Source organism: Furipterus horrens, unplaced genomic scaffold, assembly GCF_987537825.1.
Source record: "Furipterus horrens unplaced genomic scaffold, mFurHor1.1.pri manual_scaffold_12, whole genome shotgun sequence".
NCBI lineage: Eukaryota > Metazoa > Chordata > Mammalia > Chiroptera > Furipteridae > Furipterus > Furipterus horrens.
Window position 1 is genome coordinate 76,376,317 of NW_028327182.1, and position 288,358 is coordinate 76,664,674.

The 288,358-nt window shown below is 35.4% G+C and overlaps 3 protein-coding genes and 1 pseudogene across 4 annotated transcripts; 2 read left to right on the forward strand and 2 right to left on the reverse strand.

Moving 5' to 3' along the window:
- Positions 1-361: 361 nt before the first annotated feature.
- IDO2 (indoleamine 2,3-dioxygenase 2) lies at positions 362-53,991 on the reverse strand. 2 transcript variants are annotated; one of them, XM_090258458.1, is made up of 10 exons: positions 53,873-53,991; positions 38,754-38,849; positions 29,365-29,484; positions 26,521-26,639; positions 24,735-24,749; positions 23,231-23,330; positions 21,776-21,893; positions 16,305-16,356; positions 5,536-5,684; positions 362-1,489 (listed from the first exon to the last, which is right to left on the reverse strand). In XM_090258458.1, exons 1-10 carry the CDS (start codon positions 53,969-53,971, stop codon positions 1,134-1,136), a joined length of 1,224 nt encoding a protein of 407 aa, XP_090114584.1. In that variant the 5' UTR covers positions 53,972-53,991; the 3' UTR covers positions 362-1,133. The 2 variants fall into 2 exon arrangements, with proteins under 2 accessions (XP_090114584.1, XP_090114585.1); XM_090258459.1 differs by lacking the exon at positions 53,873-53,991 and adding an exon at positions 38,364-38,539 and having other exon boundaries at positions 38,754-38,819.
- Positions 20,713-21,338, forward strand: LOC149996427 (cleavage and polyadenylation specificity factor subunit 5 pseudogene; annotated as a pseudogene).
- Positions 53,992-71,549: 17,558 nt separating the features above from the next.
- IDO1 (indoleamine 2,3-dioxygenase 1) lies at positions 71,550-85,353 on the reverse strand. The gene is made up of 10 exons (XM_090258536.1): positions 85,225-85,353; positions 81,749-81,844; positions 81,514-81,633; positions 78,503-78,621; positions 77,678-77,692; positions 75,636-75,735; positions 74,967-75,084; positions 73,611-73,662; positions 73,003-73,151; positions 71,550-72,028 (listed from the first exon to the last, which is right to left on the reverse strand). Exons 1-10 carry the CDS (start codon positions 85,315-85,317, stop codon positions 71,679-71,681), a joined length of 1,212 nt encoding a protein of 403 aa, XP_090114662.1. The 5' UTR covers positions 85,318-85,353; the 3' UTR covers positions 71,550-71,678.
- Positions 85,354-103,121: 17,768 nt separating this feature from the next.
- On the forward strand, positions 103,122-202,229 carry ADAM2 (ADAM metallopeptidase domain 2). Its single transcript, XM_090258219.1, has 21 exons — positions 103,122-103,176; positions 103,766-103,842; positions 108,493-108,548; positions 110,268-110,346; positions 115,990-116,066; positions 116,463-116,631; positions 120,665-120,721; positions 123,707-123,778; positions 124,523-124,689; positions 125,699-125,780; positions 130,587-130,723; positions 137,224-137,404; positions 139,128-139,226; positions 139,339-139,534; positions 162,052-162,157; positions 172,618-172,801; positions 186,419-186,493; positions 186,707-186,839; positions 200,440-200,599; positions 201,730-201,791; positions 202,185-202,229. The coding sequence occupies exons 1-20, from the start codon at positions 103,122-103,124 to the stop codon at positions 201,779-201,781; spliced, it is 2,214 nt and encodes a 737-aa protein (XP_090114345.1). The 3' UTR covers positions 201,782-201,791; positions 202,185-202,229.
- The last annotated feature ends 86,129 nt before the right edge of the window (positions 202,230-288,358 follow it).

A 288,358-nucleotide genomic window follows, 5' to 3' on the forward strand; every position in this document is an offset into this window, starting at 1 on the left:
ATGCGGGAAGTAGTCACATGGTTTTCTCAGTGGCATAATAGGACCTTGAGGGCTGAGAAATCTGAAAGGTCTCTAGACAGGATAAAATATACTGTAAGCTTTATTTGTCCAGTATCTACATTAGATGGAGAAAGGGACTATTTATCAGACACTTATTTGGGCAGAAGCTGCTCCCCATGATCAGGTGCCTCTCCCTAATGCTGTGATGCTAGATCAGAGCTGTGGAATTTGATATTATCCCAAATATACATATGTGTGCATAGTTGGGGAGCAAGTCTAAATTAGTGGAGTTTATCCCAAATAGAACAGATTAGTATTTTCTACTTTTTACAGTCAGGTGGAATAAGACCTTGTAAACATGTAGATTTACTGTTTATTCCCACTTCACTCATTTACTTCCAAAGGGTCAATTAATTCATTTTACAGATGCAAACTTTTAGTGAAAGGAGAAAGAATTGTTCTAAAAATAAAGAAGGAAACTAAAAGAGAATTTGCAAGTTTATGAACCATGTGGAAGAGTCTCATCCATTCCCATGTCATTAACCAGGCATCTGGTGACTTTTGAGTCCCACTGTTAGCCTCCTCTTTTCTCCACATCTCCACTGGAGCATCCCAACCTCCTGCCACCACATCAACACATGCAGGGAGGCAAGGGCTGCACTGTGGAGCCACAAAAATCTCTGTTCATATTCCTAAGTCAGTACTCAGTAGGAACTTAATACATTTTAAGTGCATGAAGGCATGAATATTTAATTTGTTTTTTCAAGAAATCAATGAGATGATCTGTCCACAGGCAATGTTATTTGGTTTCTGAAATTTTCATTGGTTATTCATCACTTTGCAAACAGAATAGGATACTCTTGCTCCTCTGTGGGGTTCTCAATGGACTGTCCAAAACTGTTTGCTATTAACCAGCGATCAGGTAGAGAAAGAAAATTTTCTGGCCTGAAAAATCTCTGTGAAGACTAGCAGGTCTCAACAAAGGAGATGATGTTCTATAGAGCAGGAACATGAGTAGGACTGAGGTTTACTTTGTGTTATTCCCGATAGAGCACTGACCCTCATTCTTCAGGCCCATCTTCCCTCCAGTGGGACATTTTCTGCTTTTGCATCAATGGAGAGAAGGCATGCTCTCAAGCACTTTGTAGAAGGATTGCCTCTAAGGTCTTATTCCTGACACTCTTCAGGAAGTTCAGAACTGAAGTCCCTCCTGTGCCCCTCTCCTCTAAGGCCCGAGGTGGCCCTGGGAGATGGCTTGGTTTTCTGCCCTTTGCTTTGGCTGCAGCCGTGATAAGGTATTTGGTCACCACAGTTATGTGGTAGCTGCGCAGCTCTGCCAGGGCCTCCACACAATGGTTATATGCTGTCACAAGTTGGTCATTTCCAGAGGATAGGACATGATGCCTCAGTGAAGGAGCTGACTGTATTTCTTCTATGAAGGCCTTATGTGAAGGAGGCATGTAGTCCCTCATTCTGAGCAGAAAGTCACCTGAAAGAAACCATCCATAACAATGTCATAGCTCCACATGGAAAGATAAGAGTCTGTCTGCTTTTCTGAATATCAATGATACAAAGACTATTGCTGTCACCCTAACTATCTGATCTGCTTTGCTGGCTCTTTCACTAGTAGACTTCGAAGACTCAAATGCACACTCCTGACTAGTGGTAGGAGATGGGAAAGGGAAACAGAAGCAAGCACATCTCAGAAAACTGAGTTAGAACTAGGTCTATCAGCCAGTGTATAAATGTTTATCATTTACCAAATGTGGGCAAAGTATCTTGCTAGTCACTGTGGGAGAATAGTTACAAATGTAAGACATAAACCCTTAAACTAAGTAGCTAGATAATTTGATGAATTTTGTTTTTTAAATGCTTTGTTTTGGAGGAAGTGCTAAGGAAGAAAGTAATAGAATTTATATGAGTAAGAAAATAAAGAATGAACAACTCTTTTAATAATGGCCTCTTGAAGTCAAATTGTTTAAAATGTAATTAACAGATATTTATAGAAAGTGTAGATAGATAAACCATTTTTACAAAATCCATTATGTTTAATATTATGCATGGTAAGTCAAACACTAACATTACCAAGTCAAAGCTCCATGAAAAGTTATCATGGTTCTAGAGAACTGACTTTTATGGATGAGACTGGACCCTATGACACCAAGTTGTAGGTTTTTTTTTTCTAATTCATCTTGAAATTTATGTATTATGAAGTGCTTCTGGAAGCCGTTAAACATTTGGCTCAAGGCTGGCAGGTACAGAAATGAGCAATTTCAAGCTTCTAAAATGGTTGACCCTTTCCTCTTTTGGTCTAAATAGAATTGGCTTGAGGTTGCACCATTTTTATGAGGAAGGGCTTTAGTAGAAGAGCTTACACCCATTATCAGCAATACCCAGACTTATCAACAAAATGACAAGCTATTCAGACTCCAAAACTCTCTCCCATTTTAGAGAAAGGAAGCCATTGCCTAAAGATCCAAACAAAATTGTAGTGAACAGCTAGAAATCAGCAATGTTTTAAGATTTGGAAATGAAACTCAATATCCTGCTGAGGTCTGACATTAATTGACGACGTAAGAACATACAAGTGGTAGACAGACACTCTGTGTCTCCAACCACAGCTAAGAAGGAATACAACTACTTCAAAACTAGAAACAACCAGAAGTTCCAGAAAATCAAAGTGCATGGAAGTCCAGCAAACAAAGATATAAAAAAGAAATACTCATTCAGATAGGTAGGAGGGGCGGAGAGGACGTGGTGTAGTGGTGGCAGCAGCAGTGGCAGCAGCGGCAGGCTGGCGGAAAGCACAGTTACACATTTTAAAAAGTCAGGAGGGACACCTGGGGAGCTTTCCCACCTCTTCACCAGACCTTGCAGCTCACAGTCCCAGCACCGGGGAAAACCAAGCTTCATTGTTTCTGACTGTGCAAACCAGTGGGGGTTGGGGCACAAGATTTCGTTTTTTGTTTTTTTTTTTTTACAAATTAAATTAACGATCCCAATGGGGAATGAGAGTGTGGGCGGGTTAATAGTTGTTGCTGGGAGGAAACAAGAAACCTCAGCCTTAAAGGCCTCACATAGTTTGGAGCCAATGACAGGAAGGGAAGAGCTAAGCTAATGCAGGGGGAGCGAGGAGACTCCACTCTCATGGCAGACATGCCTGCCCCACCCCCCGCCGGGCGCCGTCAGGAAATGAATCTTCTTTCCTGGTCACAGACCACATCCCGCGCTCAGCACTGGCTGCCAGGAGCACTGGGCTGTCTCTACGCTGCACGTTTAAAAAATGTAAAAAAGGTGCAGCGAGATATGTGAGGGATGGCGCCCATTTATTCAGGGTGTCGGAAGAGGGGAGGGAGGGGGTCTCCTTGGAGCCCCCCACTTCATTCCATTATCAAAGAAGAATATAGATACAGAATATAAAGGATGCAAAGCACGAAGGACCTGGGAAGGGGGACCCACAACCACAGAAGCTGCTCCAAAACCAGGACAGAAATAAGCAAACCCAGCTTCTTTAAGGCAGCCTAAAAAACGGAAATTCACATCTCATCATATTTTTCTCGTTTCTCACTCTCTTTGCCAACAAAATCTGTTCCTGATGGGCACAGCTTATTTTTATTCTTTCACTGGGGTAATCACAGGGACTGTGCAGTCCACCCAGTTCTGCCTGGAAGTCCTCCTTCCCAGAGGGAGGGGTGCTCCTCGGCTGAGACCGCTAGAAGCTGGATGCTGTGGCAGGCAACGAGTGACCCGGGACATGGGAGTAGACACCATCTCCAGGCACAGTCCTCACGTGGGGGCATCAGAGACCAGACAGACAAGGGCCCCTTCAATTGGGGAGTAACTTCTGTTTTCCTGCATTCAGGTTCTGGCCTATGGGAGGGAAAAGAGTCCCCTCAGCAGAGTCCAGTTGTTTAAAGGGCCCCCATGGTCCTAGAACATCCACAGACCCACCCACTGTGGGAACTATGGCCAGGGCAACAGCTAGAGAGGCTCCAGTCCCATATGGAAGTGGGAGAAATGCCTGGAAAATGGGCGAGTGCTGAGCAAGCGTCATTGTTCCCTCTCAGACCCCTCCCCCACATACAACACCACAACGTGGTGAAACAGGTCACCCTGTACTGATGAATCCCTAAGACCCTGCCCCTTACAGCATAACAGGAGAAACAGCTCTACCTAAGACAGAAGCAGACAAACACAGGAGCCTGTCAAGATGAGAAGACAGAGAAGTGTGGCCCCAAAGAGGGAACCGTTCAAGGTTCCAGTAGGAGAACTAAGTGACGAAGAGATAGCCAACCTAACAGATTCAGAATTCCAAACATGGGTGATAAAGTTGCTCACAGGCTTGACAGATATGCTTGAGTATGGCAAACGCATAAGAGAAGTGAAGGCTATGCTAAATGAAGTGTAGGAAAATCCACATGAAACCAATAGTGAAGGAAATAAAACCAGGGTTCAAATCAATGATTTGGAACATGAGGAAGAAAAAAACAGTCAACCAGTACAGAATGATGGAACAAGAATTGAAAAAAATTAGGAGAGGCTTGGGAACCTCTGGGACAACTTTAAAGGTGCCAACATCTGAATCATAGGGGTGCCAGAAGGAGAAGAGTAAGTTCAAGAAATTGAAAATTGATATGAAAAATTAATGGAGGAAAACTTCTCAAATTTTGTGAATGAAATAGACATATGAGTCAAGGAAGCACAGAGAGTCCCTGGAGAGCTGCACGCAGAAGGGACCACACCAAGACACATCGTAATTAAAATGCCAAAGTTTAAAGATAAAGAGAGAATCTTAAAAGCAGCTAGAGAAAAGCAGAGAGTTGCCTACAAAGGGGTGCCTATAAGACTATCAGCTGACTTCTCAAAAGACATTTTGCAGGCAAGAAGGGACTGGCAAGAAGTATTAAATATGATGACAAGCAAGGACGTACGACCAAAATTACTCTATCCAGCAAAGCTATCATTTGGAATGGAAGGGCAGATGAAGTGCTTTCTAGACAAGGTAAAGCTAAGAGTTCATCATCACCAAGCCATTATTATATATAATGTCAAAGGGACGTACTTAAGAAAAAGAAGATCAAAACTATGAACACTAAATGACAACAAACTCACAACTATCAACAATTAAATCTAGAAAAAAAAACAAAATCCAACTAAGCAAACCAGAGTAGGAACAGAATCATAGGTATGGGGATCTATGGAGGGTTATCAGCTGGGAAGAGGGAGGGGGAGAAATGGGGAAATGTTGCAGGGATTAAGAAGCATAATCAGTTGGTAGAAAATAGACAGGGGGAAGTTAAGAATAATATAGAAAAGGGTGAAGCCAAAGAACTTATATGCATGACCCAGGGATATGAACTAAGAGGGTAGGATTGCTGGAGGAAAGGAGGGTACTGGGTAGAGGGGAACAAAGGGGAAAAATATGGAACTACTGTAACAACATAATAAAATATACTTTAAAGAACAAAACAAAACACTTCTGTTCTTCTTCCTTGTTAAGGAATAAAAAAAGAAAAGGAAAAATGTCTGACTTACCACTTTCCTTGCTGTGACGAATGCCCAAGAACTCATCGAAGGCATGAAGCACTGTGCTCTGAGCCGCACTCCCTCCAGAGTATTTCAGGGGCTCTGTGGAGACTCCTTCATATATCAACCCCATCGGCATTGCTGGGTTATCTTTCCATCTAAGCAAGAGTAAAAGTTGGTGAGAAGTGGGTGCTCAGACTTAAGAGTATATTTTCTGATATAGAACCAGAAAGTGAGCAATAAAGCAAATGATTTCAATGATAAACTTATGGCAAAAGACTGGATATCTTTGTAGGATGTGTACCTCAGCATCATCTTGACCCCAATTTCGTAACAGGACATAGAATGCAGCCCTTCTCCTACCTCATTTAAACAACTTTTACAGAGAAGTAAATATTTGTAGAGAAGAATCCTTGGCATTGGTTTCACAATATGTATATTAGAAAAAAATCTATTCATAAAGACAGCATCAGTGCTAGTTAACAGAAACAAATTAGGGACTCTGGAACAATTTGCTCTCCCTCTGATTAAATAATTTTGATGATATAATAATCCCACAAGTAAAGATTTAAAAATGGACACACACACAAACACACACACATATAAATACACACACACACACACACACACACACACATCTTTGCCCTTCCCTGAAATAGTTATAATACTTGACACATTAAACTGTCAGTTCTAAAATACTACCCAACTTCATGGGAATGCCTTTGCCAATACTTTGTTGATAACAAGTATTGATAATAAGGGCAGTGACAAAAAAGAGCACAATACAACCTTGCAGGTTACCAGAAGCTAGGTCAGCGACCTGTAAAGGTTCTTAGTCATGCTCAGATTAAGTAGGTTTTTATCCCCTCTCCTCTGTTTTCTTCTCTTCAGTCTTTCTGATTACATGTCTTCATCTTTCTGTCTGAGTATCCCTGTTCTTATCTCCAACTATTTTACTCATTTCCCTGTCTGATTTTCTTAGTCTTAAACAATCTCAGAGTGTATGTGGGTGGCTCCCTAATGAGACAAAACCAATAGCACCAAGAACACATATATTTGTACTTATAATGCTTAACAGTTTATGAAGCAGCTTCACATTCATTTTCTCATTTGACCTTTTCTGAGCAGATCAAGGCAGGTATTTTTAAATCCATTTTACAGATAAAGAAACAAAGACTGAAAGCAGTTAAGTCTCCAGGACCACATTGCTTGGGAGCAGAAGAACCAAATTAAATCTGCAGCTTGTAATTTTCTATTTTCATGTTCTCAAGGCATCTGGATTTCTCCTTTTTCTAAGCAATAGGATCTTTTTCTCTTATTACCAGGAACAAATTACCCTCCCAGCTGTTAACAGTTTAAGTAACAGTTTTACGGTATGTCTCACCTTCCCATAACTTTGCTCAAGAGAAGGGAAATACCCACTTCTCACACATACAAAAGCCACAGGAAAATCATTCAACTTCCTGTTTTTATGACCTTTTTCAAATAATGTCTCTGAAGGAGGAAATGCTACAAGAAGCTGGGTTTTTTTGTTTTTTTTTTTTTTGAAGAGAGGCTGTTTTTGGTCAGCCATTCTATGGTTCTTATTGGATGAATATCAGAGTGGCCTTTGCAGATGAGGCAATATCATTCTAGAAAGAAATGAGGCACAGAAAGCAGTTGGGGGGACAAGCAGGAAGAACAAAGGGAGGATTCTGATTGTAAGGTGTTGCTGTTAGGAAGCAGGGCTCTATTTTATGCTGATAGGCACTGTAAAGGCAGGTGTGATATTTACTAACTGTGAGCCTTGGCTTAGTTAAATTAACGTCTCTGAACCTCAACTTCTTCATTCAAGTAATATAAGTATCTATCTTATTGGATTGTTGTGAGAAGTAATTAAAATAATACTAGTTCGGTGCTTGGAACATATTATTAAGCATTCAGTAAACATCAGCTATTTTATAATTTTTTCAGAATGAGTTGGAATCCCTGTTCTCCCTTTCATTATTTTGTAAGTCTGTACTAACCCTTCTGAGTCTTAGTTCTCCTAATTTGTACTTACTTCCTAAAGATGCCAGAAGAATTAAATGAGTTTCAGAGATGGTTCATGACTTGTCAGAGTTCAGAACACTTCCCCAATAAAATTTCTAAATAACATTTTATGGGGAGGAAATATGAAGACATAACTGCTGCTGTGTGGTAAGTGGACCAGAGACCACACTTGTTCAGATTTTCTTTGTAATCCCATTGGTTGTTTTACATAAAAGTCATTTTGATCTCTTCACCAGTTTCTTCCATTATTACCACTTCTAAGTGTTGAGCTCTCTCAGGGCTCAGTCCTTGATCTTTTCACTACTTTCACTTCCTAAGTGACCTTATCTAGCCCCATAGATTTATAAACCTATTCTGACTATTCACAAATTTGCACCTACACCTGAACCTCTCCCTTGTATTCTAGACTCATATGTTTGACTATCTACCAGACATCTCCATAGGAATGAATATTTCTTTGGGAGACCGGTCTGTGTGGTATTAGAAACTGTGACCGCTGCGTGAGCCAGGACCATCAAATCGGCCCATTAGTCTTATGGGCAGCTGGTTGGCATGCTTCAATTGCTACACTCCCACTCCCACATTCCAGAGGGTCCTGGAAGAAAGATAAAAATGGAATATGCTCTTTGAAACTAGTAAAGCCTGCTCTGCGTTGTGTAACTCCCAATCTATATCAACAGAATGTTTAACTCCAGGAGTGTAGTCTAAACTTTTGCAATGTACTCTGGCCCTGAAAGTCTGAATTGCTTATTCCTATATGTTGATTTATATTTTTCTTTGTCCATCCTAAGGATAGTTAGGAGGGTGGCCCGCAAGTCATGCACTTCTGCACGTAGCCAACCTAATAAAAACTCGGACCTAAAGGAGGTTCAACAGTGTCCTCCTCTGAGAGGCACTCCCCTTCTCTTTCTTCAGGCATTTCATCTCTGAGTCAATCATTTCACCTGCGCTGAGGGATCTACAGTAGGGGTACCCTGCACAGGTCCTAAACCAACCACCTGATTTCCCTACACTTTTGCTAAATTTGTTCTCCCTACATCCTTTTGCCAAACTTGTTCCTCCTCAAAAGAAAAATAGGCAGTTACATCTTTTCAACAGATTGGGTCAAAAAACCTTAAAATCTTTGATTTTTGATTGACCTTTGTCTCTTCCATTCCATGTGCAGCCCAATAGCAGATCCTGTCAACTTTACCATCGATCTATATCTAGAACCGGCCATTTCTCAAAGCCTCCAATGTTACCACCCTAGTTAAAGTTACCACCCTGAATTATAGTACAAGCTTCTTAAATACTTTCGTGGCTTTCATTCTTGTTCTGAAATTAAGTATTTTCCACTTAGAAGATGGAGTGATGATGTGAAACTTAAGACAGATCATGTCAAATCTTTCAAACTTGCCAGTGTTGTTCATCCCATTTAGAAAAGAAGCAAACAGGCCCCTACGTGATCTAGTCTTCCACTATCATGTGTATCTTTCCCAGTCTACTGAATATTTACTCCATTCAAGCACTGCTGGCCTCCATGAAACTCCTCCTTCATGACGTGCTATCACTTCATGGTCATTGAAATTTCTTTTCCTTTTGCTTGGAACAAGTATTTAGCTGGCTTACTCCTTACATCTTTCAGGTATCTGCTTAAACACCCCTTAGAATGTGGCATTCCCAGATTGCAATAAATGAATAAGAAACTTCCACCACCACTTGACCACTCCATGATTCCCTGTATCCTACTTCACATTTCCTCATATTGCTTATTGTTGTAACATATCTTGTATGATACTTGATCTTGTTCTATTTATTTCTTCATCTGTCTCCCATCATTAAACTTTATGTAAGCGCCAAAGAAATGAAGTTTATCTTTTATTTTATTGCTTCATTTCCAGAACCTAGAACTGTTCCTGGCGTATGGTAAGCACTCATTAAGTAGCTGATGAATGAGTTAATAAAATTATAGCATTCTATAATTATGCATTATATATCTAAAATATATAGACCCAAGTGTATTTCTTAAAAAGACTTGTCCAGCTTAAAAAAGCCATCAAATGCTCAAATGGCCAAGGCATCAATCAGCCTCTTTTTAGTGCCCCAACTTGAAGAAGACACATTGAAGCCACATAGAAGGTGACAGAGAAAATACCAGGATGAAAGTAAAAAAGTAAGAGAAAGATACCTACTTTCAAAATCCATATATTCTTCACCTATGATGACACTAGTCTGAGGAAGGGAAGTTAAGTTTCTCCGAAGAATCCAAGGACAGCTCCCATGAATTCTCAGGCCCAAACTGCTATTTGTAAAGGAAAGGGATTGTTTTTCTTTCAAATCTCTGTAGGCAATATTATTTTTAGCCTTTCTCGTAGCATATTTCTAGCAAGCCCAATAAAAGCAGACATTTAAAAAGGGGAAAAAAAAGAGAGATATCTCCCCCCCCAGGGGATATTAACTTCCCTGAGAAATTTAATGTGAGTGAGAAATAAAGGGAGTATGTTTCATCTGCAGATGCAACTCTCAACTCTCCTAAATAAAAATGTTTTTAAAAGTAAACAAAAATAATAAATTAAACATGGGGCAAGTAAAGAACACAGGAGCAGATTTAGGTTTTTCTAGACAACCCTATTAGAAATTGTCAACAATCCAGATGTTTTTGGTCATCTGCACTTATCAATACACTTAGGATTTGGCACTGGTCACTTAGTTTAGCTACATGAGAAATATTCTGAAAATCAGAAACAGAGGGGAGACACTTATGTAGATCACAGATAAAAATGTAACATTGACCTAGTATTTTTTTGGTATATTTTATTGATTAATGTAGTTACAGTAGTCCCAATTGTTTTCCTTTGCCCCCCTCCACCCAGTACTCCCCTTTCCTCCAGCAATCCCACCTCCCTTAGTTCATGTCCATGGGCTGTGCATATAAGTTCTTTGGCTTCACCCTTTCCTATGTTATTCTTTTTTTAAAGTACATTTTATTGATTATATTGTTACAGTAGTCCCAATTTTTTTCTTCCGTTTCTCCCCTCTGCCCAGTACGCCCCTTCCCTCCAGCAATCCCACCCCCCTTAGTTCATGTCAATGGGTCGTGCATGTAAATTCTTTGGCTTCACCCTTTCTTATATTAGTTTAAATTCCCCCTATCTATTTTGTACCAAACAACTATACTTCTTAATCCCTGCATCAGTTCCCCATTCCTCTCCCTTCCCCCTCTCAGCTGATAATCCTCCAAATGATTCCCATACCTATGATTCTGCTCCTATTCTGGTTTGCTTAGTTGGGTTTTGTTTTTATTTTTTAGATTCAGTTGTTGATAGTTGGAAGTTTGTTGTCATTTTAATGTTCATAATTCTGATCTTCTTTTTCTTAAGTAACTCCCCTTGACATTTTATATAATAATAGCTTGGTGATGATGAGCTCCTTTAGCTTTACCTTGTTTGGAAAGCACTTCATCTGCCCTTCCATTCCAAATGATAGCTTTGCTGGATAGAGTAGTCTTGGTTGTAGGTCCTTCCTTTTCATCACCTTGAATACTTCTTGCCAGTCCCTTCTTGCCTGCAAAATGTCTTTTGAGAAATCAGCTTATAGTCTTATAGGCACCACTTTGTAGGCAACTCTCTGCTTTTCTCTTGCTGCTTTTAAGATTCTCTCTTTATCTTTAAACTTTGGCATTTTCATTATGATGTGTATTGGTGTGGTCCTCTTTGGGTCTAGCTTGTTTCAGACTCTCTGTGCTTCCTGGATTTGTATGTCTATATCCTTTGCCAAATTTGGAGAGTTTTCCTTCATTATTTTCTCACATAAGCTTTCAACTTATTGCTCTTCCTCTTCTCCTTCTGGCACCCTATGATTCAGATATTGGCATGTTTAAAGTTGTCCCAGAGGGTCTTAAGCCTCTCCTCATTTTTTTAAATTCCTGTTTTCTCACTCTGTACTGGTTTACTGTTTTTCTTCTTCTTCTTCTTATGTTCCAAATCATTGATTTGAACCCGTTTTCTTCCCTTCACCATTGGTTTTGTGTGGATCTTCCTTTGTTTCATTTAGCATAGCCTTCACTTCTTTCCTTATGCATTTTCCATACTTAAGCATATCTGCCAAGCCTATGAGAATCTTTATCACCAGTGTTTTGAACTCTGCATCTGTTAGGTTGGCTATCTCCTCATCTGTTAGGTTGCCTATCTCCTTGTTGCTTAGTCCTCCCACTGGAACCTTGATCTGTTCCCTCTTTTGGGCCATACCTCTCTGCCTCCTCATCTTGACAAGTCCCTGTGTTTGCCTGTGTGTCTTAGGTAGAGCTGTTGCACCTGTTACGTTGTAAGGGGTGATGCCTTAGGTATTCATCAATACTGGGTGATCCGTTTCACTATGTTGTGGTGCTGTTTGTAGGAGGGGGTCTGAGAGGGGACAATGAGGCTTGCGCACTTGCCCTTTTCCAGGCATTTCTCCCACTTCCGTATGGACTGGTGCCTCTCTAGCTGTTGTCCTGACTGTTGTTCCCTGAGTGGGTAGGTCTGTGGATGTTCTGGGACCATGGGGATCCTTTAAACAAGCGGACTCTACTAGAGACCAGCAATTTTTTTCTCTGCCCCAACCCCTACTGGTTTGCACAGTCAAAAGCAATGAGCCTTTATTTTTGGGAAACCGCTCCTCATGGTTTAAGAAATTGTAGCCCCAGCCTGAGCATGGCGAGCTGCCAGCTTTCTGGCCACCCTTGCCTCTAAGTCTCAACATAAGTCTGTGTGTGGAACATAATTGTCAACCACTCAGAGGGTTGCCATGGGAATTAAATCAAAGAGCATTTATTAAGCTCATTGTGCTTCAAAACTTGCTCTGCTTTCCTTATCAGCAATGTAGTGTAAGCTATCTTTAGCAGGGAGTATATGAAACCCTGTACTTGGTCCGAATGTTTTATAGAACTTGACTCTAATCAGTCAGTGTGATTCCTGAATTAGTGTATGTTATCTGTTACTGTCAAACAACTGAATACAATAGACAATTTATGAATTTCAGCCTTGTATCTCTTGTATGTATCCTCCTCAATAAAAGGCATGAGGGATGAAGGTTTGGCTGCTGGTCTCCACTAGAGAGGCAGTCGCCTTCTTTCCCCCAGACCTAATAAAGTGTCCTGGGTAAAAGTTTATTCTGTCGTGGTCACGAAGCCTCTGCTGGACAGAGCAACTTCCAACCGAGCCTAGGGTGTGTGTGGTACCTCCGCCATATTTATTTTCCCTGGTGCCAGAACTATGAACTGTCTGGTCTGGTTTGGTCTGGTGCTGGGAGTGCTTCCCAGGTGTCCCTCCCTACTTTTTAAAACATGTGACTGTGCTTCTGCTGGCTTGCTGTCACTGATGCTGCTGCCACACCGCGTCCTCTCTGCCCCAGCTCCGCCCCTCTACCTGTCTGGATGAGTATTTCTTCTTTATATCTTTGCTTTTTTGACTTCCATGCAGCTTTATTTTCTGGGACTTCTGGTTGTCTCTGGTTTTGAGGTAGTTGTATTCCTTCTTAATTGTAGAGGGAGATGCAGCGTGTCTGTCTAGGCCTCCATCTTGGCTGGAAGTCCCTGACCCGGTACTTATTTTAATGAAAATAAAGTTACCTTCTGGACCCCATCTAATCATGAGAATTGTGCTTTACTTTGTTCTCTAAGTTTGCATTAAGGGTAGAATCCCAAAAATATTGCCCCAAGATTCCTATTCTCATTCCTAGAACTGTTGACATTATGAGATATACCTGTCAATAATGATATATAACAAGACAAAGGGACTTTGCAGATGTAGTTAAGTTTAATAATCAATTGACCTTAATAAAGAGGGTCATTCTAGATAGTCTAGGTGAGCTGAATCTAATCAATAATACCTTAAAAGCAGGAACTTTTCTCTGGCTAGCAGCATAAGAAGAAGTCAGAGAGATGTGAAATACTGGAAGGATAGGAAATGTCATTGCTGAGTCAGAGGAGCCCAGGTGACAAAGAATGCAGGAAGCTATTAGAAACTGAAATTACATTCTCACAGTCAGCATAGAAGCAAACACTACAACTTCCAAACCACAGTAAATTAGGTTCTACAAAAAATGTCACAGAGCTCTTCCCCAGATCTCCAGATAAGAGCTCAGCCCAGCAGATACCTTGATGTGGCCTTTTGAGACCCTAAGCAGAGAACCAAGCTGAACTCACCCTAACCTCTCACCCACAGAAATGTGAGCTAATTAATGTGTATGTCATTTTAAGCTGCTAAACTTGTAGTAATTTGCTTTGTTACAAAAAACAAAACAAAACAAACAAACAAACAAAAAACCCTTAATGCAAACTTAGAGGACAAAGTAAATCACAAAGAGATTTTTAGAATTAGGTGCTTCCTAAATCTGAGTCTGTTTTAAACCATTATTGAATGAAATGCTAAAGGGACTTGTTGAAGAAAAAGAAGAAGATCAAAACTAGAAACAATAAAATGGCAATAATACATATCTATCAACAATTGAATCTAAATAAACAAACTAAGCTAACAAGAACAGAGACAGAATCATGGATACAGAGAGCATTTTGATGGTTGACAGATGGGAAGGGGGTGTGGGTGATGGGTGAAGAGGTGAGGGGATTAAGAAGTACAAATAGGTAGTTACAGAATAGCCATGGGGATGTAAAGTACAGCATAAGAAGTGGAGTAGCCAAAGAACTTATACATGTGACCCATGGATATGAACAATGTGGGGACTGCCTGAGGGAGTGGGGGATGCTGGTGGAAGGGGCCAAAGGGGGGAAAATTGGGACAACTGTAATAGTATAATCAATAAAATATAATTGATGAAACATTTTAAAATGACCTTTTATTCTTTTGTCTAATCCAACCAAAGCATATCTACATGTTTTGCTTAATATGTTACTAGAATCTCTTTCCTATATTCAGATCTTGTCTTAACCCTGACTACATAAAAAAATATACAAAAAGCAATAAGAGTCCTATAGGATAATCTCTTTGGGGAACATTTCAGAGGTGAAAGTCTAAATTCTGAGACACATTCCCAATTCCATATCTGTCACCTCCCCCTTTTTCCATTTTTTCCCCAATAAGCCAGGTACCTATTACTTTCCTGTTATTCCATAGAAACCTTCCTGGTTTTACTCTTTGCACCCTGCAATGAGGAATCCCCATCCAGAACAGCCTCCCTCCCTTAGAAAGGGAGGTCACTTACTCACACTCTGGACTCTACCCAATCTGTAGAAAATAATTAGTACATATTGTCACTCTATTCTTCCACCAATAGATTATACCACTAGATCAATAGATTTACAAAATTATTGATTTTGGTGTTTGGCATGTTTCTTGTTACATCCAGGTGTCACTCCCTGTTCTTTCTATCAATAACACTTTAGTCATGTTCTAGTTATATGTATGGCACACTAGATAATATTGATTGCACATTTTTATCTCATCCATCCTCTACCTCCACCTTTCATTTCTCACCCTTAAAAACAAACTAAATTTCTTACAGTGAATAGGAAAACCAATCTTATTAAAGCATGCCAATGTATGACAAGTGTATTTAAAGTAAAAAACATATCTAAGAGCAGTGTTCTGTATTTGGAGAAATTACAGGTCATGTTGTTGTAGGAAAAACTTGGTTCTTCTTGATGACACAGTAAAGAATTACAGATAAGCAAGTCTATTAGCATGCAAGCAAAGTTTATTAGTAATATGTTCTCATGGAAGAGAACAGGCCTAGCCAAGGTGGGGATGAAAGGCATAGGCTTGAGCAGCAAAAAGCATCAGGTTCTTTTTCCTGAGAACTTATATAGCTAGTAGGATGAAGTGAGGGAGTTACATATTGATTGGTGGGTAAAGCTGGTGCCAGTTTCCCCTGGGGGACATGACTACCCAAACATAAGTATGTGTAGGGGTCTATTCTCCGAATTCTTATCTTGCTCCAGACCACATCTGGTCATCTTGATACATGACAGGAGTTGAGGCAACTACCCAAAGTTATTTATGGGCTCTTAAAAACATATAGTGACCAGAGGCAGGTAATTAACCAAAGATGTTTTATGGGCTTTTTCTTTGGGCACTGTCGACCCCCACTTCCCCTTACCAAGTCTTGGGTTGAATAAACAGTTTCTAAGGCTTTATTTCCCAGACAGTGGAAATGATACATACAGAATTTCAAGACAACCCCTACTCCTGTATTAGCATGGTGTTTCTTGTGATGTTGGAATACATGGCAATCTTACCAAACCAAAATCAAGACTGCTGAGTTAGTGGGTGAGACATGCCTCCCTCCTGCTCCCTGCTTTGGATTATTATCTATCCTACCTAACAATGTGACAGGAAAAGAATACATAGGAATGTGAGAAAATGGTAGCTATTTTAGGAATGTTATAAGAAAGCTTTCAAGCTACTGTCTATACATACATCTGTCTCAGTAACAGCAGAATATAAATGACTGAGCTTTGTGGGTGGCATACTGGGCTTTTTTTTCCCATTTCTGTCATGAAGGTGGGGTTCTAAGAAAGGTAAATACAAATAAATCTAATATGATAACCTGAAGACAAAAACCCTCAACTTAAATATTCAACCTTTACGGTCATTTGTCATGCAGGTGGTACCCCTCTTCTTTTATCCATGAGTGGATCCAGGTGATTACTTCACTAACAAGAGTTACTTGGTGTGTTTCTTACTCTAGGAAGCTTATATCAGTTTCTATCCCCATAAATTTGGAAAATGTTACAGAGACTTCATGCAGGAAAACAGTTGAACTATACTCACCCAGAGAGAAAGATCCGGATGACTGCATAAAATATGTCTGGATTTACATAATCTGGAGGAACAATCAAAATTTGAACTTTACTACAGGCAAAAGGGCAATTGGTTACATGTGCATGGGCCCTGCTGCGCTCCTGGGGCTGTCTCTCTATCTGATCTGCATGGAAGTCTGGAATGAAAGCCAGAAGTGAGAGGTGGATGGAATGTTCTCTTCTGTAGTTGTCCTCGTTGGGGCTTACAGAACTTTTAAACTATTCCAAATGCTGCCCTTTTCTTCTTGTGGTACTTCTCCTTGCTGTCCTTAACAAGAACAAAAGATAGTGATCAAGGTCATCTTTTAAAAAGTTAATAATTTAAAAAGATGGTGTTTGCGAGACCATGAGAAGTAGAAAGAAGAAGACAGACAGAAAGAATCACTGCTCTCAGGGCTTTCCCAAGAGAGGGAAACTAAAGCCATCAATGCTCAAGTGGAGTTCTGCATGGTCAACAAAGAACAGAGTAGGGGACAGTCTCTTAGCCAGAGAGTGTCACACTAGCTCAGATGCAGATTCATTTAGCTCCATGTTTAGCTGTATTCATTAAACTGTTCTATTTTGAATCTAAGCTAATGCTTGGGGATAATTGATTTCTTTAGTTTATTAAATTGTATACAAGAAAGCAGGTTTTCACAACTGTATGAAATTTATTTTTATCAACTTTTGAAGGTTGTTCTCTTTCTTCATATAATGAAAAAATGGGGCCTCCCTGTGACTGAGCATACTTCTTTTATCCATACTCCTGTCTCTTTGTTTCTGAGAGAAAAAATAACATATTTTTTATAATAAATAAGTAAGCACATCTCTATTCAATCAATTTTCCGTTTCTACCATCCCTCATGCTCTCTGGTCCTCCATCACTCTTTTCTCTAAAGCCCCATGGGCTTAAGTAATTAATGTCTTCCCTCAGCCTCAGGCTGTCCCATTGCTCCTGAATGGTGTCACATTCTCTCTGCTCTTCTGTGATAATGCTCTTCTGGACTTTTTTTCTGAGTGTTATTTCTGAGTCTTACCCATCTGGTGCTCTTTTACCACATAAATGCTAAATATTATGTACAAGTTTTTCTAAAGCAGTAATGACTGACAATAATTTAAAATTTTACCCAACCTATCATATTTAATGAGAAGTCAGATCGTTTTCATAGATGTAAAATAATTCTGATGTAAAAAATTTCAATATAATTTAAAAATCCATTCATGATAAAGACAAATAAATAAAACATTTTAGGTAATAGAGGGCTCATCCTTGAACTGATCAGAGGAACTCATAGAAGGTCTAGAATACACATTATATTTAATGTTGAAATATTAAAAATAAGTATTTTAAAATGTAGAACAAAACAATGATCATCACTTCCATTCAATACTATGTTGAGAGTCCTAGCAAGAAGAATGAGAAATAAAAATTAAACAAAAATAAAAGCTATAACTACTGGAAATGAAGAAACTGAACAACATTATTCTCAAATAATATAATTTCTACATAGACAATGTACATAATCTACACATAAGTATTAGAATGAATAAGTGTTCATTAAGGTGCTAGATTCATGGTTTAACACTCAAATATCAATTTTATTCTATAAACAAGCAGCAGTCAGTAGTTAAATCAATGATCCCATATGCACTAAGAACAGAAACATAAAGCAACTATAAATAAAACTGAATGTATTTAAGTCTTGTATCTTGAAAGAAATTAAAAGAAAATTTTAAAAATTAAAGAAAAATGTGTCCATTTCAAGAAAGTCAAGAGAATTCAATATTAATATCTAAGAGAAGAAATGTATCTGAAGAAGACATTTCTATCTGAATAAACTCCAGGCAATATGACAAAAGAATATGCACTAATATCAAGGCATGATTTGGGGTAGCTTGTCCAGGAACTTTAGTTAATGCTTTTATGCTATATCTACCTCTCCACCTGCCTTGATCATAAGACAGAAAGACTGGAAGTAATAGAAAAATCATACAATTTTTTCGAAATTAAAATATAGATTTCATGCAATTTGAGCAAAGTTCTTAACAAATATTTAAAAATAAAATTTGATGAGCTGATTTTAACAGTTTATAAGAAAGGCAAAGGCTCAAAGATAAGACAAGAAGAACAAGGTGAGAGGGTTTTTCCTACCTAGAAATGAGAAATACTATGAAGATATTGTTCTTAAGACAAATGATATTGGTATAAGAAAAAATAAACAGATAATGAAACAGAATAGAGAGCCTGGAAACAGATCTAGTCGTTTAAGAAAAATCTGGTATAAGAATTAGTTAATACTGCACATAAGTGATAATTCACAGAAGGGATACTGAATTTATTTCATTTGTTATACTACACATAGATAATAATTGTATGTGAATTAAGGACTGAAACGTGAAAGAAAAAAACAGCAATTTCAAAAGGAAATGCATGCAAATATATTTATGACCTATGATTTTAAAATATCTCATGCAAAACCTCCTATAAAACGGACTTTTATGAAAGAAATGACAGATACTTTGACTATACTTAGATTAAAATTTTCTGCTTTCAAAAGTCATCATAAGATGAACCACACAATTACAACATATATAACTAATAAAAATTATCCTCAAGAGTATGTGAAAACTCATAAAAATACCCAGGTAAAAGATACAAAGACCTTTAGAAAAATAAGGAAAGACATGCACTTAGGAAAAAAGGAGTGTGAATGGTGAGCACACGTGCCCATCACGCACACGCAGAAAAAGAGAAGACAGTTAATGTTTTGCAAATGAGGGAAATGCAGGACATCCTTATCATGGTGGAATAAGAGTTCTTACTGTCTTTCCCTTACAAATGCTAATTTAGACAGTCACTCATGAACAAGGGAGCCTTTGTGGAAGTCCAGGAGTCCACCAAAGAAGCTCCAGCATACCGCTGGAGTAAAAACAGTCCAAGACTGAATGCACTGAAGAGAGTGAGAGGAGCATTTCACTTTTCCTATGTCACCCATCCCACAAGGAGACACAGCTCAGGGCCAAAAGAAAACTTATTGGCCTGGGATTTGTCCCACAAGAAAAAGTGAGACCATGTGAGTGACTGCCCAGCTTCCCCAGCTGCATGAAATGCTTCCGGAGACCCACTTCTTTCTCACCCCACCCAGAACACTGAAGTGAGCTGCATGACTGAGAACACTGGGGGTTGAAAAGTGGCTGTGAGAATGTCAAGTAGGGCTCTTGGAGGGCACTAAAGGGATGCAGAGCCTACTGACCACCTCAAGGACTCCATGAAGGCACCTTCCCACAAGCTGCTGGAGATGCCACACCTGCAGATCCCCCCACCTGGCTCATGGGCACCCCTCGTGTTCAGGGTGCCTCACCCAGACACCACACACCCATACCACGGCCATGTCTTTGTGTACACAATGAGGATAGCAAGAATAAACTTTTGTAAAGAAGGAAGAATAAAATTGGAAGCAGCATGCTCCATGATTTCAAACTATACTATAAATCTATAGTAATCAAAACAGTATGGTGTTGGCATAAAAACAGACACACAGATCAATGGAACAGAACTGAGAGCCCAGAAGTACACCTACACATCCACACATACATGGACATTTAAGATGTGGCAATGAAGTCAAGAACATACGATGGAGAAAATACCAATAAATGATGTTGGAAAAACTGGGCAGCCACAAGGGAAAAAAAAATTCAACTAAACCACTATCTTACACCATACTCAAAATTTAACTGAAAATGGATTAAAGGCTTGAATGCAAGAACTGAAGCCATAAAATTCATAGGAAAAAAAAAAACATATGCAATAAGCTCTCTGACATAGGTCTTAGCGATATTTTAGTGGATCTGACTTCAAAGACAAATGAAACAAAAGCAACATTTAACAAAGGGAACCAGCATCAAATCAAAAAGGCAACCTACTGAATGGGAGAAGATATTTGCAAATCATATACCTGTTAAGGAGTTAGTATTCAAAATATATAAAGAACACATACAACTCAACAACACCAACAAAGCAATTATCCCATTTTTAAAAGGAAAGAGGATCTAAATAGACATTTCTTTACAAAGAAGACACACAGATGGCCAACAGGCATGTCAAAAGATGTGCAACATCACTAATTATTAGAAGAATACAAATAAAAACCATGAGATACAACCTTACATTTTAAGCATAGCTATCATCAAAAATATAAGAAATAACAAGTGTTAGAAGAGATGTGTAGAAAAGGGAACCCTGGTGTACTGTTGGTGGGGATATAAATTGGTGCAGCCACTGTGGAAAACAGTATGGAGATTACCCAAAAAGTTAAGAATAACACTACCATAAAATCCAGCTATTTCACTTATGGGTATTTATCTGAAGAATACAAAATGACTAATTTGAAAAAATCACTATGTTCATTGCAGCATTATTTACTATAACCAAGACATGGAAACTACCTAAGCATACAAAAGAGCCCCTCTATGAGGTCAGCTCTGTTGCAGCCAGATTTGGGCACATTGGGGAGAAATTTGATACAATTGAAATGAGTAGGAATATAGAAGGGATTCTGGTTGTACATGAGCACCAGCTACCCAGCGTGTTACTGCTATAGTTGGGAAAGACTTTCTTCAAACTACCTGGTAGTGAACTTAACTCAGGAGAAAATGAAGGACTAAAATGCTTAATGACACTAGGTCATCAGGATGGAGTCCCACAAGACTGGGTCACGGATGAAGGCATTGGTAACTGGTAGGGACCAAGTTTTGAACCGCTGAGTATTCATATATTCCTGCACACGTTATAAAACTGAAAGAAGACAGTAAATTGTTTTTGGTTCAACTTCAAAAGAAAACCTTGTTTGCAGTCCCTAAAAATTACAAGCTGGTAGCTGCACCATTGTTTGAATTGTATGATAAGGCACCAGGATATGGATTCATCATATCTAATCTCCCTCAGCTTTTGAACAGGTTCAGCTTTATATATAACCAAATTGCTGCACAGGGAAGTAAAAGAAGCCCTCTTTGCAAACACAGCTGAACACAGTGTAAAATAAACATGATGGAAAAGTGGTTTTTATTTGTTTGTTTGTTTTATCTCTTTCCCAACCCCCAAATTGTCACCTGCTTTCTATTGTTTGACTAGTAAAGTTGATGTGAAGAACTAGACAGTGGTGTAAACACACATAACCATGTTTAATTTGTTTTTATATCTACTCATACATTTTTGTACATTAAAGAAAGTGGGCTTCTTTCTATTTGTATTTTCTAATTTCACATTAAACTTGAAAATGTCTTACAAAAAAAGAACAGGACCACAAGAATATCCTTGCAAACTCATAGATCATTCCCCAACAGTATGAACAGCAATCGGTTACCATAAAACAAAGTTAATTACACCAGAGCCATCTCAGATGTTGGCCAGCCTCCAGGCCCTTTGCCCCCAAATAGAGCCCCCAACCTGCAATAGCCCCATACCGTGCATTTGTCCTAAGGTTCTGGTGATGTCCTCAATGGAGAGTCTCAGTTTCTGCAGGGCTTGGAGCAGGGAGTCCTGGCTGGCCTGTAGGATGGCATTCACTGCTTGAACTAGTGCCTGGGGAGAAGATTCATTCACACAATTCATTAGCATTCACTATGGTCCGCGGTGCAGTGAGCTAAGCATCAAAGCTGTGGGAATCAGGAAAAGAGCACCCCTCTCTCTGCTGGACTGTTTTGCAGGGCCCCCCCTAAACTAGATTTGCTGTGAGTTCTGCCTGAAAGGATGATCTCTCTGGGCATCTGCCAGATAGACACTTGGATATGTTTTTCTAGATCTTTCCTCTGATTGCTACTTCTTATAACTCTTAGAAGCATAACTCTATCAATTTTTCTTCTTCCTTCTTCTGTATTTATCACACATTATAATCATATCTGTATCTTGAATTAGGGCACCCCTGCTTTTGAGCTTTGTCTTTCATAAAATCAGACATATGCTGCAGAGCTCAAAGAGTCCCCAGCTCCAGAGCCCCCTCTATCATGAAGTCTTCTTAGCAGTCTACACCTTAGCTGAGCTATATTTGAAAGACCAGTGTTTCATTTTGTATCTTTTAATGGACTAACCACCTCAATGAGAAGTAAAGTAACCATATTGTTTCACTTTTGAGAGTGAAAGAGGGTGCTATAACTGTTATGCTACCACCGGTGAACCCTACAGAATACACAGTAAGGACTCGAAATATGCTTACCAGGGAAGGTGGTGAGGAAAGACATACATCTAACTTAATTGTCTTCAGACAAGGGACGGATTCTCTGGCTCCATCACCTGCTGCCCTGCTGTCTTTTGTCTTACTGAGCCTGACCTTTCTGTGAACTGCTTGACCCCTGAAGGAATTTAAGTTTGCAAACCCCCAGGACTAAGTGTTCTCAGTGATGGTTTCAGTCCTCTCTGCCAGGAATATGTCTATCTGTCTTTCTGTCTGCCATTTTCTTTCTCTCTCTGTTTAATTCCTATATATTACTTAGGTTTTAACCTTAGCTGTCGTTTTCCCTGGGCAAGCTTTGCCTGACCCTTCAGGTCTGAATTGGGTTTTAGATGTCTTTTCATGAAGCATTACATTTTTTATTATCCTACACACCAACCCATCTTTCTCCACTAGATATGAGCTTCTATGGGGGCCACAAAAATGTCTGTTTGTTCCCCCAGATTATTTCATTGTCTAGAACAAAGCTTGTTTGTTGAATGGACAGATGGTCAATTGCACGTTTCACAGGAGTTGGGAGAAGAGAGTAGCTCTGTCGCCTACAGTTTAAACCTCTTTCTTCAGACATAAACCAACAGGGCAAGGCCTATGCTCACCTATGTAATTCACAGAAGGGGAAGAAACTGGATGGGAAGTAAAGCTCAGATTAATTTCCCATTTAGAAAAAAAAGTGCTGTGGGTGAGAAGATACCTTAATCCCAGGTACTGCTGCTTTCTCCACCAAAACGGTCACCAGAATAAACCCACGCAGGCTTTCTCCCCCAGGAAATGAGAAAATGATGTCCAGATTCCTTGGGAAGGAGATGGCCACATGGTTAAATAGGCTTGGTCACTGTGAGTATGCATGACCCACAGGTCCCCTCAGAGTCAGACAAGTTCACCTCATCTGAGGACTCTCGGAGTCCAGCATGGCCCTGATGGTCCCAGACCGTCCACCCAATGTAACGGCTGAAGCATGAGTGGGCAGATATTTCTGATTCTTCACAGAACCGGTCTATTGCCCAACACACTATTCCTTGCAGGAGCACTGACTCAGGGTTACAGTGATAGGCAACAGTAATTCTTTGCCCACGGTCATGCAGCTGGTTAGCCACAGGACCAGGTGGGGAATATTTTCCTAACTCCAGCTAGTGCTCTTTCTAATCAATAATTACTTTTTATTTTGTATAATAGGGTGAGAGCTAGAAGACTGTACACAGAAATCACTTTTATATGACCTGTGATCATAGGAATTCAGATATCCCAGATACACAGCTGGTCTACAAAACTTAAAAACTTTACTTCATAAATCACTACTCCTTCAAACATTTTAAGCATGAGAAGAAGAAAAAACAAACACAAAAGAAAACTAAGCCAGGAGCACCGTTGTTCCAGCAGTTACATTAGTTTGGGGAAAGATGTCTGTGCCCTTTCATCTTCCAATTTCTGGAGCTACAGCTTTTATACCGAACCCCTTCATCGTGCCGAGGTTTGATGATGGGAGAGGTAATGTCAATTTAGAAGCTAACTTTGCTCTCTAGAGGAGGAGGAGCTTAAAGATGTCTGGGCCAGACCTGCCTCAAGAGCTAGAGTTCATGTAACACATTATTTCAAAGGAATTCTAATATTTAAAAAATATTTTATTTATTTACTTTTAGAGAGAGGGGAAGGAAAGCAGAAAGAAGGAGCAAAACATCAATGTGTAAGAGATACATTGATTCATTGCCTCTCACATACCCCCAACTGGGGATGTGCGCTTACCAAGAATCGAACCTGTGACCTTTTGATTTGTAGGCCAGTGCTCAATTCACTGAGCCACACCAGCCAGGGCTCAAAGGAGTTCTTCTGTAGCTGTAGCAGCCTCTTCCTGCAACTCAGCCTTTCATAGACATTATAGTAAGAAGAGAGATCTTTTTCCAATCATTAAAGAATTGATGTTTTTTTCCTGCATTCTATTGTATTTTACTTGTTTTATTATGTACAGACTAGAAATATATATAAAGAAAATTAATCCCCTAATACCTACAAAGCAGAGGCAACCACTGATAAATTTTGGACTGTTAATTTTGGCACCTTTCCTTCTAATCTTTTCGCATGCATCTGTATGTAGCTTACATACTATACATACAATTTTGTATGCTTTCATTCCTGTTTTGCTGTCACCTTTATAAGTTAGCATAAATTTTTAAGTGAGTGCAGAATTTCTGAGAACTTACCAGATGTCCAGGAGTCTAGTCAAATTTCAGTTATTGACAACCACAAATGAAAAAAGAAAAGAAAAGAACAAATTAGTTTGTTAATGAGGGTCACATGTACACAGGCACACATTCATGTGCAAATGCACACATATTCACGTTCATGTACACACAGGCTTGTTCTAGACAACAGGCCACTGTGTGACAAAGAGTGAGCCAAGCCTCAATTCATGTATCAGCCCCAGAATATTTAACCAGTAGCATTGTGATAAATTATCTTGCTCATTTTAGATTTTTGCAAATTACAAATACCACAAACCCCTAATACCACATTTTAACACCTATGTTAGATCAAGTTCAATTCTCTCACCAGGGTTTTTCCTAATTTGAAAGCCTGCATTGATGCAATTTCTTAGAAATTCTAAAGGGTGATTGTTTGCGTCACTCTAACATCTGTCATGAGCTGCTTTATTTTGTTATTTAACCACTCTGAGTGTACTTTGCTTTCATTTCTTCATTTCACTTAAGCTGTGTGCCAGGCATATTAAGAGACTCCAAAAAAAAAATAAGCAAGGAGAAGAATAACTACTGAACCCTGGGACTGGGTCTGCATCTCTGGGATTAAATTAGCTCTGCATTCTCACCCACTGAGAAAATAGCTTTTTATTGCTGTAGTTTTTGAGTTTAACATCCTAGTCCAGCCATTTTTCCCTTCAACATTCCCCACTCCTCTCTTTCTCTTTGAATTAGAGATTCAGTTTATTAAGGTTTCAATGTCTTGACCAGAATCATTTCTCCATACCTATTTATTTTTTATTTCTGTCCAAATTCTGAGCCAGATTAACATCTTTCCATGGGAATATTAGTCACCAATTTTGTTATTAAAGCAGAATTTGCCAAAGATCATAATTCATCATTATAGAAACCAAAATACCAGGGCTCAGGGGTCCTTAGATAGATGAGATTGCCCAATCTCTCTCCAAGGGGCACATACATTAGTCTTAAAAGCTATGTTCTTTATTAAGCATTTAATCCTTTAAAGATTCCCATCATTTGTGGCAATCTTGTATTTACCCACAACAGTTATGCTAAAGAAGTTCTTCTTCACATATAACTTAAATGTCCCTTTAGCTACTTTAGTAAATCACAGAAGTGCTGTCTCTTGCATCTACAGCCTGAAATAAATTTGGTTGTGAAAAATGTAATTCAAAGGGAAATTCAATCCTTCTCCACTTCTACCCTGTTCTATTTATTGGAATTTCTTGTTTTTAAAAAAACTCATGTTATTTTTTCTTTAGACAAATGCCAATATCCCCAATCCAACTGTCAAAGGAATTATGCCAGCTAGGTGGAATGGATAGCATTATTAATCAAAATTTTAGCCTGACACACCTACTCTCAATTCATACATAGTCATTCATTTATGACCACTACATAATGTTCATTTATGGAAAATCCTGGTCCTGAGTTGACTTGAATGGAGGACATGTTAGGGAATGATTATGCAGGAGCATTAAGGTCAGGCTGAGAAATTAAAATTTGATATAGAAGTAAACAAAACTGGTCTACAGCAATCAATGCATTCAGTGTGGGTTGAGAGGAAACTTCTGGGACCTATGATTTTTGAACTTCTATTCAAGTTCATCTCCTCTTTGCAATGATAAAACAGCCAATAAATATGAACATCTTCAATCATAATTAGCTGAAAAAAACCTGGGCCTTTCTGTCAGAGAGAATATAAGTCACAAGACTGTCCCTTACTCAGTTTCCATTTGTTCAAATCCAAAGCACTGTCTCCTTTTCTTACCTTTCAGGATCCTTTGTAGTCCAGTTCGTCAACACCAAGTCTGTGTGGACCAGGATAGGTGGGAGTCCCAAGATCCTGGAGACTTCCACAAAAGGAAGGGCAAGATTTCTTGGCAGGACCTTTCAGATATAAATTCTGACAATTAGCATATTCTAGAAGGAATGCAGCAGAGGAAGCAATCATTGCTGTCTTTTATTCCAACAATTCTGTGGTAGAGGAATGGCTTGGGGATAAACTGGGATTATCTGAGTGATCTCTACACACACAACTTACTCTCATGTTTTTTTCTCTTAACAACCTAATGGATATGTTGTTTATGAATACAGTCTGAAAATATATATGTATATAATAAAATAGCACCTGAATATTAACTATGCAAAGAAGGGCATTACCAAATGTTTAAGCATAAGTTGGGGGCTGAAATGATGTACAGCAGGAAAGAAACTTCATGTAAATCTATCTATCTATCAACCTACCTACCTACCTATATGCATAGATATGTAGATATATGTGTGTTTGTATATATAAAACTAAGAGCATATATGTATATGTGTAGATATATGTACATATATGTTTGTGTTTGCTTATGTGAGGGAGAGATATGAGGAGGGTAGAACAGCTCACCCTGTGTGAGCACTGATTCCATCAGTCACTTCATAAATCAAACCTAATAACAACTTCAACTAAGTGGCCTCAAGATAGTCCCCATTCAACCCCTGAGTTAATCTTTGAAGAGTTTTATATGCACATAAATCCAGGAAAGCAACTCCGATCCATGGAGGGATTTCTACCTAAAGACAAGGCTAATCTAGCTCCAAAAACACAAACAGAAAACTCAAACGATTCTTAGGGACCCGTTCTTCCACTTCTATTTTATATACCCTTAAGAGAGCTGTATCTATTTAGAAGTCTTGCTTCTGCCTTTGTTTTCCCATATAATGTTTTTAAATAGACTTGAGACAAACCTATTTCTTAGTAAAAATAATATGGAGCTTTAGAGTTTTAAAATTGAAACTTAGGTCAACTTCCCTCAGGAGGCAGGGCATGAGGACAGTGCAGAAGAAAGGCGTCTACTTAGATACAAAGAAAGTCATATAGAATCTGAGGCCAGAGGGCAGGGCGCTTGCTGGGCCTGAAAGTACATGAGCACACCTCAAAGTGGGAGACTCCATGTCCTGCCACCCTTCTCTGCCCTTTCCCTGATGTACTATCATGCTTTGGAGAACAGGTCAGAGAGGGAAACCCAGTTGGGATGTTCTCTTGTGGGCTTGATATCAAACTTTCCAACACCAGACAGATGACTTTTTAAAAAGTTATATATACTGTTTTTTTTTTTACTTTTATTAGTATTTATTTTATGTTAGATTTACTCCTGGGCCATGAGTTTTTCTTTCTTCCGTCTCTTCTGGGAAATCTTTTTCTTCTGTGCAACCTCCTCTTCTGGTTTAGAAACAGTCGCCCCTTTTCAGTAGAATCCTCTCAGTGTGGCAGGGAGAGCTCCTGTGTGGGTTAATCTGCCCATGAGCTTCTAAGTTCTGCACTACATCTTGGGAGCTTTGTTCACATAAATGTGTTCAATGACCAGAGACTCTATATTGAAACCTTTAAATTCATCATTACTGTCTGCAGTTTTAAGCACGTGCAGCAAAAATTCAGCTCTCTTTTTGGGCCACTGACCCTGCATCTAAACCCACTGTTTGGCCTGGGCACTCCTAACCAACACCACAGTTGTAACAATGCAATGGCACACATTACTTCTGTAAAGTGACATCCTTCAGATACTTGGTGGCTTTTTAGATATGCATACCCTTGATGGCCTGGACAGTTTCACAAGTGTCTTAAAGTGAACTCGAAGATTTGAACCTCTTGATTTGCATGACTATGTGGGTTTTTCTGGGTCAAGTAACTAGTGAACTATTTTCAAAGCTCATCTCAGGCTGCTGTTTATAAGAAGTGATATACTGATATTTTAAAAGTCTGAAGTCTACTTTTCTTTTTCACTTTCCTTTTTCATTCTCACAGGGAGTGTCAGGTATTTACTTGAGAGATAAAAAGTAAACTCAACCAGGCAAACAAAATGAGCACAGGCAACTCCCTTAACCAGGAAGTGCTGGAAGAAGAGCGGTTCCCTGATTTCTGGAAAAGCTATGTTTATATCAAATAAACGGCAGGCATCTCTTATACAACAATTATTGGAACCTGGAGATTTCATGTCTCAAGGTTCAAACTGAAACTGTAAAATGTTGTGCGAAGATTCAGAAGACATATAAATGAATTAATTATTAAGAGACAAACCACTAATTGGTAGAGAGCAAGCAGTAGTGTAAATAAATATCAATGCATGCCTCTGGAAGGAGTTTACATTAATGAAATTAGAAGGTTTAAGCCTTGGATTTTTCATAAACTCGCCACCTGACCTTGGACTTCTTATAGTCTTCAGCTCTCTGTAAAATGGGCATAGCTTAGCTCTATTTACCTTATGGGACTGTGAAAATTGACCGAGATAATTTATATATTAGAAGTACAAAATGCTGTAAAATGTGTTACTGTTAAGTTTTTTAGAAGATTTCAAAACTTGCTTTCAAATGCAACCCTTCAAACATTCTTGGAAGAGGGTGTCAGAAAAAAAAATAGATTCAAAAAGTAATAAAGGGCTACCAGTTCTAAAGAAAATTAACTTCCTAGTCAAGGAGAAAAACTCTTTCATTTAAATGGGCCCTTTGCCTTTCCTTCAACTGACATCCAAGAAAAGAACAAGAAAGGACCTATTTTCCAGGAAGACACCGTGGTGCCGAGCAGACAGACCTGCCCGATGACGACACAAGGCCTCTATTGATCCCTTACCTCTTCAGGCTGCGTCTCTCCTTCCTGCCAGATATATCCCATGGTAATAAAGCTCAGGACCACATGGGCCAGGCGCTGTTGCCGGTAACTGATGAGGAACTCACAGTTCAGGAGAGGCATCTGTCCAAGAGAATTTCCAGAGATTATCAGTTGCAGGGACAAGGATGGCCACAGGGCTCCTGTGACTTGAAGGGTTCTTTGAGTATAAAGCATGGTTCTATTTCAATGCAGGAACCATGTACAGCCATTTCTCCCCTGATCCTAGGACACTACAGGGAGAGGTATTTCAAACTATATTGTTCTGGAAGTAACTAACCACCTCACCGAAGCACCCAGATAGTCTCCATGGTTGTGCTAGACACTGGTTTCCACCACTGAGGTGACCACTTGGTTAGAGTATTCTAAAATAATTCCCTCAAGACTGAGATAATTTATTTCATGGGAGTCCCCAGCGGCATCTTTTATAACTATCTTTTAAAAGTAACTCTGCTTACTTGGTATCTTTAACCCTAACAACAGCCCTGCACGGTGGGCAGCAATGTCTCCATTTAATTAATGAGTAAAACTGTTACCCCGTGGGGAGGTTCTTTGAAGTGTTGTGGGAAAGAATTCAAGGATGCACACACAGGAGAAATTCAACTGGTGGTGGCAAGATTTATTAAAGTGAAAATATACTCTCAGAGGGAGAGAGTGTTGGGGACAAGTTCTAAGAGCAACTCTGGGGAGAGCTTTGTGTTAGCTTTCTTGTATTCTCTTGGGCTGGGGAAAGAGCAGGTTATTTTTGAACTATCCAATCCCTGAAAAGAACATGCTTATTTTTAAACTATCCAACCCTATTATCTGATTTTCTTTGGGTGCTGTCCTGCTATTTTGGTTCTTATCCATTATCTCCAGGGATGCCAACAAAGGGGGTGAAAACCATAATGCTAATTTATTACAATCAGAGGATAACTGGGGAGAGGCCACTTCAGGGGGGGCTTGTGTCTTGCGTGCAGTCTGCACATTTGTTAATCATGAGAATTTCCCTCTGCTCCCAGCTCCCCTCCCCAAGATGTCTTCGGCTTTTCCCAAGCCTGTTGACCTGGTGGAACTTTTTCAGTTCCTCCTTGGGGTAATGTTCAACTATTTACCTGCTAAGTCAATTGTTTTGCTCCTGTTCATCCTCTTTTCTTGTTAATATCTAACTAGCTATCTACTCTAACAAAACAAGGCCCCATGGCATGAGAAATTTGACAAACCCCCTAGAGAGAGGTAGCTGAGCTAAGCCAAATTGTGAGAGACCTGGCTGGGTCTCTTCACCTCTCCAGGACTGTTTCCTCCTTCTCAAAATGTGTCACCCGGAGGTTTGAAGGTGGTGTCCTCATTTAAAGCAACACTGTACAGAAGTTAGTTAATACTAACAGCAGTGCCCAAACACCTATTACCAGTTTCTCAGTTTTGCCTGGGCCAGCCCTGCTTGTCTTGGCTGACACCAAACACCCTTGAGCCCCAGCTTCCATGCACAGAGCCCTTGGCTGGACTCCTTCCTCCATCCTCTCCCCAGCCCTAGAAACAGCCTGATCTAGATCTTTCCCGGTGCCCTTCTGCAGGTCTGAACCCCCTGAAAGAGTGGCTGTGGACCCCTTGTGTTTCTCTTTAAGCTGCAGGCACCACCAAGTCAGTTGGGACTCCTGGCTCCTCCTGCTCAAGCCCGGGGATGCTGGCACTTGAGCCTCTCCAAAGAAATCCTTCATCTGCTATCCACTATGGGGCAGCCTTTCCTAATTTGTATGCAAGTTTTTCTCTTACAAATGGCTTCAGGAAAAAAATTCTACTTAATGTGCCCTAGGCCTGTATGTGTGTTTGGGGGACGAGGGAGCTGTGGAGATGTTGCACTTAACAAGAGCAGCTTGAGAATTATGATGGCAGTTATTAAGTATTTATTCAAAGACTCTTACTAACAAGTTTCCAAGATATAATGCTAAAAACTTTCCACGCAGGATGGTTTTCTATCTTCCCCCAAACCCACAGGAAAAAAACTGAAGAGTCAGAGAGGGTAAGGTATTTGAGAGAGGGCAAGGGTCACAGATCCTGGAGGGACTGAGACAGGGTGCTGTTTCAGGTCTGCTGACCACAGCTCGGCTCTCTCAAGTCAGTACTGTCTGATAGACAATGAAGGCCACACGTGTAATTTTAAATTTTCTAGGAACCATATTTTAAAAATAGTAAAAAGATCTATCCATACTGTTGCAAAGGGTAAAATTTTCATCCTTTTTTAACTCAGTGAAATATGACAGTCAGAGAAAGACAAATACCATATGATGTCATTCATATGTGGAATCTAATGAACATACTGAACTCACAAGGAAAATGGGGACAGACTCATAGATGGAGAGCAGGATGACAGTAGTGGGGGGGGGGAGTGAGCAAAAAGGAAAAAGGACTCATGGACGTGGACAACAGTGTGGTGACTGCTGAATGGAGGGAGGTATAAGGGGACTAAGTGGTAATTTGAAAAATACAATAAAGATTAAATAAAATACAAAAAATAAAAATAGTAAAAGAAGTAAATGAAATTTTATTAAAATGCATTTTATCTAGGTGAATATATCACAATATCATCAATGCAATATCAATATAAAATATTGAGAGATTTTGTAGTCTCTTGTTATAGTAAGTCTTCAAAATCCTGTGAGCATATTATATCTCAATTTGTTTTAGCCACTTTTCAGTGCTCAGGAGCCATAAGGGGCTATTGGCTACCTACAGTGAAGTCTTAAAGTAAAGGAGTAAGTTTCCAGTTGAAGATATTCCTCTTGGTTAGAGATTTGCTGGAAAATATACTTATAAAGTAATATCAGAAATGTTCATCTGTACCCATGTTAACCTGTAACCATGATAAACAAATTTATCAACTAGAGTACAGTGATTATATACAGTTCGCACTTAATTCAGCCTTATAGGTTCCAGTCACATCGCTTACCATAGTGACTTATGTCATCTCCTTTCTCCCCCCACTCTCTTTCCTGAGGCTGTCATACATCTGTAATAGAGTTAAATTCACTCACTGTTGTCTACATTCCACCCAAGGATCCCTCAACATTCTGTTTAAGTTTTACACACAATTTACTCTTTGTGATAAACAGTTCTCAGAGTTTAAAAAGATACAGTTGTGTATTCACCAACTGAGTACAATACAAAAGTTACATCACCCATAAAGTCCCCCGTTAGTAGTCAACACACATTCATTCCTCCTCACCCTTAGGTTACCAGTGATCTGTTTTCTGACCTTATAGTTTTGCCTCTTCCAGAATGCCATATAAATGCAATTATATAATATGTAACCTTTTGGGTCTGACATTTTATTATTTAATTATATTTTATTAATTATGCTATTACAGTCATCCCAATTTTTCTCCCTTTGCCTCCATCCATCCAGCACTCCCCACTCCCTCAGGCAATCCCCACACCATTGTTCATGTCCATGGGTCATGCCTATAAGTTCTTTGGCTGATCCATTTTCTGTACTATACTTTACATCCCCATGGCTATTCTGTAACTACCTATTTGTACTTCTTAATCCTCTCACCTCTTCGCCCCTTCCCCTGTAACCCCTCCCATCTGGCAACCATCAAAACACTTTCTGTATCCATAATTCTGTCTCTCTTCTTGTCTGCTTAGTTAGTTAGTTTTAGATTCAATTGTTGATAGATATGTATTTATTGCCTCTTTATTGTTTCTAGTTTTGATTTTCTTTTTCTTAAATAAGTCTTTTTAACCTTTCATATAATAATGGTTTGGTGATGATGAAGGCCTTTAGCTTTTTTCTTGTCTGGGAAGCCCTTTATATGCCCTTCAATTTAAATGATAACTTTGCTGGGTAGAATAATCTTGGTCCCTGCTTTTCATGACTTTGAATATTTTTTGTCAGTCTCTTTCAGCCTCCAAAGTTTCTTTTGAGAAATCAGCAAATGTCTCATGGGAACTCCCCTGTAGGAAACTAACTGCTTTTCTCTTGTTGTTTGTAAGATTCTCTCTTTATCTTTAACCTTTGTCATTTTAATTATGATGTGTCTTGGAGTGGGCCTCTTTGCATCCATCTTGTTTGGGACTCTCTGTGCTTTCTGGACTTATATGTCTATTTTCTTAACCAAATGGGGAAGTTTTCTTTCATTATTGTTTAGATATTTTTCCAATATCTTGTTCTTTCTCTTCTTCTTCTGGCAACCTTATGATGAGAATGTTGAAATGTTTGAAGTTATCCCATAATTTGCTTACACTATCCTTGTTTTTTTGGATTTTTTCCCTTCTTTTTGTTCTGATTGGTTGTTTTTTGCATCCTTATATTCCAAATCATTGATTTGATTCTTGGCTTCATCCACTCTACTGTTGTTTCCCTGTAAATGGTTCTTTATTTCCATTAATGTATTCTTTGTTTCTGACTGGATCTTTTTTATACTGTTGAGGTCCTCACTAATTTCCTTGAGCATCCTTATAACCAGTGTTTTGAACTCTGCATCTGATAACTTGCTCATCTCCATTTTGTTTAGTTCTTTTTCTGGAGTTTTGATTCATTCTCTCATTTGTGTCATGTTTCTTTGTCTCCTCATTTTGACAGTCTCCCTGTGTTTGTTTCTATATATTTGGTAGAGCTGCTATGACTCCCTGTCTTGGTAGCATGGCCTACTATAGTAGGTGTCCAGTATGGTCCAGTGGAACAGTCTCCCCTATCACCCAAACTGGGTACTCAAGATGTGCCTTTCATGTGGGCTGAGTACACCCTTCTCTTGTAATTGAACCTTGATTGTTTTGGCCACTCAACAGGAGGGATTTACCTAGGTCTGTCAGCTACAAAAACTTGCTGCAACCACTGACCACCAACTTCCACATTCCATGGAGGATCAGCTGTGCAGAAGCAGGGTGTGGTGCTCCAACATGGTCTGTAGCTGTCCATTGGGTGTGCTTGCAGTGGGGTTTCCAGGGTGATGCAGGCTGATATCACCTCCTACCCATGTTCTGCCCAGGGCCATCCTGCTTGTGCTTTAAAGCAATCTGAGATGGCTGCTACTTTTGCTGGGCTTGGACATTCCCATGCAAAGCCAAGTCGTGAATCTAGGCTGGCTGCTGCTTGTGTTGGGCCTGGGCCACTTAATAAAAGGTAAGGGGGCTGGGGACTCCTTGAGGCTGGCTGCTACTTATTTGAGAGGGCTTAAGAAGTTGTGAAGCATGAGCTAAAACCAGACATTCATGTGGCTTTGGTGAGCCTGTAAGTTGGATGGGACAGATTCTCAGGGGATCTCCACAGTGGAGCAAACAGTATTAATGAGGTTGATGAAGTCTCAGATATGGCACCTACCTGCCAGCTCAATGGCTCTGTGGAGGGAGGGTTCAGAAAATCCTCTGCCTGCCTGCCTGCCTGCCTGGATGAAAGCTGTCGCCCAAATCCTGCCTTGATGCTAGACACTTCAGTTCCTCCCTGTATCTCACTGGTGCCTTTTAAGCTGCTACCCTGGTGCTAGAGCTCAGAGTGAGTGAGTCTGAGTACTTTCATGTGTGAGTGAAGGGGAACTGCTTGGGACTCCAAAAGTTTCTTTCACCAACTCAATCCTTGCTGGTTTTTGCAGCCAGAAATTATGGGGACTTATTTTCCTGACTCTAGAACCCAGGGCAAGGGGGCCTGTTGTGGGACTGAGACTCCTTGCTCTTGAGATACCTCTCCTGAATTGTGGATGTGAGATCAGCCTCTCCCATGTCTCTACCTCTCCCTCCAACCAGTCTGGATGATTGTGATTTCTTTAATTCCATAGTTGTCAGACTTCCGTTCAACTTGATTTCTGACAGTTCTGATTGATGGTTGCTCTATATTTTAGTTGTAATTTTGATGTGGTTGTGTGAGAAGGCAAGCCATGTTTACCTATGCTGCCATCTCAATCAGAAGTCCTTAAGTTTGACATTTTCATTTAGCCCAATGTACAATATTTGAGATTCATCAATGTTGCTGGATAAATCAATAGCTTATTAATTCTGTCACGGAACGGCATTCTACTCTATGGCTATAACTCATTGTCTTTGTCAGTTTGGACTGCTATAACTAAGTACCATAGACTGGATGACTTGTAAGCAATGGAAATTAATTCTTACAATTTTGGAGGCTGAAAGTCCAATATCAACATGCCAGCATGATTGACTTCTGATGAGAGCCATTTTCTGGGTTGTGGATTGCTGTCTTCTTACTATATCCTCACATGGTAGCAAAATTGGGTTTGAAAGCAATCTGGGATCACTTTTACAAGGGCAAAATTTTCATTTATGAAAATTCCACCTTTATTACCTAAGTTTCCTGTGTTGGTCAATTGTAAGCATCTACCTGACCAAGCTAAGGGATACCCAGATACCTGTTAAAACATTATTTCTAAGTGTGTCTCTGAGAGTGTTTCTAGAAGAGATAACTGTTTGAACTGGTAGACTAAGTTCTGTCCTCACCAATTTGGTTGGCATCATCCAATCCATTGAAGGCCTAAATAGAACAAAAACATGGAGGAAGAGTGAATTTGTTCTCTCCTTTATTTGGAAAAGCCATCTTATTCTGGCCTTGGACATTAGCTCTCCTGGTTCTTGGACCTCTGGACACAGACTGGGACTTACACCATTGCTTCCCTTGGGCCTCCACCTTGTAAGAGGCAGATTATAGGACTTCTCAGCCTCCATAATCACATGAGCCAATCTTTCATAACGTCTCTTCATAGACATATATTTTATTGGTTCTGTTTCTTGGGAGAACCCTGACTAATATACTTCCCAAAAACCTCATCTCCTAATACAATCACATTGGGAGTTAGGATTCAACATTTGAATTTGGAAGCAACACAAACATTTAGTCCATTGTACTCAGTTTAACCATTAACCATTCTCCTGTTGAAGGACGTATTGGTTATTTCCATTTTGGGTGATTATGAATGGATAAACATTTACACACAAGCTTTTCCATGAACATAGATTTTTCAGTTTACTTGGGTAAATACTTAGGAACGTGATTGCTGGATCAGATGGTAAGTCCATGTTAAACTTTATAAGAATCTGTCACTTATCTTCCAAAGTAGCTATACCATTTTGTATGCTCACCAGCAACATGAACAAGAGTCTCTTTCAGTATACATCCTCAGCAGTAGTTGATATTGCCAGATTTTTTTAAATGATATAAACATTCAAATAGGTGTTAAATTGTCTTTTAATATTATTATAAATAATCCTGTTATTCTGTAAGTAATCGAGCTTTATTTTTATTATTTTATGATTAAAATTTGAAAATTATTCTTTGTATTTTAGAAAATTTGAAATTGCACCAGTATGTCTAAGTGTGCCCTCCCATTCCCCATTGTCTTTCTAATAGAATTACTTAAATCAGATCTAAAAAATGTTATTTGTACATGAGTGAATCTTTGCTTTTTCTCTACTACACTACTCTGATATGAGAGCTCTACTCTGTGGAATTTGAAAGATCCACTTCTCTTTTCCACATACCTTTACCGAGAACTGACATTTCTTTCAATTTTGTTTTATGCTTCCTGAAAACTTTTAACGAATTTCCTAAATTACCACTTTTTCTCCAATTTTTTGGATTTCTATTACTGTTTTTGTTTGCTTTGTTTTTTTTTCTTTGCTTTCCAGGGTTTATTTTGTATAAACTTCAGGGTTTTTTTTTTTTTTTTGAAGTAAGTATAATTAATTAGACATCAATTAATTAAGATGTGCCCTGGCTGGTTTAGCTCAGTGGATTGAGCGTCGGCCTGCAAGCTAAGTGTCGCTGGTTCGATCTTCCAGTCAGGGCACATCAGAGAAGGAAAACTCTGACTCCAAAAAACCTCCGCTGCCTTGCGGCATACCTCTTCAGGGGAAAGGCTAAGGGAGTAAACCCCGACAGAAAATCCGGAGCCGGAGTCCCTAAGGCGGTTTGACGTTGTAGTCAACACCGGCAACTCCTGCGGCGCACCTGAAGCCAAGCTGTATCGACTCCGTCTTTCCCTTGGACCCTTCAGCTGCGAAGAGAGGGGGGGGTCTGCTGCATGGGCAACAGCAGATCCTCCATATCACCCTGCCCAGGCTCTGTAGCTTCAGCTCCACTGGAGAGGACACTCCAGCGTCATCGCAAGATGTCGATTCAACACGGGAGGAGACAGATACCGTGTCACTCCCGAGTCGGACTGCACAGCCATTCTCGGCAGTGCAGATAGACACTTAAGAAGCTACACCATCGTCTCTCGAGACGGACGGCTGCCGACGAATTAATTAAGATATTAAATTTTAAAAAACATTTATCTCATTTTTTTTGTATTGGAGTTCATTGGCTCTAAATGTCCAGTCCCTTTATATCTCTTACAATATCTGTAATCTTGTGATTTCACTTAACAGGCATTCAATAAATCTTTCAAAATGAATTTTTAATTATAGAAATTAAATATGTATTAGTGAAGGAGAATTTTGGAGAATAGAAAATATTTTTTTTGTATCTTTAAAATCATATGGGACATCAAATTGTTAGACTAAGGCAGATGCAAAGAGACTAGTGGGAAATATAAATATATATTGAATATTATTATGTGGCAGGAAATAGGAAAGCCTTACAAAAGTCACTTAGTCTTCACAACAATTCTGTGAGACCAGAACTTCTCCTATTTTATAAGTAAGGAAGCAGAATTATAAAGGTTAAGTAACTTGTTCAAAGTTATATTGTTACTAACTGATAAAATCAAGATTCTAACTCAGGTCTTCCAGAATCAAAATCTATATTCTTCCTCTTATACCTTCTTATCATTTCTGTGGGGTTATGTCAGTTCTCATAGGACCAAGAAATTTTACTGTTCCTTACATACTCTTGAAAAACATTTTTCATCTTGTCTCATATGTATTTACAGACATCAATTATTCCTACAAAACCTGACAACCCTGACATTATAAACTCAGAAATTCTGTTGACTCAACTATTCTGTGAAGCCCTTATAGTATAATCAAGGCAGACTCACTCAGAGGCAGGGAGCGCTGACCACGTGACATGGAGTGAGGATATGAGAATTTCCATGCTTGCCTGTCCCCAGATAGATCTTATCCATCAGCTTGCCTGCAAGTTCCAACCAGATTGATTTTTCAACAAATGCCTCTTGAGTACCTAATATGTTCCAGGAATTGTTCTGTGCAGTCTCTGGAAATTTTAGGGAAACAGATGTGTCAAGTCAGGAATAAGTCACTCAACTCCTCAGGAAGGATGAGATCATTTTGTCGATAAGCTCAGTGACAATGATCAGTGTCCTTATGTAATTTGGCCCAGTTCCACAATGCTGAGAAACAACAGTGGTGTGAGGATTTAAATAGGATGGTAAGAAGGGGTTAAGGAGTAAAATATAAAAAATACATACCTTGTTGACTTGAGCTCGAAGCTGGTGACTCTCAATCAAGTGAGAAAGTTTGTTGGCAATTTCCATCCAAGGTCTGTAATGATCTGGCAGTTCTTTCTGCACTCAAAATAGAAACATGTCAGTATTGTTAGACCTCTCTGAGAAGCAGCTTCAGGGAGTAGCTGCTTTCAGATTTCACTATAAACCAGGCCCAGTGCTTAGCAATGCAGATACACAGACGGGTAAAATCCTTGTGCTTAAGGAACATAGAGTCTACAAAGGGAGAAAAAAGTGTAGTCAGATATATCTCAAAATAATGTCTTCAATTACTGATGTGTGTATAAACTTAAAAACTTGGAGAGGGGAAAAAGTGGTTAATTTACCAACTGTTTTAGGGAATTAAAGGGAAGTATATGCAAGAACATGACATTTGGGGCCAACTATAGAGTCTGAGAGTGATTTTTCTAGATGGAAATTTGAAGATGGAAAGGCAGCAAAACAGAGGTGATAGTAGATAAATAACGATAACTCTGCTCCTTGGGACTATAAGTGTTCAGTATTACTAGACTATAAAGGTCAAGAGAAAGGGGTGATGGAAGATGAGACTACAAAAGCAGATTAAATGTGCTCGTTATAGAACACATAAGAATTTTTTAGTGTAAGTCGATTCTATTATTTGATTTGAATTTTAGGAAGTTAATTTTGTTTGCAGGATTTTAAGATACACAGTCATATTAGGAAGCCTTTGAAATACTGTTGAAGGACCAAATATAAGCAATGGCAATGAGTTTGGAAAGGAGAAGACATGTATTCAAAAATATTCTGAAAGTAAAATTGAAATGATGTGATGATCAAAGTTAGAGGTGGGGATGCTAAAGGTAAAGTGATTCTTAGCCCAATAGCACCATATATGTGCCCATTCTGGGCCCATGATTTAGCTAAATAAAGCATAGGCTGGATTTCAGCAACACTGACTCAATCCCAAGAAACGACAAACTACACTTACTGCTATAATTAAAATCTTGTTGGAACACAGCCATCCTTATTTGTTTACATATTGTCTATAGCTACTTTTTATCACAGCAGCAGAGTTGGGTGGTTGCAACAGAAACTATATGGTGTCAAAGCTTAAAGTGTTTACTATTTGGCTCTTTATAACAAAAAGTTTGCCAACTCTGATCTATCCCATAGTCTGAGCCTCTGGTTTCTTTTTTTTGTTTGTTGTTTTGTCCTTTCCTTTTTTCCTTTTTTAAAAATATTCCTTACCCAAGGACATTTTTTCATTTTTCGAGAGAGAGAGCACTAGAGAGAGAGAGAGAGACATCAGTTGGTTGCCTTCTTGTGCGCACCCCAACTGGGGATCAGGCCGCAAGCTGTGTATGTGCCCTCACTGTGAAATGAACTCCAACCAACTAAGCCACATCAGCCAGGGTTGGTCCTCCTTTTTGAGAGTATAATCTGCACAACTGAATGTTGTGTCTCTGGGTTAAGAAAGAAAGAAGCCTAGGATGGTTTCCATATTTGTGACTTAGGTGACTGAATGAATTGATGGAAATACACATTGAAACAGAAATGCAAGGGGAAGCCAATTTCTTAGTGAATTTCTTTTTAGATAGAAGCAGCCTAAAATATCTGTAGAATGTCAAAATATTACTGTATACTGGGAAGGTGGATATACAGTTTGAAGGAGAGAATTTATATTTAGAAATATATAACAAGGGAGTATAACTATAGACATAATTCATATTGTGGTGAAAACCACAAAAATGGAAAAAGTCATTGGGGGAAGTTGTTAAGTGAAAGGAGAAGGTACCGTAGAGTAGCACATTGGGGCATATTTACAAGACAAAGGAACCGAATCTAGCAATACAAATCAAAAAGATGTTTATAGATGGTCAGTGAAGGAAATTACCCTACAGAAGTCAAGACATTAGGGGATTTTACAAAAGTAGGGAGTTTGCAAAGTCAAATGCATCACTGGAAACTTAAAAAAGGAGTGTGCCCTTTGTGGGGGGGAAATCCCAAAACTAGGAAGTCTTTCAATATATACGACATAGAAATTTAGGTCAGGGTCATGGAAGCAGTGTTTAAATTTTAGTGTGCTGAGGAAGTAAGACAACAGAAACCAAAAATGTAAATTATTTTTTAGGATAGCCATAAACATTGGCAAAGTGGAAATTTGTGTTTGAGAGCTACCATCATTTAAGAATGAGAAACTGAAGCCATTTATACTCTGTGACTATAAGAGTGAGTGATTGAAGAGAAGAGTTAAGATGGTTGGTAAGAATAAAGACAAAGATTTATAGTAAACTGATTCTGAACTGACAACTTGGTTTTCTGTCTCAATTAAATAATACATATGTTTTAAAAACAAAATTGAAGGTAGTTATAGAGACAATGGAATATAATATTCATAAAGGAAAATCATAGATGCAGAGTTATAATATTCAGGTCTTTTAAAGTGGTTTTAAGAAAAGAGGTTGTAACCAAATCATCACCTCTGTGCTTGTCTTTTTAAGGCCTAAATAAGGAATCCTGCCTTGAGAATCTGGATTTCTGGATTTCTGCTTCCTGACTTGCATGGAAATTCTTATATACTACATTTTGCCTCCATTTAGGTGGCACTCTAGTCTTTAATTTTTTCTTTCCCTTTAGATTGCTAGAGGAATCTTTCTCTTCTCTTTTCCATCTTCTTCCTTCTTTAAAAAGTTCTAATTTTTGGACTTTTACCCCACAAACATAAGAAAACCATGAGTTTTGAGAGCCTCTGGCCTCTCCAGGTGTGTCCCCAGTTCAGCAATTGGTCATTACTTGGGAAGTTGGTAGAAATGCAAACATTGCCATCCCCACCTTGTGAAAAATAGAAGAAGAACAAAGTGCTTCTCAAACTTAGAGTAGAAAGTTATTTGAGCTAGCTGTCACCCTGCCCCAAGAGATATATGCTCCAGACAGAACTGGAGTTAGGCAACCATGAAATAAACATGGCCTGCAGTCTCGCAGGACCTGAGCCAACACCTGTGCTAAAACAGAGTATCCATCGCTAGCCATGTACCTGATCATGAAGTTCCCTATTGTCAGAGGCAACTGAGGTATAGCCAGCATCCTGCTGAGACCTGGTTTCTCCCCCCTTGAGAATTTCCCAGGAGCAAAGGCCATAGATCTCCTGGACTTTCTGTTCCCACAGTAACCATCCCTAACCAGAGGGTGTTGTTATAGAACTGACCACCATGGTGATTCAGTAGAACCAATCAGTTTTGGACACCTCGCACTTAGAATGTAACTCCGGACTACCCAACCAATGGGGGAACAAGGCAGGACACACTGCATTAGAGCTTAAATACTCCTCTCTGTCTTGACAATGGTGTGCCTGCCTCTGGCAGTGCATCTCTTTCTGCAAACTTGTGAATAAATGCCTAGCTTTGCTGCCGAAGCCCTGTGTCCAGTGTCTTATTGTGAGCATTTCTCACAACCTCAGGCTTACTCTGGAGGCAGCCCAGTTCGTGTTTTAGCAAGCTCTATAGGCAAAGCCAACGTACAAAACAAAGCTTGAAAACCACTGCTGCGGGGACCTTGCAAGTGATCCGGAAGGAGAGAAAGGTTTTAGAGACATTTCACAATCCATTAAACACGCATTCTTTCTTTTGACTTTTCCTCTGGGGACTGAAGAAAGTTTTGAATTCTGTAAATTACTTTTCAATCACCAGACCTTTTTTTCAAAGTTAATGTGGGAAACAGTTTCAGCTGATTTTCTCTAAATAGCATATTTTTTGGTGTCAATTACTACATATATATTACATTTGTTTTAAAACCTGTGTACTATTAAAATATTCTGTTAATAATTATTAACAATTGTTTGCAGTTTTTCAAGTCTGAAACGATCATCTTCATATGTTTGCTTTTAGATATTTTCTCATTATTAGAACAAATTTCAAAAAAATTGTGTACATGAAAAGGTTAAAGTCTATTGATATTCTTAATAAAAAGTCATGTGAATTTATAATTGCATTTATAATGTGTTTTATAAATAAAGGAAGTACCAATTTATCTAAAATTATAACATTGAATATTACCAAACTTTTTTGTTTTGTCATTTTTAAGGTGTGATATGTATTGCATTTGCATTAAAACTCTATAATTATTTTAATATTTAATAAACTCATAGTATCATTCTATTATTTAAATTTACATTTTATTTGATTATCAATAAACTTGAATGTGCTTTCATATGCTTTGGTCATTTGCATTTTGTGTCTCTTTGTAAAACACCCAATTATAACAGGGTGGTCAAATGAACCAATGTTTTTCCTTATGCATCCAGGTTTTAAATCACGCTTAGGAAGGTATCCCAATCCCAGCATTATTTCTTTTAGATTACTTCTAGTTTTATTGTTGATGTTTATATATTTAATGGATCTATATTTGTGCTATACATGTTCTAAGTTAGGATATATTATCGCATCATTTTTATTTTGAAATAGAGGAAGTTAAAACACAAAATGGTTGAAGGACCTTCCTAAGGTTAACATCTGGTCATTAGCTGTGTCAAAGCTCTTCTGACTTAAAGTTCAGAGTACTTTCAACACCTCTCAGAGAAAAGACATGGAGAACAGTGGGGATGTGGATAGAGGGGTGGAGGGGTGGTACAGGGGATAAGAAATTAAAGAGACTTTACATGTCTTTCTTTCCCTTAACCCAATAATCAGAATATCCAGAATGGGATGGACAAGAATAATAATAAAATAGTTGGCTTTCCTTTAAAACTAATTTTTCATTTTATGTTATTCTTTTCCTAGATTTTTACATCTGTCAAAGTATAATTTTCAAAATCTTTTTAAATGACTAAAGCCAAATAGAATGTGTATTCAAAATATATTTCATTTATTAATGAGGAAGTCAGCTGGATAGCACAGTTGTTTCAAAAGGACTTGATAAACTGAATGTTTACAAAGTTAAAAAACAAAAACACACAATGTTAAAATCAAATTGTTAGGTTAAAGATATAAGTGATTAATGTCCTATATAGCAGTATAATCATAAGTTTTAGGGTTGTATTTTCTACTCAACAGAAATCATTTCCAGCTCTTTTGTATAAAAATATACAAGTTACTTTGTCATAAGTAACATATAAGACACATCCCTTAGATGATTTAAATAACTCTAGAGTGAGACTGTTAGTGCTCCAGGCTAGTATTGAATGAACACACAACTATTTTTTTTGCTTTATTTTAGATAATTTTTCTCAAAACATTTGTAATCTAAAAGAGAATAGACTTTTAAGATAAAGTATTTATAGAAAAAATAAACTCTTTGTTAAATTAACACTGGTTAAAGTAACTAAAACTTCTGGTTAAGAAAATTGCACATACAGATAATGCATTATAGAATTGAACACCTGAAACCTATATAATTTTATTAACCAATGTCATCCCAATAAATTCAATAAAAGTTTTTAAAAAGCAGAAAATAGCACAGAAAGGTTAAAAGTTTGAGTAAAAATAAAGCAGACAAATAACAACAAAGGAAAGTTGGGTGGCAATCTTAATATCATAAAAATTAGAATCTAAACTCTCAGATTAGGATTTGAAACAGAGGGTTTTAAAAGAAATAAAAGATAAACTTCAAAGGAAAGAGGCCAATGTGACATTGCAGCAAATAATGTGAGGAGAAAGAGATATTAGATGTCTTTAAAGAGAAAGCTAAGCGACATGAAGAGTTTTGTAGGCTACACTAAAATATTTCATTTTGTTTTAAAAATCAATTGGAGAGTTTTAAAGAACAAAGGGCCATGGTTTAATTTTTGTTTTTGAAGAGTCACTCTGACTGCTCTGCAGAGAGTGTTGTACAGCTGAGCAAATTGGAAATAAAGAGACAAGGTGAAGGGCAATAATCCAGAGGAGCAATGATGCCGGATTGAACTAGGATGAAAATAGAGAAAGGTGAACAGCTAGAAGGTATATTTTAGAGAAAAAGCTGAATTCATTATTATCAAATAAATAGTGAATAATATTGAAAGGTGCAGATGAAAAAAGTGTAGTTAAGGTTAATAATTGAAGGTCTAGGACAAAATGAGCACTAACTAAATAGTAATTGCTACTTTTATATTATTACATATTACAATGGGGTTATAACAGGAAATTAAAAACTCAATTCATTTTTAAAAATATTTTATTTATTTACTTTCAGAGAGAGGGAAAGGGAGGGAGAAAGAGAGGGAGAGAAACATCAATATGTGGTTGCCTCTCTCACGCTGCCAACTGGGGACCTGACCCCCAACCCAGGCATGTGCCCTGACTGGGAATCAAACCAACAACCCTTTGGTTTCCAGGCTGGCACTCAATCCACTGGGTCACACCGGCCAAGTCTCAATTCCTAATAGATGAAAATGGTATAAATAAGTTTTGCTAGTATATTTGGAAATCTGTACCGAATCCACATTTCAATTGTAAAAGATAAAATTTCTTTTTGTCTAGGAATAGGAAACCTACATAGACCGATCAGCATGAAGAAAATGGGAAATGTGATTAAAAACTTACCATCTAAAATTTCTCTAGTCTCAAGAATTATCATATATATACCACTACAGTAGTTCTTCTTCTCTGGCCTCTCTCTCCACCTAGAAAAAGAGCTCAATCTTTTCTCATAATAAACAATTGGAAAATATTAAAGACTATGCCTTTTAATTGGCACCAACTTAATTAGTCCATCTAGGATGCCCGATATCTTTGTTCTCATCTCATATTCTCTCAACATCTTCTTCAGTCTGCGAACACAGAACTAACATTGGTCTTATTCATATCTGTATCCTAAGCATCTACTTAAATGCCCTTAAACATAGAAAGTAGTAAAAAATATTTACTACGTTGAAACAATGAATAAAATGCAATATATATATATATATATATATATATATATATATTTAGAGAATAGTAAATTGGGGGAGGGTAATTTGACTCTAGAGAGATAGAACAAATGGTTGGGGTTTAGAATGAAAGATGGGGAAAGGTTTTACACAATTGTTCTTAAAATTAGTGAGTGAACTTCCAGCCAAGATGGAGGCTTAGACGGACACACTCAGTCTCCCTCTACAACTAGAAAGGAATACAACTACCTCAAAACAAAAGATAACCAGAAATTCCAGAAAATAAAACTACATGGAAGCCCAACGTATGAAGTTATAAACCAGTGGTGCTCGTCTGGATGGGTAGGAGGGGCGAAATCAGAACAGGAACGGAAAGGTCAGGCAGGGCTGTTTGCAGTCGTCGTCGGCAGCCGTCCGTCTCGAGAGACGATGGTGTAGCTTCCTAAGAGTCTATCTGCACCGCCGAGAATGGCTGTGCAGTCCGACTCGGGAGTGACACGGTATCTGTCTCCTCCCGTGTTGAAGCTACAGAGCCTGGGCAGGGTGATATGGAGGGTCTGCTGTTGCCCATGCAGCAGATCCCCCCTCTCTTCGCAGCTGAAGGGTCCAAGGGAAAGACGGAGTCAATACAGCTTGGCTTCAGGTGCGCCGCAGGAGTTGCCGGTGTTGACTACAACGTCAAACCGCCTTAGGGACTCCGGCTCCGGATTTTCTGTCGGGGTTTACTCCCTTAGCCTTTCCCCTGAAGAGGTATGCTGCAAGGCAGCGGAGGTTTTTTGGAGTCAGAGTTTTCCTTCTCTGATGTGCCCTGACTGGAAGATCGAACCAGCGACACTTAGCTCGCAGGCCGACGCTCAATCCACTGAGCTAAACCAGCTGTTTGCAGTAGCAGCGGGGAAAGCGGCAGGGGGAGCAATCCCGGCTGCAGTCCTGCCCCGGCAGCTCGCGACCCCAACACGGGGAAAGGCAGCCCCACCATTGCCTCAGACGGTGAGGCCCAGAGGGAGGGAGGACGGATCCCAATCTCCCAGTGGAGACTAATGGCAGGAATCCATCTTGGACCCCCGCCCCGACACAAAGCGCCACACAACGTGGGAAAAAAGTCGGGATCACTGCCAGTTCCCAGGTTGTGACGAGTACACGGGGCTCCGCCCCACACAGCCTGCCCGGGAAGCAAAGCAAAACACAAATCTGTCAAAATGAAGCTGACAATGATTCAAATCCCAGTGACGCAGCTCACCAGGCAGCAGATGAAGAACCTGACAGATGAAGAAATAAGAAACCTTTCAGAGGCTCAGTTCAGGGCCATTGTTATCAGGTGGCTTACAGAATTCACAAAAGGTTTGGAATGAGACGGGGAAGGAATGAAAGCTATGCATACTGAGACAAATGAAAACACATACAAGACAAGTGGTGAGGAAATAAAATCCAGAGATCAAATCAACAAACCTGAACATAGAGAAGGAATAAACACTCAACCAGTGCAAAAAGAGGAAACAAAAAGTAAGGAAAGCGAGGAGAGGATCAGAAACCTCTGGGATAGCTATAAGAGATCGAACGTTTGGATTATTGGATTGCCAGAGGGCAAAGAAGACGAACTAGAAATTAAAAAATTATGTGAAAAAACAATGAAGCAGTATTTCCTGAACTTAGGGAAGGAAATAGACTTACAGGTCCAGGAAGCACAGAGAGTTCCAGAAAAACTGGACCCAGGGAGAAACACTCCAAGACACATTAGAATCAAATTGTCAAAAATTAAAGATAAAGAGAGAATGTTGAAAGCAACAAGAGAGAAGAAAAGAATCATGTACAAAGGAGTCCCAATTAGACTACCAGATAACTTCTCAAGGGAGACCCTGCAGGCAAGAAGGGATGGGCAAGAAATATTCAAAGTAATGAAAAGCAAAAACCTACAACCACAAATATTCTATCCAGAAAAACTGTCAGTCAGAATAGAAGGGCAGAGAAAGTGCTTTCAGGACAAAATAAAACTGAAGGAGTTCATTAGATCCAAACCACTATTATATGAGATGTTAAAGGGACTGATTTAGAAGAAGGAGGATCAAAACTATGAATATTAAAATGAAAACTGTATCACAAGAACCAACAACAGAACCTAGGGAATCGAAACAAAGGCAAACTAAATAGGCAAAGAGAGTGGAAAAAGAACTATAGCTATGGGGAACATACTGGGGGGAGGTGAGCAGGGAGAGGGAAAGGGTAGAGGAAGGGAGATGGTATAAGAATTAAGAAGCATAGTAGCAGGGAATGGAATAGACAGGAAGAGGTTGAGAAGAACTATATGCACAACCAATGGACATGGACTAAAAGGGGGGGACAACTGGAGGGACGGGAGCCACCAGGTGGAGGGGAGCAGAGGGAAGGGAAATTGGGACAACTGTAACAACATAATCAATAAAACATATTTAAAAAAAGAAAAAAATTAGTGAATGATTACAAGTTATTTTTAGGACAAGAAGGGAAATTTTGTGGTTTGAATTAAAACATTGAAGGTAGAACAAACACAGAAGTTTTACATATCAGTTTTATTTATAAAGAGAAAAAATTGAAATTCACCAAATGTCTAACCCATGTAAATTTCAGTGTTGTACAAATGGGATTTGGTGCAACCATTAAAATTATATTAAGATTAATTAATTTCAAGCAAAGGGTTATTGTGTACTTTTGAGTTAAAAGTGCAGAATAGATTTGGCTATGCAATAAGGTTACAACTTTATAATTTTGCAAACACACACATACACACTTAGGTAAATTACATATCTCCAAACACTAAAGGTATTTTGATTTTGTGGTGGTGCTATGAAAAAATAGTTTTATATTTTAAAATATTTCCAATTTTTATTTAATATACTTCCATTAACATAGTAATAAAATTGTTATGATTAGAATATTTTTTCATAAGAATATTGTGGCTAATGATAAGCCACCATGCCCATCACAGGTCAGTAGTTTTCTAATTTCTAAAGCTTAATAATAAAATAAACTATCAGTAAAGAGAAATGTGAAGGAAGATTTCATAGAGTGGATTGCTAAGTTATGGAACTCATCAACCTGAGCTTATATGTATTTGAAATATTTTTATCAACAATATGCCCATATGATATTATGAAAAACAGTTGGGTGATATTTACAATAATTATATGTTTCAAAATCAAATTAAGACACATAGTGTGATAAATACTTGCATAATTATGGTGTGAAATGGGATAAAATATTCTGTTTCAAATTGGTCATGAATTAGAAAATCTAGGCTGTAATGTTCTAACTTATCTTGTTGTCAATAAGACCGAGGGTTGGGGCTGGCCTTGTACTTAGTTCTAGACTCAAACGAGAGTGTAAGAGTTATAAGGGGCTATTAGATAGTAGTAATATCTAACTTCTATTGATTTCTTACTTCCTCACCAATAGCATGTCTATGAAATTTTATTCTCACAAAGGAAAAACAAGTTTCAAAGAGATTAAATATGACTTGCTAGTTTTAAAACTGATCAGAGATTTAGCTGTAATTCAAACTGAAACCAGTATGACTACAATAAAGTCTACCAATGCCATTAATTAGAATTTGTTAGATTGACTATCTACTATTTCTCAACTAGAGTAATGTATAAAATTGTCTTAAAGGAAAAATGCTCATAATTCCCAGATAATAATTTCCTAAGCATTCAAAGACCTTGGATGGAAAAAAATAAATAAAGGAGAAACTAAAATTGTACAAAAGTGTCTATAAGTTGCAAGTTATCACTGCGACATAAGAATTTTGTTTTTATATCAGGGAATAAACATAGTGAATTCCTTAGTATTATGCACTCTCAGGAATGTCTTTGCTCCTCTTCTCTCTCCCCACTACACAGGCCACAGTTTCAGAAACATGGTTCTAGTCTACCTGTTTAAATTTATGCAAGAAAGAAGACTGCTCTTGCACTTAACTGTAGTCATGTAACTACTGTGGACCCATATTAAAACAAGGCTGATGAAAAAAACAAAACAAAACAAGGCTGGACTTGAGCTTAAATGGGCTAACTTAATTGCCTACCCTTTGCCCATACTGCATCTCATATGCTAGCTTCCCTCTGACCTTAAAGCTATAACTTCACAGCATAAGATATAAATTATCTTCAGCAAATCAAGATCATACTGGTGAACATGGGTTAACATTAGGCTGATAAAACCAGTCAATGATATTGGACCATGTCTCGTATCTCCTTGACTATTTTATATTTTGCACCCTTACTTTTTATCATCTTTTGCCCTCTCATGTCTGTATGGTCAGGTTTGGGAATCTCAGAGAAAAACAAAGTTTGTTCTCATTACCCAGGCCCGTCTAACTCTATCTTTTTACCTCAGTCCCTGTAATGGGTTGAATGCTGCACCTTCTCCACCCCAAATATATGTCCAATTGGAAACTGTGAATTTAACTTTATTTGGAAAAAGGGCCTTTGTTGATATAATTTAGTTAATGATCACAAGATGAGATCATCATGGATTAATGTGGACACAATGACAAGTGTCTCTGTAAGAGAAGACATAGACAGGAGGGGAGAAGACAGACAGAGCCGAGACCACGTGAAGAGGGAAGCAGAGATGAAGTCCTTCTACCACCAGAGCCACAAGAAAATGGAAGAGGCAGGAAGGATTTTCCTCTAGAGCCTTTGAAGGGAGAATAGGTCTGTGGACACCCTAATTTCAGACCTCTGATCTCCACAACTGTGAGAAAATAAATTTCTGTTATTGCAGGCCACCAAAATTGTGGTAATTTCTTACAACAGCCAGGGGAAAGTAATATACTGCCTGAGCCTCATTTTGACTAAATGTATCAGATGTACATTTTCCTATACCTAATGTGTTTGCCCTTTCTTAGGGTCTGTCAGCTCACCCCTCTCCATGTTCTTTCAAAATATCCTGAGTGAGAAAACTAAGTTCTTTGTTTAAATTCTTGGTTTCCGGAGAACTATCTTCACTGTTCCTCCTTTCCTTCTCTTCATGTCTGTCTGTCCATTTCCGCTTTGGTTCTACTCAACTTTCTTGGTTCTTAAACTTTGACACAGAAATCCGTACTCCATCCGAACTCCTTCGCCCCAAACACGTTCCTCTTTATCCATCAGCACTAACTGATATGAAGTCTGATCTCTTTGCCCCTGTCTCTACTCTGTTGCCATCATTGCTTCAGATTCCCAGCCAACATGATGAGGCAGGCTCCAGGTCCCAGCAGAGATAATAATTTTTCCGGGAAATATTCGAATTCTTCTTACCTATAACTTCTACCTGGAAACTATAGCCTCCTGTGGCAATTATTTTGCTACTCTTCCTTCTAAGCAGCTCGAATCCACTGCTTCTATTAAGTGTTTTGAATTTCTACAGGAGACTATATATGCATTTACTTTTCCTAAACGGTTGCTTGATCACTATAAGGAATAAAGTTTCCCACATCCCCATGACTAGTTGCACTAGTCCTTTTCTTCTGCTCCATGGCACATTTAAAAGTCCTCCTTTCCTTTGTTTTTGTATTTAAACTACTTCCAAGATCCTTCTCAGTGTTTTTCATGACATGACTCCTTCATTGCCACACCCAGCCTTTTAAGTGGAGCCCTCATTTCTCAGCTGGACCTGTGCCGTCCTCTGCATTCCATGCTTATCAAGTACTGAGTCACTTAGGCTAGAGGTTCAGAAATAACGGTTCTGCCTGGGGCTCTAGCATCAGTATTTTTTAAAGCCCTCCAAACAAATTGTGGTGTGCAGTCCTGGAACCACTCCTCTAACCCTCCCTGCACCTAACATTCTGCTAGGAAACTTTTCAAATGCCAGTTGCATTATGTCACATATGCACTCCAAATTCCTGAGGCTAACTTTCAAGATCTCAATTTACTTCAGTCTAATCTCCTGCCATAATCAATTGGGCCCTCCGTTCCTGCCAAGCTAATTTCCTCATGGTCTTTGTCTAAATAAAAAGTACTCTGCCTCCCCAATCCAAACACACACACACACACGCACACACACACGCACACTCACGATCTAGCAAAAGATTTTTGTGGTATATTTATGGACATGAGTCTAAGACATACATTTTCCATACTGAAGCATTGGACCCTGGAAATGTTTAAGAGCTTATAGAAACAGTGGAGTACACCAAGTCACCCTCTCTCCCCAAAGCCAGAACGTTTGTTTGTTCATTAACTTTGTGTTTTTTTTCCAAGAGACATTGAAGTAAATATTTATGGTAAGCAACTAAGTTTACTGAAAACATCTTTGGGCCAGTTGACATGAAGGAACAGCTCTCCCATTACTTGCTTTAAACTAAAGGAAAACAAAGCCTGTTCATGCTCTTAGCAAAGTCAGTGACTAATATTTCCCCTTCTGACCATTTGCAACATCTCTGGTCCCCGGTGACCCTGATGATAGAATCTCTCCTGATGGGTAAAGCAACCAGGGTCAGATTTCTCCTTCCTCACCTTTTCCCAGAAAGAGATCTGTTTAAACTTTTTACACAAGAGAAAGAAAACTAAAACTGAAACAAACATCTACACTTTTTTAGAAATCTCATGTATGACTCTGATAAAGTAGACCCAGTTTGCTAGATTTTTTTTTTTCTTTTTTCTTTATAAGGAGCTCAGGAATGGAAATTTCCAGTAGGGGATATCCAGCTGAATCACAAGACAAATACGGTATGGCTCGGTACATCCCAACTTGATGTTGTTATTGTTTCTCTCTCTCTCTCTTTTTAATTAAAAGAAAAACAAAGAAGAGAACTCAATAATTGTGGCTCTACCTGATTTTATATACTTTATAATACTTTTCCTCAGCTCAGGGTACATATTTAATCCCACTAAGACCTTCTTGGCCTATGGGCTTTTTCCTCCTTGTGAACTAAGAATGATGGGAATATTCCTGAGTCAAATTACACACACAGAATGGAGTCTTTAACAAACAATGACTGAGGGTCAGGAGAACTGGCTTCTTAGCCCTTACACTGCATTTATCAAAGTGCTTTCATGCTCCATAGCAATCCAGTGGGTGGGAGCAGCACCCGATCTCCATTCAGTAGATGTGAAAACTGAGGGTCAGTCACTACTTGTGATTCACCAAAGTCGCCATGAGTTTTTAAGTGCGAGTTAGGATGACTGATGTTTGGTTTAGCATGAAAGTCCCACGTCACGGGAATCCTTTCAGTTCCTAATAAGTGGAGACTCTTGATGACCCCAGTGGCAGTGTCAGAGACGTAATCCAGTACTGAGGGTTACAATCCGACTCTGCGTAACACCCTGAAGTTATTACTTTTAATGTTCAAATTACTTGCAGATGTGTGACTTGGCTTCACAACTAACACGTCTACAAGAGTTTTTAGGCCCAGTGAACGGATGCTACCTATCTTCATCTGTATTCCTCCGATACCACTCAGAAGCAAATAAGCATCAGAATGGGCATTCAATAAAAGTTCATGGAATTCCAGACCATTTTTTAAATCAATATTAAATGACAATTTAGGCCTGTGGGAAGAAAAACTTGTATATAATGTTGTTGCAATAATGGGAACATTGGATCCCTAAATTTAAACTGATGTAGTAGGAAAAAAGATGTCAAGAGTCATGAGTATTAGTTCTGCTTTGGTCATTAATATAATTTTGGGCAAATCCCTGCTTCTGGACTTCAGCTAACCCAAATGTAAAAGAGAGGTGTTGTAAATCCTGTGACTTCTTACAGTTATGTCGTTGTCAGCCTCAGACTAGATTCAAACAGGAAACAGTGTCGGTAAAAGTTAACTGACAAAAAATTGCAACACAGATTGAAGCTTAAGTAGAATTAAGAAATAGGTACTGTTTCTTCTAAACAATTTCTTCCTCTTCTCTGTAAACACCTAATTCCTCCTACCAGCCCCCAAAGCACTTGAGGCCCTTTTAGTTTCTGTTCCACTAGCTAGTCAAGATAAACTGTTCTGCCCACATAACTGATCTCCAAATTCTGTCTTATTTTTTTAAATAACTACTATATTTTCTCATAAGTTTACATAACTGACAACTTGTTGCAAAAAAAAAACCAAAAACCCTGACATTAAAATATTTCATTTGGATTTATCTTTTGTTGTAGCTATCACTTCTCTTTTGTTGGTAATTATACATTGCATTATTTATAGCATTTTTCCCAGATCAACAACTTGGTATTTGTGTTGCATTTCTTTTAATGACTACATAAAACAAACAAACAAACAAACAAACAAGCCAGCATCTCAGTAAGCTTATTCTGACCTGATCGGAGTCTCTGTGCTTACCAGAGGATTTGGAAGAAGAAAACCATAATCTTCAGAAATGTGAAATCTTCCTAAAGATAATGACAGTACTGTCTTTAAATTCTGACTTTGACATTCCATAATTTTGCTTGAAGTATCTGCGCTGATGTCTCAAAGGCCCAGGTTATGGGAACTTCAGAACAGCATTTCTGTATTTCAGTTTGTTAAGCAGTGTTCAGCAGCAAGGGAGAACCTTGGCCTGAGGTTGAATTCCAGACTGCCATGACTCTCTCTGACACAAGGCTAAATAAACAAAGCCTTCTTATTTAAATAAATAGGCAAAAAAAAAAAAATCACCTCAGAAAAAACTTTCTTTTTTATTTTTTAATATATCTATAATATGAGAAGATTGATTTTAAACCCAGAGACAAATCGGTAAAGGCTGATCGAAAATACCCTGATAGGAATCTGATCCACAATGAACCTTGACAATTGAGTCTTTATCCAAAAGCAAAAATAAAACTACTTAAGCCAGAAGTTAGTGACATATGGATAGATATTTCAGTGACTGCTGGTGAGTAGGGTAGGAAGGAGGGCTCAAGGCATATCAGAACCTCAGAAGTATTTTCTATGTAATTTGAAAAATATATTCTAAGATTATAATTGCTTTGATTTACTTTAAAAGACAATATTTTATAATTTTTAAGAATCTTTGAGCACATTAAAAGAAGATGTACTATTGTTAAGTTTAACAACAAGTGGATACTAACAAACTTGAGAAGAGCCTAAACAGATTATTTGATGTATCCCTTAACTTTCAAACACCTTTTGAGAATCTATTGCTAAGATGAGTGCTTTTACCTATAAAGTAGGTACTACCAGATCTATTTTACAGACTAGAAAACTGAGGCATACCCATGTGAAAAACCCTGTCCACTGTCACACCATTAATAACAGAGTGGAGACTAGAGTTGAGGTATCTTGATTTCCAAGCTACCACTCTGTTCATTAGATCAGGCTGCCAGGTTGTCTGTCAAAGGTGCCATCATGGTTTGAATTCATTTTTATATGGAGCTGTAAGTTCTAGGCCACAGATCTACACTGTGGTATTCTGAAGACTCTGCCTTTTGCACAATGGACACTAAACCTAGGTCACAAGCTTGTAAACAAATTTATTTGGAAGTTATCTATCCACATCTCCTACCTCCCATTCTAAAAATTAAACATAAAAGCTAAGAACAAGAAGTGCTCTGATAATTCATTTAACAGTTCCCTGAGGGTTTAGCTTTGAAGGTTGCATGTTTAAAGTAGCCTAATTGATTCATCGTTCATCAAACACCTGACAGCCATCCTCAATTATCTGTTCAGCCTAATATCCAGCCAGTCTCCATGTACAGTTTCTTATGCCAACCAAAAGCAATTTCTCAAACTTCATATGTTTAATCATCTTCTTTCCTGCAAGCTCAGACTAAGAGATGACTTAGTTAGGTTTGTTTATGCTAGTCATTATTTTTCATCTACTTCTCTATACTCTCTCAAAAAATCATTGTAAAGCATAGAATCATAAAATTATCAGAAGTGAAGCGGACATTATAGAATAAATGATCTAGTTCAATACTCTCATTAAACATATGAAAAACCTGAGATTTATGGGACTGAAATGATTTAGCAAGTGCGATCCTGGAAGTTAACATTAGAATTGGACTAGAATTCCTACTTGCTGCCTCTGAGCCCAGAAATGCCCCACTGCTAAGTCAGCCAGGCCTACTAAAGTAAGACTCTCTACTCAGTCACCTATTAGCTATGTGACTTTTTAACAAGCAGGAAACAAAAGTGAGAATTTTAATACTGAGCCTCTGTTTCCACATGTGTAGGAACTATAGTAATGTTTATCCAAGATATTTTGTGATTCTCTTTCCCCCACATTCTATAAATCCTTTATTAATATCATGTTTTTCTGGTTTTCTGTCCTGCCATTCTGTCTATATCTTTTGTGTTTCAATTCCTACATCTTATTTTTCTATTTCAGCCCTGAACATATAAATATTTGCAGTATTATTTTAACTATTTCTCTACCTCAGTGTTCTTATGTGTTTCTATCTGATCTTAACCATCAATTATATGCCCAAGCACCCGAGTCTGCATATTCAGTCTTGATCTTGCTTGTTCACCAGATTTAGATCCATGGTACTTGTGGGTCATTGTACACCTCAGGTCCAGCCATAAAACCTTTGAAGAACTCCTCACCATAACCTAAATAAAGGTGAAATTTCCTTGGCTTAGCATTTGAGGATGTGCATCACCTGACCCCCAAGCACCTTTCCAGCTGTGCAAAATTCTACAATCACTTTGGATTCCCTTCACATCAGATTTTGAGTTCTATCTGGTTTGATTGTTGCTAATATATTTCACTCATGTTGTCTGTTATTGTAAGCTCCTTGAAAAACCCAATATTCAACCCAACTTTTGTATTTCCCAGTGTCTGGAGCTCAATAAACGTTTGTTAAATGAATAATCTGTCAGAGCCTTATTGTGGGCCCTACATTTTTAGAGCAGGGGTCTTAATGCCAGGTAGAGGTTTGTGCTTGCTAGTCTCTGTGGACCACTTTATACCCAGCCCCTGCAATAGGGACCACAGTGGCCACACCCTCTAAGAAGTTCCGCTTTGCATCTTTAGTATTTACCAGTTTGGTCAAACATAATTGTGCCTGGGAACTCCCTTTCTCAGCAGTAACAATTGAAGTTCCAGAGTCTTGTGTTTTATAATCAGCTTCCCTATGAGTCACACTAGTATCGGAACACAACAAGGGTGCTCTTTCTCTTAAATTGTGTATTAGGGCCTTTTGGAAATGGACCAAGAAGTATTCAGAAAAGGGAGAAATAGGATATCATTTTATGTTTACTGGTTGCAACATCAGATATACATAGTTTTAGTTTCAATTTGATAAAGTCCAAAGTCTGAATTCTCAGAAACAATCAGCCCAAACAGTACTGGTACACTGAGACTGTTCTTTTATAGCTTATTAATTACTTCTTTGTTTATAAATTCAATGGGACTTTCTAGTCCTTTCCTTGATTAATTATGCAGGCATCTGGAGTTTGGCCTGCTTCTCCTTTAAAAAAACAGAACAAAAAACTCTCTCCTCCTCTTGGCTTCTCCTATTACATGTATTCCTTCTTGTTACATTGTGCTTAAAAATAGTAGCAACAAACTAATAGTTAACATTCACTGATTTTTCTTCTGTGCTGAATCCTATGGTAAGCATCTTCTATAAAATGTCTCATTGAGGTCTCACAGCAGCCCTGTGAGTTAAGTACTAGTATTATTCCCATAATTCATTTGAGGGAACTGCAGCTTGGAAAAGTTAAATAAAAGCCTAAGGTCATACATCTGTAAGTGGCAGAGTCAGGACTGGAACACAGACAATTTAACCACTTGAGGCATGATTTTTCTTCTTTGGTGATTATCTCCCATTTTTCTGGTTATTGTTTACAGTGGGTGATCACAATTCAGATCCTGGCTTCCTTCCCTTCTCATATTGTTCTCTGTCCCTGGATGATCTCATCTGCTCCAAAACATCAGTCATCATCTCTAAGCTAATGATTTCCAACATTGTTTCTAGTTGAATCTATCCTGTCATCTTCACTTTATAATGTTTTATAAAGCTTTATGATGCTTCATCTGAAATGTCTTAACATATCAAACATACTAGATACCTTCCATTAAAACAGAGGCAAAGGCTTATAAAAACTCCAGCAACCCGCTTAAGGTCTTGAGCAGAGAGCCCATAGCCTAGTGACAGGTCAAAGCTGTTCTTGTCACTTATTTTCTTATAATGTGAACAAAGCTCATTTCCCTCATTTATTCTATGGTTTAATGAATAGCATCTCTCAGAACTGGCAATATAATTTTAGGGATGCAGTAAAGAATGAAAATAAGTACCCTTGCTAAAAATTGTTAAGGATTTCAAGACACTGACAGTAGAAAATTAGCTTAGTATAAGGCCCTCCTGCATGCAAGACCCCACGTGGCTGCACACATTGAAAATCTGTGAAGCTGGCCTTAGCACCTCTGTTGCCATGGTTAACCAGTGAGAGACCTAAAAGTCATCTCTCCATCACACCTAACAGAATGTCAATCTTGCCAATCTTATTGCCTTACTATTTCTCATGTTTCCCTTTATTTCCAATCCAAGTACCATTATTTTCAATTCCTTGCCATTTACTATTGAAATATTTTATCATAATAAATTGCTAACTTATCTCTGTCTCAAATCTTTCCCATAATATTTGTCAATTATTTTAGAAATGAATTACTTTTACAACCTTTAAACTCATTGCCCTGCCTTTATTATTACCCCCCTTTTTATCCCACTCCTGTATTTTTTTGACTACTGCCAGCGTCATTTAAATATTTATTTATAATGGGTAGTCCTTCATTTAAATATTATTCAAATATCCAAATATAATAAAGTTATTTCTGTGTGTAACACTTTTCTGTTTGTTATGTGAGATATCTGAGATTTTACTGCTTACGTTTTCTTCTAGGATTTTATGTTTTCACAACTTACATTTAAGTCTTCTTTCCATTTTTAGTTTATTCTTGTCTATAGTGTAAGTTGGTAGTTCAGTTTAATTTTTTCACATGTACCTGTCCAATTTTCCCAATGCAATTTATTGAAGCAACTGTCTTTACTCTATTGCATGCTCATGCCTCCTTTGTCAAATATTAGTTGACCATAAAGGCAAGAACATATTCGCCAATGATACATCTGATAAGGGGATAATTTTCAAAATATATAAAGAACTTATGCAATTCAATACCAGGAAGACAAACAATCCAATTAAAAATGGGCAAGCGTCAGCCTGCGAACCAAGTGTCACTGGTTTAATTCCCAGTCAGGGCACATAACTAGGTTGCACATCAGGCCCCCACTTGGGGGTGCGAGTGAGAGGCAACCGCACAGTGATGTTTCTCTCCCTCTCTTCCTCCTTTCACCTCTCTCTAAAAATAAATAAATAAATAAATAAATAAATAAATAAATAAACAAACAAACAAATAAATTATAAATTTTAAAAAAAAAATGGGCAAAGGTCCTGTATAGACACTTCTCCAAAGAGAACATACAAATGGCCAATAGACATATGACCATATGAAAAAATGCTCAATGTCACTAGTCATCATAAATATCCAAATTAAAACTACAATGAAATACCATCTCACACCAGTCAGAATGGCTATCATCAGTAAATCAGCAAACAACAAATTCTGGTGAAGATGTGGAGAAAAGGGAACCCTAGTGCACTGTTGGTGGGAATGCAGACTGGTGCAGCCACTGTGGAAAACAGTATGGAGTTTTCTCAAAAAATTTAAAATGCTGTTTGACCCAACAATTCCACTTCTGGGAATATATCCTATGGATCCCGAAACAACAATCAGAAAGAATATATGCACCCCTATGTTCATAGCAGCATTATTTATAATAGCCAAGATCTGGAAATAGCCCAAGTGCCCATCAGTAGATGAGTGGATAAAAAAGCAGTCATCCATTTACACAATGGAATACTACATGGTTACAAAAAAGAAGGAACTCTTACCCCTTAGGACAGTATGCATGGACCTAGAGAACATTATGCTAAGTGAAATAAGCCAGGCAGAGAAAGACAAATACCATATGATTTCACTGATATGTGGAATCTAATGAATAAGAACTGACAAACAAAATAGGACCAGAGGCATAGACACATGGGACAGACTGACAGCCCTCAGTGGGGAGAAAGTGGTGGTGGGGCGGGATTGGAAGAAATTAGCAAAAGAACATATATACATACATGCATAGCCATGGACACAGACAACAAAGTGGTGATGTCCAGGGTCAGGAGGCAGGGGCTGGGTGAAGGAGGGAAAAGAGGGGCAAAATGGGAGACATCTGTAATAGTGTTATCAATTAAAAAAAAAAACAAAAAACTTTTTCTTTCGTTTTCAGGATGATTTGAAACTACTTCAGTGCCTTGCTCTTAAAACCAATTACAGTTTAACTTCTTAATTCTTTCACACCTCAGTGGTATTGAGCTATGTGTACTTCCTCAAATAGTTAATGCTCACATTGCATTCTTTATATGTCTTCTTTTTCTTTCTGGAGTTTTCCAACCTTTTGTTTTTACTTGCATGTATACTAATCATCTTTTAAAACTTATCTCATGAATTACTGTTACCAAGCAAAAGGGGGTTCTTTCATGTGGTACCTTGGTGTAAAACTCAACAAGCAGTGTTGAGGAAAACAGGTCTTTATTTACAATATTCCAGCCTGGGGTCGGCAGTGAGCACTTCAGCTCAGAGCCCTGTTCTTCCACAGCACTCAGCACTTCCCTTGCTGGATCCAAAAGGCTATAAACCAAAACCAAGCCCAATAGTTCCCCAGCCCTTTTCTGTTGGCTCTCTCCTTCAGGATCTAGGGTACAATGTCATCAACCTCCATATAATAGTCCAGGAAAACATGTGCCACATGGCTCTCTCCTCTTCCCTTTCAAAGCCACATGGTCCTCTCTTTCCTTCTAAAACCGCATGGTGCTCTCCCTCCAAATGGCTGCTGCCTTATTTTTAAATCCCTGACCAAGGCCTGTGACACAGAGGGCACGGTAACTAGTTCTGACCATTCACAGAATCTTGTGCAGGCCCCCTATGCTTTTTCTTCACCATTCTGTGGTCAAAACCCCTCCCATCTCCTTGGGGCCTTGAAAGGACCAAAACCATTTGCATAACTAAGACACTAGTCACCAGTAATGGGTATGCAAAGGCATCTTGAAAGCTGTCCCCTTCCCCTATCCCCCAACTGCCAGCTCTGGGGAATGTTGGGAACCCCACTCTGTAACATTACCTCATCTAAGAAAGTCTAGTATTGCCACAACCCTTTCTAGTACCCCCTTTCCTTCCCTGTTTTGTCTATAAAAAGCTTCATTCCCCCTCTTCAGCCCTTTCTGGGATAGGAACTACTGTTCTTTGCTCCTGTGCTCCTTGTTTATATTTATATAATCTTTATTCCATTGTGTTGAAATAATTAATTTTCTCAGTTGTCCACTGGTGAGCTCCTTGAAGATAAGATTGATGCCATAAATCTTTTTAACTCTGTTATCTGAGGAACTTACATAGTATGTTTGCTTATTAGATGGTTACTGAACAAATGAGTAATTAGGGTAGAGATTCTGATGCTTCTACAGTTTGGTATAACCCCATTGATGAAACAATACTGTGAGTAAACACTGTATTTATTCATTCTTTTAACAGATAGCCAATATTTTAAATACATTGCTAAGTGCCATTGAGATAGGGTACAAAACTTCCCCATAGCCCATGGTTTGGGGATGGGGAAAGGAGATAATACAGCATTTAAGTTACTATGGCAAGCTGATAGCTAGATAATAGCTGTGCTACCACCCCAAGGCAAAAGGTGTGCCATGATTTTCAGGATTTAGATGGAAGGTCGGGCAGCCTTGAGGGAAGCATGTGTGTTGGAGAACATGATGGAGTGGTGCCATGATGTAGGAGGATGGTGTAGCAGCCATGTGGGAAGCAGCAAGCATCTATGCAGTTTGTAGTCAGGATTTGTCCATGAGGCCTGGGCTAGTAAGAAAGCAGGCGTGCTGCTGCTTTGATCTTTGCCCGCTCTAGCTGACTCTCAAGCCACCAAGGACTCTGCCTTGCAGACCTGGACTCTATCTGGACTCTTGGAACCTGAGTCATATGGAGAGAACATTCTCTTAGGACTTGTGCCTTTCCTGGTTTCCACCATGATCCCGTGTAATATGGCGTGTGCTTTCCTGGACTCTTGTATGGAGGCTGAGGACAACATGGCCCAGATCCTGAAGGAGAGAGCGGACAGATAAGTGATGGAGATCTATTGGGCTTGGTTTTGGCTTATAGCCTGTTGAGAAGCAAGGAAGTGCTGGGAATTGTGGGAGAATAGGGTTCTGATGTGCTCCTAGCTGCACCAAGGCTGGAATATTATAAATAAAGACCTGTTTTTCCCAACACTGATACTTGGGTCATACACCAAGATGCCACGTGAATAAGCCCCGGTTTGTTCAGTAACACTGATGTAAAAATGAAAAAGCTATGGATCTTATCTACAGGGAACTTACAAATTAGCGAGTGAAATAAGACACATGCACACACACGCACACACACGCACAGAGCCATAGTTACTACACAGAGCAAAAGAAAAATATACTAAAAGAGAATAAAATAAATCTATGAGAACAGAGTAAAGAGAGAATCTCCTACAAGTTAATCCTGCTGTTGAGTGTGTTTGGACAATGGCTTAAGATGGAAATGGTGGAAGGTGGTTGTATCAGCATGATCATCATTGGAGCTCTTCCCACAGACCATGAGGCTTTGACTGTCTTTGGATAATGAGATGGTTTTGTATGTTTATTATTCTAAAAACACTTTTTAGAAACAGATTATTATTCTGATATTATCCACTTCTAGTTTACCCTGTTTCCATTTTGAAAGTCACCACAAGAAAAAAATACTTTGTGTTTTGACAAGGTTACAGACAGGAAACAATGCTATTGACTAGGAACACTTTGTAAACTTCTAAAATATATAAATATGTAAAAATAGTTATTACATCAAAATTATCATCTTCATGATCTTAAATTAATATGTGTTATCCCACTTTTAAACACATGTTGATATTTGTTTAAAATTTTTGTTAGATTAACTTAGTTCATTAATGGATCTTTTATGGATTAATTTGCATATCATATATATGATTGACTCATAGATTTGGAGGGCACTTAAAAATGATCTATTTATCTCTGATCATTTTAGATGTGCAGAAACAGACAAGAGAGATCTAAGGTCACATAGCGCTTTTCTTCTTAATAAACTTGATTTTTTTGTAACAGTTCTAGTTTCATAGCAGCACTGAGCAGAAGGTACAGAGAGTTCCCATAAACTTCCTGCCCCCAACAAGCACAGCTTCACGCGCCAGAGTGGTACACTTGTTACAACTGGTGAACATATAATGACAGATCATTATCATCAAAGTCTGTAATTTACATTGAAATTCACTCTTTGGTGTTTGTTGTTCCTTCTATGGGTTTTGAAAAATGTATAATAAGAGCTACCCACCATTAGAGCATCATATAGAATCCTTTAACTGCCCTTAAAATCCTCTGTGCTTTATCATCCCTCTCCCCTAACCCCTAACAATCACTAATCCTTTTACTACATCATGGTTTTGTCTTTTTCGGAATATCATATAGCTGGAATCATACAGTATACAGCCTTTTCAGACTGACTTCTTTTATTCAGTGATATGCATATTAAATGTCTCCACTTTTCATGACCAAATCACTTATTTTTAGCACTGGATAATATTCCATTGTGAGGATGTGCCTAAGTTTGACCATTCACCTACTGAAGAGCATCTTGGTTGGTCCCAAGTGTTGGCAATTATGAAGTTGCAATAAACATCTGACACAGATTTTTGTGTGGATGTAAGTTTTATGTTCCTCTCAAGTAATATACTCCAGTGCTAAACAAATGCTATAATTCTTTTTAGCATGGATCAGACATATCTTTATGTCCTCTTTCAAGCTATTTACTTTCTCCTATCAACGTGTAAGACTTCTCAGTTTTTTCAGACATCTGACTTAGGGGTATTTTTGCCCCATCATAAAAACAAACTTTAAAATCAACATCAGTGTATTTTTCTATCAAGTTGCATTTACAGTACCTTGTAAAAGTAAATGATTTTTTAGAGATTTAGATATTACCGGCTAAACAAATACGCAAGCACCTTTCTACTTCCTCCAATACTTTTCTAATAACTTATACTGATATTGCTAGTAGATGAGTACCTCCTATCAATAAGATAAAATCTTTTCTATCATTTGGATAAGAAATAGTAATTACATTTTAATCACTAGATATCTGGCTGGTTTGGCTCAGTGGATTGAGCGTCGGCCTGCAAGCTAAGTGTCGCTGGTTCGATCTTCCAGTCAGGGCACATCAGAGAAGGAAAACTCTGACTCCAAAAAAAAAAACCTCCGCTGCCTTGCGGCATACCTCTTCAGGGGAAAGGCTAAGGGAGTAAACCCCGACAGAAAATCCGGAGCCGGAGTCCCTAAGGCGGTTTGACGTTGCAGTCAACACCGGCAACTCCTGCGGCGCACCTGAAGCCAAGCTGTATTGACTCCGTCTTTCCCTTGGACCCTTCAGCTGCAAAGAGAGGGGGGGTCTGCTGCATGGGCAACAGCAGACCCTCCATATCACCCTGCCCAGGCTCTGTAGCTTCAGCTTCACTGGAGAGGACACTCCAGCGTCATCGCAAGATGTCGATTCAACACGGGAGGAGACAGATACCGTGTCACTCCCGAGTCGGACTGCACAGCCATTCTCGGCGGTGCAGATAGACTCTTAAGAAGCTACACCATCGTCTCTCGAGATGGACGGCTGCCGATACGATACTAGATATATAAACAATCCTTTAGAAACTTTTCACACACCTCCTCTGAATAAAGTATGTTCACCGCTGTCCTTTGGGTTACCAGTCTGATTTTAACCTGTGAACACATTAAAGGAGATGTAGTGGTTCACACTGTACATTTCTGATAACCCAATAGTGGCTCCACACCTTTTGCTTTATTCAGAAAAAAAAGAATGGTTAGCATTTCATAATCTGCAAATACCACTTCATTCAATGTGTTTTTGACTGTGTCAGTGTTAAAAGGTGGCCTCCCAATCGTCGTCTGTTTCTTTTCCTATTATGCTACATTTCTAACACTAGTTACACATCATCACTATCTTCAAAATAGTTATAAAGCTCCAAAGTAGAAGGATATTCCAGTTGGCAAAGTGTTTTCACCTCATGTTGGACATTCTGTACCATTCCAACTTTCTTATCTCTTATTTTGCTGCAAATTCCCTACCAAGGTACGTAGACTCAGCTCTGTAAACACCAGCAAATGATCTTTTACTGAGCAGAATTCCAACTTTCAAATCTTCATTCTGTTCTCCCATACAATTTACCATATTCCAGGCACCGGCTCTGTCCCCATCAGGCTCAGCTTCCATGGCTGCATCTCTTCTGGCCAAAGTGCAGCCACGAAAAGCACTTGAGGGCACCTTCCAGCTCAGGGTTATGCCTCCATGCAGCAGTAATGGGAACAAATACAGGTCTTTTCACCACTCCACCTCCACTACTCCCTTGGTACTACAACATAGTAGGAAGTCATGCAGGAGTTGGAAATTTGGGGAGAGCCCATTCAATCAAGTATTGAACACTTTGATTGTTAACTTAAAAGGAGCAGAGTTCACTTGCTCACTTGTGAGGAAAATCTTTTTTCAGGGGAGGTTGTACTGCATAATGGTTTTAAGGTAAGTTAATAAAAAGCTAAGAAAATTCCTTGGCAAGTGGAATAGGGAAACTGAGACAGGCAGCTGGGAAAAAGAAAAAAAAAAAAACTGACCAAGCAATTTACAGCCAGGTGCAGATTGTCACCGGGACCAAAGGTCCTGTGCCTGGCAGGGGACAAAATTGGGAACACAAGGACCTCACCCCTAGGGTAATCTCTCCTCCCCTGCCCTTTCCTCCCTGGAGATAACATCTGGACATGTTGTATTTCTGCTCCAGGACCAGAAAAGCAGTAAACCAGACCAGTGACACCATAGCTAACTTGGGACCAGCTGCATCGAAAAGTGACCTCCTGCCCTGGTACCAACCAACCGGGCAGTGGAAGCCACTACCTGAGAGGTCGTTTCTTTCCTGTTGTTACTAAACAGCAAGTGGAGTCTTGCTGCCCTCCGCCACTTTCTAGGCAAAATTCTGGAGGCAAGAGTTTGCGATAAAGAAAATGAGTCTTCGTTCAAAAGCTACAAAATTTTGAAATAAAAACTTTCCATATGCATTAGTCACTAAAGCCTGTCAATTAAGGCTAAACTCTTTAGTTACAGGTTTATCACTTAAGTCTATCAATTAAGGCTAAAATCTTAAATTCCTGATTTCCCCTATCATTCCCTTTGTTAGTTTTTAATTCACTTATTTCTATAAGATTAGTTTACAAACTAAAACAACATAAGATACAAAAGCTACACCATTTTGAAAGAATGGCAGGCTTCTGCCTCAGAACCATCCCCTCTAGAACCCCCAAAGAAGAATAACCCTGCCACCCACTGCCAGGGCAGCCTGGTCCTAGGCAGTGGCTGGAGTTTCTTCTCCCATCCAAAATACGCTCTTTTGGGAAACAAAGGCAGCTGCAGCGCAATCATCCAGACCTCCTCGAGGACGAGAGCCAGAGAGCCAGTCTTTGGCCTCCGTTTATTTTAAATCTTCTGGCCCATAATTCCATGTGCTCCAGGTTCAGCTTCTCAGCCAGTCCCATCCTAGACTGTTTACCATTGCCTTGGGCAAGCTCTTCCGACAGCCCATCCCTTCTCCTCCCCAGGGATCTGATCAGAACTCTCTGTCACTATAATGTTTTCAGAGAGCCAACACAGTGCCACTTAGGTGCATCTGTTGCTTCTTCTGTGTTAAACCCTTCTTTTACTGTCTCCTGGACTCATGTGAAATCTTTCCTGCATGAAGTCAAGAACACAGAAAACAGCCTACCCCTAGACAGACCTGCTAAAGGCCAGGTCCCCTTAACAGCAACAGACTAACATATTTTAGAGTCAGATTACTTGGGTTTAATCTTTTTATTTTTTCCATATACTAACTGTGTAGCTTTTGAAAGCTACTGAACTCCCTCAGGTCTCGATTTCCTTAAAATTAGTCAGTACTTCTTATAGGCTCATTGAAAAGATTAAATGAATTGATATATATGACACTTTTAGAAAAGTAAGAGGTACATAGAAACATTAAATAATTATTAACTATAATGATTAATTTATAGGTTAAAAAGTTGATCAATGGTGATATTCCATATATTAGGTAATTCTGATGTTAATTTGCAGAATTCTTATTGTTTATATTTACTTCTTGAATTGTATAAGGCTGGGTTGACAAACAAAGTTATATTTTTGCTTGTTTATTTAAAACTAAAAATTCAGGAGGAATTTTTTTCAATTAAACTGTAACAATTAATTAAACTTTAAAGGTAACCATCAAATGTCACCTCCTATAAGAAACTTTCTTCAACCCTTCTAATTAGAATATCTCCTACTCTGTGCCTCTGTAACACATTACTTTTCTTATTAGTCTAACAATTAGGAAGGTAACAAGCAATAGAAATATTGTATGATGCTTTGTTCGACTATAAACCGATTAGGATTAGTGAATGTATTTTATTAATTATTAACTCCCAAGTATCTCCAAGAGTACCTATGTGAAAGTGAGTAAAGCTTCTGTGTTGTTAATGACTTCCTCTTCCATGGGATCACAAGGAAAACATTCCAGGGACCCATGCCTGAGGGATTGCAGTGTGGTGTGGCTTATTCATGTGGAAATAGAAGCTGTCCCATCTCCCTCTGTCCCACCATGGGAAAGGTTCAATCTTGTCCACAGTAGGGCCAACACAAAAACCAGTGTCCAGAGTTTGTGCTTCATATTAAAGCTTAGTCCTTTGGAGCTCACAGGTGGCTACTAAGCAGTCTCAGTCCTGCTCCAGGTAGTTTAGCTGGTTTCTGACTGCTACAGTGGCAGTTTGCCTGGCTGCTGGCTACGGGGCTGCCAAGGCTACATGGCTATGGAGAGAGAATGTGAAAGCACACTTGCTGAGCACATTACCAGGTGGGGTTAGTGTGGGGAGGTGAGAGAGAGAGAGAGAAAAAAAGAGAGAGAGAGAGAGAGAGAGTTTCTTTGTTCTCCTGGGATTATATTAGGTTGGGCTTTTGATGGACCAGGTGCCTTTTCAAAAGAACCGATCAACTTCTCAAACTTTTGTGGGCCTTGGATAGGTCCTAGTTAGACTGATAGGCCTCTATAGTTCAGCACCTCCTCCTGTGTTCCCCAACACTCCAGTACTGGATGGGGGAGAAGGGAGTAGTGTTAATGACCTTGGAGAGCAATGCTGTGATCCCCTGGGGCACAAAGCTGTAGCTTCCTGGCTAAGCGAGCAGGCTTATGCTCCGCAATTTATTAGTTAAATGTCTAATTTCCTTTGGCTCCCCTTTTCTAGCTAAATACCAAAGGTAAAGGAAGGATTCCCTCAGAAACTGGATAAATTTCCTCCTATGGTGGTAAGAGCTCAACCTTCTGATCCAGAGTACCTGAGTTTATACCTGGCTTTGCCTTTTACTTGCATTTTTTAAACATATTTCCTGACTTCTTTGCACCTCAATTTCCTTATCTGTGAAATGGGGGAATAATACTATTTATTTCATGGAGAAGCTGTGAAGATTAAATGAGTTAATGTACAAAGACCAGATGGAGCAGTAATCAGAAAGGTAAGCTCTAAAAAGGAATTTGCTGTATTGCCAGAAGTGTTGGAGAAGGATTCTGCTGTGTGTCTCAGAGTTGGCAAAAACCTCAGAGAATTTCAAGTGCACCTTTATGTGCCAAAGTTTGAGCCTTTCTGAACTTTTAACTTTTCAATTGTTTATTGTTACCTAAAACAATTTTGCGGAAATGAGTACATTTTCATCTTTAGCTCATGGGTGACCAACAATAACTCTCAGCACTAGCACTTAGATAAGGGTAAAAAAAGTTCACGGTGGTACAAATTGAATATTATATTTAATATATTAATTAGAGCAAAAAAATACATAACTTATGCATAAGGAACTTTAATTATTTATTGTATAAGCTAATTATAGAAAACGGAGATAAAGAATACTTAATTTTATGAATTCTTTATATGAAAAAGATACAAAATTTAATCTAAATTCTCCTCACTTGTGGAAAACAACATGTGGAAGAATATACCATTACAAACCTCTGATTTTCCTAGGGCACAGACATCAGTAGAATTTTTATTAATTCTATTTAAATAGGATCCTTGTTACTGAGAGTTCATTATGTCTAGCTAAAACCTCCTCTTACAGCAGGACATTACCTCTACTTTCTGGCAACCCTTTCCAGTGGACCACTCACGGTGATGAGCAGAGACCACACAGCATGGGGAGAAGAAATAGCAAAAGTTCTTTAGAAGCTTGCCCAGTGTTTGGTAGTACCTCTCCCATTCCAGAGATCAGTTAAGGGTGATTTTGCTTTTTTTAAATTTTCAATTACAGTTAACATTCAACATATTAGTTTCAGGTGTACAGCATAGTGGTTAGACTTAAGTTTATATAACTTACAAAATGATTCCCCCCAATAAGTCTGGTACCCACCTGAAACCATCCATAGTTATTACAATATTATGGACTATATCCCCTATGCTGTACCTTACATCCCTGTGACTATTTGGTAACTGCCAATTTGTACTTCTTGATCTCTCCACGTTTTTCACCCAGTCCCTCAACCACCTGGCAACCCTCGGTTTGTTCTCTGGATCTATGAGCGTGTTTGGGATCTTGGCCTCTATTATTTGGGCAGATAGAAGAGAATTGACTCTGAGGAACAAATGTGTACACTCTCTGTGGAGAATGAGAAGCCAGGTTTCAGTCTGTGCATTATCTATGTAACAGCAATGCAGCATCAGTGACAATGCCCCTTCACTTCCCCTTCCTCTACCCACCTCTTCGCTCCCTGTCAGATGGATGTGATGTTCTAAAGGAGAATATACGATGCAGGTCCTTGCCGAGGAGACCAAAGTTGCTCTGCGGTCAAGGTGATTCAATGCTAATCAGGTAAAACCAACTCTAGAGGAGAAACTCCCATGTGTAGCCCCGTGATGTGTAGCTGTGAAGCCAGAGTGACCAGTGCAGCAGACAGGACAGAAAAAAATCTTGATCCTTAAATTTTACTTACTTATATTCTAGTACTATTTTGTATTTTCCATTACTTTGGCATTATATTTTATTCCATCCTCACAGTTGCCATATGAATGAGGCAGGGCAAGTATTTTTTAATGCTCATTTTACAGAAATACCAAGTGTTTGCCTAAGGTCATAAACCTATTATACGTCCCAAATAAACCCCTTATCTTGATCTCCTGACTTTCAGTTTAGTGCTTTTGAACGGCATCAAACTAAGACATGGTGATCTTTCTGGTGATCAGTTAAAAATTACACTTATGTACACACACATATGTATTTGGTATGTATGTATACATGCATGCATTTTTTATCATAAACTAATAGACACTGATTGCAGAAATATTGACTGGAGAATAAAGAAGAAAATGTGGACCATATGCCATTGACACATGTGAAATTTTTCTGTAAGCAGAAAGATTCCACTTGATTTCCTTGGGTTAGGGTGTGCCTGAGAAATGATGTGAAAATAGTTTTCGGATGTTTGACTTTACAAATATGTGACTACATTTCCTTCCTCAAATGTATTTGGGTGCATTCAACCCTTCCACTCAGAGCTGGGCTTTTCATAAATTGAAAATGCTTGCTAATTTTGCACCCATACAACCATTACCCCTTCCTTCTCTTCTCATCTTCAATAGAATACCCAATTTCTGGCTAAGTGTTTACTACCTCATGAGATCCTATTAAATCATCTCACTTCCTCCCCAAATTCCCTTCCTTTCTAACCTATTTACTCCAAGTAAAGTGAAAAAGATAGAGCTTGTCAAATAAGTTAACTTCTTCCATTTTAAATTAACCGTGTGACCCTAAGTAAGCTACTTCACTCTTCTGAGCCTCAACTCTGTCATCTTTATAATGAGTTTGGCTCATATGATTTTTGAGTTCCTCTCCAGCCTTAACTTTCTTCGATTCCATTAGTAAATTCATGCCAGAGTATGAATGCCTGATAACTAACCTCCTAGGAAAAATTATATTTCAAATGTGACTTCATGTTATCACATATTTATTTATTCATCAGAGAAGGAAAACTCTGACTCCAAAAAACCTCCGCTGCCTTGCGGCATACCTCTTCAGGAGAAAGGCTAAGGGAGTAAACCCCGACAGAAAATCCGGAGCCGGAGTCCCTAAGGCGGTTTGACGTTGTAGTCAACACCGGCAACTCCTGCGGCGCACCTGAAGCCAAGCTGTATTGACTCCGTCTTTCCCTTGGACCCTTCAGCTGTGAAGAGAGGGGGGGTCTGCTGCATGGGCAACAGCAGACCCTCCATATCACCCTGCCCAGGCTCTGTAGCTTCAGCTTCACTGGAGAGGACACTCCAGCGTCATTGCAAGATGTCGATTCAACACGGGAGGAGACAGATACCGTGTCACTCCCGAGTCGGACTGCACAGCCATTCTCGGCGGTGCAGATAGACTCTTGGGAAGCTACACCATCGTCTCTCGAGACGGACGGCTGCCAACGAACGATTTATTCATAAACTCACTCAACCTCTTAAATAGTCATCTAACATATTTGTTACACATGTATTAACAACTGGCATGCATGGGTCTGGTAAACAATAGTGTCCCTGGTATCATGAAGCTTATATTGTAATGAGAATATAGACAACTAAACAGGTAATTATGAAAAAGTATGATATTACTAAAGGGAAAGCACAGGAATCTATTTGCCCTGCTTGAAGGGTAGGTCTCATTTGGAGCAGTATCTAATTATAGTTATGAATAAAGCAACTTTTAGGTATTTACTATTTCATATCAATTTTTGTTATTATCTAATTATAATATATAGATATTACACTTCTAATATAATTTTTTATTCTTTTCATGCAATGAATTCACAGGCATCAGAAAAAATATTTTAAAGTTTTTTTATTAAGAAGTTGTTACATATTAATTTGTAAAGACTTGATATAATGAGCAGCATTAATATGTATACACTTCTTTGTTCTGACAAAATGTACCCTTGCTTGGGTTACATTAATCTCAATTCAAGAGGGCCTTCTCAGTCTTATTTCTCACGCTCTTTAGAAATTTCATGACATCAGTGCCTCCAGTTCCTTTACTTTCCATTTCTGATGGTTCTTCAGAAGTTGGGTCGTTCTTGGACCGCTTATTCGCAGGATTCAGAATGTACTTAGTTACTATTTGCAAATGGTAGTTTCTCAGTGAGACCATAGCGTTCACGCAATCATTATAAGCCTCTGTTAGGCTATCATCTCCATGTGAACAGACGAACTCGCGCACTGAGGGGCCTGACTCTAATGAGCTAAGAAATTGCTGGTGAGCTTGCGGCATGTACGTCCGCATCTCCTTGAGGAATGTAGCAGCTGATTCTGAAGGAACAAGAAAAAGATGAGTTAACAGAGTGATGGAAAATTTCACAATCCAGAGAGGAAGGGCAGATGAGGTCAAAGTGGGTGGAAGATCACAGGTCAACAGTATAGCATAGGGCAATGAATTTATAACCATCCTACTAGAAAGCTGTCACTCTTCTTACTAGTAATGGCATATTTTGAAAATTAGGTGAGCTAAACTCAGTCTTTCATAATAAAAATTTTTGTTTGTGCTTCTTTTCTCACTTTCCTGCTGTATTTGATCATTCAAAGAAGTCAATGATATAGACAAGGTATATATAATTTGTACTTGACAGACTGTGACACTAAGTTCAAAAGAATTTAAAGGATCATTTTTAAATAAGTGAATGGACTAAGAAAAAAACATATTTTTCCTTGGCCCCATTAAATAGAAGTTTAGGGAAAAAGAGAAAAGTAAAAAGAAGTCCTTCCTTTAAGCCCTTTGAAGGAGCATAATGAACATGGCTCATCTTCACACTTTGGTCCAGGCATTGACCATGGGTTGCTTCGGCAGCAGGGAGGCTGAGCAAGAGCAGTGTCAATTCTCTTGTTATTGAAGCTTCCATCTCCCCAACTTCTACTCACAGTCTTATTTCATTTGCAGGTGACTTTTCCTTTCTGAATCTGATTGTACATTTTAAAAACATGTATCTAGGTTTCACCACAGTCAATCAAGCCTTATAAATATATGTTTAAATGTCAAGATTGAGAGGATGATGAACTTGGGTTTGAGTTCTGGCTTTAGTACTTTCTAGCTGGTTAACAGGGAGCTAGTCACTTATCCTCTTTAACTTTCTGTTTCTTCATCTGTGAAATAGGGTGATGGCAATAAAATCTCTACTGATTCTAAGCATCAGATAAGCTCAGCCATGATGTAGATGAGAAGGTATTTTTTAGATATGAAAAAACTATTGCATTAACATAAGAGATGATTATTGCCATTTTCTACTTACCTTCACCAGTACTCTGCTTGATGTCCAGCAGAATATCACAGCACTGAAAGATGCTGCTTTGAGCTGCACTACCCCCAGCAAACATTTTTGGGGTGTCCCAGACTCCTTCGTACAACAGACCTTCTGGCAGCTGAGAGTTGCCTTTCCAGCTGGGCCAGGATGGAAAGAAAATCATTATGTGTATTAATTGCCAAATTTTCAGATATAAAATCTAGCAGCAGAGGGTGAATAGAAGGTGACACATGATAGATTTCATTATTCTTCTTCCTTATTCCCCTTCCCACTCACGTGCATAAAAATAATGCATAACATGGTTCTGAGCAAACTTGGTCTATGTATTCTATGACTAGAACCTACATGTGCATTAGCAAAGATTATTCCTCTCTCTTTAAAATGACTAGCTTTTCTGTCTATACCCCAATATGGGCCTGGCCAAGTAATAACATAGAGAATAGTCTATTCTTTTTTTCTACAACATGTACTTTAGGGTTTTGTTTTTTTTTTAAGCATTTTCTAAACACAATGGATAGTGGGGCCCATCAATGGGAACTTGGTAGATTCTTTAGGTTAATTGTATAAGAGAAAAATTCAAGCATAAAGCTACATACCCTGATAAGTATATGCGAAGAACATTGTAAAACTTGGCTGGGTCCACACGGTCTGTAAAAAAGATCGGATGTGTTCAGTTATGGTATGAATGGAAACCAAGCTATTGGAAACAACTGACAGTGGATTGCAGCAGAGGCTGCAGGAAAAGCAATAGATCAGTATGTGTAGAAAAAGCCCATGAGGACAAACTTGCACTCACTTGCCCTCTCCCAGGTGAGTCCCGCTCATCTCTTGTGCCTCCCTAACACTCTACCATAGGCTAACATGCAGCTTGTATCCAAGAGACTGAGCCCACCTAGCACTCATCCTCGTATTAATTAAACTGTCAAAATTTCTTCAAGGTTATTTCCTGTGCTTACTGACATAACATAATTTACTTCCATGAAGAAACAAATCTAAAAGAAAGAAAGGAAGAAAGAAGGAAGGAAAAGAAAGAAAAAAAGAAAGAAAGAAAGAAAGAAAGAAAGAAAGATAGAAAGAAAGAAAGAAAGAAAGAAAGAAAGAAAGAAAGAAAAAGAAAGAAAGAAAGAAAAAGAAAGATGAAAGAAAGAAAGAAAGAAAGAAAGAAAGAAAGAAAGAAAGAAAAAAAGAAAGAAAGAGAGAGAGAAAGAGAGAGAGAGAGAAAGAAAGAAAAGAAAAATAGAAACAAGAACCCAGAAGTCCTATGGCCCACATCTCTAGGTTCCTCCACTCCCCCAAGAATTGTTAATGTCTTTGATTTGAAGGTCAGTCTTCTTACCAAGCACCACTCAGTGGTAGCTTCAATACCAGTGATACAGTCACATATTTGTTAAGGTCATCCAGCGGGGCAAATTTCCTTTTGCAAATCCTGCTTATTTACTTTTTTGGCGGGGTAGGGGTGGGGGTTATTATTATTTAGTAGCCGTTAATTTTGCATTACTTTTGAGTTTAATGGTTTTCTTTGTTGTTTCTTAGTTAACTTGTGAAAAAGTAGATTTCTATAGAGCTCCTATCAAGAAGAAGCTAACCAAGTCTTTTAGAACTTAAAACGCCCTGCACCTTTGGCAAGTTTCTCCAAGGTTCTTAGTGAGAGGCAAGAATGTTTCATTCTTCCAGTTAAATACGTGCAGCTTGGAATTCTGGCTTCACTATTTACTCCCTATGCAATCTTAGGTCTTTCACCTCATCTCTCTGAATTTATATTCCCTTCTCTATAAAATGAACATAATAAAAGCTAGCACTTGGAAAGTTTAAAGCTTTAGCAAGATAAAATAAAGTGAAAGCACACCGACTTAGGAGAGTGTTTTTGATTCCATTTTGTCAACAACTTTATATCTTAGATACCCAGAAACATATGTTTGAGGCCTTGAATGTCAATGACATGCAATACTTGCCATGGATCGTTTTAAACACTTCACGGGCTCTCTTCAGAAAAGAAGTTATATCAGACAGTGCCTTCTGCAAAGTATCTCGGTCTTGACTTTCTATTGCTTTGAATATAGTGGGAATTACCTAAAAAAAACAAACAAAAAAAAAAAAAAACACTTAAGATTTCTTAAACAGTGGCATATAATAAAATCCTCCTGAATCTTAATCCCTAAATTAAATTTGAGATTTTTGCTTCTTTCTTGAGTTGAGTATTCTCCAATTGTTTAACTAGTTTTTTTTTTTTTTTACACATTCTTAAGCCTGGATTTCTTTCTTCATCATTTAGAGATAAATTTATAGAATTTTATATATTTCTATTTCTACTTCTAATAATCAAGGCCATTAGGTTTATGTAACTATGTTCCAACGCCAAATTACATTGAAAATATTCTTTTTATTGAGGTTTCAAACTTGATTATAAATAATGGCTCTTACATTTAATATTTTAGGCAACACACAAAAATAAATTAAATAGTTGTTTCTACCACATGATCCCTTACATTCAATTAAATAATCAAATGCTATATTTAATTAGTCAGGATAAAGTTACTTTATGCATTATATAGTGCAGTTACTAAGTGATTGCACTGCTTATATGAATTAAGATATAAATTTTGTAGAGCAGATGGACATACTTTTATTGCAGGAGCAGCTTCTAATTCCACCAATAGAGAAACCAGAAAGAATCCTTTACTGCAGTCCCCACCAGGAAATGAAAACAGAATGTCCATGTTGCTGAGAAAATCAATCAAGAAAGTCAAGAATACAGCAAGAATATTGGTATATTCATTGACGACTTTACAGTTTTTAAACATTTTTACTTGTCCTATTTTATTTTCAAAATAATCTTGTGAGATAAATATTACAGGTCTTTTACTATCTCCATTTCATAGAAATATTAATTTTAAATCCATTGTCTAAGATCATATAATTAATAGAAAATTAAGCTGGGCCCTGACTGGTGTGGCTCAGTGGGTTAGGTGTTGTCCCACAAACCAAAAGGTCACTGGCTTGAGTCCTGGGTCACCTGAGTTGCAGGCCAGGTCCCTGGTTGGGGTCATGTAAGAAGCAACTGATCAATGTTTCTTTTGCATATTTCTAAAAGTAAATAAAATCTTTTAAAAAAATAAAAAGAAGAAGATTAAGCTGAGACTTGAAATGCCATTCTAGAACTTAGAACTAGAAATTCTAAGACCATGTCTGTTACTGCACTAATTTTTCACAAGCACATACAGGTCCACACACACATACACATATTCATACATACATATACACACAGCATTTATAGAGGTATCTCTGAGATTCATCTGCCACAGAAAGGAATTGACTGGCAAATTCAAATAATTGATTATACCCTATTTTCTTTCTTATTGAAGTTTTGCATTGTTGCAAACAGATCTCAGTATCTGTCTATCTATGAGTTTCATGGTGGTTAAATTCATGGTCTTTGAAGCCAGATGACTTCTATAACTTACTTGCTGTGTTACTTTGAGAATAACAGTCCTGTTTCTGCCTCGGTGTTTCCATCTGTAAAATGAGACTGATGATATCCTCTCACTTAAAAACATCCCATAGCTTCCCATTTATTTATTTATTTATTTATTTGTTGTTTTGTTTATTTATTTAAGTTTAGAGAGAGGGGTAAGGAGAAGGAGAGGGAGAGAAACATCACTGTGTGGTTGTCCCTCACTTGCGCCCCCAACTGGGGACCCGACGTGCAACTGAGTCATGTGCCCTGACCGGGAATCGAACCAGCGACACTTGGCTCGCAAGCCAACGCTCAATCCACTGAGCCACAGCAGCCAGGGCTTCCCATTTATTTTAAGATACCATTTAAAGCCCTTATCAGAGCCAAAAATCCTACATAATCTGTTTTTAAAAGTTTATTTCTTCATTCCTTTCCCATACTGTTACTTTTATCATTCATTTATCAGGAACAGTAGCCTCCCTTTAGTTCTGATAAGGCACCAAGATTTGTGTCACTTGCTTTATCCTCACTCATGCTTTATCCTCCATGATGAACACCCATTTTTTCCCTTTCCTCTAGTTAGTTTCTGCTCACTTTTGAGAACTCAGCTTAAGTAACTAGTTACAGGGCTTTCTCCTTCATCCCTTCCATTTGGTTGGGTTACCAGTACCTTATCTTCCTCCCCCTTCTCTTAATCATATAGCAATTTACATAATTTTCATGTTTCCTTTCTTCCTCATTAGTCTAGCTTCACCAGGGCGGGTTAATACCTATGTCATTTACCTTTATTTTCTTAGCTCTTAGCCTCTGCTTAGTGCATAGATCAAAAATACCAAGTGTTGAGTGAAAAAGAACAGCTTTATGTTTCTGGCCAATGAGGTCATTAAGTCATAGGTACACAGATGAATGTGCATTTTGTACTTATATCTATTAATTACATTTATATGTATACGAGTATTACATATATATATATATATATATATATATATATATATATATATATAGCTATAATATCAAATGGAAAGTGACACCACAGTCACAGATACAATTAAGGTTGGGGATTATTTGCTCTTCAAACAATTATTTGAATTAGTTTTCTGCCTGAATTCAATTGGCCTTTTAAAAAATGCACTTGATGGATACTGATAAACCTTTATTTACTTTGAATAACAAATAATCCTTAAGCTAAAATAAGAATCAAATACTTACTCATAAGTCATGGGCCTGATGAAAGTATCAGTGAAGCAATGGACCAATTGGAAGAGAGAAAGAAAAGCAACTTAAAAAATCAAATAGTTTCATGTTATTGTTATTAGATTTAATACCACTATTAGTAAATGTAATACCTCTTATAAACTACTGTTTTCAGACTTAATACTACTGTTAAAGGTAAGATGTAGTCAGATAAAAATGTATGTTTTTTATATTTTTCAATTAGTCATTGTAAACCCTTACCTTAGGACTTTATAAGGGAAATAAAAATGAAATAGGCAAGGGACACACATGAATGTTCAAACTGGTTGTATCTAACAAAAAACTTTCCTAGATTAAATCTTTTCATTTTGGTCCATTTGCATGTCTAGGATAGTCTTCTGCAGATACACACCCAGAGCCATGAGGCACCACAATTCTCTTATCCCTCTATCATCACAGATCCTATCACTACATTGTTAAGAATGGGCTAAATTCTGAGCAGGCTGCTCCAAAAAGGCATACATTGCCATCTCTACTGCTGACAATGTTGACTCATAAAACCAACTGGATATTTAGAAATTAATTTGTATAATCTCAGAAACATGGTAATCAAGACAATCCAGACACAAGAGTACATATTCTATAATCTCATCACTATGAAATGCAGTAACAGAAAAAAACTAACTCTTGATGACAAATCAGAATATATTTACCTAGGTTTAGAGGAGGGAATTAAAAGGAAAGAGGCACAGAAAACTTTTCTGAGGTGATAGAAATAGTCTGTGTCAGACTCATCAAACAGGACACTTAGGATTTGTGCATTTATCACTGCTTACATACCCATTGGGATCCTTTTTCTTCCAGTTTGCCAAGACACAGTCTGCATAAACCAAAATGGGAGGGAGTCCCAGCTTCTCAGAGAGTTCACAATAAGGGATAGCAATATTGCTTGGCAGGACCTAATTAAAACACAGTATTTAGTATAAACTTTGAAGTGTCTTAAGTTTTCTTCTGCTTCCTGGGTACCAAAATATTAGCTGCAATATAGAATGGCATTTGAAAACAAACAAATATAGTTTTCTCTTCCTCATTTTGCAGCTTAGTCCTAGTAATTGTTAAATGTTTGGGTTCTGGATTCATATTGATAGGTACGTAATATAATCACAGAGAAAAACCAGAGATAGAGGACAAGAAGAACTGTCTAATGATCCCATGAGTTATCTGTATTCATTCATCAAGCCATCTCAAGAGTATTGTTCTGGCAACTCCTCTATGCAAGGTACTCTTTATCTACCCACTAAACAAAGATAAAATTAATTGCTTCAAATAAGCTCAAAGTCCTTTATAAATAAGGCTTCTGGAAATGCTACATACTACAAGTGTAGAAGGAGGTTGCTTTTAGAGCACAGTACTGACAGAAGCTCTCTATTGAATGATTTGTTAGAAAACCTCACCATAGAGTGACAGTAATGCTGGGCCATGAAGGCTTCCCTGTGTTGATAGAAGGAATTACCCTCACTTTGTATTTCCATGCAAAATATAGCAATTGGAATGATGGTTTATCTCAGCTCTTTCAGTCACCCTTCCTCAGAAGCCTGTTTAATTACTGAGTTTGGAAGTGAAACTACAGTTCAGCCCCCTTTTCTCCTCAATTCTTCTTTTCCTGAGCTTGTTACTCATAGAATTCTGCTGTTTTGGGCTACATAGTACAAGACTCCTACCTCCACAGGGACAATCCTGATGAGTAAGTACACTCAGCAGATCCATGGTTGCCACATACTCAAACCACATTCTCCTACTGCTCCATTACTCATAAAGCTGACATTTCACTTTTAACCTAACTTCCTCATCTAACTATATTTAGCTTATAATTATATGGTCCCATGTAATAATTATGGTCATACTTATAATCAGCATCCTATGGTTGTAATATATGTATCTAACCACATCAAGGACAGGCATATGTGGCCCATCTGGGGTAGTGAGTGGTGGGACTTCAGTGGTAGAGATGGTGTGACTATGTAGCACACTCCACAGTTCTGTGAAAAATCATAGGAGCTATAATCCAGGTGGCTTCAGGTTAGCTCGACACACATGGATATGATGATTTAACCCAAATAACAAAAATGTGAGGATAAAATCATTGACTATTAAAGTAACACTTGGATGTATGCTTCCCTTAACAGACCTGGTACCACAGGGAATCAAAACTTTTTGTTTGGCAAATCATTTTCATACATTTCAAAAGGAAATAGCTTTCTTTTTCTGAATTAGAGAAAATAATTAATTTGAAATGACTAAGGAAAAAGAAAGGCAATGTTGAAACAAATCTTAATCTATTATAAACACTCACGCAGCTGCTAAGAAACTCAGTTGCTAATTTCTTGCCCATTATCAAGCAAAATTGGCCTTATATTGATGTAGCATATTTTTATCCATTTATTTTCTCATTTCTATGACTTCTTCACTTAAATTTAAAAATCCATGTGTGTGTGTATATATATATATATATATTTTCACTGACAGCTTCTAAAATTTTTTTCCAGATGATATGGCCATACAAAAATTAGATAAATTTAAAAAATACATTTCTATGTTTTATTTTATAATTCTGATTTCCAATCTGGTAAATTTATTATCTTTTGATTCTGCTATGTGCATTCTGGTCTCCACATATTTTGCTAATCTTCTCTCTTTGTTTTCTGTTCCCCTCTTCTTTGGATAAGCTCTACCAGTCTTCCAAGAGCTAATTCAAATTCCACTTCTTTCTTGAAGTATTTCATGGTCATAACTCCTCTGGACTCTCATACTTCCATAACTAGAACATGCTGCCCTGTGTTACTGATGCTGCATTATGGGTGTTCTTTTTATGTACAATGCTTATGCCTTTAGCTAGACTCAGATTCTAGCAAGTCTAGTGAGACCACATACTCAGCTAAATTTTGAACAAGGTTGTAAGACAAAAGCAGATCTTAAACATTTTGTGTCATCACAAAACTAGGTTCAACAGTTTCATGACTTTAAGGAAATATAAGATGTTTCATGAATATGCAGAGCAGCTGTTTCCTCTTCTCTACTTCTCAGGGGATGACTCATCACATAGGTGAACTATACTGGCTGTTCTGTCTTTAAACAGGTTGTAGGAAGAAAAAACATACATGAGCTACCAATTATCTTTGTCAGCAAAGGAAAAACTTTCACTAAATGGAAGAAAGTGCTTCTGGAATTACAATTTATATTAGTTTCATGTGATAACTGTTGCCAGATAAAATACATAATAATATTATTTTAAATCTAAAGTTACTGTTGATGAGAGTACTGTAAAACTAATATATAATATATTCCTCTACCTTTCAGATGTAAGATAGCATTTTAGCATTAACTAAGGATAGCCATATAATGTTTATATCTCCCCAAAGTCATAAATCGGTTTCATATTCAAATATATTGATTGTAAAATTATTTATAATAGTAAAACACTAAAAACAAGTAAAATATTTTTCAATACCAGATTGAATAAATAAAGTTCAGAAACTCAATGAAAAATTATGAAGTGATTTCAAATGATGACTAGGATGATTGTATAGTAACTTAGAAAATTGCTTACAATATAATTAAGTGAAAAAAGCAGGACATATATGTACTTGCACAGAATGGAACAATTGTGTAATATTAGTAAAAAACTAAGAATTCAATAATGATCACAATTGTCTTTGTAAAGTCAGTGAATAATTTTTTTCTTTTTACATTTTTTAAGCTTCACAAAATGCAGTTATAATTAGTTTTAGAATGTTTTAATGCTAAATGTAAATCCATCATGTAGCATAACAAATATTAGAAAATCTCCAGACCTTACGGACATCTCCATCACCTTTGCCCCACACGTATCCCATGGTGATACACCCCAGGACCAGATGTGCAAGGCGCTGCAACTTGTGTTCTGTGAGGTCATCAGTGCTGAGCATTGGTAACTGAGAATAAATGGAGAGGTTGAGTCAAATCAACATGAGTGATGTTATAGCCTCAAAACCACATTAAAATTGGTAAGAAGTTAAAATAGAAGAACAATATAATAGTTTTTCATACCTTCTCTACTTCTGCACGTAGTGCATCATTCTCAATCAGGTCAGGAAGGTTTTTAGCAATGGAAGTCCAAGCATCATAAGGGTGAGGTAGTTCCTCCTTAAAACAAACAAACAAACAAAAAACACAAAGATGTTTTTCTTTTCTTTTTTTCTTTTTTTTACCAATGGAAATTATTGTAAACTAGTTCTGTCTCACATGGATAGTCTGTCTGTGCAATGCAGCTGCAACATACACTTACCTGTCTAGCTCTATCAACACCTGCCATGGATTGCCACCTGCATACTCAGGGCTCAACACCTTCTCTGCAGTCCTATTCTTCTCTCAAGTACTCTCGTCTGCCTCTTTTTCAAAAGTCACCTCCAAAGTTCCACTAAAATTTTCTTAACTACTGCAATTTGGACTCATATTCCCAGTTACGAAGCCTATGTATTATATGCCTTTCCCTGTTGTTAAGTAATTATATTGTTAACTGCTATTATGTTATTCTTTTCAGCTAGATTCTAAGTCTTTTTGGATGGAAGAAAAATGAGATTTATTACATGTCAGTAGTAGACTAGGCACTTCGCTTAATAATTTCTCATTTAATTATTGTAGCGACCCCAAAAGTTGATTGCTGTCTTTATGTCATAAATATGGAAAGTAAGGCTTGGACAGTACTAACTTGTTTTGTATACATAGTTTATTGTGATTCTAACATGTTTCCAACTTTCAATAACCCATGCTCTTTTTACATCTTACTACCCAATGGCAAGGATTTCATCATGCATTAATTCTATTTTCCCTACAGGACTGGGCACACCACTGGACACAGGAAATTCTGTATATGTATATACATGTTGATTGCTTGCTTTGGTTTCACTATAGGTTTATTTTTTGCCCAGTAAGTTTAAATAAAATCCAAATAAAAGTATCTCTCTGGATTTTATCATATTTACAATCTCATTTGAAGCGAAAACATATAAGCAAAATACCTAGGAAACACTCTAAAATAAGATTCAGATCCCTGAACAACTCCCCATATGCCCTGATTCTATCTCTCCTTCATTAAGCTACTTCCAGACATGCCCTTGGGTCATCAACACTGACCTATGAGAATGGAGTAAAAATCAAGAGATTAAGTCAAATCAATAGGGGTGAAGTTAGTAATATTATAAATAAGTTATAAAACAAGAAGACTATAAAATTCAAATATTTTCAGGGGCTGCAGTTAATTGACGAGTCATCATCTATTAGAGCAGGCTTTTAGCAGCAAAACATCTAAGCAGTATATATACGAGTGTCACCATTTTGTTTATTGCGAATTCTTCTCTCTAACCACACAAATGCTGTGCTCTTGTGTTTTCAGTATTCATATATATTTTTTGTTGTGTGTTTCATTGTGTATAACACCAAATTATTGGTTGTTGTTATTTCCCCTCAAATAACAGAAATTCATTTTTTGTTATATATCATGATTAGTGTCCTATCTGACAGAAACTTCAGCAAGTGTAAAATTCAGTCAGTAATATATACTTCTGGTCCAGAGGATGCCTAAATGTTAGACTCTAAAGTAATGAAGAATAACAAGAGAACCATTCAACTTCTGTTAGAGAATATATTCTGTATCTATATGGAATTAAAAGACATACTATTTTCCTTTGTAATAGGAATCTGACAGACTATAAGAGATGGAATGAATTTTTGAGCTCATAATTTGCAGAAATGCTCTTCAGTAAAGACCATAACATAAGCTTTAACTTGTGTGTTTTACAACCTGAATCTAACTTCGTAAGCATCTGAAGTAGCAGCATTGTTTTTTAAGTAGATCAGAAAAGGTTTTTATTTTACTTTTTTTTTTTTTTATTGTTGGCACTATTAGAGTTTCCTCACCTCCACCCAGCCCCCACACTCTCTCCCCTGGTCTTCACCACACTATTGTCTGTGTTTTTCTTTTGTTTGGGGTTTCATTTTAACCCTTGGAATCTACTCTAGCGGTCTCCGTAATTACTTTGATTGTTTTGTTTTTTTAAAAGAAATTATTCTGGGGGTAAAAAATACCAAATATGAGGTTTTGTAGTTTCTGTAAAAGATTTTTTTGGGGGGTGGGTACTGTTGATAAGTATATCCCTCAATCAAGCCAATTCTGGTAATTGTGAGTGCTTGTATGGAAAGGAAGCAAATACAAAGTAAACTAGGTGTTTTAGCAATGAAATTCAAACCTATACCTCATATTCTTAAACTAATTTAATAATTTGAAGACAAAATTGAATCAGGAGGAAGAATGTGCTTTAGATTTGCCAGTATTACAAAGTATTTATGGGATGTTCTTCAAAATGTTTCTCTCTCTCTCTCTCTCTCTCTCTCTCTCTCTCCCTCTCTCTCTCCCTCTCCCCTCTCTCTCTCTTTTCTTACTTTTCACCAGAGGATTTCTTACTTTTAACCCAAGGATATGTTCATTATTTGAGAGAGAAAGAGAGAGAGGGAGACACATCAATGTGAGAGACACCAAATGTTATGTCTAAGCACAGTTAGATTACAATCTCTGACTAAAAATACATTTGCTGCATGTAGAGGTAATTACTAGAGTATGGACTTTGAGTAACAAGCAAATAGAAACATGCTGTTATACGTTAGTATCACGACATGTAACTCATTCATATAAATAGTCTCCTGGCCTCTGGAGCCAGACTGATTAGGCTCTCATGTCCTATCTCTGCTACTGCTAGTTGTATGAGTTTGGAAAGTTATTTAAATTCTATGCAACTTACCTTTCTCACCAGAAAAAGGAGGTTAATAACATACATACTTTTTAGGACTGTCGTTAAGATGGAAAAGTAAATATTTGTAACTTGCTTTAACATGTTATATAAATGTTTGATAATTAAAATATTAATAATACTAAGATAGTTTTAATGGCATTCCTTAAAAGATGAATTAGGGAAATGTAGTTGTTAAGGCAAACAGTACCTGCATTTCACTTTGTAGACAAACTTGTTAAAAAATTAAAAAGGTAGTTCAGATTCCCTTGAATTGTAGGCTTAGTAACAAGAAGCAATATTAATATAACACAATTCCTAGATCTGCCATCTCAAAAATCTAATAAAAGTACAAACATATACTTTGTCAAGTTTGAGGTATAGCAGTCAAGAAAGGAAATTCCATTGACTCCTGGATCAATTATTACTCAGGTTTTCTTTTTTTTCGAAAATGGACACAGAAAACACAATTGCATTAAACCAAAAATATTTCTAGTTTCATAATCTCATCACTCTCTCTATCTGTGTAAGATAAGTAGTGCATCTAAGATTAAATTTCTAGGTAGAAACTTAGATTGTTAAAGCGAAACCCATTAATTAAAACCCTGCCTTCAATTTTGACGTTTACCCATTTGTTAAGTAGAAATTAATAAATCACATCTGTTTTTCAATAGAAATTAGCTTGTCCAGGTAAGTAATAATAAGAAAACATTTTTGTCATAATTCAGTACCCTCTCTTACCACTGGATTTGGCAGAGCAAATCCCAACTCTTCATCTATATGGTATTCACAGATCTCCCTAAAAGTTTCCATATGAGATGCTTCTTGTCCCATTCTTGCAGCTCACTCCTCTGGCCCTTCTCAGTGTGTAAGCATCTATTTATTACAGAAGTTGCCATAGCAGATGACCACAGCTTATCACGTAAGCAGTAAGAAATTGCTTCCACTTTCAGAGGAAGTTTCATTTTTCATTTTCTTTATTTGTAATTTGATAAACACTAAAACCACAAAGCATCACTGTGCATCATATAAAGAAACTAAAAGTTTGCACTCCATATCAAGTTTTTATCACTGAGAACATCATCTGTTCACTGCCACAGGGCAGGTCAGAAAGAACCTAACTGGATTAACAAGAACCATAAAAATAGGTGACAAAGGGTAAAGTCCTAAACTATCATTTAGTTATTATTGTCATTGGCTTTCTTTTAACCTGTTGGGGTTCTTTGAATATATTCATGTCTTGTTTCAGCAGCCATGAAATACAACCCGTGACACACTGAACTCTTAGTCAATGACTCTGAAGTAGAAAAAAATTATAACACGAAAATATTTTAAAAGATAGTAGTACCTCTTCACTGCCTCATTTTTCTTGCCCATTCTTTTGTCTGTGTTCACAGTGATCGAGTTTTTCCTTCTTCATATTCCTAGTAAGTCATATTTAGGAAGATTTTCCTGCATCTCTACTATCTATGACTTCTAGGGACTGATGAGACTACAGTCCTTCACATGTGATGACTTTGTGTTGTGTTAAAAGTTGAAAGGAAGGATAAACTACCTTGAAAATGTTTTTTCGAAATGCAGATTAAGACTGCATTTGGTGAAAGTTTTCAAGGTATCTGCAGGTCTATGGGCGCCACACAAACAATTAACAATGGCCAGCCATACTGTCCCATTTGATGATAAAAAGAAGAGTTACTATTCAGTGCATTTGGAGACAGATGGGGTTTTGTCATCCAACTTCTCAGCACTTGAATTAAATATTAATAGTCTCTGACTGGGACTACATTCAAGACTAGTTCTCACATGTTCCTCCTTATTACATTATGGCTTTTATTGGAAAGATATAATTGTACAGGAATGTGTTCCTTTTATAATAAAGGTAAGAGAAACTGAAACAAAAATTATATGATGCAAAGGAACACAATGAATCAGCTCTATAAAATTAGTGATTCATGTGGATGATATTATTGAAACCAGTTCCAAGGAAAAACAACTAGAAACTATTGACCTACCCTCTATATAGAAGCCAAAAATCACAAAACAGTGAAAATTGGAAAATGTGTGATTATTCCTATGGTTTTTCATTCTTTGTACCTGAATCTTTTTATGGATGTTTCAAATAGAAGCATGTAAATAATTTTTAAATAACTGTCTTGGAAAAATCTTGGAGGATTGATTTTTAAAAATCAAAATGGCTGAAAATATTTTTCTTGGCTCATCTAACTACTTACTAAATCTATTCTACATTTGACTGAAGAAAGTAACATTTTACTATTCAACTTTTACCTCAACCTTTTTAACTTCTTCAAACTTCGAGACCTTTTCTATTTCTTTTTTTTAAACTAATAAAATTTATTTTTAGAGCAGTTTGAGGTTCAAAGCAAAAATGAGCAAAATACAAAATTCCTGTATATATATATATATATATATATATATATATATATATATATATATGTACAGCCTTCCCAATTATCAGCATGTTCTACCAGAGTGGTACATACATTTGTTATAATTTATGGACCTACATTTGCATATTATTATCTCCCAAAGCCCATAGTTTACATTCGGATTCTTTCTTTTATTTTTTTATTTTTTATTTTTATTTTTTTAAATATGTTTTATTGATTATGTTGTTACAGTTGTCCCAATTTCCCTTCCCTCTGCTCCCCTCCACCCAGTGGTCCCCCTCCCTCCAGTTGTCCCCCTCTTTTAGTCCATGTCCATTGGTTGTGCATATAGTTCTTCTCAACCTCTTCCTGTCTATTCCATTCCCTCCTACTATGCTTCTTAATTCCTATACCATCTCCTTCCCTCTCCCCCACGCCCCTCCCTGCTGACCTCCCCCCAATATGCTCCCCATACCTATAGTTCTTTTTCCACTCTTGTTGCCTATTTAGTTTGCCTTTGTTTTGATTCCCTAGGTTCTGTTGTTGGTTCTTGTGATACAGTTTTCATTTTAATGTTCGTAGTTTTGATCCTCCTTCTTCTAAACCAGTCCCTTTAATATCTCATATAATAGTGGTTTGGATCTAATGAACTTCTTCAGTTTTATTTTGTCCTGGAAGCACTTTCTCTGCCCTTCTATTCTGAATGACAGTTTCTCTGGATAGAGTATTCGTGGCTGTAGGTTTTGGATTTTCATTACTTTGAATATTTCTTGCCAGTCCCTTCTTGCCTGCAGGGTCTCCCTTGAGAAGTCAGCTGATAGTCTAATTGGACCCCTTTGTACATAATTCTCTTCTTCTTTCTTGCTGCTTTTAACATTCTCTATCTTTAATTTTTGACAACTTGATTATAATGTGTCTTTGAGTGGTTCTCTCTGGGTCCAGTTTTTCTGGAACTCTCTATGCTTCCTGGACCTGTAAGTCTATTTCCGTCCCCAGTTTAGGAAGTTCTGTTTCATTATTTTTTCACATAATTTTTCAATTTCTAGTTCTTCTTCTTCGCCCTCTGGCAATCCAATAATCCAAATGTTCGATCTCTTATAGCTATCCCAGAGGTTTCTGATCCTCTCCTCACTTTCCTTACTTTTTGTTTCCTCTCTCTGCACTGGTCCACTGTTTGTTCTTTCTCTATGTTCTGGTTTGTTGATTTGATCTCTGGATTTTATTTCCTCACCACTTGTCTCATGTGTGTTTTCGTTCATTTCAGTATGAGTGGCTTTCTTTCTTTCCCTGCCCTGTTCCAAATCTTTTGTAAATTCTGTAAGCCATCTTATAACAATAGCTCTGAACTGAGCCTCTGAAAGGTTTCTTATTTGTTCGTCTGTCAGGTTCTTCATCTGCTGCCTGGTGAGCTGCGTCACTGGGATTTCAATCGTTGTCTCCTTCATTTTGGCAGATTTGTGTTTTGCTTTTCTTCCTGGGCAGGCTGTGGGGGGCAGAGCCCTGTGTACTCATCACTACCCGGCGACCTGCGGTGATCCCGACCTTTTTCGCCGCTCTGTTGTGCTTTGTGTCGGGGCGGGGGTCAAAGATGGATTCCTGCCATTATTCTCTGCTGGGAGACTGGGATCCATCCTCCCACCCTCTGGGCCTCACCGTCTGAGGCAATGGGGGGGCTGTCTTTCCCCACTTTGAGGTCGCAAGCTGCCAGGGCTCCACTGAAGCTGGGATTGCTCCCCCTGATGCTCTCCTCACTGCTACCGCAAATAGCCCCGCCCAACCTTTCCATTCCGGTTCCAATTTCACCCCTCATACCTGTCCAGGCGAGCACCGCTGGTTTATAACTTCATACATTGGCTTCCATGTAGTTCTATTTTCTGAAATTTCTGGCTATCTTTTGTTTTGAGGTAGTTTTATTCCTTTCTAGTTGTAGAGGGAGACTAAGCGTGTCTGTCTAAGCCTCCATCTTGGCCAGAAGTCTCCTTTTCTATTTATGAAACACATTTTCAACTAATCCTCATTCTTCATTCATCTTAATTTTTATTCATAAATAACCAAAGTATACAGAATTATACAACAATACAGAAAGCTAAAACCCTGAGTTAATACCATTTTTATGAGCAATGAAATTAGAAAAAAAGCCTCAGCTTCCAAGAGTCAAGAGTGTGAGAGAAATCACAAAGAGATGAGAAATAAAAAAGTCATTCCTTATTTCTGCTATGAACTAGCATAAATTCTGGACTCTACACTGAGCTGTCCATACATAGAACAGTATAGTAAACTTTTAAAGAACTGAGTTGCAATATAAATGACTGCCCAAATACCAACTAAACCTTTAGTGGTACATGCACACAGCAGATATAAGAAACATTGAAAAGTCTTTGAACTGACTTTGAAACTACTCTACATGGTCAATGAGACGGAACTTGTGGTCAGAACATAACTAGCATAATTGCATGCTTGAACAAAGAAACAAAACAGTCAGCATTCTTCAGAGAATTCTAGAGAATCTAGAGCCTCACATCATAATATTATAATCCAAAATTGCATGACATTCAAAAAACCAGGAAAATCTGACCAAAGTATAATGGAAAAGAAAATCAATAGAAGCTAATCTTGATAAGATGCATATTATAACCATCTTCCATGCAGTTAATGTGAACATTCTTTAAATAAATGAAAAGATATAGCATTTTAGTAGAGAAACTAAAAATGAGAATCAAATGTAAAATTACAATATGCAGTATAAAACAAATGCACACTACTTAACAACCAATGGGTCAAAGAAAACATCAAAAGAGAAATTAAAAAATACCATGAGGCAAACAAAAAGTGGAACTACAAGATATCCAAGTTTATGAGATTCAGTAAAAGCAGTTCTCAGAAGGAAGTTCATTGTGATAAATGCCTACATCAAAAAACAAAAGAAATTGCCAATAAATAACTATACATCTTTGAAAATTAAAAAAGAGGAAATAACAAGAATCAAAGCAGAAATAAATGAGATAGACACCAAAAAGACAATAGAAAAATTAATGAAAGTAAGAACTAGTCATTTGAAAAGATAAATAAAATTGACATATTTTATCTAGGTTCACTAAAAATGGAGAACTAAAATAAATAAAATAAAAAAGGAGATGTACAACTGATACCACAAAGAATCATAAGAGAGTCCTATGAATAATTATATACTAATGAATTTGACAACCTAGAAGAAATTGGAAGAAGCTTCAGCCTAGAAGTCACACACCTAAAAAGTGTTTGATTTGGGGTTAAAATTCAATCCAATTTCTTAGTCAGAAATTGTGGTTGCAAGTAAAAGAAACAAGAATAGGGGAGTTATTTTCACATAGGGGTATTTTGTGAAACCCAAGAGAAGATGCACCAGGAACCAAAACAGAAATGGTGGTGGTTAAAGGAACTAAAGCCACTTTTTCAAAGGCCATGTGGTCTCTCTTATGTACTTCTTTCTATGTCCCACCCTTGTAGCTACACGACTTTCATTTAAGTGGCCAACAGCGTCAGACTGGCGGTTATGAATCTTAAATTTTAAATTTCTAGGAGAGAGGGATTTGACTGGCTAGCTGGAGTTAGGACCACCAAAGTCCGGGGCCTTTTCTGTGGGTGAGTTCTCACCCCCTTTACATCCTCAGGGCCTTTGCTCTATCAATTACTCCTTCTCAGTCTTACATCTTTAATTCATTCTCTTTGTCGGTTTCATTACATCAGTATTCAAATATGATTATATCTCTCCCAAGTCACAGAGATGTAATACAGAGTACAGGAAATATAATCAATAAAACTATAATTTTGTACAGTGACAGATAGTTACTAGGCCTATTGTGATGATCATATTGTAAAGTATATAAATATTGAATCATTATGTTGTACATCTGAAACTAACATAATATTGTATGTCAACTATACTTTAATTAAAAAAATAAAATCTCTCCCTGAAAAAATAAAATAAAATAAATAACATAAACTCCTAGAAATATACAACTACCAAGACTGACTCATGAAGAAACAGAAAATCTAAACAAACCAATTACTAATAAAGGAGGTTAAATAGTAATTTAAAACCTTTCAACAAACAAAATTCTAGGGCCAGACAACTTCACTGGTGAATCTTGTTTATTTTTTTCTGGCTTTTACTTAGTTCCTGGTGTGGTCTTCCTTTTTCATATGATTATTTTTTGTAATATATGTTTTGATTCCTTCTTTATCTTTTGTGTATACTGACATTTTTCCTCCGCAGTTACCATGAGGCTTTCACAAAATATTTTATAGTAATCATGCTCTATTTTAACCTGATAACTTCAATTACATCCAAAAATATATGTCCCCATTTTATGTTTCTGATGTGACATTTACATATTTTTATATTGTGCATACATTAACAAATTGTCTTCTCACCTTTACCCTAGAATTAAGTGATTTATGCCCCACCATTGGAGTAGTTCAGTATTCTGAATGTGATTCTATATTCATCTTTGCCAATGAATTTTTTTACTTTCATATATTTTTCTGTTACTTACTAAAAATATGTTATTGAAATCAGCTTGAAAGGCATGTGTAGTGATACTAAAGTCCCTCAGCTTTTGTTTTTCTGTGAAAATTTCTATTGCTTCTTTATTGCTGAAGGACAACTTTGCCAAGTATTAGTTGGTAGCTTTTTTTTTTCCTTTCAATATTTTGAAGGCATTCTTCAACTCTCGCCTGTCCTGCAAAGTTTCTGCTAAGAAAACTGCTGATAGTCTATGGGGGTTCCCTTTGATGTGATGAATTTTTTTTTCTCTTGTTGTTGTCAAGTTCTCTTTATCTTTGACTTTCAAAGTTTTTATTTCAATGTGTCTTTATGAAATCTTTGTGTTGAATATCCAGCTTCATGAAGTTGGATGTCCATATCTCTCCTTAGATTTGGAAAGTTTTTACCCATTATTTCTTTAACCCTTCTTTTCCTTTCTGTCTCTTTTCATTTTGAGACTCTTATAAAGCATACATTTTTCATTAATGCTATTCTATTAATTTATGTAGGTTTCTTTTACATTCTTTTTCTCCTCCTTTCTTCTGACAAGATAATGTCAAATGACTTGTCTTTGAGATCACAGGTTTTCTGGTTTTGTTTGCTTGCTTGATAAAGTATGCAATTGATATTATCCATGGTTTTTAAATTTCATTTATGGAATCTTTCAGCTCCAGAATTTCAGTTTGGTGCTCTTTTATAATAGCTATCTCACTATTGGAACCCTTATTTATTCATGTCCTTCATTCTTACTGGATTTCATAGAGTTTCAGTTGTGTTCTCCTATATCTCTCTGAGCTTTCTTAAAACTAATACTATAAACCCTTTGTCAGACAATTTTTAAATCTCACTTCTATGGGGACAGTTACTAGAAAATTATTGGGTTCCATTGGTGGTGCTGTATTTTCGTGATTTTTCATGTTCCCTGGAGTCTTGCATTGCTGCCTTTGCATTTGAAAAAGCAGTCACCTTCCCCAGTCTTTATAGGCTGGCTTTACAAAAGAAATACCTTTACTAGGTAGTCAGCCTGGCTTGGGATTCTGAGAGTCTCAGATCTTATCTATGGAAGTGCCTGTACCACATCCTTGTTCTCTGTAAAAGAGGAATTCTTATGATTGTATGGGTTGTCTCAAAATTGTAAAGTGAGGAAGGATGCTGAGAGCCTCCTGCTTGTTTTCCCTGTGTTGATGCCTTGAAATACTCAAGTTTGGGTACCTTTTCCCAATCCTACAGAGCCAGCCCAACTTTTTGTATATTCTCCGTAGTCATCTGCAAAGATTATCACTCACCATTTATGGGAGCATGAGCAGAAGCTGGCATGAGTGAGGTGCATGAAATTTTGTACTGCCTGTGGATTCTCAGTAACAAGTGGGTGGGGTTCCTCATGGAGTGAGTCCACAAAGCAGTTAGTAGGATCCTCATCACATTGTTGAGTTCTATGCTCTGGTTACTGGGCTATCAGCTTCTTCCAACCCTTCAGCCATGCAGATAGCCTCAGTACTCAGGAAGGGATGAGAAAGAAGTGGACCTCACAGGCAATATCCAGGGTGGTTAAAGAGGCCGTGTTCTCACACACTTTCACTCTCCTTCATGGGAGAAATGACAGGCCCATAGGGTCTCTCTTGGCACTGAGCTGTGTTGTTTTGGCAAATTGTCTTTTACTTTTTATCCTAGAGTTAAGTGAATGATGCACCATCATTACAATAGTTGAATATTCTAAATATGAGAGGTCATGAGCTTAAAGTGAAACTTTTTCTTACCCTTTTCTATGCATATATGCTCAGATTTTATTGCACTAATTGTGTGCTAGAACTTTACTGCTGAACAAAGGTACTCTCAACTGTGTGCGGTTGTCAAAATTGATAGGGATGATGGTAGAAAACTTCTATTCTGCCACCTGGATGACATTGCTCTTCTATCAAATGCATATAGCTTTAGATCAAATTATTATTCCAAAATTTTCCCTGCCATTTTCTATGGCTTCATGGTGGTTAGAGTATATTTCTTTGCTCCTTAACTTTGGGTCCTGCCATGAAACTTGCTTTTACTATTGGGATCTTACTGTCATGACCTTGTCAGAGTTTTAAAATGTGCTTCCCTGGCTTATCCATAGGTCTGCAGTCTGAATTACACTCATCTCAATCGATCCATGGTCAGGACACGAGAAATAAAACATTAATTATTGTTGAGTTTGTGTCCATTTTTCAGTATTATTGTTGTGGTAACTAACTGATATATACTTTATGACCCCATCAATTCTATTCCTTTGTATATTCCCAACAGAAATGCAAATAAATATTCACCAAAAGACATGATTTAGAATGTTTATAGTGTCACTATTTGTACTAACTCTCCATTGGAAATTCTCCATAAGAAACTACTCAAATATCAATATATAAGTAAACTGATAAATATTCAGTACATATTGAGCAAAGGATGCCAGATACCAAAATACAGATACATTATTAGCACATTTTGAAAATAACAATACAAGACAAGCATTAGAGATGGAAGTCAAAATAATGGTTACTTATGAGTGTAAAGGAATGGAAGCAAGTATAATAGTGGGATTCTAGGGGCAAAGGCAATATTCTATTTCTTTCTCATTTCTATTTTCACAGTTCAGTTATCTTTATAAAAATAATTGAAGGTGGTGTCAGCATCATGATAGAATGAGTTTATCTTTTTTTCTTTCCTTTTGTATTTACACCTAATTTCCCACCTGTGCATACAAAGTAGGCAGACAGAACTTCAACTGGGGCTGAAATCCAAAGGAGTTAGTGAGTCTGCTCCACTTCCACTCACATCAAGGAGGGAAAAAGAGAACCTTGAGGGTGCAGAACTGGCCTGATAGCCACAGCTGATAGAGAATTTGTGGAGGTTTAGCCTGCCTGGCAGAAGAATCTAGCATGCTATTTGAGTAGGACAGAGTTAAATTTTGAGGCCCAGGAGGCCTCACCAAGCTGGTTCTCTTCCCAAGGGCAACACTGCAAGACACAGGGCATTTGGATACTCAGAGGCAGACTCTCCTGGTGGAGGATGTGAAGACGAAAGTTGTGAATGACCATCTGGCTCCTCAGTTGTGCATGTAGAAGCTGAAGGTACCTGTTTCTCTCCAGCAGCACTTATATTTCTGAGGGGGAAACTCTGTGACTGGAGGAGGTAGGCGGAATAGTGAGAGGCATTCAGGAATATCAATGGGCATTGAAGGAATATTTTTCTTGCTGTTTTGGGATTTCAGCAGAAGATGCGCCCACAGACCTCTGGAAGTGTCCTGGTTGAAGATTTTTTTCCCACACCTCTAGGCATTTTCAAAGCTCCAGGTGCTAAACCCAAATTTTCCCCCATTCTGATGCCAGCTCCTTGTGAATGCTTCTGAGAGCATTCTCAACAGCTGCCCTGGTAGGACAAAGCACAAACTGCACCTGTAGCGCCACCTCCTGGAATTCAAAAGATTGTTTCTAATTTCCAACCTGTTGCAAGGTACCTTCTTAAATAAGAAAGGTGTCTGTTACTTCACAGGCAAAATCAGAAGTGCATATCATCAAACACTATGAAAAATCAAGGAAATATAGTATCACAACAATAAAACAATAATTTACTAGTATCTGAATTCAAAGGCAATATTGCAATCAAACTGATAAAAATTTTTAAAAAGCTGTTATGAAGAAATTCAATAAGTTATAAGAATATTCAGAAAGGCAACTCATAAAGTAAGAAATAAAATTAATGAAAAGATGGAGTTCTTTACCAAAGAGATTGAAGTTATAAGAAATACAAAACAGAAATACTGTAACTAAAAAATTCAATGATGTGATGAATAATGCAATCAAGAACATAGGTAACAAGGTAGAATGGATGGAGGTTAAGATTATGGAAATAACAATAATAAGAGGACAGAGAATTCAAAGTTTTAAAAAGCAAGGAAACCTATGAGAGCTATTTGATTCAATTAAAAAAGCAAATATAAAATAGTTGCTATAACAAAAAAAAAAGGAGAGAGAGAAAGAGAAGGCATATAGTTTATTTAAAGAAGTAATAACTACTTTCTTGAGGGCGGTTGCCTTAGAGAGGTCTGTAAGAGAGACTTACTTCAGGCACTTTAAAGAAGTGGTAACCTAGGTGCACAAGAACAATGGAAATGGCTTAAAATTTTTTCACTACAGTTATAGGTTTAGGGCTTGACTACCCACCATGAACTGCCCAGTTAGGAATTTATGATCATATCACCCTGTGAAGTTATTTTTGCTTAGGTTTATTACAGCACCCCATTTTCATCCCCAAAGTACACAACCCTCTGGTAAAGGTAAAAAATAAACAAAATTAGGAAACTATAACTCTATATTAGAAAGATATGTTAACCACTTAACTAACTGTAAGGGTTAAAGATATAAGAGTTAAAGAAAAAGAATTAAAATAACCACAGCCACTAAAACTTGTTAGCAAATTCACAACATAAAATAAGATGAATTGTGACATTAAAAATATAAAATAAGTAAATGGGTGCTGTGTTTTAGGTATTTAAAAATAAGTTATCAAAATAAAATGGATTGTCATATCTACAAAATATTTTATGTAAGTCTCATAGTAACCAAAAAGAAAAATCTAGCGTGTATTTAGAAAACATTAAAAAAGAGGAGAGTGAGAAAACCATCAACTTACAAGTGTAAGCACAAAGGCAATTCAATGGAGAAAAGATAGTCTTTGAATAAGTGAAGCTGGAACAACTGGAGATCTACATGCAAACAATGAATTTAGACACAGAGAGTAGCTAAGCATATGTAAAGATGCTCCACTTCATATGTTATTAGAAAAATGCAGATTAAAACATGATACCTATGTACACCTATTAAAATGAGCAAAATTCAGAACACTGACAAAACCAAATGTTACTGAGGATGTGTAACAACAGGAATTCTCACTCAGTGCTGGTGGGAATGCAAAATGGTACGCCCATTTTGGAAGACAGTTTATCAATTTCTTACAAAAGTAAGAAACTGTATTATCACCATACAGTGAAGCAATCATGTTCTATGGTACCCAAAAGACTTGAAAAACCTGCACACAGATGTTTATAGCAGCTTTATTTCACTTATACCTAAATATATATACATGCATTCAAATACACTATTGCTTATTATTTTGAACACTGTTATCTGTTATATTGGTTAAGAATAAGAAAAATAAGATACTTTTCATTCTCTATTCCTTCTTTGCTGTTCTTTCTTTATGTATACCTGAGTTTCTGACCTGTATCATTTTTATTCTCTCTAAAGAACTTTTAGAAACATTTCTTGCAAGTCAGGTCCACTGGCAATAAATTCCCTCACTTTTTCCTTTCAGGAAGTCTTTATTTCTTCTTTAATTTTGAAACATAATTTCTGAGTACAGAGTTCTAAATTGGCAGTTTATTTCCCTCGGCACTTTAAATATTTCACTCCACTCTTGTTTTCATGGTTTCTGAGAAAAATTCAAATATAATTCTTATCTTTCTTCCTCTTTACATAAAATGGTGTTCCCTGTGGCTTCTATAAATATATTTTCTTTATCTTTGATTTTGTGTTCTTGAATTATAATATGCATAGATATAGTTTTTTTAATTTATTTTATTTAGTATTCTCTGAGTTTCCTGGATCTATGGTTTCATGTCTGCTATTAATTTGGGGAAATTCTCAGTCATTAATGTTTCAAATATTTCTTTTGTTCCTTTCTCGTTTTTCATCTGGTATTCTGATTACATATATGTTATACCTTTTGTAGTTGTTCCAGAGTTCTTAGATATTTCTTAGAATTTCCATTGCTCTACTTACCTTGCCTACCTGCTTTTGCATGCTATTTTATCCATTAGAATGCTTAAGAATATTAGTCATAATTATTCCTGATATGAAAAATCTAATATCTCTGCTATATCTATGTCTGGTTCTGATGCTTATTCTTCTCTGAAAAGTTTGGTTTTTTAATTTTGTTTTATTATATGCCTTGTAATTTTTTCTTGATACCAAACATGATGTACTGGGTGAAAGGAGTTTCTGTAAATGGGACTTCGGTAATGTGGTAAGTTTTGTGGAAGGGGAAGCATGCTTCAGTTTTTAGTGAGCCTATACCCCTGTATTGTGAACTTCTTAAGGGCTTCCTAGCGAGCTGGAATTAGATATTTTGGGCTGTCGCACTTCTTACATTAGAGGGGGTGGGGCCTTAGGTATTCATCAGTATAGGGTGTTGCATTTCACCACGTTGTGGCCCTGTATGTGGGGGAGGGGTCAAAGAGGGAATAGTGCCACTTGCTCAGCACTTTCCCCTTTTCCAGGCACTTCTCCCATTTCCATATGAGACTGGCGCCTCTCTAGATGTTGCCCTGCCTGTTGTTCCCAGAGTGGGTGGGTCTGCAGATGTTCTAGGACCATGGGGTCCCTTTAAACAAGCAGACTCTGCTGAGAGACTGGCAGTTTCTTTCTCTGCCCCAATCCCCACTGGTTTGCACAGTCAGAAGCAGTGAGGCTTTATTTTCCCTGGCACTGGGACCGTGATCTGTGGGGTCTGGTCAGGAGCTGGGTGTCCCTCCCAACTTTTTAAAACATGTAACTGTGCTTTCCACCAGTCTGCTGCAGCCACCACTGCTGCCGCCACCACACTGTGTCCTCTCCACCCCAGCTCCACCCCTCCTACCTGTCTGGATGAGTGTTTCTTCTTTATATCTTTGTTTGTTGGACTTCCATGCAGTTTGATTTTCTGGAACTTCTGGTTGTTTCTAGTTTTGAGATAGTTGTATTTCTTCTTAGTTGTGGAGGGAGACACATGTGTCTGTCTAAGCCTCCATCTTGGCCAGAAGTCTACCTGATGGATTATTAAAGCGGCTTCCCTTAAAAAAATCAAGAACTGAAAAAGTACAGATAAGAAAAATTGGAAGACTACTAGCAAGATGAGAAAAATAAACTTAATATCTTGGTAATTTACAGCAAATAAAATGGACCTATTCCTTCAATTACAGCCAGATATTATCAAAATAGGTTTAAAGAAAACTATATGCCATTTACAAGACACACATTCATGCACACGTTTTAAATATAAGAATACACTTTTATTTATTTTTAAATTTAATATTTATTGTATTTTTTTGCATTACCATTTAGTCCCCTTTTACTCCCCTCCCCCCAGCAGGCACCACACTGTTGTCCGTGTCCATGCGTCTCTTTCCCGTTTTGCTCACTCCCTCCACCCGCTGAGCATCCCACCAGTGTCATCTGCTCTCCGTCTATGAGTCTGTCTCTATTTTGCTTATTAGTTCAGTTTGTTCATTACATTCTACTTATGAGTGAAATCATATAGTATTTGTCTTTCTCTGACTGGCTTATTTCACTTAGCATAATATTCTCCAGGTCAATCCATGCTGCTTCAAAGGTAATTTTTTATTTTTATTTATTTATTTTTTTACAGCCAAGTACAATGTCCCATAGTTGTTTTATCTACTCACCTGTTGAGGGACACTTGGGTTGCTTCCATATCTTGGCAATTGTAAATAATGCTACAGTTAACATAAGGGTGCTTGCGTTCTTTAGAATTAATGTTTTGGGTTTCTTTGGATATGTTTCTAGAAGTGGGGTCACTGGGTCAAAAGGCAGATCCATTTTTAATTTTTTGAGGTATTTCCATACTGCTTTCCATGGTGGCTATACCAGCCTGCATTCCCACCAACAGTGCAAAAAGTTTCCCCTTTCTCCACATCCTTGGCCAGCACTTATTGCTTGTTGACTTATTGATGATAGCCATTCTGTCACATGTGGGATGGTATCTCATTGTGGTTTTAATTTTTACTCCTCTGATGATTAGTGACATTGAACATATTTTCATATGTCTATTGGCTATCTGTATGTCCTCTGGAGAAGTGTCTATTCAGATCCTTTGCCCATTTTTTAATTATTTGTGTGTGTGTGTGTGTGTGTGTGTTGAGTTTTGTAAGTACTTTATAAATTTTGGGTATTAAGTCCTTTATCATATGTGTCAGTGAATATGTTCTCCCAATCCATGGGTTGTCTTTTTATTTTGTTGAAGTTTTCCTTTGCTTGCAACAACTTTTTAGTTTCATGTAGTCCCATTTGTTTATTTTTTCTTTTGTTTCCCTTGCCTAGGGAGATTTTTCTGATAAAAAATTTCTACAAGCAATATCCAAGATTTTTCTGTGTATGTTTTTTTCTAGGATGTTTATGGTTTCATGTCTAATATTTAAGTCTTTGATCCATCTTGAAGTTATTCTTGTGTGTGATGTAAAAAGGTAGAATTTTTAAAATATCCCATGCAAATTCTAATTATAAAAAAGCAAATCTGGCTATGGAATTGTGAGACAAGACAGACAACGACAGAGTCTCACAATAGATAAAGAGTGATATTCACAATGATAAACATCAGTTCACCAAGAAGGTAAACCATCTCTTAATGGGCATATACAAAATAAATATATATAAAAATACAAGAATCAAAAGTTGATGGAACACAAAAGAGTAATAGAAAAATCTATTATCTTAGTTGACAATATTAAAAGAACAGAGGCAAAAGAATTGGCAAAGATACAAAATATTGAAAACTGTACTATTTCGGCAGCCGTCCGTCTCGAGAGACGATGGTGTAGCTTCTTAAGAGTCTATCTGCACCGCCGAGAATGGCTGTGCAGTCCGACTCGGGAGTGACACGGTATCTGTCTCCTCCCGTGTTGAATCGACATCTTGTGATGACGCTGGAGTGTCCTCTCCAGTGGAGCTGAAGCTACAGAGTCTGGGCAGGGTGATATGGAGGGTCTGCTGTTGCCCATGCAGCAGATCCCCCCTCTCTTCGCAGCTGAAGGGTCCAAGGGAAAGACGGAGTCAATACAGCTTGGCTTCAGGTGCGCCGCAGGAGTTGCCGGTGTTGACTACAATGTCAAACCGCCTTAGGGACTCTGGCTCCGGATTTTCTGTCGGGGTTTACTCCCTTAGCCTTTCCCCTGAAGAGGTATGCCGCAAGGCAGCGGAGGTTTTTTGGAGTCAGAGTTTTCCTTCTCTGATGTGCCCTGACTGGAAGATCGAACCAGCGACACTTAGCTGGCGGGCCGACGCTCAATCCACTGAGCCAAACCAGCCAGGGGCAACTGTACTATTTAATTTGACCTAATTGACATTGGTAGAATAATACAACCCACAATAGACACTAATCCACATTATTTTAAAGTTTACATGGAATCATCTGTGTATAACAGACCATCTAATGAAAAATGAATTTTTTCTCAATGAATTGCAATGGCTTAAAATCATTCAGAGTATGATTATAACCACAATGGAATTAAATTAGATATGCATTAGAAGAATGTAAGTGAAACATCCTCAAATGCATATAATTTAAATAATATATGGGGCAAAGAAGGAATCATGATGAAAATTAGAAAATATTTGAACTGAATGTTAATTGAAGTAAAATATTTCAAAATATGATATATTAGATAAATAAATAATTATAAATTTAGTGATAAATTAGATGGAATATGTAGTTTTAAATGTATGTATTATAAAGAAAAATATTTAAAGTGAATTAAAAAGCTTCCATATTTAGAAGCTAGAAAAAGAAAAAAGAAAAAAATTATACCCAAATTAGAAAAAAGAGAAATGAACACAAAAGAAAAAAAATTAATGAACTAGACAGTAAACATAAAATAGAAAAAAAATTAAAAATCCATAACTTTGAACAGCTTTGGCCAAGACATCTAACAAATCAGAAGAAATGTACAAATTCTATCACAAGTTAAATTTCCTCTAACATAAGGAAAAAGAATATCTGAATACTTTCTAAAAAATTAGATTCATAAGTAGAAAAAAGTCCAGCTCTCCCACAAAGAAAATTCTAAGTCCAAATTGCTCCATTTCTATATTCTAAGAAGCATTAAAAGGAAGAAAGAACTATTCACAACATCACACTAACTCTTTCAAAGAATAAAGAAAGGGATAACATTTTCCACTTTCTTTTATGAGGCCATCATGTCTTTGATACAAAATTAACAATAAATTGCAATAAAGGAAAACTACAGACAAATATTTCTTGTGAATATAGATGCAAAAACCCTTAAAAAATGCTGGTAAATCAACCCAGCAAATACAAAAAGGATAATACATCATGACCAAATAGGGTATATTCCAGGAATACAAGTTTGTTTCAATACTGGAAAAAGTAATTTTTTAAAAGATTTTATTTACTTATTTTTAGAGAAAGGGGAAATGAGGGAAAGAGAGAGGGAGAGAAACATCAGTGTGTGATTGCCTCTCGCACACCCTCAACTGGGGACACAGCCTGCCATCCAGGCATGTGCCCTAACTGGGAATCAAAACAGCGACCCTTTGGTTCACAGACCGGCACTCAATCCACTGAGCCACACCAGCCAGGGAGGAAAAATGATTATCTTAATTCACAACATTAACAGAAAATGGAGAAACTTATATGATCGTCCTTAATTTATAAACGTCAACATTCAAGGTAGCATACATATCATAAAAAGTCCAGCAAATTGAGAAAAAAAGTAAATTTCTGAATATAAATATGTATGCACAAAAATCCATTGAATGTAACCCCTGGTATAGAAACTATTTGCAATTATTATAGTCAACAAAGGAATAATATCTAGAATACATTAATAGCTTTTACATAAAATAAGAAAGAAACAAGGCCACTCATTTGGAAAATGGACCAAAGCATCAAATAGTCATTTACAAAAGAAGCTATATAAATGGCCAATAGATATATAAAACTGTGCTAAGTTAATTGATAACTTACTAATTAACAATGATGAAATACAAATTAAAACCAAAATGCAGGACATCTGTAAGTCTACCAAAATGATCTAAATGTAATTAAAAAAATTAAAACTATACGAATTGATATAAAGTGTAATTCTCATCTTGTAAAACTATGGAAGTATCTACTAAAGCATACTTTGTGATGAGTAAACTTCACTCTAGTAATACACCTAGTGAAAATTGATATGTTGACAAAACCACACGCACAAGAAATAAAATAGCCAAATAAGGTCTTTAATAGCCACAACTACAAATTTTAACAATAAACTGGAAAAACTGATGGCATTATATTCATTAAATGAGTAATATCGCCAATGAGAAAAAACCAAACTATTGCTGTGTACATGTTTGGAAATTCTAATGAGTATAATAAAAGAACTCGGTTAAAGAGTATACATCGATTGGTTCCATTCATGTAGAATTCAAAAACAGACAAAACTAATCTATACTGTTAGAAGTAATGATTGTCAGAGGGCAGTCTGGGGGTGTTGGTGGTTCTACATTTTATTTCTTTATCTGGATGTAGTTACTAATTACACTTGTTTGTGCACTTGAATATAAGGTGAGCTGTGCGCCTCTGGTTTGTAGGAAAAAAATATGTACACGTAACTTTAATTAAAAGTTCACTTAAGATGTATATGTGAGTCTTCCTGTTCATTAGCTGTTTCTTCAACCTTGCCATCTGGAAGTGATTCTGTTCTTCGTTAGAAACAAAGCAGTGTGAAATTGAGTCAAAACTGCCTGCTGCATAGATGAAGGGCCAAGGCTGCCCAAATTCAACAGCTCACAGCGCTGACTGTCTCCATCCACCTTTGCTCCCAGAGCCGCCTGCCTCTGCAGGGGTTTCCTCGCGCTTCCAACTGCCTTCTCAACCAAGCCAACTGCCATTATTCCGGCTGGGATCCAGGACGTCGAGCTATGCTGTGCTTTCCGTTTCTGCTCATTGGGCTGATCGGGCTCCAGACAGTCAATGGTATTAAGTACACTATCGCTCCCGCCCCACTTTGACCTGTTGGAAATGTGAGCTCTCGTATGGGTTTCCGTTTGAGAGACTAGATATCCCTGGGAAACTGCTTTCTTGTGGGAGGGTCCATCTCTGTGAAGTCTAAGCCCTCTCTCACATTGCCACCTTCCCTAACTAATATCCACACTGGATAGCAGGGGGATTTGCCACTAGTCTTGGGATCATAGAGAAGATGGGAGATGCCACTCATGGCTTGAGTGGATGCCTCAGGATTAGTGTTTCATATACTGCAGTGCATTTTTACCCCTGAACACTGTAGTTCAAAGATCAAAAGACCTGAGTTTCTATGTACTAAGAGTGCTTGGTCTCATTGCCTCAGGATTACCACCAACCACCCACAGGTCAATATTTCTAAAGCAATATACCTGTTCCTCTTTACAAAATTTTATAATTTCAAAAGGACCATGGATTGAAAGTATTTGAAAAGATAATAAAAATAAGCGGTGGCATATAGAATATTATGAATTCAGATGAAGAATAATGAAGGAAGATATGAGGAGATGGGTGTTGTTCTAACAAAACATATTGCACCTTACAGATTCTGAAATACTACGTGTGGAAATTATAATTCCGGAGAAAATACACTCACTATCAAGAGAAGGAGTTGAATCAAATGTAATTAAACACTAACAGTTTTTCATAGTCTAAAAAACCATGTGACTATTTTGTTCCTAAGAAGTAACTCTGGCATTTTTCATCCGTGCACGCTTGCTGAATTTTATATTTATACCTATTTTCTCTTGAGTAAAAAAGCCCTTTTGAAATTGGACCAAGATTAATAACATTTCATAGACATATTGTGGAGTGTTGCTTATTATCAAAGTCTCAAGTTCCATCTTCTAAATGTTTTCCTTCTTGAGTGGTTGAATAATTATTGATCTGATCCATCTAGAGATTTTCTCTTCACTCATTCACCAAGCTATATTTGGAGGAAATTGTTGTTAAGTAAGCTTATGGCTTCCTTATGTGGGATGACAATGATTTTATTTAATGAAGTGTTATGTGATAGTTTTTTCATCTTTATTACAAAAATGTTAATATTAAGACTGTTCTTTTCATGTTTAGTTCATCTCGGGTCAGTGTCTTTTTCTTTTTCTTTGTATTACTTTTATTGTATTTTTCCATTACCATTTATTCTCATTATACTCCCTGCCACCTCCAGCCACAGCCCTCCCCACTACAATAACCACATTGTCGTCCATGAATCCTTTTTCTTTTTTACTTGATATCTCCACCCCTAATCCCCCAGAGTCTGTTTTTATTGAATTAATTAGAAAGATTTGTGTCTTTTTAACTAATTTCTAGAATCATCTCTAAAGAAATAAGGAGTTTTTTTTTATAACACCGCACCTTAATTTTCTTTCTAGTTGGATACTAAATGTTCTGGTAAATTGAATGCAAAGACTTCTTTGCAATTACCCTCTGATCATCCTAATGCAGATATTGCAAGCTTAAAAAGTTTAATATATCACTTTAAAAGGAATGCATATTTATGAAAATTCCAAACAAAAAAAGTGAGGCATTTAGCAATATTTTTAAATCTTATTTTTATGCAAAAATATGTAATTGCTTGGTTATATTAGAAAATATATCTTTTAGAAATTAGAGTTATATTAATAACTTTCAGATTATAAGAGAATAAAATAGTTTAAATAGAGTATTTCAGCATGTAGAAATTGAAACTGGGAAAAAGAATAACATAAAAACAGGAGCTGGTGAAAAAGTAGTGACTATAACTCAAAACAAAACAAGTTGATTACATAATTGTAATTGTAACAAATAAAAAAAAATAAAAGGAGTACATAAGTCTCAATCTAATAGAGAATCAAAATAAAACCAAAATAAAAGTTAATTGATTAAATTTATCAGAAAATACACATAGTTCAAATTTATTTAAAAATATATAAAACACCTAAATTACAAGGAAATAAAAAATTATACAAAGAAAATTATAACCAACAATAAGATTGTATGGTCATATTTTTATAAGGCTAAGTAGTCTTTAAGACAATACAGAATAAAGGTATAAAAAAGACTATTAAGAGGGATGGAAAAGTAGTGATAGTGATATATAGAAAGGAAATTTTTTAAATAAATAATACAGTAAATAAATGTGTCAACAAATTTGGAAACCTTGAGGAGATAAGCAATTTGTAGAAAAATAAACTCACAGGACAGGATAAATAAGAACATGACAAAGACTTAAAATATTTAAATTTGTATATAAAAGTATCTTTCTAATAGTAAAACTAATAGTAAATTATAAGTAGAATTTCTTTGATTATTAGGAATAAAGGAAGGATAGCTAGTATAACCTTTTCTATTTAACATTACATTTGACCTTATAACCTAGGAGTAAGATGAGAAAAAAGAATAAAAGACTCAAATATTAACAAAAAAGAAAAATTTAGAATTATAAAGAGAAAACACACACAGGCATATATATTTGCACGCATACTAAATAATATTTATTGATAGATAACATTTTTATTAAAACATGTGTATTATACATATACATGTGTGTATGCATATGTACATATGTGTACATACACATATAATACACTTTTGCCAAAAATATGAGTTACTTATCAATTAATATTTTTAAAAGGTAAAGACATTTTTAGGATATAATAAAGTTTTGTTGAACCACTAATAAAAGTGGAGAGATGGATCATGTCAGCAGTAAAGAATACTCAATATATTCTGAAATTAATTTTCACCCAATATATAGATTGACTACAGTTTCAATTAAAAAATTCATGGAAAATGGCAGGTTGATTATAAAATTCACTTATAATGCTAAGAGGTCAAAAGTTGTGTACTTTGGAGAATAAAAAGTTGATTTACATCGAAGTACATTTTAGTTTTAGCAATTAAAATAACATGATATTATTTAAGGGCAGACAAATTAATGGAACAGAATAGAGTGCCTCCAAAATATCCACACATATAAAAACTTTTCAATGCAATGGTGCCATTACAATTATTGGATAAAGAATTAACTAGTTAATAAATGGTGAATGCACAGTTGATTGACAATTTAGAATAATAATATATACCATATTAACATCACATTAACATCAAAACCATTTAAGATAATTTAGATGCATACATCTGAGAGTAACATACTAAAAATTTAGAAGGCAAAATAGAATATTATTTTTAGGACTTTATAACGGGAAAGCTTGAACTAGGGAAAAAAAGCTCAAATTCTTAAGTAAAAGATTGAAGAATATCTAGATTTAAATACATAAATAAATTGCTACCATAAACAGTGAAAAATGTTCAGCCTCACAGAAGAAATTTGCAATTTTTATAATACACAAAGTGTATTCAGGCTATATCAGTAACTCATACAAATTAATAAGAGGCGGTAACAAAAAATCGAATTTTCAAATTAAGATATTTACAGGGAATTGCCAAATATAAACACAATAGGGTAGTATTTTACATCAGCAGCAGCAAAAATTAAATCTAACAAAACAAAGTGCAATTAGAGGATATGAATAAAAGTCTAATATTCACTGTGAATTAAATGTCTACACTTGTACAATGAATTTAGAAATTTTAAATTTCAATTGAAATTGCAAAAGTATTTAGCTTTTACTTTAAAAAATCTACTCATAGGTTTAGTTTAACAAATACCTAGCAAATAAGCATTATACAATATGTCCAGTATTATTCAAGCATTGCTGAAAATAGTGAAAAATAGAACTAAACACAATTAACAACATAGATACATAAACTGTGCTATATTTAGTTATATCTCAATTAAAATAAATGAAAGTTACATATATTGATGACGATGATGATGATGATGATAACAAATGTTTGTATGTATAATGCTTACTACATCTGAGGCAAGGTTTTCAGCACCAGGTATAATCAGCAATGAAATATATAACTTGTAGATGGATTACATTTATTTAAAGTTAATATTTATGCAAAACCAAACCATTACTTAAATAAACACCCATAATTACTATACATATAAAAATATGTATGGGAATAATAAACATGAAATCTAGGGTGTTAGCTACTGTGTAAGAAAGGTAATTAACTATGGGAACAGTACTAGGAGTATTTAAAATTATTTTCAAGTACTTGTAATGTTTTTATTTTTTTAATATAGAAATCAGTAACAAAGAATTATTTGCCTAAAACATATAATAATTTAAAATAACAGTCAATTGAGGGTCATAAAGAAGTTCAAATGTCTTTTTAAAAAACATACATAAAGTTGAAATATTGAAAGCCTTTCTCCTGAGATCAAGAAAGAGACCAGGATGCACACTGTTACATTTTCTATTTATCATTGTTCTGGAAGTAGCAGCCAGTGTAGTATGGAGAGAAAACAACAAAAACTTAAAATAACCATGAGAATTGGAAAGGAAGAAATAACACCATCATTATTTACAGATAAAATGATTGTAAAAGACATAAAATCCAAAATCATCCAGAGAAGATTAGAAATAAGACAATATTTAGTAAATTCTCTGGAATACAGATAAAAATATAAAAATTAATTGTATTTCTATTTTACAAACCAATTGTATTTCATTTAAAATGAAATTTTAAAAAGTTACAATTTACACTGCATAAAAATCAGCACCTAAGTAAATCTCACAAAGATAAGCAAAACCTCCTCACTGCAGAGGGTAAAACAAAATGAGAGGAGTTATAGATCTAAATAAATTGCTAATAGACTGGAAGACCTGTAATGTAAAGATGTGAAGGCTCCCAAAATTGATATATAAAGATTAAATTGTCCATTTGTTAGACAGCATGTCCTAATCCTAATATTAATAAAATAGATCAATAAGTATTGCATCTAAACTTGAAACAGATATTATAAAACCTACAAATATACACTGTGTGCTGTTCATTCCTTGATATACCATATAAATTTTTATTGAGTAATTTATTTACACTCTTTTATTCTAAGCATAAGTTTTATAATAGTGTCAATCTTTATTTAGATACAGTTATTGGATGAAAATAATCAATTTTTAAGATTATATTTTATTGCATAAATTTAAAAGTTAACAAAAAAGAAATTATGCATATCATCTTATTCTACAATTTTATTATGAAAGTGATTATTGGACTATCAGATTCCACTGAAATGCATCAATATTAAATTATAAATTTTTCTTTTTATTGTATTAGTGTGCATTAGAATGTAATTATAGTCAATATAAAATGATAGTTTACCTTTCTAATATTCTTCTCACTTTTCTTTGCCTTTTTAATATACTCTGCTAGGTGTCCTACAACATTGTAATTGAAGGGAAAACATACACTATGAACCTGATGCAAAAGTAGGTGATCTACATTATTTTATCACCTGTCTTTGTTCTATTTATAATTATCCACAATGTCATTGCTCTGCATTTTTAAATATTTCTAGTTACTGTTTTTTCATTGTTCTTTATTTTATCCTTTAAAAATATCTTAAAAGTCCATATAATTAATCTTGAATCTGTATACTAATGAACTTGAATCCATAGTGCAAGCTCTCATCTTCTCCTTCATGTAAAACCAGATTTCTTTTTTGGTTATCCATGTGTTTCATGGGGGTGAATTTGAACAATATTCTATATTTATCGAAACATAAATACTACTTTTTTTTTTTAGTTTCTTCACATTCAACTCTATTTAAAAAAACATAGAGCATTTTCAGGTGAAAATAATAGTAATAATTTTTTAAAAAGGAAGTTTACATACCATGTCAGAATGTCTTAAGGGTTTAGAATATAATTGTAATTAGCCAAAGTCAATCTCATGCCAGCTAATACGTTTGGGGAAAACAAGCACAACATACTAAGGAATAAAGAAATTTCAAAATTGTAATGATCTTTTTAAAAATAAGAATAGACTTTCAAAAATAATGACAGGCTGAAGTCTGCAAGTGAAATTGACAATTCAATACAAAAATAAGAAATGCATCTGCATAATTTCTGGAAATCATAGCAGCAATCATTTCATGCATTATAAAGCTTGGAAAATACTTTTTTTTTCCCCTAGACCTCAGTCACAAGCTTTATTGTCTCAAACACAGACTTGCCACAATTATACTTGCTTGGGAAAATGACATGAGATACCTACACCTATCTTTCTCTTTATAGAACCTTAAAGCATATTTTTCTCATATTTGAAAGATTTTATTTATTTACTTAGAGGGGAAGAGAGAGAGAAAAAAACATCAGTGTGAAAGAGAAACATTGATCTGTTGCATCTCATATGCACCCCTACTAGGGACCAACCTGCAACCCAAGCATGTGCCCTGATTGGAGATACCCACGACCTCTCGCTATGTAGGATGATGCCAAAAAAACTGAGCCCCACTGGTGAGGGCTCTTCTCAAATTCACAAATTATATATGTTAATGTGAAATGTTCATCTAGTCTGTTGAATTTATGTCTTATTAGTTCAGTATTCATTGATCATTAGCTACTTTCCAAATATTCTTTTAAGTACTTAAGATGCATTAGTAAACAAAGTGAGTATGAATCCCTGAGTTTATATTGTTAGCAGATGACTCTAATAATATAATAAATAAGTATATTAGAAAGAGTGTTAAAATGCTTAAGCAAAAATATGAAACAAAGTAAAAATATCTTTTGGAGATCTGATGCTTGACAATTGAGTAATATTTTTATAGACTTATCAAGAAGAGCCTCACTGAGAAGTTGATATATAAGCAAAGACTTGAAGTAAATGAGACAATGAGCCATGCTGAAGAACACCCCTGGGAAGGGACAACTCCTTGTGCAAATTGTCAAGGCAAAAACTTGCCTGTTGTATTAAAAAACAAAAACAAAACAAAAGGATGGTGTGACAGTAAAGTGACTGAGGGGAGGACTGGAAACTAGGATCTTTAAATAAAATGAAAACAAAATCAGAGAATCAATCTTTTTTTCCCTTCACTCCCTCTGCTTACCTACCTATTTATAATAAATATAACAAAGTAAATATCTTTTCAAAATAAAAGCTTAGGAAACAAATTTTCCACTAAATACATTTTATTTATTTTACAGAGCTTTTTTACCTCATAATTTTAGAGTTTATGGTTATAATGGCACAGGACATATGAAACCTTTTGAACAACAGATTCAGGTATGGTTTTTATTGCCTATTTTACCTTTGTTATATGAGTTTCTGTGATCACCTTACTTAGGGTCCACTTGTTGCTAGAGTACAAGAGGTTGAAGTTATACTTTGTTCTGGTATGAATTTAACCATTTCTTTTCAATGATGTGTCTTGAGTAAGCCTTATTACACAGACAATTATCCAAACCAAAAGTGATTATGATGTTTTTAAGCTATTATTTCATGATGATGTACATGTATATACTTATGTGGTCAAAGGGTTGACTATGTTGGGATATACTTAAAATGAAAAAGCATGACTTAAGTTAGGAAAGCTAAATATGGGAAGAAAAGGAGAATCTAAAGATTTTTCTGAAGCTTTCTCAGGGACTAAGCAAATACACATGGAATTTCATGAATATTTAGGAATACAAGGTCTGTCTGGAAGAAGCACAGCCATTGTTAATATAATGAGAATGGGTTGCAGCCAAGGAGAGTGGATTGGAATGTACATGCATGAACAATGGTGACTGAACAGTGACGACTTCACTGTACCAGTCAGTGGGGGTGGTAGATGCCACTGAGTGAGCACGTGTACTGTGTGACCATCGCATTCAAAATAGTGGAATGAGTAGAGCAACAAATCTGCACCAAATTTTGCATTAAGCTTGAACATTCCTGTGTGAGAACTAGAAAGTGATCTAGGGATTCCAAAAACTACTGCATCCAAGAATTTGACACAGAATCTTGGCATGAAATGTGACATGGCAAAATTTATTTTGCAGTTTATGCTACCAGAGAAGGAGGAACATTGTGCTGAAGTTATTAATGACTTGATTCAAACCACTACTAATGAACCAGATATGTTGCTCTGCAACTTCTAGCTTTTCCCAAAACTAAAACCACCTTTGAAAGGGAAGAGATTTGACTATCGATTGTTGTGGAGCGAGTGTGAGAACCAAACAGTCGGAGACAACCAAATTAGAATTTAAAGAGCTTTCATTAGCTGACCAGCGACTGCCCACCCGTCCACAAGCCAGATTTAGGTGGACAGCCCCGACCTTAGGGATTGAGGGTTTTATAAAGCATTTCAGGTGCATTCTTGTTTTCCTGCAGGTGCAGGAACTTGGACAGAAATACAGCTTATAGACAAAAATTTTCCACTATTCCCCAGGTCATTGCTCAAAGGAATAGGTCACTGCTCAAAGGAATAACAGGTCAAGTTCCTTGTTCTGCTTGGTTGAAGCATGCAACCATGGGGTTCCTGAGTCCAGGACCCAAGTTCAGTTGCTTACCCTACTGGCTGGACATCTAAGAAATACCCTTTAACATTGATGAGATTCAGAAAAATATGGTGGGGCAGCTGATAGCAATTGAGAGAACTGTGTGAGGTCCCAAAGTATGATACCTACTTTGAAGGGGACTGAGGTGTTATTGTCCTATGTACAATGTTTCTTGTATCTTCTTCAATAAATGTATTTTTCATAGTACATGGCTGGATACTTTCTGGACAGACCTCGTTGTATATTAAATTTTCACATACTTGGAGAACTTGCAGCTCATTTTCTAATGTCTGTAATTTATTAGACTAATAATAGACAAGTGTGCATATGAGTGCATAGTTTCCAATGACTGAAATATCATTTTCCTTTTTGATTTTTCCCTGCCCTACCAATTTCTGTAGTTTTTTCCATCTGCATTGCTGATTTCTATATGGGGAATCTACTAGTACCATGAAATAAAAGCATTTTTATAGAGACTAAGCTTTTAACAGAATAAATAATAGATATAGTGAATAATTGCTCTAAATTTTGCTGAACAGACTAGCTAAATATATGTAAGATATCTATGGAATAGTCTGTACAGATGTATAAATAATATAAAGTCAGACCGTGTTACTGTTAGTGTGACTGGTGACACAGGCTTGAGAGAATTCACAAAGAGAAGAAAGGGCAGAGAGCAAAGTTTTATTCACTTTCCAAGAGAAGAAAGTGGTGTGGTGTAGAGAGATACACCAGCAGTGAAATGTAAGGGCATTGAGCTCTTACTAGGTAATCAGGGTGGTTGTAGAGCAGAATGTTTCAGTTGGTTTTGCTCAAGCTGCAACTTGTTCTGATGTCACCTTTGGGTGCAGGATCCAGGCTTTGCAGTCTGGCACATCTGGTTTTCTAAGTTCTCAGGACCTCTGTGCCTTCAGGGTGCTTCCAGTAATTTTCTAGTCCTGAGGACAGAGGCTCATAAAACAAGTCAGTCAAGGTAGTGCTGGCAAAGAGGGCCTGAAGAAGGGGGTTTTGTCCTATTAGTTATGACATATATACACACAAATATATATGTATATGTATGTGTGTGGCATGCATATGTGTGTGAATGTATGTATAAGAGAGAAGAGAGTTGGAACTGGGGAGACAAAGAGACACATAAGCACAATATCCCATGCCTGAATTTTATATAATTTTGCTATACCTAAAACCTGTCTCTCAAGAGGTACCCATGGAAGATAAATGACAGAGCAAAGAATGCTTTATTAGTAACCTGAATGAAGTGAGCTGTTGAATATTGGCCTCAAATGTAATAAGTACAGTCATGTGCCACATAATGATGTTTCAGTACAATGGTGGTCCCATAAGATTATAATGGAGCTGAAAAATTCCTGACACGTAATGACACCATAGCCATTGTAATGTTGTAGGGCAATGCATTACTCTCATGTTTGTGGTGACGCTGGTGTAAACAGACCTACTGCACTGCCAGTCATATAAAAGTATAGCACATACAATTATGCACAGTACATAATACTGAAACCAGAAAAGTCAGCATTTGTGCTGCCTGTCACCACCAGAACCAATAAATAAAGACAGGGGTTAAATCTTTATGGGTGCTTTATTCAGATGGCCAGCAATCTGAAAAGACTGCAGGTTATGTACCCTAAAAGGTTGTCTTAGATTTCATTTCAAGCTGACCCTTTGTATAAGGAAGGAAAAAAGTGTAGGTAAGGGATTTGGAATTCAGGAAAAATGTTAATCAGATAAAAGCTGCAGTCTGGCAATATCCCTAGCATCTTTTCATTTCTTGACCTTGATTCTTATTGGTGTCCTGAATGGTGGAATGTCTCTCCTTGGAATACAATGACTCACATACCGCCTTGATCACCTGCAGTACCCCCTGGCACAGAGCCTGGGGCACAGAAGTCAAATTGCTTGTGGTCTCCTGGAGTCAGAGTGAGTGAGTCATATCCTCAGCTGCCTGTACTCACTGACCCAAAGAAATACAGAAGCAGAAGTTTGCAATATAAAAAGAAAAAAATAGCTTAATATTAAATTAGCTAATTTGGAGCTGGGGAGCTTATACTTCTAAAAACCTAACTCATAACTTAGATGTTATCTTTAGATAGCCAGAAGTCTGGACCATGTGACAGTCTCTGTTACTGTCTTCTGCTGCCTGGTGGGGGGTGGGGGGGCACTGCTTATTGTCTGGGGGTAAAGACTAAGTCTCTATATATAGTGGTATCTCTATATATAGATATATAGATAGAGAATATGTTTTCTAGAGCTAAGATTTAAAACTAAATTTAATAAAATAATAAGGATCATCAACTTCAATACCCTAAAATAGGTAGAGGGGTGGGAAAGCATCGTAGAACAGAAAAAAAAACTTCAAGTATGCCTGGATTGCAGGTAAGCCTGAGGAAGCTATAGGTAGGCTAACAAGAAGCAAATCATCCTATGTAATTATTTAGGGGTCCATACATGGCTTTCTCTGGTTGGTCTCAAGTTGGAAGCAGAAACAACACTTAGGTAAATTGAAAAACTTTAATTAAGTCTATTTATTTTATATGTTATTGTTTAGCTCCCTGTATTGTTACTAGACAGTAATATGGCTTCCTACAGTGTCAGACTTGTAGCAAGTTGGCCTCCTGAGCTTGTTATTGTCCAAAGGGTGTTGGATGATATCCTGGGAAGGTTGCCCTGGGTTGTGTGTCAGAATTCTATTTTTATATATGATCTAGCCTATTTGTATATTCATTCTCTCAATCTATAAATTGTGCTATCTCAATATATTTGGGGAAATTTTGGTCATTATTTAAAAATATTTTTACACTTGTTTTCTCTTTTTATTACTTTGGGAGTTCAATTTAACATGTTAGATAACATAATCCTATAACAGAACCCACAAGCTGCTCCAATTGTAGCAGAACCCATGGGCTGTTCAGTTATTAGGAGTCCAATTGCCCACTGCCAGGAGCATAACTCTCAATACCAGAGTTTGGTGAAAAGAAAAAGAAGTGTTTATTTAATGGTTATATAGATTTAGGTTATTTGCAGATTTCTGCCATTAAGTCTTATTTTCTTTAAAACACCCACAAACACCTAGTTCTGCCTCCCCCTACCAAACCAGGCTAGTTTTAGAAAAGTCAGAGATACAGTCTTCCTACTTCCCAGACACAGTTCAGTTTTACCAGCAGCTCCCAATCATTCGATCCTGATTGGGGAGGTTTTGCCTGTGTTGCGATGCCCTCCAGCTCTTAATGCAGAACCGTGTGGAGTTCCCAGCCTCCTTGTAAACTGCATGGAGTTCTCCCTTTCTTTTCACATGGTGTTCTCGCCTTCCTCTCAAAGCCACATGGTGTTCTCTCTTTCCTCTCAAAGCAGCGTGGTGTTCTCCTCTTCTCAAAACCTTATGGTGTTCTCTTCCTTAAATGTCGGCTGCTTATTTTTAAATCCCTAACTGCATCCTGTGATGCAGTGGGCATGGTAACCAGTTCTGACCATTCACAGAACCTTGCGCAGGCTCTGTGTACCATTCCCTGGTCCAAAACCCCTCCCATCTTCTTGGGGCCTTGGAAGAACCAAAGCCATTGTTTTTGGTAATTGATTTGAGAGAGAGAGAGAGAAAGAAAGAGAGAGTGAAGCATTGATTTGTTGCTCCACTTACTTATGCATTTATTGATTGATACTTATATATGTCCTGACAGGAATCAAACCTGCAACCTTAGTGTATTGAGATGATGATCTAACCAACTGAGCCACCCAGCCAGGGCCAATATTGTTTTTTTTTTTTTTTTTTTTTTTTTTTACAGCATTAGCTACCTTGTGCTGCTCTGACTTCAGGAGCGCCCTCAGTTGAAAATTAATATAAATGCAAATCTCAGTAAAATACCGTGTTTTTTTTTCTAGTGTTGATTATCTTCTCTTACTTTTTCCTGCTAGCCTTCATAGTTGAAGTTTAAAATTAATTTTCCAGAGTTCATATTTGTAATTGGTAGGAGAGTTAAGTCAATGCAAGCTGCTATGCAGTCTCACTCAAATAATTTTAAAAACAAAATTTTCTCTTTTTGGATTCATTTTGTTTTGTTTTTGCAACATTAAGTCAAAATAGTATGAAAAAATAAGTTTTTGATGATGTATTCTTTGACCCTAATGACCAAGAATTATATGTTTAAATAAGAACAGGAAAATAATATGAAAATGTATTACATTCTTTTGAACCTGTGGGAACTTTTGGGGATAATTGAGTCAGATGCTCATCTAATAATCCTATAAATCTGTTTTGTAAACAATGAGTATTTGACACATGTGCATAAATTAATATTTGTTTTCAGTATTTAGAAATAGTACTCTTAATGTGAGTTATTCTAACAGAGATAAATGTATTTTATCTTTTATTTTTCAGAATTTTTGCTACTACCAAGGGTATATTGAAGGTCATCCAAATTCTATGGTGATCCTCAGCACATGTACTGGACTCAGGTTGTGATATATAATTTAATAACTACAAAATGTAATATTATTTTAGAAATAACTTTTAAATTTATAAATTATATTCAGTAGTTCTAACGTGATGCCTGCTTTATTGTGGAAAACCATCTTTCGAAAAGCATGGAATGGAAAATCTTGTAATGCCACCCACCCTTATTCTGAATTAAGATTTGTGCTATGTATGGAGACCATGAAATATCAATAGCTAGGCAAATTCCAATAGCATTACTATTTAGTGCCACTCAGTAAGTTTATAAATAGTTAGGAATTTTTTCCTAGTTTGCCACCTAAGACTAAGATGGAAAATTATTTACATACTATTAAACAAAAACCTGACTAAATGGCATTTTATATACTTCTTAAAAATATGTATTTTGAAATTTGTAGGGGCTTACTACAATTTGAAAATGTAAGTTATGGAATTGAGCCCTTGGAGCCTTCAATGGGTTTTGAACATGTGATTTATCAAGTAAAACATAAGAATGTAGGTGCTTCTGTATATGCTGAGAAGGATATTGAGTCAAGAGAAATGCCCTATAAAATACAAAGAATAGAGGTAGGTGATTGAGTAACTATATGGTTATTACTATTCATCAGTATTAACAATGTATTTTTCTGATAAACAAAATATTTAAAATAATACATATGATAGATAGATAGATAGATGTGCTAGATATACCAGAATCTGTGGTGTATATTGTAAGCCTTAATACTATTCATTGAAATTTCCATAACTACAAGCACGTGTTTTTCACTGTTAGTTGCATATTTTTCCCCATTATTAGACTTTGTTGTATGTACATGCATTCCTTTCTCCATATCTATTATGTCAAAACTATGACATAATAAATACAAATGCCATTCACATAAATATTGAGAATATATCCTGAGGAGAATCACTAGAGTCTTTCAAGGCAGCTGCTTCAGGTGCAGCCATTATATTTTCCTCAAGATTCAGGGTTAATTTCCTTATACAGGGACAGAGAAGCTGCTTTTACTGGCAAAAAAGACTCCAGAATTTAGAGTTTTAGTGACCTCAGATTCATCAGAGCCTTCCCACATGTCTCCATTTCATTTTCAGGATCTAATTTTTTCCCAGTTAATACCCTCACTTTAATAGCAGATGTTGGAAATTCAGTATGTGTTGTAATTCGTCTACTTGATGAGATTCTAGTTTGATTTTCAACCATCTCTAATCTGCACCTTCTGTATTTAAGGGTTTTGTTTTTTTTTCAGGACATATATTTCTTCAGAACCAACAGGATATATATACACAAATATGCGTGTGTGTATCTATGTATATATATATGTGTATATGTATGTGTATAAACATTAATATATATCTGGGCCTTTTTACCCAGTCAAGTTGACAGGTAAAATTAACCACCTCACCAGGGCTACAAATTTTATTTTTACATTTTTTTCATAAGTTTAATTATTAATCTTTTATATATAAATATATGATTCAATTTAACTTTATTTTTGTTTGGAGTAATGTAAGATTCTAAATTCATCATTCTTCATATGGATATCTAATTTTCCCAACACCATTTGTTAAAAAGACTTTTTTTTTTTACACTGAGTTGTCATGGCCTTTTTCTTTTTCAAATATCAGTTGACCCTAAATGTTAATGTTAGGGACTATTTCCACAACTTCAATTACATTCTATTGATTCTTATGCTTATTCTTATGCCAGAACCACACATTTTTTTTTACTACTATACCTTTGAAGTAAGTTCTGGAATTAGTAAATGTGCATTCTTCCTTTTTTCAGCATTGTTCTGGTTATTCTTGTTAATATGAATTTCCAAATTAATTTTTAAAATTATTTTAAGTTCCTTGAAAAAAGCCACCTGTGTTGATTCCATAGATACATCTGGGAAATATTGTCATTAACAATATTAACTATCCCTACCTATGAACATTGAATAGCTTTTTGTTTTTAGGCTTTCTTTAATATTTTTCTATATTGGACTCTGATTTTCTATATAGAAGGCCATGTGATCTCAAATAAAAATAGCTTATATTTTTCCTTTGATTAGGGTAACTTTCATTTCTTTTTTATTACCTAATTGTTCAGTATACTTTTAAATAGGTGAAAACGGATATTCCTGTCTTGCTCCAATTTTAGGAGGAAAGGATTCAGTCTATCACTATCAAGTATAATGTTAATGGTGAAATAAAATTGAACACCTTTAGAATTTTCAACTCATCTTACTCTCCAATAAAACTTTTTTCTCATTCTACTTCACTTTTTTACTTTTCCATATACACTTACATTTTAGATATTGGTATTTTGTTATGCTTCAGGTTTTTGTTGATTTGCCTTCTATATTTTCCCACGGTTTTATCTACTATGTTTTACACATCTCTCATTCCAAATTCTTTTCCTGAGTTATGAATTCATGTTAAAAATAATGGTTGTTCAAGTACAGGAACACATTATCTACCTACTTACCTATTTATCTACCGTCATTATGTCCCTTCTCACTGCCTGAATATTCTTACCATTGATCTTTGACATCTTTTTTTTTTAATTTAACTCTAATCCATCTATATTGTAATTATATCATTCAGTATTATTTTCTAATCTTCTTGTATTGGGCCAATTCTTTAATATTTACTTGACCAAAGCAAGTTTTATGGCAGTTGAAGTTATATTTATATAATACATATCTAAGCATTTTGTCTTCTTATATGTCCATGTTCTCTTTCTACATTAAATGGTTTTTGAGGTCATTTGAAATATAACATCTGCTCATCTTCCAACAGACACATTTCCTGAAATGTACCCTTGTCATAAATTTATTTTGCTAAAATGGATGGTATATCTTTTCCCCATAAAAATTTATTATTCATTAAATGAATTAATAAACAAAGATAAATAAGGATTACTTCAGGGCATGTTAGACAACTAGCACATGTTGGTTAAAACAAAGGAATAGTTTTGAATCCTTCCATCCATTAATACATTGTTTATCTCAATTGATTTAAGTGACTATGTTTATCCTCCAGTGTTTATTCTTAAGTTCTTGTTTAAGAACTTGAATGAAAGAATGGAGTCCTATAAGCAAACTATCATGAAACATTTGGTGCTTAATTTTGAATGGAAATTATTTAGAAAACAGTTAGATCATAAAGGGATTTGATCTTTATTTTTTTTAATAAAACCTTGAAGTTTCCAAGGCTTGGGCCAAGAAATAGAATCTGAAAGTGGGGGAAAATGAGTGATCAATCAGCCTTAAATTTGTTTTACTGCTCTTTCTCAACTTTTATTTTTCTTTTAAATTACTATAACCATCACTTTTCTGAAATCTACTAAATCCCATATTGCTTGTTTTCTCTTTAATGCTTCATTTAATATGTTAAAGACAATGGTTTTAAGAAAACAGTATAGTTATTTTTTAAGGTTTTTTTTTTCATTTATTTATTTGAAAAGGCAAGGGAGGGAGAAAGCCAAGGAGAGAAACATCGATGTGAGAAATATCCATCAGCTGCCTTTCATATGTGACCCGAATGGGGACCAAACCTGTAATCCAGGCATGTGCACTGACCGGGAATCGAACCACCGACTTTTACTTTGTGGCACAACACCCAACCAACTGAGCCACATTAGTCAGGCCTAAAGTGATATATTTTTAAACTTCAGTGTGAAAAAGAAAAAATGCAGATATTAAAATAAGCATAATATTATAAAAACTTCCTCAATTTCTGAAATTTTATCTTCCTTGTCTGCTTCTAAATATTTGTACATTTTTTGTAATAGTATGCTATTTTTAGTAGCCAGATATTCTGAGTTATCTAGACTATAGCCTTAAAGGGTTTGCAAAGTCTGTCTTACAAGTTTTTCCATTCCTCTTAGATAATCTTCATATGAAAATAACCATGAAAATAAACTAGCATTTCTTTATAGTAAATACAATAATTCTTTCTCTACCCACATTTTTGGCAGAGTCGAAGTCTCATAAATGATATGCCATAGTTAAAATCCCATCCGGGCTCACATTTTTGCCTAACTTAACCACTATGATTTAGGTGAATAACATAATACCCAGAATTTACACTTTGAGATATCTGTGGTGCAGTTTAGGAAATTTAGTCATTTTGATTTTCTGTTGCTCACCTTTTTCTGAGGTGTTTTATATAAGGATTAACATTATCCTTCAGATGAAATATCATCCCTCTAAACACAGAGAAGGGTCTTTACTCTTCTGGGGTCATATTAAAGCCAAACCATGTAGTAATGTATAATTGCATCATTAAGCTAGTAAGAATTCACACCTTTTGTAATGGAAGTCAATGGGAGTGTTTTTTCAGAAAAGTGAATAATATAAATAGTTCAAAATCAATAGAATATGGAGAATAGAAGGTAAAGGAAAATTATTTTGTGAGTAAATTAAATGATTGATCAGCTGTGAAAGAGGTGACAAAATATTCTACAAATGATTCTTTGGTACCTAGTTTTGCTTATATTATCTGATTCTATATTTATGTGTGAAATCGAATCTTTCAAAATTGAATTCATGAAGTAGTGATAAACACTAAAATATTTAAGTAATTCTTTAATTTTCATGTGGATTTTTTTCAGCCACTTACAGTGTTCCCTCAGTATATAGAAATGCATATTGTAGTTGAAAAGAGTTTGGTAAGTATATTCTGGTTTATTTGCCTTACGTAAATTATATTAGTAATTATTTGTTACTTCAAATAACCTCTTCTCTTTTTCTGGGACTCCTATAATTCATATATTGTTTCTGCTTAACAGTATTTCACAAATACATTTTTTTTCCTTTATTGTTCTTAGACTTTACAATTTAAGTTGTTTACTCCTCAAGTTTGCTGAGTCTTTGCTCTACCTATTTAAATCTGTTGTTGAATCATTCTAGTGAATTTTCAATTCAATTATTGCATTTTATATCTCCAGAATTTATTTGGTTTCTTTTTATAATTTCTTTATTTGTATAAGTACTATCATTTTGTTTCTATGTAATTAACCTGATTTCTCAGTATTTTCCTTTAGCTCTTTGAGCATACCTTAGACATACTTAAAAGACTTTGGTGCTTTGCATTTCTGCAAGGGTGGCTATTCCCTATTTATCTTATTCTTTTAAGACATGTTTTCATATGTTTGTTTGTTTGTGATATGATATAGACTCAATGTTTGTGTTTCTCCGAAATTCATAGCAAAATCTACTATAATGTGATGGTATTTGGAGGATGGGGCTTTTGCGAGTGGCTTAAGTCATTGAAGTGGAGCCTTTATCAAGGATTTTAGGGCCCTTATAAAAGAGACTCCAGAAAGTTCCGTCATCTTTCTGCTCTCTTAGGACAGAACAAGAAGACAGCAAGATGACCATTTATGAGCCAGGAAGGGGGTTTTTAGCCTCTATTTTAGACTTTACAGTTTCCAGAACTGAGAGAGATAAATATTCATTGTATAAGCACCTAGTTTATAATATTTTTGTTATAACACCTCAAACTGACTAAGGAACCTGGTGATTTTTGCTGAAAATTCAGCATTTGAAAAAAATAAACACCTCTTGCAGTTTCTGCAGATTGGCCCTATGCAGGACAGTCCTTCATTGATTAGTTGGATTAGCTCATAATTTAGGTGTCAGCTGAGGGGAAGTTTAGGATGTTCTCAGGTCTTTACTGAGCGTATGTCTTCATGAGCTTTCTTAATTTCACCATATATAGGGGCTACTTTTGAATATATTTTCTGCTTCTTCTCAGGGCCTTAGATGACCTATTATATATCTTCACCTGTAATCTCTTGCCCCATGTATCTGTCTCCCCCCACTGAAGCTTTCACAAATAGTGGCTGCTCCATTTTGATGCCTGAAATATGAGTTAAGTAAGACAGAAACCAGCCTTTCAGGCAGCCTTTAGAAGGTTAGAACATTTCACGTAAGCTTTTCTGTAACTCCTGATATGAGGGAGGAAACTGGGAACTGGGCAGCAGCCTCCTCCAGATTAAACCATGTGATGCTGGAGAGGGAGTAGGGCAAGGGAAAGTAAAATCACCACAAAATTTCCTGCCAGTTTGCTTGGAGTTGGCAGGTCCACAGGTGTCTCATCTGTCATGTCTCATCTTTATTCCACATGATGGACAATAACTCTGTACATTGTTTTACATGCTGGTGGTGTTGATAGGGTTCCCCAAAACAGTAAGTGGTGAGTGAAAGTGAAGGCCTAGGATATTACTTTAGATTTCTGTATACTTTATAAACACTGTACACTTAGGCTACACTAAATTTGCAAGACAACCCAAGGTTAAATCAAACCAAGAGGAAACGATGCCATCAAGGGACACTGTAAATATGAGATGTATGAGGCTGCTGCTGCCGGCAGAACATGACACACTTTTATAGCAAACTTGTTATTTTAAATAAGTAGAAAGAGTATACTCTACAATAATGATAAAATATAATAAATACATAAAACAGTAACATATTTACTATCATAATCAAGTAGTATGTACTGTATATAATTGTATTTGCATCAAATCTTTAAATTGTTTTGTATAGTATAAACAGCTTAATATTAATTATTGAACATTGAATATATTTGCATTCTTTTGTGTTTATTTTTTTCAAGTTTTTTCATCAATATCTCTTAAGTTTTCAGTGTACAGATCCTTCTTCTCCATGGTTAAGTTTATTCCTAGGTATTTTATTCTCTATGATGTTTCCTTAATTTCTCTTTCTGATAACTAGTATAAAAATGAAATAGGCTTTTGCATATTTAGTTTTTATCTTGCAACTTTACTGTCTTTATTTATTAGTTCTAATAGTTTTTTGGTGAAGATGTCTGGATTTTCTATATATAATATCATGGCACCTGCAAACTGACAGTTTTACTTCTTCCTTTCCAACTTGAATGCATATTTTTCTAGCCTAATTCCTCAGGCTAGGCTATGACTTTCAGATCTATGCTAAACAAAAGTTGTTGGACTGAGCATCCTTATATTGTTTCTGGTTGTAGAGGAAATGTTTTTAACTTATCAATGATTATGATTATGATCTTGGTGTGGGCCTGTCAATATATGGTGTTTATTATGTTGAAGTATGTTCCTTATCTATATGTATTTTTTAGAGTATTATGAAAAAATGTTAGAATTTTGTCAAATGCTTTTTCATGTATCAATTGAAATAATTACATGATTTTTTCCTTCATTTTGTAGTGTATCACATTAACTGATTTGTGAATGTTGGATCATTTCTGCATCCAAGGAATAAATCCCACTTCACCATGGGGTGTGATCCTTTTAATATGCTCCTGATTTCAGTGTGCCAACCTTCTATTGAAGATTTTTGTATCTGTGTTCATCAGAGATGTTGGCCTGTAATTTTCTTTTTCTGTTGTGTATTTGTCTGGTTTTGGGATCAGGGTAATGCTGGCCTTGTGAAATGAGTTTGGAAGTGTCCCTCTTCTATTTTGGGGAGTTTGTAGTGTCTTTTTATATTTTTTATATAGCTCATTACTCACACTGAATATATAGTATTTTTATAATGTTTAATATTAGAAACTAATAATTAGCAGTTTAAACACTATATTAAAATTTAAACAACAGTCATTAAATATTAAGCAATATATGTTTAGATCTAAAATGTGTGATTATCTTTTTCAGTATAATCATATGGGTTCTGATACGGCTGTTGTCACTCAAAAAATTTTCCAGTTAATTGGTTTGACTAATGCTGTAAGTGTTTGTTTCTTAGTACTTTTTCATTTGTTTGTATTGCTTAAAAAATTCCCAGTTTTTTTTATGATACTGCCTGAATATATATCCTGTGCGAATAGGGAAAATTATATAACCATTTTAATTTTCAGTTTTCTGATTGTTTTATAGAAATAATAATAATTGCATATGCCAGATATTTTTAACGTTTTTCATCTTATACCTCACATCAAGTAATCACTAAAGTTCTGTGACACACCAAAAAATATATCATATTTTTTGCCGATTTGACACAAAAATAAGTATACTCATAATTTTGATTTATTCATACAGGACGGCTATTGTTGTGTTGGCTGTTGTCATTTTTTATTTAACAGTCTAAGGGGAAAGAGGTCAGTGCGCCTGACTAAATGGTCAAGCATTGTGTGTTTTAAATATTCTTGCAGCATCCCAGTAGGCCTCTTGCAGCACACAAATGTGCTGAGGCACACTGGTTAAAAGTCGCTGGAATATACCTAAGTAGGTTACTGTAAGGATCAAACTAAATAAAGCATTTGACATAGTACTTGCTTAAGTACAAGCTTTTCAAATGATAATTATAACTTGTTTCATCAGTAGTGTGTAATATGTTCTAAGACTAAAAACAGACTTGGAGTTCAATTGTTTAACATTTGTAATCAACATAGTGTTTATTTTCACACTTAATTTTGAAATCTATTTATACCATAATATTTGAATTTATTTTCTTTATGTGTTCTATTTTAGATTTTTACTCCATTTAATATTACAATAATTCTATCTTCATTGGAGCTTTGGATAGATGAAAATAAAATTCCAGTAACTGGAGATGTTAATGAATTATTACACAGATTTTTAAAATGGAAAAGATCTTATCTTGTTTTGCGTCCACATGATATGGCATTTTTACTTGCGTAAGCATATATTGGCATTATTAAATCTTATACAAAGAAAACAGATCCATATTTGAATAAATTTCTGACAGTTGATAGTTCTTTAGAAAAAAAATATTGTGCCATTTTTCTTACATACAGCATCATATGAATATTATTTTTCACCACATGGGTTTTATAAAATTATTAAAATAATTATATTTATTTGTTTGTATTTAAAATTCATTCCTTCAATCTTGTTACCATATGCCTTCTTACCTTACAGTATAATGTCTCTAACTATACAAAAAATATTAATAACATCTATTGGAGGAAATATGCCAAAATTATATGAATATAGTAATTTGAATTTCTTTTTATGCTTTATTTCCATAAAATAAAGCAAAAACAATAAGGAAATAGAAACACTATTTTATATTTAAACATCTGTAACATACCACATTCACACTGTGCTACCTTTTAAAAATTATGACTCCCTTTCTATTTAATAAGCTTCTTTTTTAAAGTTTCTGTTCAGACTCTACATATATTATGATATAAAATAAAATAATATATATAATTTAAAATAATAATATTTTATGTTATTTTTTGCCCCACAAATATGTCATAACTTTTCATGACTCTGGCAGCTAAATCTATTTGATTAATGGAAAACTTTAGTCTGTAAGATGACTCTGCCTATTTGTCAACTGCAGTGCCTTATTTGTTTTAATTTTAAGAAATTTTATTTAATTTTCTTATTTTGATATTTTAAAAACATTTTAATTTTTAATGAACAGTACATAAAACAAAATATTCATTTAAAAAATTCCACATAGAATACACTTTATAATATTAAATATTTCTTTTAAAATTTATTTTGTTTTCAAATGAAGCTGATATATTGTCACTTCTTATGCTTTATTACTTTGTTAGGTGAAAATATCTATGCATGTATTATATAAATATGAAACGTATATATTAGGCTAATTCAACATTAGTTGTTTTTAGTTTTACAGAATTTATGATTATGATTTTTTTAAAACTGAAGTTACAGAGAAAAAGCAACTTATGTTGGCGCAACCTTTCAAGGAAAGATGTGCGATAGACAATATGGAGGAAGTGTTGCTCTGGTTGGTATAATCTGCTTGACTAAGATATAGAAATATAATAATGTTTGGACCTTATATAAGTAAATATTTCCTTTCTTAATTACTTCTAAGTATATTGATGTTTGACTTATAAATCTAGGGATCTCTGTCCCTGCTGCTAAGAGAAATGTTTGAACTATAACAAGTTCTCATTGAACTTAATACACATAAATTTTTTACTCGTTTCCTCTTATGAATTCAGAATATCCTTTTAGAAAGTTAATGTAGTGATCTATTTTAGTCCTATAAGATGTTCATGAATTTTATGTGTTTAATATTTATTTGTTAATTGTTTTTAATTTCAAGCTCAGATTTTGTACATTTTCTAAATTATGTAGGTAACATAATTATGGCCCAGATTAAAATAAAACCTTTGAAACTATTTATCAATCCCCCTAAAATGCTTTGTGGGGTACAGGTGAAGAATGACAGAATCAAATGCTCCCCCTAATTGTCACTATACATCTTAGTAGAAAATTGTGGTGTATTTAAAATTGGTATGTCTTGCCCCTCTTTCACATATTCTGACATGTAGAACTTGCCTTTTTTCTTTTTGTGTGTGTTTGTACAATGTCTGCTGAAGTTTGAGGGAGGCAATGCATAATACTCTTATTTCAGTGAACAAGTGAAGCTAAGTGAAGATATGAAAAAATGACTCAATCAAATGGAGATGACTTTAATACTCTATTTCAGAGTTTAGAAAATATGACTTATGTTTATGGGAAAGCCACTAACTCGTCTTAAAAGCTGGAATTTAGCTGATTTACTCAGTCACAAGCAAAACAGAGGTATCTTAAGACTCTCGTGTGAAGAAGGACCTTCATCAATTAACAAAAAGCTGAACAGAATTCATTCTCTCTATAGGCAAGTTAGCTACCAAGAGAAAGGAAATGCCATCATTTACTGGAAAGTGTGTGGTTCATGTGCAGAGGGCACTGGTCTCTGTAGAGAGAAGAGCAATCAGGAAATTTTCCTAGTATTCATCTTTCTTGTTCCCCATATTTCACTGGATAATCATTGCCTGATCTTTTCACTGGAAAAATCAGCAGCAGCCAATTGATATTCTCTAGAATGAGATGTTGAAACAAACAACTGAAACTCTGCCTTCTGATGTTAAATACCCACCACCCTCTCTATCATATCCCCTAGGGGTGCCTCTGTTGTTAAATCAGGGCATCATATTTCTAGTCTCTTTCTGGAGTCTTTTATCATCATTGGTATTTTTTTCTGTTCTTTCACCAACACATTGTCTTAATAACAAGTTTTACAGGAAATCATCAAAAATGGTAGTGTAAACCCAGCTACTACTACTTCAGACTGATTTATGTATTCTGAGTTCTCTACATTTCCATTTTAGAATCAGCTTGTTAATTTCAACAAAAACTTCTTGGATTTTGCTTCATTTTGAACAGATCTTTAAGCCAATGGGAGGGACATTGACATGTTAACATTATTGAGTCCTCCTATCCATGAAATGGATAAATATGTGTAATATATTCACATAATGCAAGCAAGCAAGCAAACAAACAAACAACTGCTGTTATACACTCAACATTGATGGAACTCAAAAACTGTATGTTGAGCAAAATAAATCAGAAACAAAACCGTATTTATTTTATTATTCCATTTTAATGTGTAAGTAAAGATTCACCATTTTGTTCGAAGTCAGAATAGAAGTTACAAATTATGGGAAGGTAATGCCTGGAAACTTGCTGGAGAGAACTTCTTGGGTGATAAAAATATCTTATGTTTTGCAGATATGTGTCATACACACTTCACAAATGTGTGCATATATGTATGCACATGCAGTATTATAAATAAATGATATGTATGACTGCATATATGTGTAAATATTTCATATATAATATATGTATATTAAACTGCATTAAGGCACTTAAGATTTGTGAACTCCATATAAAACAAAATTATTTAAAATGCATGAAAACATCATAAATAAAATGTGATTAATAATTTCAAAAGACAATAATCAAAACAAAAAATCTTAGTTTCATCTACTAAAAATAAAAATTATCAAATTGTTTTTTCTTTATAAGTTTCAAACCCATATATAATGCTGCAGAAATTTTAGCACAAAAGAGTAAGAAAAATAACATACATCACCAAAGGAATTTGGATATATCAATGGTATAAAGCAGCAAAATGTTCTTCAGATAAGATAGATATGAATTTTAACTGATTCCTTATTTGTAATGAAACAGAATTTTACTAGCATTATATAATAAAGCTGAACTTATATATACCAAACTAAAATGCACAAATTAAACACTAAAAGAGCTACTAGCAGGAATAATCATACTTGGGTAATTAGTTATTAGACCAAAAATTTAGAAATTTTGAACAGTATTAATAAGCTTTATTTAAAAGGCATATATAAAATCTTGATTTCTAATATTAAAAACTAGAAGTTTTTACCAAGCAAAAATGGCAGGCGTATCTAGAGTAAGTAATCATCTGTTGTACAACAAAGAAAGTATCAATACTTAATTGTTTGAAAATTTCTCAGTCTAGTGATTGGCACATAAGAAATCTTAATAAAAGCCAGCCACTGTTATTATTTGACAGGTATTGCCCTAGACAAGTATTATTCATCAGAGGAAACATGTCTGCTTAGTTATAAACTTTTATACAAAATATTTTAAAATTCCAATGCTAAATATAATTTTAGTTGTTTCATTACTTTATTTTCAAAACAGGAGTAATCATAACAATATCCTGCAAGAAATTCTCGTACTCCAGTTTGTGTCTTTTTCGAGTTTTTCAAACTAGTCTGTTATGGACTCAATTATATACTCCTGAAGTTTATTCATACATTGAAGCCCTAAACCCAATGTGACTGTATATTGGAGATATGTACCTAATGGAAGTCTTTAAGATTAAGGGAGGTTATAAGAGTGGGCCTCTAATCTGAGAGGACTGGTGTCCTTAAAAAAAGAGGAAAAGACACCAGAGATATCTACCTCTGTGCATAAACAAAAAACCATTGAGGACACTGTGAAAAGGCAGCCTTCCACAAGCCAGGATGAGACCTTACCAGAAAGCAAACCTTTTGACAACTTGATCTTGAGTTTCTAACCTCTAGAACTGTGAGAAAATAAATTTCTGTTACTTAAGCCAAGCCAGTCTGTGGTATTTTGTAATGGCAGCCCTGGCTGACTAATAGAAATCTAATGTGCGCATGCTGCAAAAAGCAGGCAAAGGGACATCATCTCCAGTACAAACCATGTCTTTGACCATATCACACAAATGAAAGGAAAGACCAGAATAAATATACTAGTAAGAAGATAAAGAATAAACGGGCAATTGCACATGGGAGTACAAGGGACTGCTTTTATACAAATGAATAAAGTGAAGCTTTTTGGTTGTTGTTATTTCCATCTTACTGAGCTATATATGAGAGAACAGGAGTAATGGAGAAAGAGAAACAGTTATAAAGCTGCATTGATTGAATGGTTCCAGGTCTTTTCTATAATTTCCTGGAAACAAAAAGCTCTAAAATAACTGCACTAATAATACACTATCCTATTATTTATTAATTACTATTTATAATATCCTATTACTTACATTGTTGAAATTTGGCAGAATCTTTCTTTTTATTTTCCATAGAATCAAACATTCCCTCTCCTCCTCCCCTTCCCCTTACTTCTCCCCCATCCTCTACCTCCCTCTTTCTTCTTCTCTTCCTTTTTCTCCTCATTCTTCATTTTCTTATTCTTCTTTTCCTCTCTCTCCCTCTCTCTGAAAACAGATGGTACATTCAACTGTGGTAATTTGATAGAAAGACTAGTTATCAATGTGTATGCAGGATGTAAGGACTTTACACTATCTCAGGGCTATAATAAATATATTTAATTCGTCACCCAGGCTTGAAGGAAAGGACAGAGTTAATCTACTAGGGTCACAGACAGAACTTAAAAACCTCCACTGAAGGATTCGGGCAGTCATAGGCCTCCTGACATTGATGGTAATAAATACTGTGCTCTTTTCTCATACTCTCCACCCTATTAGACCAAGGTAAAGCAGTCAGCAATGGCACCTTTTGACATAATCCACTGCTGTCATTCTGGGTTAGAGAGCAGGGTGGAAAATAATAGAAAGTTGAACTGGAGAAGCAAAGAGAAAATAACAAAATGTATTCCTCAAAACCTATCTTGACATGTATCCATAAAAATGTTATTAGATATATTTGAAGAGCTCACATGATTGTGGATTTTTTAAAAACTTCATATGCTTTAGTATGATCAAAATGTGCTATCTTAAGCATCTTACATTTACAAAGAAAAGATGATAAAGGCGTTTTAGTCTTGAAAATAAAGTTTAAACAACTGTGGACAGTGGCATTCTCATTATCAACTATTTTTACCATAATATAAATTAATTCAATTAGTTGACTTTTTTTAATGTATGAAACATTTATGTAAAGTATCATCTCTAATCAAATTATAAATAAGCATGATGTTAATTTATTAGTACAAACATGACTATAATTATTGTTAGATATAATTACGTTACTGGGGCAATTTTTATCTTGTTCTGATGTCACCAAATGAGTCATACATTTGCATTTTGGTAAAATTTCAAATTTCACTATTATTCTTATATTGGTAATGGTACCCATAAAAAATTAAGCCAACATGAATGGCACTTCTGTGGTTAATATATTAGAAGCCTCTATTTCATTTTTTCATGTGACTATTTCTAATATTCAACACTATTTTTCCAGTAAGTGAGTCTCCTAAAATGTGAGTGTACATGTATGTTTTCTTCCAGCACCCTAAAACCGTTAGTCTGGAATCACTCTCAGTTATTATAGCTCAATTACTGAGCCTTAGTATGGGAATAGCTTATGATGACATCGACAATTGCCAGTGCTCAGGAGCTGTCTGCATAATGAACCCAGAAGCAATGTAAGATGTTTTATTTTATATTCTTTATACATATGATTATATGAAAATAAGTTTGGTGTATTTAAAGTCTAAGCTGTTATAATTTAAAATGGTCAAATATAAGATGTAACCAGCAATCCCCAGGTCAAAATACATAATCCAAGTCCTAAATATCTCTCAATATTTCCTAATCTACTGTCACACTTGCTTTGTCATGTGTGATCGAACCCTACATTTATCACTATGTTTACTTGCATGATTTTATAAGTTAAGACCTGAGTAGATAAGCCAAGTACTGTTTGTTAATACTATACTAGAATGATTTATTAATGTGGTCTTGTCTGCATATAAATCTCCTTTATCTTGCCCTGGCTCAGCCTGAAGTCTTGGCATCTATTGATTTCATAGATGCTGTTATTCAGCCTTTTCTTTGTCATTAGAGAAGGCTCTTGCAAGTATCCTTGTCATGCCTCAAAACCTAGTTCATTTTCTATTATCATTATTATTTTTAGGGTACACTATTTGATAAAATTTTCTAATGCCAAATATTCAGGGATTAGGAAATCCATTATGCAGTCATTGACTGGAGTCAGCTTCTTATATATCTGATGGAGAGTTTTGGAAGGATTTTCTGCTTCTCAGATATCTTAGAAAATCAAGCCCAATTGTCTACAGCAGCAAACTTGATAACATCTCACTCTCTCCACTTCCTTGTCCTGCTTCCACAATCACTTCTTAAAAGTACTTACATTCAAATATTTATCTCAGGCTCTGATTTGGGAGGGACCCATATAAAAATAGCTATCCCAGAAGTGGGTATAGTAAACTTTTATGAAATGATTGTTGAATTCGATCAGTAAGTGATCTGATGGCAACAAGGATGCCATTGGCAGGAAATGATGTATATAGAGGACACAGTGGCAGGTGCAGGATATGATGCAAGATGCCTTGTTCTTTGGTACATATGACCATAAAGATGCAATAAAACTAAAGGTATTCTGGTAAATTAGGTTTCATGTGGAATCCCTGACAAGTATCAAATATTTGTAGTGCAGACTCCTAGAGTACTGTTTCAGCTCCTGGTGGGCTACTGGACCCTTGCAGAGTTGAGCGTGCATCTGGAAAACACTAAGTTACAATGTTACTGATTGAATATTTTCATCATAATTTCTATATTTTCAGATTCACAAGCATTATAAGATCAAGTGGCATATTAATCTATCTGATGACCAAAATGGTATATCTGGGAACAAGCTAAAAAAGATCCAGACAGTGCAAGTAAATAACACAAACAGGGATCCCAGATCCCCACAACACCTACATCTATTGCACCAGTATTTCTCAATCACTTCACACCAACGGCCAAATGGGGGAGTCCCTAAACCTGGCTGTTAAAGAAAGAAAAGCTGTTTTCTTTCAAGAACAGGTCCTCTCAATATGTTAGTTGGAATTTTAAAAAATCATTGTTCCACATTATTCTCCAATTAGATTAAGACCTAAAGAGAGTGGAAAATGGTAAATGGCCCAGTGAGCATGTCGGCAAGCAATTCATTTTCATCTTGTATGAGAGAAGTGCTAGGAATCAGGACCTACATAGCCTGAGCAGTGGTAAATGATTTGGATATCTTGTCAAGGATCTGGATGCTGCAATGTTGGAGATGAGGAAGTGCGGGGAAGAGGAACGTGAATTAATTTAGAATGAGCACAAAGTATATAGATCTCTATATCCTAAGTTCACGTTCCACTACAAAAGTATTTCCTTCACAAGTAAAACTCAATGACCTGGTCTACATTTTGAAATCCCTAATGTTAACCAGCTTCTTCCTTACGCTATCCATAAAATGATCTTTAATATGAAGGTAGTTACCCCCTTCACAGGAGCAAACTTCAACTACTTTATTGGAACTCAGATTCTTGACCATCTAAGTACAGTTCCATTAAATATTCTGTATACTCCTTAGTGGTCCCACCAGAATGAAGCCACTATAGTCATCTCAATGAAACATACTTAGATTGACTTTTCCTTGTTCTCTCCTTTTCTATTCCTATTCCCTTAATCTTGCTTCCTAAGATCACATTCCCAAATAAATATCCTACAATAAAGTCTATGCCTTTTGTTTTTCTGGTTAATGTAAACAAAAACAAATCACATCTGATGTAGCTCATATTAATAATACTGAGGATTGGTTATTAAATTTTATTTATCTTTGATTATATTACAGTTTTTTACAATGATAATAATGTTGCTTGTAATACTAAATATAATAACGGTAATAGTTACCATGGTGGAGAAATAATAGGCAGAATTAGAATATCTTAAATATTAATAGCTCTTTGGACCTTATACTGCTTCCTAAGTATTGTCCTTATTCTTCGTGCAATTTTGAAAGTAGTTTATTTTGTTGTGATGCCTGAATTAGTCTCATCATGATTAGAACCTTTCAAAATGCAGTATTTCCTCACTAGTTTTTTGGAGACATTATTAAGTGTAAATATATTGATCTATGTTGTTTTTTTAATTATGCCTATTCATGTAACTATGAAATTTCCAGTTGTTTGTAGAAAATATACAGAAATTTTATTATTTTATATTGAAATTGCATCCTACAGCTTTGCTAACCTAACTTATTAATTCTTGGATTTTAATCTAACTTTTTAGAATTTTATACATGTATAACCATATATTATACATACAGTTTTACATTATCATTTTCATTCTTTACTTTTTTTTCCAATTTCTATTTTTTGCCTTCTACCATAGCGACCCCTAGTACAGTGTAAAATAGAAGTGGAATGTGTGGCTCTCTTTGCTGTACTTCTGACTTAAGGACAAAATATTTCACCATTAAATATGTTAGGTAAAGGTTTCTCATGTAGGCTTTTAAAATCAGATTGAGGAAGTTCTTTTTTATTTCTTATTTGCCAAAGTTTTCATCATGAATCATTTCTTCAAGTGTTGAGATGATCGTGTGTTTTTTTTTTTTTGCTTGTTCTGTTGATATGTTAAAAATACATTTTTTATTTTCAATTGTTTAAGTAACTTTGTTTTCCCAGGATAAACCATGTTTGGGCATAATATATTATCCTTTCTTTTAAAAAAGATTTTATTTATTTAGTTTTAGAGAGAGGGATAAAGAAAATTGATGTGTGAGAGAAATATTGATCAGTTGCCTTTCACACACCCCCATTTAGGGGCCTGGACCACAGGCCTGGGCACATGCCCCAACCAAGAATCAAATGTGCGACCCTTCACCTTGTGGGATGACACCCAACCTACTGAGCTGTACCAGTCAGGGTGCATTATTCTTTTTTTGTATTTATTTTATTCTTGTATTTTTTTCTAATACTTGACTCCATATATACAAGTAACATGGATCTTTAGATATTTTCTCTTGTCATTTCTTTGACTAATTTCAATATTATGGTAACACTGACCTCGTAAAATATTCTAGAGGTAATTTTGGAAAACTGATATTGATTCTTTCTAAATTATTTGATAGAATTCACTAATAAAGTCATCTGCACTTTGACTTCCCTTTTGAGGAAGGTGTTTAATAAATAATTAATATTTAAGATGTAAGGATATTAATATTTTATTTTTATTTTTCTAACAATTTAATTAAAATTAATTTTTATAAAGTTTTTATAGTCTTCATTTATGTTCTATTAAAAATCACTGGGGGACTCTGATATGAAGATTTTGTGTTTGTCTCTTTTTCTTTTTCAAGTACTCTAACAAGTTTCATTAAATTAATTTATTTTTTAAAAGACCGTATTTTAATTTTGTTCATTCTGTCTTATTGCTCGTCCACTTTGTTTTTTTTATTGATGCATATTTTGAGGCAATCTTGGTTGTTCTCCCCTAGATTTTTATATAAAAACTCAATGAATTAATTTTAAAGTCCCTTTTTGTGTGAGGCCTTTAAAGCAATATATGTTCCTCTAACCACAGTTCCAATTACATACCATAACTTTTTACATTTTTAAATTTTTTTTTATTTAGTTGAAATATTTTCAAATTTTTGTTTATTTCTTCTTTGTCTAATGAATTATTTTAGAAGTATGTTAGCTGATTTTTGAATATTTGTGAATAATCTAGACATCTTTTAGTTATTGATTTTAAAATCAATGTCAGTGTTGTCCTAAATATAATTTTTAGCTATATAGTATATCATTTGAAGTTTATTGAGACATTTAATAATAATTTTTATTTTTGCTTGAGTCCTTTCATGCTGTACATATGTCACAGTAAAAGTAAGAGTGTTGAGGTATTGGTTTTCTATTTTTAGTTGGTAGTTGAGGTGCCTCTAATAAAATCTTTAAAGTTATATTGATTATATTTATTTTATTATATTGGTTTTATTTTATTTCTAATAGATTTGTTTCTGAAAATGCAAAATATAAGTAATATTTTGTTTATAAATTAAGAAAAAGATACTTCATTCTATTATTCTCTATCTATTGTAATGAGAACACTGCATCCTGCTGTCAATGCTTTGCAATTTTGCAGTGAGAAAATAAATGTTTGAAATATTATTTAAACAGCAATACCCTGATTGAGATCTGTATTTATTAAGACAGAGTTTGTAGTTAGATTTTGCTGTAAGTAAATTAAAACCCAAAGTAATAATGGCTTAAACAAAAGAGAAGTTTATTTTAATTTTGGAAAATTCTATTGATTGTGTGGCATTTCAAAGTATAATTTCACATTGATTTATACACAGTGGCTTCCAGGGAAATCTCATAGCTTCTGAGAGAAGCTTTAATTATAACAGTTAACAAAATTTATAGTCAACAATAGAATAAAGGAGCACATAAAAGCACGGCTGCCAACGGTACTTCCTAGAACTTAACTTTATAGCTTCCTTTTAAGTCAGTTATCTAACTTTTACCTGCCCACTCCTAACTTTACACAAAGTTTTAAAATGTAGGCAATTATACAAGAAAGTTATTTATTGAACTGAAAATCAGAAGCTCCATTATCAAGAAAAAATGAGAAAATGAGGAATGGGAATATCCAGAATATCTGTGCAAAGATTCACACTGCAAATAAATTTTCCTGTTGGATATAATTATGATTATATTTTTTAATGAAAACATAAATTTATTTATCAGAAAATATATCCCTTATGGACCAGTTCACATATAATGAACATAACTTGCATTACCTGGTTCTCAGTAATAATTAAACTTTGATTGCTTTTTCTTTTTTTTGATTTCTGGTGTTTAGATAGAAACCATCTGAATCATCAACAATGTAATAATAAATCCATTCATTATGGCTAATATGACTGAAAGTTATGTTTAACTGGGATGTGACAACAAAAAATATCAAAATCGGTAATTTGTTCAAAACTTCTTAATTTGGTTGTAGTCTACATGTCAATAACATTTTCCTGTAATAATCCAAATAACTAAGGTTTGAGTCTGTGGCTTTAAAATTTGATTAACCTTATATTTGCTATATCTGTCATCAAATTTTAATCTTTTTTACTTGTTAATACTATTCAGACCAATAAAAATAGTCAAACAGCAACCAAAGAATCTACAACAGTTTTAACCATGCACTCGTTCATTTAAAAAAAGAAAGAATCATTGCCCTGGCTAGTGTGGCTCAGTTGGTTGGTCATCAAACCATAAAATGAAATGTCATGAGTTTGATTCTTGGTGAGGGCACATGCCTGGATTGCAGGTTTGGTCCCCAGTTGGGGTGCATGCAAGAGACAACATATTGATGTTTCTCTCCCTCTTTTTCTCCTTCCCTTCTCCTCTTTCTGGAACCAATATAAGAAAAAAATCATTGATCTCTTCGCTTTGTGCTAGTGAACAAGACAAAATGTTTTTTTCTCCTAGGGGTAAACACTAGCAGGACAAGATAATCAATAAATAATTATATAAATAATATTCCAGTTTTGATAAATATTTTGAAGAAACAAATCAATGTCACTAAGATAATAAAGAGGAGTAAAGGAGTGATATGCTAGATATATGCTTAGAAATGTTACCTCTGTGTAAACACTGAGTAAAAAATTGGATATTAAACGCAAGTTTAAGTGATTAATTTGAGTTAGAAAAAAAAATATCTGAGTTGTCAAGTATTGGTGTTACCTATAGAGCTGAAAAAGATTACCTATGAGTAATATTATAAACAAATGCAAAAGCCCAATCTCCTTTCTCAATACAAGAGTATTAAAATTTTTAGGAGTCATGAAAGGAAGACAAAGCAAAAATGAAGCAGAGATAAACAACTCGGTGAGGTAGGAGCTACAAGAGAAAATAGTGTCACAAATAACTATAATATAAGATTCAATAAAATTTTATTGATTAGTTGTTTATTCCTACTAAAATATTTAACTTAAATTTTTGCACAGTTGACCTACCATGCACAGATAATGAAAGTTTGACAGTAATCTAATTGAGCATTTTGCCGGTTGTGAAATGCTGTTAAATAGCTTATTCCCAGGTAGGACAGCTTATGGGTGCAATGCTTACATAAAATTTGAAGTTTAATGTATTTTTAGTCATTCCAGTGGTGTGAAGATCTTTAGTAACTGCAGCATGGAGGACTTTGCACGTTTTATTTCAAAGCCAAAATCCCAATGTCTTCAAAATCATCCACGTTTAGATCCATCATACAAAGCTGCACTTTGTGGTAATAAAATAGTGGAAGAAGGCGAAGCATGTGACTGTGGGACTCAGGAGGTTAGTATCAACTTAAAAGAATACATACCAAAATCACATCAAAATTAATGAGTTTTTATAATGTTACACTGTTATTTTCCAAAATTCGTCAAATTCAGTCTTCTACAAATATCTTAAGAAGGCATATAGTGATTTTAATAAACTAATAAGTGCACTTATACATTGATGTACAGATTCAGTGGTTTGTAGATTATTCATACAAGTTATTTTCAAGGTCATGAATTCTGTAGTTGAGTTGACCTAGGTTTAAACTGCCCTCCTTATGTATTTCCTTCAGATTTAGTCTTATGATAAAATCCTCTGCCATTCAGAAAGATATAAAGGTTTTACAATTAAGAAAACATAGGCACATTTCTGGCTTTAGGTATTTTAATCAACGTCAATATTTAAGTCAAAGAGATTTAGGTCGTGCATAATCCCAAAAAACTGATTTTCAGCACCTCAGAAATCTCAGGAAAAGCTGCTGGCTCAGAGGAAGGTGGAATGAGATGAAATGAGATCAATGGAATGCCATAAGTGGTATGGATGTGAGAGAATCAGGAAGACATGAATAGAGTTCAGTGTTCCCTACTGCCATGGCTAAGGTCATTTTTGTGGACCCTCTCCAATACAAAAAGTGTGTTTTTAGATAGTTAGCTGGGTAATATACTTTTAAGAAACCCTGGCTGGTTTGGCTCAGTGGATTGAGCGTCAGCCTGCGAGCTAAGTGTCGCTGGTTCGATCTTCCAGTCAGGGCACATCAGAGAAGGAAAACTCTGACTCCAAAAAACCTCCGCTGCCTTGCGGCATACCTCTTCAGGGGAAAGGCTAAGGGAGTAAACCCCGACAGAAAATCCGGAGCCGGAGTCCCTAAGGCGGTTTGACATTGTAGTCAACACCGGCAACTCCTGCGGCGCACCTGAAGCCAAGCTGTATTGACTCCGTCTTTCCCTTGGACCCTTCAGCTGCGAAGAGAGGGGGGGTCTGCTGCATGGGCAACAGCAGACCCTCCATATCACCCTGCCCAGGCTCTGTAGCTTCAGCTTCACTGGAGAGGACACTCCAGCGTCATCGCAAGATGTCGATTCAACACGGGAGGAGACAGATACCGTGTCACTCCCGAGTCGGACTGCACAGCCATTCTCGGCGGTGCAGATAGACTCTTAAGAAGCTACACCATCGTCTCTCGAGACGGACGGCTGCCGACGACGACGACGATGATGTAAAGCTAATAATTTCAGTCATGTTAAACATTTTTTTGCCTTTTTTCTTTAGAGAATTAAAAGAAAAATAAACTTTGACTATCTCATAAAAGTTACTGACTTATTAAAATATAGAAGATGCATAAAGAATGAGTAAGAACTAGTCACTACAATGAAATTGTTAAGTCATAACATACTTTTCATGTCTTGCATTTTACTCTCCGTCTAAAAGAGCCAGAAAGCTTCTCAAAGATGACTTTGGTGGCTTCCAGGGTTTCTGAAAACCCTACTAGCAATATAGTCAGTCTTATTCTAGGGGTATAAGACATACATAGTCTAGCACATTGTAGGTCACTAATGAATTTCTGTTAAATACATGTATGAATAAATGGGTTTAATTTTTCTGCTTGCTAACATGTAAGTTAAGCATATACCAATAGTATATATAATATATATACTATAATATGTTGGCATCATTAAAATATGTATCCAATGTAAATAAAAGTTGGAAGACATTTAAGAGTATTTGTTTTGCTTTTCAGGAGTGTGATGATGACCAAAACTCATGCTGTAAGTCTACCTTATGTGAACTAAAAGACACTTCCCATTGTAATACTGGACCATGCTGTGAAAACTGTCAAGTGAGTCTTCTTAAAATTACCTGTATTACCTATGTAAGTAAAATTATCATTTTTATAATATTTATATGTTCACATTCTGCTTTATTCAATCTCATTTACCTCACACTGTCAGTATAAAAAAAAAGGAGAGACATGCAGGGTTTCCTTTGATGAATGTGATCTCACTGAATATTGTAATGGATCATCTGAATTTTGTCAAGATGACTTTTATGTTCAGAATGGTCATCCATGTGAAGATCAACACTGGTTCTGTGTAGAAGGAAGATGTATGAGTATGGAAAGACAATGTACAGAAACATTTGGTGAAGGTATTTATTATAATTTGATTTCCTGTATATGTATTTTTCTGGAAAGTGAAAAGAAATAAATGTTGATATATAATTGTGATTTTCTTTTTACATTCAAGAATTTTTAAAAAATTTTTGATTTATATAAGTTGTCTTACTTTTTTCTCTATTTCTCCCCCCCACCCAGCCCACCCCTTCTCCCACAGTCAATCCCCACCTTGTTGTACATGTCCATGGGTTATTTATACTAGTTCCTTTAATAAACCCTTCCCCTACTTACCTCCTTCCTCTCCCTCCCCCCTCTCCCCTGGTGACTATTAATCTGTTTCTTGTTTACATGCCTCTGGTTCAGTTTTCTGTGTTTGTTTGTGTTCATTAATTTCCTGTATTAGGTAATATCATATGGTATTTTTCTTTCATTGCCTGGCTTATTTTGCTAAGCATAATTCTGTCTAGTTTCACCTATGTTGTCGCAAATGGCAGGAGTTCCTTTTTTCTTTCTGCTACATAGTATTCCATTGTGTAGATGTACCACAGTTTTTTGATCCACTCACCTACAGATGGGCACTTAGGATGTTTCCAGCACTTGGCTATTGTAAATAGCGCTGCTATGAACATAGGGGTGCATAAGTTCTTTTGAATTGGGGTTTCAGGATTCTTCGAGTATAATCCTAGCAATGGAATTGCTGGTTCAAATTGGCAGTTCCATTTTTAGTTTTTTGAGGAAATTCCATACTGTTTTCCATAGTGGCTGCACCAGTCTGCATTCCCACCAACAGTGAACTAAGGTTCCCTTTTCTCCACATCCTCATCAGCACTTGTTGTTTGTTGATTTGTTGATCATGGCCATTCTGACTGGTATAAATTGGTATCTCATTGTGGTTTTTATTTGTATCTCTCTGATGGCTGTTGATATTGGGCATTTTTTCATATGCCTATGGACCCTCTGTAGGTCCTCTTTGGAGAAGTGTTTGTTCAGATCCTTTACCCATTTTTTAATTGGGTTGTCTGTCTTCTTGATGTTGAGATGTATAAGTTCTTTATATGTTTTGGAGCTATCATTAGCAAATATGTTTTCCCATATTGTGTGTTCCTTTTTCATCATGCTGATGTTTTCTTTTGCCAAGCAGAAACTCTTTAGTTTGATGTAGTCCTATTTGTTTATTTTTTTCTTTATTTCCCTTGCCTTAGGAGATATACTAGTTAAAATATTGCTATGTAGGATATCTGAAACTTTCCTGCCTATGTTTTTCCTCTAGGACTTTTATGGTGTCACGGCTTACCTTTAAATCTTTGATCCATCTTGAGTTTATTCTGCTGTGTGGTGTAAGTTGATGGTCTAGTTTCATTTTTTTTGCATGGTCCTGTCCAGTTCTCCCAGTACCATTTGTTGAAGAGGTTCTTCTCATTCCATTTTATGTTACTTCCCCCTTTGTAGAATATTAGTTAACCATATAAACCTGGGTATATTTATGAGCTCTCTATTCTGTTCCATTAATCTATATGTCTGTTCTTATGCTCATACCAGACTGTTTGTAGTATAGTTTGATATCAGGTACTATGATTCCTCCTACTGTGTGCTTCTGTCTCAAAATTGCTGTGGCTATTCGGGGTCTTTTTTGGTTCCACATAAATTTTTGAAGTACTTGTTCTAGGTCTGTGAAATATGTCACTGGTATTTTAATAGGAATTGCATTGAATCTATAAATTGTTTTGGATACTATGGACATTTTAATGATGTTGATTCTTTCCATCCATGAACATGGCATATGCTTCCATATATTTGTACCTTCCTTAATGTCTTTCTTCAGTGTTACGTAGTTTTCCAAGTTCAGGTCTTTTATCTCTTTGGTTAAGTTTATTCCTAGGTACTTTATTTTTCTTGTTGCTATAGTAAATGGGATTTTTTACTTGTTTCTGTTTCTGATATTTCATTGCTGGTGTACAGCAATGCCTTCAATTTCTGAATATTGACTTTGTACCCTGCTATTTTGCCTAATTCACTTATTATGTTGAGTAGTTTTTTAGTGGCGTCTGTACAGTTTTCTATGTATACTATCATGCCATCTACAAATAATGACACTTTTACTTCCTCTTTTCCAATTTGGTTGCCTTTTACTTCTTTTTCTTGTCTGATTGCTGTGGCTAGAACTTCTAAAACTATGTTGAATAGTAGTGGAGAGAGTGGGCATCCTTGTCTTGTTCCTGATCTCAGGGGCAATGTTTTCAGTTTTTGTCCATTGAGTATGATGTTGGCTTCAGGTTTCTCGTATATGGCCTTTATTATGTTGAGGTATGCTCCCTCTATCACCATTTTGCTGAGTGTTTTCATCAAAAATGGGTGTTGTACTTTATCAAATGCTTTTTCTGCATCTATTGATATGATCATGTGATCTTCATCTTTCATTTTGTTTATGTAGTGTATCACATTTATTGATTTGAGAATATTAAACCATCATTCCATCCTTGGGATGAACCCCACTTGATAATGGTGTATGATCTCTTTAATGTGTTGCTGGATCAGATGCCAATATTTTATTGAGGATTTTAGCATCTATGTTCATCAGCAATATTGGCCTGTAGTTTTCTTTCTTTGTTGTGTCTGGACCTGGTTTTGGGATTAGGGTAATACTGGCTTCATAAAGAGTTTGGGAGTCTTCCCTCTTCTTGGATTTTTTGGAATAGTTTAAGAAAGGTAGGCATTAGTTCTTCCCTAAATGTTTTGTAAATTCACCTGTGAAGCCATCCAGTCCAGGACTTTTGTGTGCTGAGAGTTTTTTGATTACTGCTTCAATTTCACTCTTTGTTATCAGCCTATTCAGGCTTTCTGCTTCTTCTTGATTCAGTTTTATAAGATTATATGTTTCTAGAAATATGTCCATTTCATCTAGGTTGTCAAGTTTTTTACCATACAGTTGTTTGTAGTAATTTCTTACAATTATTTGCATTTCTGTGATATTGGTTGTGATTTCTCTTCTTTCATTTCTGATTTTGTTTATGAGGGTCCTCTCTTTTCTTTTCTTTTTTTTTAATCTGCCATATTGATTATGCTGTTACAGTTGACCCAATTTTTTTCCCTTTATTCCTCTCTACCGTGTGACCCCCTCCCTCCAGTTGTCCCCCTACTTAGTCCATGCCCATTGGTTGTGCATATAGTTCTTCTCAACAGCTTCCTATCTACTTCACTCCTTCCTACTATGCTTCTTAATTCCTGTACCATCTCCCTCCCTTTTCCCCCTTTCCCTTCCCCACTGACCTCCTCCAAAAATGTTCCTCATACCTATAATTATTTTCCCACTCTGATTGCCTATTTAGTTTGCCTTTGTTTCAATTCCCTAGCTTTTCTTGTTGGTTGTTGTGATACAGTTTTCATTTTAATGTTCATAGTTTTGATCCTCTTTCTCCTAAACAAGTCCCTTTAACATTTTATATAACAGTGGTTTGGATCTGATGAACTCCTTCAGTTTTACTTTGTCCTGGAAGCACTTTCTCTGCCCTTCTATTCTGAATGACAGTTTCACTGGATAGAGTAATCGTGGTTGTAGGTTTTTGCTTTTCATTACTTTGAATATTTCTTGCCAGTTTCTTCTCGCCTGCAGAGTTCCTTTTGAGAAATCAGCTGATAGTTTTATTGGGACTCCTTTGTATGTAATTCTCTTCTTCTCTCTCGCTGCTTTTAATATTCTCTCTTTATCCTTAATTTTTGACATTTTGATTATAATGTGTCTTTGTGTGCTTTTCCCTGGGTCCATGTGTTTTGGGACTCTCTGTGCTTCCTGGACCTGTAAGTCTATTTCCTTCCCCAAGTTAGGGAAGTTCTGCTTCATTATTTTTTCATGTAATTTTTCAATTTCTAGTTCTTCTTCTTCACCTTCTGGCAAACCTATGATTCAGATTTGGCCCACTTATAGCTATCCCATAGGTTTCTGAGCCTCTCCTCATTTTCCTCACTTCTCATTTCCTCTTTCTGCACTGGTTGACTGTTTGTTCCTTCCCTATGTTTCGATTTGTTGATACGATCCCTGGCTTTCTTGCCCTCATCACTAGTTTTGTATGTGTTTTTGTTCATTTCAGCAGGACTACCCTTTATTCCTTCCCCATCTTGTTTAAGATCTGCTGTGAGGTCTGTAAGCATTCATATAACCAAAGTTCTGAACTGTGCATCAGAAAGATTTCCTATCTGCTGATCCATTAGATTAGATATTTGCTGGTGGGTTAGCTGTGTCACTGGGATCTCTATCATGATCTGTGCCATCTTGACAGTTCTGTGTTTACATTTGCTTCCTGGGCGGGGCTGTCACAGTTCCTATGCTATAGGGGGCAGACCTCCCTGCACTCGTCACTACTGGGCAACCCTTCTCACCACGCTGTGGTGTTTTGTGTGGGGGTGGGGGTCCAAGATGGATTCCTGCCATTCACTCTCTGCTGAGAGACTGGGAGCCTCCTCCTCTGTCCTGACACCCTTCGGCTCTCACAGTATAAGGCAATGAAGATCTGCCTTCCCCAGCATTGGAATCGTGAGCTGACGGGTTTGGTCTGCTGCTGGGGGTGCTCGCTAGGTGTTTCTCACTTCTTTTTTAAATATACATGTCTATACTTACCGCCATCCCACCACCATCACCACGGCTATCGCCATCAGCACAGCTTGACCTCTCCACCCTGACTTCGGCCCTCCTACACATCCAGAAGAGCACCACTTCTTTATAACTGCATACGTTGGACTTCCATGTGTCTTTATTTTCTGTAAATTCTGGTTATTTCTGGTTTTTCAGTAGTTACATTCCTTCTTAGTTGTGGAGGGAGACAGAGCTTTTCAGTCTAGCCCTCCATCTTGACCAGAAGTGTCTTTTTTCCTTGATAAACCTGGCTAAAGCTTGTCAATTTTGTTTATCTTTTCAAAGAACCAGCTCCTGGTTATATTGATCTTTTGAATTGTTTGTTTAGTCTCTATGTCATTTAATTCTGCTCTGATCTTGATGATTTCCTTCCTTCTACTCACTCTGGGCTTTGTTTGTTGTTGTTCTTCTAGTTCTTGTAGCTGTACAGTTAGATTATTTATTTGGGATTCTTCTATCCTTTTTAGGTAGGCCTCTATATTGCTATGAACTTTCCTCTCAGGACTGCTTTCACTGTGTCCCATGAGCTTTGGGCTGTTGTGTTTTCATTATCATTTGTTTCCAGAAACTTGATGTCATTGGATTTCTTCCTTGATGTCATTGTTACCTCATTCATATTTAATAGCATTTTATTCATTCTCCATGAGTTTGAATGTCTTTGATTTTTTTCCTTGAGGTTGATGTCTAGTTTCCAGGCACTGTGACCTGAGAAGATGCTTGATATGATTTCAATTTTCTTGAATTTGTTGAGGCTTGTTTTGTGTTCAATCATGTGGTCTTCTTTAAAAATGTTCCATGTGCACTTGAAAAGAATGTATATTTTCCTTCTATGTGGTAAAAAGGTCTATATATATCAACTATATCCATTTGATCTAGAGTGTTGTTCAGTGCCTCAATATTCTTGGTGTTCCCTTGCTTTGAAGATCTATGTTGACAATGGGGTGTTAAAGTCCTCTACTATGAGTGTGTTGCTGTTGATATCCTCCTTGTAGTCTTCCAAGATTTTCCTTATATATTTGGGTGCTCCTATGTTGGGTGCATATGTGTTTATCAGGGTTATATCCTCTGATGGGTTGTTCCCTTAAGTATTATGAAATGTCTTTCTTTGTCTCTTTTTATGGCCTTTGCTCTGAAATCTGTTATGTCTGATGTAAGTATTGCTACCCCAGCTTTTATTTCTTGTACATTTGCTTGGAATACTTTTTCCATCCCTTCGCTTTCAGTCTGTGTATATTTTTCATTTTGAGGTGTGTCTCTTGTATACAGCATATATGTGGACCATGTTTTCATATCCATTCTGTTACCCCTTGTCTTTTGATTGGAGCATTTAATCCATTTATATTTAAGGTTGTTATTGACAGGCATTTATTCATTTCCCTTTGTACCTCTGTTCCTCTCCCTCTCTTTTTCTTCTTTTTCTTAAAGCATTCCCTTTAGCATCTCTTGCAATGTCGGTTTGGTGGAGATGTATTCTTTTAGTCTTCCTTTGTTTGGGAAACTCCTTATTCTACCTTCCATTTTGAAGGAGAGACTTGCTGGTAGAGTAGTCTTGGTTATAGGCCTTTGTTTTTCATTGCTTGAAATATATTTTGCCATTCCCTTCTGGCTTGTAGTGTTTCTGTTGAGAAATCAGTTGATAGCCTTATCAGAGCTCCCTTGTATATTATTTGCTGTTTTTCTCTTGCTGCTTTTAGGATTCTCTCTTTGTCTTTGAATGTTGCCATTTTGATTATGATGTGCCTTGAAGTGGCCCTTCTTGGGATCATCTTCATTGGGACCCTCTGTGCTTCTTGTACTGTGAGACTTTTTCTCTCCTCGTGTTCAGGAAGTTTCCTGTTGTTACTTTTTCAATCAAGCTTTCTATCTCTTGCACCTCTTTTTCTACTTCAGGTATCCCTATGATACAGATATTCTTTTGTTTCATGTTGTCCTGAATCTCTCTCAAACCTTCTTCATTCTTTATCAGCCTTTTTTCATTTTGTTGCAGTGTCTGGGAATTTTTTTCTACATTGTCCTCTAGGTCACTGATCTGGTCCTCTGCTTAATTTATCCTGCTTTTGATTACTTTTACTGTGTTCTTCAGTTCAGAAATTTTATTCTTCATTTTTCCTGGGTCTTATTGATCATTTTTATGTCCTTTTTCATGCTGATGTAGTTCTCAGTAAGTTCCTTGTAGCTTCCCTGAAGTTCTTTGTAGTTTCCTTTGAGTTCTTTGTAGTTCCCCTGGAGTTCGTTATAGTTTTCTCTGAGTTTGTTGAGTTCATTGAGGTTTCTCATTACCACTGTTTTAAATTCCATGTCTGATAGTTTCCTTGCCTCTATTTCATCTATCCCTCCTTCTGGCAATTTCTCCTTCCCTTTTGTTGTTTCTCTGCCTCCCCATTTTGGGTGGCACTTCTTGTTGTTTCTGTTCTTAGATTGTCCTGCTTTTATTTCCTGACTTTGTGGTGTGACCTTCTTATATACAGCTCTTGAGCTGCTGCCTCCAGCTGATGCCACTTGGAGGGAAGTAGTCTGCTTAAGAGATTTTTCCTGTAGCACTGGATTGATTCTGCACTGGGATCTAGTCTGCTGCTCTCCCAGCTCTTTCTCCAGAGCCAGCACCCAAAACTCTTACAAAGTGCCTCTAGTTCACTTCACCCTCCTTTGTCCTCAGCCAGGGGCAAGTGAGCTTCCTCATGCAGGCCAGGGACGGGCTGACTGGTTTAGCACCAGGGAAGGCGAGTCACAGGCTCTTCTGTGCACCTGCACAGGGCCAGCAGTGGGCGGGCTGGTTGGGCGCCAAGGCAGATGAACAGCAGGCGCCTCTGTGTGCCTGGGTGGGCAGGCCGGGTATGCCTCTGTGCACCAACCAGTGGGTTTGTTGTGCTCCCGGGCAGGAGGCTCGTGGGTGCCACTTTGCGCAGGCTGCTGGGCTGGTTACACATCTGGGCTCGCAGACTGGGCCACTTCCGTGTGCACGCTCGGGTGACCCAAGGTGGGCGGTTGGGGATGGGGAATGGACAAGTGCGCTTCTGTGCCTGTGTTTTTCAAGAATCTTGCCTCATCCCTCATCTTTCCTTCCTTGTCTGCAAAAAACAATCAAAAGAGAAAAAAAAAACCACATTCACACACACACACACACACACACACAAATACTCTATTTCTTGCCTCTCAGAGCCAGATGCCACCTGGCCCACTACTGGCTCAGCCAGCAGGCATAGCCTTGCTCTCCACCTCTGACTTCTCTCAGGGGAAACCTAGGGTCACTAATAAATCTTTGTGCACTGCCAGCTGCAGCTCAGTGAGCCAAGCCAGCCAGAAATCCCATCTCACCCATTTCTCCTCCACTATCCTCACCAGACAGATTGCTCTCAGATGGTCTTCTCTGAGCCAGCAGCTCCAAGGCACAACTCCTTCCAGTTTCCAGGTGTTAACTGAGATGCTCTGTCCACAATTAGCCTAAACTACAGACAAGTCTTGGGAGCAAGCAAGCGCAGCCTCCCCTCACTCCTCCGCCATCTTTGATCTCTAATTGTGATTTATAAAAATAATGTAATTTTATTATAAATATTTTAAAGAGTTACAGAAAGAGAAAAGGAATACTGTAAGAAAAAAAAAATATGAGTTGTCTGGTGTTAAAAGTCTGAATTATTTCCACAAAATAATAAATGGAAGGATTCACCATCTATGGGATCTTCACTCAAGAAGGAAAAAGGCAGACTGAGCACAAGCTACACTTCCCTTGTTTAATCCATATCCACAGTTATCTTAGTAAATATAGAATAAATGTGTATGCCTATGGGCATTAAGAATATCATAAGTATAATTTGACGTATGAATACAATTTAAACTACACATGCAGACACACAGAGACAGATGGACACATTTATACCAGGAAACTACAACAAGAATGACTCATGAAACTTCCAAAGAAAATGCCTAACAGTCAAGGAATTATGAAATCATGAGAAATGATCTTCACTGAGATTGAGAAAAAAAGGGAAAATATAGTACAAATTACACATGGAATAATTTGCTAAAGAAGATGGAAACAGTGGCAATCGCAACATTATTTCATGTCTATATCACAGGAATCAATAACAATTGAGAGAAAATATTTAGATATGTAGTCAGGTTCGTCAACCTTCTCTCAATTGAAACATGTAAAAATGCCTACTCTAATCTTTGTGTCAAAAAAAAAAAATATTGCAAAGTGATTATCAACTCCCAAAATGAACATAATGAACATACAATAAGAATGACTATTAGTTTGAAGAAAGGCAACACAAAGACACAAGAAAAAAAAATACACAATGGAAAACTGCCATCCCAGAAGATAGAAGGTGATTTGGAACCAAAGTGAGGAAATTTCAAAGACATCTATCTATCTATAATCTATCTATCTACCTACCTATCTGTCTATAAATATATGGATATATAGATATATAAAGAGATATATCATATATAGATATGTAAATAGATATATGCTGGGGAGAAGATCATGAGTTTAAAGGTATGCGAGTTAAAGTTTAAAAATAAAAAATTGGTTAAATTGGTACAATGGTAGAACTTCTGTTTAATCTGGCAAATATAATTGAGACATTTATTTCAATGCCAAAAAGAAAGATACAAAAAAATTAGAAAGCATTTTAAAGCTTTTTAACTCATATAATTTACTTTCCATATTATCTCTGTAGAACTAGTTGAGAGTGACATTCAAAATAAGGGAGACTAAACCATGAGAAAGAACAATTAAGCAAGAATAAATAATAATCACAGAAATTAGTAAGTCATTGTTGACTGATATACATATCCTTTAAAATATAACAGATAAAGATATATAATGTATATTTTAAAAGATAAAGAATAATATAAAATGAAGCTGTTAATATGTCAAAAATTTGTTAACCTCTAAAATAAAAATAAGTTACATTGGAAAAAAACTGAAAGAAAACTTAATCATTTCATAAAGATACAGCACAGACAGAAATTTAAAATTAGCATTTGTCAAGTATTCATTTTATAATCTAAAATAATTCCAAGATTAATAATAAAATGATGTGAAAGTAAAAGCTAAGAAAGGGGACAAAAACAAAATCAATTAAAACATTTAATTCTCAGGCAAGAGTAAAAAAAAAAGAACAAAGAATAAGAAAACAAATACTATGATAGAATTTTTATATATAAATATTTATCAATTACAGTAAGTATAAAGCCTCTATTGAATATTAAGTTTAGGAAAAGGATGTAACAAATAATGACAGAACTATGAGAAAATTACTGGAAAAATCAAGATACACTGCATTGATATTTTAAAAGCATTAGAATAAAATAAACCTAAAGTCTTGCTAATGATTTAAATTTGCACAAGAGAGAAATTTTGCTTCTCTTAGGAGACAACCATCAGCTACTTACATTCCTAGAAACATTTGCAGATTCCAAAAGTTGAATATCAAGTTTAGCTTAGGTAGAGATCTTTCACTGGAAAACACGATAAAATAAAAAAGTCTTAGCAGCTGAAATTGATGGGACACTGTCTAAACCACAGACCATTTTTTCCATGATGTATCCTGGAGTTCTGAAGTTGCTCAGGAGCTTGGTCACTTAGGTCAAAAATATTAAAAAGCCATTGTGAATTTCCTTGAAGTCACAAGATAATCGAAGACCAAACGATGGAATAATCTTGCCTCTAGAAAATCAGCCTTCTTCTAAAAGCTTTTGCTACATTTTGAAGTGCCTGTGTTAGCAGGCTAGAAAGCTGCTCAAAATTCCCTAAAGGGGATGTATGAAGTCAGTCTGGGAAAAGTCCAACCACTGTTAATATAACAAGAATTGTTTGTGCAACATCAATGTAACCTGACAGCCAAGCTGAGTGGACTGGAATGCACATGTATGAACAAATACTTCACTGTACTAGTCAATGGGGATGATAGACACTGTTGAGTGAGCATGTATATTGTGTGGCCAATGCATTCAGAATGACTGAACGAGTAGAGACTCAGCCCCTCTACAGCGCATATTTGGTGCCCTGTGTCTTCTGGCTTTTCCCAAAACTAAAATCACCTTTGAAAGGGAAGAGATTTTAGACTGTCAATGAGATTCAGGAAAATATGATGGGGGAGCTGATGGCAATTGGGAGAACTGTGTGAGGTCCCAAGGTGCCTTCTTTGAAGGGGACTGAGGAATCATATTCCTATGTACACTGTTTCTTGTATCTTGTATCTTCTTCAATAAATGTCTCTATTTTTCAAGTTATATGTCTAGATACCTTCTGGACAGACCTTGAATTTATCCCTGACAGACTTTCTCTATCAGTAGTTTGCAAGGGCCACACCTAAGATAAGGAAATTAATCTAGATAAAGCTTCACTTTAGCCCTGGCATAATTGCCTGATTCAGTTTAAATGATCACTGCCTCATCCATTCTGCCTAACTCAGGAAAGGGAGTCATTAAAAAGGTAAGATAAAGAATGCCAAGAAACAATGTTTAAAGAGATAAGAACCAATAATTTTTAAAATAAAACAGGTCAACCTACAAAATGCTCCAGAATCTTAAGAAGGACATCTTATAGCCAGAAAATAAAGAGAATGAAAGCGTAGAAGATGGGAGTGGGAGCAATGGAGGCATAATATCTTTAAAAGACCCCTATGTTCATTGCAGCACTGTTTACAATAGCTAAGTGCTGGAAACAACCTAAGTGCCCATCTGTAGATGAGTGGATCCAAAAACTGTGCTACATTTACCCAATGGAATACTATGTAGCAGAAAGAAAGAAGGAACTCCTGCCATTTGCAACAACATGGATGGAACTAGAAAGAATTTTGCTTAGTGAAATAAGCCAGGCAAAGAAAGAAAAATACCATATGATATCACCTAATACAGGAAACTAAAGAACAACACAAACAAAAGAACTAAATAGAACCAAGAGCAAAATAGCAGTCAATAGGGGGGAGGGGGGAGGGAGAGAAGGGGGATAAGTAAGGGAAGGGTTTAGTCAAAGAACATGTATAAATGACTCATGGACATGGACAACGGGGAGGGATATGATTGCGGTAGAGGGATTGGGTTGGGTGGGGGAGAGAAATTGGGAGAAAAGTGGACAACTGTAATTGAAAAACCAAAAATAAAAAAGAAATTACATAAATAGTACATGAATGCATTTTATATCATGAAACAATTCAGACAAAAATAAAAGATAAAACATGAAAGAGTGGGTTTTCTGATGTTCTCCCTCTTCATGTTTGCCTCCACTCCTATCCCATAAAAAAAAATAAAGATCAAGCATGAGTTAAACTTCTCATTTTTCAACCATTACAGAAACCAAAAGACTTAGTGAATACTTCTTAAAAGCTAAAAAAATAAAAAAGTGTCCATTTAGAAGTCCATAATTAGCAAAAATGCCTTTCAAGTCTTTTAAAGAAATGAGCTTGAACAATTATATATTCACATGCAAAAGAATGAATTTAAACCCCTACCTCATACCAAAGACAAAAATTAACTAAAAATGTATCATAGACCTAAATGTAAGAGCAAAACTTCTAAAATTTTAAAAGAAAATATTAACATAAATCATGGTGACCTTGGATTAGGCAATGTTTTCTTAGCTATGACACCCAAAGCACAGGTGACCAAAAAAAAACATGCATGAACTGAACTTCAAATTTTTGAAAAACTTTTGTTCTTCAAAGTGTATTATCAAGAAAGTGAAAAGACAACTCAAGGAATGAGATAATATATTTGCAAAGCATATTTATAATAAGACCCTGCTATTCATAATGCATAAGAACTCAAAAGATAAATTAGCCAATATTAAAAATAAGCAATATTTTGAATAAACATTTCTCAAAAAAAGACATAGAAATGGCTAATTACATGAAAGGCACTAAACACCATTAGTCATTAAAGTCACAAAATATCTCTTCACATTCATGAGAATGGCTATAATTTAAACAGACAGAAAATAGCAAGTGTTAGTGAGAATGTGGCAAAATCAGAACTTTTATGCATTGCTGGTGGGAATATAAAAATGGTGTAGCTGCCTTAGAAAACAATTTGTCAGTTCCTTAAAATGTTGAACATAGCAATTTCAACTCTGGTATATACCTAAGAGAATTGAACACATATGTTCCCACAAAACCTTGTATATAAATGTTCATAGCACTATTATTCATAAAAGTCAAAATATAGAAATAACACAAATGTTCATTAATTGATGAATGAGTAAACCAAATATGGAATATTATTAGGCAATAAAATATTAACAAAGTGCTGATATTTAATAAATGTAGATGAATTTTGAAAATATTATGCTAAGCTAAGGAAACCTGTCACAAAGGACAAGATATTCTGATTTCACTTATATTAATACACAAAATAAGCAAATATATAGAGACAGAAGTTGGATTAATGGTTGCCTAAGTCTAAGGGAGGGGAAGGAATGTGTTTATATATCTGTGTGTGTGTGTTGTTTGATATATATCTAATTTAATAACATATTCATAACCACACTTACTGTAACAGTACTTCCTGAATGGTCTACAATACCTATATACTGTATACTAAGAGTTTGGTTGTTGGTTGATTGGTTGGTTGTTTTTAAACTTAAATGTGCGAATGTTTCTCAATTTTCTCTTTGGTTCTCTTTGTCATTTTTCTCTGTCTAGGCCAGTTCTACTCTGTTTAATTTCTCTTCATTTACAATTACTTTACTATTTCAAAGACAAATCAACTTCGCTTTTTTCTGTTTTTTGTATGCCTTGACTTGTTTCTCTGCTCTTGCATATAAATTTTAAAACCAGATTAATAAATTAATTTTATTTGAATTTATATCTTTGGATATTGAATTATTCTGTGGATAACCTAATTGTTCTAAAGTGGTATCTTGTTATGTTTTTATTTTAATTTGTCTAATAATAATGAAGATATTTCCAAGTGCTTATCAGACATTTGTGCATCTTCTTTAAACAATGTCTATTTAAATCTACTTGAAGTATATTTTATTGATTATGTTGTTACAGTAGTTTTAATTTTTTTCCCCTTTTCTCCTCTCTGCCCAGTACCCACCTTCCCTCCAGCAATCTCACCCCCCTTAGTTCATGTCCATGGGTCATGCATATAAGTTCTCGAGCTTCACCCTTTCCTATATTATTCTTAACTTCCCCCTGTCTATTTTGTACCAACCGATTATGCTTCTTAATCCCTGTACCATTTCCCCATTTCTCCTCCTCCCTCATCCCAGCTGATAACCCTCCAAATGATCCCAATACCTATGAGTCTGTTCCTATTCTGGTTTGCTTCATTGGATTTTGTTTTTATTTTTTAGATTCAGTTGTTACTAGTTGTGAGTCTGTTGTCATTTTAGTGTTCATAATTTTGGTCTTCTTTTTCTTAAGTAAGTCTCTTTGACATTTCATATAATAATGGCTTGATGATAATGAACTCTTTTAGCTTTACCTTGTCTGGGAAGCACTTAATCTGCCCTACCATTCTAAATGATAGCTTTGTTGGGTAGAGTACTCTTGGCTGTAGGCCCTTGCTTTTCATCACATTGAATACTTCTTGCCAGTTCCTTCTTGCCTGCAAAGTGTCTTTTGAGAAATCAGCTGATAGTCTTATAGGCACACCTTTGTAGGCAACACTCTGCTTCTTTCTTGCTGCTTTTAGGATTCTCTCTTTATCTTTCACCTTTGGCATTTTAATCATGATGTATCCTTGTGTGGTCCCCTCTAGGTCCATCTCGCCTCAGACTCTCCATGCTTCCTGGACTTGTATGTCTATTTCCTTCACAAAATTTGGGAAGTTTTTCTCCGTTATATTTTCACATAAGTTTTCAATTTCTTGCTCTTCCTCTTCTCCTTCTGGCACCCCCATGATTCAGATGTTGGCACATTTGAAGTTATTCCAGAGACTCCCAAGCCTCTCCTAATTTTTTTCTACTCTTGTTTCATCATGCTGTACTGGTGACTGTTTATTTCTTCCTTAGGTTCTGAATCATTGATTTGAACCCTGGTTTCCTTCCCTTCACCATTGGTTTTGTGTGGATTTTCCTTCGTTTCACTTAGCATAGCCTTCACTTCTTCTTTTATGCATTTGCCATGCTCAAGCATATCGTCAGGCCTGTGAGCATCTTTATCGCCAGTGTCTGGGATTCTGCATCTGTTAGGTTGGCTATCTCCTCTTCACTTAGTTCTCCCACTGGAACCTTGATTCATTCCCTCTTTTGGGCCATACTTCTCTGTCTCCTCATATTGACAGGCTCCTGTGTTTGTTTGCCTCTGTGTCTTAGGTAGAACTGTCACCCTGTTACATTGTAAGGGGAGTAGCCTTAGGTATTCATCAGTATAGGATGACCTATTTCACCATGTTGTGATGCTGTATGTGGAAGAGCGGTCTGAGAGGGGACAATGCTGCTTGCTCAGCACTCACTGCTTTTCCAGGCATGTCTCCCACTTCCGTATGGGACTGACGCACCTCTAAATGTTGTCCTGGCCATCATTCCCAGAGTGGGTGGGTCTGTGGATGTTCTAGGACTGTGGGGGTCCTTTAAACAAGCGGACTCTGCTGAGAGATCAGCAGTTTCTTCTTCCATCCCAACCCCCACTGGTTTGCAGTCAGAGGCAATGAGGCTTTATTTTCCCTGGGGCTGGGACCGTGAGCTGTGCGGTCTGGTGATAGCTGTGAATGCTCCCTAGGTGTCCCTCCTGACTTTTTAAAACATGCAACTGTGCTTTCCACTGGCCTGCCACTGCTGCAGTTGCTGCCTCCACCACACCGTGTCCTCTCTGCCTTAGCTCTGCCCCTCCTACCTGTTTGAATGAGTATTACTTCTTTATATCTTTGTTTTTTGGACTTCCATGCAGTTTGATTTTCTGGAACTTCTGGTTGTTTCTAGTTTGGAGGTAGCTGTATTCCTCCTTAGTTGTTGAGGGAATCACAGCATGTCTGTCTATGCCGCCATCTTGGCCGGAAGTCAACAAGCTTCTTCTAAATCCTATTTAAATTTTTAATTGGCTTGTCTTGTTATTATTGAGTTGTAGTAGCTCTTATATATTCTGGATTCAAGTGTATTGTCAAATTTATATTTAAAAATATTTTCTCTCAATTAATAGATTATGTCATCACTTTCCTGATGGCCTTCTTTGAATCACAGTTTTAATTTCAGTGAAGTTCAATTTACCTATTTCTTTCTTTTGTGCTTGGGATTTTGGTGTAAGAAAGCATGACTTAACCCAAGATCTTAACTTATTCCTTTATTCTTTTAAGAATATCATAGATCCCACTCTTAAATTTTAGTCTTTGATTCATTTTGCCTCAGTTTTTATGTATGATGTGAGAAATCATTTCAACTTCAATCTTTAGAATGTGGATATCAAGTTGTCTCAACATCACTATTGAAAAACTGATTATTTCTCCCATTTAACTAACTTGCACCCCTGCTGAAATAAATCATTTGACTGTAAAAGTAAGAGTTTATTTCTGGACTCTTAATTCTATTCCATTGATCTGTCTGTGTATATGCTTATGACAGTAGCACCCTGTCTTGATTACTGGAGCTTTATAGGTCGTTTTGAAATCAGGAAATGTGAATAATCCAACATTTTTCTTCTTTTATTATTTTTATTGTTGTTCTATTACAGTAGTTCCAATTTTTCCCCACCCATCCCCTGCTCCCAAAGTCAATCCCTACTCCATTGTCTATGTCCATGGGTCATTTACATGTGTTCCTTGCAAGACCCTTCCCCTTCTTTCCCCCTAAATTTTTCTTCTTTTAAAGATTATTTGAGTATCCTTGGTGTCTAGAACTTCTTGAATTTTAGAATCAACTTGTCAATTTTTACAAAAAAAGGAAGCTGGATTTTGAAAGTAACTGTTGAATCAGCATATTGATTTGAGGCGTAATGTTATATTAACTATATTAAGACATCTAATACATAAAAATGAAATGTCTGTTCCAATTATTTGGATTTTATTTGACTTATTTCAATTAAATGTTTTATACTTTGTAATTATCAGTGTACTTATTTTACATTTATTTCTTAATGTTTTATTCTTTTTGATGCTATTATGAATATTATTTTTCCTAATTTATTTTTAGATTGTTCATTACTGGTGTATAGATATCAATTGACTTAAAATATTGATATTTTATTCTGCAAACTTGTTGAAATCCTATATTAGTTCTAATATTTTTTAAGTATAATTGCATACAATATTATATCAGTTATATGTTTCAGATATATAATATAGTAATTTGACATCTTCACATCTTGCAATGTAATCACTCCACTAATTTTAGTAATCATCTAAAACTGTGCAAACTTATTATAATATTATTAACTATATTCCCCTTTACATTTTTCCACCATGCCTACCCCCTTCCCTCTGATAAACATCCCTCTAGTCTTTGTTTTTATGAGTCTGTTTTTGCTTTGTTTTGTTTGTTTTATTTTGTTTTAGATTCCACATATAACTGAAATTGTACAGTATTTGTCTTTTTATCTCTGACTCATTTCCCTTAGCATAGTACCTTCTAGATCAAACATGTCTCAAAGGTCAAGATTTTATTCTTTTTTTATTGTAGAATAATATTCCATCATATATATATATATATACACACACACACACACAACATCTTTATCCATTCATCTGTCAATAGTCACTTTGTTATTTCCATATCATGGCTAAATAATGTTGCAATAAACATAGGATTGAATATCTCTTTTGGAATTAATGCTTTTCTGTTTTTTGTTAAGTACCCAGAAGTGGAATTGCTGGGTCATATACTAATTCTACTTCTACCTCTTGAAAAATTACCTTACTGTTTCCCATAGCATCTGCACCATTTAACCTCTCCACTAGCCATGTACAGAAGTTTCAACTTCTCTACATCCTTGCCAACCCTACTTATATTCTGTTTTTGTGATCATAATTATCTTAATGGGTATGAGATTGTAATTCATGGTGGTTTTAATTTTCATTTCTCTAATGATTAGTAATGTTGAGCATCTTTTCATGTGTTTATTGTCTATTCATACACCTTTTGTTGAGAAATGTCTAAGTCTATGCCCATTTTTAATTGGGTTGCTTTTAGTTATTGTTAAGTTGTACACTTGTACAACTTTATATATTTCAGATATTAACCCTGTATTAGATACATATATTTAAAATAGTTTCTTCCATCCTATGAGCTGACTTCTCTCTGTTGATTCTCATTCACAAAATTTGATAAAATTTTGACTTATATTTTTTTTCTTGCCTATACTTCTGGCATCACATTCAAGAAATAAATGTTAAGTCCAGTGTCAAAAAGCTTTTCCTCTATATTTTATTCTAAAAGTTTACAGTTTAGCTCTTACCTTTAGGTGTCTGATCCATTTTGAGTTACTTTTTATCTGTCATATAAAGGTTCAACTTCATTTTTTTTTTTTTGCATGTGGATATCCACTTTTCTCAACACCAGTAGTTAAAAGACTGTCCTTCCCCATTGAATGGTTTTGGTGCCCTTCTCAAAAATTATTAGGCCATTATTAAGCAGTTGTTTATTTCAGGATCTTTATTCAGGATCTCTATATATCTGTATTTATGCCAGTATCGTGTTATTTTGAATACTACAGCTTTTGCAGTAAGTTTTTGAAATCGGGAAGCATAAGACCCCCAATTCGACCTCTATTTTCAATATTATTTTTGCATTTGAGGTCCCTTGATATTCCAAATGAATTTTAGGATTGATTTTCCATTTCTGCAAAAACACATTCTTGGTATTTTGATAGGTTTGCATTAAGGCTATAGATCACTCTGGGTAATTTGACATCTTCATATATAGTCTTTCAATGCATAATCATGGGATATGTTCAATTTATTTTTCTTCTTTAATTTCAGCAACATTTTGTGGGTTTTATTGTACAGGTTTTTGTTGCTTTAATTTATTTTAATCTTAATTTTTGATATTATGGAATATGGAATTGTTTAGTTAATTTCTTTTTGGAATTTTTTCTTGCTAATATATAGAAGTACAACTGATTTTTACATGTTAATTTTGTGTCCCAAAACTTAGCTAAATTTATTAGTTCTAAAAGAGGTGTGTGTGTGTGTGTGTGTGTGTGTGTGTGTGTGTGACTTTAGGGTTTTTATACATAAAAGATCATAGTGACTGTGAATACAGATAATTTTACTTCTATTATTTCAATTTAGATTTATATTATTTCTTTTACTTGCCTATTGCTCTGACAACCAGGACTTCCAATACTGTGTTGAATAGAAGGAATGAAAGCTGGTATCCCTGTCTTGTTCCATATATAGAAGTAAAGCTTTCAGTCATTCACCATTGAGTATTATTTCAATTGTGTGTTTCTTTAGATGGCCTTTATTATATTCAGTACTTTCCTTCTACTTCTAGTAAGTTGAGCGTTTTTATTATTAAAAGGTATTGAATTTTGTGAAAAGTCTTTTCTGAGTCAATTAACATGAGTATGTAGTGAGGGTTTCTTTTTCCTTTTCATTCTGCTCTTTTGATGTAAGACATTGACTTATTTTTGTATTTTGAACCATCCTTGCATTTCAGGAATAAACCCCACTTGGTAATGGTGTATAATGCTGTTAATATGCTCTAGAATTCAGTTTTTTAGTATTTTGTTTGTTTTTTAAAAATTAATGTTCATAAGGGGTATTCATCTGTAGATTTCTTGAGGATTTTCATGTCTACATTTGTGAGGGATATTCTCAAATTTTTCTTTCTTGAAATGTCTTTGGATTGTTTTAGTATTAAGTCTCATAGAGTGATTCCAGAAGTATTTCCTACTCATATTTTTCTTGGGAAAGTCCATGATGCACTTTATAAATTGTTCAAAATTCTTGTGGAAATCACTAGTGAAGACATTTGCATTCAGGCTTTTAATGTGGGACATTTTCTGGTTGATAATTTTTATCCATTTTGTTGATGTTTTCAAAGAAGCAAATTTTATTTTTGTTGATACTTTTTAACATTTGTCTATTCTCTGTGTTATTATTTATGCTATAGTCCCTTTTATTTTTTTCCTTCTGTTTGCCTTATGTTTAGAATTATCCTTTTCTTCAAGTGTCTTAAGATGGAATGCGAGATTATTGATTTTAAATCTTTCTTTTTTCCTAATTTAAATATTTATAACTTTCTAAGTACTGTTTTCAAAGTTTCTTATGCATTTTTGTATCCCGTGTTTTCATTCCCATTCATCTCAAAGTATCATCTAATTTCCCAAGAGGTTTTTTTGATGATTTTGTTGTTTAGGAGTGTGTTAATTTGCAAGTTTTTGTATTTTCCTTATGTATTTTATTATTGATAATTAAATTCAATTTCATTATATTCAAGAACATAATTTGTATGACTTTAATTCTTTTTAGTTTATTTAGATTTTCTTGACCTCATGTATGATCTATCTTGGAGAATATTCAAATGAATGGAAAACAATAGGTATTCTGCTATTGTTGGATAGTGTTCTGTAGATATCTGTTATGTATTGGTTATTTGTAGCATTGTTCTAATTTTCTATTTCCTTACTGATAGCCTGTCTATTTGTTCTAGCTATTTTTGAAAAGTTGGCAAAAATCAACTATACCAGTACCTGGGTATGGTACTTTTACGAAAGTTCAAAATAGGTCATACTATTTCATTAACTGTAAGGTTCCTGGCTTTTGGCTACCATGGCACTGAGGAAGGATAAGAATATTCCCAATTAAAACATCACAGGTCCCTTTGTCCTATAGACTGTATTAGCCAGGATTTCACCAGAGAAACAAAATCTGTCAGAAATACAATTATAGAGGTTTCTTTCCTTTTATATGTACATGTAGTAATATATGAATATGTATATGTACAGCTATTTATCTACCTATCAAAAGTAAGGAATTGGCTTATGTGATTCTGAGGATAAAATATCTTTTCTGGGAGATACTAGACAGCTGAGACAAAGAAGAGGGAGAGCTCAAAGGTGATGTCCACCATCCTCCATCCACTCAGAGAACATTAGTAGGCTGTTAGGTGTATGCCAAACCAGATACCTTCACCACAGGCCAAAACTCCAGTACAACCAAAGAGGTTTCTTACTCAGAGAGACTGAGCATGTGCTTCAGTCTGCTGTCTTATCTGTTCAGTACCCTGGGGTGGTAGCCAGCCAAAAACTCTCTCTGATCATTACCATCCCATGACACCAAGGAATGCAAGTCCTCCTGGTCACCAGAGCCAGATGATTTAGGGGAAGCACCTGGGTAGCAGCCCCCATAAATGGAGCACACTCTGAAAACCAGGGTGCCATCTGAAAGATGTTGGTACTCTCGAGCTTGGCAGAGTGTGAACATGGAGAAAGCACCCACCCTCTGAGGTCTCGAAAGACTACAGTAAACCTTTAAGATGTGTGTTTTAGTATTTTTGTACTATGGTTATCTTACTCAATTATTTTAAAAAGATAGATGTTTTTATTTTACATTATTTCTTGGTGGCTTTTTAGATATAAAGACATACTTCTAGTTAAATATTTTTCACTATCTCCTTCTTTAATTTTTGCCTTTGAGGAGCTCTGTCTTCTTCAGTATAATTGCTTCTCTTTTATAGATATTACTATCATGTGTCTTTTTCTTCTGCTAGATACATGAACTGACAGACTAATTAATTAAATCAGAAACTGATATTTGTTAAGGCTAGAGTTTAGACAAGGCTCAGTCTACACCCAGTACACTCTTTATTTCTAGGGCGTAACTTTCCCAGGTTTTCAACTGAGAGGTGGTATATTTACTAAGATTCCTCTCACTGGCAGGTGTGCAGAAACTGCAGAAAAATCTGCATTGCTTTATGGAGGTCATCTGTTTATATTTCAATCTCCTGTTTTTTATATGTTTGGAAGGAGAAACAAACCTTGAGGTGGGGCTAACGTATATGTTGAGGCCCCTTGAGTCTCTAATTTTGTCTCTATAAATATGAAAGTTCTCCAACTTTGGCTTATTTTATGTCCACTGGCAATCACCTGCTTCTCTTGTTAAGCTTACAATTTTGACTTCTCACCCATATTAGGTCTGCAAATGGCCTCTGGACAATATCAGTTGCAAATTTTCAGTTCACGACTGCCTCTAGGAGTTTCAGCTGATATCTCGATGTGTCTATTGGGTCTCTTTTTCTGGTGTGTCATTTTTTTTTTAAGTATGACAATCCAGTGGTTAAATCTCTCAAATGATTTTGATTTAATCCTTCAACTAGATTAGAACTGATGGTGGAGGGTTATGATAAGTAAACTGCTCTTTAAATAGGTTGTATCTTATGAGAATTAAACACATTCTGTGTATGGATTGGGTAGTGAATGTGAAGATAAATCAATTTTGGCTTCAAGATTTTTTGATCTGAGGAAATTATGAAAAAAACCAAAATATTAGTTAAGTAGCTTGACTTGAAAAGACAGTTATGCAAATGCAGATTATTGACCAAGTCATTTTTTAAAGATTTTCTTAATTTATTTTCAGAGAAAAGGGAAGAGAGGAAGAAAGAGAGGGAAAGAAACATTGATGTGAGAGAGAAACATCAGTTGGCTGCCTCTCACATGTGCCTTGACTGGGAATCAAACCAGGGACCTTTCGGTTTGCAGGCTGGTGCTCAATGTACTGAGCCACACCAGCCAGGACCAAGACATTTATTTTTTAAAGTTTCTTAAGTGCTTATAGATATGTATTTCTAGACTTATTGAAAATTAAAAGATAAACTGCATATCATGTTTATATCTAAGGTATCTAGATAGTAAACAGGAATACTTTCAACTTCTAAATATTTCACTGAAGTTGTTTTGTGTGATCTTAAACCTAGTTTTTATTTTCAATTTATATTATAATGGTATTTTGTACAATATATTTAACCTGTTTTAAGGTGTTAAATGTATTTGTCAATTATTCTAAATTAATATAAGTTCAACATTACATTTTTTTCAGATGCAACTAAGGGTCCTCCAGAGTGTTTTCAGTTCCTTAATTCTTTGACTGACAGATCCGGGAACTGTGGCTCAGATGCTTCAGGATACATAAAGTGTAAACCTAAGTATGCCTTACAAAATATATCTGAGAAAGTCTATTTATTGCCTTAAATTTTGAAAATACCACCAGAGGAGTTTATATATAATAACAATATCACCTGGCCATGAAATAAGATTATTTTTAGTCAAATTATAAATGTCTGACATACAGAATGCTAATACTTCTTTTGCTCATATATCCAAATTAGCCCTTATACCTTTCCATAGACTGTTTAACTTACACATAAGTACATTAATTATCCATTAGTTATAAGGACTGTTGTTTTTTTATTTTGCTTGCTGTCACTTTAATTTTACAGAGCATGACCATTCTTATAGTGATTAAATGAAAACACATGAATTTTTATGATGCAAGAAGTAGTAAGACACTGTGTCTAAGAATATGTACTCTGCAGCCAGACATCATAGTTTCAAATTCTAACCACACTGCTTTTTTACTTGAGTGACACTGGATATATGTTTTATTTTTCTTATATATAAAATATAAATATCAACTTTACTAAATCATTAGTCTGGTGCCAGTGTGGAATTTAGATAGTCTATGAAAATTACTTGAATGGGAATGACATGTAGTATGCACATCAGAAAGTACATCTTAGTACTGTTATAAGTTGCTTTTATATAAACTCATACCCAGAATAAACAGAAGTTTGTTTCACAATTGCTAAAGCACATACTGACTAAAGGAAACCTTCTAACTATTGTGACTATATGTCCCTTTAAATGACTAGTAATTTTTATATTAGTTGCTAAAAGGCTTTTCTCTGATAATTGCAATATCTGGGCCATTTTGATATTGATATCTAGTGATTTATTTGCTCCTTGACTATGTCTAGCAATTTTTGACTTTATATTGGATACCATGAATAATATACAATGGAAACTTTGCATTCACTTATGTATTTCAGAAGGCTATCGTATTTTGATATAGAAGGTATTTAGCATAGCTAGACTCATAAAGAGTATCTCTTTGTAAGCAGCAGCTGAAAACAGTGTTCATTTATTTATGTCTCCTTAGATGCATTTTATGAATTCCCCGGAGTCTTCACTGTATATACTTAATTCAGTGGTCAGCCAAGATTAAGAGTGAAGTTTATATGCACATCTTAGGGCCCAATCCCTCTTAATTTTCGGTCACCAAATTGACATTTAGGCCCATCTTCTAATTCTGCCCTTTGATTAGTCAAGCTAATAAGATTGAATGTGTTCTCATGAATTTCTTAAAAGGCACAATGCAAAATATCTCATATGCAGTTTCCATTCTTAAGGCTCAATTACCATGTAATTCTTCCCTTTCTATTTACAATCCAAAGCCTTCCATGTGCATGAGTGCAGGTGTGTTTCTGTGTGTGTGTGTGTGTGTGTGTGTGTATGTGTGCGTTATATTAGAATTCTACCCCAATTGGAATCCACTTCAACCCACTTCGTAACTATTGAAATTATTTTTAGGTCAAGTTCTGTGTCAATGCCTTCCAGCCAAAGACCACCAGGAATGAACCTATCTATAGTTGAACAAGTTGGGTTTCTTACATCTTGCAGTCAGTGAGACTTGACTCTATGGGATACTTTGAAACATCATAGTTTCAGAGTTTTAGAGACTTGTTATAGAACTTGAGCTTATGTTAAGTGATTTTCAGTAGGGTTTTAGGAAGTGGATCTTTGCTCTGAATTGGATGTCTTTAGAAAACGAAAGTGATTCTGTGATCGGATATCTTATAAATCTTATATACGAAGAACAAAAACTAGAGTGATACTGAAACTGTAATTGGTAATAAAACAACAGTCACTCCTATTAGCTGGATGAGAGGGATTTTTGGTAATTTTATTGCTTGGACAATGTATATTTCTTGTCTCCCTATTTTCAGACATGATCCGCCGTGGTCACAGAATGACTTTACCTAAAGTTAATGTTCTTATAATTGCCTTTGTTCAACAGGTAAGCACCATGGTCTAGCTATGAGTGCAAGTCAGCTTGTATCAACGTCAAGGCCTTGTTGTTAATATAATGATGACCTTCACCTGAATGTTAGAGGCTGCTTTCCTCTCTTTCATTTCCCTTTTTTGCCCAAAGGCACAAAAAGTCAGGTCATAGAAAATTGATTCCCATCCCCCCAAAAATTCCTCTAAGGTATCTAGATTTACCTCATTGCTAATATTTTACTGAGTGGGAGATTGTATAGAGAAAATGGTACATAGCTGGGCTGAAGTTAGTCACTCTTGCCCCTTTTGGTGCAGGATAATTTGTTGACATAGCAATGGATACATGATAGCCTTTAAGATCCTAAACAATTTATGGGCCAAATAAAATTTCTGTGATGTAACATATGCTATAAGCAGATGCTCACAATAATCCATCAGACATAAATTTGAAGATATCCATTTTGTTAAAATATTGCATATACCTTACATGACGTACATAGCGATAACTCCATTGTATATAATTTGTTTACTTTTCTTTATTAATGTGACTTTGACCCTTGAACGCTTAATTTTAAAATTATTTAAATAAAGGTAAATAGATATTAAATTTAGATTAGTAAATATTTAAGAGTACAGATAAATTTAACAGGTTAAATGCATTTAAACAGTTTATTGTTCATATTTTTAATTAGAGAAGATGTAGTTTCCTACCTACCATATATGTAGTTAGAGATTCTTTGCTTTAACTCTTTATCCATGTGTCTTGCAAAAGAAAGCTACCCTTTTGGATTCTAGTTACTTGTATATGAAATGGGATTAATAATATTTTCTCTTCCTATTTCATAGGACTTTTTTTTTCTTTGTCGATATATTATTATTGTTTAATGTAAAAACTCTTAACAGGCAGCTACTGCTGCCTTCCATGCGTGAGGCTATGGAGGCACTGAGAGTGCTTCTTTTCTTGATCATCTCTGCTCAGAGTGCAGGGCAACCAACTGTGATACATCAAGGGCATGCTGACCTAAAAAGTTTACTTGTTATTCTCACGGGACTTTTTAAATAATTCAATTTTCATTTTAAACACCTGAGAACACTACTGTTTTACCCTTACAGAGTTTTGTTTAAAGTCTAAATATAAACATAGCGTTCTAATGATAGAATGTATATAAACTCCTTTGAGTCATCTCTCTTTGTTTTTCTTGAATTTATTTTTTTAATTTACATAAACTAATGATTAAACATAATTTAGGTGAAGAACTTGATTAATATTTCCATCATACAAGTATATTTTCTCCAATTTCTGTGTTCTTATCTCAACAATGATAGATGTATGTAGTAGTCCCAAACATTTCATGTAAACTGATTCTTATGGTATGCATTTTTGGTATGTTATACTTGATATACCTAGAATAATTTTTGAGATTCAAATAGATTGCTCTCAATTAACATTTTATATTTTTGTTGCCAAATAATTCTAAATATCATGGAAAATGATATGTACAATGCAAGTATCACAATATTTTATTCTTCACTTATTTATGATCAATTATGTGGTGAATTGTTTTGAGAAATTATAAATAGAGCTGCTATAAACCTTCAAAGAAGGTTAGGTTTTTATGATGAGATATAGTTTTATTTATGTTGGGTAGATAGATACATAGGATTATTTCGATGAGTTTTATCTTTGTATCATTTTATTCTGAACTAATTGTAGTTTTACCAGAAGTTGCAAAAATATACAGAGAATACATAGGCTCCCTATACCCTTTAGTGGGTTCCCCCAAATGGTAACACCTTATTATATTTATCTGTAGTACAATATCAAAACCAGGAAATTGGAACCAGGAAGTTCATAGATAGACCTTACTCTTTAGATTTAATCAGATGGACTTGCATTGGTGTGGTCTGACTTGCCATCTTAACAATACTGAGTTTTCAATTGATAAATGTTTCCTGTTGGCCAAAAAAGTTCATTTGTATTTTTCCATAAGATGGCTCTAGTAGCGCTTAGTTTTCTTGAACTTCATTTGAAACAATTTTGTTACATTGTAATGTGACAGCTGTGTGCATTTTTTAAAAAACTTATCAAAACTGGTGAATTTTTGTGTAACCATTTTAATATTGAAGATGGAAGAAAGTAAGTGGCATTTTCAGCATATTATGCTTTATTATTTCAAGAAAGGTAAAAACAACTGAAACACACAAAAAAGACTTGTGCAGTGTATGGAGAAAGTGCTGTAACTGATAGAATGTGTCAAAAGTGGTTTATAAAGTTTCATGCTGGAGATTTCTCAAAGGGCGATACTCCATGGTTGGGTAGACAAGGTGAGGTTGGTAGTGATCAAATCAAGACATTAATTGAGAACAATCAATGTTATACCATGTGGAAGATAGCCAACATGTTCAAAATGTCCAAATTAATAAAGTTATTGGTGAAAATGAAAAATTGCTTTTATTTTATGGAAAAAAACCAAATGGACTTTTTGGCCAACCCAATAGAATGTCTCAGCTTATTTCAATATTCCTTTTCTTAAAAAAATTTTTAATTGATATTCTATGAGAGTTGTCGCCCTTTTTTCAGTCAGTTTTATTAGCTTTCAGTGTTCAAATGTTACATTGATTTTATTAAATATATTCTTAAACATTCTATTTTTGAAACTATTATAATGAATGATTTTCTAAATTTCATTTTCACATTGTTTATATTATTATAATAATAATGAAAATATAAATAACAATTTATATTGATCTTTTATATTGTGTGACCTTCCTAAACCTTTTTTTTGGTATGTGAATTTCTTGACATTTTCATGTCCATGATCATGTCAATGGCAAATAAAGTCTTAATTAATATCCTTTTTTAGTGAGGATGTCTTTAGTTGGTTTTTCTTGCTTGATTACACTGTACACATATTCATTAAAATTTTAAAATATAAGTGGAGAAAGAAGAGACACTTGCTCATCTCTAATTTTATGAGAAAAATTCAGCATTCCACCATTAAGGTTATTGGTAGCTATAGATTTTTTTGTTGATATCCTTTCTCTGATTGAGAAAGTTTCTCTGTATTCCTTCTTGGATGCAAATTCTTAATCTTTAATGGCATTTTTCAATGTTTTTCATTTATCTATTGACATGACTCTATGGTTTTTGTCCATTATTCTATTAATATAGTATGTTACATTAATTTCTTTTCAGATGTTAAACCACCTGGAGTCATATTTTCATTTTTCACTCTGACAATGTCAGGATTTTAAATGGTTATTTAGACTATGACTAATGGTATGGTTGGACTCATATCTGCTATATTTAAATAATGATATATAACACAGTAATATTCTGCCTTCACATAACAGTTTACTGCTTCTTGTGTAGTACTGGTTTACTATTATCTCAATTCTTTCCATCAAGTCCCTTGTAACATTGCTGTTATTCATTTTACTTGCACATATGCTATAAATATTCAATATAGTCTTTGTATTATTGCTTTAAGTAAACAGTTATATTTTACTTTAGTTAATAAGAAAATTAAAACTTATTATTTTATTTATTCATTTTCTGATACTCTTTAATTCTTTAAGTAGATCCAGTTTCTGACCTATATCATTTTTGTTCTGTTTGAAGAATTCCATTAACATTTCTTGCAAATCAGATCTGCTGGCAAATAATTCAATTAATTTTTGTTTGAGAAAATCTTCATTTCTCATAACTTTGGGAGGATAATTTCACTGGGAAAAAAATTTTGAGATAGCTTTTATTTTTCTTTTAACATTTGAAAATTTTCTACACTCTCTTCTAAATTGCATGTTTTATTTTAATAAAAAATCTACTGTGATACTGTAATTCTTATCCTTGTTTCTCTGAAAAGTGTGTCCCCAACCTAGTTCGCCTTTAAGATTTTCTCATTGACTTTAGCTTTCTTCTGTTTAAAGGTGATATTTTTGTGGATGGTTTTTGTTTTAGTGTTTACCCTACTTGGTGTTCTCTGTGTCTCTTGCATTAGTGGCTTTTTAGTTTTCAATAACGTTGGAGAAATTTTGACCATAATTTTTTCAAATATTTCTTCTGCTCCATTTTATTTCTTCTTCTTTTGCTGTTCTTAATAAAATAATGTTACACTTTTTGATATTGTTGCATAGTTCTTGGATTTTCTGTTCTGTTTTCTTTTTTCCATTACTTTTATAAATCATATTTATTTATTTTTTCTATTAAAGTTGTCCCACTTCTTTCCCCATCCCTTCTCCCCCAGTCAATCCCCACCCCATTGTCCATGTCCATGGGTCGTTCCTACTAGTTCCTTGACCAGACCCTTTCATTTTTTATTGTTATTCTATTACTGTTGTCTCAACTTTCCCCCCTTTACCCTCCTCTGCCCATCCCACCCTCAGCTCCCACAGTCAATTCCCACACTATTGTTCATGTCTGTGGGTCATTCTTACATGTTCTGTGACTAGTCCCTCCTCCTTCTCTCCACCATTATCCCTCTTACCCCTCCCCTCTGGTCACTTTCAGTCTGATCCATGTTTCCTTGTCTGTGGTTCTATTTTGTTCATTAGTTTATTTTGTTCATTAGATTCCTGTTATCAGTGAGATCATATGGTCTGTCTCTCACTGACTGGCTTATTTCACTAAACATATTACTCTCTAGTTCCATCCATGTTGTCTTAAAAGGTGAGAGTCCTTTCTTTCTTTCTGCTGCTTAATATTCCACTGTGTAAATGTACCACAGGTTTTTGGTTCACTCACTTACTGATGAGCACTTAGGCTGCTTCTAGCACTTGGCTATTGTAAATAGCACCACTATAAACATAGGGGTGCATAAGTTCTTTTTAACTGTATTTTACTTATGGAAATTTCTATTGACCCATCACTGAGTTCACTGAGTCTTTCTTCTCCTATTTTAATTGTTATTGATAAGCCCTTGAAAACTATTCATTTCTGTTACTTTTGTTTCTTGCTATCCTTTCCTTTTGTTTCTAAACTGTCCTCTGATACAGTCCTTCCACCTGGATATTAAGCCTTTGTTAGGAAGAAGGGCCTCAGAAAGTTTCACCATGGTTACTCTTCTCTTTCCCCTGCAAAGTCTACTTGGAGGGCTTTTTTAGATAGGGTTCTTGATAGGATTCCTGGGTTTCCCCAGGAAAAATATAGTAATGCCTTATGGTTGTGCTCCCCAGGAGTTTCTCATTCTCATGTTATTCCACTTTCAGGTTCCAGAAATCTGTCAAAATTTGTATTTAAGTATTTTTGATGGCTTATGTAGTTCAGTGGCTTCTGCTCCAGGTAAGCAAATGGAAGTTGCTACATTTATTGATTCTGCATGCATTAGGTTTCTAGATGCATGCCAGTAGTTTTCTCTGCACTCTCAGTTCGCCTGTAGGTCCAAGAAAAGCCATTGATACAAGTTTGTTCAGCTTTTTCTTGTAATGACAAGATAAGTGACTTGCAAACTTTTTTCTGGAGCTCTGATACTATTTTTAACAGCTTTATAAAGATATCAATCACTTTGCTAAAAATAATCAATCCACGTAAGAGGATATTTTACTCATTTTGTGATAAATTTATAGAAGTACAAAAAAACATTAAAATCCAGAATCATTTTGAATTTTCCTCTGTCACATTTGGAATTAATCCTTACTCCTGACCCCAGCACCAAGCAACCAGTAAACTTCTTTGTCTATGATTTTCTTTTTCTGGAAATTTTACATATGAAAAATCACACAATATGTAGTGTTTTTTCTTGGTCTGGTTTATTTTACTCATCATAATGTGTTTAAGGTTCATCTATTTTATAGCATATATAGCAATAGTTCATAATGTTCACTGCTGAATAATATAGTATGGTGTGAATATAAACATTTTGTTTAATCATTTGTTTAATCATAATCAACTAGTAGGTATTCACAGTACTCCTAATTTTGGACTATTAAAAATAATGCTACTGTGAACATTATTGTACAGTCTTTGTTTGCTTGTTTGTTCTGTAAAGACATGTATTTGTTGCTCTTAGGATATAACAAATGACAAAGGTTCAAGTGTCTGTGTAGACACAAATTTTTAAATTATATTTTATTGATTATACTATTACAGTTGTCCCATTTTCCACTTAGCCCCCCTCCATGCAGCACCCCCCTACTCCAGGCAATCACCACACCATTGTTCATGTCCATGGGTCATGCATATAAGTTCTCTGGCTGATCCATTTCCTATACTGTACTTTACATTCCCATGGCCATTCTGTAACCCCCTATTTGTACTTTTTAAAAATTGTTAATCTATTACAGTTGTCCCATTTTTTCCCTGTTACTCTCCCCTGTCCTGCCCACCTCCACTTCTCCCACAGTCTATCCCCACCCTATTATTCATGTCCATTAGTCATTTATACTAGTTCCTTGACAAGCTCTTTCCCTTTCTTTTCCTCCTTCTCCCCCTTCCTCAACCCATATGGTCAGTGTCAGTCTGACTCTTGTATTTGTACTTCTTAATCCCCTCACCTCTTCACCCATCCCCCCCTACCCCAATCTGGCAACCATCAAAACACTCTCCATATCCACGATTCTGTCTCCATTCTTCTTGTTTGCTTCTTTTGGTTTTTTTTTTTAGATTCAATTGTTGATAAATATGTATTTATTGTCACTTTATTGTTCATAGTTTTGATATTTTTTCTTCAATACGTCCCTTTAACATTTTATATAATAATGATTTCATGATGATGAACTTCTTTAGTTTATATTCTATAAATTACAATCTTTTAGATATTAATCTAATTCTGCATTCCAGGTTAATTCCCACTTAGTCATGGTATAAAACATTTTTATATATTTCTAGATTTGGTTTGCTAATATTTTGTTAAGGCTTTATGCATCTATGCTTATTATATAGTGATGACTTTGCTTGTATTTGATATAAGTTTAATACCTGCCTCACAAAATGAGTTGGAAAGTGCTTTACCCTTATCGTTTTCTATAAAGTTTGTTAGAATTAGTATAGAATTCATCACTGAAGCCATCTGGCATTGTATGTGTGTGAGTGTATGAGATGACTCTGTTTGTAAATTAGGGAGCACATTTAGATGGAGGCAAATATAAAGTTTCCTCTGCTGTTTCTTCTAAATCAATCTTTCACATGTACCCTCAACACGTGCACATAGCCTTCCAGTCAACCAGGAATGTGGTGTAAGGGAAGACTATCACCACCGTTTAGGGAGCTCTCATTTTTAGGGTTATGCTTAAACTCTGGCTTGATCCCAATTGGAACCTCAATCTCAGGCAAAAATTGATTCCGATTTTACATCGATTCCCTATTAGGTTTGCTATGTTTACTCAAAATGCTGCTAAATGAGATTTTTTTTCTGTCCTCTGCACCAAATCAAGAGCAACCCCTCTGCTATTAAATTTATTGGTTTGCATGGCCAAGAGTGCCCTGTTAAAGTGACAGCATCCACAGAGCTAAGAGAGGCCATGGAAACAGACTCAGGCACTTGATTTTATAGCAGCTTTTCATAAATGCTTCTCAATTTGTCGTTTGCTTTTAACCAGTTTTCACAGCCCTGAAATGGTTGTTTGGACAAATTTCCCATTTTATACTTTTTCGAGGGGAAGATGATTTAACCTATGTTTTTTCTCTCCCAGTCCCCTCACTTAGATTTATCTACACAATTTTCTTTATTTTTTGTCAAATTTATCACAAAACCTAGCAATGGCACATGATAAACACCCTCAACTAACTAAGAATGAAAAGTAAACTTTATAATCATATAAAAAATAAATATATTTTATACTTACACAAGTTATATATCTAGGATCAATTTCTTAAATGGGAAGAACTCAGTATATAGTTTACACCAGTACTTCTAGTGACAACTTTTCTAAATTATTGTCTGAAAATGCCACATTTCATTTCAAAATATATTTTTATGCATATAGAACGGGAAAACAATAGACATTTTATATCACCTCTGAATCTGTCATTTAATAATCTTCTGGTTTCCATTATTTCTGTTGGAAAGTCCATCACAAGCTGTATTATTGTTTGTTTGTTATTAATGCTTTTTAAATTTTCTGGTTACTTTTATGATTTGAGGGGCATTTACAGTGCTGTCATTATGATGTATTTAGTAGTTTTATACTGATTTTATTGCATATAATATTTTTTGAGTCTGGGTCTCAAAAGTCTTGACCATTATGCCAACAGTAGGTATTGTATTTTAAAAACTGAAAAGGAAATCAAGTAAGACTGATAATTAGATAAACTTTACTAAATTTTTAGGATAGAATAAACTGGAAATTGATTATGTCTAAGAATTTTTTAAAAGTAATCATTACAAAAAAGCTTTCAGGCTAACTAAGAAGTAATTCATAATATTAAAGCATTCGGTTATTATTAACAATACAGTCAAAGCCCTCATTTTTTTTTTTGGAGTTTCATAATTAATTGTATACATCTCTTTACTCAACTTTAATGCATTATTGTCTTTGCTTTAGATATTATTCTAATATTTTTCCCTGTACTTAAAACTGATGATTTTCATGTATTGGTAAATTATAGAGATCTGCTGTGTGGAAGATTAATATGTAAATATGAACAACAAAATGTACTTTTTATTAAAAATGCCACTGTTACGTATAGTAATATAAATGGACACATCTGCCTCTCATTGGAATATTCAAGTACTCATGTGGAGAGCCAGAAGATGTGGGTAAGAGATGGAACTGTTTGTGGTGAAAATAAGGTATGTAGTCTTTTATTCCCAAATGACTGTCTAATTTATGCTCTAATTTTAAATGCCTGCTTAGTATTTTCCTCATAATTTAAATGCACATTCAATTTCAAAAATAAGAAAATAGAAAACTTTTAAATAAAAACTTTAAAAAGAAAAGAATAATCTGCATTCATGCATAGATAATATCACCATGAATATTATATTGGCTTTTTTTTCATAGAAACAATGTATAATCACTGACTTGAAAGTCATGTTGATCATTTGCTGTATTTTGTTAAATTATATTACACAGAATATGTAATGTCATGAATTATTCTTATTATATAATTACTTTAAAATAGTTGTTATATAATATGCATCCATTTTAGTGATGAAAATAATAAAATACATAGAGTAAAGCAAAAATTAATCTAAGGTACATTGTCACAAGAAATTCCAAAAGTCCTTTCATTAACAAAGATCTAGCAAGAGATATTGGATCCTATCCATATAGTTTTAATTTGTAATAGATATTAGTGACAGAGTATTAAAAAGTTGAAAATATTACCACCTACATGTACACAGTTAATCCTCAAAGGACTCTAACAAGGATTTGCCAAGATCTGTTATGTAAAGTCTTGATCTTGAAGTTCAAGTAGAAATTATAAGCATAAAAACTGATGTAACAGTATTTTGTCTAAATAAATCAACAAAAATACTCATTAAAATATTTCAAGAAGATTAGAGTAGACAATATCAATGCATGATTCTGAAAGAACAACTGAAGGAGTCTTAGAGGAATATGATGGAAACAAGAAATCTCAGGTAATTGTCATCATTCTCACTAACTCGCATGCCCTCTATGGCTGACCACAAGAAAACATGTGAGGAACATGACTTCACCATTGAAAATAGAAACGGTAACTATGAACACTCCAACACTTCTGTCGTTTTTTTTTCCTCCTTAAGTAAAAAATGTAAAAGATTACAGCATGAAAAGATCTATAAAATGTGAGCAAGGTACTAGTATTTATTTGCCTCTTCTTCCAAAATGGAAAAAAGGAACTAATTTTAAGTTGCTAAAAACATAAACCATTTGTGTGCTCAAAAAGAATATAAACCTGAAGATAAATAAAAATCAGAATATCACACTATTGATGAAAGTAAAGCAGATTGTCGGAAGTGACCTGGCTGAGCCTGAAAAACCACAGTAATCTTGTTAAGTAGAATCCCAACCCTGACTGGTGTGGCTCAGTTGGTTGGGCATTGCCTCGCAATTGTGAAAGGCCATGGGTTTGATCAGCTCATAAGATTCATGTTTCTCTCACCAATGTTTCTTTCCCTCTATCAATCCCCTCCCATCAAATTAAAAATAAACTAGTAAAATCTTTTAAAAAATAAATAGTCATAATCGATTTTAATGGTCAAACATGTACAGCATTAAAAACTGTGTTCCTTGAGGAGTCCCTTTTACTTTCTATTTTAATTTTTTATTATAATGAATGCATTTAAAATGTTTCAAAAGATTTATGTCTAAATTTATTTGAATTATCTTGTGTTTTATTCATGTTTAATTTCTTTATCATATTAAATAAATATTCCAATTTGCCCCCACGATTTCAGCCATGGAAAACAAGCATATTCATTCAAATTATATATTCCGCACGTACTAAAGAATTTAATACATAATTTTTCAGGATGCCCTGGTCTGATGGGGATAACAATAGATACAGTTAATCTTCAAACAACACACGTTTGACCTTACACTTATATGTGGATTTTTTTCAATAAATACTGTCAGCTCTTCATATCCATGGGTTTCCCATCTCCAGATTCAACTAATGATGGATTGAAAACAGTGTTTTTGAACAGCTGGGAAACTGCAGATGTGGAGGGCTGAAGGTATGCATTGTTCTATACTATTTTATATAAGAAACTTGAGTATCAGTTGATTTTGGTATCCATACAGATTTTAGAACTAATCCTCTGTGGCTACCAAAGGGCAACTGTAGTTGAGTTTGGGGGAGTTTAAAGTTACACACTAATTTTCAACTGCAAGTGGGTCAGTACCTCCACACCTGAGTTGTTCGAGGATGAACTGTATTGCTCCTGCCACGTGAGTTTAATGATGTTGCTTCTTATCCTCATGTATAAGGTGCTGAATATAAAATACTATTTTTGTGGTAAAACATGCATAACATGAAATTTAGTACTTTAACCATTCTTAAGTGTACAGTCCAGGGACACAAATATATTTGTATTTTTGTGCAACCATCATCACTGTATTTCTCCAGAAAATTTTTGTCATCCCAAATAGAAACTCTGTACACATTAAACTATAACTTCCTAGTGACCCCTTTCCATGGCCCCTGATAATCACTATTTTACTTTCTGTCTCTATAAATTTCAATATCCAAGATACCTCATACAAGTGAAATCATATGCTATTTGTCCTTTTGAATCTGGTTTATTTTACCTGGTGTAATGTTTTCAAATTAATCCATGTTGTTGCACGTATCAAATTTTTTTTCTCTTTAAGGCTGAATAATATTCCACTGATATTTATACCATATCTTGTTCGTATATTTATTTGTCAATGGATAGCTGATTTATTTCCACATTTTGGCTGTTATAAATAATGTTGCTACTATCATTGGTGTACAAATTAATGTTCAGGTTCTTGTTTCAAATGTTTTGAATAAATACCTAGAGGTGAAATTGCTGGATCATATGACAAATTTTGAGAAGCTCCTACATGTTTTTTACTACTTCCTATCCCCACCATCAGTGCCCAAGAATTAAAATTTCTCCACATTCTCACCAATATTTATTCTTTGTTTTCTAATAGCTATTTTAATGGGTTAAAGTGGTACTTCATTATAATTTTTTATCTTTATTTCTCTAATGATTAGTGATATTGAGCATATCTCCATGTACTTATTAGACATTTACATTTCTGTCTATTCACATCCTGTGCCCATTTTTTAAAAAAATTTGAGTTATTTGGTTGTTGCTGAGTTATAGGAGTTCTTTATATATTCTAGGTATTAATAATCCTTAATTAGATATATGATTTTAAAATATTTTCTCTCATTCTATGGTATTTCTTTAACTTTGTTAATTGAGTCCTTTGATGCTCAAATTTTTTTCATTTAGTTGAAGTATAGTTTATTCTTTCTTCCTATGTCTTTTGTGTCATATCTATGAAATTATTGACAAATTCAATGTCAATTACCCTGTTTTCTCCTTGGAGTTTTATAGTTCAAGATCTTATGTTTAGGTCTAGGATCCATTTTGAGTTAATTTTCATATATGCTATAAATTAAAGGTCCAAATTTATTCTTTTGCATGTGAATATTTACTATTAGACTGATTATGAAAGGTTTTTTTTCTGGGTTCTTTTTTTTTCTCCACTGATTTGTACATCTGTCTTTATATGAGTATCACACTGCTTTGAATACTGTAGCTTTTATAGTAAGTTTGAAATCAATAATTGGGTCTCTATTTTTTAAAGATTGTTTTAGCTATTTTTAGTTCCTTAATATTCTATAATGAGTTTAGGATGTTTTTCTATTTCCATAAAAAACACTGGTATTTTATAGGACTTTGCTGAATCTGCAGGTTTCTTTGGGTTATACTGACCACTTGACAATATTAAGTCTTCAGTGCATGAACATGAGATATCTTTCTATTTGTTGTGTTTTCTTTAATATCTTTCAGCAAATTATTTTATAGTTTTCAGTGTACAAGTTTTTTTAATTCCTTGACTAAGTTTATTCATAAGTATTCATTTTGATGCTATTGTAAAGGGAACTGTTTACTTAATTTCTTTTTCAAAATGTACACTATTAGTATATAGAAATGCAACTGATTATGTTTCATAATAATAAAAAATTCACATACCTTAATTAAAAACATTTTATTATTAAAAATGCTAACCATCACCTGAGTCTTAAGCAAGTCATAATCTTTTTTACAGTAAAGGGTCTTCTCTTGATGTTGATGGCTGCTGACTGATTAGAATGATAATTTTTTAATTTTAGGATGGCTGTGACAATTTCTTAAAATAAGACAACAATGAAGATTCCTTCATCAATTGACTCTTCCTTTCATAAATAATTTCTTTGCATCATGTGATTCATTTTGATAACATTTTACCAACAGAATTTTTAAAAATGAAGTCAGTTCTCTTAAACCTTGCACTGCTTTATCAGCTAAGTTTATGTAACATTATAAATCCTTTGTTGTTACTTCAACAATTTTCACATCTTCACCCAGAGTAGATTTCATTTCAACCAACCACTTCCTTTGTTCATTCATAAGAAGCAACTCTTCATCTTTAAAATTTTATCATGAGATTGCAGCAATTCAGTCACATCTTCAGGCTCCATTTCTAATTCTAGTTCTATTATGTCTACCACCTCTGCACTTGCTCCCTTCACCGAAGTCTTGAATCCCTCAGTCATCCATGAAGGCTCTAATCAACTTCTTTCAAACTCCTGTTAATATTGATATTTTGACCTCTCTCCATAAATCACAAGTGTTCTTAATGGCAACTAAAATTGTAAATCATTTCCAGAAGGTTTTCAATTTACTTTGCCTAGATTCATCAGAGAAATCACTATTATAGTATCTATAGCAGAGAAGGAAAACTCTGACTCCAAAAAAACCTCCGCTGCCTTGCGGCATACCTCTTCAGGGGAAAGGCTAAGGGAGTAAACCCCGACAGAAAATCCGGAGCCGGAGTCCCTAAGGAGGTCTGACGTTGTAGTCAACACCGGCAACTCCTGCGGCGCACCTGAAGCCAAGCTGTATTGACTCCGTCTTTCCCTTGGACCCTTCAGCTGCGAAGAAAGGGGGGGTCTGCTGCATGGGCAACAGCAGACCCTCCATATCACCCTGCCCAGGCTCTGTAGCTTCAGCTTCACTGGAGAGGACACTCCAGCGTCATCGCAAGATGTCGATTCAACACGGGAGGAGACACATACCATGTCACTCCCGAGTCGGACTGCACAGCCATTCTCGGCGGTGCAGATAGACTCTTAAGAAGCTACACCATCGTCTCTCGAGACGGACGGCTGCCGACGAGTATCTATAGCCTTTCAAAATGTATTTCTTAAATAGTAAAACTTAAATGTGGGCTGCGAATGGAGGTTGTATTAACAAGCATAAAAAAAAAAAAAAACATTAACCTCATTGTACAGCTCCATCAGAGTTCTTGGTTGTTCTCATTGTCAATGAGAAGTAATTTTTTTTTTTTTTTGGTTTTTCAATTACTGTTGTCCAATTTTTCCCCCATTTCTCTTCCCCACCCAGCCCACCCCCTCTCCTGCAATCATATCCCTCCCCGTTGTCCATATCCATGAGTCATTTATACACGTTCTCTGACTAAACCCTTCCCTTACTTATCCCCCTTCTCTCCCTCCCCCCTCCCCCCTATTGACTGCTATTCTGCTCTTTGTTCTATTTAGTTCTTTTGTTTGTGTTGTTCTTTAGTTTCCTGTATTAGGTGACATCAAACTAAAGAGTTTCTGCTCAGCAAAAGAAAACATCAGCAAGATGAAAAGGAAACCAACCACATGGGAAAACATATTTGCCAATGGCATCACAGACAGGGGACTGATTTCCAAAATATATAAAGAGCTTATATGACTCAACATCAAGAAAACAAACAACCCAATTAAAAAATGGGCAAAGGACCTGAACAAACACTTCTCCGAAGAGGGCATACAGAAGGTCCATAGACACATGAAAAAACACTCAACATCACTAGCCATCAGAGAGATGCAAATAAAAACCACAATGAGATACCACCTCACACCAGTCAGAATGGCCATAATCAACAAATCAACAAACAACTTGTGCTGGAGAGGATGCGGAGAAACGGGAACCCTACTGCACTGTTGGTGGGAATGCAGACTGGTGCAGCCACTATGGAAAACAGTATGGAATTACCTCAAAAAACTAAAAATGGAACTGCCTTTTGAACCAGTGATTCCACTGCTAAGATTATACCCAAAAAATCCTAAAGCCCTCATTCAAAAGAACTTATGCACCCCTATGTTCATTGCAGCACTGTTAACAATAGCTAAGTGCTGGAAACAACCTAAGTGCCTATCAGTGGATGAGTGGATCAAAAAGCTGTGGTACATTTACACAATGGAATACTATGTAGCAGAAAGAAAGAAGGAACTCCTGCCATTTGCAACAACATGGATGGAACTAGAGAGAATTATGCTTAGTGAAGCAAGCCAGGCAAAGAAAGAAAAATACCATATGAGAAGTAATATTTTGAAAGAAATTTTTTTTCTAAGCAATGTCTCAGTATCTGGCTTAAATATTGAGTAAACCGTGTTGTAAACAGATATACTGTCATCAGGCTTTGTTGTTTCACTTATAGAGTAAAAATTAAATAAATTTAACATGATTTTTTATCACTCTAAGATTTTTAGAAAGGTGATTGAGCATTGCCTTCAAATTAAGAGCCACCAACTGCATTAGCCCCTAATATGAGAGTCAGACTGTTCTTTGAAGCTTTGAAACCAGGCATTGACTTTTTCTCCCTGGCTGTGAAAGTCCTAGATGACATCTTCCAATATAAGGCTGCTTCATTTATATTGAAAGTCTGTTGGTTAGTTTAGCCACCTTTATTAACTATCTTAGCTAGATCTTCCTGATAACTTGCTGCAGCTTCTACATCAGCACTTGTTGCTTCACCATGTACTTTGTTTTGATGTTATAGAAATGACTTATTTCCTTAACCCTCATTAACCAACCGCTTCTAGCTTCACACTTCTTTTTCTGTAGCTTTCTCACCTCTCTCAGCCTTCACAGAATTGAAGAGAGTTAGGGCCTTGCTCTAAATTAGGCTTTGGCTTAAGGGAATGTTGTGGCTTGTTTGACCTTTTATCCATACCACTAAAACGTTTCCCATGTTAGCAAGAAGACTTTATTGCTCTCTCGCCATTCATGTGGTCACTGCAATAGCACTTATAAATGCCTTCAAGAACTTTTCTTTTGCGCTCACAGCTTGGTTAACTCTTTGACACAAGAGGCCTAGCCTTTGGCCTGTCTCACCTTTTGATATGCCTTCCTCACAAGGCTTAATTATTTTTAGCTTTTGATATAAAGTGAGAGATGTGAGACTCTTCCTTTCACTTGACCATATAGACACCATCACAGGGTTATTAATTTGCTAAATTTAGATATTGTTGTGTCTCAGGGATTAAGGATGCTTGAGCAGAGGGAGTGAAATGGGGAAACAGCCAGTCCAGTAGAGCAGTTAGAACACACACAACATTTATCGATTATATTTACCATCTTATATGGGCATGGTTCCTGGAACTCCAAGACAATTGCAATGGTGACATCCAAGGCCACTGATCAAGGTCACCATAACAAATATAATAATATAAAGTTATGGGATATTGTGAAAATTACCAAAATGCGACTCAGAGACACAAAGTGAGCAAGTGCTTTTGGAAAGATGGTGCTGATAGACTTGTATAACACTCCATTGCTATGAATCTTCAATTTGTAAAAAAATAAAAAAAATATATATATATATGTATATATGTATATATATATGAATTCTGTAAAATGCAGTAGATAAGCACAATAAAATGAGGTAGGCCTGTATTGTATTTTTTCTGTATTGAAATTTGCTTTGATTGTGTATCTCTTTGTTGATATTCTCATGTCATTTTTCTGATTTTCTTTCATTCTTTATCCATGTCTTCATTTAGCTTCTTCAGCATTTAGTACAGTCATTTTAAAATAACATCTGTCACTTTGTTTTCTTCCTTTGAATGAGAAATGCTTTCATGTTTTACTCTATACTTTGTGGTTAAAAAACAAAAACAAAAACATCACTTCTCCTAGTGTTTCAGACTGGCTCTGTGCAGGGACAGTTCTTTACTAATTTGTTGAGTAGCCTTGAGCCTTGCAATCAGCCTAGGAGAAAACTTGTGGTCTTCTGATATCTTTTGGGATATACATCTTTCCAGAGCTTGTGTGAGGCTTTTATGATTTCCCACATTCATTGCTGTTTTTAAATGTCTTATTTTTCCAAATAGTCTCATGCAAACATTTCTTTGTGGCTTTAGATATTCTGTTGTACGTCTCCACACAAACTATCTTGCCCTAGGTGTCTGCAAAGTCTTAGTCTCTCTTCAGCTTTCTTTAGCAGTGTCTATTGCTTCTCTCCATATAAGATTTAAATTAGGTAAATTAATACAAGTCCCTCAGGAACTTCTCAGACCGGTTGTAATATTGAAAATATGGTCTCCTCCATTCCCATCAGTTTAAGGGGGGTTGGTGGTGGGGATTAAGAGCTCAGCTGCTGCTATTTTCAGACCAAGATTGTGCCATGCCAGGAAAGGAGTGGAGTAAAAGGGAGCAAAAAAGCCACAAATTGTCTCCTGTTTTGGCTTTCTCTTGATGGGGATTTGCTTGGTTGCCTTAGACCTTGGACTGCTCCCAGAGCTCCTACAGGTTTCCTTTCTTCCTCCCTTTTTTCCTTTCTTTTTTCCTCCCTCCCTTCCTTCCTTCCTTCCTTCCTTCTTTCCTTCTTTCCTTCATCTCTCTCCTCCCTTCCTCCCTCCTGTCCTCTCTCCCCTCCTTCCCTCCCTCTCTCCTTTTAAAAAATATTTCCAAGGAAGAACAGAACTTGGGGTTTCCTTAGTGCCACTATTTTGCTGATTTCACTCCCCAGATTATTTTTTTAGGATTAGGTAAAACTTGCTTATAAATATCACTGGTGTAGGGTGCCCATGATCATTTAAATCCTACATGTATGCTCACTGATGGCCACTGAAGTAATGCTGGCTTCGGTCTTTGATTCTATTAAGAAATCACATTGCTTCACATTTTCTGAGCCTAAAACTAACTTTTACTTTATCTCCAGTAACAACCATATATTTTTTTATAAAATAATATGCATGCCTTTTTTGTTGTTGTTTTAGTCATTATTTTAGGTTGTCCATTCAAGAAGGTTTCTGTAGTAACCTATTCTGGCCAAATGACAGAAATAAGAAGATGCACTATCTTTCTTATCTCATAGAAAATAAGAAAAATCTGTTACAGAGAGTTTGGTGAAGAACATAGTTTTCTTTATATTAATCTTATGTGGAAAGAAAGAATTTTTGTGGTTTTGTAGCTAAATTTCTATTTTGGATGGTGTTTCTTCCTAGCCTTCCCTCATGGTGCAACAGAAATAAGCATATTAAATAAAATAATAATAATTTCATTGCATAGAAGCAATGCCAACAATAACAACAATCTCTTTTCAACTTCTTTCTTATGTGACTCAAACAATTTATTTAACAGTTCTGAGAACTAGGTTTATTTTCTTCTGGACAACAGCTCTGCAAATTATATATCTAACGTCTCTGCCCAAGTTCTAGTTAGGTGTTAAGGAATCATTCTGACAGAACAGGTATATTTCTAGCTGTAACAGCATTAGTCTGTATCTAGAGTAAGAACTTTTATACTATTACCACAATCACTAAAAATAACCTGACTATATTTGTGATCAGTATATTTCTTTCTAAATCTAAAAAAGAGGTATGTATTGCCATAATTATCAGGCAATATCAATAATGTCTTTTTCCCATGCTCAATAATGTTTATCAAAACCTATGTGAGTGACTTCCAGCCAAGATGGAGGCTTAGATGGACACACTCGGTCTCCCTCTACAACTAGAGAGGAATACAACTACTTCAGAACAAAAGATGACTAGAAATTCCAGAAAATAAAACTACACGGAAGCCCAACATATGACGTTATAAACCAGCGGCACCCTTTGGGCAGGTAAGAAGAGCGAAAGGGGGCGGTGCTGTTTGTGGTAGCACCAGGGACAGCGGCAGGGAGAGCAATCCCAGCTGCAGTCGAACCCCAGCAGCTCCTGACCCCAGCGCTGGGAAGAGCAACCATCACATCGCTGAACAGTGAGGCCCAGAGGGTGGGAGGACGGATCCCGGTCTCCTAGCAGAATAACTGCAGGAATCCATCTTGGACCCCTGCCCCCACACAAAGCGCCACAGCGTTGCGAAATAGGTTGCAGATCGCCACTGGTCACTGGGCAGTGATGACAAAGTGCCACCCCGTGGCGAAAAAGGTTGCTGGTCCGCTGCCAGTTGCTGGCTAGTGACCACAAAGGGCCACAGCGTGGCAAAAAAAGGTTGCAGATCGCCACTGGTCGCTGGGTTGTGACGAGTACAGAGGCACTGCCCCCTATAGCCGGCCCAAGAAAACAAAACGCATCTGTCAAAATGAGGCGGACAACTATAGAAATCCCGGTGGCACAGCTCACCAGGCAACAGATGAGGAATCTGACAGATGAACAAATAAGAAACCTGTCAGAGGCTCAGTTCAGGGCCATTGTTATCAGGTGGCTTACAGAATTTATAAAAGATCTGGAAAAAGATGAGAAAGAATTGAAAAACACTCATACTGAAAGGAACAAAACCACATACGAGACAGATAGTGAGGAAATAAAATCCAGAGTTCAAATCAACAAACCAGAACACAGAGAAGGAACAAACAGTCAACCAGTGCAGAGAGAAAAAAACGGGAAGCAAGGAAAATGATGAGAGGATCAGAAACCTCTGGGACAGCTATAGAAGGCCCAACATAAGAATCATTGGTTTGCCAGAGGGCAAAGAAGGTGAACTAGAAATTGAAAAATTAAGTGAAAATATAATAAAGCAAAACTTCCCAAACTTGGGGAAGGAAATAAACTTACAGGTCCAGGAAGCACAGAGAGTTCCAAAACAACTGGACCCAGGGAGAACCACTCCAAGACACATTAGAATCAAAATGTCAAAAGTTAAAGATAAAGAGAGAATCTTAAAAGCAGCAAGAGAAGAAAAGAATCATGTACAAAGGGGTCCCAATTAGACTATCAGCTGACTTCTCAAGGGAGACCCTGCAGGCAAGAAGGGACTGGCAAGAAATATTCAAAGTAATGAAAAGCAAAAACCTACAACCACGAATACTCTATCCAGAGAAATTGTCATTCAGAATAGAAGGGCAGAGAAAGTGTTTCCGGGACAAAATAAAACTGAAAGAGTTCATTAGATCCAAACCACTGTTATATGAGATGTTAAAGGGACTGGTTTAGAAAAAGGAGGATCAAAGCTATGAACACTAAAATGAAAACTGCATCACAAGAAACAACAACAGAAGCGAGGGAATTGAAACAAAGGCAAACTAAATAGGCAATGAGAGTGAAAAAAGAACTATAGGTATGGGGAGCATATTGGGGGGAGGTCAGCAGGGAAGGGGAAGGGGGAGAGGGAGGGAGATGGTATAGGAATTAAGAAACACCGTAGGAGGGAATGGAATAGACAGAGAGAGGTTGAGAAGAACTATATGCACAACCAATGGACATGGACTAAAAAGGGGGGACAAGGGGAGGGAGGGGGCCACCGGGTGGAGGGGAGCAGAGGGAAGGAAAATTGGAACAAATGTAACACTGTAATCAATAAAACACATTAAAAAAAAAAACCTATCTGAGCAGATTCATTCTCTGACTTTAACAATTAGTATGCTATGGTCATATATATTTCAAGAGTTAAGAATTCTAAAGAAGTATTACCAATATTATTTAGAAACTTTTTAAAAAGCTTTTATTTATTTATGCATGTATGTATGTATTTATTTATTTATTTATTTATTTTGGGGAAAGGGGGTAGAAAGAGAGGGAGAGAAACATCAATGTGTGGTTGCCTCTCATGCGCCCCAACTGGGGACCTGGCGCACAACCCAGGCATGTGCCCTGACTGGGAAAGAAACTTTTTTTAAAGTTATTTTGTTCATTATAAGTTACTCTAAGGGTTTCTATGAGTACAATAAACATTTTTTAACTTTTTTGAAGTATGGTATTATTTAATATGACCAGTTGAAAGAAGTCTTAAAAATAATATTCTAAACTTTTGAGCTTTCTCTACCTCAGTTAATTGTACCACAACCAAGAGAGTTAGACAAGCTAGAAACCTTGTTGTCATTGGCTCATCTCTCTTTTCATCCCCCAGGTTCTATCTGTCACTAAACTGAGGTGGATTTAACTTTTTTTATTATATCACAAACACGACCTGGGTTTCCATCTAAACCACTACCTCCTGATTTCACTCTATGGTTATTGTTTTCCTGGACTACTGTAATGGCATTCTAATTTATCTCTCTACAATTTCTTTTGACTTTCCATCTTCTTTTCTAAAACCTACTTTTATGAGCTTCTTCTCTTTCAATTAAGTCTCTAAATAAAACCAACTGCTTATAGGTTATAGACCAACTTTCTGATTAAGCTCAAAAGGTTCTTCACAATCCTGCCATAAAAATTTCTGTCAAATCACACTTAGTTTTCTGGTTTGTGTGTGTTTCTATCTTTTAATGCAATATGAAGTTTTTTGTGTTCTCAGTGCAGAAAATAATGTAGAACTCAAAGATTTAGTTATTTTTTTCTCTAGCAGTTACATTGCCCCTAATATTTTTCAAAAGTTCCCTAGACTTTCCAATGTAGAGTCATTTTAAATATTATTTCTTTTCCTTTAAGTACCTATCTTTCGTTCCTAAGCTTTATTAAGTTCTGTTCAATGTTAAGGCTCAACGAGAAGATTTTATTTTACTGTTCTCTCATATTAAATTCCTTGTATTTTATTTTTTCATATAACTTTTTTCTTTATGCTACTTATCACATGTTAATCTTTGATTTTATTTATTTCATGCCTCTACTTTGCATTCCAGCAAAGCATGGGAGAAGCTTTTATTGTTTCATTACTCTAAAATGATTGGCCCTGGCTGGTTTGGCTCAGTGGATTGAGCGTCGGCCTGCCAGCTAAGTGTCGCTGGTTCGATCTTCCAGTCAGGGCACATCAGAGAAGGAAAACTCTGATTCTAAAAAACCTCCGCTGCCTTGCGGCATACCTCTTCAGGGGAAAGGCTAAGGGAGTAAACCCCGACAGAAAATCTGGAGCCAGAGTCCCTAAGGCGGTTTGACGTTATAGTCAACACCGACAACTCCTGCGGCGCACCTGAAGCCAAGCTGTATTGACTCCGTCTTTCCCTTGGATCCCTCAGCTGTGAAGAGAGGGGGTGTCTGCTGCATGGGCAACAGCAGACCCTCCATATCACCCTGCCCAGGCTCTGTAGCTTCAGCTCCACTGGAGAGGACACTCCAGCATCATCGTAAGATGTCGATTCAACACGGGAGGAGACACATACCGTGTCACTCCCGAGTCGGACTGCACAGCCATTCTCGGCGGTGCAGATAGACTCTTAAGAAGCTACACCATCGTCTCTCGAGGCTCTGTAGCTTCAGCTTCACTGGAGAGGACACTCCAGCATCATCGTAAGATGTCGATTCAACACGGGAGGAGACACATACCGTGTCACTCCCGAGTCGGACTGCACAACTATTCTCGGCGGTGCAGATAGACACTTAAGAAGCTACACCATCGTCTCTTGAGACGGACGGCTGCCGACTCTAAAATGATAAGAGTCACATATAATTCTAAAAACATAGCAGCGCTATAAATTAATCACTTGTTCTTAGTATATTCATATTTATTATTAAATCAATACCTCTTAATTAGATGCCAAACATAGATGACATTTTAGTTAACTTAGGCTTATTGTCTTTATAGGTGTGCAAGAATAAAGAGTGTGTAGATAATTACTTGGCTTATGACTGTACTCCACAAAAATGCAACTCTCAGGGTGTAAGTATCAGTATTATGATGTAAAAAAAGACATCACTGAGATAATCCTAGGGAAGCAAACACACAACTAAACACACACACACACACATATACTCATAAACCACATTTTAAAAATCAGCCTTGTTTGACTTAAGTATTATTTTAAAATTCTACCTGAATACAAAAAAAAATTGAGCTATTTATATTATAAGGTGACATTTCTCCTGTTTTTAGGTATGCAATAATAAAAAGAACTGTCACTGCGACTATGGCTTTTTAGCTCCAGATTGTCAGACTGCAAGGGATTCCTGGCCTGGAGGGAGTATAGACAGTGGCAATTATCCTCCTGGAGCAGCCCGAAGTCCTGGTAAGTATTAATAACAAATTAAAAACATAATTAGAACAATACTTTAATTTATTAAATTTAAAAAAATAAATACTATTTTGTCTACCAGTTTATATTTAGATTATGTTTGGACATCAAATAGTAAATCATATATAGCTATTTAATTTATGTTTTCACTACAGAGAGTAATATAATATAACATATTTAACTTATATTGTAGATAAGATAGGTCAGTAAGGGCCAGGTAGAAAAATAAAAATTACTTTAATCTTTTATACAGAAGTTTAATATAAAGTGTCAGGTAAGACATAATGGCAGAGATAAAAACCAATCAGAAATGGTGAAGCAAACCAGAGAGTAGCAAGAGCAGGAGTTCATTATCATTTCTTGGGTCCAGTGGGACAACGAAAAGAGGTGATAATTCTGAAACCAGAATGTGAACCATGTGGCATGACATGTAACTATATGGTCAATGCTACATGTCAGTTTCTAGAACACAGGGAAAGGTACTGTCCCACATGATGTAGAGGTAGAGAGTATTAAATGGAAGGGGTTTAAATACCATGGATATTTTACTCTTCTGACAATCCAAATTTTATTCAGTGATTCTCATTGGTTAAATCTAACTGGAAGACAGAAAGTCAAGGAGCTTAGGGGGATGTAGTTTTGTATGATTTTTGTTCATGCATGGATGGAAGTTAAAGCAAGACAACATATCCAATGATGCTTCAGGGCCAGATTTCCTTTTTATAAAAACTTGAATTTGCACATAATTAAAGCAGGTTTTTTCAGATTTTGAGCCAGAAATAGTTCTTAAGATTTCCACATTAATTTTATTGTTTAAGGTCATATGGTAATAGAGTACTAAATTATAAGATATTTAAGCATTATCAAGCTGTTTCCATTTTAGTAGTAACAATTAACTTGCAGTAGCTTATGTTCAAATCAACTGATATTAATTGTTTCTGTTCCTGTTCATGCACGCCATTTCCCCAATGAGCAGAGAAGACTTCTCCTTTCCTAGAATCCAGATTGACCTTAGTGATATGATTAATCAATAAAAGGTACAAAAGTGAGATTCTGGGACATCCGTGCTCTTTCTGCAGATTTTGACTGGGTCTTTTAGAATACTAATTCTTGGGACTCTTCTTATTGTAACTTATTCTGTTGAAACTCATCTGCTCTGTATGAAATTTGGCTACATTGAGACATAAAAATATAACTATACAACTAAGCCCTCCCCAAATTTATGACCCATAAAGTGGTTAAATTTAAATTATTGGTTCAAGTTAGTAAATTTGTGGGTAATTTCTTATGTAGCTCTCTTTATTTCTCATATATATATATATGGCAATTTGCTACCAGAAGGTGTATTTATGTAACAAATCATACAATAAGACATGTGGAATTAGCTTCAGAATTGGGTGGTGTGTGGTAGAAAGACATTTAGGAAACTTTTGAAGACTACTAGTATATGATAACATTGTCTTGAGAAGATAGTTGGTAAAGAATTCAAAAGCACGTTATTAGAAGTTGGAAAAATGAGTTTATTATGAAGTGCTGAGTTATTTGTCATCATTACTGCCTGTAGTAATATGGAAAGTAGAATTCATGGTCCTTGTTGTCAAGATTTTCAGATAGATTATAAATATTTCCAAGTAGGTGACTTAAATTATTGATACCTATGATTAAATATAAGAGGATGATAATAATTAATAAAGGAACAGTTCAATTTTCAAGTAAAATGTAGAGTAAATGTAAAAGAGCTATTTTTTTGGCTTGAGAATGAAACTAATTATTATTCTTGGTCTGTTCCAGAAAAATATTATTAAAATAATAAATGTCTAACAGACAGATTTGAGGTATTAAACGAGAGCATTTGATCTCAGATAAATATAAGTCAAGCACATGACTCTAAAACCCTCTATGAAACCTTGCATAAAACTTAAAGTGATGTCTCTTAGATATCATCATCTAAGCAACAACATCCCTTCTATCAATAAGTATTGTACTGTAGTGTCTTATAAAAACTTTCAAACAAAAGGGCTTTTAAGAATCTTAAATATGTTGTTCCATGGTAGTCTCACCAGCCAAATATAGAAAAAGACTTGTCCCAAAGAGATGTGCTACTGTGGCCTTTATTAAATGGGGTTATTATTATTACTATTTATTGTCATCTGGAATTTTTATTTAAAAAACTTGTGTTTATTTTAGCCAAATTATCAACATATGCTAGGGAGCAAGATCTCAACTGCTCCCTAGGGTGTACTTTTATTTTATACCCAAGAAATTCAGGGAGAGAAAGGAAGGGGCTAAGAGGTGGGGATTGACTGTGGGAGAAGGGGTGGACTGGCTGGGGTAGCAATGGGAGGAAAAGTGGGACAACTGTAATAGAAAAACAATAAATAACTCAAAAGTTTTTTAAAAAGGGATGAGTGCCATGTTGGTGCTAAGAAAAGGTTGAAAGAAAGAATAAATAACTGAACGAGTAATTAGATAAATGACACAGTGCCCTCACGGCAGCATAAAAAAGAAAAGAAAAGAAAAGAAATTCACACATTTTTAAAGAAATTATATCACCTCGGATGGAAAATGATCTCAATGGCACATATACTCTTTGAGTCCCTATCAAATATGGGAAAGAAGCTACTCAGATATAAAAGGGGCTATTCCTAATGGAAAAGAAATGATAAATTAAAGGGTATTACCAAGAACCAGAAGCCAAAACTTCTTAGATCTGTGGGTTTATGTGTTTTTAAAAATCACCACCAACAAAAATAAACAAAAAATACAGGTCTAGATGGTAAAAATACATATTAACTCCACTAAACTTTTTCAAGAAAGACATACCATTTTACAAAACAATGGTGGAAAGACTCCTGTCACCTCATTTCATGGGGAAAATTTAACCCTGGTGCAAAATCCAGACAAAGAAGTTTTAAAAAATTACAGAATAATTTATTTTATGAATGTAGATGTAAATATTCTCAAGAAAATATTAGCTCATGTTATATAGCTGTATATATTTAGAGGATAATAATCTAGACTTTGTGGGATTTACATAAGAATGCAAAACTCTTATCATTTGAAAGTCAAATACAATTCACTAAGTCGAGTAAATTTTTAAGGTATATGATTTTTTCATTTGATGCAGAAAAGTCACTTGACAAAATTCACTACTATTCATGAGTTTTGTGTGGGTCGGGGGGCACACAACCATTCAGACCATAACACGTTTCTATTCCAATTTCTTACTACATCTGTAATTGCTAATTTAATTCCTGGGGGAAAAGTATGGCTTAGAATTGGTGTCAATCCTGGCCCAATAACCAGTAGTCACAGGGGAGGGTCCCAATTTACAGAAATTACTGCATTTATCCAACTCTGCCAGAAGTGGGGGGTTCTCAGGAAAGGTGCAAAGGCTAAGTACTCACACAAAAACACATTTTCTTCATGCCACAGAACACTACCCAGGCAGCTCTTACACAGCTTGAAGTATGTTTTGGCACATTTTTTAAAAATATAGCTTTCTAAAGAACTGTCAGTGGTTTGAGGGCAGAAGCTATGACTGATTCATATTTTTATATCCCCAGAGCCTAACACAAATGTATGCTCAATAAATGTTCATTAAAAAAACTATTTATTGTATTTTTCCATTACCATTTATCCCCCTTATACTCTCTTCCACCTCTCTCCACCCCTGCGGTCACTAAACGGTTGTCTACATCCATGAGTCCTTTTACTTTTTTACTCAATCCCTCCACCCACTGGTTTAACTAAGCAGTAAGCTACTAATGTAAGTAAACTTCATCAATCTGATAAAAAGCATCAACAATATATATTTTATAATGAAGTACATTGTTTTCCCCAAAATATTTATAAGGGAATAAAGTCTGCTCTTACGATGTCTTTTCAACATTTTACTATAAAGCCTACCTAGCCAGTGCAATAAATAATAAAAAGAACAAGAAATCAAGAGCATAAATATTAGGAAGTATTAAGTGAGATTGCAGCTGATATGGTTAATTACATAGAAAGTCCTAAAAAATCTACAAAAATACTTCTAGAATTAGTAAATATTTTTGAAAGTTCAAAGGAAAAATGTTCAAACATCAGTGGTATTATTATATAATAGCAGGAAGAAATAAAAATCAACTTAAAATCAGTATATTTATAATACTGTAAAATATAAAGTATTAAGAATATATTTAACGAAAGATGTGCAAGGCCTTTATACTGAAACTAAAACAAAATGGAGGTAAATGTTAAACATACTTATAAATGGAGAAATATACCATGTTTGCCTATTGGAATGTTTATTATTGCTAAAATTTCAATTCTCATGAAGTTTAATTTATAGATTAAAAAATTGTAGAGAGGTTTAGGGCAGTTGGCTGCAGGCTGCGCATCTCCTGCTGGGCTGGAAACTGGGTCTGACCCCACTAAGCCTGCGCCTCTGCTCATGGGGCCTCCTGCGGGTGCGACCACAGAGTTGCTGTTCCCTGGCCAGCGTGGAGAGACTGGCCCAGAAACACCCGATGAAGTCCTCAGACCAGCAAAGTCCCAGAGGGAGTCAACAAGGAGGTTTCGTTGAAGTACCCAGAGGCATGAGAAGACAGTGAACAGCCCAGACTGTGAGAAATAGCATGAGTAACTTAGTCTAGATGGGGACTCCTTGGGCTGGCAACCCTGGTCTGACAACCCTGCGCCCTGGGGGCTCACATCATGGCTCCACCAAACAAAAAAGCAGAACTGAGCTGTGGAGAGGAGCCCATACAAGAAAGCTGTGGTGGAAATGCAGATTCAGTAGGAACCCCAGGCAGGCAAGTGGTACACACAGGCGCACAATAAGGTGCTGTCAGCCAGGGACACAGGCCGGTGCTACAGCTTGGAGGCAACACAGAGACTTTTTTGGAGGAGGAGCAGAGACAGGACCCAAGGCTGGGCAGGGATGAGGGGCTTGTGCACTGGCTTACCAGCAGAACAGCATTGCTAGACAAGCCTGAGGAGTGCTGGAGGTTACCTCAGGACAAGTGGGGAGAAACCCATCTCAGTGCAGCTTACAATAGGGAGTTGCAGCAGGTCCACAGGTGAGAGAATAGAAACCCTAGAATCAAGCTAGATCTCCCAACCAGCCAGCCAGTCAGAAAAGAAGATTTGAAACCCATGGAATTCTGACCAGGGGCAGATCCAGAAAAAGAAGGACAGTGCCCAAAGGTTGTAATGGAGAAAAATAATCTTTCTTTAATCTGTTTCCCACCTTGTCTCTCTCCTATCCTTCTTTAATTTTTGTTTGTTTGTTTTTCTGTTTTGTTTATCCTCCCTCTCACACTAAATATATAGCATATAACTTACATAAACCTAATACTATACACTTCCACTTTCTCACTTCATTCTGCATTCTTCTCTCCCTTTTTCAACATACAATGTAAATACTACTTACTGTCTTGCATAGTCTTGACCCTTCTTGCTACTACTATTATTTTACCATCTTCCCTCTCAAAAATCATCTCTCTATCAGTTAAAACAACTCATCAGTTTTTCATATAGTATAATAGTCTTAACCTCTTTACAACTATATTAATACTGGCTCATTTGCTGCTGATAGTGTGACTGTGGGTTGAGGATATTTTTGAGGGTGTGGGTTTCTTGCCTGGGTTGTGTGTTTATGTTTTAACAAAATTTTCACAAAAGGACTCAAGACAAGGTGGGCAGAGTAACTCTAAATCAACTAGCCAGATGGAAGATTCCACCAAAGAGTAACTGAAATATAACCAGACAGCTTAAACAAATGACATAAAGGGCATCCCAAGAGCACCAAGCTCAGGAGATCAAAGAGACTGCACCACTGAATCCACCAGGTATCCTATACAGAATCTCATACCACGAAAGCAGGAAATCAAAGCAGACAAATCCAAGAAACAAAAACAAACAGGAAGAATACAACATGGGCAGACACAGAAACAACCTCCCAATGAAAGGAAAAGAGGAATCTCCAGAGAGACAGATATATGAAAGGGACAAGCAAACTATCAGACACGGAATTCAAAAGAACGGTTATAACGAAGCTCAATGAACTTGACAAACTCAGAGAAAACTACAACGAACTCCGGGGGGAATTACAAAAAACTCCAGGGAAACTACAAAGAACGCCAGGGAAGCTACAAGGAACTTACAGAGAACTACACCAGCATAAAAACAGACATAGAGGACTTCCGGCCAAGATGGAGGCTTAGACGGACACGCTAGGTCTCCCTCTACAACTAGAGAGGAATACAACTACTTCAAAACAAAGGATAACGAGAAATTCCAGAAAATAAAACTACACGGAAGCCCAACATTTGAAGTTATAAACCAGCGGTGCCATTTGGGCAGGTAAGAGTTAAAGAGGGCAGAGCTGTTTGCGATCGCACGATCGCACCTGAGACCCGGCGGGGCGGCAAGAAATCCCGGCTGCGGGCGGCCCCTGGCAGTGCGCGACTCCAGGGCTGGGGAGAGCAGCCACCGCATCGCCTTGAACAGTGAGGCCCAGGGGGGCAGGAGGACGGATCCCGGTCTCCTAGCTGAATAACTGTGTGAATCCATCTTGGACCCCCGCCCCCAAAGAAAGAAAGCGCCATAGGGCTGCGAAATAGGTCGCAAGCAGGCGCCGGTCGCTGATTTGTGACGCATACACAGGCACTGCCCCCGACAGCCGGCCCAAGAAAACAAAACGTATCTGTCAAAATGAGGCAGACAACTATAGAAATTCCGGTAGCACAGCTCACCAGACAACAGATAGAGAACCTGACAGATGAACAGATAAGAAACCTGTCAGAGGCTCAGTTCTGGGCCATTGTTAGCAGGTGGCTTACAGAATTCACAAAAGAGCAGGAAAAAGATAAGAAAGAACTGAAAAACTTTCATAACGAAAGGAACAAAACCGAATACGAGACAGAAGGTGAGGGAAAAAAATCCAGAGTTCATTTCAACAAACTGGAATATGGAGAAGGAACAAGCAGTCAACCAATGCAGCGAGAGGAAATGGGAAGCAACAATGAGAGGATCAGAAACCTCTGGGACAGCTATAAAAGGCCCAACATAAGAATCATTGGTTTGCCAGAGAGTGAGGAAGAAGAACTAGAACTTGAAAAATTGAGTGAAAATATAATAAAGGAGAACTTCCCAGACTTGGGGAAGGGAATTGACTTGCAGGTCCAGGAAGCAAGGAGAGTTCCCAAGAGACTGGACCCAGGGAGAACCACTCCAAGACACATTATAATCAAAATGTCAAAAATTAAAGATAAAGAGAGAATCTTAAAAGCAGCAAGAGAGAAGAAAAGAATTATGTACAAAGGGATCCCAATTAGACTATCAGCTGACTTCTCAAGGGAGACCCTACAGGCAAGAAGGGACTGGCAAGAAATATTCAAAGTAATGAAAATCCAAAACCTACAACCACGAATACTCTATCCAGCGAAATTGTCATTCAGAATAGAAGGACAGAAAAAGTGTTTCCAGGACAAAATAAAACTGAAAGAGTTCATTAGATCCAAACCACTGTTATATGAGATGTTAAAGGGACTGGTTTAAAAAACAGAAGCTAGGGAGATGAAACAAAGGCAAACTAAACAGGCAACGAGAGTGGAAAAGGAACTGTGGGTACGGGAAGCATATTGGGGGGAGGTCAACAGGGAGGGGGAGTGGGGAGAGGGAGGGAGAGGATATAGGAATTGGGGATCATGGTAGGAGGGAATGGAATAGACGGAGAGAGGTTGGGAGGAACTGTATGCACAACTAATGGACATAATCTAAAAGGGGGGGACAACTGGAGGGAGGGGGGCCACCGGGTGGAGGGGAGCAGAGGGAAGGGAAATTGGCACAAATGTAATATTTTAATCAATAAAACACATTAAATCTGAAAAAAGAAAAAACAGACATAGAAACTATCAATAAGAACCAGGAAGAAATGAAGAATACAATTTCTGTACTGAAGAACACAGTAGAAGCAATCAAAAGCAGGTTAAATGAAGCAGAGGATCAGATCAGTGAGTTAGAGGACAATGTAGAAAAAAATTCCCAGACAATACAACAACATGAAAAAATACTAAAAAAGAATGAAGAGGGTTTAAGAAAACTGCAGGACAACATGAGACGAAATAACATTAGAATCATAGGGATATAAGAAGGAAAAGAAGAGGAGCAAGGGATAGAAAACCTGATTGAAAAAGTAATAACAGTAAATTTTCCTAACATGATGAGAGAAAAAGTCATGCAAGGCCAGGAAGCGCAGAGGGTCCCAATGAAGATGAACCCAAAAAGACCCACTCCAAGGCACATCATAATTAAAATGGCAACATATAAACACAGAATCCTAAAAGCAGCAAGAGAAACACAGCAAATGACATACAAGGGAGCTCCGATAAGGCTATCAACTGATTTCTCAACAGAAACACTACAAGCCAGAAGGGAATGGCAAAAATATATTTCAAGCAATGAAAAACAAAGGCCTATAACCAAGACTACTCTACCAGCAAGGCTCTCCTTCAAAATGAAAGATGGAATAAGGAGTTTCCCAGACAAAGGAAGACTAAAAGAATACATCTCCACCAAACCAGCATTGCAAGAGATGCTAAAGGTCCTGCTTTAAGAAAAAGAAGAAAAAGAGTGAGGGAGAGGAACACAAGTACAAAGGGAAATGAATAAATACCTGTCAATAATAATTTTAAATGTAAATGGATTAAATGCACCAATCAAAATACGTAGGGTAGCAGAATGGATACAAAAACATGACCCACATATATGTTGTATACAAGAGACACACCTCAAAAAAAAAATAGATTAACACAGACTGGAAGTGATGAGATGGAAAAAGTATTCCAGGCAAATGGACATGAAAACAGAGCTGGGGTAGCAATACTTATATCAGACAAAACAGATTTCAAAACAAAGGCCATAAAAAGAGACAAAAAAGGGCATTTCATAATACTTAAGGGAACAATCCATCAAGAAGATATAACCCTGGTAAACATATATGCACCAAACCTAGGAGCACCCAAATATATAAGGAAAATACTACAAGACTACAAGAAGGATATCAACAGCAACACACTCATAGTAGGGGACTTTAACACCCAATTAGCAGCAATAGACAGATCTTCAAAGCAAAGAAAAACCATGGATATTGAGGCATTGAACAACACACTAGATGAGATAGACTTAATTGATAAATATAGAACTTTTCACCCCAAAGAAGCAAAATATACATTCTTTTCAAGTGCACATGGAACATTTTCAAAGATTGACCACACGATAGGACACAAAACAAGCCTCAACAAATTCAAGAAAATTGAAATTATATCCAGCATCTTCTCAGACCACAATGCCTTGAAACTAGAAATCAACTTCAAGGAAAAAACTCAAAGACATTCAAACTCATTGAGAATGAATAACATGATATTAAATAATGAATGGCTTAACAATGACATCAAGGAAGAAATCAAGAAGTTTCTGAGAACTAATGATAATGAACACACAAAACCCAAAACCTATGGGACACAGCAAAAGCAGTCCTGAGAGGAAAGTTCATAGTAATACGGGCCAGCCAGAAAAGAATAAAAGGATTTCAAATAAAAAATCTAACCCTACAGCTACAAGAACTAAAATAACAACCACAAACAAAGCCCAGGGCGAGTATAAGGAAGGAAATCATCAAGATTTGAGCAGAATTAAATGACATAGAGACTAAACAAACAGTTCAAAGATCAACAAAAGCAGGAGCTGGTTCTTTGAAAAGATAAACAAAATAAACAAGCCTTCAACCTGGCTCATCAAGAAAAAAAGAGAGAGAACCCAAATAAATAAAGTCAGAAATGAAAGAGGAGAAATCACGACTGATATCAAAGAAATACTAAGGATTGTAAGAAATTACTACAAACAACTGTACAGCAAGAAACATGACAACCCAGATGAAATAGACAAATTTCTAGAAACATATAATCTTCTAAAACCGAATCAGGAAGAAGTAGTAAGCCTGAACAGGCCAATAACAGAGTGAAATTGAAAAAATAATCAGAAAACTCCCAGCACACAAAAGCCCTGGACCAGATGGCTTCACAGGTGATTTTACTAAACATTTAGGGAAGAGCTAATGACTACCCTTCTCAAACTATTTTAAAAATCCAAGAAGAGGGAAGACTCCCAAACTGTTTCTATGAAGCCAATATTACCCTAATTCCAAAACCAGGTCAAGACACAACAAAGAAAGAAAACTACAGGCCAATATCACTGATGAACATTGATGCTAAAATCCTCAATAAAATATTGGCAAACCAGATTCAGCAACACATTAAAAAGATCACACATCATATCAAGTGGGATTCATCCCAGGGATGCAAGGATGGTTTAATATTCACAAATCAATAAATGTAATACAGCACATAAACAAAATGAAAGACAAAAACCACATGATCATATCCATAGATGCTAAAAAGCATTTGATAAAGTACAATGCCCATTTATAATGAAAACTCTCAGAAAAATGGGAATAGAAGGAGCATACCTCAACATAATCAAGGCCAGAAATCTGAAGCCAACATCATACTCAATGGACAAAAATTGAAAGCATTCCCCCTGAGATCAGGAACAAGACAAGGATGTCCACTCTCTCCACTCCTATTCAACATAGTGTTGAAGTTTCTAGGAACAGCAATCAGACAAGAAGAAGAAATAAAAGGCATCCAAATTGGAAAAGAGGAAATAAAACTGTCATTATTTGCATATGACATTATGATGTACATTGAAAACCCTATAGACTCCACTAATAAACTACTCAACGTAAGAAGTGAATTTGGCAAATAGCAGAGTACAAAGCCAATATTCAGAAATCGAAGGCATTTCTGTACACCAACAATAAAATGTCAGAGATAAAAACTAAAAAGAAAAATCCCATTTACCATAGCAACAAGAAAAATAAAGTACCTAGGAATAAACTTAAACAAAGAGATAAAAGACCTGTACTCGGAAAACTATATATCTCTGAAGAAAGAAATTAAGGAAGATACAAATAAGTGAAAGCAAATACCATGTTCATTGATGGGAAGAATCAACATTATTAAAATGTCCACAGTACCCAAAGATATTTACTGATTCAATGCAATCCCTATTAAAATACCAGTGACATATTACCCAGACCTAGAACAAACACTTCAAAAATTTATATGGAACCAAAAAAGACCCCGAATAGCGACAGCAATCTTTAGACAGAAGAACACAGCAGGAGGAATCACAATACTTAACATCAAACAATACTACAAAGCCACTGTGATCAAGACAGCCTGGTACTGGCATAAGAACAGACATATAGATCAATGAAACAGAACAGAGAGCCCAGAAATAAACCCAGGTCTATATGGTCAACTAATATTCAACAAAGGAGGAAGGAGCATAAAACGGAGTGAGAAGAGTCTCTTCAACAAATGGTGCTGGGAGAACTGGACAGGGACGTGCAAAAAAATGAAACTAGACCACTAACTTACACCATACACCAGAATCAACTCAAGATGGATCAAAGATTTAAATGTAAGCTGTGACACCATAAAAGTCATAGGGAAAAACATAGGCAGAAAAATTTCAGGTATCCCACATAGCAATATTTTTACTGATACATCTCCTACGGCAAGAAAAATAAAGGAAAGAATGAACAAATGGGACTACATCAAATTAAAGAGTTTCTGCTCAGCAAAAGAAAACAGCAAGATGAAAAGGGAACCAACTATATGGGAAAACATATTTGTCAGTGATACCTTGACAAGGGCTTGATCTCCAAAATATATAAAGAACTTACACATCTCAACACCAAGCAGACAGACAGCCCAATTTAAAAATGGGCAAAAGTCCTGAACAAACACTTCTCCAAAGAGGATACACAGAGGGTCCATAGACACATAAAAAAATGCTCAACATCATTAGCCATCAGGGAGATGCAAATAAAAACCACAACAAGATACCATTTTACACCAGTCAGAATGGCCATCATCAACAAATCAACAAACAAGTGCCGACGAGGATGTGGAGAAACGGGAACCCTACTGCACTGTTGGTGGGAATGTGGACTGGTGCAGCCGCTATGGAAGACAGTACAGAATTACCTCAGAAAACTAAAAATGGAACTGCCTTTTGAACCAGCGATTCCACTGCTAGGATTATACCCAAAAAAATCCTGAAACCCCAATTCAAAAGAACTTATGCACCCCTATGTTTATAGCAGCACTGTTACAGTAGCTAAGTGTTGGAAACTCCCTAAGTGCCCATCTGTGGATGAGTGGATCAAAAAGCTGTGGTACATTTACACAATGGAATACTATGCAGTAGAGAGAAAGAAGGAACTCCTGCCATTTGCGACAACATGGATGGAACTAGAGAGAATTTTGCTTAGCAAAATAAGTCAGACAATGAAAGAAAAATACCATATGATATCATTTAGTACAGGAAACTAATGAACAACACAAATAAACAAAATTGAACAAGGAACAGAAAAACCATTATCGGCGGGGTGGGAGGGGTAAATAGGGGAAGAATCTAGTAAAGGAACTAGTATAAATAACCCATGGACATAGACAACAGGATGGGTATTGACTGTGGGAGAAGGGGTGGGCTGGGTGGGGGAGAGCAATGGGGGAAAAATGAGACAACTGTAATAGAAAACCAATAAAATTAAATTAAAAATAAAATAAAATTATAAAAACATGGAACTTTTTAGATATTAATTATTTGATTCTAAAATAAACAAAAATGAGCTTAAAAGAGCCAAACAACCTTGAAAAAGAATGACAAAGAAGGACAACTTAGTCTATTTGCCTTATTGTCTTATATTAAATTTAGTATAGTATAGATTTAGTATATAGTTTTAGGAATCAAGACAGTGTGGCATTTGTAAAGAATATACAAGTAGATCAATAATATGAAACAGGGAGCCTGGAAATTTGCCCATTAACATAAGGTTAATAAAGTTTTCAAGAAAAGTACAGAGTTTAATGGGGAAGGAAAGACAATTCAAAACATTGTATTGTAACAAGTGGATACCCACATAAACCCAAAGAACCTCAAAAATATCAACTTGTGTAATAAATCTATAGGATATATCATAAATCTAAAGGAAGATGCTAAAATTATAAATCTGCTTGAAAGAAACACAGGAAAATTTTTACATGAGCTTGGATAAGCAATAATTTCTTAGATAAAGTATGAAAATGTATATCAATGCAATTAAAAGATAATTTGGACTTTACTAAAATTTTATTAAATGTAAAGTATTTCTTACCAAAAATAAGAATTAAGAAAAACTCAACTTTTACAGTGATCACACTTTAATTTTTTTCTTCTATATTATCAGACAGTTCTCTAAAGAGACTACATGGAATAGAAGGTTCTCAATCAAAAGCAGGGATAGAACTATTATTGTAAGAACTTAGAAGGTGTCTTTGGACACTTACATTATCAACTTATCTAGTTCATAAAAATGTTAATTATAAAGTTATTAAGTAGTTAATAATTTTTATTCTAATACTTATATTTAAATACAGAAATGTCTTTGCTATATTCCTTGTAATTACTTTTAAATCACTGGTGCTTTCTTTCCTAGAAATATCCTATATTGAGAATGCTTACCCTTCCAGACCTATGAGATGGCCATTTTTCCTATTCATTCCTTTTGTCATTATTCTCTGTGTAATGATCGCAACCCTGGTAAAAGTTTATTTCCAAAGAAAAAAGTGGAAAACTGAGGAGTATACAAGCGATGAGTACGTTGATTTCATATTTAAAATTCATTAATTTTATAGTTGTTGGCATCCATAGTAATTTATTAATAAGTAACACTATGATAATGTTACCAGTAATGATTCAGATTTAATTTTATCTTTATATGGAAATTCAATACTTAATATACTAAAATGTCAGCAATTTTAATCTTATAACAACTTGGACTCTGTTAAGGGTAAAGTTAAGTGAAAATGATTTCTAGTTAGTATTTATTCACCTTTATTCATTATTTGCTCTTAATTATTGAATGTATATTAAACATTGCTATTTTATTTTTAATATTTATATATTTCAAATAGTTTTTGCCTGGATTATTTTATTAAAAGATAGCAGGCAGGAGAGTAGTTAGCCTTACATGTAGTTCAATAAATTGAAAAATAAGCAGCCAGAAATGGAAAAAATAAATTAATATATAAAAATAGTAAGACTGAAAAATCTAGACTATAGCTATTGCTAACCTATAGAAAAATAAAGCAAATAATTTTTTCATTAAAAAAACTTAGAAATATCTGTAAGTATGCTTTAAGAATAAAAATAAATATTAAAATTAGTTTACATCTCTTCAGGGAAATTGATATAAAATAATTTCTGCTTGGCAGTATACCAGAAACCTACAGCCAACATCATACTCAATGGGCAAAAACTAAAAGCTTTCCCCTTAAGAAGAGGAACAAGACAAGGGTGCCCAATTTCACCACTTTTATCCAACATAGAATAATTGGAAGTTCTAGCCACAACAATCAGACAAGAAAAAGAATTAATACAAAATACAAAATAATACTGAACGTAAACTGTAATTGAAAGTAAATAAAATAAGGCAGAAGATAGATGGCAAAAAAAGTTTGAAGTTATTTAGCTAATCATGTTATAAATATAAAAGTGACCTGAGTTCATTTTCAGATAAACTTACATTACTGTGCTTTTTTCTCACATTACTCTTACCAGCTGAGAGATTATTTCAGTGGTAAGATAGTCTTAAGTAGTGGCTGTTTCCAGATCTCAGATAGGAATTCAAAACTGTTTTAGTACTAACATATGGTGCAGAGTTTTGTACAGCAATCTTAGAAGAAAATATAAGTTTATGTTATTATATTTGTTTTTAAATGTACAGAGAACTTGAAAGTGAGAGTGAAACAAAGACTAACCTGGAAACAGAGAACTGATGATATCATAGTGAGTATCAAATATTTTAAGGATGAGATGGAGATACAGAAAATTTAATGTATTGGATAGATATAATAATATAAATATGTACTAAATGATGGTAGTCATATAGATGCATATAATGAAAATTGAATTGGATAATATTTTTCAATAGCATAAGCTACATCATAGATTAGTAAACTATAAATGACACTCAAGTTCTCATTAAAAATTTCTTGCAGTGTTATCTTTTAAATTTTTTAAATAATTAATTCTTTAGCATTTGTGTATTCAAATGTTGTTTTAAAATAAATTACATTATAGAACCCTATAATAAGGTTTCCTTCATGCTATTTGTTGAGTTAACCATTGTTTTTAACTTGATTGGGCATACAGGTGACTTTTTCCCCTTTATTCTTTCAGAGTAATCCTCCTTGAGGGACAGGAAAATTGGAAAGGAAAAAGTGTGTTGTCTGAGTGCCTGGGATTCAAAACCTGCAAATTATCATTTTGACCTGACAAGAAAAAAATAGAAGTTTTCATATATAATTTATGTTATATTATATTATTTAAAAAGTATATAACATACATATTTATTTAGTTAATTCCACAGATAACTTGTTTATGACTGTTTATATTACACATTTTTAAAGTTCTCTCGTACTAATACTGTCAGTAGAAACTAATTTATAATCAGCAGGCATGAGATGAGAAAATGTTATAATAAATGCAATGTCATGATTAAAAGCTACTTATATTTGAAATTGCAAAGTTATGTAGTTACGTTATTATCTGATGGTCCATAACCAATCAAAAGAAAGCTTAATAGACTTTAATATTGAGAGCATTAGTAGAGATAAGAATATATCAAAATGTAAATCACTAATTTAATAATACATATAATAATACATATGCATTAGTGAGGGTTCTCCAGAGAAACAAATAGGTGATTAGATAGGTGATAGATAGATATAGATGATAGATAGATAGATAGATAGATAGATAGATAGATAGATAGATAGATGATAGATAGATGATGAATAGATAGCTGAGGAGAATTACTATAGAATTTGGCTCACATGGTTATGGAAGCCAGAAGTCCCATGATCTGCCATCTACAAGCTAGAGAGAAAAAAAAACTGGTGCTGTAATTCAGTATTAGTTTGAAGGTCTGACAACTGTGGATCCTGTGGTGTAAGTCTGGTCTCAGTCCAAAAACCTAAGAACCAGGAGCAACAGTGGATATCCAAGGGCAGGAAAAGATGGATGCCTCAGGTCAAACACGGAGCAAATTCACGCTTTCTCCACTTTTGTTCTACTCAGGCCCTTATGGGATTGGATGATTACCATTTGCATTGATGAGGATAATCTTCACTCAGTCTAATGATTCAAATACTAATCTCTTCCAAAGACACGCTCATAGATGCACCCAGAAATAACGTTTTATCAGGTATTTGGACACCCCTAAGTTGACACATAAAATTAATCATCACAGTGTACCCCTTGTTGACGTGGCAACCATAATTATCTCCTGAAACCATACATAATCTCCAAATAAAAGATGTAACTCTACCTAACATGGTATGACTATACTGCATGCAGCCCAAAATGCACTAATTCCTTCCCCAGAAGAGAAAATAAAATCTTTGTATGATGTTTACTCTTCTCCAGGTATCTCATAATTTAAACACTATGATGTAATATTAACAATACTTAAATACTGATATAAAGTCAATACATCTTATGTTACATGGTAAGAGAATAAGGAAGGAAAAAGCAAAGACATTTCTTTATTATTTATTTATTTATTTATTTATTTATTTATTTTAATTTTATTTTTTGGTTTTTCAATTACAGTTGTCCCATTTTTCCCCCATTGCTCCCCCCTCCCAGCCCATCCCTTCTCCCACAATCATATCCCTCCCCGTTGTCCATGTCCATGAGTAATTCATATATGTTCCTTGGCTAGACCCTTCCCTTACTTATCCCCCTTCTCTCCCTCCCCCCTCCCCCCTACTGACTACTATTCTAGTCTTCGCCTATTTAATTCATTTGTTTGTGTTGCTCTTTGGTTTCCTGTATTAGGTGATATCATAAGACATTTCTTTAATATATGTATATACACACACAAGTGTATTCATAGCAAAATAAGGAGGAAATACAACATCTGTTGCAGGCACTCAGATCTCTGGGTAGGGGCATGTTTACATGCTCCTCTGTCCAGGTGTCCTGTGGCTCAGGAGATAAGCTGGTCTTGTCTCTGCCTTTGGCTCTAGGCTGTACAGGCCACTGAGTCATGGAATCCTGAGAACAAAGAAGTCTGTTAAGTACTCCATCTGCCTCCTTGTAAATAAAGTCTTAATTGGAGCTGGCCTTGAGGATTAGTGGGTCTGCTTTGTATCCTTGATAGGTGCTATCTAAGTCATAAGTTACCCTAGCTGTATTTCACACATTAATGATACATTGTAAAAATTCTTTCACTATTGGCTGTAGATTCACCCCTGCCCCCGTTCTATTTTTTGTAACTTTTGAAATCCTAATAAATGGACAGTGGGGTCTCATGCTCTCCGCTGACTGCCAGAGAGTACTGCAGCCCCCCGATCGTTTTTATCATTCTGCTTGCTGGAATTATCTGCATGTCCGGGATCACAATTAAATCTATAAACATCACCCCTCCTTTTTGTAACTGGTCATGTCATTGTGGCTGGAATTTATAACTACCCATTCTGCATTCCCTTTGATTTCAGCATACACCTGAGATGGTTTAGTGAGCCAAATCTTCACTTCTGAAGGTTCTGGGCCATTGTTAGTCCTGTCTTGATTGAGTTGTTGTAATTTTCCATTGACTCTAATTACAAGGTATGGTAATGCAAAGAGACATCCTAAAGATCTCCTGTGTTCCAGTCATATTCTTTCTTACCTCATACTGAGTAGTAGTCCAATTTCCTCTTGGTAGTCAAAATCAATCACCTCAGCCAACACCTTCACTCTATTTTTTGCCTGTTGATTTGGAGGGATGAGGAATCCAAAGTAACCAGGTGGCACTCTAACTTTCATTTCAAGGAATCATTGTGTCTCCTGATAGAAGCATTTCTCCCTCTGAAACTAAGGCCTCTAGGCAAGCAGAGCATAAAATCAAGAAAACAAGAAGCAAAAATTTTGCAGCTAGGTCACTCAGGATAACAGTGAGTGGTGCCACTCCTATTCTCACTCTCTGATTCTTGAAACCATGAATCCCATCTTTGGGAGAAAGAGAACCAAATCTTGGACACTGATTCAAAGCACACACAGTCTTCTGCAGAACCTTGTCCCAGCCCTGAAAGCTATTGTTACCTAGCTGGCACCATAACTGAGCATCTGAAAGGCCATTCCACCATTCTATCAAGCCATCTGCTTCAGGAGGACAAGAACCCTGTGAATTTTATGAGCAGAGCCATTGCTGCAGTTCTTTTGCTGTATAGTTAGTTTCTTGATCAGAAACAATGATGAATAGAATACCGCGATGGTGGATAAGGCATTTGGTAAGTCTATGAATGGTAGTTTGGACAGAAGCATTGCATGTAAGGAAGGCAAATCTGAATCCAGAGTAAGTTTGTATTCCAAAAAGGAAAAAACACTGCCCTGTCCATGATGGAAGTGGGCCAACATAATCAACCTGCCACCAGTTTAGTGTACTGATCATCCTGGTGAATGATAGCATATCTGGAGCTCAGTGGTGACAAATTAGGAGCTCAGCAGTGACTGTAGCCAGGTCAGGCTTGGTGAGTAAAATTTCATGTTGCTGAGCCCATTCATAATCTCCACCCTTGCCATCATGACCACAGTGAACCCACTAAGTGGTAACAGGTCTTCCTAGGGATGGAGGCTGACTAGTATCCACAGAATGGGTCTCCATTTTCACCTGATTATTGAAATCCTCCTCTGCTGAGATCACACTTTAGTGAGAATCCACATGGGACCCAAATATCTTCAAGATTTTTACTCATTCATAGAGGTCTATCCACACACTATCTTCACATTTTTTTTCATTTATAAGGATCTATCCATATACTTTTCCCCAAAATTTTTTATCCCTTCCATTCATAGTTTTTTTTCCAAGTCCCTGACCATTCAGCAAAACTACACTGATATATAATCACATATCTGGTTATTTCTTCTGTCTAGCAAAGTGCAGAACCATGTACACTGCCAAAGGTCTTTCCTCTTGGGAGGATTTCCTTTCACCACTGCCCTTCAGGAATGTCTAAGAGAGGAGTTACTGTGCTGCAGCTATTTTCAGGTGGTACCTGCATATCATACAGAATCACCTGTAAACAAAGCTCAGATCTTCCCTTCTCTTGTCAGCTAATGGTAGGCTATGAGGCCATAAATGCAAGTTGGGAGAACTTTGATTAATTCATACCCGACAGCAATTGTGTTGATTGCTGTAATTTTTTTTTTAATTTGACAATCTAAGGGAAAAGAGGCCAGTGCCCTGACTAAATAGTCAGGTAATAACGTGTTTTAAAAATTCTTGTGGCACACCACTTGAAAATTGCTGGCTTAAAACGTTCAATTTTACAAACAAAAATAAATTCTGTGAGTGAAAATATGTACGTTTGTGTCTGTTGATTCTTCCACCCACTTGATCCTTTCGTAGAAAATAAGCACTATAGCTTCTTTTGAACCTGCAAGGTGTTACATCCAAAATGAAAACATTTTATTGCCCACTGTGCTACCACCCTCAAATGCCTATGACCGTGTTAACCATTCCCATCTCAAGAGAGGACACCTAAGGTCCACACACCTCCTTAGCTCATGATCCCCCTCCCTATCCATTCCAGACTTTGGATTTTGAAGTTTTACTAGGTAAGGCCAGCCTCAAGCCCCAGATAGTTGCTAGCATCTATTCCATCTTTAAGGAATTACTCACACTGAGATCCTGGTCATAGATAACTGTTCTTTCTCAAGGTGATACTTCTGTGGCCTCATGTAATTTGAGATGTAGGCTATATCTTTGCCCTTTGGGGGAACCCAGACACTCTGCTCTTTCTTTACTTGAAGCTGAGATTTTTTTTAGGTAATATTTTCTTGCTTCAGTGTCCCTTCTCCCCATGTAGCTCTTACTGAGATAGATGCACTCCTGCATCCCTCATTCTACATGGGTTAGAAAAAACCATCAGCCTACCTGGGGATAATTGGGACCTGTGGATTCTTCTTCAATACACAAGATGTTTCTGGGTCAGAAGTGGTAATACTTCACATGAAGGCCAAGAGTTTCTTTTTCTAAATGTCCATCAACTGATGGATAGAATTTAAAAATGTGTTCTATCCATACAATGGAATATTTTTCAGCCATAAAATAGTTACAAATGGTTGAAACTTGAAATCATTGTGCTGAGTAAATAAAGCCAATCACAAAAAAGAACATACATTACTCATTTGTATGAAATATCCAGAACAGGGACATTTATGGAGACAAAGACCAGAGGTTGTTTAGGGCTAGAACGGGGCCTGGTGATGAAGAGCTGGGACGCAGGGTGGTGATAGCTAAAGGGTACAGGGTTTTTTTGGAGATAATGAAACTAAAATTGTTGTAATGTTTGCACACCTGTGAATATACTAAAAACCTTACAATTTTTCAATTGTGGCACTTTAATGGGTGACTTTCCTGATATATTTATCAGCAAAACTGTGACACAGGGAAAGAAATTATCAAGAACTCCACTGGAAAAGCAGATAATTCTTATCTGGCTCTATGTCCCTAACTGAAGGGTTTAAACAATGTAAATTTACCCAGACAAACCAGCTGTAAACAAATGCATACGCTCCTTTCTGGGGTTTCCTTTCCAGGTCCTGTGGCAGGGGCCTGATCAATCAGGATTCCGAAGGGTGGGCCACCTAGGACAGAAAGCAACTACAGTCCTCACCCAGTGCCCTGACACTATGAGCTGTTGTCCTGACTACTCTTGCCCGCGAGGCTCGAGCCTCGGACTTCCCTAACGGCTTTCAACCTTGGTGGTGTTCCTGTGCTCTGGCCCAGCTATGCTCCTCCTTGCGCTGCTCCTTGAGCTTGGAAGGCTGCCCGCCCTCACGGGTAAGAGCACGGGAGCCTGGACTACTTCTTTTGCCTCTGAGCAGGGCTGAGCTCTTTCGGGACAATAATTTTCTATAGCTCTGGGACCCCCTACTACCCTCTTCTTTGTACCGTTGTTGATGCCCTCCTCCATGTCTCCCGAACCATCCAGAACAAGGGCAGGTTACTAATGAGATTAGCCAAAGAGTCCACTCTGCATCAAAGGTCCAGGGTCTCGGCGGCTGAGACTTAGCTGGTCTTCCTGGCTCACTTACTCTGTGGTCATTGGATTTCAGGGTATGTGTACTGCCCTCAATTTATTCCTCAGAGTCCCGAGGAAAATAGTCTCAACGCAGTTCTATAAGGAACAGGATGGTCCTGGAGAACTATAGTGTCTAATTTTTGTTTGTATCTTAGCAATTTTCAGTGTGTCATTGAAAATGTAGTGAAAGCTGTGGACCAAGAAGGAGGGAGAACAGATGTAAATAAATTTACTGACAATTTTAGACCTCGCAGTGGACTCGGTTAAGAACCCATTCTGGACTGAGATGACTGTTGTTGCAAACAACCCCATTTTCTTACTGCAGATTCGGAAGGAATATTCCTGCATGTCACAGTTCCACAGAAAGTAAGGTCAAATGAGAGTGAAGGTACAAAGAGGCAGGTAAATGTTTGTTTTACAATTAAAATTTTTAGACTATTTTAATTTACCTTTGTATTAAGTTAGATCATACTGATTTGTATTCATTTGCAAAACAAAATGTTTTCCCAGTGCTATTTTGCCTCAGTATATTTTGATCCTTCCTTTATTGCACCTCTACTGCTAACTCCTGTGCCCTTCCCTTCATCTTTCCATCTCTCTGACATACTTGTTCACAATTTTTAAGAAAATACTGCTAGAAATATTATAGGAAAAATACTGGTAGAAAAAATTCAATATAAAATAAGTGTGACAATGGGCCAGGTACAGAGTCTTCAACAAAATTTAGGCCAATAAAATTTTGACTCAGGAATATCAGACTTAGTAGAAATATGGCAAAAGAAAAAACTAGAAAAGAAAAAATAAAACTGTCACATTTTCTCTATTATTATGAAGAATATTATAATAAATAAATATTAACTGGAAAAGAAAGTTGAAAAAATGCTTATTTGTTATATAAAAAGGAATTAAATTGAAGGCATTTAGTCTTAAATATTTCAAATTGGTCTAGTTATATTCTATATTACAAACCAAGAGTCATAATGCAGGAGTTTAGATTTCCATGTAGTTAAATTGGTGTGGTCAATATATGGTAACTCTGAAAAAAAAATTTCATGTTAAAGGAACAATTTTTGGAATGATAATAAGTAAAAAATTAAGAATTTATAACTATTTTGTCATATAGTAATGGAACCTATTATTATTTTGTTCTGAACAATATAATAAAAGTAAACTGAATAATAATAAAAGTAAAATGTATGTGAATTTGTGATTGAAAGCAACAATAAAATAATTTTCTTTGGAGAAATATTTTTACATACTAAACTCATTTAATTCTCGGGTTAACCTAAACAAGGATATGGATATATACAGAACATAAATTATAATTGTATACTATATATGTATTTATTAAAGAGGATTAAAAATATTAAGGGCATCAAAGCTACGACATTCAGGAAACAGAATTTAATTTGAATTTGTAACTCCAATTTCACTACAAGTACTACCTTCATTGAAAAATTATTTACAAAAGTTTTTTTCTGATTTATTTCTAAGAATTTATACATTATCATTGTATGATCACTTTGAACTTTAAATTGTTTAATTCAAATTGACTTTCACACAGCATATAGCAACTGTGCAGGACATAGAATGCTTTTACTATGAAGTATTTCATACCTTTTTGCATTTTTTGAATTGTGTTTATGCAATCCTGGAAGCCATTTTCCTGTAAAAGAATATGATTAATGTTCTCCCTTCATTTCTTACAGTAGGCCTCCCTTTCTTTGTCTTGTTTTCCCTTAAGTCTAGATTGCCCTGTGTCTTGTTTGCTATTCAACATACAAAAGATTCTTTTCATGGACTTCCAGTTTATCATGATAAGCTCATATTCTACTAAAGTAACGGCTTTTGTTTGGGGATATTGCAAGACTTATGCATGTGTCCAACTTTCTAAGGTTTATCTAAATATAATTTAGAAGCTATAGTGCTGCTATTGCTGTAATACTGGGAAGAAACTCCTTAGTTGAGGAGAGCTGGCTGCCTTTCAAGGCCTTCTTGCCAAAGACCGTTGGGAACACACCTGTAGTTAAACAAGTTAGGTGTATTAATTATTGCAGTGAGTGACAACACACACCATGGATAACCATGGGGCATCTCAGGAACAATGTGTTAGAAAGGTTTTAAAAGATTCCAACTTCTGTTAAAGGATTCGTGGAACGTTTGAAGAAGCAGACCTTTGCTCTGTTTGGATGTGGTAAGGAAGTAGTGCTAATTCTGATTGTGTATCTTAGTAAATCTCATCTAAGAAAAGAGAAGGCTAGAAAAAGCCTACAGCCATAATTGGTTAAAAAGAAACAACCACTCATGTGAGTCCAAAAAGGCATATTTGCTCTCTTTTTCTGACTTAGAAAATGTTTATATTTTCTTTGTCGTCAGACATGATTATAAAGTAATCTTGTGTTTGTCTTGATCCACAGTTTGTTCGTGATGTTCATGTTCTGTATAAATGTTTATGTTCAAATAGCAGCACACCAAGGCTGTACCAAGGCAGCCAGCTCTTCAATATTAGGGACTGGCTTTCTATTTCTCACACTTTGTGTATATATATATATATATATAACTCTATCCTTAGGCAATTATTGAAATAATAGATGACAGTAGAAGACAAGTGAGATATATATGTACATATTAAGGTTAAGTTACCATGGAAGAGTTTGAGAATAACCATCTAAACAGAGTTATTTTAGCTGATTGTTGACTTTATGTAATACATTTTGTATTTATATACTGTTAGAGTAGTTAAATAAGGAGGCCATTAGACTTATGTGGCTCTAGAGCCTTTAGTCACCTTCATAAGCAAACCCCACTTTAAAAACTACCCAAACTCTTCTCTTCTACCTCCTTTATGATGCAAAATCCTTAGTCTCTTGGCAAAAGAGAAAAGAGGATTGTGGCCTGAGGGCACTGGTGAAAACCATGCAACTGAGAAAGGGACAGGGAAAAAAGGTCTAATTCTGAAGGAAGAGTAAGGAATATTTGCTAGGCCCAGTATTATAGTTTCAGTTCTGGGTTATTAGGCATCTAGTCTCCGAGTCTTATATTTTCTGGGTGTTTTCAGGCATAAGCAGCACTACCCTCTGACAGGCTCACAGACTCTCTTCCCTCAAAATCAGAGCTCTTTTTTAAAATTGGTTTTTCTTGAAAAGAAATTGTGTGTTTGCTAGTGTAGATGTCTGTCTGCCTTTGTAGAGACAGTCCACTGCCAAACATGGTCACGTCCTATTCCTGGATGTCACCACATTAGGATAATGAGCACTGTTATTGCAAATGAACCAGGTTTGGCTGCCTGCAGCAACAAAAGCCAAACTCATGAGTCAGGTGCTGGTGAAAAAGAAAAGAAGTTTTATTCAAATCCCCGTAATTCAAGAAGACAGGGAACTCATGTTTTCAGAAAAACCCATTTTTAAATTTTAGTGCAGGTGGAGGTTTTTTTAAGAATGTAGAGGGAAATCAGAACAAAGAGATTAGAGGAGCAAAAGCACTCCTCCCTTCATTCAAGTACTATCTCTCTCCAAATGGGAATTTGTAGATTTACTGCAGCCATCTGTAGATTTTCACAGCTGGCATCAAGCACTCTCTTCGCTCCCAAAAGCAGACTTCTCTAAGCTGTAAAAAAGGCTACCTAAGGGGTAAAAATGCAGGGTTTGATTTAGACACTCTAAGCCTAGAGAAAATTTAGCTTAATTGAAATGTTAAATTATGGTCACATCATATGTAAGTCTGTGTTGTATTAAAGATCTTATTCCTGACCCTGCAGCATTTCCCACTAGCTTCAGTCTCTCTAGTCTTTTTTTCCTCATGGTTTCATATAGAGAAGAATTTAAAGTAGCTCTAGGTGTATTTGGTAGTATATATATGTGTGTATTTATAAATTTTTTATTATATTTAGCATAGAATGTTAACCTGCAGCCATGTCTCCTCCATCTTAACTGGAAAATGTATATATTTTTCAAATAGAAATGCTTTATAATATTAATAATGCTAAAATTATATCTTTTCAAAATGTGACTTTCAGATTTTTCTTTTCAAAAAGCCATCCCTACATATTAAATTCATTATCTAATCCTGAATTTGTAATAATAATAAATTTCTTCTATTTTGAATAATAAATTCTGAAGAATATGTTAATTTTTTAAATGGACTAAGTCTTTTTGCTATAAGTGAAAATAATTTTACTTTGCATATATATTTAAATATTTTATTTATTTATTTTTAGAGAGATAGCAAGAGAGGGAGAAGGAAAGGGAAAGAAACATTGATGGGTTGCCTCTTGTACATACCCCAATTGGGGACAAATCAACAACCCAGGCATGTTCCCTAACTGAGAATCGAACCAGCAACCTTTCACTTTGTAGAATGACACCTAACCAACTGAGCCACACCAGTCAGGGCTACTTTGTGTATTTTTATTTACTAAACCATTTTTATTAATTTTTTTTTGTTTTAGGTGACTTATATTATTACAATTGATGAAAAATCATACACTCTGCATCTCACAAAACAGTAAGATATGATTTTCCCATAAAGCTTAAATTTTACTTTTAAAAAGTTTTTATTACTATTTAAATATAATGAAGAAAAATGCACACTGTTTAATCAATCCATTTTCTTTTTTTAATGTATATTTTATTGATTATGTTGTTACAGTTGTCCCAGTTTTCTTTCCCTTTGCTCCTCTCTTCCCAGTACCCCCCTTAGTTCATGTCCATGGGCCATGCACATAAGTTCTTCAGCTTCACCATTTCCTGTATTATTCTTAACTTTCCCCTATTTTATACCAGTCAATTTTGCTTCTTAGTCCCTGTACCATTTCCCCATTTTTCTCCTCCTTCACCCACCCAGCTGATAACCCTCCAAATGATCCCCATATTTATGATCCTGTTCCTGTTCTGGTTGGATTTTGCTTAGTTTTTTCCTTTTATTTTTTAGATTCAGTTCTTGATAGTTGTGATTTGTTGTCATTTTAATATTCATAATTTTGATCTTTTTCTAAAATAAATTTCTTTAACATTTCATATAATAATGGTTTGGTGATGATTAACTCCTTTAGCTTTACCTTGTCTTGGAAGCACTTTATCTGCCCTTCCTTTCTAAATGATAGCTTTGCTGGATAGAATAATCTTGGTTGTAGGTCCTTGCTTTTCATCACATTGACTATGTCTTGTCAGTCCCTTCTTGCCTGCAAAGTTTCTTTTGAGAAATCAGCTGATAGTCTTATAAGCACCCTTTTTTAGGTAACTCTCTGTTTTTCTCTTGCTGCTTTTAAGATTCTCTCTTTACCTTGAAACTTTGACATTTTAATTATGATGTGTCTTGGTGTGGTCCTCTTTGTGTCTACCTTGTTTGGGACTCTCTGTGCTTCCTGGACTTGTATGTCTATTTCCTTCACCAAATTTGGGAAGTTTTCCTTCATTATTTTTTCACATAAGTTTTCAATTTCTTGCTCTTCCTCTTCTTCTTCTGGCACTCCTATGATTCAGATGTTGACATGTTTAAAGTTGTCCCAGAGTTTCCTAAGCCTCTCCTCATTTTTTAAAATTCTTATTTCCTCATTCTGTAATGGTTGACTGCTTTTCTCTTTCTTATGTTCCAAATCATTAATTTGAACCCCAGTTTCCTTCCCTTCACCATTGGTTTTGTGTGAATTTTTCTTAGTTTTATTTAGCATAGCCTTCACTTCTTCCCTTATGCGCCTGCCATGCTTAAGCATATCTCTCTAGTCTGTGAGCATCTTTATCACCAGTGTTTTGAACTCCGCATCTGTTAGGTTGGCTATCTCCTCTTCACTTAGTTCTGCCACTGGAACATTGATCTTCCCCCTCTTTTGAGCCGTACTTCTCTGTCTCCTCATCTTGACAGGCTCCTGTGTTTGTTTGCCTCTGTGTCTTAAGTAGAGCTGTTGCACCTGTTACATTGCAAGGGGTGAAGCCTTAGGAACTTGTCAGTACAGGGCGACCCGTTTTACCGTGTTGTGGTACTGTATTTGCGGGAGGGGTGTGAGAGGGAACAATTCTGCTTAGTTAGCACTTGCCCCTTTTCCAGGCACTTCTCCCACTTCTGTATGGGACTGGTGCCTCTCTAGCTGTTGCCCTGCCGTCGTTCCCAGAGTGGATGGGTATAAAGGACCATGGGGGCCCTTTAAACAAGTGGAATCTGCTGAGAGAGTGGCAGTTTCTGCCTCTGCCCCAACCCCCACTGGTTTATACCGTCAGAAGCAATGAGGGTTTATTTTCCCCAGCGCTGGAACCATAAGCTGTGTGGTGAGGTCTGGTGCTGGGAGTGCTCCCCAGGTGTCTCTCTCAACTTTTTTAAATGTTTGACTACACTTTCCACTTGCCTGCTGCTGCTGCTGCCACCACCATACCGTGTCCTCTCTGCCCCGGCTTCACCTCTCCTCCCTGTCTGGATGAGTATTTCTTCTTTATGTCTTTGTTTATTAGACTTCCATGTAGCTCGATTTTCTAGAACTTCTGGTTGTCTCTAGTTCTGAGGTAGTTGTATTCCTTCTTAGTTGTGGAGGAGATGCAGCGTGTCTCTCTAGGCCTCCATCTCGTCCAGAAATCTCAATCCATTTTCAATGTTGGATTTATTATGTCTTAAATCTTGGAAATATGAGAATGTTGCATTTAATTATTCAGCTTTTTATTTTCAAACTTGGAAATGAGCTACATATTCATAAATCTTTGAGTTGTAAATATATTGAACCCCAAAATTGGGATAGATATTAAGTGTATCTGATGGAAACTCAAACATAATTAATACATCATGTGATTATTGGTGGGAAATTCAACTAGTGCCATACATCTTATGAATGTATTAATTACATATGTGTTATTTTTAACTTTATAGGGCACACTTTATATATCATAAAACTCAGTGAAGTGTATAGTTAAATTATTTTTACTAATTTTATGTAATATTGCAACCATCAAACATAAATCATTTTTAGAACATTTTATTCTCCACTTAAGATCCCTCATGCCATTTCACACTTAACCTCTATTTCCTACCACCACTCCAGGTAACAATCAGCATACGTTCTGTCTCATATTTTCTATTTCCTCAACCTTTCATATAAATAGAATCAAACAGCCTCTTCTATGCTTTTCTCTTTGAAAATATATGTATTTATAACAACTTCATTTTGTCCACCTACATCTTTATAGCTGAACAAGTCTAGAGAAAATTATCCTCATTTAATTCATGACTATTCTTACCTAATTCATAATCATTAAACTCGTGTTTCTCTTCAATGTCTCTACAACTCTGTTAAAATTGTTTTTTGATAAGGCCATCCATGATCTTCATGTTTCTGAATGCCAGTTAATTTTTAGTCCTCATTTTTCTTGACCAAATGGCAGCATTTATATAGGTAATCAGTGTCTCCTATACAAAATAATTTCTTCATTTGGCTTCTAGAATACCAGGCTCCTTTTTAACTCTTACCATTGTACTTACTCTTTCCCAGTATTAGTTTGTTTTTCAGGTTATTTTTTATCTCTCCAAACTCAGAGAACTCCCTGGTGCTATTATTGAATCTTGGTTTTTTTTCCTAGTTATATTCAATCACCTGGTCATATCCCCTAGTCCTGGGGCTTTAAACACAATATCTGTATTGATTATTTGAAAACATATCTGTCTTGATTCCTTTCCACTGAATATCATATTCATTTATCTGACTACTTATTTGATAACCAAGGGTTTAATATAATTTTAATACTTAACATATTTAAACTGTACTCCTGATCCTCCCAAAATTTATCCTTTTCACAATCATCTCAGTAAATGACAATTCTATTCTTCCAGTTTCTCAGAACAAAAACTTCAAGGTCATCCTTGACATCTTTTGTTTGTTTGTTGTTTTCCCCCACATTCAATAGATTATTAAATCCCATGTGTTCTATCTTCAAAATATTTTCAGAATTAGACCCCACCACTTCTACTATCCTAGTTCAAGTCATTAACACATCTTGTCTGGGTCACTGTAACAGCCTAACTGGTATCCTTTTCTGCAGATTCTCAACTAGCATTTAGTCTGATTCTATTAAAATGTTGGTCTGATCTTATCATTTACCACTCAAAATCTTCCAGTGGCTTCTCATCTTTGTGACACCATCTCTTAATACTACCTTTTGTCTTCAATCCACACTCCACTCCAGGCATATTGATCACTAAGTGTTCTTTGTATACCCAAAGCATATTTATGCCTCAGGGTCTTTTCATTTTTTTCTAACTCTGTCTGCAATAACATTCCAGAGCAAATCCATGGGCTTGTTTTCAAGTTTTAATCATCTACTGTATCATAATTATCTGTGAGCCTTCCATGACAACTTTTCCACATTTTGTAATAAACCTCCCTGACCCAGGCCTTATTTACCATCATCTAATGTGTTAGCAGTGTGTCTCCCTCACTATCATGATGACCAGTAATTTTGTCTTTTGTTTACTGCTATGTCCCAGTGCCTAAAAGAGGATCTTTCAGATAGACACTCAGTAAATATTTGTTCAATGAAGACATACACAGGCACACACATAGATATCTACTGTAGAGGATTCACAGAGTTTATTTCAGTGTTAAGGAAACCTGATACAGGAGTTCTATGAATTTAAACTGTTACTTCACACTAAATTACTATAATTGAAACACATATTATTTTATGATTTTAATAAATTTCACATTTATTTTATTACTGTAATGTTTGTATTCATATTAAATTCATGTTTCAACCATATTTACTTTTTGTTTTTACTTAGCTCGTTCTTATCCAAGAATTTTTTGGTTTACACTTTTAATGAAACTGGGTCTTTGCACATTGATTCTTCATATTTTAAGGTAAGACTCAGATGCCTTAGACATTTAACATGTTTCTTTACTGATGTGGACATATCATTACCATTGAGATATGTTCTATGTTTAAAATTTAATATAAATATTTTATACCATATACTTATGACATATGCTGTTGATTGTTGTGCATAGAAATAATGTGAAATGTTGAAATAATATTCATGGGCACTTACATGATATTGTACAAAATAAAGAGAGTTGTCAAAAATATTTTTCTCTTAAAATATGCATTAATAACTCTGTAATACTCTATTTTCTTTTAAACTCTTTAAAAATTTTAGGCATCTATAATGTTTAACAATACATATTTTATTCATAAAGAATTTATTTATTTGCCTTTCTATACTGTTTTTCAGATGCATTGCTATTACCAAGGATATGTTGCAGATTTTCCAAATTCAGCTGTAACACTCAGCATATGTTCTGGGCTCAGGTAGTAACATCTTAGAGGATATTTATACGTGGAAAACTTAGGACATACTTCGAGATGAAAATCAGTGGCTAGCAGACACAAATCTGGGAAGGTTTAAGGAAAATCCAAACTTTCAAAAAATTAGTATTACTAGCTGGACCTAAATACCTAGTCAAATGAAATCACTCCAGGGACATCTGACTGGAGGTATTTTTTTCAAAATACTGTGCAGAAAGGGTAGTTTCAGTAAAGGAGACTTTAGAACATTTTCTAAACATTATAGCTAAATTACCTCTCAGTTATTTTAAATAGTTAAGGAAAATGACTTTAACTGGTTTTTTAACAGGCACAGATTATATGCTCACAGTTAAGGTGCACTCAGTATCAGACATAAAACGACTAATTAAGAAGGTACCAGTAATGCACAGCACTACCAAGAGGCATTTGAAAACAAAAGCACAGGTACTCTGGATAGTGATTTAAAAAAAAATGCTTTATTAGAAAAAGAGTATAAATCAATGGTAAAACGCAGGGAAAGGAAGAGGGGAATTTCAGGGGGATACATCACCAACAGAGCTATCAGCACCCAAAGTCACAAGCAACACACCAGGAAGCCCCAGGGTGGTGGTCCTCCGGAGCCTCGGTGGGAACACGAGGGGTCTTGGGCAGTGCGTCCATTCCACGAGTGAGGCTTCAGATGACCGAGCCCCACTCCCTAGCTTATATAGATTTTAATAACAATAATTATATGAAGATAATTGCTCTCTGCATAACAAGAAACACCTGGTAATTCCTTGTGCCCTGGGAACTGGCCAGATTTCCAGACTACATGGAGCCACCGTTCCCTGTTCTAGCGTTCAAGGTCAGTATAGTCTTGTTTTGGTGATGCTTCTGTAACATTCTTGGCACTTTCTGGGGTCATGTCCCGTACCATGTCCCTGGCTCACTTCTTAGGTCTCGGCAGTACAGTGCCTTAGAAGATTTGACAGACATTTATCCAAAGAGGACATACAGATGGCCAACAGGCATATGAAAGATGCTCAACATTACTAGTCATCAAGGAAATTCAAATCAAAACCACAATGAGATATTACTTCATAACTATCAGAATGGCTATCATAAAAAATAAATAAATATCAAGTACTGGCAAGGATGTAAAGAAAGGGAACCCTCAGAAACTGTTGGTGGGATTGTAAATTGGTGCATCCACTATGGAAAACAGTATGGATGTACCTCAAAAAATTAAACATTTATTCACAATGATATATGCACCCATATGTTCACTACAGTGTTATTCATGGTGGCAAAGACATAGAAATAATCAAAGTGTCTTTTGATATATAATCAGAAAAAGAAGATGTGGTACAGCCCTGGCTGATGTGGCTCTGTTGGTTAGTGTGTCACCTGGTAGACCAAAAGTCATGGGTTCAATTCTCAGTCAGGACACATACCCAGGTTCTGGGTTCCATCCCTATTCAGGACACATGCAAGAAGGCAACAAATCGATGTTTCTGTCTCACATTAATGCCTCTCTCTCTCTCTCTCTCTCTCTCTCTCTCTCTCTCTCTCTCTCTCTCTCTCTCTCTCTCTCTCTCTTTCTCTCTCTCCTTTATCCTCCCTCTCTAAAAGCAATAGAAATGTCCTCAGCTGATGATTAAAAAATGTGATACACACATACAATAGAATACTATTCAAGTCATGAAAAAGATTAAAAGTTGGCCATTTGCAACAACATGGGTGGATCTTAGGAATATCATGCTAAGAAAAGTCAGGCAGAAAAAGTTAAGAACTATATGATTACACTCATATGTGGGATATGAAACTGAAGCAACAAATGAACAAATAAAAAAGAATTCATAGACACAGACAGTAGTATGCTGGTTAGCAGAGGGAAGGTGGGTGTGGAGCTTAGTAAAGGGTAGAGAGAATAAAATATATTGTGATAGAAAAAGATTTGACTTTGGGTTGTGTACAGATGATGTACCATAAAAATAAACACTTTAAACCTATATAATCTTATTAACCAATGTCACCACAATAAATCTCATTAAAAAATTAAACATAGAACTGCCATATGACCCAGAAATTTCACTTATGAATATTTACCCAAAGAAAATAAAAGGCATCAATTTGGAAAGATGCCTGTCTCCATATGTTTATTTCAGCATTATTTAAATAGCCAAGATATGGAAGCAACCTAAAGTGCCCATCAATAAATGAATGAATAGATAAAGGAGACATGGTACATATACAATAGAATATTGCCAGCAATAAAAATAAAATAAAATCTTGTCATTTGTGACAATATGGATGGATCTAGAGAACATTATGCTAAGTGAAATAAAGGTAAAGACATACTATATGATTTCACTTATATTTGCAATCTAAAAACAAGACAAATGAGTAAACAAAGCAAGACACATAGATACAGAGAATAAACTGATGGTTGCCAAAAAAAATAGGGAGGTGTGGGGATGGGTGAAACAAATTTTCCTCAGAGGTAAAGGGCAGAGATAAGTTATCTTCATCAATAATGATGGCAAGAGGAAGGTGGAAAGTTTATCAGAGGAAGATGAGTCCAGAACAAGTAAGATACTCTCTAAATTACTTTTTGTTCTTGTTTGCCTGATTTCCAAAATTTACTCATGTCAACTCAGAAAACTGGCATTCTCTGAATGTGGTTTTTATTTGTAGCAACCTCTTTAGAGATGCACTCTATATTTCTGTTTTTTCTTAACTTCTGTAAGAACAGGAATTTATTCTTGAAATTTTCTACAAATAATCTTGTTTCTCAGCAAATACTTGGTGTTACGTGATATCCTTCAAGTGAATGCTATTACTATACAGAAAATAGAAAATACTTTTTAATATATTTAGTTCCTTAATATGTGAGGAAAAATACTATGGCAGATGAGGTGACAGTTATTAACTGTAGCCCAAAAATAGGGGGGCAGTAGGTTTAAAACATGTTCCTTACTATACTTCATCATTTCATACAACATATTAGATTATAGCTTTGATGGGGTCATTAATAGTATTTTGATATCATTACTTTCTAAATATTTAGGGGATTTCTTCAGTTTGAAAATATCAGCTATGGAATTGAACCATTGGAATCGTCAGCGAGATTTGAGCACATAATTTATCAAGTGAAAGGTGACAAACCGGGTATACCGATATTAGCAGAAAATTACAGCAGTGTTTGTCAGAAAGACAAAACCTATAAAGCTTATTTAAGCTCACAGGTAACCGCAATAATTCTGATCTTATGACATAGCATGGTATTACTTCTGTAAACTTCTTTTAATTGTGAAAAGAAACTGCTTAGCAGTTGAGTAGGAAAATTAAATTTGGTATCTTTTTCCTACACTTTTAAATCAAACATCCATATTCCACCTAAAATATATGAAAAAATATATAATAATGTATTTCAAGCTTATTATTTTATGATGTACTATGTAACTATGTGTCAGGGCACATCAGAGAAGGAAAACTCTGATTCCAAAAGACCTCTGCTGCCTTGCGGCATACCTCTTCAGGGGAAAGGCTAAGGGAGTAAACCCCGACAGAAAATCCGGAGCTGGAGTCCCTAAGGCGGTTTGACGTTGTAGTCAACACCGGCAACTCCTGCGGCGCACCTGAAGCCAAGCTGTATTGACTCCGTCTTTCCCTTGGATCCCTCAGCTGCGAAGAGAGGGGGGGTCTGCTGCATGGGCAACAGCAGACCCTCCATATCACCCTGCCCAGGCTCTGTAGCTTCAGCTTCACTGGAGAGGACACTCCAGCATCATCGCAAGATGTCGATTCAACATGGGAGGAGACAGATACCGTGTCACTCCCGAGTCGGACTGCACAGCCATTCTCGGCGGTGCAGATAGACTCTTAAGAAGCTACACCATTGTCTCTCGAGGCTCTGTAGCTTCAGCTTCACTGGAGAGGACACTCCAGCGTCATCGTAAGATGTTGATTCAACACGGGAGGAGACAGATACCGTGTCACTCCCGAGTCGGACTGCACAACCATTCTCGGCGGTGCAGATAGACACTTAAGAATCTACACCATCGTCTCTCGAGACGGACGGCTGCCGATTATACTATGTAACATTTCTCATTCTTTTATTTAACTAAAATATATATAGTTAAATAAAATTTAGAAATACAGGAACAATAGAGTCACTGTTGGTTACCACTAACAGTTACCACTGTTGTACTGGCAAAAATATTTTTATTATCCTGTTACATAACTTTAAATACAATCAAAACACATCTTTCTAAAATACATAATCATTTGTCTAGATTAAAATCTCCTAATTTACCCATAGGCTGGATATAGATTTGGTTGAGATGTGCTTTTCTTTAATCACTTTGAGTATTTCTACTCACTGTCTGTTGCCTCCATGGTGTCTGATAAAAATCAGCTACTATTAAACTTATTAAGGATTCATTGTATATAATGAGTCCCTTCTCCATTGCTTCTTTCAAGATTTTCTCTTTGTCTTTGCCTCGTAACAGTTTCCTTATGATGTGACTTTGAGTGGATCTATGAGTTGATCTTACTTAGAATCCACAGAGCTTCTTTGAAGTTTAAATTAATTGTTTTTCACCAAATTTAACAAATTTTGGCCATGAATTTTCTGTGTTTTTATCTATCTCCTCAATTTCTAATACTCTCTTTATAAATATGTTGGTATATTTGATAGTGCCCATAATTCTATTATTTTCTGTTCATTTTTCTTTATTCTTTTTCTTTCTCTTCCTCAAAATATGTCATGTCCATTGATCTACCCTTTCTTTGATCAAATTTGAGGATTTTTTTCTCTATTTCTATGCAAGTGCCATTGGAATTTTGATAGGGATTTCATTAAATCATAGATTGCTTTAAATAATTTAGATATTTTAACAATGTTAATTCTTTCAATCCATGAACATGGGATATCTTTTTATGTCCTGTGTCTTCTTCAATTTCTTTTAATCATGTCCTATCAATTTCAGTGCACAGGTTCTTCCTTATTTTAACTTTATTTTATTCTTTTTGATGCAGTTGTAAATGGGATTTTTTTTTGTCATTTCTCATTCTGGTATTTGTTGTATCTAGAAATATAGATTTTTGAGAATTGATTTTGTATTCTGTAAGTTTACTGTACTTATTTCTAATATGGAGTCTATAGACATATATATATATATATATATATAATTATATCATTTCTAAAGAATGATAGTTTTATTCCTTTCTTTCCAATTTAGATGCCTTTTATTTCTTTTTCTTCCCTAATTGCTTTGGCAACAACTTCCAGTATTATGTCAAATGACAGTGGTAAGAGTAAGCATACTTGTGTTTATGATTTTAGAGGGAAAGTTTTCAGGTTTTCACTATTGGGTATGATGTTAGCCAAGGGTTTGTCCTATATGGCCTTTATTATGTTGAGGTAATTTCCTTCTATACTTATTTATTGAGTGTTTTGTAATAAGCAGATGTTGTACCTTGTCAAGTGTTTTTTTTTTTTTTCATCTATTGTGCTGATCATATGATTTCTATTTTTTGTTTTGTTAATGTGGTGTATTACATTGTTCAGTTTGTATATGCTGAATCATCCTTGTGCCCCTGGCCTGAACCCCACTGGATTGTAATGTATTATCTTTTGAATGTATTGTATTAGATGTGCTAGTGTTTTGGTTAGAATTTTTGCATCCATGTTCATCAGTGATATTGATGTGTACTTATTGTGTGTTTTCCTTGCCTGGTTTTAGTATCAGGCAAAAGTTACAAAGTACTCTTTCTTTTTCAATTTCTTAGAAGAGGTTGAAAATAATTGGCAATATATCTTCAAATGTTTGGTAGAATTCACCAGTGAAGCCATCTGCTCCTAGATTTTGTTTTTTGGAGATTTTTGTCTACTGTTTCAATTTTCTTACTAGTGATTGGTCTCTTTTGGTTTTCTAACTCTTTCATATTCAGTCTAGGAAGTTTGTATGCTTTCAGTAGTTTGACGTTTTTTTCCAGGTTATCCACTTTGGCTGTATATTTTATTTTATAGTATTTTTATATAATCCTTTGTATTTCTGTGGTGTCCATTGTAACATCTCTTTCATTTCTGATTTTATTTATTTGAGTCTTCTCTCTTTTTTCTTAGTAAGTCTAGCTAGAGGTTTGTCAATTTTGTTTCTCTTTTCAAATTACCAGCTCTTTATTTTATTAGTTTTTTCTATTGTCTTTTTGTTCTTTGTTTCATTTATTTTTCACTATGATTTTTATTACTTCCTTCCTTCTACTGACTTTGGATTTCATTTGTTCTTCATTTTCTAGTTCTGTAAGATGTAATGTTAGACTGCTTATTTCAGATTTTTCTCTTCTTGGGGTAAGCCTGTAATGCTATAAACTTCTCTCTTAGTACTGCTTTTGATGAATCCCCAAAATTTTAATGTTATATTTTTAGTTTTATTTGTCTCTATGTAAGTTTTGATATCTTTTTATTTATTCTTTGACCAAGTAATTCAGTAACATGTTGTTTAATCTCCATATATTGCTAGTTTTTCCAGCTTTTTTCTTCTATTTGATTTCCAGTTTCATACCATCGTGGTCAGAAAATATACTAATATGATTTCAACTTTCTTAAATTTATTGAAACTAGTTTTGTACCCCAACAAATAATCTACCCCTGAGAATGTGTGTGCACTTGAGAAAAATTTGTATTCTTTCCTTTTGAGATAGAAAGTGCTATAAATATTAATTAAATTTGTCTGCTGTAATGTGTCATTTAAAGCCAATATTTCCTTACTGACTTTCTGTTTGGAAGATCTATCAATTGCTGTAAGGGCATATTTGTGTCTCCTATTATAATTTTATTTGTGTCCATTTTTTTGTTTAGGTCTATTAGCAATTGTTTTATATATCTTTGGTGCTCCCAGGTTGGGTCCATATATATTGATGAGTTATGTCTTTTTGAAGAATTATCCCTTTTATCATTATAAAATGCCCATCTTTGTCTCGTGATACCATTTTGTTTTGAAATCTCTTTTGTCTGATATAAGTACTATTATATCCACTTTTCTCTTTATGTCATTTGCTTGGTGTATCATCTTCCACCTCTTTACTTTGAGCCCATTTTTGTTTTTGGAGCTGAGATGTCTCTTGAAGGTAACATATAGTTGGGTCTTGTTTTTAATCCATCCTGCTACTCTTTGTCTTTCGACTTGTGAGTCCAATCCATTCACATTTCATGTGATTATTGACATATGAGCCCTTACTACTGCCATTTTACTCTTTTGTTTTCTGGTTATTCTGTATCTCCATTGTTTTTTTTCCCTTGTGTTTCTGACTGCTACTTTAATTGGGTAGTTTTCTATAATTTCTATTCCAATTTCTTTTCCATTTTTTCTTTGTATTTCATGTCTCAGCTTCGGATTTTTGTTTTATGGTTACCATTAGAGTTTTGCAAAATGTTTTACACATATAATAGTCTTTTTTTTTTTTTTTTTTTTAGGTTGCCTCTTATCTTCATTCATCCAGACCCGAGTCCTTTCCTCCTCCAATTTTATGTTTTTCCCCCACAAATTACCCCCTTTTATATTGTATATTCATTGCCAAATTGCAATAGGTTACTTTTAATGCCTTTTCCCCATTTAACTTTTATGTTAGAATTAGGTGTTTAATATTCTTTTCTGAAGTCAGTTGGATATTCTTGTCTGTCATTTTAATCAGTTTTGTATACCATTTATTTTATGATTCTGGTAGGAGAGCTTCTTCCTTCATTTCTTGTAATGCAGGTCTTCTGGTGGCGAATTCTCTCAACTTTCTTTTCTTTTTTTAGTCTGGGAAAGCATTTATTTCTCCTTCATATTTAAAGGATGACTTTGCTGGGTATATAATTTTGGCTAGTTGTTTCTTTCTTTCAATATTTCAAACGTTTTTGTTCACTCTCTCCTGGCTTAAGGTTTCTACTAAAAAACCTGATGATAATCTAATGGGATTTTATTTGTAGATTATAGTCTTTTAACTCCTTGATACCTTAAGAATTCTTTATTTGTCATTAGCTTTTGACATTTTTAATATACTATGTCTTGGAGAAAGGTCTTTTTGCCTTGAGATAATTAGGTATTCTGTTAGCTTCTGTATTCAAATGTCCAGCACAATCCATGGGTTTGGGAAGTGCTTATCAATTATTTCTTTGAATACAAACTCTGTTCCCTTCTCCTTCTCTTCTCTTCCTGCCATGCCCATTATCCTTATGTTGTTCTTCCTAATATGTCAGATAGTTCTTGTAGAGCTTGTTTATTTTTTCTTTTTGTTTTCTATTTTTTTTTCCTGAGACATTTCTAAGTTTCTATCAACAAGCTCAATGATTTTCTCTTTCATGTGGTCTTCTCTGTTTCCAGTGCTCTCTAATGCATTATTCTTCTCATTTATTGAGTTCTTTAGCTCTAGAATTTCTGTTTGTAGTTTTTTGGGTGTTTTTTTTTGTTTGTTTGTTTGGTTTTTTTTTGTAGTTTCAATCTTTTGGTAAAGTGTTTCTGTTCTTAATTCTGTTCTGATATCATTGAACTGCCTTTCTGAGTTTTCTTGTATCTCATTGAGTTTTTCATAACTGCTATCTTGAATTCTAGAGTTTAAATCACATTCTTCCATTTTTGAGTTGGTTTATGGAGATTTTATTTTCTCTCTTTGCTAACTTGTTACCTGGGTTATTCGTGATATGCAATGGATTATCTCTGTGCATGCACGTTTGAAATAGTGAACTCCTTTCTAGTTACTCTGCTCTTAACAGTTCAGCAGGTTTCTGAACAGAATTCCTTCTTTTGTTTTTCAGTAGATGGCGGTATAGTACAAGTTTTTGTTTTATCTTTCCCGCAAGGCTGGCACCTCTGGAATCTTGGTGGGGTGGTATAGCCTCAGTCATGGAAAATGCCATGTATTTCCCAGTGTGTCCTATGTCCCCTCAATTTCGGGGCTGCTGCCACGATCCATATAGTGGGATGTGGAGGGCAGTGGGGCTCAGGGCCTGGGGGCTTCTGACACTGCCTCCTTGTTACCAATGTGCACCCTTGCTTCTTCAACTGAGTTCCACCTCTGTTGGGTTCTGCTGCAATGGGTGGGCAGGAGGAGGCAGATATGTGGGTTTGAGGTTTTGCCTCTAAATTAGTAATGGCTACCACAAAACCACAGCATCGCCTCTTTGTCTGCAGTGACCACTACAAGTCCTCCATATGTCCACTATTGTCAACAGGTTTCATTTCAATAACTTTTCAGGCTGAGATTTTGCTTCCTCCAGTTTACCTCCCTTACTTGTTCCAATGTGTCCACCTTCAAAAGGACTGATGTGTGGATCTCTGCGCATTGAACAGAGGATCCTTTGTTGAATTGTAGCTGTTCAAATTGTAAATTAAAGGGGATGTAAAAAGAGGTCCTCTTACTATATGCCATGATATTGATGCCTAGGTAGTTATGCTATTTTTATTCAATGAAAAGATTTTAAAAGTTTTGATTTTGTATAATCAGATATATGACATATATATAAATAATCTAGTTTTGGAAATAACTTTTGAGTACAAATATTTTTAGGTCTACCTAATAAAATTAAAGTAAATATTTATCTTAATAATTATAAAATTATTAATTTTATTATGGGGACATTTTAGTGTCCCCATTCCCACTCCACATTATTTCATTTTAAAAAATAAATCCTATGATCACTATTGTTATAAGACTACTAAGTGATGAATAATAGTTAAGAGCACATCCTAACCCTGGCTGCTGTGGCTCAGTGGATCGTGCATCGGCCTGCGAGCCAAGTGTCACTGGTTCAATTCCCAGTCAGGGCAGATAACTAGGTTGCACATCAGGTTCCCAGTTGGGGGCGCGAGTCAGAGACAACCACACAGTGATGTTTCTCTCCCCTTCTCCTTTCTCCTCTCTCTAAAAAAATAAACAAATAAATAAACAAATTATTTTTTTTAAGTTTTAAAAATAAAAAAAATTTTTTTAAGCATGTCCTTTCCTTAAAAAATGCATACATGCATTTAGTCAGACACACAGAGAATGACAACAACACATACTGAGTTGTGCAAAACTAGGTTTTCAATTGTGAGTTTGCCAAACACAGTTTATTCTTGTATTATTTATTACTTATTGTATTATTTTCCAAATGAGCAACTGTAAACCCAATCTTCTCCACCCTGTGTATAGAATGCATGCATACTTTAATTTCCTATGGAAGTATAAGCAAACTTATTTAAATCTAGGCCCTACCCACTTAGTCTGGTTTGTTTTTCTAACCTAAGCTAATTTATGACAGACACAATCTTTGTACCTTCTTTACTCATATTTAGTGATCAATATATTTTGATAAAGATAAAATTTTGATTTCTTTTAAATATGTGAACAGCATTTTAATATGTTTAAGATATAGCTCATATAAAGTTACCATTAAAGTACCAAATGATGAGGTAATAAATTGATGATTTATAGCTGACTTCTGGAAAAATCAAAGATAACATCATATCAAAAGGGACTGACAGCCTATGTCCTGGAGCTACAGAATTATTTCTGACATTTTGCATTCTATTCTTTCCTGTGTACTCATATGGTTAATAGTACAAGTCACACTGTTTATCTGAATTTTTGTGTAGACTGTGAATTCTTAATTTTTTTCTATATTTTTCTGATGAATGAATGAAAAATTTCCACTGTGGAACACTTGGTGTTACCGTAGTCTTTAGGAGGACAGCCCATGAACAATTCTCAAGTGTTTTTTAATAATGTATTTTTGTCATGAGATGAAGACAATAGAATGTGTATATTTATATTTACTTCCTTTCTCATTCACTATCAGTACAGAGCTCCTAGACTCCTCACACAGGTTCACTGGGATTCTTTTAAACCTAGAATATGTTTTCAGGTGAAATTTTTTATTTATAATTGATTTTTATATTTAAGACCTTATGAAGCATTCTATGATTCTTTTCGCCTTTTTTTCATGTTACTCTTTCTGTTTAACAAATTCAACACATGTAATCATTTGATCAATCCCCGTTTTTCCAGGAAAAAACTCCTTCAAAACTATTACCCCAATATCTAGAAATGCATGTTATAGTGGAAAAAGCTTTGGTAAGTCAAACTATGTCCTCCTCCCCTCCCTCTTTTCCTCCTTCCATTCTCACTCCCTGTCTCTCTCTCTCTCTCCCTCTCTCTCTCTCTTTCTCTCTCTCTCTGGCTCTCGCTCTTGCTCACACTATCTCTCTTTCTTCCTTTAAATTTAATAAATTTTCTTCTTAATTTTGAAGCCACAATAGATGGTTTTTGTCATTTCCAAATAAAGGTACTTTATTTCCAGTGCTAATCATAACTAAAAGCCCAAACTAGCCTAGAATGCTTTGCACTATCTATCCCATTCCTCATCCCCAGTTCAGCCCAGGATCTTGGACCCCGTTTTCTAACAGCCTTGCCTTGACCTACTGTAGCCTCTATGCTCATATGCTTGCTTTGAACATACCAGGTATTTACCATCTTACAAATTCACTTAATATTATTTCAACTTTATTGAGGAATATCTGTCAAATGTAATTGTATATATTTAAAGAGTACAGCATGATGATTTGCCAAGATCAAGGTAATTAAACACATCCATCATCTCACATAGTTAACTCTTCTTTCATTTTTTGTGTGTGTGTGTGTGTGTGTGTGTGTGAGTGTAGTGAGAACACTTTAAGATTTACTTTCAGCTACAATACAATACCATGTAATTAACTCTAGTCACTATGTTACACATTATATTCTGAGAACTTATTCTTCTTATAACTGAAAGTTGGTATCCTTTGACCTATATATCTCTTTATTTTCTCCTCACTCTAACTACTGGCAACCACCATTCTACTCTCTGTTTATATAGAAGTACATTTTTGTTTTTTAAATATTCTACATATAAGCAATACCATACAACTTTGTTGCTTTTCTCTGTCTAGCTGATACCACTCGACAGAATGCCTTTCAAGTTCATCATGTTGTTGCAAATGGGAGGATTTCCTTTTTTATGACTAAATCAACTAAATCCATTGTGTATATATATAGCACATTTTCTTTGTGCACTCATTTGTTGATGACATGTAGGCTGTTTACATATCTAGGCTATTTTGAATAATACTGCAATAAACATTGGAATACAGAGATCTATTTGAGATACTGATTTTTATTTACCCATGAATAGAATTGCTGGATCATATGGTGTTTCTATTTTTAATTTTTTTAAAGAAACTGTCATACTATTTTCCTTAAAGCTTTACCTGTTTACATTCCCACAGCGTTCTCTTTTCTTCACATTATTGCCAACATTTGAAGTCTATATTCTCTTTGTAATAATAGCCATTCTAATATGTATAAGATGATATTTCATTCTGGTTTTGATTTGCATTTCCCTAATGGTTACTGATGTTGATCACCTTTCCATGTACTTCTTGGCCATTTGTGTATCTTCTTTGAAAAAATATCCATGTGATAGATACAATTTCCCTTAAGTATCTACTTAGGAGTGAAATTGTTGTGTTATAGGGTCAGTATGTTTTACCTAAGGAGGATATTGATAAATAGTTTTCAAAGTGATTATAAGTTTATCCTCCCACCAACAATGTATGAAAGCTCCAAGGATCCCACATCCTCCAAAACAATAGGTATTAATGGTTTTTTTTAATTTAGCCATTTTTATATATGTATTGTGGGATTGTATTTTAGTTTTTATTGTTACTTATCTGATGACTTTGAATTTGAACAAATATAATAATGTTATTGACCATTTATATATTCTCTTTAACAGTAAATATACATATTTCTCTAAATTTTAATTGTTTTCTTGTTGCATTGTAGAAATTCTTTATAAGTTATGAATATGAGTGATTTTTCAGATAATTATATTGGGAATATATTCTCCCAGTTTGAGAATATTTTTATACTCACTAAATGGTATCTTTGATGTACATACATTTTCACTTATGCATTTATGTCTAATTTATGAAATTTATTATTGCTTTGGTTATTCTACTTAAGAAATATTTTCCTGCACTGAGGAAATAAATAGTATCATCTATGCTTTATTTTAGAATTCACATATACTTTTTTTAAAGTTTATTTTATTCTACTTTTTTAATTTTTATTGAATTTATTGGGGTGACATTGGTCAATAAAATTACATAGTTTTCAGGTGTACAATTCTGTAATACATCTGTGTATTTGTTTTTTTTATTTATTTATTAATATACTTTATTGATTATGCTGTTGGTTGTCCCAATTTCTTTTCCCTTTGTTCCCCTCTACCCAGTGACATCCCTCCCTCAAGTTGTTCCCCGCTTAGTCCATGCCCATTGGTTGTGCATATCGTTCTTCTCAACATCTTCCTGTCTACTCCACTCCCTCCTACTATGCTTCTTAATTACTGTACCATCTCCCTCCCTTTCCCTCCTTCCCCCTCCCTGCTGACATCCCCCCATAATGTTCCCCACACCTATAATTCTTTTCCCACTCTTGTTGCCTACTTAGTTTGCCTTTGTTTTGATTCCCTAGCTTCTGTTGTTGGTTGTTGTGATACAGTTTTCATTTTAATGTTCATATTTTTTATCCTTTTTCTTCTAAACAGGTCCCTTTAACATTTCATATAACAGTGGTTTGGATCTAATGAATTCCTTCAGTTTTATTTTGTCCTGGAAGAACTTTCTCTGCCCTTCTGCTCTGAATGACAGCTTTGCTGGATAGAGTAATCATGGTTGTAGATTTTTACTTTTCATTACTTTGAATGTTTCTTGCCAGTCCCTTCTTGCCTGCAGAGTTCCTTTTGATAAATCAGCTGACAGTTTTATTGGGATCCCTTTGTGTGTAATTCTTTTCTTCGCTCTTGCTACTTTTAAGGTTCTCTCTTTATCCTTAATTTTTGACATTTTGGTTATAATGTGTCTTGGTGTGGTTCTCCCTGGGTCCAGTATTTCTGGAACTCTCTGTGCTCCTGAACCTGTAAGTCTACTTCCTTCTCCAAGTTAGGGAAGTTCTGCTTCATTATTTTTTCACATAATTTTTCAATTTCTAGTTCTTCTTCACCTCTGGCAACCCTATGATTTGGATGTTGGCCCACTTATAGCTGTCCCGTAGGTTTCTGAGCCTCTCCTCATTTTCTTCACTTTTTGCTTCCTCTTTCTGCACTGGTTGACTGTTTGTTCCCTCCCTATATTCCAATTTATTGATTTGATCCCTGGTTTTCTTGCCCTCATCACTAGTTTTATATGTGTTTTTGTTCATTTCAGCAGGATTAGCCTTCATTCCTTCCCCATCTTAAGATCTGCTGTCAGGTCTTTAAGCATTAGTATAACCAAATCTCTGAACTGTGCTTCAGAAAGATCTCCTATCTGCTGCTTCATTAGATTAGATATTTGCTGTCTGGTCAGCTGTGTCACCGGGATCTCTATCATGATCTCTGCCATCCTGACAGTTTTGTGTTTACCTTTGCTTCCTGGACAGGGCTGTCACACTTCCTATGCTGTAGGGGGCAGAACCTCGTGCACTCATCACTACTGGGCGACCCTTCTCACCACACTGTGGCGCTTTGTGTGGGGGCGGGGGTCCAAGATGGGTTCCTGCTATTCACTCTCCACTGAGAGACTGGAAACCTCCTCTTCTGTCCCCACCCGGTCCAGGCCTCACAGCCCAAGTCAATGGGGGTCTGCCTTCCCCAGTGTTGGAATCGCAAGCTGACAGGCCTGGTCTGAAGCCAGGGGTGCTCCCCAGGTGCTTCTCACCTGCCCTTAAATATGGGCATCTGTGTTTACCGCCATCCCACCACTGTCATCGCTGCTGCCACCACCAGCACAGCTTGATCTCTCCACACCGGCTTTGTCCCTCCTACCCATCCAGATGAGCACCACTTCTTTATGACTTCATGCGTTGGACTTTCGTTTATTTTCTGGAAATTCTGGTTATTTCTGGTTTTGCAGTAGATGTATTCCTTCTTAGTTGTGGAGGGAGTCCCCATCTGTGTATTTGTATTGTGTGTTCAACACACCTTGTCTTCTTCCATCACTATTTATCCCCCCTTTACCCTTTCTACCTACTCTCACCCCCCTTTCCCTCTGGTAATCAGCATACTGTTGTCTGTGTCCATGCAAGTTGTTTTTTGTTTGTTTTGCTTAATCCCTTCACCTTTTTCACCAAGACCCACAAACCTCCATCCCTATGACAGCTGTCAGTTTGTTCTCTACATATGAGACTGTTTCTATTTTGCTTGTTAGTTTATTTTGTTCATCAGATTCCACATATGAGTGAAATTATATGGTTTTTGCCATTCTCTGATTGGCTTATTTCACTTAACACAATTCACTCCAAGTCCACCCATGTTGCTGCAAAGGGTGTGATTTCCTTCTTTTTTACTGCTGAGTAGTATTCCGTTATGTTCATGTACCATAGCTGTTTTATCCACTCATCTACTGATGAACTCTGGGCTGCCTCCAACTTTGATCTATTGTGAATAACTCTGCAGTGAACATAGTGGTGCATATATCCTTTAAAATCAGAGTTTTTGGCTTCTTCAGATATAGACTGAAAAGTGGAATCACTAGGTCATAAGGAAGTTCTATTTTTAATTTTTTGAGGTAACTCCATACCGATTTCTAAAGTGGCTGCACCAATCTGTATTCCCACCAAGACTTATTCCCACCAACACTTATTATTTGCTGATTTATTGACGATAGTCATTCTAACAAGCATGAGGTGATATCTCATTGTGGTTTTATTGTAATTTTCATTTCTCTGATAATTAGTAATGTTAAGCATCTTTTCATATGACTAATAGCGATCTGTATGTCCTCTTTGCAGAAATGTCTATTCAGTTCCTTTGCCCATTTTTCAATTGGATTGTTTGGTGTTTTTTGGTGTTGAGTTTTATAAGTTCTTTATAAATTTTGTATATTAGCCTCTTATAAGATGTATCATTGGTGCATATGTTCTCCCATTCTGTGGGTTGTCTTTTCATTCTGTTGACAGTTTTCTTTGCTGTTCAAAACTTTAGTTTGATAATAGTCTCATTTGTTTAGTTTTTCTTTTGTTTCCCTTGCCTAAGGAGATCTACCAGAAAAAAATATTACTATGAGAAATGTCCAAGATTTTACTGCCTATGTTTTCTGCTAGAATTTTTATGGTTTCTAGTCTAACATTTAAATCTTTAATTAGTTTTTGAGTTTGTGATTTTGAATGGTGAAAAAAAATGATCTAGTTGCATTTTTTTGCATGTATCTGTCCAATTTTCCCAACACAATTTATTGAATAGACTCTCTTTACCTCATTGTATGTTTTATCTCCTTTGTCAAATATTAATTGACCATAAAGATGTAGATTTATTTCTGGACTCTCTATTCTATTCCATTAATCTATATATCTGTTTTTATGCCAGTACCATACTGTTTTGATTGCTGTGGCCTTATAGTATAGTTTGATATCAGGTAGTATAATTTCTTCAACTTTGTTCTTTTTTCTCAAAATTGCTGTGGCTATTCAGGGTCTTTAGTGGTGCCATGTAAATTTTTGGAATATTTTTCTAGTCCTGTGAAATATACCACTGATATCTTGATAGAAATTGCATTGAATGTATATATTGCTGTGGGAAGTATCACCATTTTAAAGATGTTAATTCTTTTTATCTGTAAACACTGTATATGCTTCTACTTATTTGTATCTTCAATTTCTTTATTCATTGTAATTTTCAAGTACAGGTCTTCTATGTCCTTCATTAAATTTATTTCTAGGTTTTATTTTTTTATGCTGTTGTAAATGGGATTGTTTTCTTAGTTCCCTCTTCTGGTTGTTTATTATTTGTGTATAAAAATGCAAATGATTTCTGGATATTTATTTTGTATCTTATTACTTTACCGAATTCATTTATCAGTATTTGGTGGAATTTTTTCATAGAATCTTTAGGGTTCTCTCTATGCAGTATCATATCATCTGCAAATAATGACAGTTTTACTTCTTCCTTTACAATTTCAATGACTTTTGTTTCTTCTTCTTGTCTGACTGCTGCAGCTGGGACTTCCAATACTATGTTGAATTAAAAAAAAAAAAAAAGAAAGAAACGGTGGAAGTGAACATCCTTTCTTGTTCCTGATCTTAAAAGAAATAATTTTAGTTTTTGCCTATTGAGTATGATGGTAGGTTTCTCATATATGACCTTCATTACATTGAGATATGTTCCCTCTATTCCTACTTTGCTTAGAGTGTTTATCATAAATGGGTTCTGGATTTTATCAAAAGCTTTTTCTGCATCTGTTGATTTGACCATGTGGTTTTATCCTTCATTTTGTTTATGTGGTGTATCATGTTTATTGATTCATGTATCTTGTACCAACCTTGCATCCCCAGAATAAATCCCACTTGATCATGATTTATGATCTTTCTAATGTATTTCTGCATCTGGTTTGCTCATATTTTGTTGAGGATTTTAGCATCTATGTTTATCAGGGATATTGGCCATAATTCTCTTTTGTTGTCGTGTCTTTATCTGGTTTTGAAATTAGGATAATGCTGGCCTTGTAAAATGAGCTTGGGTGTTTTCTCCTTTTGAATTTTTTTGGAAGAGTTTTAGAAGGATAGGTGTTACTTCAAATGTTTGATAAAATTCATCTATAAAGCCATTTGGACTAAGACTTTTTGTTGTTGGGAGTTTTATTTATTTCTGCTTCAATTTTTGTAATTTTTACACTCACTTAATGGTGTCTTTTGATATACTATACATACATTCTTAATTATTATGCATCCAAATTCAAAATATTATTTTTATCATTTATATTTCTTATTTAAGAAATATTTTTCTTACACCAAGGAAATAAATAGTATCACCTATGTTTTATTTTAAAATTTATATTTTTAAATATTTTTAAATGTGATTTTTTCTTTTTAAATTGTTTTTTCTATTACAGTTGTCTCATTTTTCCCCCATTACTCCCCCCAACCCAGCCCACCCCTTCTCTCACAGTCAATCCCCACCCTGTTTTCCATGTCTATGGATCATTCATACTAGTTCCTTGACTAAACCCTTCCCCTTCTTCCCCCCTTCTTACCTTGCCCCCTCACCTCTGGTCACTGTCAGTCTGTTCATTGTTTCCATGCCTCAGCTCTATTTTGCTTGTTTATTTGTTTGTTTTGTTCATTAGTTTCTGTATTAGATGAGATCATATGGTATATGTCTTTCACTGCCTGGCTTATTTCACTAAGCATAATACTCTCCAGTTCCATCCATGTTGTGGCAAATGGTAGGACTTCCTTCTTTATTTCTGCTGCATAGTATTCCATTGTGTAAATGTACCATAGTTTTTTGATCCACTCATCCACTGATAGGCACTTAGGCTGTTTCCAGCACTTGGCTATTGTAAATAGCACTGCTTGAACATAGGGCTGAATAAGTTGTTTTGAATTGGTATTTCAGGATTCTTCAGGTATAATCCCAGCAGTGGAATCACTGGATCAAAAGGCAGTTCCATTTTTAGTTTTTTGAGGACATTCCATACTGTTTTCCACAGGGGCTACATGAGTCTGCGTTCCCACCAACAGTGCATTAGGATTCTCTTTTCTCCACATCCAGGCTAACACTTGTTGTTTGTTGATTTGTTAATGATGACCATTCTGACCAGTATGAGGTAGTAGCTCACTGTGGTTTTTATCTGCATCTCTCTGATGGCTAGTGATGTTGAGCATCCTTTCATATGCCTAGGGACCCTCTGAATATACTCCTTGGAGAAGTATCTGTTCAGGACTTTTGCCCATTTTATAACTGGATTGTCTGTCTTTTTGGTGTTGAGTCATATAAGTTTATTTTGGAGATCAAATCCTTGTCTGAGGTATCATTGGCAAATATGTTTTCCCATACAGTTGTTTCCCTTTTCATCTTGCTGTTGTTTTCTTTCACTGAACAGAAACTCTTTAGTTTGATGTAGTCCCATTTGTTTATTCTTTCCTTTATTTTCCTTGCCCTATGAAATGCATCAGTGAAAATATTGCTACATGGGATATCTGAAATTTTACTGCCTATGTTTTCCTCTATGATTTTATGGTACATGTGTTTTTATGAAATATCCCTAGTTGAAAAAAGTATGCAGTGTCAATTAGGGGATGAGATTTATATTTTTTTATATCCATTTGCTTCAGAATCATTTATTAAAAAATAATTTACCTCATTCAATCATGTAGGGCAACTTTTAAATACATTAATAATGTAATAGAATATGTTTAACATACTTCTCAAATTTCTATTTTTTTCCATTGGGCTGCTTATGTTTTGTTGACTCAATACTGCACTGTTTAATTACCGTAGCTTTATTGTCATTTAACCTATTTGTTTAAATTCTCTTCTTATTCTTCATTATTACTTTGACTAGTCAAGATCTTTTGAATTTAAACACATTTTAGAATTTCTCTATAAATTTCCATAAATATACAAACATTAAAAACAAGTATAATTTTTAAAATTTTATTTTTAAATTGTAGTTGACATATAATCTATTAGTTTTAGTGGTACAACACAGTATTAGATATGTATATACCTCACAAAGTGGTCATCAGGAAAGATCTAGTAATCACCTGTAACCATATATATTTATTATATTACTGCTTATATTCCTTATGCTGTTTTTTATATCCATGCAACATTTTTTATAACTGATAGTTTATACATGTAAATCACCTTTATCATTATTGCCCATCCCCTGCTCCCTTCAATCTGGCAGCCATCGGTTTGTTCTCTATAAGTTTGTTTCTGTTTGATTTTGTTTATTTGTTTTGTTTTTTAGCTTTCACATGTTAGGGAAACCACACAGTATTTGTCTTTGTCTAACTTATTTTACTTAGCATAATACTGTCCAGGTTCATCCACGTTTTGTAAATGGAAAGATTTCATTCTTTATTATGGCTGAATAATATTCTATTGTATATATACCACATCTCCTTTATTCATTGATCTATCAGTGAACACAGATTATCTCTATATCTTGGCCATTGTAAAGCTGCAGTGAATACAGGGATCCATATATCTTTTGAATTACTGTTTTCCAATTATAGAATTGGAAGAAAACCTGAATAGACATTTGTCCAAAGAGGACATACAGATGGCCAACAAACAAACACATTCATTACCTAAATGATTGTCTGTATGTATAGGCCTCACTTAATGCTGTCTGCATCGCTGCCTCCTGAGACTCAATGGTTTGGCTGAACTAAGCAGCTTGAATACAACAAGGATGGCAGCCTGTTAAATCAAGCACGCCGTTGTCCGGGGACAGCCAACTGACCTGGAGTCTGCACGATCCTTCCCCACGTGGGAAGGCCACCCTCCCCTCCACACCCCCACTATTATTAGGGATTTCTGGACCCAAGTGCAGGTAGAACAATGACCATGTCCAGCTTGAAGCAGCTAGAGGAGCTCGAGACCTTTGCCCATTGTCCTTTATAAGATTATAAAGGGTCTTAAGTCTGAGAGGAAGGGATTGTTATTTTTTATTGTTAAAATAATTAATTAATTAATTAATTAATTAATTAAAAGAAGAAGAAGAAGAATATATGAAAGAGTGAAGCCAGAGAACTTGTATTATGACCCATGGGCATGGACTTGGGGGGGGGCGATTGCTGGGGGAGAGGCGGTGCTGGGCAGAGGGGAGCAAAGGGGAAAAAATTGGAACTATTGTAACAATATAATCAATAAAATATACTTAAAAAATAAAATAAATAAAAAGTGATCAACATCACTGAAGCATCAGGGAAGTACAAATCAAATTCACGATGAGATATCACCTCACACCTCTCAGAGTAGTTATTATTAAAAACACAACAAAAATAAGTTTTAGTGAGGATATGGACAAAATGTAACACTTATGCACTTTTGGTAAACTGGTACAATCAGAATGGAAAACAGAATGGAGACTCCTCAAAAAATTAAAAATAGAACTATATATGACCGAGCGATCCCACCCTGAGTATTTATCTGTAGAAATAGAAAACACAAGTTTGAAAACAACTTTGAATTTGACTTTGGGATTGCATTGAGTGCTTATATCAGTTTGAGGGGAACTATAATCTTAACAGTATTGAGTCTTCCAATCTATAAACACACACACAACTTTACAGTTTTTGTTGATGTCTTTCACCAGTGTTCTGTAGTGGTCTTGAAGATTCTTGCTAGTCTTATTGTTTTGTATTTGATGGTCTATGGTACATGGATTTTTACACTAACATATCAGTTCTTGATAGTTTATGAAATACCATTCACTTTTATGCATTTATCCTGTGTCATATGATCTCACATAATTCACTTTTTAATTCTTATGAGTTTGTTTGTCAAATTCCTTTAAATATTTTGCATGCACAATGATAACTATGAATAATAATGCTTTTAATTCTTCTTTTTTATCCTTCATTTTCTTTTCTTTAATTTTTATTTTTGCTTTTATTTCTTTTTCTTGCTTTAATGTCTTAGCTTGGCTTTCTAATAACATTACTGTGTCTATTCCTAACTTTTTCTCTACCCTATAAAGAGCCATTTTCTACAACTATAATGTTAGCTGTTAATTTTTTGTAGATAATCTTTATAATATTGAGGAAGTTCTCATGAATTATTAGTTTTCTGAGTTTTTTTTTTATTATGGACAGACAGTTGTTGAATTTTATCAGCTGGTTTTTTTATCTGCACCCAGTGGAGATGAATACATCCTACTTATTCATTATAGTCTATCAACTTTTAAAAATTAAGGATTTTAAAAAATATTCTGTATAGAATTTTAGGGTTTATTTTCATGAAATAATGTTATTTAATGTTCTTTTTTTATATTTTTTTTGTTTAAGCATGGTATTAAGATTGTGTGGGCATCATAAAATAAGTTAATGAGTTTTATTCTTATATTCTATGCAAAATCCATATACTATGTGTTAGACCTCTTCCGTATATATTTGGAAGGACTCATCTCAAGCCATGAAAATCTGAAGTTTTCTCATAAGAAATTAAGCACAGATTTTTATTATTGTACTTTGACATATATAGAACAGTTAAGTGTTTTTATGGTTTTTCACTTTTTGTAAGTTAGGTTTTCAATGAATTTTTAAATATTCTATAAGTCTGCAAATTATTGGAATACATTTGTTCATAATACCCTCTTATTTTCTTTTAAAAATATTGAAGTTGTAGTGATATCACCCTTTCTTTTGTTCACCATTGCTACTGGTGATCACTCTTTGCTTTTCAGTTTTATAAGAGAGTCATCAAAACATTAAAATTTGCATTCTTATAATACTATTTACTATCCTCTGGATTTTCTTCAAATTTGAGTTTTCTCACAAATATTACTTTTCTAGTCCAGCCTTCAATCCTAAATCCTATTTACTTCTGCCAACTTCTGTATAATACTTTCCTAATGCAGTATCTTTATATTATAAGGAAAATATGTTGTCTAAAATATATTTAATTTTTAATTCATTCAACAGAAATATGTAATTAATTACATTACTTCTTTTATCTACATTTATAATCAGTATACTAGTTTCAGTAACTATGATTACTGTGAATGAGCAAGATTTACAGATTATTGTAAGATTTGGTAGGATGCCCTATTTTCTATTGTCACATTGACTTTTATGGAGGTATTAAGCATTTTCCAAATATGGCTCCAAAGTACAAATGTATTCATTAAGCTCCCCAAAAGGATTTAATATATACTCAAGAATTAGCAGTTACAGAGAACAACTTTCTTTCTTTCTTCTCTTCCTTTACATCATTTAATTTTACTCTTTATCAAACTTCTTTTGAATAATTCAATCCACATAATTCTTACATTACTATGATTTATTTTTTCCTGTAGATATATTTGAGCATTTTTATTATTTTTAATGTTTCTTTATGTTTTCTTTTTAATTTGTTAAGCATATAACCAGAAATACTATGAGCCCTCTGTGTCAATAGAAAATTTCTAACTCAAGAAAACCCTTTATAATAAGGAAGATGTAAAGTTACTTTAAGTACTTCTTGAGAATTTTGAATATATCTATTCAAGAGTGTCTTTAAGGTATATAACAAGTGAGCATCTCTTTTGAATGCTTAAGTATGAGTTTTAGTTGTTGTTTTATTATAAATGTTATTATCTTTATGTTAGTATGATTTAAATCATTTGACAAGTTTTATGTTGTTCCTTCTGATATCATCAAGATATAATCATCATTCAAAAATCATTCACATTTTAAAGAAACCATTAAAAAATTTTGTTTTTCAGTGTGATTATATGGGATCAGAATTGATGGCTGTAACACAGAAAATTATCCAAAGCATTGGTCTTGTCAACAATGTAAGTTTTAACTTTCTTACATTTATAATTTTATAAAAAGTGATTGAAAATGATATCCCTTCTATCATAACAAATTCATGTCTTAAAAGCCATTAATTAATTTCATATTTAAAATACTCAACTGCCCTGGCTGCTGTGGCTCAGTGGATTGAGCATCGACCTGTGAACCAGGTGTCGCTGGTTCGATTCCCAGTCAGGGCACATGACTAGGTTGCACATCAGGTCCCCAGTTGGGGGCGCGAGTGAGAGGCAACCACACAGTGATGTTTCTCTCCCTCTCTTTCTCCTTTCCCCTCTCTCTAAAAATAAATAAATAAACAAAACAACAAACAAATAAATATTAAAAAATAAAATAGTCAACTAAATTTTTCTTTTTTTAAATTAATTTTGATGTAATAATTTGTTACTTGAATAAATATAACATAAATTTTATTTCTAGATATTTGCTCAGTTGAAATTGACTGTGATACTGTCCTCCCTGGAATTGTGGTCAGAAGAAAACCAAATTTCTACCAATGAGGATACTGATGATTTATTTAAAAGTTTTTTGGAATGGAAAAGGGACTATCTTATTCTACAGCCCCATGATATAACGTTCTTATTTATGTAAGCATAATGTTCTACATGAATAGAACATATATGTAAATAATACTATTAATTTGATAATTTAATGTATTTATTGTTTTACTCAACTTTCTGTAGACTCCTTTGAAAACATTAAATAAAACACATCTGTTGCCATGGAAATAGTAGTGCAGTTAAGAAATGATTTAAAATTTTACATAAATGATTCAGTTATATAACAATATATCTTGGAATTGATTTTATGAGAAAAAATCTGCCTTTCATGAATTTTTATGATATTAGCTATACTACTGAATAAATACATGAAAGCCTTAGCTTATTAATGATGTAAAAATTGATACTATTCAGTTAACATTACCTATAATATGTTAATACACTTTGTATGAACTGTTCGACTAAGAAGAATTTGTTTTTTAGAAATATTCCTTATTTTTTTTTAATGCTTGTCCTTAGCAGAGGGAAGATTTTTTCTTCCACAAATTAAAAGTCCTTTTTGTTTTAACTTTCAGTGATCACAACACTAAAGGCAGAATAAGGAAATCTGAGGAGAATTTGAAATGATAGAATTATGTCAAGTCTAGGAGTTAGATGAGGAAAGATAACTGGTATTAAAGTTAATTTTTAAAGTTCAATTATTTGAGCATTTTGTATAACAGATATTAACCAGATCAAAAAGTTATATGTTTGAAAAATCATTTTAAATTTTATGGAATATTTAATTTAATAAATAACTGAGTAAATCATTCTAAATAACTATGCTAATAAAAAAGTCATGCTATAATGTTGTAGTTACAGGAAACATCCTAAATATATGGGAGCAACATTTTCTGGCACAATATGCAATAAAAGCTATGATGCCAGTATTGCTGTGGTATGTAATATTTGTCCTTTTTTTTATTATATTTCATAAGTATTATTACATATAGTTAAGTAACATAATAACTTGATTTTTCTCTATATATATTTATTATTATTTTGTTGGCACATTATTTTAATCTCAGAAAAGTTATTTAATTATAATTTTTAAATGTAAGAAAAATGTTATTAACACTAATATACTTATTCAACAAGTAGACATAATGGATACTAACATTTGCATCAGATTTTATAAGGGCAAAACATTAGAGCAAATTTAAAGTCTCTTGTGCGTCCCCTTAAAATCCAGGAAATGGCAAAAAGCATTAATTTATGTGTAGCATTTTATACATATTTTATACAATATATCACTAAAGTTATGTCTATCCATTAACTATATGTTGTTCTGCATGGTTCTTATTTTATGTAGCATTGCAGAACTATTTTGAATAACTTTTAAAAGACAAATACATGTTAAAACATATTAACTCTACTACAATTACTATTACTCTAAAATTTTTATTTTTATCAAGTAATACACATATATTTATTCTAAATACAAATGGTTTTACAAGAGTGAATAAAACTAAATCAGTTTCTTGTATAATTTACACTCTTTGAATCCTCTTCTCCATTTTTTTAACTTTTCTGCCTGGCACATAACTTTATGTTCATTCCTTTTTAAATAAAACTTTTATTAAAGTACATTATATAGAGAGAACATTGAACATTCATAAGTGTATAGCACAGTTAATTTTGGCCAAGTCAATACATAGGTATAAATATCTCAGAGATCAAGACATAAATATTATCAACACTTCAGAAGACTCCTGTGAGTCATGACTACACTCTTGGACCACCTACACAAAAGAAAACCACTGTTCTGACACCAATAACCACTGGTTATTTTGACCTCTTTTTGAACTTTATGTAAATAATATAACACAGGTGTGTATTCTTGCATCTGCCATTTATTTGTTCAAAATTATGAATATGAAAGTTATCTATGTTTATATGTGTAGGAGTAGTTCATTCTTTTACTCTATATTATTTGATTTTTTTTATTATTCTTATTTATCTATTACAATTGTCCCATTTTTTCCTCCATTGGTCACCCCAACCTCACCCAAACCCCCTCCCACAGTCAATCCCCACACTGTTGTAAAGTCATAAGGGAAAACATAGACAGTAAATTTTCAGGTATCCCATGTAGCAATATTTTCACACATATATCTCCTAGGGCAAGGGATATAAAAAAAAAAAAGAATAAACAAATGGGACTACATCAAACTAAAAAATTTCTGCTCAGTGAAAGAAAACATCAGCAAAATGAAAAGGGAACCAACCATATGGGAAAAAATATTTGCCAATCATACCTCGTACAAGGGTTTGATCTCCAAAATGTATAAAGACCTTACAGGATGAAACAGCAAGAAGACAGACTATCCAATTAAAAAAATGAACAAGGGACCTGAACAGACACTTCTTCAAGGAGGACATGCAGAGGGCCCATAGGCATATGAAAGAATGCTCAATATCAGTAGCCATCAGAGAGATACAAATTAAAATCACAATGAGATACCACCTCATTGTGGTTTTCATTTTCATTTCCCTGATGATTAGTGATGTGGAGCATCTTTTAATTTACCTGTACCAATTTGTATATATTCCTCGGGAAAATGTTTATTCAAGTTCTTTGCCTTTATTTCAATCAAGGTTTATTTATTATTTATTTATTTACTTATAAATCCAATAATTTCTCATATATTTTGGGTCTAATCCCTTATTGGATATTTGGGTTGCAATTTTTTACATTTTATCAGTTGTGTTTTCATTTTGTTTTTTACCTTCTTTGCTATGTAGAAACATTTTAGTTTGATGTGGTCCCACTTGTTTATTTTTGGTTTTATTGCCCATGATTTGGGGGTATAATAAAAAATAAGCATTGCCAAGAACAATGTCAAGGAACTTTTCCTATATGTTTTCTTTTAAAATTTTTACAGTTTAAATTTTTAATCCATTTCAAGTTAATATTTGAGTGACGTAAGATGAGAGTCAAATTTTATTTATTTATTTATTTTGTTTTTTGATTTTTCGATTACAGTTGTCCCATTTTTCCCCCATTACTCCCCCCCACCCAGCCCACCCCTTCTCCCACAATCATATCCCTCCCCATTGTCTATGTCCATGAGTCATTTATACATGTTCCTTGACTAAACCCTTCCCTTACTTATCCCCCTTCTCTCCCTCCCCTCTCCCCCCTACTGTTATTCTGCTCTTTGTCCTATTTAGTTTGTTTATGTTGTTCTTTAGTTTCCTGTATTAGGTGATATCATATGGTATTTTGCTTTCTTTGCCTGGCTTATTTTACTAAGCATAATTCTCTCTAGTTCCATCCATGTTGTCACAAATGGCAGGAGTTCCTTCTTTCTCTCTGCTACATAGTATTCCATTATTTTTTGAACATCATAGCTGTTCTTAACCAGCTGTAATGATCTATAGTGATGTCTTCTTTTTCTTATTCCTGTGATTAATTTTTTGTATCATCTGCCTTCTCTTTTTCTACAGTATAACTAAGGGTTAGTTTATTCTGGTACAAAAGACTTTACACAGGGGATTTATTTTTAACTGTATAATTAAGGAAGTACAAGACTATGTCTCCTTTCTCGCAGCTGGTATTAAAAGTTGAACTTCTGGTTTCTACACCATCTCCTAAAATCCAGTGACCAACAAAATGTCATCTATAATTCTGTTCTGGCTTTGACCTTCTTTCAAATTCTAATACTGGGGTTTTCCCTTTCTTTCATGCTAAGCTCTGTTAGGATAACAAAAGACAGTACCTATTAACTCATTTTGCTGTGTTCCTAGGAAATATTCCATGTTTTCATTCACACACATGTATATACAATTTTTTTCTTTTTAGTATGAATTACTTTAATTTTACTCACTATAAATTTCAATTCAATGTGGAAAAATTAGAGAAATTCTATGAATTTTGCTTATAATCACTAAAGGGATGAGAAAATTATCACAGTTTATTTATCAGAGTAAAATAGTATGAAATACCACTCTGTACCACCACCAACATTTTTAAATAACTTCTTTTTACTAATTTCTTTACTACGGCTTTACTATATCTTTAAATTCTGTTATTTCTTCACTTCACTCATTATACTATACCTTTGAACTGGTTCCCATATAAGCAACTCACCCCTGTTCATATTTCTGGGACATTTCCCACACTTTGTACCTCAGCCTAAATATCAACCCCACATAAACATTTTTCTAATCACCTTAATTAAATAGCTATACCCCTCCTCAAAATTCTCTATGGAAACACCTCTATTTCTTCAGAGTACTTAGTAGTAGCTCTTTATATTTGGGAAGTGTATTCTGGACTTCCTTTTTAGTTTCTTTCTCTCTGTCTATAAAATAAACTCCAGGTGTAGACACCTGGCTTTCTTGCGTGCCACTATATTTCCATCTTCTATCATAGTACTGACACATGTATATACTGAATTAATATGTGTTAATTAGGTGAATTGTTTTAGTATGAAAGTTAAATAAATGTGTTATATATTGATTGTATTAGGATTCTAAGTGTGTTTAAGCCTACAGAACTTGGGTGCTACAAAATTTGGGTATGCCAGATTTTATTTAATTTTTTAATGTTATTCTATTGCACTTTTCCATTACCATTTAGCCTCCTTCCCACCCCTGCAATCACCACACTGTTATCCATGTCCATGAGTCTTTTTTTTTCTCTCAATCCCTCTACTGCTCCCCATCCCCCTTAGCTGTCATCCTGCTTTCTATGAATGAATTGAACTAACAGTCATACTAGAGACAGACCCATAGGGTGTGTCAGATTTTTAACCTGAGAATATTGATAGTTAACTTTTTACATAATTTTATGCTTCTTAATAAATTAGTATGGATATTCATAGCAATGAGATATCAGAATAAAGTGTGGTAAAATATGCTGAAGATAACAAATAGTCAAATATTTATAGAAATAAAAAATTTATTACTAGCTTTTTTTAAAAAATGATTTTCTCTTCAACATTTTTTATTTTAGTATACAGATGCAATAACTTTGGAGGGATTTTCTGTTATCATAGCTCAACTACTTGGCCTTAAAATAGGACTAACATATGATAACATAAATGAGTGTTCTTGTCCAAGAGCTACGTGCATAATGAATCGTGAAGCAGTGTAAGGCATTTTTTTTTCTTAATTTCATATATATATGTATATTAGTGAGGTTTTTTAAAGTTTTGATAAGCTTTTTATTCTTTATATTGAACTCCACATGATGAGATATCCATCTCAATAACAAATTTTTCTAAGTGATATGAGACTTGAGTAGGTGGTAAATCCCATGATTAAGAAATATCCACTCAAGGGAATCAGAGCAAAATTTTTAAGAAATATGAAGACTATGACATATTATATAAGCTTAATATATCATTATTGTTTTGGTTGTGGTATTCATTGTTCATGGCAAAGATTTCTAAAGTTACTCTTAACAATATAACAAAGTACTGGCAGTTTTGGTTAGTATTTTGAAGGAAAAAGAAAGGAGGAAGGATTTGAACAGGAAAAAATGTGTCCTTATTTGCAGATATTATGACTGACAACTTGCATAATTCAACAGAATCATTTTACAGTTAGAACAATAAAAGCATTAAAAATTTATTAGGATGATCAGTCTGGAAAATAACTTTAGTATGTGAATATCATCATTATGAAAATAGATAACTTATTATAATATTGACTTTTTCCAGAAGGGATCTATAATTTATCACAGTTCCATCAATATTTTAGATTTTTTTAAGGAACTTAATAAATTCTATGTGTGGTTATAAAGTGGAGATGATAAATATAGAAAACTATTTGAGGAAAATGAAGTGAAATTTCTGATCCTGGGGGTGGGGGTTTATTGAAGGAAGACACAACATATTATCTATAGACTGATAGAAGAAAAGAGAGGATGGACAAAAGATGATGATGTTGGATATAATGATGATTTAAGAGCAAAATTATCGAGTAAATTAGAAAAGACAGAATCTAGAGCATAAGTAGGGGGCTGACTTTTATTAGAGCTGGGTAGATGTAATTATTGCAATACAATGTTAGGAGAGTAAATAGGCAAAGATGTACATCATTTGGTTAATGGAGGTGGTAAGTGACAGTTTCTTCTGATAGGAGCCTGAGAGCAAAGAGTGTAAGAGCTTTCGTTGATGTGCAATGCTTGTCTTGGAGCCTGGAAATTAGAAATGTCTTAGGAAATGTGATAACATTGTGGATCTTTTTGAAGACATGCTTAGAATTTGTAATTACAAATTTAATATGAATTAAAATAGCAGGTTTGTTTATTCTGGTCCATTTGATTTCAGCTGCCAACGTGCATATATAAAGGAAAAGGATGAATACTTGAGGTTTTGCCAAGTTAATGTCCATGGAATTTAGAGTTAGGGCTGCAAGGGGAGCTGTGTTCTCTGGAAATAATTATTTGCATTTTTTTCTACTCCACAGTTGGGGCTTTGGGTATGAAATTAAAGTACTTTGAGACAGCTACCTTAGCTCACTTTTTTTATAGTTGTCTTTAGGCCTGGATAGTAATCTCCCACAGAAAACCCCAATTACTTAATATTTACATTGAAATGCCTTGTGTGTATTAATATTATATATGTTATATTATATATTATATATAATTTGATTATAGTATATAATGTGATATGTATATATCTTTTAAGTAGAGATTTTAAAATATTCATTGATTTATACCCACCTTAAACAAAAGTTCCAAGTTCTGATTAATACTTTTAATTTTCACTCAGAAAGCATGTGGTCCAAATAGAAAATAATCTGTGTTTCTGTCTATTTTTAAACAAATTTTGTGTAAAAAGATACCAATGCTCAAAATTTGTAGCTTTTTGCATGTACTTGGTCTACAATATCCGAGTGGCACTGATGCCTATTAAAACCAAGTGGCTAAAAGTAGTAGAAAAATTTGTTTAAATAATTTAATTCCTTGTGATATTTCTTTGACTTTCTTTTACTTATCCCATACCAATGGCTATGTCAGAGAAAGCTAAAGCATTTCTCTTTTTGTCTCACACCGTCCCAACTCTGAAACCTTCGCAGTTACACATTTATTTCTTTAGTGGTTCAAGAAACAACTCAGGACCTCTGTCATCTTAAATATTGCTATTCAGGTAATACTATTTCAGACATAATTGCTTAGAGTGGCACTGTGCAATAGAAATAAAGTGTGTAATTTTAAATGTTCTAATAGCTGCACTGAAATATTTTAAAAACTAGATAAAATTAATTTCACTAATATATAATATAGTTTACTTAGCACAGTATATTCAAAATACAATTATTTCAACATGTAAACAACTGAAAATTTGTTAATTGGAAAGGTTATTTTCGTGTATGTGTATGTGTTGGTATAGAGAGTGAGAGAGAGAAAAGAGCCCAAGAGCACATTAAGGTTAGTCTGAGAAACCATAAGAATGGAGTTGCTGGAAACTGAGTGCAGTGGATGGAGCAGGTTTGGTTGAGAAGATCAATAGTTCAATATTATACATAAGATATTTGAAATGTCTACTGGACATCTATTAGTTTTACTTATTAGATACTCCACTGGAAATATAGCTTTGAACATGAAAATAAAGATCTTTATGAAACATATTTTAGTGAAAAATTAAGGTCAAATAAAAATACATTTAAAAAATACTAATAAAGTACTATATAGAATTATAAATATTGAAATGGAAGTAGAATGTGGGAGGGGTCATATTATCAGGTAATGTGAAGAAAAACCTCTTCAGAAGGTGACATTCGAGTAGACATCTGACTGAAATAAGGAAAGGAAGACTTGAATAGACAGATTTTCCATGCATTTTATTTATTTATTTATTTATTTTTGTATTTTATTGATTACATTGTTACAATAGTTCCAATTCTCTCCCCCTTACTCCCCTTCCCCCAGCATCTACCTCCCCCAGCAATCCCCACCACCAAGTCCATACCCATGGTTCATGAAAAATAACTATCCCTCCCTCTCAGATATTAAGACCCTTTGTAATCTTGTAAAGGACAATGGGCGAAGGTCTCAAGCTCCTCTAGCTGCTTCAAGCTGGACATGGTTGCCGTCCTCCCTACCCTTGGGTCCAGAAAACCCTAATAATAGTGGGGGCGTGGAGGGGAGGGTGTCCTTCCCACATGGGGAAGGATCGTGCAGACTCCAGGTCAGTTGGCTGTCTCTGGTCAACGGCGTGCTTGGTTTAACAGGCTGGCATCCTTGTTGTGTTCTGGGGGCAACAGATTTGGCGAAAAGGATTAAAAGACATCATTCAATCCATAACCGCTAGATGACAAAAGACAGGTATTAATTTTTCAATGTCCCACATTAGGGAAAAGAAGGGCTTCTTTTGAGGAAAGTGTGCCAGGCACATCTCACCTGTCCAAAACCCTTTTGCCCACCATACTTAGTTTGGGCTGAGGGAAATAATTTAGGTTTCCCCCCTCTCAGACCTCCACACATTTTAAAATGTTAAAGATAAATGAAAATTTAATCTCGGTTGACTTTATTTCTACTATGGCACCAGTTTTTCATTTGCCCTCTTGCAATGTATATTGTTATATATGGAGCATTGTCTAGATGTGGTTTTATTAACCAGGTTTATTTACCTCAAGTATTGTATTTCACTTTAGGAGTTACAGTGGTGTGAAAATGTTTAGCAACTGTAGCATGCATGAATATAGATATCTTGTTTCAAAATTGGATGCTAAATGTCTTCCAAACTTTCCAAATTTTCAATCATTATATAAAAGTCAGTCGGTGTGTGGTAATGGGATTTTGGAACTTAATGAAGAATGTGACTGTGGCAGTGAAGAGGTGAGTAGTGAAGATTGAAATTTGAGCCCATTTTTTTGTGTGTTTCTCATAAGTGATTGTTGTGGTACAATGTCTATTGGATAATGTTGTCAATCATGTCTTCAGTATAGAACTAAGATATGAAAATGAGGATTAGTTAAGATACATGAATCACTTTCTCACACCTTTTCAGTTGAGAAGACAAATAAGTAATGAAAAGGTGGTTTGCATGCAGTTACTAATTATCCTAGCAGAGAGATTTTGAAATTTAGGTTAAATAAATTTCTCTTTATCCACAACTTATTTCCTAACTTATAGGACAGTCTCTATTTTCTCTATAAACTTTTCTGAATTTGGTTCAAATTTTTCTGTCTCTTGTGGTTACAAGAATGTCAAAATGTAATACTTTTTTTCTTAATTATTCTCAAACATTCCTGCATTCCCAAGTTTCAGTATGATCAAAATCTGCTCTATTTGCTCACTTTTAAATATAGGTAAGCAGTCTACTGTAGTTCCATCAACTGCATATTCAAAGCACACTATTCTCAACAGATAGGACCACATATTTTGTCTACTGTAGTACTATTAGTGTATAATATTTCACAATTCACCTCTACTTAGTTTTTTCATGATTTTACTCTCCAAATTACTTCAAATTGTATCTACCTAAAAAATAACTGACCACCACTGTTTACATAACATTAAAGTTCTACTTAAATTCTATTAATCATCAGCCACTCTCCAAAATAACAATGGAATGTAGATACAGCACAGTAAAAATATTCACTAATATAATAACTCTGGTGACAGAAGTTTACCAGATTTATTGTGATTCTGTAGTAAGATATACACATGCCAATCACTGTGTTGTACAACTGAAACTAATATGATAGTGTGTGTTGAATATAATAAAAGTAATTTTTAAAAATTTAGATGGTTTTAAGTTAAAAAAGATAAAATTAAATTACTGTCCTGAACTTTTGTACTTAATGATGAGATAAGTAAACTCACATAAAATGTGCTATCAACATATTGATATTCCAACAAATAGTAAATTAGAAAAAGTGTTACGAATATACAAATATTAAAGAATTTGAGCCCTGGTCAGTGTGACTCAGTTGATTGGAGTAATGTCCCATGAACCAATTTGCCGGTTCCATTCCTGGTCAGGGCACATGGCTAGGTTACAGGTTTGGTCCCCATTTGGGTGCATACGAGAGACAACCAATCAATGTTTCTCACATCAATGTTTCTCTCCTGCTTCCTCTCTTCCCCTTTCTCTAAAATCAGTAAGTATGTCCTCAGCTGGGGATAAAATATATACATATATATATATAAATAACTTTTTAAAATGCAATATATTTAGATGGAAACTATTTATTGTATTAACATTAGTTGAGTTGTCTAATTTAAATAACAATTGACTATTATTTTACTTTGTAAATATATATGTATCAATATATCCTTTTTATTTCTGTTATAGTAAAACATGACACATGACTAATATACTAAATGTATTTTTATTATATATACTGCCTAACTCTACTAATTTTATTCATAGAAGGAAACTTGAGTAAACAAATCACTAAAATGACAACTGGGGAAAGCTTTCTTTTGGACTCACATTTTTCCCCAAAGATATGTATTTTTATATGTTGTCAATTAATGAATTAATTACCAACTTAATTGCCAAATATTTTAGGTAATGTTGCTGATCAACTGCTACGTAGATGTTATTTATTTAGTTCTTATAGTTGGATATTCTAGAAGTAGAATAATCATAAAACTTCATTGATGATCCACTCATCCAATGATGGGCACTTAGGCTGTTTCCAGCATTTGGTTACTGTAAATAGTGCTGCTATGAACATAGGGGTGGATAGGTTGTTTTGAATTGGTGTTTCAGGATTCTTAGGGTAAAATCCCAACAGTGGAATCGCTATATCAAAAGGCAGTTCCATTTTTAGTTTTTTCAGGAAATTCAATACTTTTTTCCACAGTGGCTGCACCAGTTGGCATTCCCACCAACAGTGCACCAGGGTTCCCCTTTCTCCGCATCCTCGCTAACACTTGTTGTTTGTTGATTTGTTAATGATGGCCATTCTGACAGTTGTGAGGTGGTATCTCATTGTAGTTTTAATTGGCATCTCTCTGATGGCCAGTGATGCTGAGCATTCTTTCATATGTCTATAGGCCCTCTATATGTTCTCATTGGAGAAGTGTCTATTCTGGTCCTTTGCCCATTTTTAATTTGATTGTGTATCTTCCTGGTGTTGATTCATATGAGTTCTTTATATATTTTGGAGATCAAATCCTTGTCTGACGTATCATTGGCAAATATTTTTTCCCATATGGTTGGCTCCCTTTTCATCTTGCTGTTGTTTTCTTTTGCTGAGCAGAAGCTTTTTAGTTTAATGTAGTCCCATTTGTTTATTCTTTCCTTTGTTTCCTTTGCCCTAGGAGATATATCTGGAAAAATATTGCTGCATGAGATATCTGAAATTTTACTGCCTATGTTTTTCTCTAGGACCTTTATGGTGTCATGGCTTATATTTAAGTCTTTAATCCATCTTGAGTTTATTCTGGTGTGTGGTGTAAGTTGGTGGTCTAGTTTTATTTTTTTGCATGTCCCTGTTCAGTTCTCCCAGTACTGTTTGTTGAAGAAGCTATTTTCTCTCCATTTTATGCTCCTTCCCCCTTTGTCAAGTATTAATTGACCATAGAGACCTGGGTTATTTCTGGGCTCTCTGTTCTGTTCTATTGATCTATATGTCTGTTCTTGTGCCAGTACCAGACGGTTTTGACTTCAGTGGCCTTATAATATAATTTGATATCAGGTATAGCTATAGTGTATAACTGAAAAATTGAACACAGAAAAATATTAAATAGAAGTTGAGATTAAGAAACAGGAGTTGTTTAATGATTATACTAGAATAATATTTTTTCTCATGAAATTTTAGGACTGTCAGTTTAAGAAGTGCTGTGATTATAACACATGTAAACTTAAAGGCTCAGTGAAATGTGGTTCTGGACCATGCTGTACACCAGAATGTGAGGTAATTTTCAAATATTTATGAAAAGTAAATTGAATATGATAATGGAAAGCTATGTTGATTGAATTGATGTAGAATTGATAAAGGGTGTAGAAATAATTCAGTGGAATAAAATAGAGTGCATAAAATCCACAAGCAAATAAAGAAGACTGCTGTTAAATAATGAAGTCATCTCAGATTGGTACTGCTATTCTCTCATGTTGAAAACAGAGTTTAGTGTCTGCTAAATGATCAGATAAAGAGCAGAATAATCATATTTATTGCTATATAAAAAACCAACCTCAAGGAAATTGTAAAGTCAAATAAGTGGTAAATTATTAATTGTGAAAAATTGTAGCATGAATATCAGACAAATGTGCAGCATACAGAATACACAGAAAACTCTCACATATTGATAAGTAAAAGGCAAATGACACACAGAGACAAAGAGAATGCCCAGATAATTTACAGTAATGAAAATACAATTGTTCAATGTGTACATTGCTCTTCTGTAATAATTAAGGTGAACATAAATAAAAAAAATAATGCACTATCATAGAACAGGCACCCACTAGCAATCTTAAAAATAGCAATGTCAAATATTGACTAGGAGTTGGGACAGGTTTTTTGGATAATATTTGTGGAATATTGAATAGCTATAATTCCTTTGGTGAACAATGTTTGCATGTTTCTGAACAGAGTAGAACTTATCAAATTAATTGATCATCATCATTATTCTTTTATGTATATACCCTAGAATCATGCACATATGTGGAAAGCTTGGGAAAGAATATTAATTACAGAATCATTTGCAATAGCAAGTCATAAAGGCAAACAACACTTATTAGCATTGGAATGGTTACATAAATTATTGTATATTGTACATTAGTTAATAAATGCAGGCTAAATATACATGCACTAATATGATATTATCTTTAAGACATATTTGAATAAGAAAGAAACTTCCATAATAAAAAATATTTTCTGATTCCAATTCTGATAAATTATATTACATAACTATTTATATATTTTAACCCAATTAAGATATGTCTTATAGTAAAATTATTTTAGTGAATCCTTTTGAGTACTATTTCAAACATATTTGGTCTCATAACTATCATCACAATCAAGGGATGGGCGATTTTATCACAGCTTTCCCCAAATCCCTGTGTCCTTTGGTAGTCAATCCACATTCACCCCCAAACCCTAGCAACTACAGATCTGTTTTCCACATTCCTAATTTTGATTTTGAAAAAATATAACATAAACTGAATCATACAGTATGTGCAAACATTGTCATTAGGCATTTTCGTATAATACATTTGAGATTCAGTCGTGTTGTGGTGTTTATCAGCAGTTCAGTTCTCTTGTTGCCGAGTGCTATTGCAAGTAAGGGAAGGATGTAGCATAGTGTATTAATGCATTCCCCAGTTGGAGGACATTTGGATATTCAGGTTTTGGTGATGAAAATACATATGGCATGTAATATTCAGAAGTGGATTTTGTGGAACATAGAACTTTATTTCAGTATGATAGCTGAAAGTGAGAATGTTGAGTCACATGGTAAACATATATGGAACTTTATAGGAAACTGGAAACCAGTTTTTCAAAGTCACTATACTATTTTGAATTCCCACCAACCATTTATGAGACTTATGGTCACTCTGCAAACTAAATGTGAACTCTAAAACCATGCAATATATGGTTTCATTTCATCTTTGCTATTGGTTTATTATTTATACTTTAAAAATCACTTCACTGGTTGTCCCAGAGTTTACAAATCTTTGATTAATCCGTCTGATTTCATATTATATACCATTTCACGTGCAGTGAATGGATCTGACTATATAACACTCCCATATACTACAAACACAAAATACATTGGTACTGTTTTTGCTTTATATGATCTTATCTTTTAGAGCAAGAAAATAAGGAAGAGGGGAATTTTATAATTAACATCATTTAATCCTTTTCCATCTCTCTTTACCTTCTTTTGTATATTTCTGGTGTGTGTGTGTGTGTGTGTGTGTGTATTACTTCAACATATATAGTGGGTCAGTGTTTGGACTTCATGAATTTCACTATGGAAGGCAATTAATGACCAATTAAGTCAGTGGGCCATAAAAATTAGACAATAACTGGACTATATTTCTGAGATATGCAAGCAGGCCTTTCTTCTCTCAGATAATAACCAATATGATTATGATGATGATAGCTATTACACGTTTATCATATGTTGTTCTAAGTATGTTTTACATTCAGTTTAATACTAAGAAGAACCTTATGAGAGGATGATTATTACCCTAGTTTACAAATGAGAAAACTGCAACACAGAGAGACTGTGTCTGACCCCCACAAATAAGATAGTAAAGTCTGATCAAGAGATTGAGACCTGGCAATTTGGCTCCTGTGTCTCTCCAAGAACAAAAAGGTAGAGACAATGTTCCTTCACTTCTGAGAAACACGTATGCTTAAACTAATCTCTTTAGTCTTTCTTCAAATTCTGAGTGAGTCAGCTTGCCTCCCAATAAAGACTAACTAGTAAGAGACATGACTTGGGGTGGTGAACACACAATACCACATGCAGATGATGTATTAAAACCATATACTTTAAACCTATCTAATTTTATTTACCAATGTAACTCCAATAAATTCAATTTAGAAAAGACTTACTGGAACTTTATAAAACAATCAGTCTGGAATGTCTGTGAAAGGAACTAGGGCCTATGGAAGTCTCCTATGCAATTATGGACCTACATGAGAACCCTAGAGGAAGAACGCTGTCCTCTTAATAAAGCTCTATGGTTCTAACTTTCCCTTACTTAACTTCCTTTTCCTCTGGATAAATACCTCTCCATCCCATCTCACTGGACAGAGTGTGCACATGGCTTGTCATGTCTGCATATGCTGGGTTGCAACCCTTTCTCTTTTCCAAATAAATCCTTTTTGGTAACAAAACACCTAATCAATATTAATACTCTGTCAGCATTGCCTAGAGTAGAACACAAAGCACTTTGCAAAGTATCCTTTTGAAATAATACTTTTCCTCAGGTTTCATAATGGATCTTGTACTTGGTATTTTCTTCAGTGAACACTCTGCCTTGGTAACTCTGTGATTTCCTCAAATATCAATGATCAGGCATATTTAATTTGATAAAACTCTTCACTAAGTAATTGAAAATAGTCATTCACAGAGCATAATTTTCTTTTTCTTTTTCCTCCTAGATATCAGTAGCAGGCAACCCATGTAGGAAAAGTATTGATCAAGAGTGTGATTTTACAGAGTATTGCAATGGAACTTCTAGTCATTGTGTTCCTGACACTTATGCATTGAATGGCCACTTGTGCAGGTTGGAAACTGCATATTGTTATAATGGACGATGCCAAACTACAGATAATCAGTGTGCTCATATATTTGGAAAAGGTATTGCTCTTTCTTGTTATTTATTTTACTTCAACTTTGGATCCTTCTATAGAATATAATACATGTCACACAACTCGAGAAGTGGAAAAACATGAACTACAACTCAGTAAAGATTAAATTTAAAGTTTTTGTAGGAGTGTTTTCCCAGGAGAGTATTGTACTTACTTTTTTTTTCCTCACAGTTTGACTTTTTTTGTTTTTGGTAATTAGCTATCTGGGTAAAAATTGGGTTTTCAGCTCACAATTTATATGGAGCTTAGAATGGCAAGTCAGTAAATTCTGAAATTTTACTTAATCTCCTTTTAACTCATGTGTTCATGATCTAATTTTAATGGCATGAAACTTAAAGATTCAGAGTGGATTTTATTCAAGTATAATTATATTTTTTTACTGAATAACTCCTAGGATAACAGCGATCATAGGCCACTGATGAAAATTCATTTTTATATTTTGATTTTTAAGCAATTTTTGAGAATTGAATAAGGCTCATGCATTTGTGCTTGATTTTTAAGTAGTAATTATTACAATACCCAATATTATTTTATATTTTAAAATAATTAAATTGAATTGAAATATATCAAAATTCCTGAGTAAAATACATCTAAATATAATTACCCACTAATTGAGTAAGGGTAGTAAAACACCAAATGTCAGTTATTTGTCTTGTGGTAATATGAAGAATATAATTTGTAACTAATAACATGCTAGTGGTTCAAATATCCTTTTTAATTATTTGAAACTTGCTGTAGTAACAAGTTTCAGATTAGGTATGACTTTACCTAAAGACAACCAAACCTGCAGAGCTATGATCTCCTAAATCACAGGGCAGTGCTACTTTCTATGTTATATTTTCAGAATGCTACTTTTTGTTTTGTTGTTTGTTTTTTTAATGTTTACTTGTATTTGAAAATATTATTTGCCATTGCCACAGAAAGTTTTAAGGTTTAATACATAACTTTAAAATAAAATTAGATGACACTTTAAGATTCATTAAGGAGAGTCTAAGACATAGTCCTTATTTTTAATAAATAAATCTTTGACCCAGAATTGAGTTACTTGACACTTGACATATTTTTAAATTATAATTAAAATAAAGATGTTTAGGTAAGATTTAACCTTTCATGTGTGTTTCCTCCTCTAATATATGCTCTAGTATATCCACAAAACTTTAGAATTGGGGCAAAAATTCCACCTTTTGATGGAATTCATTCATTCATGTATTCCTCTTTTATTCACTTGTTTAGCTCCTATCTGGAGCAGGCATTATTTTTTCTTTTTTTTTAATTCAATTTATTGGGGTGACATTGGTTAATAAAACTATATAAGTTTCAAGTGTACAACTCAATAAAACATCATCCACATACTGCGTTGTGTGCTTACCACCCAAATTCAAGTCTTTCTTTTCCCACTTACCATACTTTGCCCCCTTCCACCTACTTCCACCCCTTTTTCTCTCTAGCTATCATTTTTCTGTCCTTATTTTACCAAAAACTATGCAGCAAAAAGCTATTCTGAAGTAGTCTAATATATGAGATATATGAATTAATAAATAGTTTTTAAATTTTGCATTATTTAAATTTAAACTTTTAAAAGAATTGTAAAAGTTTAATCAGATTAATCATATTTGTCCATTAAAATATATATATACTAAGTGTGCATGTGAGCAGTTATAATATTCAGCAAGATGAACATAGTCACGTGGTTAATATACTAATAGAGCTTAAGATGAAGAGATAAGTACCGTAAACAGATAAACAAAAAGCAAATATAAAACCTATATATTTTTTAAATGCAGTTTAAAGTAAAAATATATAGAATGCTGAAAGAAAAGTGAGGTGTAATGGACAAGACCCTGGCTGGTTTGGCTCAGTGGATTGAGCGTCGGCCTGCGAGCTAAGTGTCACTGGTTCGATCTTCCAGTCAGGGCACATCAGAGAAGGAAAACTCTGACTCCAAAAAACCTCCGCTGCCTTGCGGCATACCTCTTCAGGGGAAAGGCTAAGGGAGTAAACCCCGACAGAAAATCCGGAGCCGGAGTCCCTAAGGCGGTTTGACGTTGTAGTCAACACCGGCAACTCCTGCGGCGCACCTGAAGCCAAGCTGTATTGACTCCGTCTTTCCCTTGGACCCTTCAGCTGCGAAGAGAGGGGGGGTCTGCTGCATGGGCAACAGCAGACCCTCCATATCACCCTGCCCAGGCTCTGTAGCTTCAGTTTCACTCGAGAGGACACTCCAGCGTCATCGCAAGATGACAGATACCGTGTCACTCCCGAGTCGGACTGCACAACCATTTTCGGCAGTGCAGATAGACTCTTAAGAAGCTACACCATCGTCTCTCGAGATGGACGGCTGCCGACGACGACGAATGGACAAGAAAAATACTGCCAGTTGTCATTACTCTCAAGCTGTCGCTCGACCCTTCAGAATTTGTCTCAACTGCACAGGCACACCGCACCATGGGCACACCCTTCACAGGGTAACACATATATATCCAGGCCTGGACATTTTGACCCAGTCAGGCGCAAATCAGGCACAGTTTGTACTCTGGCAGGTGATTTATGCTCCATAGGATTAGTCAAGTCTTTGTTAGGCCTGCATCTCAGTTTGACTTCTCTGCTCCATCCTGCTTCCTTCTCATTTCCAGGAGGTCTGATCACTAATAAATAGCTTGCATGCCATGTTTCATCTACATGTTGCCTTTAGCAAGTTCCAACCATAAATGTCTGGTGCTGGGAATAGTGTGAGAAAATAGCCTACAAGATACATTTTCAAAACTAAAGCATTCTCTTTCAACGAGCACCACATCACTGGTAGAAGTTGGCAGTATATTCACCCAATGAACTGGGACAGTATACAAATGAAAGAAAATGCATTAGCTGTCACAATTGAAATCCATAGCAGAAATAGTAAGTACAAGTACAATGGAAGTGATTGGCTATTACTAGCAAAATTGAAATGTAGGAAAATATAGCAAAAAGGTGTGCTTTTGAAATGAAATATAAGCTGGAAGTTGCCCCTGTTAACTTATAAAGAGACTTCCTTCTCTTAAAAGAGGTTAGAGACAGTTGAGAACTTATCAAATTGAAGAAACTCCAGAAAAAGTTAACTTCTCAGTTAAGTCTGTTTTTCCAGGGTTCAAGTTCTGTAGGGAAAAGAATGGGACTTGCACTTGGACTGGAAACAGTGAAAATACTTCACTCACAATTTTGAGCCTCCAAACTTCTCTGAAACTTATAATTTATATAATGGTATAGCCCTATCCCATCACACCACCACCTGCTTTCAATTAAGAATGGTGTATGTTACCCTTGTCTGAAGATAACTCAGAAGCCTATCATTCATAACACTAATTATGTACTCATTATAATCTTTTCCTTACTCCTCCTGGCCACTAGCTGAAAATGGAGTTATAGCACAGCAAAATAGAGCCCAGATGTGGCTGGTACTTAAGATAGTAAACTATACACCAATGCTAGGACCTAACAGTTACTACCAGAATCAATGGAATACACAAAGAACTGGATGCGAGAGTGCTTGATTAAAAACCAGATGAAGGAATACGAGATTGGATAAGAGAGTTTATTGTTTGGGGAGCACTCTCCCAGGATACAGGATTTAACATCCTGGCAAGAATCCTAGAAGATAGTGTAGGTTTCTGCCAAGATTGTTTCCAGGAGCATGGCAAACAATCATAATGGCCCACTCGAAGTGAAGTCTAAATGACGGAATTACCATACAGATAATGTAAGAAAGAAAGAAAAGGCTCGGGAACTTGGATATATTGTAATGTGTATACTATGTGTGTTGGGCCAAATTAGACCCAACAAGGACTGTGCTTGTGAGAGGGGTACCAGAATCATGATAAATTTCAGTGATGACCTCTTCTATAGGCCAGTGGTGAATGGTAGGAGATGGTATTATAGAAGCAGAATCACTGATAGCAATGTGTATTACAAGATCTTGAAAACTACCAAGGCCAGGTACTAGTGCTTGACTGCCAGAAACAAGATGGATAAAATTATTGTAATAAGAATGAGGGACAGAGTAGCAGGCATAGGTACTTGATCTGTAAACGGGAAGATACTTTATAAAATATGATCTCTATTCTATGTGCCCTATGAGCAACCAACAATGTTATTACCCAGTGTGTACCATTAAAGGAAATTTAAGAAATAGATGACTAGGAAGCTGAAGAGACTCACCCTAATGAATTTAATAATCCCATGTCCAAATTCAGAATGTAAGACAATCTTTAGTACCAAAACTAACTGACTTAAGGGATGTTAAAGGCCAAAAAGGAAAATTCCATTAAACTTGAGAAAATATTTGTATTAACAATGCCCCTAGTGCTTCCCCAAATGGCCTACAACTATTTAACCAGGTATCTCTATACTGGGGAAAAAGGAACACCCAAGCATTTGGAAACTGATGGACAGAGAATCTGAATTGATGTGGATACTCAGAAACCCAGTGTCATCATGGTCTCTCTGTGAGAGTGAGGACTCATAGGGCTCAGGGAATAAGTAGAGTTCTTAGCAAGTTTCAGTTTACAATGGGGCCGCTGGACCCACAGATGCATTTGGTAATTACTTCTCAATCCTAGAACTTCGTAGGAGAAAGTCTCTGTAACTTTCCTCTTTCAGAAATTAATACTACCTTCAAATATCTAAAGGATTCATAGGTGGTTGGCTGTATAAGATCTACATTTAATTACTCAATCTGATCCCTGCATAAAATAGAAGGTCCCTGGAAGATCATAGTAATCTGCTGCAAATGCAGCCAAGTATTAGATTAAGTAATTGTATCCACTATGCCAGATTTGGTGCCTATGCTAGAGCAGATTAGCATGGCCTCAGATATGTGGTAGGAGCATATTCATTGAATTGGCAAATATATCTTTTAATATTTTTATTTGAAAGGAGAATTAGAAAAAGTCTGCTTTGAATGGGTAATAGCATTAATTTTGAGTTTTGCTCCAAGGCAATGTTTACTCTCCTGCCCTCAGACGTAATGCAGTTGAAGACATTTGGACATCCCCCCAAATTTCACATTGATCTACTCCAACAAGAATTTTGTACTAACCTGGCTAAATAAGCAAAGTATAACTAATACGTTGAAAGGATAAGCAAAAGAAATGTGTTACAAAAGACAGTAGATAGACCCTGGAAAATTCAGGAACAATCACATCAGTAAATTTTTAGGATTCCAGTGGTCAGAGGCATGACTCGACATCCCCTGCAACGTGAAAGACAAAGTGTACCTTGCATGTACTATGACAGAGAAAGAAATACAATACCTGGTAAGCCTCTTTGGGTCCTGGAGGCAGTATATGCCAAGTGGGGAAGTACTTCTTGATTCCATTTACTGGATTACATGACATGTTGCTAATGATGAGTGAAGTGAAAAGCAGGAAAAGGGTTCTGCAGCATGTCCAGACTGAAATGGAACCAGCCCTGATTTTGAATCATAGAACATAGCACACCCAGTAATATTAGAGTTATAGATTGCGAGAAAAAATTGCTATGTAGAGTATATGCCAAGCCTCTTTGGGAGATTGACAGTGCAGTTCCCTGGGGTCCTACAGCAGGGCTGTGCCATCAAAACTGGAGTATTATACCCCTTTGACAAAGTAACTCTGGGCACACTACTGGATACCAAGCGACCATGTGTCAAAACTCTGCATCATAAGCTCAATTATGTCAAAACCACTAAGTTAGTTGGTCAGATATATGAAAGTCATTCATTCATTCATTCATCTTGGTTCAAGCACATGCAAAAAGAAAAGGCAGAAGAAAAATCCATGAACAGTCAATCCTTAATGGTATGTCTTTTCCCCCCTTATTCCTTTGCTTCTCTGTCAGCTCACACTTATGGCTACATGGGATTTCGTTTCAACCAGCTGAGATAAAAAGAACAAGCCTATGCTTGTTTTATAGTAACAGTTATAACTCAGTAACTAACTGGAAACTGAAAAGGGACATTGGTCATACTTCAATCTCACTTAGGAGGATGCCTTCAATGATATTGACCACCTGGTCATTCATTTTATATGGAAGAAGAAATGGCCAGAAGTTAGATTATAGAGGTACTCATGGGCAGTGAGAAAGGGCCTAGCTAGTTGATGAGAAGCATGGATATAGGAAGATTGGAGAATTAGAGATGACAGTTCTAGAATGTGGGTAGATAGACGCATAGGAAAGAACAAGAGATGCGAAGATCTTTGTACTAATTAACTAAGTCGTCACTCACCAAAGAGCCCTCACTGTGAAAGAGACACAAAACAACTGAATAGAGGTAATGACTTGGTCAGTTTACATAAGCCAGCATCTATCACCACCCACCCCAGTGACTGTAGGATAGACACATTTCTGAACTTTTTCTATTTTTCTTATTACTGCTTCTAAAATAGCTGGGTCTTTCCTGAGTTTAGATTATATTTCCTACCTCTTTGCATAAGGCAACAAATTCATTAAGGCCATTATCTCCCATTAAGTTACTAAAAAAAGTAATTTTCCCAAACATTTCAACATCACATCTCATGCACTACTCTCCTTGTAACCTCTGATAATCCTTTGTTTGTTTGCTTGTTTGTTTTTTACCACCTAGTTCCAGGCTCCAATTACAATGCCACAATATTTTAGGCATATTTTATGTTATTTATTTTTTTAAGATTTTATTTATTTATTTTTAGAGAGAAGGGAAGGGAGGAAGAAAGAGAGGAAGAGAAACATCAAAGTGTGGTTGCCTTTTGCATTCCCCCCAACTGGGGATCTGGCCCACAACCCAGGCATGTGCCCTGACTGGGTGTTGAACCAGCAAACCTTTGGTTCACAGGCCGGCACCCAATACACTGAGTCACACCAGCCAGGGTGGCATATTTTGTAATAGAATTCTATTTCTAGGTACCAATTCCTGTGTTTAATGAAATGAATATTGTCCTCAAATCTCTGAGATTTACATATTCAATACAATCATTCTGCTGCTCCACGTTGTCTGAAAGATGACACCACACTGCCAAATGAGCCTCTACTTAAAAAATTACTTCTTAGCCAAAAGGGAAAAAATATATATATGGCACTCTAGGTATTATCTCCACAAGCTTTTGCTCATAAGTGACACGTTTTAAAACTCTCATTTCATTAAGCAGAGCAATTTACAGGGGCAAGTCTGATAGCTCTTGGATTAGGAAGTATGCATTACCACAGGGAGAGGAAGCAAATTATTCTTTATAATAATATAATTCACTACAATAGATATAACTTTTTTCTGTTTTCTATTAGGTAAAACAGTTGACATGGTACACACAGGAAAATAGTATGATCAAGATCATGACATTTTGTTTTTCAATAAGCAATTTATTAACTTTTTCTTAACAAAAATTTTAATTTGGAAAAATAATTATTTAACAGATGCATTTACATTTTAAGGTGCTCAAGGTGCTCCATATGCCTGTTTTGAAGAAATTAATTCTCTTCATGATAGAGTTGAAAACTGTGGCTTTAAAACTTCACAACCATTACCTTGTGAACCAAAGTATGTATATAAAAATGATTGTTTAATTGGATTCTGTATTTCTTGTCAAGAGAAAATAAATGGTAATGAACAGTAAATCATATGCCAGAAGAAAATTTAAGATAACATTATATGTATTTTTTTCTATGCAATTCAGTTTTCTTTTTCCCTGATAACTGTTCTAATAATGAGACTAGAATAAAAAAAGGTAGGAAGTAGATGCAAACTACCAAGAGAGAAAGAAAGAAAGAAAGAAAGAAAGAAAGAAAGAAAGAAAGAAAGAAAGAAAGAAAGAAAGAAAGAAAGAAAGAAAGAAAAGGAAGGAAGGAAGGAAGAAAGGAAGGAAGGAAGGAAGGAAGGGAAAGAAAAAGAAATTTGAAACTTGTGATCTATTTTGAAAATTAAAATGAAATTTTAATGAAGTCAATAAATGATCATAAAGCAAGTGCTTTGACTTAAAGCATAAGCTTTTGTGAAGAACCTTTTTTGTTTGTTTCTTGCTTGTTTTCACATTACTGATAAGTAAAGTATGGCAGTACCTATCAATAGCTGACTATGTAGTTCTGGAATATAGTTTCACTGTAAGCTATAGAATAAAGGGATTTATGAAACCTAAAAAAAAAAAAAAGTACCTCCCCATAACAAACACTTCCTGAATTTCATAAGAGTATTGAAAATAAAACAATTATAAAAATAGTAACAGAAAAGAGGTTGACCAATATGACCTTGTCATATTGAAGAACCCCAAAACAGTGTTTTAAAACAAATGGGTAAATTTTGTAGTTGGATAAGTCTACTAAAGGGAGACCTTTGCAAAAAAATAATAATAATCATGACATTCTCAACAGACACATATCAAAAGCTAAGAATGGTTGTTTTCATTGAGAATGAGAGTTTATAGATTAAGTAATTTCAAAAGCAAAAATATATAATAACATACATTCTTTTTAGGACATAGATTATGAATTCTGTAAGCCTCTTAGAGAAGCCAGTGTTCTACCCAGTGCTAGATTATAAATGGCTAAACTGTTTATGGGTTAGCCTTTGGTATGCTTGTGGCATAAAAGGAATCAAAACATTTCTTAATTCTCAAGAGATGAGTGCAGAACTACTCAAAGTATCAACGTGTTGAAACAATATTGGAATAAAAATAAGGAGTCAGTATACTACAGAGCTGTACTGAATAAAGACCATGGCAGGGACCATGAGCATAATCAGAAGGGCCTCAAATGATTCACAAAGAGTAAATAAATACAATCAGCCACTTTAAGCAAATGTTGAGTAACAAATGACCAGACTGACCAAGCTACACCAAAATGGGCACAGGTGATGAATTTCCCCCCCAAAATGTAATGAAATACAATGATTGCTCTAATACAACTGGAGGCTAGACAACAAAGTTGAGTTCTGAATTAAGAAATAACATCATATCTGCACATTTAGTTGTGCATAGTTTTTAATTTTGTTACAATGATAATTAATTTAATTGCATTCAATTGTGCATTTTTTCTGGGTTTTATATCATCAATTGAATAACATTTTACTCTCCATGTACTATAATGCTTATTTGGAACTTGGTGTCATTAAAAAAAGAAATGATAAGGAATTTTTTCTTTCCATTTCTAGGGATGTTCTCTGTGGAAAACTAGCTTGTGTTTTGCCACATAATAAAACTTATAAAAGTAATATTCAATCTGCAGTTTACTCATATACTCAAGGGCATGTATGCTTATCTATAACCACTGGGTCATCAGTGAGATCAGATGGAAGAGATTATGCCTATGTGGCTGATGGCACTGTGTGTGGCACACAAATGGTAACAAAGCATGTTTGTTCATATTTAGCTGTAATAATTATGTAATTACCTAGTACTGCATTCCATGATGACTGTCACAGTTATAATGAATGGATCTAAACCTGGTGCTGTCATTTATCTTCCATATGATACTGAAAAGTTAATTAAACTAAGCCTCAATTATCCAATAACACTTTTTCAGTTCACCTGTCATCAGTCTTTATGTGAGGAGATAGTTATGTGTTTTAAGCATAAGATTCCACTGACAGGTATATTTTATTGATTATATTGTTACAATAGTTACATTTTTTTCTTCTTTGCTCCCCTCTGCCCAGCACCACCCTTCCCCCAGCAATTCCACACACCCCCAGTCCATGCCCATGGGTCGTACATACAAGTTCTCTGGCTTCACCTTTTCCTATATTCTTCTTCTTCTTTTTTTAAACAAGTAATTATTTATTTTTTTAACAATTAACAATAAAAAATAACAATCCCCCCCCCCCAGACTTAAGACCCTGTATAATCTTATAAAGGACAATGGGCGAAGGTCTCGTATTCCTCTAGCTGCTTCAAGCTGGACATGGTCATCATTCTACCTGCACTTGGGTCCAGAAATCCCTAATAAGAGTGGGGGTGTGGAGGGGAGGGTGGCCTTCCCACGTGGGGAAGGATCGTGCAGACTCCAGGTCAGTTGGCTGTCCCCGGACAACGGCATGCTTGGTTTAACAGGCTGGTATCCTTGTATTCTCTGGTTCAATTTTGCTCATTTGTTTGTGTTGTTCATTAGTCTCCTGTAATATGTGATAGCGTAAGATATTTTTCTTTTGTTGCCTGACTTATTTTGCTAAGCATAATTCTCTCTAGTTCCATCCATGTTGTTGCAAATGGTAGAATTCTTTCTTTCTGCTACATAGTACTCCATTGTGTAAATGTACCACAGTTTTTTGATCCACTCATCTATAGACGGGCACTTAGGTTGTTTCTAGCACTTGGCTATTGTAAATAGTGCTGCTATGAACATGGGGTGCATAGGTTCTTTTGAATTGGTGTTTCAAGATTTTTTGGATACAATCCTAGCAATGGAATTGCTGGTTCAAAAGGCAGTTCCATTTTTAGTTTTATGAGGAAATTCCAAACTGTTCCCATAGTGGCCACACCAGTCTGCATTCCCACCAACAGTGCACCAGGGTTCCCTTTTCTCTGCATCCTCACCAGCACAAGTTGTTTGTTGATTTGTTGATGATGGCCATTCTGACTGGTGTCAAATGGTATCCCACTGTGGTTTTTATTTGCATCTCTCTGATGGCTAGTAATGTTGAGCATTCTTTCATATGTCTATGGACCCTCTGTATGTCCTCTTTGGAGAAGTGTTTGTTTAAGTCCTTTGCTCAATTTTTAATTCGGTTGTATGTCTTCTTGGTGTTGAGTCGTATAACTCCTTTATATATTTTGGAGATTAATCCCTTGTATGAGATATCATGGCAAATATAGTTTCCCATATGGTTGGTTCCCTTTTTATCTTGCTGATGTTTTCTTTTGCTGAGCAGAAACTCTTTAGTTTGATTGAGTCCCATTTGTTTATTCTTTCTTTTATTTCCCTTGCCTTAGGAGATATATCAGTGAAAATATTGCTACGTGGGATATCTGAAATTTTCCTGCCTATGTTTTCCTCTAGGACTTTTATCGTGCCACGGCTTACATTTAAGTCTTTGATGCATCTTGAGTTTATTCTGGTGTATGGTGTAAGTTGGTGGTCTAGTTTTATTTTCTTTTCATTTCCCTGTCCAGTTCTCCCAACACCATTTGTTGAAGAGGCTCTTCTCACTCCATTTGATGTTCCTTCCCCCTTTGTCAAATATTAGTTGACCATATAGACCTGGGTTTATTTCTGGGCTCTCTATTCTGTTCCATCAATTTATATGTCTGTTCTTATGCCAGTACCAGGCTGTTTTGAGTACTGTGGCCTTGTAGTATAGTTTGATATCAGGTATTGTGATTCCTCCTACTGTGTTCTTCTTCCTCAGGATTGTTGTGGCTATCCAGGCTCTTTTTTGGTTCCATATAAATGTTTGAAGTATTTGTTTTAGGTCTGTGAAATATGTCATTGGTATTTTAATAGAGATTGCATTGAATCTATAAATTGCTTTGGGTAGTATGGACGTTTTAAAGATGTTGATTCTTCCCATTCATGAACACGGTATATGCTTCCATTTATTTGTATCTTCCTTAATTTCTTTCTTCGGTGTTATGTAGCTTTCTGAATACAGGTCTTTTACCTCCTTGGTTGTTTATTCCTAGGTACTTTATTTTTCTTGTTGCTATGGTAAGTGGGGTTTTTCTTTTAGTTTCTATCTCTGAAACTTTATTGTTGGCGTACAGAAATGCCTTTGATTTCTGAATATTGACTTTTACCCTGCTATTCCGCAAAATTAACTTTTAGGTCAGACAGTTTTTTTGTGGAGTCTATATGGTGTCCTATGAACACTATCATGTCGTCTGCAAATAATGATAGTTTTACTTCCTCTTTTCCAATTTGGATGCCTTTTATTTCTCTTTCTTTTCTGATTGCTGTGGCTAGAACTTCCAAGACTATGTTGAATAGGAGTGGAGAGAGTGGACATCCTTGTCTTGTTCCTGACCTCAGAGGCAATACTCTCAGTTTTTGCCCATTGAGTATGATGTTGGCTTCAAGTTTCTCGTATATGGCCTTTATTGTGTTGAGGTATGCTCCCTCTATTCGATTTTGCTGAGTGTTTTCATCATAAATGGGTGTTGTACTTTATCAAATGCTTTTTCTGCATCTATTGATATGATCATGTGGTTTTTGTCTTTCATTTTGTTTATGTGGTGTATTACGTTTATTGATTTGCAAATGTCAAAACATCCTTGCATCCCTGGGATGAATACCACTTGATTGTGGTATATGATCTTTCTAATGTTTTGCTGGATCCAGTTTGCCAATATTTTATTGAGGATCTCAGCATCTATGTTCATCAGTGATATTGGCCTGTAGTTTTCTTTCTTTGTTGTGTCTTGACCTGGTTTTGGAATTAGGGTAATACTGGCTTCATAGAATGAGTTTGGGAGTCTTCCCTCTTATTGGATATTTTGGAATAGTCTCAGGAGGATAGAAGTCAGTTCTTCCCTAAATTTTTTGTAAAATTCACCTGTGAAGCCATCCAGTCCAGGGCTTTTGTGTGCTGGGAGTTTTTTGATTACTGCTTCAATTTCACTATTTGTTATTGGTCTGTTCAGCCTTTCTGCTTCTTCTTGATTCAGTTTTTGAAGATTATATGTTTCCAGAAATTGGTCCATTTTATCTAGGTTATCAAATTTCTTGCCATACAGTTGTTCATAATAATTTTTTATTGTCCTTTGTATTTCTGTGGTATCAGTTGTGATTTCTCCTCTTTCATTTCTGATTTTATTAATTTGGGTTCTCTCTCTTTTTTTCTTGATCAGCCTGGTTAAAGGCTTGTAAATTTTGTTTATCTTTTCAAAGAACCAGCTCCTACTTTTGTTGATCTTTTGAATTCTTTGTTTAGTCCTATGTCATTTAATTTTGCTCTGATCTTGATGATTTCCTTCCTTCTACTCGCTCTGGGCTGTTTGTTGTTCTTCCTCTAGTTCTTGTAGCTGTAGGGTTAAGTTTTTTATTAGAGATTCTTCTATCTCTTTTAGATAGGCCTGTATTGCTATGAACTTTCCTCTCAGGACTGCTTTCGCTGTATCCCATAGGTTTTGGGTTGTTGTGTGTTCATTATCATTAGTTTCCAGAAACTTTTTGATTTCTTCTTTGATGTCATTGTTAACCCATTCATTATTTAATAGCATATTATTCATTCTCCATGAGTTTGAGTGTATTTGAGTTTTTTCCTTGAGGTTGATTTCCAATTTCAAGCCATTGTGATCTGAGAAGATGCTTGACATAATTTCAATCTTCTTGAATTTGTTGAGGCTTGTTTTGTGTCCTACTATGTGGCTATTTTTGAAAATGTTCCATGTGCACTTGAAAAGAATGTATATTTTGCTTCTTTGGGGTGAAAGGTTCTATATATATATTAATTAAGTCCATTTGATCCAGAGTGTTGTTCAATGCCTCAATATTGTTGGTGTTTCTTTACTTCAAAGATTTGTCCATTGTTGACAATGGGGTGTTTAAGTCCCCTACTATGAGTGTGTTGCTGTCTATATCTTTCTTGGAGTCTTTCAAAATTTTCCTTACATATTTGGGTGCTCCTATGTTGGGCGCATATATGTTTACAAGGGTTATATCTTCTTGATGGATTTTTTCCTTAAGTATTATGAAATGTCCTTCTTTGTCTCTTTATATGGTCTTTGCTGTGAGATCTGTTTTGTCTAAGTATTGCTATCCCAGCTTCTTTTTCACGTCCATTTGTTTGAAATACTTTTTTGCATCCCTTCACTTTCAGTCTGTGTAGATCTTTTGTTCTAAGGTGGGTCTCTTGTAGACAGCATATATGTGGGTCATGCTTTCTAATCCATTCAGCTACCCCATGTCTTTTGATTGGAGCATTTAATCCATTTACATTTAAGGTTATTATCAATAAGTACTTATTCATTTTTTTCCCCCTTTGTACTTGTGTTCCTCTCTGTCTCTATCTGTTTCTTCATTTTCTTAACTAAGCAGGCCCTTTAGCATCTCTTGCAATGCTGGTTTGGTGGAGATGTATTTTTTTAGCTTTCTTTTGTCTTGGAAACTCCTTATTTCACCTTCCATTTTGAATGAGAGCCTTGCTGGGTAGAGTATTCTTGGTTGTAGGCCTTTGTTTTTCATTGCTTGGAATATTTTTTGCCATTCCCTTCTGACTTGTAGTGTTTCTGCTGAGAAATCTGATGATAGCCTTATTGGAGCTCCCTTGTATGTTATTAATTGTTTCTCTCTTGCTGCTTTTAGGATCCTCTCTTTGTCTTTGAATGTTGCCATTTTAATTATGATGTGTCTTGAAGTGGGCCTGTTGGGGTTCATCTTCATTGGAACCCTCTTTGCTTCCTGGACTTACGTGACTCTTTCTCTCCTCATGTTAGGGAAGTTTTCTGTCATTAGTTTTTCAAACAGGTTTTCTATCCCTTGCTCCTCTTCTTCTCCTTCTGGAGTTTCTATGATACGAATATTATTATGTTTCATGTTGTCCTGCAGCTGTCTTAGAGCCTCTTCAGTCTTGTTCAGTTTTTTTTCATTTTGTTGCACTGTCTGGGAGTTTTTTTCTACGTTGTTCTCCAGCTCATTGATCCGATCTTCTGCTTCCTCCAGCCTGCTTTTAATTTCTTCTACTGTGTTCTTCAATACAGAGATTGTATTCTTCACTTCCTCCTGGCTCTTATTGATAGCTTCTATGTCCTTTTTCATGTTGGTATAATTCTCAGTAAGTTCCTTGTAGTTTCCCTGGAGTTCTTTGTAGTTTCCACTGAGCTCATTGAGCTTCCCCATAATCCATGTTTTGAATTCCATATCTGATAGTTTGCTTCCCTCTATTTCATTTAGCACTCTTTCTGGGGATTCTTCCTTTCCTTTTGATTGGGGATTGTTTCTCTGTCTCCCCATTTTTGTGACTCTTGTTGTTTGTTGCTGCTTCTTAGATTGATCTGCACTTCCTGGATATGCCCCTGGTGGCATCAGATTGTGTACCAGGCTTAAGGACCGAGGGTGTGGCATCATAATTCCTGTAGGCAGGGCTTGTGCTTCCTCTCAGGCTGATGCCACTCGGAGGGGAACAGTCTACCTGCAGTATTGGGAATGAGTCAGCACTGGGACTGGGTCGGTTGTTCCCCTAGTTCTCCCCTCAAAGCCACTGCACCAAATTCTCCCCAAGCATCTCTAGTCCTCTCTGCCTTCCCTTTGCTTGAGCCCAGGGTAAGTGGGGGCCAAAATATTTTCATACGTGATCCACTTAAGAGCTCTTTTTCTCCAGTTGTTTTTCTCCAGCTAGCAAGAAAACCTGTGGATTTTCGCTTTTCATAGCTGAATGCTATTTTACTTTCTACTCTGTTGCTGTAGGCTGGGAAGCCCAGCTGGGGTTTAGACCCTGCCCTTCTCAGGGGGAACCCTCAGCTGCTGAGCTGTTTCTCAGTCCCTTCAGCAACAGCAGCCACCCGTGGGAGCCCAGCAAGCCCTTCCGCGTCTCCGCACTCCCTACCGGTCACGTTGTGATGTAGCGGCCTTTTCTGTCTCTCCGTGATTATAAGACTTCTCTCCAACTAGTGTTCAGTTGGTTATTCCAGATGATTTCTCCAAAATTAAGGTGTAAATCCAGTCTGGTCCTGGGAGGAGGTTAGGGTAGCTTCCACTTTCTCCTCTGCCATCTTGGATCTCTCTCGCTCTCTCTTTCTTTTTTTTAATCTTTGAATTCTAACAGCTTTAAGTCATAAAATTCTAATTTCAGGGTTTTTTTTTCAGTGTACAATTGGCTTGGATTTACTTTATTTATTTATTTATTTTTAAGTGAATTTATTGAAGTGACATTGGTCAAACAAAAGTATACAGGTTTCAGGTGCACAATTCTGCAACACACCATCTGTACACTGTATTGTGTGTTCACCACTCCAAGGCAATTCTCCTTCCATCATCATTTACGCCCCCTATACTCTCCTGCACCTCACCTTTACCCCCTCCTCCCTGCAATCACCACATTGTTGTCTGTATCCGTGAATTCTTTCTCTTTTATTTTTTGCTCAATCTCTGCAGCCCCTGTCCCTCAAAAGCTGTCAACCTGCTTTCTATTTGAGTCTGTCTCTATTTTGCTTGTTAGTTCATTTTGTTCATTAGACTCCACATATGAGTAAAATCATATGGCATTTGTCTTTCTTTGACTGGGTTATTTCACTTAGCATAATGCTCTTCAGGTCCATCCTTACCATCTCAAAAGGAAAATTTTTCTTCTTTTTTATGGCCGTGCTGTATTCTACTGTGTAAATGTTCCACAACTTTTTTATCCACTCATCTGCTAATGGACACTTGGGCTGCTTCCAGATCTTGGCTGTTGTAAATAAAGCTGCAGTAGACATAATGTACATATGTTCTTTCAAATTAGTGTTTAGGGTTTCTTCAGATAAATTCCAAAATTGGAACTGCTGGGTCATAAGGCATTTCCCTTTTTAAATTTTTTAGGAAACTCCATACTACTTTTCACAGTGTCTATACCAATCTGCATTCCCACCAACAATGTACAAGAGTTCCCTTTTCTCCACATCTTTGCCAGTACTTGTTTGTTGATGTATTGATGATAGCTCTTCTGAAGGTGTGAGATAAAATTCAAATTTTGAGTTTTCAACTTTCTGTGCTTCACAAAGAAACAAAATTTGGCCTTCATATTTCTTAAATCATCTGCTTATGTGTATGTCCAAAGTGTAAGTGTGAGAAGCTTGGAAAAAACAAACAAAAGTCTGTTCAAGGAAAGTATTGTTATACTGACTTAAAAGCTTATGTACATATGCATATATACACTCCTGTAGTCATAAAAAAGGGAGGACAAAAATAGTTCAGATGTTCATCTGCCTGCAAGATGAGGGCACATGTTCCAGAAAATACAAGCCTTCTGAGATTTAAAGCAATAGTAAAGCAGTGTACTGCATGTAAATGGTATTTAGCATTTGCTAAATAAAAAATAAAATGAAACCTTGAAATGGTGACTCAGTTAGCCAATTCTCATATCTGAGCTCAGCAATCCTTTTCCCTTGAGAAACTTGCTTACTGTGGTAGACAGCTTCATTTTTTATTTTTTATTGGGATGACATTGGTTAATAAGATTATGTAGAGTTCAAGTGTACATTTCTATGATGCATGGTCTGTATATTGCTCTGTGTGCCACCACCCAAAGTTAAGTCATCTTCTGTCACCATATATTTGACCCCCTATACCTTTTACTACCCTTCTGCTCCCCTCCCTACAATGCTGTTGTTTGTGTCTATGAGATTTTATTTGTTTTTCTTGTGTGCTCATTTGCTGCTTTCAGTTTCATATGCTACATGTGAGTGAAATCATATGGTTTTTAACTTTTTCTGACTGGCTTATTTTGGTAGACAAGTTCTAACATGGCTCCAGTGATCCCACTTCCTGATATTCACTCTCTGAGTATTTTTAGGGAAATCAAAAGAATGTAAACTAGGAGGCCAATTAACAAAAAAGATAAATGAGGTAAAGAGTTGCATATCCTAGTAACTAATAACCACTAGGTTACTCACTTTGACATAACAAGGGTTTTACAATGTATACAAATTAAGTTAAAATATTTATCTTACCAGATTATTCCTACCATTATTATAGCAAAGATTTATATTAATTTATAACCCAAAATATTAACTCATATTTAAATCCTAAACAAAATTAGTAACTTGCCTTCCAGTTTCTAAGGAGCCAACATTAACATTAATCAACCAATTCTTCATAATAAGACATTAACATTATATAGAAAACTTTTGTGATAGTTTCTCAATTTAATTTCCTATTGTAAGTATCAAAACCAAAATTATGTGACATCATTACATAAATTATGTTAAAGAAAACACTCGTATTTTTTAAATTTAATATTGTTTAGAATTTTGTATGATATATCAGTATCTTTCTACTGGAATCTGAGTAATATAGAATAAAAAGTCTCAACTTGAGCATTCATTATGCATAGGTAACAATTCTTTTCTCATATCAAATTTTTGAATAATTATGAAGTACTATGTTTGGATTTTTAATTTTAGTATTGTGAAAATAAAACCTGCAAAGAAGTTTTCTTAAAGGGATATAACTGTAATGCCTCTACAAAATGTAAAGGGAATGGGGTAAGTGACTTTTCTTTTTGTAGTTCTAAACTGCATGTTATTTTTGTAGCCAGTTCAAAGTAAAAATGTATCCATTTTGGGAGCATTGAGAATCTAGGTTACTCTTAAACTGACCTTGCCTAGAACTAGCTAATTAACAAAAAGAAAATTGCTGAGCAAATTCAAAAACTATTAAACCAATTTTACAAAAACTATATGGGTATTGAATTCATTGTAAGCATCTTCAACTTATGAATTAGAACATGTTTAAATTCAAAACATATATTTTTTTCTAATGCTTACAACTACGTGTCCTTTAACATATTTCATTCACCCTCATACTTTTAATAATTAATTTTTATGACTTTATAATATTTTAGAGTGTATACTTAAAAACATGTTGCCATGTTATAGAAATTTTAGTTTGTTCTTTATAAAGATGTTTCTAATGGGAAATATAAAAAATTTTTTTAAATTTTTTCTGAAATGCATTATTGATTTTAGCCTGGTAATACAACTTTATCATTACTTTTAGATTTAATTTTCATTTCTTAAAATTTATCATTTTGGTCCTTGGTATGCCATCAATATTATATGATTGATCCCAAATTTACCAAATTTATCATTATTCAAGTTTATAATATTAAAATTAATTAGTTTAGAACATATAAAATGTTACTACATTGTCTATTATTTTGTATGGGCTGTTAACAAAGAGGGTAGCTACATCTTTATGTTTTGTTTTTCTATAGTTATATAGTTTTTGGCATAATCTTTTCCTTTCCTTTGCTCAATGATCTGTTATCAGCATCAGCCTTAATATTTTTCATAAAATCTCAAAATAAAGTTATATACTATAGATTATGAACACTTTGTTTTATTGGATAAAAATTTTTCTTACTGTATTGCTATTTAAGTTCTATTTTTATATTACTTAGACTTTTTTAAGTATTTCTTCTTTTGATAACACTTTTTAATGTGAAATATGATATATAATATGGTAAAACTTCTATATTTTTAACTTTTCTATGTACGTTATATTTCACAATTAAAATGTTTTAAAAAGAAAACTAAAAGTAATCAAAATTTCAAGTAAAATTTAACTGAATCTAGGAAAAGCTGTGTTAACCTTCCAAAGAATCTCAACAAATAGGCAAGTGTACCATATAGAATTAATAGAGTTGACTTACAACTCTATCATTTACAATTGCAGTTCAATTTTATGATCATGTAACTGTTCAGAAATCTCATTAATTGTGAAATGTTGGTTGTAAATGTAGTGTTATTTATTTTTGATTCATGATGTACCTTTTTATTAGCTATATTTTGAAACTATATTTTAGATCAGTTTTAGGTTCACAGCAAAATTGAGGGGGAAGTAACAGATTTTCCATATATCTCCTGCCCCAACACATATATAGCCTACCCTATTATCAACATTTTACGTTAAAGTGGTACTTTTGTTGCAATTGATGAACTTACATCAACACATCATAATCACCATTTACATTAGGATTCTCTTTAGGTGTTATGTATTCTATGAGTTTGGACAAATGTATAATTACATGTACCCATCACTATGATATCATAAGAGCATTGTCGCTGGCCTAAAAATCCTCTATGATCCTCCTTTTTATCCCTCCCTCACCTTAACTTATGGCAACCACTAATCTTTTCGCTCTCTCCATAATGCTGCCCTTTCTAGAATGTCATATGGTTGGAAGCATATGTATGTAGCCTTCTAAGAGTAGCTTCTTTCAATTAGCAATATGCTCCTAAGTTTTCTTTATGTCTTTTCATAATTTAATAGCTCATTTTTAGCATTAAATAATTGTCCATTGCCTAGTTTTACCATGGTTTATTTATTCACCTATAATTTATTTCTTGCACTTCCCCTGTATACATTTTCTTTCATTTTTAGTGAATTATTATTAAATTCTTTCCCTTACCCTGCCTTACCCAAATACAAAGAAATTCTAGGGTATAACTTTGATGTTTTTACTAGTTACCATTAATTTTTAACATTTTCTAACATCTTTTACTCACTTATATAAAACTTAAACAAAAGCATCCCCCTACACACAGTTAAGTCTTGCCCATTTTTGTACTTTTCCATACTTTTCACCTGTAACTTGTGTTGTGTGTTGCTACTTTGACTGTGAGATCCCTGAGAGATTCTATGCATTATTTTTTCTCTTTGCTCTTTTTTATTGTTGACACTAGTACAGATGTCCCAATTTCCCCCCTCCTTTGGCCACCTCCAGCCAGTCCCCAACTCACCTTCCCTCTGGCCATACTGCACTGTTTACTGTGTCCATGGGTTATGCATATATGTTCTTTGGCTAATCCCTTCACCTTCTTCTATCCAGTTCCTCATCCTCCTTTCCTGTGACAGCTGTCAACCTGTTCCATGTGTCCATGCCTCTGTCTCTATTTTGCTCACCAGTTTATTTTGTTCTTTAGATTCTACATATAAATGAGATCATACGGTATTTGTTTTTCTCTGACTGGCTTATTTCACTTAGCTCTCCAGGTCCATCCATGCCATTTCAGAAAGTAAGATTTCCTTCTTTTTTATGGCCAGGTTGTATTCCATTCCGTAAATGTACCACAGATTTTTATCCACTCATCTACTGTTGGACACTAGGGCTGTTTCCAGGTCTTGGCTATTGTAAATAACACCGCTGTGAACATAGGGGTGCATATATTCCTTTGAATTGATGTTTCAGAATCATTAGGACATATTTTCAGAAGTGGGATCACTGGGTTAGAAGGAATTTTGATTTTTAATATTTTGAGGAAACTATACTGTTTTCCACAGTGGCTGCACCAATCTGCATTTCCACCAACAGTGCACAAGTGTTCCATTTTCTCCACATCATCGCCAGCATTTGTTGTTTGTTGATGTATTGATGGCAGCCATTCTGGAAGGTCTGGGGTGATATCTCAATGTTGCATTTTTCCCTAAAAATTATATTATGAAGGGAATTACAATCTATTTAGATTTGCTAGTCTAGATAAAATATTATTTCTAATATGATATTGTTTTTCTATTTTAGTGGGAGGGATGGGGTGCTGGAATAATTCTTTTTTCAAAGAATAGAGAGAAAATGTATGTGAGGTATATATACTTAGAGTTGCTGCATATCAGCAATGTGGAAATTTTGCCATTCCACAAAAAAGTCTCCTTGTTGTAATAAGATTATGACATTTCAGGTTCCTGCTTCCCAAACTTTGTTAATTCTGTCCTACTGTCCAGTTGCTTTCAGTCCTGTCAGAGAGTCGTATGATGTGAGTTTAATTCCTCTTTCTGCAGAATGTTGTAAGATTATTTTTTAAGCTTAGAAATATTGCTGACAAGTAGCTAATATTTGTGTTTTTGCTTCATTTTTTTCTATTAGAATGTCAGTTTTTGCATCGATTCTGATATATCAAGTCATTCTTCATTTAAGAAAATTTGTATAATATTATTTATTTGGTTATTGCTTCTGCTGTAGTTGACCACCTTTTTCTTCCATTACATTAGTCAAAACACAATGAAAGTACCCTCTGTTGTCTTATCTTGCTTAGGTAATTAAAAATTAATTAAAGAAGAGGAAACAATTATGAATTAAGTTTAAAATGCTAAATCAGTGATATTCCTATCCTAATTTTAAAACTTTATATGAAAATGTTTATAACCAGTGTACTAAATATGTAAAGATAGAGGTACAGATATATAAAATACTTTGTGGAATTCAAGGCTATAATTCAAACCTATTTTTTGAAATTATTTTCCATATGTAGGGGAAAAGATTTAAAATTTTCAATAAACTTTAAACACAAACAATTTAGCAGTATGACTGGAATGGACATAACACAATATTTATAGAATTATATGTAATATGTATAAAATTAAATGAGTGTATTTTTTTATGTGCCAGTCCTATATCTATACATACAGATATAAAAGTACATTCACAGTTTAACATTAGTGATATTAGTTTGGCAAAAATCCATTAATATGTATTGATATGTGTCTCTGCATGTGGGTATTTATGTTTACATATGAATATATGAATGAAATACAGAAAATGCTTAACAGTGGGAAAAGGGAATAGTGAGTAAGGACTCTTTCACTTCTATGTATTTTAATTGCTTGAATTTTACAAAATTTTACTTTAAAATAAAAATTAATACTAAACCATTCAAATGAAAAAGCACAAGTAACACGCAAACTGCCAAGAATGTAAACTGCCAGAAATGCAAGCTTATCATAACATTCTATTTTATAGTTCATTTAAAATTTTTTCTGTAACTATGTAATTTTATTTTGAAAAAAATACATTTACTTAAAAAGTAAATACACATGGTTTATCGGTAGTGTCAATTTTTTTTTAAAGGCTAGGATAAGAAATTAAAGTGGCCAAGACAGTTGATGGTAATTTTATCACAACATTTTGTGTGAAAATGAAAGTGCATCTATAGGAAATGTAGAATTGGTAACAGCAAATATTTGAAAATAAATTAGTATAATATTTGTGAAAAATTCTAAATATAACCAATAATGTGCTCTCCTCTGTAAGTGCCATGGCCATGATTTTATTGAATCAGATGATTACTAGAATTACTGGGATGACCACATTGTAGATTTAAAAATATCAAATCACTAAAATATACATCTGAAACTAATATAACCAACATAAGATTATATAGCAACTATAGCTAAATAAAAAATAAATTTATAAATATGACTGGGAATGACAAAATGCTTATAAAAACAGTCAATATATGGAGGCCAAAAATATAAAGTCTGTCTGTACGAAGTCCAGCCACTGTTAATATAATGAAAACCATGTGTAACACGCAGCCAAGGAGAGTGGGCTGGAGTGTGCATGGGTGACCAATGATACCTCACTGTACTAGTCAGGGAACCTCATAAATGTCATTGAGGCAGCATGTGCACTGTGTGGCCATTGTATTCAAAATGACTGAGCAAGTAGAACAAGGAATCTGCATCAAATTTTGTGTTAAGCTTGAACATTCTTTCATGGCAATTATTAGGATGATTCAGAATGCCACAGCTATGGGCAACTGGTGACTGGCAGCTTCATCAAAACAACATGTCTGCTCATACAAAACGTCTCATGCAGAGTATTTTGGTGAAACATCAAGTCACCCAAATGACTCCACTCTGCAACAGGCCAGATTTGGTGCCTTGTGACTTCTGGCTTTTCCCAAAGCTAAATCACGTTTGAGAAGAAAGAGATTTCAGACCCTTGCTGAGATTCAGGAAAATATAACAGGGCAGCTGATGCCAAATGGGAGAACTTTGAAGGGCCCTGAAAAGCCGTTGTCCTGTTTACAATGTTTCCTATATCTTGTATCTTCTTCAATAAATGTCTTTATTTTTCACAGCACATGGCTGGATAGTTTCTGGAAATACCTCATATATTATCATGCAGAGAGTGATTATGTCATTGACTATATGGTGTCAAAATTTTTACTACTTTTTCTAACCTATTTCTCATATTACAGTCATGTACCACATAACAAAATTTCTGTCAATGACTGCATATAAGACAGTGATCCCATAAGATTAAATGGAACTGAAAATGTCCTATAACCCATGGCATTATTGCTGTCTTAGCCATTGTAGCTTCATAGCACAGTGCATTACTCACATGTTGTAGTGGTGCTGGTATAAAGAAACCTAGTGTGCTACCAATTGTGCTAAAGCATACCACAATTATGTATAGTACATAATACTTGATATCATAATAAACAACTACTGGTTTATTAATTTATTACACTACACTATTTTTATGTACAGTCTTTCTACTTATAAAAAACTTTTGGTTTAAAACAGTATGTCATGTTACAGTGGCAACAACCTCATACATCTGTTTATCACATCTCTTGATTGCATCATTTTCTATTGCGCTTTATTTAACCCCCTGTTGTTTTAAATACTAATATGCTATACAGGCTTGTAGTCTAAGAGCAGTAGACTATACCATATAGCCTAGACATGTAGTAGGCTGTAAACCATCTTTGTTTGTGTAAGTGTACTCTGTGATGTTTACTCAATGACAAAATCATCTAACCATGTATTTCTCATAATGTATTCCAGTCATTAAGTGGAACATAACTGTATATATTCTTAATAAATTTAAAAAAATAATTAATTTTGAATTTAGGTATTTATATAAAATATATAAAAACTAACTTTATAGTGATTATATATTTTCTGTTTTAGATATGTAATAATTTGGGCAATTGTCATTGCTTCCCTGGTTATCGGCCTCCAGATTGTGAATTCCAGATTGGTTCACCAGGAGGAAGTATTGATGATGGAAATGTTCAGAAAAGTAGTGAGTAGAAATTAAACTTTTAAAACAAAGTAAAATTTTGTTTTATGAAATCAAGAAATATACTGTCAAGTCAAATCCTTCAGTATCTTCTGAGTAATTAAGAGTTATCACGTTCTGGTCAAAATGGAGGTATAAATAGACACAGCTCACCTCCTTGCACAACCACATAAAAATTACAACTAAATTATAGAACAACCATTGCTCAGAACCACAAGAAATCAAGTTGAATGGAAGTCTGACAACTACAGAATTAAAGAAACCACATCCATCCAGACTGGTAGGAGGGGCAGAGATGAGGGAATGGCTTGTTTCATGACCACATGTGGTGTATAAAAATTTGGGAAAGATATCTCAGGAGTGAAGAGTCCCAGCCCAGGGCTCCAGTGGCAAGAAGATAAGTCCCTATAACTTCTAGCTGCAACCACCAGTAGGGATTGGGTTAATAGAAGAAAAATATGGAGTCTCAAGCAGTTTTAAGAACCCCCACACATGGACTTAATCAGATTCACTCCCTCTGAACTCCAGTACCAGGGTAGCAGCTTGAAAGGCACCAGTGGCATACAGGGAGGAACTGAAATGTCTGGCATCAAGGTGAGAGCTGGAGAACAGCTTTCTCCCAGACAGAAAAGTAGGAAGAGGCCTTTTCCCTTTTCTGAACCCTTCCCCCAAAGGGTCACAGAGCCATCAGATTGGTTCCATGTATCAGATTCCATTGACCTGGCTATCACTGGTTGCCTCACCATGCGAATTCCCAGAGATTTTACCCCACCCAACTTATGCGCCCATCCAAGTTGTTAATAGTGGCCTTTGCATATGAATGGCTGATCTTGGCTCATGCTTGACAACTTCCTATCAAGTGAGCAATAGCTGGTCTCAGTTAGCCCCCAGCCCACATACCTCTTGTTAAGTGTCCCAAGACCTGGCACTACAGCAGCTAGCCTAGGTTCACAGCTTGGCTTCACCTAGGAACCTCCATTCCCACACAAATAGCAACCATCTGTAGATTGCTTTATAGCTCACGCAGAGTGGCCCTAGGCAAAACACAGGTAAAGGCTGACTTGGCCTGCACCACCTAGGACACCAGATCATGTGCACCCAATGGACAGCAACAGACCTCATCAGAGCACTACTACCCTGCCTCTGCACAGCTGATCCTCTACAGAGGACAGAGGTTGGTGGTCATTGGTCATAGCCAGTCATTGCTGACTAGCCTGGAAAATCTCTCCCATTGACCTGCTGACAACAATCAAGACTCAACTACAGGAGGAGGGAGTACTCAGCACACATGGAAGGTGCACCTCACATACCAGATTGGGGAATAGGGGAGAGTGTTCCGCTGGACCCTACTACATTAGCCTACTACATTAGGCTGCACTACCAAGACAAAGAGTCATAAGAGCTCCACCTAATACATAGAAATAAACACAAGGAGGCTGTCAAAATGAAACGACAAGGAAACATGGCCCAAATAAAAGAACAGATTAAAACCCCAGAAAAAAAGAACTGAAAATAGAGATAAGCAACCTATCAGACAAAATGTTCAAAACACTGATTATAAAGAAGCTCAAGAAAATTAGTGGGGACCTCAACAGCATTAAAAAAAAAAATGCTCCAGTCAGAAATGAAGGATACAATAACTGAAATAACGAACAATTTACAGGGAAACAATAGTAGAGTGGGTGAAACTGAGAACCAAAACAATGATTTGGAACATAAGAAAGCAGAAATCAGTCAGTCAGAACAAGAAGAAGAATAAAAGAATTAAGAAAAATAATGAGGACAGTGTAAGCAAACTATGGGACAACTTCAAGCAATCCAATATTTGCATCATAGGGGTGCCAGAAGAAGAGAAAGAGCAATAAATTGGAAATCTATTTGGAAAAATAATAAAAGAAAGCTTTCCTAATTGGTGAAGGGAAAAGACATGCAAGTCCAGGAAGCACAGAGAGTCCCAAACAGGATAGATGCAAAGAGGCCCACTCCAACACACATCATAATTAAAATGCCAAATCTTAAAGATAAAGAGAGAATCTTTAAAGCAGCAAGAGAAAAGAAGTTAGTTACCTACAGGGGAATTCCCATAAGACTTCAGCTGATTACCCAAAAGAAACTTTGTAGGCTAGAATTACTGGCAAGAAATACTCAAATTCATGGAAAACAGGGACTTACAGCCAAGATTTCTGCACCCACCAAAGCTATCATTTAGAATTGAAAGACAGATAAAAAATAAAAAAATAAAAAGTTCATCATCACCAAACCATTGTTATATGAATTGTTAAAGGGACTTATTGAAGAAAAAGAAGAAGATCAAAACTAGAAAAAATAAAATGTCAGTAAATACATATCTACCAATAATTAAATCTAAAAAAAAATCTAAGCAAACAAGAACAGAGACAGAATCATAGATACAGAAAGCATGTTGATGGTTTCCAGATAGGAGGAGGCTGTGAGGTGAAGAAGTGAGGAGATTAAGAAGTACAAATTGGTAGTTACTGAATGGTCATGGTAATGTAAAGTACAGCATAGGAAATGGAGTAGCCAAAGAACTTATACACATGATCCATGGACATGATCAGTGGTGTGGTAGTTGCCTGAGGAAGTTGGAGATGCTGAGTGGATAGGGGAAAGGGGGAAAATTGAGACAACTGTAATAGCATAATCGATAAAATATAATTAAAAAGTTATCATGAAGAGTGGTTTTAATTAGTGTCAAACAAAATTTTAATGAGAATTTTTTCAGATACCCTGAGTTTTAATAAATTTAGGGAAATTAGATAGAATATAATACTCTTAAGTTTCAATAAGTGTCATACTATGAATTCAAAACAATTTCAAATATGGTAAAACAAGCACCACACAAATCACATGCATTTCAAAGTATAAAATGTTGTATGTTATTTAAAAAAAACCAAAGGATAAGGTGTAATTCTAAATGAAATTTGGAAAAACACATACGGCAGAATATAAATACATATATTTACTTGAAAAATGTCTATATATATTTACTTATTAGAAAGCAATAACAAATCACATTTGTATTTTCTCTTCTTCACATGAATGAAGACAAATGTCATAACCTATGTACTGATTCAACCATTCATTTAGTTATAATACATTTCCTCCACACAGATGTTATTAATTATCTGGTAAGGTAATAAAATTGAGATCCACATTTCAGAAAGTCTACTGATGCTGGATAAGGGGCAATAGGTTTTATGACATGAGTCTGAATTAAGGTATACTATTTAGAAAGTGTTTACCTTAATTATAAAGATCTGCAGTAACTAAAGAAGAAGATAAATAAGCTTCTACATAATATCAAATATTTGTGAGTAACAACGAATGAGGCTTGAGGGTCAATTGTCTTTGGCACAAAGAGAAGAATGTTTAATGATGACATATTCATGTTTGCATTAAAAAACCAAAAAATTGACACGACATAAGATAATGAAATTGATTTTACATAACTAGAGTTTGGTTTACCTATGGAAGAATCCATGTCATGATATCTGTAGCAAGCCATGGGAATTTGATAATAATGTTTCCAACTCAATAAGTGAGATCAAAATTTGTATTCATTAGTTAGTTTACAACTAAAGTAATTCATGGAATGGTATAAATGTGTGTATATTTATGGGAGATAAGATGTTTGGATATAACTTCAAGAACAATAATATTTCAGAGACAAAATGCCTGAGATTACTGATGATTCTTAAAAGAAAGATCATAAAGAATAATCCCAAGTCCTTCTGCCATGATAGAATAATAATAATAGAAAATTACATGAAATATTTTTCACAAGGTAATAGTATAAGACAATTATTCTAGAGATAAGAGAAACACATGAAATTCATCAGTATATGTTTATGAAAAATATCAACCATTCTTGCATATGTGTAAAAGAAAATTCAAATGAAAATGATAAAGAATGAATGAATGTAAAATATATACATATTTTAAATAATTAACTTAAATTTTCTAAACAACATGAAGCTAAGGGAAACTCAAGCAAAATAATTTTTTTAAAAATACATCTAATGCATATGGAACAATCTTTAGCATAGACCACATGTTAGGACAGAAAGTAGGCCTTGATAAATTCAAAAAAAATTGAAATTATATCAAACATCTTCTCTGACCTCAATGGTATAAAACTAGAAATCAATTACAAGAAAAAAACTGAAACACACAAAAACATATGGAGGCTAAATAACAATGAATGAGTCAACAATGAGATCAAAGAAGAAATCAAAAGTTACCTTGAAACAAATGAAAATAAACACACAACAAACCCAAATCTATGGGACACAGCTAAAGCAGTCCTAAGAGGAAAACTCATAGCAATAGAGGCATACCTCAAAAACCAGGAAAAAATTTAAAAAATAATCTAAACTTACACCTAAAATAACTAGAAAAGAACAACAAACAAATCCAAAAGTGAGTAGAAGAAAGAAAATAATAAAGGTTAGAGCAGAAATAAATGACACAGAGCCTAAAAAGAAAATACAAAAGATCAAGACAACCAAGAGCAGGTTCTTTGAAAAGATAAATAAAATTGACAACCTTTACCAGACTCATCAAGAAAAAAAAAGAGGACACAGATAAAGTCAGAAATGAAAGAGAAGTAACCACTGACACCACAGAAATATAAAGGATTATAAGAAAATATTAGACAACTAGATGCCAACAAATTAGACAACCTGGAAGAAATGGATAAATTTCTAGAAATATACAATGTCCCAAAACTGAATCAAGAAGAAATAGAAAGTATGAACAGACCAATTGCAACTAATGAATTGAAGCAGTAATAATAATTTAAAAATCCAAGAAACAAAAGTCCTGGACTGAATGGCTTCACAGGTGAATTTTACCAAATATTCAAAGAACTAACACCTATTCTTCTCAAACTATTCCAAGACTTGCAAGAAGAACTCCTAAGCTCATTTTACAAGGCCAACATTATCCTCATTCCCATACCAAATAAAGACACTACAAAGAAAGAAAATTATAGGTCAATATCCCTGATGAACGTAGATGCTAAAATCCTCAAAAAAATATTAGAAAGTAGATTCGGTGCTTGTTTGTGTGCAGGAGTTGCAGCATGGCAGGATCATAAAGTCGTAAGAGAAAAACTTGAATGGTGGATGTATTCAGTGTTTTGATTGATGTGATGGTTTCATGGGTGTATACATAAAACAAAACCTATAAAATTGAATATTTTAAATAGGTAACTTTATTATGTGTCAGAATACTTCAATAAAGCTGTTAAAATAATAAAATTTAAATAATATAGAAAAAGATAGTCACACTAGTTGTCAAATCTCAGGTGCTAGTTAAACCCATTTTATTTATTTATCAAATAAAAGTGTAAGACTTTTACACTAAGTGGAGAAAACCCACAGATGTCAAAACAAAAAATATTTTAAATGTTTGCCTCATTAGGTTGTATATTTGTCAAATATTAATCATCTGTACAGTTAAAATGTTTGCATTTCACTGTATATAAAAATAACTATAATATAAAGAAGAGAAATATCAAATATATTCAACAACCCCGACCTTTATATTTTTTCCATTGCAACATTATTTTTTAATTTTTTTATTTATTTTTAATTTTATTTTTTGGTTTTTCAATTACAGTTGTCCCATTTTTCCCCCATTGCTCCCCCCACCCAGCCCACCCCTTCTCCCACAGTCATATCCCTCCCCGTTGTCCATGTGCATGGGTCATTCATACACATTCCTTGACTAAACCCTTCCCTTACTTATCCCCCTTCTCTCCATCCCCCCTCCCCCTTACTGACAACTATTCTGGTCTTTGCCTATTTAGTTCGTTTGTTTGTGTTGTCCTTTAGTCCAAGACCTTTATTAACTAATAAAAATATAATTGTTACAACCACTTAGAAAAATCATTGAAATATTTACTTATGTTGAATATAGGAATATGTGGTGAATAATCAAATAACAAAAAATTTAAAAAAGGGAAATATCAACTATATACAAAAACCAAGACTTTTATTCATTAATCAAAATATAATTCTTACAACCACTTAGGAAAACCAGTGGAATATTTACTAAATTGAATATAGGAATATGCTGTGAATAATCATTGCTGTTCTCAAGGGCATATATCTGAGAGATATATGTATATAAGTTGACTGAAAGACGTAATAGAATATTCATAGCAGCACTATTCACAATACCAATAATTGCAAATTATCGAAATGCCTATAAGAAATAGAATTTATTAATGGCTGTTATATCTATAGAAATTTATGGTATGTTGAGATCAGAATGAACATTTTACACCTCTCAGGGACAAAACAGGTGAATCTCAAAATTAGTTAATATTGAGAAAAAAAGACATAAATTGGTACATACACTATAATTCTATCTATATAAAGTTTAAAATCTGCCAAAGTGACCTGTGCTCTTAGACACCAAAGTAGTGATTATCTTCATGAAATATAGTGACTGGAAGAAAGTAGAACAAGGTTTTGGGGGTAATATTTCCTGGCGATGTTTCCTGGATTTGGACTGGTTACATAGATATGTTCAATTTAGAAAATTCTTTGAGCTAGGTAATTATGGCATGCATATATTCCTAACACACTATACTTCAGTAGTAGTTTAATATATTAATAATAATGAAATTGTGTAATATGACAATATTTTAAGTGTAAGAAATAAAAGGTGTAACATGTTTTACAGACTGTTAATGAGGGGCAAAATACACATATTACCTATAGTTATATAGACATAGAGATAAAAGTATAGGTATAAATAAGGATTTTATTTATATGCATAAAATATAAATACTAGATGGAGAAACATGAGTCATTTAAAAATGATTTCCTCCAAGGAGACAAACTGTAACTTGACAAACAAAGAGGTTGGGGTTTTTTACAGTACATTCCTTTTAAAATTTTTAACCTAAGCCTTACTAAGGTATTCCCTTTTGAGATATCAATGTAATAAATAAGCTAAAGGTAGCAAGCAATACTCAAAACATGTCTATACTACCTGAATAATGAAACAAATATGCATAAAATAAAAATAGAAAATTTATTTTAAAAGTACCATTGTAATTTTGGGTTATTACTTGAATGTTCTTTTATTTTCCCTATAAGAGATTGCACACTGCTCAAATTTCAATTATGTTTTATATAGATGTATGTAAATATATATGTGTTTGTATTACATAAATATGTAATATTTATAAGTGAAGGAAATATACATTTATTTAAATATTTAGTGAATATCCACTGATCTCTGTTTTATTTCTGCTACAGTCTTCATTAAAAAGGACTACAATGCACAGCTGTACAACTGGCTTTTTCTCGGTTTCTTCATTGCTTTGCCCTTTTTAATAATCTTCACCAAGATGGTCAGAGAGCTAAATGAAATGAGAAAATCCTGCAGCAGAGAGAATGCAAAGCATGAGGGGTAAATATGATTAAACAAATAC

What these genes read in the sequence shown, in the direction of transcription:
- IDO2 (XM_090258458.1), bottom strand. Translation starts at nt 53,971, where the DNA reads ATGGAATGTCAAAGTCAGAATTTAAAGACAGTACTGTCATTATCTTTA. An exon ending in CAGCAGTACCTGGGATTAAG is followed by an intron (nt 21,894 to 23,230) that starts GTATCTTCTCAC and finishes TCTTCTCCCCAG; the next exon opens with GCACTAGTTCAAGCAGTGAA. An exon ending in ATCCGGATCTTTCTCTCTGG is followed by an intron (nt 5,685 to 16,304) that starts GTGAGTATAGTT and finishes ACTCTTGCTTAG; the next exon opens with ATGGAAAGATAACCCAGCAA.
- IDO1 (XM_090258536.1), bottom strand. Translation starts at nt 85,317, where the DNA reads ATGGGACAAGAAGCATCTCATATGGAAACTTTTAGGGAGATCTGTGAA. An exon ending in GTGATGGAGATGTCCGTAAG is followed by an intron (nt 78,622 to 81,513) that starts GTCTGGAGATTT and finishes TGTTTTAATTAG; the next exon opens with GTCCTGCCAAGCAATATTGC. An exon ending in CAAGCAGAGTACTGGTGAAG is followed by an intron (nt 72,029 to 73,002) that starts GTAAGTAGAAAA and finishes TTGTTCCTTCAG; the next exon opens with AATCAGCTGCTACATTCCTC.
- ADAM2 (XM_090258219.1), top strand. Translation starts at nt 103,122, where the DNA reads ATGCTGTGCTTTCCGTTTCTGCTCATTGGGCTGATCGGGCTCCAGACA. An exon ending in ATAAAATACAAAGAATAGAG is followed by an intron (nt 116,632 to 120,664) that starts GTAGGTGATTGA and finishes GATTTTTTTCAG; the next exon opens with CCACTTACAGTGTTCCCTCA. An exon ending in GAGGAGTATACAAGCGATGA is followed by an intron (nt 200,600 to 201,729) that starts GTACGTTGATTT and finishes TTAAATGTACAG; the next exon opens with AGAACTTGAAAGTGAGAGTG.